The 288,358-nt window shown below is 45.4% G+C and overlaps 3 protein-coding genes and 1 long non-coding RNA gene across 7 annotated transcripts in view; 2 read left to right on the plus strand and 2 right to left on the minus strand.

Annotated features, from left to right (window-relative positions):
- Window positions 1–1,274: 1,274 nt before the first annotated feature.
- Window positions 1,275–166,411, minus strand: LOC135399187 (muscle calcium channel subunit alpha-1-like). Its single transcript, XM_064630954.1, has 46 exons — window positions 166,269–166,411; window positions 48,911–49,223; window positions 48,654–48,759; window positions 48,415–48,554; window positions 48,220–48,326; window positions 46,381–46,533; window positions 43,952–44,145; window positions 42,786–42,889; window positions 42,383–42,498; window positions 41,659–41,703; window positions 40,278–40,368; window positions 39,965–40,125; window positions 38,879–39,104; window positions 37,206–37,416; window positions 36,254–36,371; window positions 36,105–36,181; window positions 35,363–35,562; window positions 34,838–34,859; window positions 34,689–34,752; window positions 33,863–34,100; window positions 32,382–32,511; window positions 32,266–32,325; window positions 31,577–31,683; window positions 31,376–31,463; window positions 31,162–31,269; window positions 30,196–30,395; window positions 28,621–28,822; window positions 26,660–26,818; window positions 26,479–26,589; window positions 24,016–24,099; window positions 23,801–23,923; window positions 23,101–23,166; window positions 22,940–23,034; window positions 22,021–22,180; window positions 21,288–21,415; window positions 21,112–21,208; window positions 19,285–19,387; window positions 19,092–19,190; window positions 18,259–18,389; window positions 18,026–18,133; window positions 16,631–16,845; window positions 12,876–13,256; window positions 10,092–10,468; window positions 8,037–8,143; window positions 5,729–6,895; window positions 1,275–5,414 (listed from the first exon to the last, which is right to left on the minus strand). Exons 1-45 carry the CDS (start codon window positions 166,297–166,299, stop codon window positions 6,551–6,553), a joined length of 6,501 nt encoding a protein of 2,166 aa, XP_064487024.1. The 5' UTR covers window positions 166,300–166,411; the 3' UTR covers window positions 1,275–5,414; window positions 5,729–6,550.
- LOC135399190 (uncharacterized) lies at window positions 165,029–216,127 on the plus strand. The gene is made up of 3 exons (XR_010424212.1): window positions 165,029–165,048; window positions 165,292–165,349; window positions 216,106–216,127. It is a non-coding gene; the product is annotated as an uncharacterized LOC135399190 (long non-coding RNA).
- Window positions 216,128–262,375: 46,248 nt separating this feature from the next.
- On the plus strand, window positions 262,376–265,815 carry LOC135399186 (recombining binding protein suppressor of hairless-like). The gene has a single exon (XM_064630953.1). It carries the CDS (start codon window positions 262,821–262,823, stop codon window positions 264,696–264,698), a length of 1,878 nt encoding a protein of 625 aa, XP_064487023.1. The 5' UTR covers window positions 262,376–262,820; the 3' UTR covers window positions 264,699–265,815.
- A 19,634-nt stretch (window positions 265,816–285,449) lies between these two features.
- LOC135399188 (uncharacterized) overlaps window positions 285,450–288,358 on the minus strand; it is a 43,020-nt gene continuing 40,111 nt past the window's right edge. For all 4 annotated transcript variants that reach the window (XM_064630956.1, XM_064630957.1, XM_064630958.1 and 1 more), the window contains one exon: window positions 285,450–286,380. In XM_064630956.1, the coding sequence (XP_064487026.1) occupies window positions 285,532–286,365 (834 nt within the window). In that variant the 5' untranslated portion in view covers window positions 286,366–286,380 and the 3' untranslated portion in view covers window positions 285,450–285,531. The remainder of the gene's footprint in view (window positions 286,381–288,358) is intronic.

Consider the following 288,358-nt stretch of genomic DNA (forward strand, 5'->3'; position numbering starts at 1 on the left):
AAGAAAAAGGTAAGCCTAACCTCTTGGCATTTTTAAAGCTGAAAATTCGAAGGTTCTATATGTGCCTCAAATTTGGGTTGAAATTAAAGCGCATGTTCCACTGAATCTGTGTGCTCATTTCTAGTTCGATTTGAACACTTTTATTTTTTGGCCGAAAATGAAGAAAAAGGTAAGCCTAACCTCTTGGCATTTTTAAAGCTGAAAATTCGAAGGTTCTATATGTGCCTCAAATTTGGGTTCAAATTAAAGCGCATGTTCCACTGACCCTGTGTGCACATTTCTAGTTCGATTTGAACACTTTTATTTTTTGGCCGAAAATGAAGAAAAAGGTAAGCCTAACCTCTTGGCATTTTTAAAGCTGAAAATTCGAAGGTTCTATATCGGCCTCAAATTTGGGTTCAAATTAAAGCGCATGTTCCACTGACTCTGTGTGCTCATTTCTAGTTCGATTTGAACACTTTTATTTTTTGGCCGAAAATGAAGAAAAAGGAAAGCTCTTGGCATTTTTAACTACCTTTAACTGACCAAATTTTTCGGGAACGACCATGGTCATAATAACGAGGGTTCACTGTATGCCATAGAAATCATAAGTAGAGAGGCTAGAAGAAAAGCTGGGAAAGAGAGTGATGGGAGAGAGCAAATGAGTTGTACCGAGGTAAGACCCTCTCCCAATGTCCAAGTCCGGGAGGCGCCATGATCGATATTTTGGATTGGCCGGATTCCGCGACAGCCTTTCCACGTGTGAAGGCCAGGCACGTTCGGCGCAATGGTATCCAATCCAATGCAAGTCGCTTCCGCTCCGCTCCGCGTGCCATGCCGTGTGCGAAGTGTGTTTGTTTTGTCTGCCATCACCTGTGCGCTTGGATTCCCTAGGGAACGAGTGTCGTACGGTTCAAATCTTGTGCTGTAACATGAAACAACAGCGCAGGGAACTCGTAGGTGCCACCGTTCGTAACACACCAGGCCTACCATATCGATCATGGCGGCTCACATGTTGAGACGCTCCTCTTCGCTGGCTTGGTTTCTAGTTATTATGAGAGTTCTATGCTGTACGCGGTACTCACTCAGCGTGCTGCACCACTCCGTACCAGAAGGATCCGCTGACTAGAGTGACAACCGCCAGTAGGAATCATGACAGCCTGCATGACTTCCATATTGCGGCGACTCAATGTGGCTGAGAGAGGATTAGCGACACTTACCCATTTGCTTTCTTCTTGGTTCAAAGGACAAGACATGTAGTACATGTATAGACATGAAGGACGAGACATGTAGCATATAAATTAATACTTTATTTCATCAGCAGTCTCAGACTAGCACTTTGGCACTTCGTTTTCTACACGGTGTTTGCCACGCTTTTTTCAAGTCAACACCCACCACGTTTGGTTAGTGTAACATTCTCAAAATTGCTAAGGTTCCTAACAAGTACCTCGTTACTGGGAGTACAAAATGGAAACAACTTAAAAATTCAAAACATGCCTTTACAACGAGCTGCAGTTTCAATTCTCTGTCATAAAAGAGGCTACAACTGTATTCATTGCTGCCTGTTCCAGCTGGAACTGTTTAAGTGGATTTTGTGAGTGAAAATCAGTGCAATAAAGCATTCTCATCAATAGCCACGAAGTACACATTATGCATATTAAAAAAAAAACATTTTGCGAGGTCACCTAATGCAAGGAACAACAGCGAATATCTTTAATAGAATCTTACGTGACAGCACTTTCATTCAATGTAACGAAGCAAACCATAGTAAACGCTATACCGAAAAGGCATACTTAAAAGAGGGTAAAGGTAACGCTTGTGAAGGTACCTCTATAAATATATGGCTACTCAAGACACTTGTTAATGGTCTCACAAAAATGCTTGGAAGGACTGTGTTCAGGAAATGTGAATGTGAATGCAGACGACTTCTACGTCCCTTTCTGTTTGCAAAGTGTTGAAGTACATAAATTTGTCTACACATTCCTACCACGTGATTGTCGGCTAAATGTTTTTTTTTTCGTTTTGTTCTGTAGCCATTACTAAAACAAACAAACAAACGGATAACTGCGTTTACGAAGGATGCCTTTTGAGAAAACAGACAATTTTTGCCCGCTGCTGCATGACGTTATACAGTGAAGTCTGCGTGGTATCAAAGAATTACGTGTCGTCGGTACATTGCAGTAGTAGTTTTTTTAAAACTAAATGCATCGCTTGGTTTCTGTGCTCACGCGAAACAGTTCACGGTAAAAGTTGGATGTTATATATTTGTGCTTGTAAGATACTCTCGCAGAACATGACAAACCTGCCTCGCACTAACTCTCTAAATGCATTTACATCCGACACGCGGTCGTCAAACCTTAGCTGCTGTAACACTCCCAGTGGAAACACTGGACATTATATATTATGCGAAGTTATTGAGCACGTTTTTTTTCGGGCTGTTGTTCTCTATAGCAATTTTTTTTCCTTCTACAGTATTCTGTACAGTCACTATTCACGTATCACAATACTTCTAAATAAGCGCCAACCCAATATTCTGCAAAGGTACAGATTTCCCAAAGAGAAAGAAAGAAAAAAAATACAGCTCGGACAGGCGTTTTTGGCACGACTGCCACGAGCAGTCCAAAATATTTCTGTGCCATCGATCTTGCTGTGGCTGCTACTAAACTTCGACCGAAGCGTTCAAAATGTTGCGGCGAATGCTCTGTCGACATCGCCGTTGTTTTTAAAATGGTACGTTGCATAGGCTTTCCGAAACGCACACGTGAACAAATTTTGTTCATCGGATCGCTTGACAGCAATCAGGCTGAAGTGTAAAGCATTAGAATTTATGAAATACGTATCCTGTCATTCCATGTTCATACCTAACGTTGTTGTTCTCTGCGTGGAAGTACGGCACTTAGCCAATTGGGTTAGAGGCCATGAACAAACACTGTTCGTCGCGTTGATTATACCAGGTGTTTATTTATTTATGTAGAGATTAAAAAATCAATGAGGGCAGCACTTTTGCGGCCAGGCGGACATCTTGTGGGAAAGCACACGTAACTACGTGACGACTAATTACCTAAAATTCATTAGTTCACCTTTTAAATATATGTTTTCGGTAAAATGCGAGGCAGCAGATTTGAGAAGATAATACTTCAAAATTCACTCTGTTAAAAAAAAAAACATGAAACGGGCAGGCACTTTGATATATAAATCGCTAAACGCAACGCTATCGCTATGCTAATGCTATCGCTATGCAAATAACCCGAAACCGAAACTTGGCGCTTCTCGAGCACAAAAGGAGCGACGAGCGTTCGCGTCGGAGGGTCACGTGTTTTGTAGCGATGGGGCTGACTGGAGCAGGCGCTGGTTGGCTAGATAGATCGCTTTCCAGCCAACATAAGCCGAAGGTCATGTCGTTGCGCTCGAGAAGTGCGTAGTCTTGGCTTTGTCAGTAGTTACGTACGCGTCCCGCCACCTGGCCGCATATGAAAACCGCGTCTAGACTTAACTATCATAGCTTTATTATAAAAAATTCCGCTAGGGACAAAGAAAAACGCTTTGTATAGTCCCAAATACACTTCTTCCATGTCTTTGTTGTTTTTCGTTCGGGAAGGATCGAACACTGCTTCCCTCCCTTTGTTGTTGTATACAATCGTACGCTGTGCTTGGCTAAGTTAGAGTTCAGCATACAACACACACACAAAAGAAGTTCCTACATGTCGTAGGATCCGACACTTAAATTAATCATTCCACTAACGTCAACTTGTGTTACCACACCCCCATTTCATGTGACGCGTAACATAAACTTAGAATGCAACACGAACTAAGAGGTGTATCGTCTGATTGGTCGCCGACTAAAACAACCGTTTCACTTGTGCGTCTCGCTTCACTTTACACGCCCAGATATATCACAAAAGCGTTCTTAACACAAGCGTACAAGGTATACAGAGAACCGAACTCAGCATGCGCATCTAGATAACCTCCGATATCACAATTGAAAAATGTGCAACTAAGTGGGACACCTTACAGGTGTCAGGCACTTCAATAATGTTCGCTCGAAATTTGTCATTCTATATCAGCCGTCGAAACTGGTCACTATATAGTTAATGAAGTTCAGTGTATTGACTCTGCTATGCACTACAACCTTGAAGTGTAGCATCAAAAATGTACAAAATGTACAGTGATGTATATATATGCCTTGCATGATTTGGAAAGGTGAACACCAAAGTGTAGAGTGTCATGAAAAGCTAGCAAAAACTGCAGCAAAAAATTGGTTTCCATAGCAACAGCAGCATTGAGTTCTAAGTCAGTGCTTGGTGGATCTCAAGAAGGTTGCCTGCATCTCTCACAACTTCACATGGTATACAGGGCAATGCAATGTAAAGTCGTCCCTTTAAATGTCTGCAATGTGAGTGTACGTTACTAACGTAATGAGGGTTAATTTTCTGTGAACCCTCCTCAGCGCTCTCGTTCCATCCAGTAACACGTTATTCATATCGTTAATGACTTAGAATGTTACACTATAACGTAATTACTAGTTCTGTAAACGTTAAAGCCTATACACAATACGGAGATAATGCCGAATTTGTAGTTGTCTAGTATAGACTTTGAGCATCGTACTATCCGGGTTGTATGCAACGACGTAGCCGAACGAGAGCGCAGAGGTCCGGGAGTTCTAGCTAGAGGTGTGCGCCGCCGCCGATACTGCAAGAGCTAGCCGCGGCAAGAGCCCGTACACGTTCTCTGTATTGGTTAAATCCGAAATATAACTCTGCTTTTTCCGACAGTCGTCCATTCAGAGCATGCTGTCAATAATTTGTACTTAAAAGCTTCGAAACTTAGTGCTCGAAACGACGGCATCGTGTTCACGCCGCACTTTTACATAACACTTACAGAAGCGGGACAGGGGCGGAGAAGGGTCACGTCGATAGGAGGAGATCGGCGTGGCGCCGCCGCCGGCACAAAAACAGGAGGTACGCCGCCGCCGACAAATTTGCTTTCGGCGCACACCTCTAGTTCTAGCAGCAGAATGCATTGCTTGCGGTTATCGTTGTAAACTGAGAGGTAATCTGCGAAATGCAAGCAAAAATAAACGTACACTTTGTGCTCCTAACGATTCATTGCAACAGAAGTAAAAACATCCACTGCCAAAAGCCAACAGCGACACTGATTATCCACCAACACAAAGCATAAAAAATCTTGTAAAATTTGACATTGCAGACAAAGCGACGCGTTCTTCCAGAGACCGGAGAAGACTTGTGGCAACACTGTATCACCACACACTGCTGTCTCTTCTATAATGAGATTAGCGAGGACTAAACGGAGTAGTCTCAAGAATGACACCAGCAACAAATACAGTGTACGAGAAAAATGTTATCAGATAGTAGTAACAATCTGAGTTCACTACGAAAGGATATGATCCTCGTCCTCCATAATTATGGAACCAACACCTGAAATGGTAAACGTGAATCGCTCGTTAGTTTCAAGTGGAGTGCTGTACCAACACCACCTAGACAAACAAAGCCTAGCCGCTTAAACGACGTCACGTGGTCATTAAGGGCGCGCCAATCAGGACCAAGCTTTCGGCTGCCGAGCTGCGCCGCCAGCAGCCGTCGGAAGCCACAGAAAGTCTGCGTTTGAAATCGTCAACGACAACTAGCCGAAGCAGACGACACCCTGACCTTGCGGGCGACGACGGCTACTGCTGCTGCTTTTTGTATCTAGGTGGCGCTGGCTGTACCGATTTTGCCACTGCGTCACTTACCTCAAAACATGGGACGCGTGGCACAGTTGTTTGTTCCTTCAAATGAGCTTGGGTCTTCGTGGTGACTGCATGAGCACAGCCTGCTCCAGGCAGCATTCTCGTGGGCCAAAACGCACTCTTCTTGAATGCAAGGGTACACACAGTCTTTTGCATAACGAGGGGGAGTAAGAGAACCACAGCAAGCAGAAGAAAAAATCGGCTACCGAAGAAAAAGAAGCACTGATTTGATGTGAGAAGGCACTAAGGGCGTTGCACGACCATGTTCGACCAGTGAACGTTCGCCGCACAATCACCGCACGAAAGTCCTCTGTGACGTCATCGGTGTTCTACCATCACTCCGGAAACAATGGCGGAAAGACAAAACGCGTGCATGTGCACCACTACACACTCTTCATCATCGCTGTACAGGTTGTATGTACACTGCAATATCTTCACGAAAAAAAGAAAAATCACAGTAATCAGCACGCAAACAGAAACAACAACAGGCGCCGCAGGAACGTATGGAGACTATAAAACCCTATGGGGGTTGCCATGCAAAAAGGTTGTTTTTTTAAAAGTCACTGGACAAAATGAGTGTATCGCCTAGACTTAAAACCGGTGCAGAATACGAAATAGCATTCCGAAACATTTGCGACAGATTAGATAACGGCTTGCCAACTCTGCACGTCCCATTTAAACGGTTAACAAAGGGGATACAACCAACAATTCCCATCATGCCTCACGGAGCAATGCAAGCCACGCCAGTCAGCGTGGAGCCATGACGTCATTTTCTGCAGCACAGCGGCCGCCGTTGTTCGCCTAGAAAAGTGTGTGCCACCGCTGCTATAAGGGGGTGTCTTTGAACGCAGGGTCTTGCTGGGAATTGTCGGGGGACGAATGAAGCGGAGAGGCTTCCTTCGGGGCGACGGTGTCTTCAGCGGGGTTTTCAACAGGGATGGAGATGGATGCGAGGGTGTCGTCGGGAGACGTTGGCTCTGTGTAGAAATCTGCGGACAAGCCAGGGTGGAGGTAGGGCAAGCTGCAACGTCGCCTTTCTGCCTGCAAGATCTCATGAGCTGCGCGGTCCATCTCCTCCTGGGTTAGGTTGCAGGCCTCGGCCAGTTCCCGTTGGGTGGCGCGCACGAAGTCCGAGTCGCAGTATTTTCCGAGACCTTGTTCATGCAGCACCTACAAGAGACACGAGAGAAACGTATATTTCGTCCTTGAGTCTCTCCACTTCACATGTATCGTTAACGGAACAGCATTTCATTTACACCTTTCAGGGTGTAAAAGGGGTGCTTTTTGTAATCCCCATTGCATTTACCCAACCAAATCAATCCTCTCAAATCAGTACACTCTAAAAACAGCGGAGGTGCTGACGAGACCGTTTTTTTTTCTCATTCCTGTGTTAGCGCCGCGAAGCAACTGTGGCTATGAGCAGCATACAGACGTGGACATGATGGAGATAGAACAGCAGGAAAAGAGTGGTGGAAATGGGGGTTAATATGCGTTCTGGGCAGACTTCAAGAGAACTGTGCCGACATTCGTCGGGAAAAATCTGTCTGAAAACCCAGGGAAAACTTTAGACAGCACAGCCGGTGGTGGGATTCGAACCCACCACCTGCCTGTCTTCGGCACGACCTTGGCTCCCACCAACGGGCGGCCACTTTTACCGGCTCGGCCATGCCAGCGGCATGGCCGAGCCCGAATGCCAGAGTTCTCCCACGATTTGTTAAAAACGGGAGGCGTACGCCTTTTAGTGACACATACGCTGTTATGTTAAGTATCACGCAAAGGCGTACGGCCAGCGCTTTCTACAAAGCATGTGCGATAATGCTGTCATTCTGCGAAACGGTTGGCCATCAGCGGGTTATGCGGTGAAGTTCTGTTTTTGGAATGTACATGCATGCTGATACGGATCTTCATGTGAAACAGCACTCACTTTGTTGCATGCCTTCCCTGGTGGCATTTTCGGGCTTATGCGTGGAGGTTCAGAACTTGTCGAATACATTCGCTTTGAAAGAGACATTGGATTTAATTCAAAATTCAAATATGGAATTTCCTATTCGATTCAAAATATTCGAATTGGACACACAATGATTGGCTTCAATATTAAAGACGTTCCAATATTAGCGCACTCCTATAATATGCCCTTTTGAAGCGCTGCCACCTTTGCTTCACCATGCTGCACCGCATATGTGCGTCCCACAGGACAAGACGTTCACGTCCGAAAGACATGTAGGACCTGTGGTATTATCGCTAGAAGATGAACCACGCAAAACCGCAAGAGGCGTTTTGAGAAAGCTTCTGGGTCTTTTGTACTACTTACCCTCCCAACGAGATTCTCCGCACTCCCTACAAAAGCTCCCATGGGGTCGTCAGGCCTCCTCCTTGCACCCAGGTGATTTTGGTCCATGGCAGGGCTGCCCCTGGAACCTGTTGTGGAAACGGTTCGTCAGTACGTGCCGTTACAGATCTTCAGGACCTTTCGTCCTGGTAGGAAGACGACACACTTCAAGACGACGACGACGACGACAAAAGGATGTAGAAGAGGCAGACACTTTCAAATGTGGCGACGAGCAGCGAGACAGAGCGTTTCGCGTTTTTGGTGCTTCTTTGGTTTCTAGTTCGATAGTGGTTTCCTCGAATTCATGTGGTGCTGTAAAGGCCAGGTATTTTAAAGCAGAACGGCACGAAGTGTCGCACTGTTTGATGGCAACAGGTTTTGGTTGAAAAATATGGGGATGTTGGCCTAGCTGTAAATTGTGGTGGCTACTTCAGGAGCTTAGCATGAGGAAAATGGCGCTAGGTCATTTCTAAACATCATCGAAAGCTCTGAGGAATGATGCCTGAGAGTGAACCACAGCCTGCACAGCGGGCAAGGAGAGGCGACGAAGAGGGTTCGTTTCCACACGTCACGCAGCTGCCCACAACTCCACTGTATTCCGTGGTAATATAGTTCTGATTGCTTGACTGATTTGTTGTTTAGTGGCGCAACATGAATGGAGGTCAGTAATAGTCCCGACTAGTTTCGTGTCCTAATGGCTTCGAATTCAAGGCATGTGCTATGTATAGTGTGCATGTAGCCTGTATTGATACGGAATGCATTCTGCAGGTAGGGAATAAAGATAAAGCGTGTGTCCGTTCATGTGTCAGTCCGTCCGTCCGTCCCTCCGTCCGTTGCAGTCTCCTGTGTCGCGTGCTTTCACCGCGCTGGCATAATGTTTGCAGGAAAAGCAGCAAAGCTATATGCCTCTCTTAATGTGCAAACGTAATGCTGTTGCGCCATTGAAATGGAGTACGATAACAGTGAAGCTGAAGCAGGATCTTCGTGTTTGCTTAGATGCATACCGCATGAAGACAGTAACGCATCGCAATTAAAAACGAAGGCCGAAGCAAAGCGAGAAAGATGGCGGCTACTCAACGAAGAGGCAGAGGTCTGATCCTGTGAATAATACGCCACTTACTCAAGCCATCACAAGCCCAGACTCACAATAGGTCACTAGACGAGTTCCAGTAGCAGTAACTAATAGGAACGCACGACTATTTCACAATCTGAACCGCGCAGAGAAAGTTACCAGTGATGGTTACCTTCGTTCCTTTCACTGACTATGTTTCGCGACCGAATCGTGTTAGGGTGCCTGAATAGTAACTCCCTCTTTGTACACATAGTATTCAGGCACCCTAAACCGTGTGTATATCGAACGCCACCCAGATAAAGGAAGCCTGCTTAATGAGTCCTCTTCCCCCTTCGCCATCTGGATGAGATCTCCTTCAGCCAATAGCCGCCGACGTTTTGAAACACCGGCTTTCTGTGGCTCCCAGCGGCTGCCGATGTGGCCGATGACGGCTCGCGTCCACAGCTATGGCTGTCGAAGCACGGTCGTGATGGGCGTTTACACCACGACCTACTCTATACTAGAGACCTGGACAACTGGCGATCGCCTATGGGAGAGCCGGGTCATGGGATAGTTACGGTAGTGGCCACTGCAAGCGCCACATAGCATTATGGGGGGAGGGAATGACACTGTCACTCTTGCCACAGTCTTTCGTGCTACACAAGCTTTTGCTAAGCACGCGCTACGCTTATTGCTTCGTCAACACAGCCTACCATGTATTGCCGCGGTTTCGGCAAGTCACGTGGTAACGAATAGTGCGAGCTAGCGCCAAATCCCATAGCCAAGCGGCGATTGTCAGAACTACTACCCCGGTCCCGGGAGCTTTGCGGATGGCCAGGTCTCTAGTATAGTAGCAGGTCGTGGTTTACACGTTGTTTGAGCGATCAGGCTTTCTTTATCTAGGTGGCGCTGATAGAGTACGGTGGAACGCGTGCTGCATACGCAGCAAACACTTTTATGAATTAGCGTGCGTTGCCATCACTCACCATGGTAGGAGGCACGATGCAGGGGCACGAAGCGGGACGGGCTTCCTTGTCTTCCTATGGGGTCAGCAAGCCCTGCAACAGCCATAGCTGGCAAAGGCACCTGCCGTAGGGAAGCCGCGATCCTGCGCAAAGGCGAAGCGGGATAGGGCGTTGAGACCCCGTCAAAAGGCATCGAAGGGGCAACGGGGGGCGGGGTCTCGTGGGAACTGGAACTGCAGCTGAGGATGGGGCGTTCGTGGCTGTCCTGCTTGCTGAGGCACGGCAGTCGGAAACTACCTCCGCCCACCCCGAACCGGCGGGGTGGGGGTGTAGGGGGTGCCTGGGTCGTACCCACACTGCTCTGGTCCGATGACAGGTCTGCAGTTGTGCTACGTGGACTAGGGGAGGAGAGGAAGGGATGCGGTCAGTGGGAAAGGGTTAAACGTGTCCTACATGTGACTGCGTGGATGATGAATTGGTAGATTGTAAAGGAAAGGGGGGAATGGTAGTAAAAAAAAACGTGAAAAGTGAAGCTGGCGCTGTACATACGGGTACTTAATGCCACGTCTAGATACGCTTGCTATTGTAATATGATTTTGAAAGGCACATTGGTGTAAATCGAGTGGATTAAAGAAAAAGTGCAGATAACACCGCCAAGGTAGAATCAGCTAAGCATTAAAACAGCCTCATCGTCCCCTGTATGGAGGGCATCATAGCTTTCCGTTTCATGCTCAAGAAAAGCGATGAGTAGACACGGTGATTTTGCAAGGTTCGAACACGCCTCGTAAAAGTACAGGTTCGTTTCACCGTTTATTTTGGTAGGGATCGTGGCCCTCGCTTTTTGAGTACAATTATGGAAAGGTGGACTTGGGGACGATGTATGTCTCCCACCCATAAAAATAGGCAGTACATTAGGATTTGCATCATATTCCCGTGGACTACGGACATTCCCAGCAAGAGTAATTTGTCACGAGCTGGAACTGGGACCATTCATCACTGCCCATGTACCATCGTGAAACTTCTATACCATTGGTTCAATACCAGGATCGGACAATGCAAAACGACGATAAAACCTGAGACACGGAACAAAAAGACGACAAGACGTCTTTTTGTTCCGTGTCTCAGGCATTATCGTCGTTTTACAATGTACCAGCTCGCCTGCACCCTTGCACTTCTATCGGACAATTCATTGGTTGGTTTCCTGTGGAGTGCTAAGAAGGTGCTGTGCTTGTGTTACGTAGTGGGTATGATAACCTCGAACTTAAGGAGGATAAACTGACACAAAAACATGCCAGAACGAGGCTTTAGCCCTTATGTCCGCGTTTGTCCTCCTCAAGCTTCAGGTCGTCCATACACGGACTTGCTTGGTTGCTACTCCTTGTCCTAAAAAATTCTGCTACGTCGCGGATTAAGCGAGTGCCTGATGACCGAGCTGAAGCAGTAGTCTGGCAATTTTCGTTCATCCGCTCATCGTTCGTTAAAGTGGAAATTTGGTAGTGACATAAGCCTGACAGTAGTGAAGAACCTTAACCTGTTATACACAGATCATTTCTACTAACATGCGCATGAATTCAAAAGACTGAGCACTCTATGCCAATGAAACCGTCTGAACGTTATCAGCAGTCGTGTACGGCATAGCTTCATTTTGCATAATTACATGATCGGAGAAGAAAATTTGCGAACTTTTAAAATGTTGGTTTAGGGGCTGAGGGTGACAATAGACGATTTCAGGAAACCCCTGTGCTTCTTGCGCATGCGTTGCATCCTGGGAGATTATTGTCCTGAGGAAGGGAGAACACTCCTTCACGCTTCTTTTCCTATAACCTTGACACCTCGTGGACTATCCGAGAGAGGAGAAACCGAAACAGTTGGGAGACAAGTTCCCATAGTTCAAAGCGGCGCTAACCTCTCTGGGATTTTCTGAAGCCCGTGGAAGACAAACATACCACGTGACAACGCTCCCACGCGAGGCGATTGTAGCGCCCTCAAACGTCCCTGAAAGAACGAAAGTCCATCTTATTTGTGAAGCAAAGTTATGGCAGCAAAGTCGTAGATAGTACTCCACGGATAAGATGGACTTTGCTCTCTACTTTCTTTTTTGCATTTCGTGGGCTTTCTTTTAGGAAAAAAGAAAAGAAAAAAAGAAAAGAAAGCCACAACAAAGAATGGCTTTTTCCCCGTCTAAACTCGAACCTAGCCAACACCACCTAGATAGAGAAAGCCTGATTAATCGTCGACGCGACCTAACAACTAAGAGTCAGCCAATCAGGGTCGTGTTTTCAACGGCGGCAACCAATCACGAACGAGCTCTCAGCGGTCGCAGTCATAGAGACGAACAACCGTTGTCTGCGAGCAGTGATTGAACGTCCTCGCGTACTAAATGAGAAAACTTTAAAATAAAGCGATAAACGGTTTCATATCTTCCTCAAGACTGGTTTTCTGGAAAGCGTGTTGCACCTTTTGTCACCAGATTCAGGTCTGCAGGTTCCAAGTTAGCTGGAATCATTTCCGAGTTCTTGAATTCGCAAAACGGTGATTCGCAGTAGCAGACGAATTCCGACTTTATATGTCAACGTAGTGAAGGTGGGAGAGGAGGCAATAAGCGGACCTTCTGTATCCAGATGGCGTTGACTTATAAGACGTGACTCCATAAATGAACCCCATGAAGAGATTATACGGGAGTGTGCCACAAGGAGAGACGGTTCTAAGGTGACGTCTTTTCGCTACTATCATCCCAGTTTCTCAGAGAAAAAAAAGGCTTATCATGCTTATATCATGCCAGCATGCACGTGTTAGCAAACATACTGTGCGCAGAGGTAGTAGTCTGAGCGGAAGGAATGCTTTCGAGAAGAGGTCGATGCTGCTGACGGCCTTCTGTCGGAGAATGGGCTGTCCGAGTCGGAAGCGAAGAGCAGTGACGTCACGTCCGCATGCCGAGCGGACCTGGAGCGTCGGAGTGATCGCAGAGGAATAGCCTCGGGCCCATGTGCCGCAGCCCCGCCCCCGTCCTTGTCTGCCAGCGAGCTTTCCCCACAGGAGCTGCAGGCTGGAGACGACGACGAAGGCGGCGCTCGGCGGAGGCACGGAGAACTACCGGCCGAAAGCGACGGCGGGTGTGACGTCACCTGAGGAGTCGTGGTGGCTGGGGATGAGGCGCCCAACTGTTCCAGGCATTCGGAGGATGAGCTGGGGAGGGGTGCGGATTAGAACGAGTGTGGTTAGAAGGAAGTTTTCGTGCATTGGAGTGGTTAGCCTATAACATACAGGGTGTCTTCAATGACGCATAAGAAGGAAAACAATCGAGAGAATAACTGGTACAATGTGTGCAAACCGGCTGCATACTATTGTTGACAATCGTCCTGCATGATACCTAATTAATTGTGTAACTAAAAAAATAAATCATGCATTGAATCTGCCGACGTCAATTTTAGAGCCGAGCTGTCTACAAAAGCAAGCGCCACCTGCGGCACGCAAGGGGTCATGGGAACTGAGAGCACCTTAGAGCATCACGAGACGGCCAGAGGCGGAGGTAGAACAACAACATTCCGTGTCCCTCAAAGTTCCCATGCTTCTTTGCGCCGCGCGCTTGGTGGCGCTTGCATCTTTGAAAAATCGCCTATTGGAAGGTTGCGGAGCGCCGTCAGGAACATTGCGATGTTGTCATTTGCAATCAAGTACCTCTCACGCACTTCTTTTTTCCAGGCTCCAAAGAATACTCGCAACATTTGAAAACTACCAACACCCTATAATAATAGCGCCCTCAGGTGCGCTGTAGATGTACAGTCCGCTCTTTCATTCCACTTCCGCGAAGCCGCGGCGACAAGCTGGACGCAGACTCCGTATACGATGCCTGTAGATTCGTTCGACATATTGTACGACGTTTCTTAAAGAGAGAGTCGCATCCGGAAACTCATCTATGAAACCGATGCCACTATTTCCACATCGGTCGACCTGAGCTATTTTTTTCGTCCGAAAAGCGCTTCGATATTAAATAAACAAATTTTAAATATCAGCGCTGCTTCCGCGGCCGCAGACGCTCCGGCGGCGTGACGTCGCTCCCTAAGCGGAGGAGGGAGAGGGCGGTGCGCAGAGAAGGAAAGGCGCCGTCCAGACGCCACGTAACTCCCTCAGACGCCGTACGGCCGCGGCATTCCTTCTCTCAAGGTCGCGCCATCATTGGTTCTTAGGCAGTGACGCTTTCTCGTTTTTCCAGAGAGGGACATCCGGCATAATCTCAACATCCGGCGTCTACTCTTGTAACGTATTCCGCGGAATAAACGTCAAACTACGCCGCTATTTTGCGTGGGATTTTCGATATCGTTGTCAGTAGTCCAGGAGAAAAAAAAAACGGCACTATAGTTTCGATATTGACCGGAAAGGGATGCGACCGTCCCTTTAAGGGTTGTTTCAAGCCACGTGGGACACCCTGCACACCGCCATATGTTAGTAGTAAGTAAAACTGCCTCAGTGGCCTTGTGTGTGCAGACGTTAAGTTCACACTCGCGTAGTATTAGACGTAGCCTATACAATTTTCTAGACTTGCGCACATTCACCGCGCGTGCAGTAAAAGTAGTAAAAAGACGGCAATCAACAGTAAAATCTGGAAAAAGAAAGAAAAAGATTGAAAGTAAAACAAAAAAGTATATAGCGCAACAGTGCAGGCAGGCCACTAGGAATGTGAGTAAAAAAAGGGAGGAAAAGTACGGTGAATGTATGATATATAGATTGCGATACACACGAGAAGAATTGAGGGAGGTACATATGCTGCAATGAAGTCGATGAAGCACAAGCAGGACAGCCAACGCAAACTGAGAGGAAGAAAGAAAGAATGTACGACAGAGACAGGCGACTCAAATACACAAATCGTTTCCAGTGAGATTCAACCAAGAGCAATTAATTGCGCGTATTTTATTGCGAACAATTTCAACTGGCACCGCGCTAAAGTACTGTCTCGATTCCCTGATTGGCGGGGGTGAACTATTTAACAATTTCTGAAACCTACCGCTCGTTTTTGACGTTTTCGTGGGTACGGGAATTTTTTTTTTTGTTGGAAGTAATTCCGTCAGCGTGAAATGTGTAGCGTCGCACTTAGAAAGAAACGTGAGGTTCGTAAACAAAAGGTGGAAGAGGTTCGCGGGTTTAAACATCATTTGCGCGTCTTCAAGATTACCCAGCACGAGCCCTGTCCACTCCAGCGCAGGCACCCGGGACACAAACCGGGAATCCCGAATGTCACGACGCGTTGGAGGTTTGAAGTGAAAGATGCGGTCACCGCGATGACTGGATACGAAACAAAATTCCCAAGTAGTATACGCACTTCTTGGTTGAATTTCACTCTGGCAACAAACTTGACAAGCAGGAATCACGTGACAATATCCAAAGCCAAATAATTTCTTAAATAATAAAATAAGTAATAATAATAAAGTAGTAAGTAATAATAAATAAATAAGAAATAATCCCACATCAGCAGAGCAATACAGTATACGAGCAAACTGCGACAGAAATGACTAAGAAGGGCAGAAAGAGAACGCTATTTAAGTAATTCGATCACGATAGCAGAAGAGTCGAATCTCTATTGTTGCTGAGATCGTTATTTTGGTGGCATCCGAGCGCAGAAAACTTATTATTCGGCTAAATACAACATTAGTTATAAATATTTATTGCATGTTGCACATGTATATAGGAATACTGCATGGTATACCCTATAGGCTAAAGCGACGACAAGGTCTTTGAAAAACTATTGCTCGACGTGACCCGATTGTCGAGAGAAAAGAACTGTCCTCAATTCAACACGCAGCACAATTAGTGACATCGAACAGCAAATGCATTGACAACGACTTGGAATACATTAAGACAAAGAGTGATCCGGACAAAAAGGCACCAGGCACCAAGTGGTCCAGGCACAAAGTAATAAACAGCTGTAATAAAGACCTAGCGGACTTCGAGAGAGAAAAAAAAAAGAATCGTCCAGCTATTCCATTTCACTGCAATTGTAATTGCCTAGCAATTGAAATATTGTTTACAATGACGTCATTTCGTTTAGACATAACGGCTGCACTGTAATATCTAACGCCCTTCCAGGCGCTGTGGCACAAAACCGCTTGACAAATTTTATCAAATTTACGTAATTTCGATTCGATTTCTGGCATAATGTGGTGTGATCCAAGCAAACATCTACGAAGTTCGACCACGGATAATTTGATATATTGGTTAATTCGATGGTATTGCTACAGTTCCGTTAATAAATTATCGTTCCGTTAATTAATTCCCGTTAATTCGATATTAATACGCTTCCCATTCGAATTAACGATGATGCGTTATAGTTAATGTTCAATCTGCCTTGAAAGGAACAGGCACAGGACACAGTCTACCAAGCCAAGTGCAGCTTCATTTTCTTAGAGATGATTATGCTGGAGAACCGCTTACCGAATACTACCCCGTTTTAGTTCCCTAGCCCTGACACTTGCTCCCCAGCACTGCAAATATCCCATAAAACGCAAACAAATGTAGCGCAGATCGGGGGTTCTTACAGCTTACAAAAATGGAATGTCTCCACTTACCTCGAGTTTGGACTCCCCCGTTGCAGGGGAATCCCTCCGTCACGCCTGAGTTTGACATGATTTGGATCTGACGCCCCGCGGGGCGACACGTCCAAAGAACTGGTGGGTGACACCTTGGCATGGGCGGCCGCGTTCACTTGCAGAGTCCTCGTGTGGTGAGTTCCGGGCTTACCACGTATCGACGACCACATGCTCCCAAACAGGGAGTGGTTCCGCTGAAAACAGGCGAGTTAATGATTAATCCGCAAGAGACATCTGAACCGTTCCACTTTAAAGTGGGACTCCGCACCAAAATCACCACAAAGGTTGTGGTATATCCGTAATCTTTGGGACGTCAGGAACATGTGTACGAAATATCTCGCTCCAAAACTCCGCAGATTTTACTCAAATGAATTATTACGAACAGAGCGCTTCGCCTCTGTCAAGCGAGAGGGCGCTGAAAGCAACACACTGCTGACATCATCCGGCATCCGGCAAGGGAGAAAGAATGCAGGCTTGGAAGCAGACGACAATGCTGGGTGACGTCACGGAATCCTCCTCCGGACGAACCACCGTAGTATGGAGCTCTGTTTTGTGCTCTTCGCATTTCGGTTTCGGTTTGCTATCGTCATCATTTACGCATTAATTACTCGCGCAAAATGAATGCGAATGTTGTATTCGGTATCGAGGGGGTGGTTAGTATTCGGTATGATGCTCACCCAATAAACCTCTACCCGAGAAACGTCATCATGACGTTGGTAGACAGACTGAAACCGAATCGGAAGGGGAGAGCTGGGTTCCACGAATGGGCACTTGTTCGCTGCCTCCTATTGAAAGAAAAGTAGGACCGAAGGTCGCCGTCCCTTTCAGGGATCATCGTAATCCCCTCAAGACCGTGGTTTTCGGGCGCGACCTCGTTCGCCCCATAGCTTGGAGCATAGTTCAACTCTATCAAACCGGTGGCGCTGTCGAACACTATGACGTCATTTGTTTACAAATAGGGAGATGTTCTCTTTTTTTCGAATCCTTGCGAAGTCTCCCTTTAAAGTGCCACCACTGACTAAATCTTCAATATGAAATAAAATATATGTAACGTTGGTCCAAGTAACGTTTTGATGTCGGTTAAACTGCTAAGTATATTACCGTACTTTCTAGTAGCATGGCCTATACAATATGTCTTAATGAACATGGATGAATTTAAAGGCACATACTTCTTAGCAGTCTAGCTACCTCTCTCCACTGTTTAAGCTTGCGGAGTCTGACCGTGATTGGCTTGCGGTTATCAGCCCCACAATGTGTTTGTTATGCCCCCCTTTTTGTATCTTGGTTAACTTACCGTAGTCAGCACATGTACAGTTCTGTTCATTTTTCAACTAGTACTTTCGACGCACTACAGAGAAATGACGTGATACTTACTCGATGCATGGGCTCGTTGCCCCGGCCGTCTTCGAAGTCCTGGTCCAGGTTGCCAGACACAGCCCTGCGGATCTCTGGACCCATTTCGTGCAGTTCTCTCAGACCCGCCTTCAGACGGAAACAAAGAAACATCGCTGGCATATTAGGTTCATTAAAACCGCCATCGTAAGACTCGGTACAAGGAGTGGCACAAAAGCAGAACAACAACAACAAAGAAGGCTCTACGGACGTGCCTGCAACGCAACGGTGCTTTCGTTGGCGTCCTTTTCGGATGCTCGCTCCTCTTTCCTTTTCTTGAATCGCCTGAAGTAATCCTGGATTAAGAACGTGGCGTAGAACTTGCCCACTGTGACGTCATCATCCGCTATAGAAGAGAGAGAAAAAAATATTGCTATGAGAGAGCTCCCGACAAAATTAGCATAACATCCTCAATAACCCTCTACGCCAGAAACGTCATCATGACGTTGGTAGACAGACTGAAACCGAGACAAATCGGAAGGGGAGGGCTGGGTTCCACGAATGGGCACTTGTTCGCTGCCTCCTACTGAAAGAAAAGTAGGACCGAAGGTCGCGTCCCTCTCAGGGATCATCGTTATCCCCTGAAGACCGTGGCTTTTGAGCGCGACCTTGTTCGTCTCTAGCTTCCAAATTGTTGGCGCTGTCAAACACTATGACGTCTTGTGTTCACAAACAGGGAGAAGTCTATTCGCAATGCACGAGAATTATTGTGGCTGACCTCCAGCGTGTGCCAGAGTTCTTTGATGTATTGACCCTCTAGAAAAACCCCTCCCCTCCTTCAGAGAGTCCATCTATGGATGAGTGATGCTGACGTCACACTGTGACGTGCAGAGTACGCCGTCGGAAGTAGCGCCGCGCCGTGTCCGTAACAGACGATTTCGCATGGGAGAGGAGACCTCGCGGGTGCTCGCTACGTTGGCGCTACGTCACATTTATCTGATTACGTCACCGCAGGAGATCGAGCCGCGCCGCTCATGGTTGTTCTTTGCGAGAGTTTTTAAAAATTTAACTGCGTACTGACGCACCGTTAAAAATATTGAATGCTTACCGGCAGGTGGGACTACTTGATCTAAAAGTTTGGGACTCGTACGCTTCCAGATCTTCTTGATGATCGCTCGCAGTTCTTCATTGGCAGTATCGATGTTACCTGAAAGCGCATGACGAAGATATCCTTTACCATCATGTGTACGTGAGGACGTAAGCGGATTGTGCGTTACGGCTGTGAATAAGAGAAGCATTACCGTCCGTCTTAATCTTGAGCGATGTCCGTACTACAGCGAAAAGTGTTGCATTGAACATTACCGTGCCATCGCTGTTGAGAGGCATGTTCATGGAAACCAATTTCTGAGGGAGAAAGGGAGAGGGAAAAAAAGGTCGATTAAGCTTTCGGTGTTCAGTTATCTGGACAACGTAAGCTGGACCTTAGAGCATCACCCCCCCACCCCACCCCTGGGGACTCACATCCCCATCTTCTTCTTTATCACATCACCATAATGACCCTGGAGTATATAATGAGCACTAAATATTGCGTCCTGGAGTAACCAGTCCCGAGTGGTTTCTGGACTGACATCTCCATTACTTTTCTCTTACCGATCAATGAACACTGGAGCTAAACCGTACGTGGCCACTGATGAGCGCATTTCAGTTAGTAGATAAGCCACGTAGATAAATAGGGCCTCGTGTTTTCGGGTTCTATGTTTTTGAAAATGAGGGGTAAAAATCCGGTTTTATTTACTCAGAAGCTGTAAAAAAAAAGAAAAAAGAAGAGCGCTTATCGCATTTTAGATGGACACAAGACGCGGAACAGCCGTACTGAGTGTCCAGTGCTGGGAGTCCTTCAGTGCCCGTATTCGTGGATGAATTGACACTTTGCCAAGTTAGATTTTACCTCAGGTGACGATCATGCAAATCGAGAGTTGAATGTAAAAACGGGTTTTACCCTAAAAAATACACAAGGCCCTTTAGATAAAGAAAGCCTGATCGCTTAAACGTTGGCTGGTTCGTTGGTTGGTGGATCTCTTAAACGATGATACGTAGTCATTAAGAGTCTGCCAATCCATGCTTTTGGCGGCCGTAGACGAGCCGCCATGAGCCGCACGGGAAGCCACTTGCAGCCACAGCAAGCCTGTGTTTGAGATCATCTCCGGCGATTGGCCAGTGCAGACGACAGTCCGACTTTATATGTCCACGTGGTGAAGGAGTGAGACGGGGCATTTATCAAGCATTTTGTATCCAGGTGGCGCACGCCTAGCCGGAGAGCGCGACATTATAAAGCGTCCTTGCTGAACATTCAAATGGACCTTTTTCACACTCGCGTCGTAGCCTAGCGGCTGTCCAGTGAAACACGATTGTCGCGCGTCAAAGCACAGCCTGCGCCATCTATTGAATATGTAGGGAACCCTCTTCGGCGCCGTTTGGGTCGATTCATACGATGCAACTTTTTGCTGCAACTCTGTTCCTGCTCCAGTTGCGCGCAACCGAAGTTACACCAAAAAGGTCCCTTTCATACGGCGAGCAACTCGGAATGCCGTAGTTGTCACCGAGCTCGCCTGATGGCGCGAAAAAACGTCATTGTCATCATTTTCGTCCAATCGCACTGCGACTTCCGCTCGTTACGACTTCAATCCGTTGAGAGTTTGATAATTATGCATAATTTCCACTGGTCAGTGATAATTTCATCGTCTCGCGTACTGCCGCAATAACTGACACATAGAAGTCTTCCTGACTGGTCGCGCTTGCAAGGCGGAGCCGTGTGATTGACAGGTTGCAGCTAGAGTTGCAGGAGAAATCGCTCGTGAAGCGATCGGCTGTGCAACTCCTGCAACTCGAGTTGCGCAACCAGAGCTTCGCGTTCACACGGTGCAACTTGGTGGCGCAACCTGGTTGCACGCAACTAAAGTTGCATCGTGTGAATCGACCATTAGAGTCACAGAGCCTGCGCAAGCGCGTTGTGAAAAAGGTCCATATTGTGCAGGAATATGCAGCAAATAGCTCAGACACCATTTTGTTGATTTTAGACTGAAAACTCCGACGCGATCGATAGATAAAACGATTCGGGATGAGCATACCTTACAAGCCACACGGTGAGGACAAAGCTTTCCAAAGCCCAACGGTGGCTGAATTTTCCTCAGAAGCGTGACTACGTCCAGATGCTTGATTCTACCCCTGCAGAATCGAACGTTTATTTGATCCTTGGTCGGTGTTTGAAGGCATTTGACACGACATGCGAGCAACAATCACTCACTTGGCGTCAGGATCGTATTCTGACCAGAGTCGGACAAATTCGTCCAAGTGATGAGGGCCCAAGATAGACCAATCACGCGTGAGGTAGTCAAAGTTGTCCATGATGACAGCAACGAAAAGGTTGATAATCTGTAATTGAGGGGTTTTAATGGCGGAGTCCCTTGCAGAAAGAACAAAACATGACTGGATAATTGGAGCAGCCCGCCTATTATGCATTGCGTCAATGGGCACAGGTATAGTGACAGATTGTCTTTATAAGCGTGATCGTTCTAAGCGATCTTTATAGCTTCGTTGTTGTGTTACGGCTAGATTCCATTGGAGTATGAGTATTTCCTAAAATTTATGGCAGATGATCGTGGGGGGAGAATAATATGACAGGGTAGCCAAGGCAGCCTGCTTATTATGAGTTTCATCACGAAGCACAAGTGTAAACTCCTGCAATCGTTATAAGCGACTTTTACAACGTTATGGTCAAGTTACGGCTGAATTGCAACGGAACGTCAGCAATTACCAAAATTTAATGGGAGAATATTTTGCGGGAAGAACGCAAAACAACTGGGCAGCTAAGCTAGCCCGCTTACTACGAATTCGGTCAAGAGGGGCAGGTATAATATCGGGCAATCGTTACAAATGTGATCGTTACAAGCGATTTTATAGCTTTCTCGCCACGTTACTTCTAGATTACATCCGGGCAGCTACTTAAATCTGCAACAGATGGGGAGGCAGGTACCTACCAAAAAAGAGCAGATGATGTAGAAGGAAATAAAATAAATCAAGGCAAAGTCACTTCCGCAAAGGCTTCCGGGAGCTTCTTCGGAGGCTTCGTCGCAGCTCACTCCGTCCACATGCAGACACGAGAGCATAATTTCCTGCCACGATTCTCCAGTTGCTGATCTGTATCAAATAATGACGTTCTTGTTACGATATGCAGACCGTTCTTCCCGTCTTAGTACGTGGCCACGCAATGGCTGTTGTATCTTGCGCTACAGCGCCTGCGTGACGTTCACTTTGGCGTGGTCACGTGAGACCGAAGATGATAGCCAATAAGAGGCCGCGAAGGCGCTGCCTGACCCGGCCTAGCAGGCAATGGGCGGGAACATAGCGGGAACGCCCTCGTAACGTCACGCTTACGTTTCTATGCGCGGGAATTTCAAATCGCGCGGATACCAGTGCTTCGCGATGCCAATACTAGGGATAACGTGGTGGTTCTCCGCAATGTGCAAAAGCTCACTTTATGTATTGCGAGTGCGCGGGACCGCCAACGCTATCCTTTACGTACGCAAAGGGATAGCGTACGGTATACTAAAACTTACTACAAAATTATACCGAACAGCTTCACGCAAAGTAACGCAAAAGCTTGGTGAAGTAAGAAACTCACTACCCTTTCCAACAAAAATATAGTATCTGATCCGTCATGAGAGGACTATCCCTTTAACTTCTTTTTCAATTGATCAATTAATCAATCAAAATCAAATCAAATCAATTCAAATCAAATCCAATCCAATCAAACCCAAAACAAATCAAATCAATCAAATACAAATCAAATCAATCCAATCCAATCCAATTCAAATGAAACCAAATGCTTGAACATTTGCAGATATTTACGTTTCGCTCGTGCGTATGCAAGGATACTACATCTTTGGTGTGGCTCACCTGAAGAGCACCAGTACAGCCTGTGGAAATGTTTGGAAATTGTTGTTCCGGTCTATGGCACTGTCGTCATTGTTCAATCCAATCTTCCCAAACAACTGGAAAAAGGATTGGAGTGACGGCGTGAACATCGCAGACATTGGTTCACCCGGAGTTATACCTACTTGCATGCCAATGACGGCGTAAATGAAGAACAGCATAACAATAAGTAAGGCAACATACGGCAGGGCCTGTAACAAGAACGAAATTGAAGGCAGGCAGCTGGGAAGAAACACTTCTACACGGACCGAATGAATATGTAGGAAACGGCAAGTGAGGTGAAAGGGAATGCTTAGTGGATACTCCAGAAATAAGTAAGTACGTACTATACTCCGAGACAACATAAAGGCTACAGTCACAGAGGTACATCTCCGCCAGTGAATAATGTAGTCCGCACATTGAGTGTGGGACATGCGAGACGATGGCCGACGGCAAACGGACGACAAGTCGACGGGGAAGCAGATTCACATGTTATGTGTTTGGTGTGCAAATGTTCTCTAAATACGTCGTCTCTACGAGTGTTTTAGCAACATAATCAGTGTATAAGCAACAATTTGAAGCACGCGGGCGCACTACGTTGTGACTCGAAGAGCCCACCTAGGCCAATCACAGACGCCTTCAGATTTGTGGGCGGAGTCAACCTGTATTAGTTAACCTATCACGAAGTATAAGTTCCCTGTGACATTTGACCAACGTAGCAACCTGAGATCATAGCGTTGGCAGGTGTAATCTGATCTCTAGAACCTTCGTCTATTGAAACTTATGAAAGCTGCTGTTGAATATGTGTTGATCACTGCACTAGCTCTATCCTTGAAGGACACCAACCTGGAAGGATTTGATAAAGGTCCAAAGTAGTGTCCTGATGCCTTCTCCTTTGCTCAGCAACTTCACCAGCCTCATGACGCGGAATAGACGGAAGAAGTTGATGCTGATGATATTGGTACCGGGCTGAGGACGAGAAAAATAACCGGTAACCGTTGGGAGCACGAAGACTGCAAACATATTTCCAGCGAAAGGCGTAACTAGAAAATGGAACTCACATTAACTTCAGAGTATACAATATCAATGAAGCTTCCAAGCACAATGATAAAGTCGAAGACATTCCAGGCGTCACCAAAGTAATTCTGAAAATGTAAATAGTTAGTTGTGAAACGTGGTGGCGATATATGCGATGTCCACTACTGATGAATGATCGGCGACTCCGTATTTTGTCGCCTGTCGCTGTAGGCACCGCTGAAACTGTACGATGACAAGATCGCTATTTGATTTTTTGCGCTTTAGAAACATCGTTCGGAAATTACATGTGAAGCGATGCCGCAATGTGCCTCCTGCTTGATGATAACAAGCGGGATAAATGGTTAGGGGAAATTTAGGAAGATGAGTACACAATCTTCTCTGGCTCATCTCATAGAGTCAACAATACAACAATGTGTGATGTGGGCAAGCTTTTGTTTGTCCTATCCTACAGTTGGCAATACGAAGATGGCGTGGTGTGATTAACCTAGAGATCATATTGCTCTAGAGTTGGTATCTACGTAGTCCTAGTTTAGTCCGTGTGAAACGTTAGAGGGAACCAGTCTGTGTGGCTGGTCTTCCGCTCAGATGCCAATACATGTAAAGATGACCTGGCGTGGCATGGCGCTACAGCAGGATGGTTGAACTCTCGTCATGCTAGTTTGCAGTGCAGACTTGCGCACGTCCTGTCCTACCACTCAGGGATCGTTTGTATCGCTATGGTCTCACCTCGCCTCGCCTCGCTGTCCTTTCTGCTCTAGCCATGAAACTGCGCTGCACGCTTTTCACGAGTGTCTCGTTCGTGACGTTTTGTGGCACAGAGTTGAGGAGCTGAGTGTTGAGGAGCGTTGGACAGGATTCAGACGGCAGGACAGGATTCAGACGGTCCTTCAACCACCCGTTTCAATCCAGGATAGACGGCAGTTTATTCTTTTAGGATAGAGCGCTGCATAGCGGTACACAGTGGTCGCGCTCGGGGGGCGTCACACGTTCTAAGCCTCGTTCGAGCGGGTATTCGCAGATTCCTACACAGGGAGAGAGCAGTTCTTGGTGCTGTGCAGTTCGGCCAAGACGCCTGCTGACTTAGTCTGTGCTCTTCGAAGAAACGCACGCAAGGTACGTTGTCCACTACTAAGCATTACTTTCCTTCGTGCCGTTATCCCGTACAACTCTCCGCAGTCTTGGTCTGTTGCATGGCGACGAGAAGCACGTACAGCAATCCTTACCGTGATGTGATTTCACAGGCAGGAGTTGGGATTGCGCTACTTCTAGTTTTAGGCCTAGTTTGTTGAGACAGTTATATGGGAGCCAGTTCACGTGACTGGATTTCCGTTTCGATGCCAATACATAATTCTGTCTGGAGCGTTGTTATCTGGTACGTAAGGTAGAGTCTGCGCAAAAGGGGCTACCTCCATAGGTAGTTCTCTTGCTTGATGACAATGCACACAATTGTGTGACTCATCTAATCAGTCAACACTATAAATATTAAAAAAAACGTGTAGCTTGATCACAATACAGAGTTGCAGTACAACAATACAACTGTTGTTGCAGCACAAGAACAGCAGCAACATTGACAACGCAAATATATTACGAAATATATAATATATATACTAGTGCGATCCCAATGAAGCCTTCAGAGGGATGTTTGGCGGTAGTTCCCTGGGACTACCTGACCGTCTATTATGCGCCTGTCCCATTCTAGAGTCGACAATCTAAATATATTATGCTTGTGGTCTAGCCGTTGCGACTTGTCCCCATCCTCCAGGTATCGATACAAGATTTTTCCTAATCCTATGCTGGAAATGCGTCTTGTGCCCTCCTACAGTTGGCAATAAAAAAGCGACTTGATGACAATACACACACTCTGGTCTCGCTTCACCTCTTTGACCTCTTGATTCATGGCGTGAATCGGACAGTACCACGATGGACATTTAACGTTTTATGGAGCCTTTTTGGTCAACAACACTTTTGTTCGACTCTTCTCAGAAACTTCGAAGAGGGGTGGTTGCGCGTGTGCGACACGTCCTTTAGTTCTGCCATTCGAAGTGGGAGAAAATATGTGTCTGTCCGGCTTTCCGTGGCGGTATCCTGTAAAGCGTGCTTTCACTGCAGTGGCGCAGTGTACGTAGGAGAAACAACCAAGGAGAGTGAGGAAGCCGGCAGCGACTAAATGAACAGGCAATCGGCTGCGTACGGTAATCACTTACTTCAACCATCACCAGTTCAAAGCCTCCCAAATAGCACAGCACCAAACGAATGTCAACATGTTGCAGTGGCGATAACCCCTACCAAACGAGAGGGTACTTCGACATTCGAAACGCACAGATAAACGTTGCCTCGGGCGTGCAAAAAAATAAATCCCTTTAGTTATCCGCACATTGGCTTTGTCTTTTGCGACCGAATGGCGTGCGCATGCGCAGAACACCCGGTGTTAAAACACACCTGACACCTGGCGTGGTGTCTTTTTCCCTGTACCATGAAATTCTTACCTTGAATTTAAACGCTATAATCTTGAGAATAAACTCTAGGGCAAATACGGCAGTGAAGAACATATTCAGCCCATCTAAGACCTTGGTGTATGGTTTGGATTGACCATGGAACTGTAAAAAACAATAGAAGGGCGAACTATTAACCCGATCTCAGGTCCCCCTATCGTGCACATTTTCTCACCTTCATAGCTAATATCAAGGTGTTTGCCATTATGAGTACGAAGAGTGCATACTCAAAGTACTGAGACGTCACAAACCACCACATCTTGTACTGGAACCGAGCTTTTGGAATATAGCGACGAATCGGCTTGGCTTTCAGCGCGAATTCGATGCAGTTCCTCTGTAACGACAAAGGCGACGTCGTGAGATGAGACATGTCTCGCCTCATCTGCACGTAGCATACTATACCCTCGCAATAAAGAAATAACTTTAGAATTAATCGCTTTACTCGAAGTTTCACGCCGCCAAGGCTGAAATCCATGCGTTTCCAACATGATTATTCGAAGTATACTGCCAGCCGACTCCGTTTAGAGCGACCTGCGAGCCGGTGAAGTAGATACTGTGGTATTTTCTCTTTTTACACCTGAAGTAGTTTGTATGTTAGCTTGCACGCTCGTTGTACAATTCCAGGGGTGTTTCCACGCTCTTCTGGATCTACTGTCACTGTCTTTGTGGCACTTCCGCTTATATCGAATTTTCTCGCTGTCCCGTTGACTTCGTTATAAACAGGTTTCACTACGTTTTTTTTTTTTTTTTTTTGTGGTTGGGGGATGTCGTAAGATTTGTCCCTTTGCATCTGCGTATGACATAAACCACTGCCTCAACCCTGCGCTCTCTTCCACGTGATAGACCTTTAGTTTGATACCTCTCTCTCTCCCATGAACTAGAAAACAACCCAGACCACTTAACCCTGTGGACGTCCGAAATAGATCCACATGATCCGGAAATATCTGACATCACTGGGAGCTTCACAGGGCCGTATATCCGCAGGATGTCCCGTCTCGACGGTTTCATGAATTGTCCGAACCAGGTCCCTGATGGGATGTTACATGGAGCATTTATTGCGAAAGAGGGAAACCCGCGATTGTGTAGCACTGCACAAGCTTACTTTCAATGGACCTATTGGACGTCTCAAACCAAAAGCAGCAAGAAACACAGACTTTATGTTAATGGTGAGTTAATACGCCCAGCAATTTCTCACTTAAGTGTTGTTTTTGTGCGTAATCGAATTAAACTTACACGCCTAACCCTTCATTTTGATTCAGAGGCGAGCAGGACTCTCGAATTTGCGAAAGCTCTCAAGGCAATCAATGCATAGTATCTGATTTCTCTTTGGAAGGGAATGCCACTGCCTTTCTAAAGCTTCTTGGACTTAGTGGTGCTAGGAACTTTCGTTTTGTATTGATCTCTTTTCGCTTTTTGAAACGTCGCGCTCATTGTCAGTCATAGGAAATACAGCTTTTGCAATGGAGCAGGTAGCATCCATGGTGGGTTGCTGAAAGCTCCAAGGTTTATCTTATTTTACTAATTTACTAACTGACTAATTAACTAACTACGAGAACCAAACAAAGAGGAACTACAGTAAACGTATGGTGATGGCGGCGGAGGTTAAAAAAAGCGAACGGCAGAAAGAAAAATGCTGATTTTTGCTCAAAACGTAAGCTCACTTCTAAAAAAAAAAAAAAAAAAAAAAAAAACAAGACAAAGCAATATTCATTGTAGCGCTACATGCAGCGCCCCAGAGAACTCCTGGTTACGTCCGTATCTCCTAATTATGTCCATAAAATGTATGTTCGTAGGGAGTTCGGACTTGGATGACCCAAGGATATCGGGTGGAGAAATTTTTGTCCCTCTGATATCAGGATCTCCGTGAAAGCATACGCGATGGACATCCACAAGACATACTTTTCTGACTGGGAATTTCTTAGACCACGTGACAGGAATACATCTTTCTCGAAATGTTATCTGGCGTGACCACGCCGGGGGATGCCGCATCCCACGCGTGCTATGTATGAACATTAGCGGGGTCGCGCTCGTTCCGGTAAAACATTCACACTTTTCACAAACATTCATTGAATGGGCTGTTCAAAACGAGTGAGGTTGGGATGTAAATGAGCATTTCATGCATGCGGGACCATTCACCTGGTTCTTGTCAAGTTCGCAGTTCTTGAATTCTTGCTCTCCTTCGTTTTGAAATGTGACGATGACGAAACCGACGAAGATATTCACCATGAAGAAGGCAATGATGATGATGTAAACAATAAAGAAGACCGCCACGAGCGGCCGGTAGTTGTGCAAAGGACCTCGGTCTTCTTCATTCGAGTCAATGGCTACGTATAACAGACTGAAAAGGAAGCTTTGTAAAGGTACGTTCCGCAGCAGGGATATACTATAATTACATGAGAAGGAAAGCGTTCACACGCCACAATTCATAACACTAATATTGTTCGTAAAAGAACGGGTGAAGAAACCGCGTCGTGCACAACTGACCAAATGTACAGCATGCAGAATGCATTCTACGTTGTCGTCTGCTTTCTGCGTACCCGACAAACGTGCTCCGGTAGCTTCAACAACAGCAACTTTATTTTTGACTTTGGAAAGTGTGGAGGTTCATCGCCTCAAGCAATATTCTACCCCATTGCTGGTGGGAATGTGGGGAATAAAATAACGAGCCCCTTCACAATAACGATCGAAGTCCGATGGTGTCCAGAAATGTCAGAAGAGCTTTGGGCGCAGAGCGCCACACTCTCAGAGTCTCTTTGTCAGCTGGCCTCTCGCCCCTTCTCCCTATCGAAACTGCTCGGTAGCTTCAATTAGTTTCAATTGAATCTGATTTTCTGAAACGAATGAAACTAACTCATCCGCACGGTACGAATGTTTGCCCAGACTGAAAGAAAGCGCGCACTAAGTGACCTCTCCGTAGAGGTGCATCCAGTGAGCAGTGACGTCACCAAACACTCTGCCTAAGAAAGCCGTAAGACAGCGAGAGCAAGGAGGAGCTGGGGAAACGCCACATAGAAAAATAAAGCCTGGTCGCTTAGGGCAGTCATTAAGAGTACGACAATAACGACTGTCCTCTCGGCAGTCGTAGCTATGATGACAAACAGCCATCAGCCGCATGGGCTACCATTGGTAGCCAAAGTAAGCCTGTGTTCCAAATCGTCTGCGGCGGGTGGCTGAAGCAGACGACATCGCGACTCTGTGTGTCTAGGTAGTGAAGGAGTGAGAGGAGGCATTAAGCAGCTTTTTGTGTATCCAGGTGGCGTTAGCTGCTGCGTTTGGAACCCAATGGGCAAGTGGAGAGGGAAGTCTGAGAGGGAAATAGGCTAAACATCATAGCTTTTTGCTGCCAAGTGAGCACAACTGCTCTACGTCATGCCTTTCGTGCTCCTCTAACAATGGGTAGTAACCTACGGCACAATCACAAGGTATTTTATAGCAGACGACAGGGTCGATGGTGTCGTCTGCTGTGCGTGCAGTTCATAATTCTCAATATTCCTGCGCTGTGCAAATGCTCAATATCGGACGCGACGGAACTTCCGTTACGTGAGCCGTTATTTGCGCTTTCTTCCACTGGAATATTCCGGAGGGGAATGTCGCTTACACGGCGTCTGTGCTGAGCTCGAAGTCGCTCCTCTCGTTAGAATGCATTCTGCGTGTCGTGCGTTTAATATCCTCTTTAGAAAACCACAAGGCGTGTCATTAGGTATATCATACTCTGGCCATCCCTCGAAGGTAGAGACAGTGAAAAGCGTGAGCATGGCCTTAAGGACGTCGTCGAAGTGAAAGTCCTGCTGCTCCCATTCTCTCAAAGTCTCCTCAGGTTTCGTTATGTCTCCATCTTTGTAGATTATAAACTTGCCTCTGCACTCATCAGCTGTAAGCTTCGAAGGGTCGTTGCATTTGAAGAACTTGCCCTGTGCATACCAAAAAGAGAAGCGATAACATTCTTCTGGTCAGAAAAAGGGAGAGAAAAAAAAGAAAACTGTTGCAAAGTTACTAAGTGAAATATTCGAACGTTGGTAGCCTCAGAAATCGCGAATTTAAGATTCCACGAATATGTCCGTTATTATCGTACGAAAAAAAAAAAGAGAAAGAAAACGTCCCATAAACATTGTTTTCGGCTTGCAGTCTGCCAGTAGCTTCAGTTCGTTGCCTGAAATTCTTTCCCCAGAACAGAATGCGCAAGTTCTCAATGAACACAGCTTTGCTCCGAACTGTATACATACAACATTATAAACACACAAATCTATTCCGAGCTCCACGTGGCTTTGTCATGCAGTCAGCGTTCTATAAACGCAGAAGTTTAGTCGCCTGGCACCTTTTTGTGGTGCCATCAGGGCCCTGAAGATCGACACCTGAAGTGGTCTCTCGCGAATTTAATTTCCTGCGAATCACCTTTCGAAGCAATTCAGCCTAACTCAGCGAATATTATTTCGCACTCGAAAGAATACAAATAAATGAAAAGGACGGAAAGAAAGAAAGAAAGAAAGAAAGAAAGAAAGAAAGAAAGAAAGAAAATGCACATCTACAGTAATAATAGCGCTGCAACGGTGCGCAAAAACCTTTTGGCCGAATAAATGTGATACTGATACCGCTGTGCCGAAGCGCGACGCGCAAGACTGAATTTTCGCGGTACCGCAAAGTGGCGCGGTTGCCAGATGAGACCCCCGAATCACATACCTTGAATAGCTGCACTCCAATTACAGCAAACATGAAGTTGAGGAGGAAAGTCACCAACATGATGTTGCCGATAGTTTTCACTGCCACAATGACACACTGAACGACATGCTGGAAACGAACAAACATTCAACTTACAAGATAGGAACTAAAGCAACTATCGATTTTAAAAAAGCTGCGAAAGCTGAAGGCTTCTACGAAAGCCTTGAGAACATACCTTGAGGCCTTTTGCCCTGTTGATAGCTCTAAGAGGGCGAAGCACTCTGCAGACACGGAGAATCTTCACCACGGATATCGTACCGTCTCTGAAAGACAGAAATTAAATTAAATTAAATTAAATAAAAAACAGAGTAATCGCCGCACGATATAGCAGGTAAAGTATGTTAAAGTATCCGCAAACGTATCCCGCTCAGCTTACCCGTATCCGAATGAAACTAGTGATACGCAAACGACAAGGACGTCTAGCAGATTGAAGTAACTCCTGCAGAACGATCCTTTGTGTAATATTACGCCGTAAGTAATCATCTGCAAGCAAAAAGAGACAATGCATGTGTGCGTCTTTATGGCATCAGTCTACCTCAACCAAGGGAGTTACTAATAATAATGGTAACGACAACAATAGTAATAATAATAATAATAATAATAATAATAATAATATCTTTAATACCGTGCCCAAGAACAGCCAAAGCCTCGGTATTGGTGCACATTGGTAGTACAGGTAAGGACTTACACATACACACACATCATACACATTATACAAAACATAACAGGAACCTATTCATATTGAGGCATACAATACATGGTAATTAAAATAATAATAATAATAATAATAATAATAATAATAATAATAATAATAATAATAATATTTTTTTGTGCCCAAGAACGGCCGCAAAAGGTCCTTGGTGTTGGCGCACGCAAAGTGCAACTATACCCATTCACACAGAGATAATAATTCAATACAATAGACATATATATTGTACCCCCATCTTGTTTATCAAATGGACCAACCCAAACCAACAAGGACACTATACAAGCGACAATGACAGGCAATACCAACACTGACAACGAAGGAGTAAAAAGGCGTAATGCTGATACCGCCGTACTTACTTTTAATGTAATCTCAACTGTGAAGACAGTAGTGAAGAAGTAGTCAAAATAATTTAAAATCTGCAAGTGAAAAGTTGCATTGTTTCAGCACTATACTTCAAGGACATCGTACTAACCTGATTTCGATGCGATTGCGATCGTAAAGGGTCTTCCGCGGCCAACATGGCACTGCTCACTAGAATGCACACCAGGATGAAGTTCCCAAAATAACTGTGGTTGATGAATTTGTGGCAGAAAACCCGTATGCTGGAAGGAAAAAAATGGACATTCAATTACAAGAAAGCACGAAAGGGGTTCTCTATGATTACTATATGTAACCCTGACATGTTAACATATCGGTGAAAATGTGCGGAGTAATGAGTACATAAATGATGCGCGCTTGGTGAGTTATTCATACAGTTAAACAACAGGGCTGCAGACTCTGCAAATCGTGCTCCGTACTAATGTAGTTATGTTTACGTATACTAAAAGCATAGTGGCTGTAGTGACAGCGGAACCTCTTGTAAGGCAAAACACCGTATATGGGGAAGGTTATGCAGAAACACGATTGCGTGGTACCGCTGCGAAAGAAGAGAGGGCATTGGCGAGAAGGACTTGACGCAAACAAATGGCCACAGTGTGGTCACGTGGTATTATCACTCCGATACGCGAGTTCACGTGTCAAATGGAAACAACTTCCCGAAATTATTTCTCTATGTTTGAAGGTATGCGAGGCATGCGGACTCCTTGAGGTTTGACTTTCTTGAACGGAATGCCGTATTGTAGAATGTCAATTGCGGGTAATATTTAATAACCCAGAGTTTTATGTCGACAGCTAACACAGAAAGGTAATCACTACGGGAAAGTGGCTGAACAGAAAAAAAAAGAAGAAGCAGAAAAAAGAAGAAGACGACGCAGAACAAAAAAAAAAAGTTTTATGTTGACAGCTAACACAGAAAAGTAATCACTACGGGAAAGTGGCTGAACAGAAAAAAAAAAAAAGAAAAGAAAAACCAGAAAAAAAGAAGAACCTCACGATTTAGCATGTGTGAGCATGTGTAATTAAGTTGCAATAAATGTTGGCTCAGAGAGCAATGAAATCTGCGCAGCCTCGAAGAGGCGGTAACAAGTAGTTGGGGAGAAAAGAAAAGAAAAACAAACACGGTACAGCTGCCTGTAAAGTATGCTCTGCCGCAGTTACAACACGAATGTGGGGAAGACTGCTTTACATTTGTTGGCTAGTGCAGTGATTGAGAGCTAGTTCATAGAGCCTGACTTCCCCTGGGAAAGCCAGATTCTATGCAATATCTCCGCGCCGTGTCGAATTCGTGATGACCCGTTTACGAAGGTTCTGAAACGAAGGACAGCATTTTGTACAAAGGCGTAGCAGCATGCATGTTTTGCAGCGGGATGGTGATTTCTATGGCTTTTCCATACTACTACGCGGCGATTCGTGACATTTGGCGACACACATACGGTATATAATCGGAAGCTTTAGGTTTGTTGGACCGCCATGAACGAAAAATGTGTCCATATTAGAATATTACAATAGAAATGGAGGCCAAGGCTAGTGCTGACTGTTGCATGAACCAGGAGTTTGCAATCGCTAATCCATTACCTGTTTGTCTGTGAGAAGATGAAAAAGGAGCTGGCTTCGGGGATTGGGTGGATCTTGGTTTGGATGTTGAGTTCCGACAGTCGCCTTGGTCGCGCCGTCACTTCTTCCGCCTCCTCTTCCTCTTCGTCCTCCTCGTCCTCCTCATCTTCTTCATCTTCCTCCCCATAATCCTCCTCATCCTCTTCCTCATCTTTTTCATCTTCATCACCCTCTGCCTCGTCATCCTCTCCTTCTTGATCTATTATGCGATGAGAAGAAAGATGATGCCGTCACAACCCAAAACATAATTTCATAATTTTGATGTAATTTTAATTTTCAGGATATTTGAGAACCGCAACGAAAGGGAAAACGAATTCCCGACGGGGCTGTACGACAAGCAAATGAGGAAGACAAAATATACCCAATAATTCGAACACAAAACTAAAATATGTAGGGATGCTTCAGGGCACAAGCCACAACACGCAAAATATGCAACATACATTCAACACGTTATGCTCCGTCATACTCAACAACCGGACCTAGCAGCTATTAAAGGACAACATTTAGGTGCCCCTTAACATCTCAGATGAAGCGTCTCAATTGGTACCTGCAAAAGGGTAGGTCAGGAGTACCGCACAGGGAGCAAATGGTGCTATATGTACTTGGTATCCCGTTCGCCCATGCCTGCATAAGTTTGTTTTCGGAAATCACTCTCCCGTACGCAGGGCATCACGGCAGCTATAGTCTGGTAACCATACAGGCCCCGGGGAGCTGCTTGTTTACACCAGTAATTTCACATTGGTCGACGGGCCATGGACGCGTGTGTTCCATGAAGGTGTCAACTAACCTGTATTTTTGGCACAGTCTTCTACGCTTGCACTTGTGTCTTCTACTTTGATTTGTACTTGACTCTGAAATCAGAGGCTCCAAAAATCATCGTCTGTGGTGTATAAATTTCTATGGTACCGAAGAGCAGCTTGCAACAAAGTAGCTCACCTTGTCTAACTTGTCCCTGGATCTGCGATGACAAAAAAGAAAGCGGGCGTTTATGAACATAATTGCATGGAGTCCATCATTACTGTGAAAGTCAGAAACTTTTCAAAACGAAACACACGCTAAAGAAAAGCGGGGACGTTCCTAATCTATCGTTACTATAAAAAAAAGACAAAAAAAAAAGAAGTCCCAGCATGCCAGAACCTGTCTTCTAGGCCTATGTACTTATGACATAATTATCAGTAATTCAACGAAACAAATAATCAAAAGCTGACTCGATCTGTTGAATAGTGCGGTGACGTTTCGGGTAAGGGTTGCGAAAGTACGATGTTGCGCGCGTTACCTTTCTTATTTTGCAACTTTGTAATGGCAGTGTATTAGGAGTACGTAAGAAGTACATTTCAACTATATCAAGACATTACGAAACCTATGTCACCCATTCTACGGTTCTAAAGACAAGAGAGAGAGAGAGAGAGAGAGAGAGAGAGAGAGAAAGACAAGGAAACAATTTTTTAAAACATTACTTACATCCGTATTAAAGGTGCATGATTCATGTGTGAGGCATCTACAATTTTATCTACTTTCTCTCCGTCTTCTCCTATTTGTGTTTCGTCATTTCCTTTCTTTCTACTCCTCCTCCGCCGGCGACGTTTCGACCTCTTCCGTTCAACTTTCTCCTCATCCTCTTCTTTCTCCTCTTCTTCTTCCTGTGCTTGTTCCTCTTCCTCCTACGATACAAAATGTTGACTTATACTCCGAGCAAACATCGGTTTAAGCTGCCAGGAGATATGGCTAATGTTGGCAACATACTAGCGTACCTATACACCTATAGAGTAAACAGAGCCTGATCGCTTAAACGAGTCACAAAGCCTTTGTTTGAAACCGTCTGCGGCGATTGACTAAAGCAGACGACGTCCCGAATCTAGGTGGCGTTGACTGGCCCCACACAGAGCGCGTACGCGGCTATTTTGTTTTCGATCCAATGCAATCCATTCCAAACGCCGTCTAGACAACGGAAGACCCGCATAGAGCATCTTCTGCTTCCTTCGCTGCGTAACGTATGGAGTCACAGTGTTGCCTGCTTCAGCATATCACTGCAGACGATTTCAAATGCAGAAAGACTATGGCTACAAACGGTTGCCTGGGGGGTTCTGAATGTTGCTTCGGGCGTAGGCACGCCGAAGAAAAGTTAAAGAAAACTGTGCGACGGTATATATCGGCGTTTATTAGGTAGTATCCCGCAAGGAGACATAATGTAAGGGTCACTCGCCTTTTCAATGGCAGTGAGGCTCTCTGCGTCGGCCAAGTTGTCAACGGCGATAGCCAAGAAAACGTTGAGAAGAATATCTACGAGCCGTTAAGGAATAGCCATATGTACGGTTCACAGCAATAGTTCATCCATTGGTGACAAAAGGATACAATTACCGCAGATAAAAAGAATAATAAAGTAGATGCAGGCAAAGGCTCCAGAGCCGATGCCTCCAAAGGCGTTGATCCCGTGGTACATCACAACGTTCCAATCTTCACCGGTAAGTATCTGAAATAGAGATAAAAGTACTGCGTGCGATATCCTACTTTCCGAGTAACATTATCAGGGACAACTCGCGCCCAAGAAACCAACACACGTGTCCCAATTGTCCATGTTGGAAATGATTCGTGTGTTCACACGAGCGACATATTTCCCAGAATGCCCGAGTGGAAGATGCGCAAAACGTCATAGCTTTCTGCTGTCACATGAGTGCTAGCGCTCAACGGTATGTCTTTTCGTGCTCTTCTAACCATGGGGAATATCCTGCGACTGAGCCACAAGATATTCCATGGCAGACGACAGGGCCGACGGCGACGTCTGCGTGCCAAGTGTCGTCTGCTATATGAGTGCAAAGCGTCGTCTGCTATATGAGTGCAAAGCGTCGTCTGCTATATGAGTGCAAAGCGTCGTCTGCTAAGAGTTGAAAGCGTCGTCTGCTAAGAGTTGAAAGCGTCGTCTGCTAAGAGTTGAAAGCGTCGTCTGCTAAGAGTTGAAAGCGTCGTTTGCTAAGAGTTGAAAGCGTCGTCTGCTAAGAGTTGAAAGCGTCGTCTGCTAAGAGTTGAAAGCGTCGTCTGCTATGAGTTGAAAGCGTCGTCTGCTATGCGTCCTGATATTCCTGCGCCGTGCGAACGCTCAATATATTACAAGGCGGGACTTCCGCCCCATAAGCAGTTTGTTGCTTGTTCTTCCACGAGAATATCCCCATGGGATGTCTCTCGTGTGAATACGCGGTACAGCAATACCAGGTTCCTCGAGTTATTCAACCTCAGGTCATTAACACGACCATATTTACTTACGAAACACGGGAGGGGTTCGGCACATAAAAGATTTGATGCAAGTTACCTGAAACACTGTTAGAAGGGCTTGCCAGAAGGTGTCAAAATTGCTCCGAGGCTTGTCTTCGGTGGCTCTAAAGTTAAATCTCCCGCCGAAAACTTGCATCCCCAGTAGTGCAAAGATAACAATGAAGAGAAACAGAAGTAACAGCAAACTGGCGATTGAACGCATAGAATTGATCAACGATGCCACCAGGTTGCGTAGTGACGACCAATACCTGCAGGGAAACTCATTCGTCAGATTCTTTCTGGACGTCACAACACAGCAATTACTATCACAAACAAAAAGTGTGTAATTACTTTTAACGTATAATATGTTTTTAACTGGGGAGGGAGTATTACGTAGGATTGATTTATTTATTATTCGTAAAACCAAAGGACCAGAATGGTCATTACATGGGTATACAATCGATAATTTGTCATTAACACGTCCGTAATTCGTCATCCGTCCGTAACACGTACGGTTGACGTTGCTGGAAGAATCCTTCATACATCGAGGGAGTCATAAATCGGGGTTTCGAAGGAGGAAGAGGAATATTCTCTTGTTCCAGAAGGCAACGGTTGATAGCGAGGGAATTTGTAAATTGGGGATTCAGAAAACGAGGGTTGACTGTACGCTTTTCCAGACGACCTCGACGGTCGTCTCGCTTTCTATCCTTTTCTCATAGCTATGTCTCCATGGAATTCACCATGACCGAAAGTTTCACGGTTCTCGTATTGAAATGTTATGAGGAACTTAGTTCACTTACTTAGCGCAATGGCGCTCGCTACATTGCCTTCGCGCTCATGTCATTGGATGGCGCTAAGTGTAAAATGTGCTTTTATCTCCAAGAGTAAGAAAATAGTGGCTTATAACACGAATTTTGAAGAACTCAATTCGAACAATAACTTGTACTTACGTGAATTTTCTCACGCGTACATAATAGAAACAGTGTGATGACGACCGCAAGTGTCGTCTGCTATGTGACCATCTGCTGCCGCAAAACGTGCCCGCCGACTGCTAGCATTTAAATTGCTTCAAATTTGTATTTAACGTTAAATTTCAATACATATAACGTTTACTCGAAGACATATCGGCAACGAATGACACATGAGTTGCGCACACAACGCTTGAAGTCGTTCGGGGGCAAGCTTCAGCACGACAACTACCAAGGGGGAGGGGAAGTACAGTACATATAACTGTTTCTCGTAGCAGATCACGGTCTGCCTAATATCCCTTTGGGCCATGTAGACAGCGCCAATGTGGCAGGTAGGTGAAGTATGCGCGGCTCAGCCACGACCTACTATATTATAACGCCCATGTCATAATCGGCAACCTCCATGAGGTGCCCTCCGCACGATCCGCTAGGAGCGCTACACATCGGCCCGCGAGATCTACATCATGATTGGACAATGGAAGTTTGAATTTTGAACGCGCAGAAGCGGACGTACGACTACCGTAGCAGACGACAGCAACAGCTCCTATCAAAACGCGTAGAATGATGATGATAACCAACTTTATAGAGAACCATCTCTCGTGGGACATCCACCACTTATACACAAATAATAAGGGAAGATGAAGTACAAAGTATACTGTACAAATTGAGGAAGCAAGCATTTCTTGCGACGGTGGTTCAGTGTGAGGTAATTGTGTCACTTTCGTGCTAGAAATATGGTGACGCCGATGTGTAGTATACGTACTTGGTGACTTTGAAAATCCTAAGCAAACGCACACATCGTAGCACAGACACTCCGAGCGGAGGCATAATATGCGTGTACGTGAATACAGTCTCTAGGATAGAGCTGATGACGACGAAGCAATCAAAACGGTTGAACAGGGACACAAAATAACCCTGGAAACCCAGACTGTACAGCTTCAGAAGCATCTCCAGAGTAAAAAGCACCACGAAGAACATGTTGGCCACGTCTGCAAAAGAACATCACATACACCATTGGTCAGTGCTCCATTACGTCACTCACAAGCAGAAGTAAGAAAGGTTCGTTGGTCAGCTACACAGATACGGCTGCATGTACTGCATGACTCAGCAGAATGCCGTGGCTTCAGTTTTGATATGTGTGTGCCAACGTTAAGGAACTTTTAGCCGGGCAAAGTCAACGCCACCTAGTTGCAGAAGGCCCGCTTCATACCTCCTCTCACGCCTTCGCCACGTGGACATAGAAAGTCGCGATGTTGTCTGCTTTACCCAAATGTCGCAGACGATTTCAAACACAAGCTTTCGATGGCTTCCAGGGGCTGCCCATGTGGCTTTTGGTGGCTCATACCCATAGCTACGGCCACTGAAACCACGTCGTGATTGGCGGAGTGTCAATGGCTACGTCATGTCGTTTAAGCGCTTCGTCTACTCTAGATGGCGTTGGCAAAGTGAATCCGCGAATCAACCACGCGTCGTTCATGATCACAATTGTCCGTTCACATAAAGTCAGAATTATCGTTATCTTATCATTTTCCTGGTACGTCACAATCGAGCTTCAGTATGAGATACAACCACCTACTTTAACTAACTTATTATTTGACTAATAACAACTTATTCACTTCAATCAATTATATGCCGACCCTGTAAAATTTCGGGAGCACACGACAGAACTGTCGTTTGCTTTTGTCGTCTGCAAAGTATAATCCTGTTTCGAGGGGCACAAAAGGGGGCTCTGAAGTTTCTAGTCATTGTAGTTAAAGTTTAGATGGGCTCTAAAGTTTATCTCCGTGCATACTCCATGTATCTAAAAGAGTCAGGCGTCGGTGTGAACAGGGGACGATGGGGAGCTGACCTTGAAGGCGATCCAGCCAAGGGGGCTGGTGGTGGTGTTCCGAGGCCAACGTTAAGGTGTTCAGAAACACCAGGATGATGACGATCCAATAAAAGGCCTGGGACTTGACACCCTTCCTACAGGCCCTCCGGAGCCGTCGATTTGTACGGCTAAACTGTTTGCTGCGAGGAAATATAGGGTTCGGCTAAGTGGTGTGCACAAATGCGTTGTAATAAGCAATGTAGTTGGACTGTCTACAAGAGCCAGCCCTATTTCCCGTTTTGGCGAAAAAGAACGGGTACTGGCGGATGTAATGTAAGAAAACGTTGCTTACGTCTTGGCTGACCACCAGGAAGGGACAGCAACGTCACCACTGCCGCTGTCACCTTCGCCACGTGTTTCGTTGACAGTTTCGAGTTGACTCGCTAGAAAAAGAAAAATAGAAGTAGCGAAAGACATAAAAGAGAAAGCGAAAGATTGCGGGTCATTACTTCAATGAAAGATGAAACATGGAACAAACCAGCCGTTCCGTTTACTGATGAAAATTGTGCTTCTGAGAACATGCGAGTGAGTGATGGTGATGATTTGCGGAGAAAACAGGAACAAAATTAGATTACTCGATGAGAATACACACAGTCACAGCCATGCGGTAATTCCCGTTGTGGCGTGAACGTTCACTGGTTACGTGTCCTGCATGCTGCAACAGTATTTCGCAAGGAATGCCATCAAATGCAAGCATGCTAGGTGCAATATGGCGCAAGCTATGAAAAACGGGGAAAGTTAGAAATATTTTTCTTTTCCCCTTCTTTCCCAACGGAATAGCAGGTCGACGTCGCGTCCGACTGACTTTTCCTTTATTGTTTTTTTTTTGCAAAAAAAAAAAAACAATAGAGAAAAACCGCATCCTTCATTTCTTTTTGTTATTCCTGTCGTAATCGCCATTACCAACAGGCGTGTCAATGTACGAGAAAAATATGCTGATTGTATGCACGTATAAATGAAACAGTGGCGGAATACGCGCTATGCATACATATTCCCGGTTGCAATAACAAGTTTTCCAGGTCGACCATGTAAATGTTATTGTTTTCATGTCAACCTTGAGAGCATAGGCTATGCACCCGAATACTGATTGTTCCCTCTCTGGAGAGCTTACGGGCTTCTGGATACGCGTTCCAAAGTACGAGAATAATTTCGCCTAATGTCGTGGATAGATAGCATTAACTTCTGCGAAAATTAATTGTCGCTGCTTCAAACCCGTTTGGACGTGACAATGCAGACTGCACCTAAGTGTGCGATGCACAGCGCTTATTTTTGACGAATGACGCTTTCATTAAAATTAGGGCGGCGTGCAGCCCTAGTATACAGTTCTGAAAAGAGCCCTGTGATGATACGTTGTATCCGAGTTGATAGATAACTAACGTTTGTTAATTCCAGCGCTCACGTATCCGTGGTTCGGAACACGTTTCGATAAGTTACCTTTTCTAAAGTTTAATGAAGGCAAAGCACGCCATGCACTCGAACGACTCCCATGCACAGATACGGTTAAGAATTATCGAAGCGATACGAAAATGACGATGAGAGGTGTTCTTTGGAAAGCCAGCTAATTTGAAGGCAACAGAGTAAGCTAGAAGAGGTTAATAATGAAAGTGAGAAACGAACTATTTGAGGGGGAGGGCAACTAAAAGGGGGAGTAGTTTTCAAAGAACTTTGCTTACTCATACGGTCCTCCCCGCTTTCCTTGTCATCAGCCTCGATGTCCTCTGTTGATAGAAATTGGTGGCATAGGCTATCATAAACCGCAAGGTGTCTCAACCGTCTATATGTCGAAGGGACAAAGCCTTTCCGCTGTTGCTCTCACTTCTTTTTTTTTAACTTTTGTATCTAGTTAACTAAGGAGCTGTCAGACTGGCAGTCTTAATCATCATTGAAACGAACTGCAATTGAACGTGCGCGTAGCGTCACCTGGTGTGTAACATGTCAACTACTCAAACTGCATTCGATCCAATACACACGTCATACGCTGGGTGGCGGAACAATTCAATGGTCATTAAGACGTGCTATTTCTAGAACATCTACTTTAAACGCTGTTACTCTATGAACCGCAAAAGCTGCACGTAAGAGATTTCTTTCGAGGCTCTCAATCCATCCCCTCTCTGAAGGATTATCCAAGTACCCTACTAAAACCATTAAATAAATCATCGAAAAATACCATAGTTGAATGTGAGCAAACGATTTTATATTCCAATAGGGTGCAACACAATCACGGGTTGTGTTCACGATATGATACCGCAGTGTATTGTGTGCTGGAAGCAGTGAGCAACGCTAATGAAGGGACCTTGAGGTCAATACAAAGTGTCACAAAACAAACATACGATATGTGTTGGTGGTCAACAGTGTGTTCGAATGCAAGACGAGAGTGTGCTAGAGTGATCAGCGTACCTGCTTGCGTTATCCAGTCCAAATAACCCCTTAAATCTTCTTCTATTTGCTGCTTCTCTCGTAGTTTGTGAAAGTCGCCTCTCGCTTTTGCTTTCTCCCTTTCTTTAGAAAATTCACTGAAATCGATAAACATGAAGATCACGTGGTTCAGTGAACTGAGGTGGTGGCCGAAGGAAACTTTTTTTCGTGGTCTATTGTAGAAAGCTTGAGTACATTCAATGGTAAAAGCACAAAAAGCTCTAAATTTCATTATGTTACGGTAGAAAATCATTTCATTTGGTGTACCTAAGGACACGTAATACCTTCATTATTATTTCGTACGAACGGGGCTCAGAATGAGGTGACACGGTTAATTCGATTTCTCCGCTAGTTTGATATCAAATTAACGTAAATGTGAACTCACCCGCTAAGGACACCAAGAACGAGGTTAAGGACGAAAAAAGAACCTAATATGATAAGGCTGATGAAATAGATCCAGGGCCAAGAGTTTCCTATGGCATCGTTAATCTGAAAAAGAAAGCAAAGGGGATGTTAATGTCACAGAGCAAAAGGTGCACGCGTGAAAATAGCAATATGTACAACATACTGTCCGAGAAAAGGCGAAGGAACGAATGTAGTATTTATACCGTGCATATATGCATTACCTGAGTCCACAAAGGAGACGGCGTGTTTGCACCGGCGATGTCTCATTTGTATCGTCTTACGCCCATTTGTGTGAATCTTGTTAATGATCGTGCGAGGTATATAAAGAGCTCTGCTCTCTTAGAGAACATCAAAGCTTCCGCGAGTTAAATGTCTCAATAAATACAAAATAAGAGACTGTATCATGACACTGGGGGCAGAGAGAGAAGAGGTGGAGGAAATCTATGCGTGAATCAGTGCGATCTTTCTTTTTGCTTTAATGTTTTCACCAAGCATACTTCTACTTTTACATGGTTCCAGCACCCCGGTAACGAAATAATATATCCTCGGAGAAATTTCAAAGATGGATAGAATTGGACAGAGACCTGAGACACTCTGCAGGATTCACTGCGTCTTCTATTCTTTTTTCTTTTTATGCCCACTGTGCTAGAAACATATTCAGATAACAAAGGAAACACATGTTTAGATTAACATTAAAGAAAAAACGCGAAGCTCCGCTACATAAGTATAAGTACGGTGAGACTTGCAAGCATTGCACAGGTTGATAAATACAGTAAACACTCGTTATAACGAATACGTATTAGTCGAATTATCGCTTCATACGAAGTTTAACGAAGCAGCGGCCAAAATACATGCGTTTTGAAACCGAGTATTCGAATTATGCTGTCAGTCGACTCCGCTGACATCATAAGGCGAGCCAAAGCCAAAGATGTCAATGCACTCATCACAAACATTCGCTTCCTTGGTCTAATAGTTTTTCAAATGACTCCGCGGTGTTTCCGCGCGCTTCCTAGACTTTTGTCGCCGGTTTTGTCGGCACTCCGTTTGTATCAAACTACCTCGATATATCGAATTTTCATCCGGTCCCGTTTATTTCGTTATAACGAGGCTTTACCGCATACTAGCAAGCAATGTGAATAGATTTACATTGTACAAGATGCCCGTCCAGCCCTCGTTGGTGACGCACGTGAAGACAGTGAGCATGGCGAGGCCGAAATTGTCGAAATTGGTGATGCCGAAGTTTGGGCCGGGCCAATCGCCTCTGCACACCTCGTTGTTCTCCGCATTGCACAGGTAACCGCTATCGCCACATGGGTGTGGCTCTTTATCCGCATACTCCCCTGCACAGCACTCAAACATGTATACACCAGTAAGACTACGCAAGTCATGTCTCGAAGGTTCGCAAAAGTTGCAACATCTCGGCAGAAGATACCGAGATAGCGTTTCAGTGACGTGTGAGCCCAAGCAGCACAACATCTTGGCCCAATATTGAGCCAATACTGAGCCAATACTGAGCCAATACTGAGCCAACACTGAGCCAATACTGAGCCAACACTGGGCCAACATTGGGCCAACACTGGGCCAACACTGGGCCAACATTGGGCCAACATTGGGCCAAGATGTTCTGCTGCTTGGGAGACAAGTGAGAAGTCACGATTATTATTTTATATTTACATTAGCACACCCACATAGAGGAAACAAATATCGGACTCAAGAGAATGCACCTGTACAAATGAAATATGAAGGTGAACTGTACAAATGAAATATAAAATTGTGAACGCGAAATACAGATTGTAAAAACTGTTTTAAAAAAAACTAATGATAAAGAAAAAATTGTAAAAGTTGGTGCATAGGAAGGAAGGAAGGAAGGAAGGAAGAAAGGAAAACAAATGAAGCTACAGGAACACGCTCAACAACACAAATAAGCACTTGCAATCTCCCTATGTAGTAAAATCAATAAAGCCCCAGTGCCAGGGAACACAAAATAAACGACACGACACGCAACACTGGTTTCTGTGTTCACTGGCACTGGGTATTTAGTGATTTTACTATGGATAACCGAAGAGCCCAGTTTTTAGCAATCCCCATGTAGCACTGCTTATAATACTTTGCTAATAAATAGCGTATTTTCTCCCAAACAAAGATTTCAATCGAACCCTTTGGTCTTATGGACGAAACTACTCGTATGCAGATGCATTCTCTGCTTTCGTTATATCATTCCTGCGCAATTAGTATACACAGTACATACAAAGACTGTGCGCAGAACATCTGTACAAACACATCTTCATTCTGTATAGTGCCTTGCTGAAATTCAGAGTCGAGTGATTTTACTTGGGTACCAACTGGATTTCGTTCCAGGGTCGCACCCCCGGCGGACATACGCTACAAAGTTTGCGGGACGTAGTGTTATGTCGTCGAGCTTACGGTGTAGCTTATAGTGTAGCTTATAGTGTAGCTTATAGTGTAGCTTATAGTGTAGCTTATAGTGTAGCTTATAGTGTAGCTTATGGTGTAGCTTACGGTGTAGCTTACGGTGTAGCTTACGGTGTAGCTTACGGTGTAGCTTACGGTGTAGCTTACGGTGTAGCTTACGGTGTAGCTTACAGTGTAGCTTACAGTGTAGCTTACAGTGTAGCTTATAGTGTAGCTTATAGTGTAGCTTATAGTGTAGCTTATAGTGTAGCTTATAGTGTAGCTTATGGTGTAGCTTATGGTGTAGCTTATGGTGTAGCTTATAGTGTAGCTTATAGTGTAGCTTATAGTGTAGCTTACGGTGTAGCAAATGGCGCCACTACATAGACCTCCCTTGCATGTGTTGCTATCAAGCCATGAGAAGAAAAAAAAAAAGAAAGAAGAAGTACTCTTGTCGTTGGCATCATACCGTTGGCTTTTGATAAGTGATTTGTCTGACATAGGGCTCGGATCGGAGCTCGTGGATATTTCGCAGAATGAAGGAGACCTGCCTTCGACATAGTAGAGCTCTCGTCTTTTTAGACTTTTTCCACCCCTTGTTTTCTCTACTATTTCCGGAGTAGCTTATCCCACGGTGAGCGGGTTCACATCTCCATATTTTTTCTCCCACCATCGTCATCGTCATCATCATCATTATTATCATCATCATACAGGGCGCCATAAGTCTACCATCTGCCCGTTAAAAAAAAGTTAGCTGCTCTGCGCAGGGCACCAATGGGCAGGCAAAACGAAAGTACCTTCGTTCAAGACCCGAATTGTTTTTTTTTTTCAGACTTGTATGTTTTTCTGAGTGAGAGAGGAGAGAAGTCAGAGAGGGGACACGCGGGCTTTGGGGAAGAGAAATCCTGGGAGGCAGAGGAGAGGGGAACATGAAAGGAGGAGGATACGCGACGCCAGACGAGAATAACTCTGAGTTCACACCCTTCCGCGAGAATGCGTTCTGCATTAATAACTAACTGATTTTTATGAAACATGCAACTGCAGGCAGTCGCTTCATTTCGGTACACGTGCAGATGTAGCACACGTTATCTCTATGGACTAGCACGGGTAACTCCTATGTAGTTATTAACGCGGGGAGTATTTGTGTAGAGGGCGTTACTGACCCGTTTCATTATTGACGCATGTCTGATGCATTTTTCCTGAGAACAGCTCCAGTCCCACAATGGCATAGATGATGATCACAAACACCACAAGAAGAGCTATATGAAGTAAAGGCACCATGGCTTTGAGAATGGAATTCAAAACGACTTGTAAACCTGAAAAAAGAAAAAAGTCAATGATGTCACGTTACGTTTAGAGGCTAGCTGAAGAGATAGCTCAAACGCTACAGCGCGTCCCTTAAACAAAAAGAAAAAAAAAAAGCTACTGTGATCGCACGGGCGACACATAACACGATATGAATATGGGCTACGCTAGATAAAGTACTGGGTTTATAATGGTCATCATTTATCTAATGTCGTTTTTGTAACGAAGGTAAAATGAATTAAAAAGAGCGTTTGGAAGCTATACTATACCTCAGAAGACGTGCTAAACGTTTATATAAAAGTGCCAGTTGGTGCTGTATTTTGTAAATAAATAGCACAACAACAACAACAACAACAAAAAGAAAGTACACTCAAGATTTTCAATGGCTTACAACGACAGGTAAGCCTTGTGTGAATGCTGGTTTGAATAGTGTACTCTGCTGCCTTTTAACAACTTCGTAATATGATATGCACTTTTGTTGTAGCCCTTTTAGTAAATACGCCTTCCCCAACGACTCCTCGACAGCTCGAGAAAGTGGGGGAATTCGGTACAGACAATAGTGAATTTTAGTGCATCGTACGCTATCGCCTTTGCGTACGTAAGGGATAGCGTTGGTGGTTCTGCACACGCGCACAACGTAAAAAGAGCTCCGCGCCGTGCGCAGAACCACCACGCTACCCCTTACGTACGCGAAGGCGCTAGCGTAAGATGCACAAAAACCCACCAATATATAGGAACGAGCGCTTTTCAGTCTTCAAAATTCACCCAATCAAATGTGGGAGTTGAAAAATAACTCTAAGACGACTTTGAAAGGCACACGAAACATCACGCTGACAAGAATCCCTAACGCCTGCCGTGCAAGCGTTGTTTCTTTACAGAGCGAAAGAAACCTCGCAATTCATCTAGGGCATGTCCCTGTATTTGAGCACTTCCCCGATGTGAGATATTCACAGAATTCTACAGCACATGTATTCTGCTGATTCTCGAGAATCTAACCATGTTTCATGTCGATGGGGAAACACGTGTGCTGGGCCTGGCAGCTCGCTATTGATAAACTTTCGTTCTCTTGCGGCCGACAGTCTCGCCAAGCACGAAGCCGCCCGCGCATATCATTTCCCAACTGCGTCGCAGCAAAATGCGAACACCGTACAAGAGAGCGCACACGCCGTCAATATTTAAAGGGCATTATAGCGCCAATTTTTTTTTGCAATTTATTGCAAAGTGGAGGTAACCCCTATATGAGGTTCCCACAGGAAAGGGGCATGTGCGAAGATATGCGTACAATCTTATACCAAAGGTTAACTGACACGTGATATTGACGTGGAATACAGAAAGGTGAAGTAATTTTGCAAAATACGAATAAAATACAGCCATCTGTCCGTAGTATGTACACATATGTGCGACGTAATATCCTTGTATTCTTAGAAAGTTAATTCTAGAGGGCGCTGATGACGGGTGAAGCATAATGACGCGTGACATGTTGCATTTCACCTTTGCTTTTTCTAAGAAAATGAGACGTCACATGTGGGGCGATGCACATGTCTACGCCAACATCGAATGTTATGGTGCCTTTTACGCACTGTACAACATGGCTTGGGCTATGTTTTTTTTTTTTTTTTCAATCAATCAATCAAACACGGCTTGGACGTTTCGGAAACTCGTCGGCTACAGAAAACATGAAAGGGAGCGGAACTCACTTGGCACTCCAGACACTAATCTTAAAGGCCTTAAAACTCGGAATGCTCGTAAGGCTTTCACGTCGAAGCCCTCCTTCAGGAAATGCGATAAACCAGTACTGATAAGACTGGAAAGAACAAGAGAGAAAAATGATCAGTCATAGCCACGCGTGCGTCCACGTATATGTAATCGTATAATGAATTTGGAGTACGTACCCTATAACTACGATTACGAAATCTAGCATATTCCATGAATTACGTAAGTAAGCACCCGGATGTAGAAGGAAGCCATAGGCAATAATTTTCATAAAGCATTCTGCTGTAAATATCACTAGAAATATATACTCCACTTTTTCCTAAAGAAAAGGACGAAAACAAAGATTAGGTAACGAAACGCAGAAGAAGAAGAAGAGAAAAGAAAATCTCCGAAGGGCACAGCGTAAAATGTTGCTTACCAGGGTTGCATTGACTTGGTTGGAATCCATAAGTGGATAGGGAGTATAAACAGCTAAAGCCACACAATTGGCAAAAATCGTCAACAAAATTAGATATTCAAAAGGCCTGGCAAGAAAGTCGGTCAAGGAGAGCAACGACAAATACCAAAACTGACTTCCTTATTTCTCGATAAGAAAAAACAAAGAAATCGGCTTAAAATTGTTCCTCCAAATTTCTTATCAAAGAATAAAAGGTAAAGAAGGGATGAAAAGGATACTTCCACTCGACGACGCTGATACAGAGTTTCCTAAGCGGGTTTTTAAGCCCCAGACAGAAGAGGGCCCTGGTGGGCCTCTCGACCACCTTGGGGCCCTTCCGAGGGGGCCTCCGCCGCTGCTGGTCTCGGTTCATGGCCGCTGCTCCGAGCGCAGTGTGCCAGGCGCTGGACAGGGGCCTAGGGCCCCCAGGTGAGCTGGGGCCCTCGAGTTGAGGTTGCTCGCCCCGAGAGCTGGGTAGACTGCCTCCTCCTCCCGCTGCAAGGTTGGGTAGAGACGGCCAGCGCCGGTGGGGGGCCTCATGCTGACGGTGCCCTGTGGATACACACAAAAAAGTTACTGTATAACGTTATACATGATATCAGAGAATCCGAGATTGCAACTTTTATCAGATACGACATTTCACAAACTGTACTCCACATTGCGTGTTGCGGCTAACGACGATTTCAAATTAAGAGTCTTCTTAATTGTAACACCAATTCCTTCTCTCTTTTTTTTTCAAATTCAAGTTTTATTCAGAAAATAGCCAAAAGAAGAAAAAAGACATGGCCCGCCTAAGCCGAGAAGGCTCGTTCGTTGGTCCTGGTACTCAAAGAGCAGTACTGTGACCTGCTCAAGACAGTCAATTATTACAAAATTCTGAAACAGAAAATAACTATAGCGGAAAATAAAATATAATATCCTAGGATAATACCGTAGCAGGAACAAGGACAGTTACTCGAAAAACACTGAATACAACATAGCCTTGAATACAACATAGGAAATCGATGTAGAAAGCGAGGAATCTTGCGGTAAAGAGATAGATTTATTATTTTATTTATTTATTTCCGTGCTAGCGCCGCGAAGCAACTGTGGCTAAAGAGATTAAATAGCGTACAATATTCGCGAACTCCTTTTCGATAGAGTAAAAATTAGAGGCACAGAGTACCTCATGTAGGTAGAGACAGAACGAAGAACCTAGAGTTATATGACAATATATTTTTATTTTTCAATCAATCAATCTATCAATCAGCGTGACTAACAATATAATAATCGTTGGCGGCGCCTCCAATATGTTCCTGACAGTATAACAAGCGCCGTCAGTATAAGTCACAGTAATGTCAATACTTATATCGCCTATGAAATGACGTCCGTATACGAATGAAGAATGTTAAATGTGCGAGAAGTACTAACATCGAAATTCTGTAAATACCACACCCGTTGCTTTCACCAGAGGCAACTCAGCACCGTTGCTACAATCGTTAATTTATTCCACTGGGCCAGTGTCCACACCGGTGAAAGACAAACAGGATAACACCGGACTCCATGATAGGAAATGACGTCATAGAAACCCTTTCATGGCGAGAGGAGATTCCCGTGGCCACACAGGAAAGTAAAACGACGTCCACCTTAATGGAAGCGACTAATATCAAAGCCAACCACTAATGAACCAACTGAATATAACAACAACAACAACTTTATTTTCGACCTTGGAGAGTGGGGAGTTTCATCGCAACAGGCGATACTCTACCCCATTGCTGGGTGGAATGGGGGGAATAAAATAACGAGCCCCTTTACAATAACGATCGAAGTCCGATGGTGTCCAGAAATGTCAGAAGAGCTTTGAGCGCAGAGCGTTGCTGGGCTAGATTGGGCCAGGGACCAAGCAATTTCGATAGGGAGAAAGGGCGAGAGTCCAGCTGACAAAGAGACTCGGAGAGTGTGGTTCGGGAAGGTTCATAGTGAGGGCAATGAAGAAGAATGTGCTCCAGATCCTCAAGAGCACCACAGTGGCAGCAGGTGGGAGAGTCAACTTGTCTCAAGCGGTAACGCCACTGAGCTGTAAAGGCCACATCGAGGCGCATTCGGTGGATTAATGCAGCATCTTGACGAGATGTGTTTCGTGGCATGCGGAAAGCGAGCGTGGGATCAACTCTGTTCAACATAGAGGGGGGGAAGAATGTCGGTTGTCCGTTGGCGGGAAGCCAGGGGTGTCACTAGGCGTCGCAGAATTGAACGGCGGTCTCCTCTCAGCAGAACAATACGGGTCCGTTTCCGATACGGGAATGCTGCTTCTGCGGCGCTGTCGGCCTGCTCGTTCCCCACTGAATATAATATTGTACTGTTCTGTACGGAACGCTAACAACAACTTCATTTTGATGAGATGGTAAGCCACCATTTGCCGAATAAGTACCTGTACTATACGGGATAAGCAACACAGCAGAGAGGACACTACAGAGAGTTTTAACAAGATGTCTGAAAATTTGCCTCGGGGTACCTCGAGCCACCTTCAATGTTTTGGCAACAGCAGAAGCTAGAGAACTGCCTGTAGAGGCGCTGAGAACGCAAGGAATAGTGCGCCACTATCTGCGCCTGAATCTGCACCATGACAAGCACCCCCCCGGCACGGAAATTGAGATGCCGAAATTCCGACTTCTACAAAGCCATTGCTCCTTACCAGCGCAACTTGCCAAAAAACACAACCTTTAAGAGCGACTCAGCATCCCCACTTGGACTCTAGAGCTACCGCGGATTTGCATCTTCGTGCCTGGAGTACACCATCCCAAGTCCACTTTGCCCACTGCAGTGCTGAGACAGCATTGTTTATCTACGATGGAGCGTCACTGACGGATCGACGACGGCATCAGGCTCAGCAGCTTCTTTTGTGGTTCCACTGCACAGGAAAGAGGAAATGGCACGACTGTCGCACAAAACATCTTCAACAACAGCAGAACTGGTAGCCACCCAGCTGGCAATACAGTACGTAGTGGCACAACGGTCACCTGCCGAGTGGGTTGTATACAGCGATTCAAAAGCTGGACTCCAAGCCATGCTTCCATTCTTGGGAAATGGCTCTATGACACCAACAGTTCGCCAAATACTCCATGAATACAACAAGTGTAGAGTCGCCGGCCACAAAGTAACCCTGCAGTGGATTCCTGGACAGGTGGGCATATAGGAGCGAATCAAGCTGCAGACGAACTAGCGGACATAGCACACCTATCTTCAACGTTACATCCGGTGGCATATTCAAAGTCAGATGTTACATCTTCACTAAAGTCATTGTCGCAGGAACTGTACAGACGGCGATGGGTACAATTGCAGAGTGATTCGTCGCTGCTACATCGCATAGATCCGGAGCTGAAGTTTTTGTGTTCCGTCTACGTTACCGCGCTCTGTTCAGACGTTTTTACACCGGTGTCGGTTGAATAGGCCTTATGGCCGTCATTTTCTTCATAAAGTTGGAAAAGCCGACTCATCGAATTGTTCGGTTTGTGCAACGGTGGAGGATAGTGAGCATATTGTAATGCACTGCATTAGGTATATGCGTCTCAAAGAGCTACACTAAAAGCTACACTTGCTCGACTAGACAGCAGTGTCTTCAATATAGTGAAGGTGTTGGGACTTTGGGCACTAAACACGAGGGGTGCTGCCCTGGCGGCACTTGTGAAATTTGTTCAGAGCTGTGGGATGGACACCACCTTTTAGGATCCTCTGTGCATGATCTTGGGATAATTGTGAATAGTGGACTTCTAGTGAACATGTGAATAGTGGATAATTGTGAATAGTGAACTTCTGAATAGCGAACATGTGCATAGTGAATAGTGAACTTGCGAGTGGTGCACATGAGAAGTATTTTTGGGGAGGGGGGGGGGGTAAGAATTAATGTTAGGAGTAGCAGAACAAGTCGGGAGACGAGTTCAATTTCTTCTCTCTCTTTTTTTTTTTTTTCGTTACAGGCCGCCCTCTTTCGAACGCCACGTCACGATACTCTGGGGCCGTTATGTAATGGCATATGTGGAATTTTCTACGGAGATATAATCGAAAAGAAGGTTCTTGTATCACCGAGCATATTGTTAAAAAATAAAGAATAAAAACAAGGTAGACCCATTAAATCTTGCACCTGTTTTTTTCTCAACTGCTTCCCTTTATTCAATGCGCAACTACTCTTAAACATTTTTTTAATTTCCTTTTTACATCCGATAATTTATTCAGCACGTTATCACAATGAGACGGAACTGGAAGCCGTGAATGCATGGAAAGCTAATTGAAGAAGCGTTACGAACACTGTGTGCTCGCAGCGCGCCCTTTTGCCGCCGTTCGGCGACACGGAACAAAAGACTCACGTCGTTGCACAATCCCTGTAAAGCGTACTCCACTGCGCGCATATCTACACTGTGGGAAAGACACCCTACAGAAACGACGCCACGCTCGATGTAATGCATCCTGAGGAATAAATGGAGCGAAACCTGGACTGACAGGAGAGAAAGAGAGAAAAAAACACGTCACGCTTAAACTAAGAAAGACAAAATAGAAAAGACTGTATAAGTGTTCAGTTAACAAGAAGAGAGAGAGAGAGAAAGAAGAAAAACAGATAAGGAAGAGCGCGGTCAACACATGACCAAGATTTGTATTTTTGTGCCCCCCCCCCCCCCAGTTGCAAAGAAACGAGGGTGAACAAAAAGTGGACAAAACACAAATGGCTACAGAAACAAGCTTAACGAGCGCGCCCTCTCGCGGTTGTCCTATACAACTACCAAGTAGAAAGTAAAGGACAAACGAGAAACTCGGGTGGCAACAGAAAGGCAAAAAGGGCTGTTCCGACACAGAAAGCAGTTCATTCGCAGTGGTTCCTTTCTCTCTCGCCTTCTTATTGGGAGGGGCAGGCCGCAAAGAAGATACGAAGATAGACTGTCTCTGTTTTGTATGTCTTGCTCTGGTGCGTATAGGTCGGGTGTTGTGCATCGTCCGTGTGGTGACGACAACACCAACAACGTCGGAACTCTGCCGCGTGGAAACGCACGAGTGGCGTTGTCGCAACGATGACGAAGGTTGGCTAGACAATGCGAAAGGACACTCTGGAAGAGACGTGCATCTATGTGACAAGAAAGGCGTGCAGATACCCAAGAAACACGGTGTACTGAAAGTGCGACTGCATAGGGGTGGATCAAGGCACAGTTTTTCGTGCGCGAACATTGCGTTGCTTGGAACGCCAGGTGGATATACAGTGAACCCTCGTTAATATGACCCTCCATAATCTGACATACGCACTTTACGACCATACTCCTGGGGAACAATGCAGTGAAACCTCTGCAAATCCCCCCCGTTAATATGACAATTGCGCATTATGACAAAAATTTTAGGGAACGAGCATGGTCATAATAACGAGGGTTCACTGTACTCGAATGATGAAAGCAGAGCAGCACCTGCATTAAAGCAGCTTGAGTTGAATGATAAAGTGGATTACATAGAGTTATACAATTAAAAAAAAGGCAGCTCCTGTAGGCATCCTGCCAAACGCGCTTAGATGTTTTATTTATTTATTTCCGTGTTAACGCCGCGAAGCAACTGTGGCTACGAGCGGTGTACAGACGTGGACAGATGGAGAGATGACAGGAAGAAGGAGTGGGGGACAGGAAGGGGGGTTAGTATGCGTCCTGGGCCGACTTCAGGAGGAACTGTGCCGACATTTGCCTGGAAAGTCTTCGGAAAACCAAGAGAAAACTTTAGACAGCGCAGCCGGTGGTAGGATTTCAACCCACCACCTCCCAGTCTCCAGCACGACCGTGGCTACCACCAACGAGGCGTTTACATGCGGTGGCTTTGTACTTGGCCATATCACGTGACCGTGTCACGTGGTCAATGGGTGTTACGTGATGGTTTGCCCAATAAAACTGTCGCTTTAATCACAACATATTGTGGTTTTAGGACTCGCAAGAGAGTTAAGAAATAATCAACGCCATATTAGAGGAGGCTCGTGAAAAACGGAAGTACGATGACCGCACTCGAGCTCCACCAAGCACAGTTTATGTAAACGTATAGTGACACTGGAACATCCGACAGCGGGGCAGAGATGCTGTCTTTATAAAGATGAAAACTAGCATGGCGGAAAGACAGCATCTCTGATCGGCCATCGCAGGGTCCTTGTGCCACTGCTGGTGCTCTTTCATTAACGAGGCGTTCTCTGATCGTAAGATTATAAGTGGCGGATTGCAGACAACTACTATTAAGCGCGTTAGTTTTCAGTGTGGCGCACAGCTTACACAAACGTTGAAATCCGTCCTCCAGAAGACGTGGGGACGTGCTGATGTGCTACGTTGAATAAACTGATGTCAAGCAGGTCCGCAAAGTTACAGCGCAAATGCGTAAAGTGTGCGTGCGTGCGTGCCACTGTTCACGCGTTGAGGATTACGATACCTTTACGGAAGGAGTCATACACGAAATAAAAGTTTGCAAGTAACAAGTTTGCCGTTCTTAGAAATCGGGGGTTCCAATGGACTGCAAGCGCTCTAAGAAAACAAGAGTGAATTGGGCAAATTATTACAGCTTCTAGTGCAATACGTTTAGATTACTGCTCACTTTAGTCCCCTGAAGCTGAAATTTACTCCCCACCACTGCAAATAGTCCCTAAACTACGCATAAACTTCCACGTATTTAATCCCAAAAAGGACCATAAATTTACTCCTTTTCGTCTGTGATACACAGAGCACAGCAGGATAAAAACGAGAGACTGGTGCACCAGAGGAGGAGCTTTACACTTCAAAAATTAGCCTTACGCTGCCATTCCCCTCCTTGTCTAACCGCACTTTTTTTTCTTTCTTCTGTTTTTTATATACCATGCAGTTTCTTGAAGATGTCGAGAACACTCTTCACAACCTCAACCCGCTGTAGCATTGAGTATTAGGTGTAATCAAGTTAAATATGCCTCAAACGAGAATTCAAATCTCATTAAGCGCAAGAAAAATGCTTCTAAACTCAAAATCGACGCGTCCAGCAATATTTCGTCTTTGTTGTATCATCTACCTTCTACACGATTTCTTTTTTTTTTCTTTTTTTTTGTCACGTATGGTTAGCCGAGTTTGTTTTCATCTTTTTTTCATTTTCAAGAAAGGTGCATGGTGTAACGTAGTGACGTAACAGATACATAAGACATAACTAGGCTTCCGGGTTTGCGGAGTTGGCTTATTGGCATGTTCGGAGAGTGTTTTTTCTTCGTTTCTGTTTTTGTTTTCTTTTTTTTTTTACGGCGAAGTTAATTTCCGATATTCGGAGGAGAAACGACGGCTGTGGAAGTCGCAAATAGAATCAGAAAGTGCCTCGCAGAAACGCTCACAGTTATGACTCGCAGACAACGACACCTGTATCTGACTGGTGATCTGATAACATCTCGGCATCCGGACATTCCTCGACATAGGCGCCAGGCGACTTTCGCTTGCGCCTCATCTTAACTGTCCACGTTGCAGCAACTAGCCTTTCAAGAAGACTAGTTGTATTTGTAACTTCTGTGCTCAATTGTCCACGTTGAGGAGGAGCGAACCACGATTTCCGGAAAAAGTCATGGGAAAACCTTACTCGCAGGATGTTTTTGAAGTAGAAGACGAAAACTTTCCAGACGAATGTCGTACAGTTCCCCCTGAGGTCGGCCCAGGAGGTATATTAACCCCCGTGTCCCTCCACTCCTTCCTGCGGTCCTCTCTCCATTTGCCCACGTCTGCACGTCTCTCGCAGCCACAGTCGCTTCGCGGCGCTAACACAGAGTAAAAAAAAAAAAAAAAAAACTTGCCACACTACATCAGGAAGGTCACCCTTCCTTGTTGCAGAGGTTGATAACACGTGACAAGGACATTTTTTTTTAAATTACGTGTTAGCGCTGCGAAGCAACTGCGGCTATGAGCGGCGTACAGACGTGGACAGATGGAGAGAGGACAGCAGGAAGGAGTGGGGGACAGGGAGGTTAGTATGCGTCCTGGGCCGACTTCAAGAGGAACTGTGCCGACATTCCGTCTGCAAAGTCTTCGGAAAACCCAGGGAAAACCTCAGACAGCACAGCAGGTGACAGGATTCGAACCTGTGTCACCTCCCAGTCGTGGAAAGCGATCATCCTAACCACAAGGACATACGCAAGGACAAAACACAGACACAACGGTCTGAATTGTTCTAAACTTTATCGGCGTATGTTTTCCTGATGTTCTCTTATTAATCCGAACCCTAGACATAACGCATAACAAGATCGCAAGAGAATCCCCCCCCCCCCCCCCCCACATGTCGTGCCTGGTTGGAGAAACAAGGAGAACATCCCGAACGCAGGTAATAACGACGTTATTCTGCCGTTCCCATTCGTTCGACGCTAACAAGGTAACTGTGAGTGCACGCTCCGTTTCCCTTAAGACGATGTCACTGCTCGCAATCGTTAACGCAGGATAGCGGATCCGTTGCTTGCATGAGAATTACTTCCGGTGGAAGAGGCTCTCCCCTTTCTGCTTCCTGTTGCGCGGTGTTATTTGATTTGCGCATAAATTGCGTCACGAACGCAACTGCCATTTTAGCGCAGAGCGAAGAGGAAGGTGAATAATAGAGGAAGTTCTCCATGACGAGATCTAGATAATGCTAACAACGACGAACGCTGTTCTCTTGAGGTTTGACGAAGGACCGCGCCCTTCTGGCGCCGGTTGCGACGCTATGAGACTATTGTAGAATATTATAAAGAGTTAGCTGCTTCGTCGTTTTGATAAAATTTCGATGAAATAAAGTTTTGATGCGGACGATAAACATATTTCTGCTCATCCCGTAACAGAAACAGAAATAAGTTGGGGCTTACGAATGCAGCTTCGGAATCGGAATATATTCGGTTCGGAAGCGACACCGCTTCGATTCAAAATTCTAATACAGAATTCTATATATTCTGCATAATTTGAATCGAATATGTAATTATTTGCTTCGCTATTTAAAAAAAAAACAAATATTCGCACAGCCTGAAAGTTTTTATCCGCAGTTTAGGCGTAATAAACTAGCGAAATGTGATATTACAGGGTAGCTATCTGAAAAAGCTTATCCATGCCTGCGCTCAATGCATGTGGAAAATTCCTGTGTACCCGTGGAACGCTAATTGGGACGTTTCATGGTGGTAAATTACTAACCAATTCAACATCGCAATCCAAAGTTAGAAGCAAAAACCTCCAAGCCTTTAGAGGAAAACATTCAAGATGGAAGCCATGTTGGGTAAACCTTTATAGGTAGCTACCCTGCATGTTTTGAAGTGGTACTTCATAGAGAAAACGGTGTTGAAAGGGAACCGCTGCACAGTTCAACCGAAAACAAACTATTATCGGATCCGCTGAACAAATTACACTGCATGAACAAACGACAAACGTAATTAGCACGATAGATTGCACTCTATCTTTCAAGATTGAATCTTCTGCCTACCTCTGTTAATTCTTAAGCATGTGTAAAAACACGTACATTTACGAGAGAGAGAGAAAGAGAGAGAGAGAGAGAAGAAAAAAAACCTCTCACCCTACCCAGTGGTGACGACATGAATGGCATAAGGTTAGCCCTTGTATTTTATTGTATTGGATTGGATTGAAAAATAAGAAATAAGAAGAACGACGAATATAATTTTTGTTTCCTGTCCAAGTACGTCTATGCCCGCTTCAGGTCGGAACATTGGTCAAAGAGAAAACTGTTACGAATAAAATCGCTAAAACAGTGCTAAAAACAAATAAGGACGACACCGGACGGACGCACTGCTTATTGGTTTTTAGCACTGTATTAGCGATTTTATTATGTGTGACCAACAGGCCCAAATTGGGACTTTATTGAACTGTTACGAAGTTACGAATTCAACGAAACACTGGATGTCACGTCGTACCCCGCTTGAGCCGTTGCATTGGTTAGAGAATTCCGAGGGAAACAGAAGTCATCGAACAAAAGCAACGGATCTTTCGTCAGGTGGCGCTTTCTCCGTCCTTGGAGTAAGTGTCGTCTGCAAGCGTTGAATCGTTAAGTCTGCTCCCGGCAACTATGCGGCAACTCATGCATGCTGTTAATGAAATAATTCTCAGCTTTTCTCTACCGGAATGTCTGCCATCTTTAACGTCGTTAAGTTAGTTGTTTAGTTAATGAGCTGGTTATTATTCACAAATGTAATTATGCAGACGACACCGGCATAGAACGAAACGGAATTTGTTTCCGCATACCGACACTGGGGCCCCATGCCGACTAAAGCTTACCATAAAAAGAAGCATTATAGGTGACATGTGAGTCATAGGATACACACACCCGCATACGCGCCAGGCTTACCAGACGGTATAGGTGATTTTGAATGATAAGAGGGTGTTTTTGATTTTTATATATTTCTTATTATATTTTTATTTTTCAATAAAATCGTAGGGCAAGATACGTCTTCCAACCTATGGTTTAGCTCCAAAACGCTCTTTTTATACATTTTGTATTCGTTGCAAGCGCCGTACGTTGCCTTGGGTAACCCTGTTAAGGGGGACCTTTCCTATTTCATTTAATATCCCCACTCCCCTGTTAAGGGAAGAACCTCTGGACGGAAGCCGGTCAATATTTCGAACAGAGCTCTGCGTGGGCGCCCAGAAGAAGAAGAACAGTCTCTGCTCGAAATATCGGGGACTCAGCAGACAGGTTACGTTTATTTATTTATTTATTTATTCCGTGTTAACGAGACGAAGCAACTGTGGTTAACAGGTTGTGTTGGCGTCGTCTTTTAATAGCTTGCGTTGCTTGTAAACCCATCATAACGAGTTACACATGTGACAGGGAACGCTAAATATTTTGAATTCAATAGTAAAATTGCGGTAAGACGTCTCGGGGCGACGTCTGGTGAAAAATAATCCCCAATTTGTCAGGCAACAGTGACCTATGTTCCCGGCTGGCTTACTGCTCATGATGACTACGTAGCAGACTTCTTTTGGTCTAGACACAGTGTTATGCGCATGCAATGCAGTTTTGCCGCCGTACTTCACGAGCAACGCGCAGTTGGTGGCGACTTCGACATAGTATTGCCCATAATTTTAATTTTTAATTTCCTAAAAAAAACTATAATCGCAATTGTGACGAAACTTGGGTGACGTAAGAGTGCTGGAGTGCTCAGGCTATCCAATAGATACATTTTCTGTAATTGCAACTCTACTGCTTCGCAGTACGTTTAACATTTGACAAGAAGTTGGATAGATAAGTTCGTTGAATTTTCTACCTTTTCACTGGGATAAAGCCCTGTATTGTTTTAGAGTTGTCTCTTTGAGACCGAATCAGGACCGCGTTGGTATTCGTTCTTCAGACAATAATCTCCTTCGTCAGTGCTGCGTCGACCTAACCTGCACAGACGCGAACCCAGCAGGAGAGATGCCCTGGCGTATATTAAATTATAGCGCTATAAACGGATTAACGGGCTAACGGTTTAGCGAACGCGTGTAAACATGTTCTCCCAGGAAGCGGAGACGGCACTAACTGAACATGTCTGCGACATGTATATACGTGCAGGCTTTCGAGGATGGGAAACTGCCTGCAGTGCATTCAAGCGGCATATAGGGCTGTTGAAGAAGAAATAAATTAGGGTTTCTTTCTCCGTTGGAGGGGTTCGCAAAGGCTTTGGACGTAGAACTTTCTTTGGTGACTTTTGATTTCATTATTTACTTTCGTTTATTTATCAATAAAGCAAATGAAATCGATGAAAATGAAGTAATTTATTGCTATTTCATGCTTTCCGTACGAATGTCGGCGCAGTTCCTCTTAAAGTCGGCCCTGGACGCATACTAACCCCCTGTCCCCTACTGCTTCCTGCTGGTCCTCTCTCCATCTGTCCACGTCTGTACGCCGCTCATAGCCACAGTTGCTTCGCGGCGCTAGCACGGAACTAAAAAAATATAGCGTTGTGGTGCTCAATGATTTCGATTTTCATAGAGAGGAGACGTTATCACGTTAAAATGTCACGCACTTCGCAGGTTTATAGACTAGTTGACGCACCTAAGCCGCAGAGTTTTTAGAACGAAAAATAGAACCTGTGACTGATCGATCGATCGATTGATTGAAAAAAAAAAATGAAGTGGAGATGCTAGTCCCAAAACACTCGGGACCCGGGAGGTTCGAGACTATACAGAACCTGTTCTCTGCCTTATGCGTTAGATCCCTTTATACCCTTTTATCCCTTATATTGGCACAGCAAATATGCTGTGGCTCAGATCGATGTACAGTCCCGGACACAGGGGGAGGGACGAAAGAGAAGGCGAGGGAGACGGAAAGGGTTAGTATATGCGTTCAGTGCCGACATGTATGTCCGGAAAAATCCGAGGAAAACCGCAAATCTGGTTGTCGGATTCCATCCTGGCCTCCCTGACTGTGCACCAGGAGTGTCGAGACGCAATTTTCCTCGAGTAACTTACGCATGTTTTCTGTGGCGTTACATTACAGAGTATAGAAAGTGCGTTAGTTATGCGAGCAAATATGATAACATAATGAGCCTAAAATTAGTATGGCGACCTACCACAACTCTTTAGGGCGTCACTCATTCACGTAGACGTTGCGCCAGGATGGCATGTCGAACGCGTGCACAATAAAAATACAAGACTCTCACTTACACCTCTTACTTACACTCTAATAATAAAAAAAGGTATACGTTTATTCACATACTTTTAGCATAGTAGTTTTAGTTCTTTTCAAGACTGTACGCATGAGATTAAATGAATGTCACACAGTGGGGACTGTATGTCACGCTTTGCTCTAACAGTCCTATGTTACTTAATGCATGTGCATGAATGAAAATACTTTGAATTAAACCGCCAACCGTGATATGCCGAGTGATATAAAATCATGCGACATGCATAGGGCAAAATTTGCCAAGAAAGAACAGCTATTTCTTGTAACTTAGCTAAGTTATATAGCCTTTACATCAAATTCACGGAGCACAGATATTTACGTATAGATTGCTGCACTCAGGAGACCATTTGCGAAGTTCAGCTACTATTTGCGCACCTGGGGAATAAATGTCGGGATTAGGGGACTAAAATGGGGGATAACTGGCAATATAGTGGACAACAAGCTCCAATTACTCCCCTCCTTCCTTAGCGTGCACGCTAAGGTACTAGACGGGTGTGCAACGCCGTATGTGTTACAGTACCAGCACCACCTTGAAAAAGGGCTGGTCGTTTAAAGGGGCCGTAAACAGGTACAAAAGGTGCACATTTCTTTGTGTTATATTATTGGAACTTAGGCCGTGAAAACTCCTTGCAATTACTAACGCTCAAAAACAAAAGGCGCTTGCATACGGATGAAATATTCACTGCACTCTGGTGGTGAAAAAGCTCGTCGCTGTCGGCCTCACAGAGGTAGGCAACGTCACGACTAACGCTCCGGGGGAATGCGCGTCCTGTGCGGACTTCTATGGACTTAAAAACGAGGGGACGTAGTCGTTAAGAGCGCGCCAATCACGTCCGTGCTTCGGCTGCCGTAGCCGTCGGAAGCCACTGGTGTAGCCACAGAAAGCTTGTTGTCCAAGTGGTCGGCGGTGATTGGCTGAATCCTGATTCTATATTTCTACGTAGCGAGGGAGGAAGACGAGGCTTTCTTCATCTAGGTGGCGTTGCTTACACGCGCGTCTCTCTCCCGTCCTTTCCTTCTCATTCTCGTACCTCGAAGTAGGCGCACACGTGCGTGGATTACATGAGACAGCAGAAAGGACAATATCGAGCGAAACCTATCCAAATGTGCTCGACTCTGGAGACACCACTCGACGACGAAGGCCAGTGTGCACTCGAGAGGGGAACCGATCGAGAGCAATTCGCGGTGAAGATGGTTCAGTTACGGTTTCGTATTTGTCTCCTGGCTGGACCGGTGAGCATATAATTGCGTTGCCACAAAATTCCGTACCAGGAATGTAGGACTAGAGGACAGGGAAGCACAAGGATATTTTGTTTCGTTTCTAATCGAGTGAGCGAGAAGGGCTCTGCAAGGTTGTCTTCGTTTTGTAACGCCATCCTGAGAAACAGGCCGAAAGCAGATGATTACGCCGCATGTCGTGAAGCGCAACGGAGTGTACTGGACAGAAACGTCAACGGACCTCTTGACATCAGGAAAGCATTCTGACGTGTGACGTGCCATCTGCCTGTCGGACAAGATGTGTTCCGATTGGTATTTGCCTTCCCCGGAACCGCTCGTTAAATGCATACCTATTCGGAAATCTAGTAACAAATTATGCCACCCGAAGCGTGCTGGAGCACCCGGTCGAAAGGTATAGCGTTTAGCTTATACCAATAACCAATGAAATAGGAAATAGTCTTTTCCTATACGGATTGCTACACTCTAAAAAGATAGCTTCACTACACAACATGGTCTGCCGTGAATGGTACAGCTATCGCTTTTGACATGCGGAGTAGGCGGGCCGTACGCCCCCTTTTTGGCAATTAACGTATACTGCCACGGAAGGGCGTACCCTTCCCATTTTCAACATTTTCCCATTCTCTGGGGCTTATTCGCTGCGCGAGCGAAACGAACCGGCATAAGGAATCGTTAGCTTAACGAAACGAAAAATGATAACGAAGTTGCACGCATAACGAGGAAACGAGGCTGTCACTGCGGGCCTAGCAGGCCCGTGATTTGCTCCTCGTAACGCATGACGTTATTTCCTCGTTTTCGTTAAAAGTGGCGCAATCTTTGGCTTAGGCAAACTACATACCGTGATCGGTATTATACGAGAGGGTAACCCAGGTGAAAAGACGTTAACGTTCCATGCACCCACAGAGAACAAGAAAACGGCGGAAGGTTTTTTTGCCTGGAAGATAACGGAAGCTGCGAACCGTGAACCACGCAGCCGTAACCGTCAAGATGAATTTCAGTTAGATGAAATATATTTTAGGAAGCAATTCCGCATGTCAGAAAGAGCAGCCCACGTACTACACTGTTAGAAAATTTTATACCTTTTAGGGTATAAACGGCTTGTCGCAGGACGTTTGTCCCAGGTATAAAAGTCATTTTATACCTCTCTGAAGGTATATTATTTTTACCTAATGGTATAAACATATATCTCCTTGAATGTGTATTTTCAAATCCGGGGTCTAATCTTGGAAAAGTGGTATATTCGATTTATTTCAGCGCTTTATGTAAGAGTGGCACTTTCATGATCTAGCTCGTAACAAAATTAGAACAAAATAATATTGAGCGACAAGTGCTTTAATAACATCAACTACCGCGAGAAGGAAAGGGAAAAATAAAATGCCTGGAGACGAACCCACACAAGCGTACCCACAAACTGATATTCACAATGTGCAGGTGTAAAACGTAGAGTGGAGCTCCTGTAGAACACCCTCCACGCAGGAAGTAACGTGGGAGGATTTAATGACATGGGAGGAGCATTTAATTTAATATTACTCAAACATCGCATATATGCTTTCACGATGCATCTAGCCCCCAAAAGGCGTACAGTTACACATTTTCTTACTCTTTAGAGAGCACGGTTGGTTCTAAACATGTTGTGCGATGAAGCTCTGTTTTTACAGTGTAAGTCTTGCAGACATTTCGCCTCTGAAAGCGAGGGTAAAAAGAAAGATAGAAAGGAAGTACAACTACACACCCGACCATCTTATTCCTTGTTATCCCTTGCGGTGTCATCCAGCCGACAAACAATAGCTAAAGCAAGCCACCGCAAGATAATATGCTTGTCCGCAGCGGGTCGCTGTCGCGAACTGCCGCTGAAACCGCTAGAGTTGCACAGCGCTTGATGTATACCCAACGTCGACGTAAAATAGGAAAGGAAAAAGAATAAACAGGGCGGAATCTAATATCCAAAATATGCTCAGAGGGACGGCTTTCGAAATTGCGTTTGGAATACAATGCCATGCATGGCTTGCAGACGCTTAGAATCTTTCGAAATGCTTTCAAATTTAGAACTCATATTGCAAAGCCCCGTGGAAGTTTCAAAACGTTCCATAAGGTCCACTCCGTATGCTCTCCTATTAGAACACATGATTGGTTCTGGACAGATCATTCTTTTCGGGCTACTGAATATTTCAGCTACGGTATGGTTAGACTGTAAGTGAACTTAGCTCGCTAAATTTATCCAGTGTCACGAGTCGACATAATTATTCATCAAGAGCAGATACGTTGCAATTACAGGCTCCGCGTAAGGTCAGTTACTCTACTTTATACTGTATAAAGCGGAGTGAGTGACTTTAGGGGTAGTCTAATTGCAACGTATAACATCGTACATGAATTGGATTGGGTTGGGTTGGATTGGATTTGAGTGAAAATTTAGTTTTTGGCTCCACAAGTGTGGAATTGGCTACTACTGTGTAAGACATAGTACAATGAACACCGTTATGGTCCAGATTTTGTGCTGGCACCATGCGTCAAGACCTTTTGTGCGCTCAGATGTCCCGGATGTATTTTACCACGGCCAGTAATTTTCTCAGAAAATTAGACGGCCAGTAATTTTCTCAGAAAATTACTGGCCGGGGTGGTATTTGGGGTTAGGGAGAGCTTCCAGTGGGAGGTATATGTACTGGTAGTTTAGCTGAATTGGGATATCTCAGAAATTTCAAAGAGGGATAAGGATACTGAAAAAAATAAATAAATAGATACTGCTGAAAGAATGCAGAAGAACGTAGTGTTTCCTTCTCCCTTTTCTTCGCACTCTCCTTCTCTAGGTATAAAAACAAATTATTGTGTATGAGCGACAGTGTCATCACCATCACCCACGCATCGGGCATCGTCGACGAGTGAACGCCATCCATGAACTCTTAATTCGGCCCATTAGCAACCTAAAGCCCCAATAAACCCTTGTCTTGCCTTTCTTAAACCCCGATTACTCTGAGACTCTTACTTAAACCTGTTGATTCGATCCTTCATCTACCATCGAGCCTGGCTAAACGGGTACGCCAGCAGGGCCACCGCACTTACCATCACGGCCAGGGGGCGGATGTTGTCTTCCCCTTTATGCCTGACATGTGCGAATAAAACTTTGTGGATAGAAGTGTGTTATCTGTACTTCTGTGTAGTATCTCCGAGTCTCAGTGCATCTGCATCTGCATCTCCCTTCAAATTCGCGTAAGCGGTGGAGGGAGGCAAATAGGAGCCGGTCCCTCATACTGGAGAGGGGCCCCTTGAAAATGCGGTCGTTAGACAGCCCCAATAGACGATTTCAGAAAATCCCAGTGCTCCTTACACACGCGTTACATTCTGGGAGATTACTGGAATGAGGAAGGGAGAACGTTTCGTTTTCGCTGGTTTCGACACCTCGTGGACAAGCGGCCGAGAGATATGAGGAACCGAAAGACCTTCTCCTCCTTTTGTTATCAGCAAGTTCCCATGGAGCTAAGCTCTCTCGGATTTTCTGAAGTCGTCTATTGCTGGTTTAGGCACCACGTTCAGAATTTGCCTTTTGTGCCTGAACCACATTTCTGTAAGAGAACTGAGAAATGATTTAACGAAAAAATAAGTCCGACAGGGTTCTGGAGAGAGAAGATGTAGCTCGTAGTTGCGGTTCTCACTGACTCATTGGAAATGTCATACGTTGTGCGCTAGTGGCAGACGTGGACCAACATATTCCCTATACGGTCGATTTCATACAGGCTTGTTTGCCTCCAGTTTGCCTCCAGGTGGCGAAGTTTCCCGATAGAGTCAATTATTCAAAGCTCCGTACTATTGCCAGGCATACATATACGTTGCCCGTCAGAAGTGGTAATGAGCTAGCACGGAAGGCGGAGTCATTAGGCGAGAAGAAAAGCATGCATACACGCACCTCGTTCAAAGTGTGTGTGTGTGTGTGAATGTAATCATTGCGTGCAGTCTCGAAAGTCTGACGGAGGGAATCGATAGGGGCGACGAATGAAGGTCGTTAGTATCTTATTGCCCTCACCCTCCCCCCTGTTTCTGTGAACTGAAGGAGCGACCGAAGGAAGCGTGGCGGAGAAATGGAACGAGCGTCAACATCGATATGACCATCTCGCGTGGCTCCACACTATAGCTACCATTCAAGCAGAACTGCAGTCACAGAACTCACACTTTCAGAGACACATAAGACGTGTATTTCGGAGGTTGCGTCTGTTAAGCATGACACGCAAAGCGTCCGAATTCTTTCCGAGCCAAATTCAGGACCGAATTCGGTGTTACCTTAAAAAATAAAGTTGCTTGTCCTTTGTAGCAGTTGACTTATACGGCGAGGCTGACATTCTCTCAGAACGCAACTACAAAATGACTCAGGCACAACAACAACAACATAGATGAATGGATGATGATGATGATGATGATGATGATGTGGGATGTTTCCCTGCGTTGAGTGCAGGACCCTACCCCATTCCAAAAAGGTTCACATGAAAGGATGACGTGGGAAGGAAATCCCTAGAGTTCGTGAAGGAGGTCGGTGGCCCTCAGAAAGGAAAGAAAAGAAAAGCGCCAAGTGCACTCAGGCACAAGGGAGATAGAGTGGGAGGCAATCCCCGTTGAAAGCCATTCTATCCTTTAGAAAATCCCGAAACTCCTGAAAATGCCGTGAAAATGCGAGAATGCCTGAAATGAATGAATGCCTGAAATGCCTGAAAGAATGTCTGAAAATGCCGAGTTTTGCTATGCAAATTAGCCGAAACCGAAACAGCGCGCCTCAGGAGCGCATCACCAACGCCGACGGTGGCTTTTATCTGGGTCGCCAAGCGACTTGTCTGGGCCGCAGATCAGCATTTACTCCAATCATCTCTATATCGCACCAAAGCACGTTGCCCTCTGACGTGGAATGAGCGCTGTGCCAACACCACCTAGACAGAGGAAGCTTGCTCACTAGTCGACGTGACGCGACAACTACGAGTCAGCCAATCAGTATCGTGTTTTCAACGGCCGTAGCCAATCACGAACGTGCTTTCAGCAGTCGTAGCCATGGAGACGAACCGCCGCCGTCGTCTGCTAGTAGTGATTGAACGTCCCCGTGTACTAAATGGGGAAAACTTCGAAATAAAGCGCAAAATAGTCCCATATTTTTCTCAAAAGCGTGTTGCACATTTTGTCTGCAGATTTTTGTCTGCAGGTTCGAAGTTAGGTGCAATCATTTGCGAGTTCTTACAATTCGCAGAACGGGGAATCGCAGCAGTAGCAGACGAATTCTGACGATATATGTCCACGTAGCGAAGGAGGGAGAGGAGGCAATAAGCAGGCCTTCTGTATCTATATAGGTGGCGTTGGCTGTGCTCCCTGCGCTCCCGACCAGCGCGGTTTCGGTTTCGGTTTGGCTGTTCCATTTGGAGAACAAAATTCGGTGATGGATACGCGTTTCAGGATTTTGAGAATGGAATGGCTTTCAGCGACGATTGTTCCTCATTCTTCTATCTCGCCCTTGCCCGAAATCCCATAATTAAAGAGTTAATTAATGAGTTTCAGGTAATTATCTATCTAGAAGCTACATATTCAGTTCAGGAGGATGTCTGCCAGGCCGTATAGCTCAACTGCAAAAAACAACATCTATGTTGCTCTCATAGCTTTATATAAAAAAGAATATAAATAAAACAAAACGCCCTGTATACCGAAACGCCTTATGCATACGCTCGGCTTATCACAAAAACTTAGGGTGCGCTCTCTCTGTTGGAGAGATCCGCGATATTTTGGGTATAGAGTTAAATGACTTAATTTTAATTCGATTAACCTCGTGTTAATATGCAATTACTTACACGCTGAATTAATGCGGTTACTCTAATTATTAATTTTCTAGCTATCAAAACTTAAGGATTTAATTAATGACACTAATCTTAATTTCTATTAATTCCATTAATTTCAGTAACTCAACCCTACCCCAAACCGCAACTCCGAAACGTTACACGAAATTTCTCAAGCGTCAGTCACAGTAACGCACGGAAATACCTCAATTCTACGTGAAAACAGAGAAGTCAACTTCTAATTGACTTCTCGATGCTTTCTTCCACAATGGGCAGCTCGACTCGTCTGGCAAGACGCGACAGAGCTTGGGCGCCATTGCCCTTAGAGGGCTCTTTCTTGTTTTCTGTCTGACACTGAATGAAACGGCATCGTTTCTGGGCGAGGAATGCACCACGGGGAGCTCTGCAATCGCAGTAACGAAGCCAATCTGTTGGTCATTCCGAGGATTGAAGAGCCCATGTACACGACCAATTCTCCCATTAGCGGCCGACGCCTCCTTCACGACGCCCCTGCCGGCAGAGATCAATACAGGAACACCTCCCCCCTTTCCGCACCAGGAGGGCAACTGCATATAGGAAATTAATTTCCTCGTGCTGGGGTGTGATCCGTTCAGACAGGAAACGTGAACGAAGTAGTCGATATTAGCGAGTTTTAGCACATCGGAACGTATTGACAATAGCGGTTCTGGAAACGTGACATATAAGCCAATCAACTTATTCCTCGGAACTTGTTGGCATCGTGTTGCTGATCTCTGATTGGACAGCTTTTCTTTATGGTATCGTTTTCGCGGAGTACGCTTCCGTTCTACAGGCTACCTTCGCCTGTGTTGAAACCAAATGGTGTGAACGTACATCGTACTTTTTGGATAATGTTGAGCCGGACTCTCGTCCCCCCTCCCTCCATCTCTTTCTTTCTCTCTCTCAAAATTACTTTGTCGGTGGCCAAGTCCAGGCCGCCGACGCTCTGCCCCTCAAAGCTCTTTTGACCTTTTTGGACACCATATGGGACCTCGATCCTTATTGTGAAAGGGCTCGTTTCATCCCCGACATCACCACCAGCAATGGGGTACAGTACGGCCCCTGGCGATGAAACTCTCCATTCATGATCTCAAAATAAAGTTGTTGTTGTTGGATAATGGTGCTAATCGAAGCAACATGCGTACCTGCACAGTGAAAGAGAGAGAGAGAAATAGAAATACGTATACATAAAATATGTACTTGTGTTAAATAAGGTGCACAATAATAATGCGTTATGGCCGGTACAGTAAGCCGGATATATTACAATACAGAAAGAAACATAACAGAGAAGTTATGATGACACTATCGTGTTGAAGACAAACAACAATAGATTATGACGATGATGGTCTCGTCGTGTTGGAGAGGTACACAGAGCTGGCGGAATAAATCTTGTAATAAATGTAGAGTCCAGCATGACTGAATGTATCGGCACAGAGATGAACAGAAGAAGGCAAGAGGAGGTCAACAGAAGAGGCCAAAGAGGGGGGGGGGGGGCAACTTGCTAAACAGTTGCTTGGTCACGTGGCTATGTTTTATCAGTCTCCTTTTGTCGCCGATGCTGACACAATGCTGGAACGCTCTTGGTCCACCCACTTGTATTTGCCCTTTTTTAAAGCCAAACTAATGAGGTCACTGCCTTCACAGTCGGGGAAAAAAAGATTGCGAGACGCCCAGTCCCTTGACCTATACTTGCATATAGTGTTTCGCTGCGCACGATGGTCAGTCAGGAAGCCCTTGTTGCACCTGCTCACTGCTCGGTTTGCGCGATGTCAACCAACACCAACTAGAAACAAATCCTTATCGCTTACACGGGGGGGGGGGGGGGAGGTAGAGGTAGCTTGGCGATGATGGCCGCACTCAAGTGGGCATCGTCACGACTATAGTCAAAAAATAGGAGAGTGATCGCTTACACGACGTGGCCTTAACAATCAAGAGTCCGCCAATCACGACTGTGCTTTCGCCCATAGCTTTGGAATCAAGCCGCCGTCAGCTGCTTGGGTAGTCAATGGAGGACGCAAAGAGGCTCTGTTTGTAATCGTCTGCGGCGATTGGCTGGAATCCTGACTTAAAGGGACACTAAAATACAAAGACAAGTTCACTTCAAATTACGTTACACGCTATGTTAATTTCGTACTTGTTATCATAATTCAAAACTTCGATTCCGTTACGAAGCTACGATCGAAATTATACCGGACTCTTTCTTGCTTCGGCGGTAAGCAGTGAACGTCGTTTCAGCTTGGGCATAGGTGTTTTTAGTCAATGCTGCGCGTGCACGCGCGTGCCACGCCATGGAGCAGTCCCGGTGAAAAACATAGCGCGCTTGGGAAGCGGACTGGCGTTGCTGTGAGAGAAAGACGTGAAGATAAATGCTGTCAGTGGAACATTCGCAGAACTGTTGTGGGCTATCATTCAGTGAGTCGGTATTGAACAATGCCGCAGTGCGCATCATGACGCGCATATACAGAGCACTACGATCGGACCCATTTCAAGTCCGCACGGCCACGATAGGTATGCGCGCGCTTCTCCTGCTCTCTCATTGGATGCCGCAAATTTCTGCATCCTGGGGATCTCATTCGTTGCCGCCAGAGACGGCTCTTTTTTTCATTGCGGTTTTCTTCTTAACGGTAGCGCTGTGTGAACTAATTTTGCTTGCATTATACTAATTGAAACACGGACCTTCATTTGAGAGTAAGTTGTTTTTGCATTTTAGTGCCCCTTTAATGTGACTAAGTGTGAAGGAGTAAGAGGATAGCGTTATAGTCTGTGAGGCCGAAAACAGCGACCCCACGTCAAGATTGGGAGGTACCCGGGTTCCTAGTGCCGGCTGTGCTGTCTCGGGTTTTTCCTGGGTTTTCCTCAGACGCTGTCAGACATATGTCGACACGGTTCCCTTAGAAGTCGGCCCAGGGTGCACACTTACCCAGAGCGTCAGTCGTCTCGTTGCCCACCTCTGTGAGGACGAAAACGGCGAGCTCATTCAGCACCACCACCACCACCATTTAACCATGTGTTAAACAGGCCTTCTGTATCTCTAGGCTACGTTGCGTCAGCCCTGTCGACGGAAGTACGAGTGCGTGCTTCCGGTGGAGCTGGAGTCGTCTGTTTCCTCGGTACGACGCATGCGTGTGGAAACGCGACAACGCATCGGACAATGCAGAGTATCGGAGAGGCTAAAACAGACGCTATCTAGAGCAGACGACATGAAGGGAACACCAAGTTGTAAAATGCAAATCCATTCATAATCGAAAGTGAAGTCGCAGAATCTTGAAATTACAAGGTTCCGTCCTAGCCAGACCAAGCTACCGCGAAAGAAGAGCAGACGATACGTGCACCAGGACGTGACGTCACGCTGTTACCGACCAATAGGAAGAAACTTCCGTAACAACAAATCTGCTTCGCTTCTCTCCTCTGAGGGAAGCGCAGTGTAGGCATTTTATCTAGTGTTGCGGGAAAAACGTACGCCGGTAACGTTTTAACCAATTCGGATGAAGCCATGCCCTGTTGACTAGTTGACTGGGTTCGTCTCCTTTTGTGTCCTTAACCTTGCATCGGGGGTTACCAGTCCCCCCGTGACAAAAAAAAGGTGGCCATGTTAAATCAAACCCACTGTGCGGCTGTATCCATTCAAATGCGGGTAGCTTCATCATTGCGTCGAGGTACTTCGCCATTGGAGTCACTGAATAAGTTTACCCGAATTGAATGGATTTACTGAATAGGTCAGTGATAGTATTCGAAATGAGGTCATTTTGAGGTCATTTCAGACGTTTCCCAGGTCTGCTTGGAAAACGTCTATTGGAGCTCTGCGCGGGTATGTAATTCTCGACCCGCACCCGCAATGCACACGCAAACACAGTCTCCCAATCCGCACCCGCGCAAGTTTTTGTGGATCTACCCGCACCCGCGTCCGCGGGTCGTGCGGGTATATAGGCAGACCCGCACTACAGGGTCGTGCAGCAGCGTTGCACAAGTTAGAACACTGCAGCGCAAAGTTGAAAAATAAATAAATAAATAACGAAACACGAAAGCGTTTGTGGATGTTTAATCGCACTTTAGATTTGGTACATCAAGTGCACGATACATAATTGTTGAAAGAACCGTCATCACATTATTATGAAACGGACTGAAAGCCCGGTCTTTTGCGCGTTTATTTCGCGAAAAAGCATGAACGGTGGTACCCGTACGACGCGCATCGGCAACGCAGGTGCTCTCGCACTTTACCCGCATCAAGTCGCATTTTCTACCCGCAAATCAGATATTAATGCGGGAATCCGCGCGGATACGCGGGTACACTCGCACCCACGCAGACCTCTATTCATGATACCCCCGAATAAACGCTTTTTCTGTTGGACAAAGTAGAATTAAAGAAGCATAACAGTTTGCTGAATCCAACGGGTAACCATATCGCACCGCTTACAGAGAATAAAGCGTCGTCTGCTTCCCACCACCCGAAAAAAATCTCCAAAACTACACCCGGCTTGGTCGTATGCTTTAATATTACGGCGGTCGTTTTCCTCCAGTAACCTCGGCAGAAAAGGGGTAATAAGTTTTTAATGCACCGTCAAAGGGGACACAACTGAGGGCGCCAACTGTCGCATCGGAGCGGAATGAAAATTTATAGATTGCAAACCCACATTCCAAAAGGCTTATAATGAAGCCTTCGGGAGTTTTACGCTCCCATTACTCCCTAGTGTATTTCGAGAAAAGAACAGGCGCCCGTTAACTGCGTTCTCAGTCACTGATCGTACGCTTTCCGTCTTCCTATGCCGAGCAGGCGATTCTGCTCTTATTCCCCTATTTCGGTACTAAGAAAGCAGGGGTGTAAAAGGGGGGCGAACATTCAGCAGTACCCGCGCTTATTTCGGAACGGAAAGTGTCATAAATAGTTTATAAGCCCAGAAGCGCATGACTTGAACGGGCAGTGTAACGCTGTTGTAATTCGGGCCAATGAAACGCAGAAGGACGAACGGAACACTTAAAGGGGCAACGAAGTCTCCTTCCATAAATTCTTAGTTTTAGGCTGCGGTATATTGTGCAACAAGTAATATGCACATGCGCTCCTCACGAAGAATGACGGCAGTAGCGGGATTTGTAGCGCGCACGAGAAGTCTGTGATATGCACACCTTCTGGAATCCTTTCTCCCGCTTTTAGAGAACTGTGTTGACGTCACTCCATGACGCAGAGAGTACGCCGCAAAGAGCGCCGTTCTATGTCCGTAGCGCACGAATTTTCACGAGGAATCAACACTTCGCGCCTGCTCGCTACAGTGATGCTACGTCGGGTGGACCTGATGACGTCACGCTAGGAGATCGTGCTTGGCCTCAAAAGTCGCGCCCCGCATCTCATGGCTGCTTTTTCAGGGGTGTTTTTGTTGGCTTAGTTATGCAGTGAGGAAACGCAAAAAGAAAAAAGAAAAAAGCAAAGCAGCATCGTGGCTCCTGATTAATAGATTGATGAATGAAGCGGGGTTTTGAGCCATGGCAAAATGTGACGCCCTTGCTCATTTCAAATTATCAGATTTGGAAAATCTTTTCTCCTTTCGCATTTTTCAGAGAAGCGCCCTGATGCGTCCGGCGCAGGAACTAAGCCATTTTGCGCAGTCACGTACCGCACATCAGGACGCCTCGGAACCCACCCTCTATCTTCGGAATAGCGAATTCCTAGAGAAGCGATTCAAGTGCTCGGATGCGTGCAATTTCATTAAACTAAACCTATCATCATTAAAGTAAATTTAAAACAAAGCCGTCTTCAAAAACACATTCTTTCATATTTTTCAATTTTTTTTGAGATTTAGATATTTTTTTCATTTTCCCCGCAGGACGTCGTAGATGACTTTCAGCGCCAGGTTCTTCTTTAGCCCAGGCTTGACGGCACGAAACACATTCACGTGGCTTGGATAGACGATGCCCGCATCGATGCTTTGTGCCAAGCAGGAATATGACACCTCTTGTGCTTCGTGGAAGCCATCGGTACTGTCTGCACACACACCAGTCTCCAATGGCTGACCTCTGTCGACCAAAAAACGGGTCAAAGAGTACAACAGAACGACATTGCTCGGGGACAGCGCCAACGCCAGCAAATGCCAAAGACCGCATAAGCGAATCACAATGATCCGCGTTAGCGCCGCGAAGCAACTGTGGCTATGAGGACAGTAGGAAGGAGTGGGGGAACGGGGGGGGGTCAGTATGCGTCCTGGGCCGACTTCAGGGGGAACTGTGCCGACATTCGTCTGGAAAGTCTTCGGGAAAACCCTCAGAAAACCTCAGACAGCACAGCCGGCGGTAGGATTCGAACCCACCACCTGCCAGTCTTCAACACGACCTTGGCTACCACCAACGAGCGCAACAACGGCTTAACCCGCTCGGACGTGCCGCTGGTGACACGGCTTCGGGAGCATTGTTTCCAGTGCTTCACCTCTGGAAACGGGTAACGAATTCTGAACAACCGGATAGAAAAAAAAGAAAAGGAAGAAGAAAAAGAAAATAAATAAAGAAAAGACGGACAAGAAAAAAAAAAGAAAAGAGAAAAAGACGACAATGTTGTTCCCGATCCCGCTGACCGGATGACTACTCTTTGGCTTCAGTCCACGCCTGCATGGAGCGCGGGGCTCGGTTTGAAATACCCCCCCCCCCCCCTCCAATGCAGTACCGTTCGTTCCCTGAATGCCAGACGGCTACAGAAAAGTTGCTAAACCCGGTGATCCAGTTGCCTGTTTAGCGACGACTTACAATCTAAATTTATCGCCGTTGACCCGGTAGGAATTGTGGTCTGGCCACGCTGTGCGGGCTACGGATAACGAGCCGGCGACAAAGATGGTTCCGGTCAGAAAACTTCTCGCACGACTAGGTTGCGCGGTACAGAAATACTTCGCTTTTGTTGTACGTCTAGATGCCTTATGTGGACGGGGACGAAGACTGATTACCTTTCGTCAGGACGCTGAACGAAAATTGACTTTTATTATCAACCAGGACCGAAAATATCAACATGGGAGGCATAAGAAGGAGAGTATTGATTGAGTACTGCTTCATCGCCGTGGCTAGCAGAAATTCACGTCTTGTAGTATATTGTCGGGTGCAATATCTAATAACGAATAGGACGATGTCCAAGGACTTCGAGGTCCGATAGTCTCCGACACTTGTTTATATCATCTATTTCACTATTTCCTTCTTCTTTCGTTCCTTCTCATGAAGGGATGGAAAAGTCTTTTCTGAAGGAATGTACCCCGAACATTCGGATTTTTAGAATACTGCATAGTTGTGTATTTAAACTTGAATTTCGAACCTAATATGGAATTCCACATTGGAATTTCTGATCGAAAGAGTGTCTCCTTCAAAGCAAATATGTTCCAGTAGTTCGGGAGCTGCATGTGTAGTCCCGAAAACGTTCGTTTCTGTTTCAAACGATCCATCCGTACAGCCCTACCTAATCACTTCATTAGTTTTTCTAGTCTTCACAGGACTAAGGGCTCTAAGTAACCATAGAGACTCGAAGAGGGAACATAAAACCGTGTGAGATGGTTGTCCCACGTTCTCGCACTTTGGAACACAAGTTTGTGTCACAAACCGTATACTACAGGTATATGCAGGTATACAGGTTTGTGTCACAAAGCTGTATACTAGCATACCTTGCATTTAGGTTTGTGTCACAAACCTGTACACGGACAACACACTGCGGAACGCGAAATCCCTGAGCCATATATTTCATTCCTATACAACCCTTAAAAAAAAAGAAAAAAAAAAGTAGAAAATCCCGTATTTCCTTTGCCAATTCAGTGTCACAGCTTGACGTCTCCACACAAAATCTCACTCCATACAAAACACAGCGTCGAAAACATTTCACAGCTCTACACAACAATGGAGGAGAATCGAGACAAAACGCTTGACAGATGACTCTCCGGGTGCCAAGACGTCACAACGACGGCGCTACGACGCCACAATGACGTCAAGCGCTACACCCACGGCAGTGCTGTGGAGTAACCAGGGGAACCGGCACGTCAAGTGGACAACACTCCGGCGAAACGGAAAGAAGACAAAAAGTAGACGATAAAAAGAAAATTGAAATATAAAGCAAAATCGAAGACACAGAGTGTCGACTCGAACGATGGAAAGGATAATAAAGGGAAAGTGTTGGAACGTGCTTTTTCGCAGCAGCGGGACAGGATCTTTATATAATGGGACACTGTCATTACAAAACCTCTCTGGCTCTGCGCTGAGGAAAGTGACTGCCAGGTTCGTGTATCGTTTGCTTCTTTCGTTCGTCTTCACGTGTTCTTCGGATATGTTTTTTGCGCTGAGAAGAAAGGTGTCTGTCTCGTTGCGAGAACGGTGTGGGAAACGCGGATCGAAGCAGAGGCTCTGAAATTCAATTTCCTGTGCTGCTGTACCGGGAACTAGAGACATCCGTTTTTTTCTCCGGTTCTCCTCTCTCTCTCTCTCTCTCTCTCCCCTCTCGCTCTCTCTCTCTTTCTTTCTTTCTTTCTCAGTCTTCCTTCGCGTCGTCGCGAAGACAGGTGAGTGTCGACACGCGTTACAGAAAAGTTTCTGTTTGGCTTTCCTCTGTGCTGTAAAACAGGGAAGCAAGGTACCGTTTTGCGAAGTACACACACACACAGTATTTTTTTACGCATCTCAGCGTGCAAAGAGGGTGTTTTTAAATAAATATAAACACATCCCTTTCTATTGCTCAGGCTCAGCAGTCAGTAGGGAACGTTGGACATGTACTACAAGGAATTCTACGAAGTGTTATTTAAGCTAAATTGAATTTGTTGAATTGAGCTCCGAAATTTGCCAGAAGTAATATTTTCTTGCTAGAATCACAAAGCGCATTGGAGAGTTCTCCAAATACACCTCAAAATGCGCCATCTATGCGCAAAGATGACAGAGAGAGCGAGAACAGGGAAACAAATTTGTTTGGCTAGAGGCAAGACATGTAAGCCACCAATAGACGAGAGATGCGAACTTATAGCACGCCAATCCAATAGGCGAGCCAAGCATATTTTCCAGGAAATGGCAGCCGCACGCGTAGCTCTGCCTCCCTTTTCACACTTCACCCCTTCCTATTTTTTCTCCCCCCACCCCGGGGGCAGCACCCTCTGCGTAAAGGTTTCTCAAGCGTGATCGCATCGAGATGTTTCCGATTCGATAGCTTCGACTAGCGGGAGCGGTCAACGCAAACATAAATCAGGATGCGCTGATCCTGGGTGCGATAGCAGCGAGACATTTATCAAACCGATCCTCCGATTCAATATCGGAGAGAAAGACGTTTTTCTCTTCACGAAGGGAGAAAATAAGACACCCGTGAAACAACGCCAGTGAAAGCAGTGAAAGAGTGCCTTCGATGGGTCAAGATTTAGCCAGCCGCGTCAGACCATTAGACCATTTGCATTAAAGAGGTTGTCAGACTTTGATAGATGTTGTTTGTTGCGTTCTGCGTGCATTATAATATCACGCAGAAAAATACCCGTTCGAATAAGAACCTTTTGTCAGTTCTTCGGCTTGTCCGTAGGACGCCAGGAGGTCTTCTTAGCCTTTCTTTCGTTCTCGAAGGCAGGAAAGGTTCAGAGAAAGGTTCATGCACTATGAAGAACTCTCGAAGAGCGGTTATTTTTCTGTGTCATTTACTGCACGCCCAGGTTACTGTGACAAAATATTAAAATTCCCGCGTCCCGCTCTGACGTCAGAGGATCATGATCCTCAGCAGTTCCTATTGGTTCCTGTAAGCACGTGACCTGTCTGGCGGCCGCCTCACACGAAGAGATGAATGCCGTGATGCCACATGCAGATGAGTTTCGCTATTCGCGGTGCCTCCTATTATTCGTTAGATTTTTTAAATAAAAAAGGTATGAGAGCAGCGTAGATACCGCTCTTGTAGGTGGGTTATACGGCCAAGCGGACAGCTTCTCAAAGAGGATTGCCTCCCGTTCTGCTAAGCCCCTAATTAAAGGTCTAATTAATGAATTTTAGGTAATTAGTCATCGAGTAGCGTTACATACTCCCTTCGAAAGGAATGGGTAGAGCATCGCCACTGGCGATGAAACTCCCCATTCATCATCCAAAAATAAAGTTGTTGTTGCTTTTTCCAGAGGATGTCCGTCAAGCCGTATAACTCGCCTGCAACTATGCTCCTCTCATAGCTTGGTTTTATGCAAAAATCTGTAACGAATGAAATAAAGAAAAAGCAAGACACCCTGTACAATTTGGAATGCAGGTTCATATCAATGCAGAACAACCGTTTTTTACGTTTATCCTGAATGACTTTGGGCGAAGTACCTCAATCCATTTAAAGGTGCTACCAAGCTAGCCCGCCGACTGTGTCGGCTCCAAACGGCGGTTTTAACTTGTTGGCTGTGACACCTCTGGTATAGATGAATCTGATAGGTCCGTATCTTCACCACATATAGCCCGCTGCTAGCCAACCATCATCCACAATGACAACGTTCTCGCTCCTGATTTGTTGATAACGGGAGGCGGGGCCTATTATGTATCCGTTACCTACGGCATGTGGCTACAAAATAGACTCTGCCTTCCGTTTTCAACAAATCAGGGACGAGAACGTTGTCATGCGAGAGGATGGTTGGCTAGGAGCATGCTATGTGGTGAAGTTCATTTTTAAGAGTGTAGAGCAGAACGTTGTGTGTACCCCCGGGTTGGCGCCTGATTGGGTGCTACAGTTCTTCAGATGACGTAACAATGGATAGAGGTATCTGGATGGCGGTAAGTCTACTCGCCCGTATCCGAAAAAGGTGCAAAACAATAAGCTGTAAATAGAATTACGAAGCGTAGAAGAACAGTATTACACCCGTAACTAAATACCTGCAGATAGGAGTTCTTACCACCTTTAAGTGTGACATTTGAGCATCATACGCCAACTCGAACTTCCTCAAAGTCTTACACTTCACCCTGTCTCTACAGGCAGTCCCAATGGCGACGGTGAAAATCAGAGACCCATATAAGCCAGGTCTAAAATGATCTTATCATGGTCTCTCCCCATTTTTGCACACCGTAAACAGAACAGCCCTGGGACGATCTACTTCCCATGGCAAGGCTGCGTAACACAACCGGAATTGATGCTAGCGGAAATATACTTTTTCTTTTCTTTTTCGAAAAACACAAAAGCTGGAAAAATTGATCGTCCCGAGATTCTGACAGCCCGTTGGTTATCCGCGTCCGTGTCGGCTCCAGAGAAATGACAACCGTCCGAATGAAGCAAAACACGCCAGTTCTAAATCGATAGACGCTGGCGTTGCTCGTCTGCATATGGAGGGGGATATACAAACTTCACTTTCACACTGTTAGTCTTCCGAAACAAGATCAGACCACTCAAATGCGCCTTACAATACCGTTATGCTAGACCAAAAGCTTTATAACACAGTGCGACGCAGACCAAAGCCGAGAGAACAAAAACAACCACACGCAGCAACGCAAGCACAAAGACAGTGAAATGTGATAGGACCGAAGACGTTTTCTTTGGTGGGTAACTTCGATACGGAGCCAGCACGAAGATTCGGAAGGAGTTTCCTTCCCTAGAGCGTACAGTCAAACTCCTTTATAGCGAACACCTTTTTAACGAAAATAGCACTACAGCAAATTTTTTTTGCGGTTCCGCTGGAGCCTGTAGGTCCAATAATAAACATCCTTTTTAACGAAAATACCTTTACCGCGAATTTTTTTGCTGTCCCCTGTGTTTCGTTGTGAAGGAGTTTGACTGTAGAAGAAAAAAATTCAACAAAAGGGACAGGGCACAGACTAACTGGTACATGATGATGATGAAAGAACGAATGGCCAAGAGACACGGGACACGGAGACAAACACGAAAAAGTTATCAATATATATCTTTTTTCGTGTTTGTCTGCATGTCCCGTGTCTCTCGGTTATTAGTTCTTTCATCGTCAAGAAAAAAAAAAATTGTTGCTTCTGAGCCTCTGGTGTCATGTTCATATCAGTTCGCTTAAGACACTCTTCTTTTTCTCTCCCTATTATTTTTCGTCAACATCAACTTTTTTTTATTTTATTATTATTTTTTTTTTACAGCATGTCCGCGAGAAACTGCACCTGGGCAGCGCTAGCGACGAGGACCCACAATCCTGCACTGCAGCGTGCCCACCAGCGCGCAGCATATCGAAACTCAATATGGCGATCCCTTCAGAATACCTCGACTAGGACAGTATAACGCCTCAAACACTCCAAGAGTCACGCTTCGCACACATAACAATCTGACACGTTCAACAACTGCAGTGCCCGAATGCTGCCACAATACTGATGGTTCCGTCTGCGTTACGCGCTGTCAGGATAAAATTCCTCCGCGGAAGAAGGAACGTCGCAGAAAAGAAAAAAAAAAGAAAAGCGTACAAAACAGCCGTGACTGCCCCACGTGTCACTCATTCTCACATTCCGCCCCTTGAACATTCAGTACGTCTGAACCCTTCCCCCTATAACAACCTTTTTGTTTTGATCTCATGTATAAACAGTGATATGGGATTCAGTTCTTCTCAGTATATTCGGTTTTTCCTGAGACGAAAAAGTCACCACGAGTCACACATACAATGGCCCAGAAGTGGCACCTGCGGCGGCGGCAGACTTCCTTGGTCGTAAAGCACATCACCATCATCACAAGAGGAGCTGTTCAATTCAAGAGCGTGCAAATGGCATGGGGACACGCAAGAGGGACATTTGTTGCCGGCGGCGGCGGCGGCGGCTGCTGCTGCTGCGTGGGTATATACTACCGCACTCGTTGCTAGGCTGAATTTTAAAGTGGCTTTTGAAATCGAATCATAACAGGCGGCCCTTGCAACCGGAAGATCGTCATCCGATATGCTTCCTATGTTCCCTGACGGATGCTATTTGTTCACCGAATGCGGCTTCAAGTAAAGGAGAAGTGAATACTTTGTGTTTTTACAAAGACCTTTACCAAATACGACGTGACACGTGTACAGGGTGCTTTTTTTTTATTGGATACATATTTTTTTTATAAAAGAAAAACAAGATGAGCAGCTAAATAGAGCAGCACAGATGTCGCTTTTGCAAGTAGGTTATACGGTCATGCGGGCATTCTGTCATTTCAATTATGTACTTTGTGGGCGCTAATAAACAAATAAATAATAATAATAATTAATAAATAAAGGGGAAGGTAAGGTACATCATCGAGGGACAACAGATAAAGAACACTTTCACAGTGAGTGAAACAGTTGATTACAGAAAGATATAAATGTGGTTAGCCTGCGTTCGGAGAAAATTTGACTGGAGAACACTGGACTTGGACTGGAGAGATCACACCAGTTAGACACCATTAGCGGATGAAGAGAGAGCTGTCGAAGGGAGTATTTAACTAGTAGATGACTTATTACTTACATTCATTAATTTAGCTTTTAGTTAGAGACTGAGATAATTGGACCAAGTTATTATTTAAAGCCACTCTCTTTTTGAAATTTCAGAAACGACCATGTACTTTGGGATATCCATCACGAAACCGAAACAAGCGCGTCCGTGGGGGCGCCGCCATCGAATTTGTCGTGTTATGGGATCCAGCCTGAAGTCGTGGACGCCGAAGTGTCGTTCCTCCGTTCTTGCTGCGCTTGGTTTCGGATTTGGCTCATTTGTATAGCAATTAGTCATCTATGAGTCACATATACTCTAACCGACAGAATGTCCGCCTGACCGCATAGTCCACCAGCAAAAAACAGCATCTGTGCTGCTCTCGGTAGCTTTTTAAAAAATAAAAAATCTGGATCGAAAAAAAAAGGAAAAGAGAAAACTCAAGCTGTCTCCACCCGCACAAAATGGTGAATCTCTGAATCACAAGACGATAATGTAAAGGTGTGTGCGTAAGGGGGGACCCGTTAACAAACGATGATAAATCGATGTAAAGCCTCTTCCATAAATAAATACATTCCGGAATTCAAATTTTCTTCCTTTGAGCTCAGGAGGAGGAGAAGATTGCGTCCTGTGCGAAGGACCAGCCACTGGCAAAAGAGATAGGAACCAATCAGGAGACAAAAGCAGCAGGAAGAAGAAGAAGAAAAAAAAAAAAAACTTAGGAGTTGTTTTGGCGCACGACATACTGGTCCGCTGTTGGTGGCAAACCAACTATATTGACTGTCAATGCGTTGATCACTGGTTCGTTGCGTGTCGCTGCCACCAGGTGCCGCAGGGGAGAGAAGGACATTACGCAACAGTTGTTGTCTCAACAACATTATTTTTATCCCATGTCAGCGCCGCGGTTAAAATTGACAAGCGTCCCGCAATGGCAAATACAACTTTTGATGCAATTTGGCCCCTAGTAATTATAAAGTTCCCAGGCCTGTAACATAGGAACTAGCTTGAGTGTTTTTTTCTCCTCTCTCTCTTTTTTCGTCACGTCATCTTCATTCCTTTTACAATGATTATGAGAATTCGTGACTTTGCACCGTGAGACAACCACGATCATGAGCGACGCCACATTGGCCGGTCTCTGAATTCTTTTTTTTTTTTTTTCCCACCTAAGGGATCACTAACATGCGCCGAAAACTCCGCAAACGGCCCACCGTATTTAACGTCCCGCGCTGAAGTCGGTGTACCAAAGCAACTGGTGCTCTGCCGCTTAGTAGTTGACGTCCTCGGATGGGTTCAAACCTGCAACCTCGCGGTCAGTAGGCGAACATGCTACCAAATGATCCACCGAACCCGGCAACCATTACTTCTTTTCGTTTATCTTATTTTTTTTTATTTTTTTGAACGTGACAATAACAATATAATATGCAAATATTGTTATGGATGAAAGAATGACCATAGGAGAGGATGAAAGACGAGGATGTGATAGAGTGAGGAATCGCTCTTCCGAGGAGCTCGAATGCCCCGAAGCTGATGATGATGATGATCGTGATAATCGGGGTACTGACAACAGAGTTTTAATACACCGTACGCTATCGCCTTTGCCTACGAAATGAATTGCGCTATCCCTTACGAACGAACAGACCCCACTAGAACAGACTAATGATTCTGCCGCAAAATGTGAAAAACCTTCCTTGTCTGTGTTGTCATTTTTTTGTACCCTAGTCTCGGGTTTTTAAGTTATGGGCGAAAATTTTATTTATTCTCAGATGACCCATAGCTTGGTATGAACTATACAATCGCAAAAGTACCCTATTCATATTAAATTTGGTAATCCATCACATCTAACGGGCTCGACTTATTGAGATTCATGCGTTTTATTCGCTGCAAATTTACGGTATTTACAATTTAGTTAACGGCAGAAGAGCACGACAAGAACAAACATATGCAGTGACGCGCGACCCAAAATCGGCGAGCTAATAGGTGTACAAAAATACCTTGTGCTCGTGAGTCTTCCTTATTCTTTTCCTCCAGTCTTCACTCTGTTTCCTCTAGTTTGCGCGAAACTAAATTGAGGGTTCATAGCTTTGTTATAGTTAATGATGCATTTCCCGACACTCCTCGCTCGAAGTTTTTCGATAGTTTTTTTCTTCCCCGTACCGCCGCGGCATAAAAAGTCGACACCGAAACAGTGAACCGTTTATCATGAGCACACGGGGCTGCCACTGACGGCTGAAAGAGGGGGAGAAGGAATGAAATTAGGAAAGGAGGAAGGGACAGGCAGTGACATAGGAAGAAATAAAAGAGAACCGTGCCATTTAAGAAGAAAAATGTGACGGGTCACTTTTATGACGTAAAATTCATCGGCGGAATTGTTGTCTTATTTAAAGAGAATCTTCTCACTTTTACTACAGGTTAATTATCAGCATCTATATGACGATGAAGCAGGCAAGAGGTCCGGTGTCGGTTTGTTTGGGTCGACAGTAGCGAGTTTTTGTTACATCAGAAAGTGTTCACGACAGCAGTTCCGAAAACATGATAGTCCAATCGCGCTGCTTCTTTTAAGTGGGTGACATCACAATGCTAAGCTTCGATTTGATAACTTCACTTATCATATCGTTTTCCTAGAGTTCCTTCTGATGTAATAGAACTCTCTAATGTTTGCAAAACGACAGCTCAGTCGCTAAGTCGCCAAACCTAACAACTTTCTTGAGCGAACGTAAGGTAATGCAACTAGGTTTGTACAATTTTCGCTCATATTTCATTTAATGTCTTAGTGCTGTGCATCTGACGGCGTTACTTCTTAACATTGGCAAGCCAAAACACAGCTTTGCGAATATAACCGCACTGGTGATTGCTGCATAGTCAGTCGTTTATCCAGAATCCCAAGCACAGGGGAGGCGGGTGCAAGAAATTTGGGGGGGGGGGGCGGTATTATTATTACAGTAACGTCATAACAGCTGAAAGTATCATTACAGACATGCAACATATGTCTGAAGCTGTAATAGCAAAGGCCCCCCGTAGAGGGTGCACAGGTAAAAAAAAAAAAAAAGTTAGGGGGCTGTCGCCAAACATTTGGTGGGTGTTAGGGTGTGTAAGGTGTGTCTGGACAAATCATAGACTCTGTAGTATTTCCTGCCGCTTTTGACCCAGATATGAAGCTCTGGTGATTTCCTTTTTCGTTTGGGCGACTGAGTCCCAAGTGTCTCATCCTGATGAGGACGCACACTGTTTTGAGACAAAGTTTTTATCCCGCGCGTCAACAACGTGCACTTCGTTACACTTTCGTGTGTGGGTGCAAAGCTTGAACAGCAGTATCCAGCTGGCGATTAAGCCGCCCCAGCGATCACCACCAGCGTTATAATCAATCAGGCAAGAAATCTATCACACTAAGCTGTTTCGGCAGCGTGCTACTTTCGAGGCGATTATTTATACGGCTTATTTTGATGGCAAGCCCCAGGAATAGCGACCGCGTGTGTACGGATAAAATTTGGCAATTAAGGTAATTATCGCGGTTAAGCTTCTTTCCCCGACGTGGAGGGGGCGCAAGACTGATACCTGAGCCTGATTAAACACAGTGGCAGCGCCACCTGAGACAGAGCGTCGGTTTTCATTGTTTGCTTTGTTTGCCCGACGTTTATTTTGTCTGCAGCGCCAATTATTTTTCCTTCGCCACTTCCTTCTCGCCTCCTCCGAATTTCTTCTGCTGCTCGTCGGGGTGTCGGAGAAACCAACGTTCGGAGAAACGAAGATCAAGTTTCAAAACCACGGGATGATTGTGTTTCAACAGGGACGGAAGCAGCAGTGTCGGTTGAGGGGAAGGCTGCATGTGTTACAAAGAGAGGAACTTGTGTTCTTTATGCTTCTGCTGCTGTGCTATGCTGCGCTATGTTGCTCTATGTTGCTCTATGTTGCGCTATGTTGCGCTATGTTGCGCTATGTTGCGCTATGTTGCGCTATGTTGCGCTATGTTGCGCTATATTGCGCTATATTGCGCTATGTTGCGCTATGTTGCGCTATGTTGCGCTATGTTGCGCTATGTTGCGCTATGTTGCGCTATGCTGCCCTATGCTGCCCTATGCTGCCCTATGCTGCCCTATGCTGCCCTATGCTGTGCGATGTTCCGGTATTCTCTCATGCATTCACGGTGGCGTTGATGCGCGACGTTCATCTGCCATGCCAGTTACTTTCCAGTTCTTTTAAGTATTTTTTACTAATTAAGTACTTTTCAAGTACACTTTACTTTTCAGCCAGTTACTTTTACAGTTACAGTTCATGCCACTTACTTTTACCTTTCCTTCTCTCTAAGTTGAGTTGAGTTGATAAGAAAAGAAAAAAAAAAGGAGAAATAGGCGCTCATTACGAGAGCCGGCTACTCCAGATCACTTAGGAAAACACAAATGGTATGTTATGTTATGTCTTTTATGTTATCTGACTGATTTAGTGTCTTGAGCCGGTGCTTAATAAGTGTAGCTGTTACGGTTTTAATTTTTACTTTTCAGCTCTTTTAAGTGCTTTTTAGTACTTAAGTACCTTTCAAGTGCACTTTACGTCTCAGCCAGTTAATTTTGCAGCTACTGTTCATGCCAGTTACTTTTACCTTCCTTCTCTCTCTTTTATGTTATCTAGCTGATTTAGTGTCTCGAGCCGGTGCTTAATAAGTGCGGCTATTGCCTCACATTTCCTAATTTCCCTTTAATTACACTGGAACAAGCGCTGCACGACTTAGACGTTCGCGAAACGTAAGCTACGTTATCATTTATGGTCATCTTCGGAAATCCACGAATGCCGCGCCTTGCGTTCCGGATTAATCGCCTATTTATGCCCAAACCATCCTCTACCTAGAATGCGAAACTCCATTATTTCAATGAAACTCGTGGGTAGGTGAAGACGAAGGTTTGCATAACCAAGCCGGTAAGTAGGATTTCGAAACGCTGCGGCACTTCCAACCATTCGACCGAAAGCGACGCCAACGTCCACGGGGCGCTTCATACTTTATGTACTGAAAGGGAAATCAGTGCGGCTTCTCAAAGCGGGCACGGCATGCCAGTGACATTGACGACGGTGCCGGCGCCCCACAGCGACTCCGTGAATGTAGACGGTTACGGCTCAAAAGCTTAAGAGAAAACGTGACAAGTGGCTGCTTCTGGAGATAACGGCGCGATTGCATACCTTTCTTTATACTTTTCTTCTCCGTGTTAGCACTGCGAAACAACTGTGGCTATGAGCGCTGTACAGATGGAGAGAGGACAGCAGGAAGGAGTGGGGGGTGGTCAGTATGCGTCCTGGGCGGACTTCGGGGGGGGGGGGAAGTCTGGAAAGTCATATGGGAAACTCATGGAAAACCTCAGACAGCACAGACAGTGGTATATAGGATTGGGGGGAGGGGGGATATGTTTAATAGAGTGAGAAGAAAGAAAAATGTCAGCCAGGCTAATGCCGGTTTGCTATTCCAAAAAAGAAAAACTCGAAATAAACAAAAGAAAACTACCACCTTCCAGTCTTCAGTACGACCTTGGCTACCAAACGAGCGGTACTTGCCCAATATAATAATAGTAATAATAATAATAATTCAATTCAATTCAATTCAATGTTTATTTATACTTGTGACAAGTTACAGGGAATAATAACAGTCCTGCCTAAGCACGAGGGAGCTTGTGAGCAGGGACTGGAGTCAGCAAAATATAATAATAAATATAATAATAAATAATAATAAAATAAATAATAATAATAATAATAAAAGAATAAAATTAAAACAGCGTGGGTTTAGAAGAGATGAAAAGTTGCGTGTATTTGAATGCATAGCAGAAACGAAGAGCGGACCAAAAGGGTGGCTGCGAACCTCACACATGACATCGCCATATACAAGACGTGTGAAGGCACTGTTTCCTTGCGTATATACTCAGTGGGATTGCATACGTTACTACTAAATCTCTTTATTGTTTGCACGCAAATCACGCGGATGCATTGCATTTGGTACTCCCCAATCATCATCATCATCAATTAAAGTTGTTGTTGGAAGGAAAATCCTTCTTACGCGTTGTTACCTCCAATCATTTCAACTCACTCAAACTGAGTATTTTTTTCCCAATTTCTTCTTCTTCGAACTGAAAAACTCACGCCGACTTTATGCTCTCTTTGCGCGCGAGGTCAACCAAGACCGATATCACACAAGTGCTATCTGGGCTCACGAACTCATACGTACAGCTCGCATCGAAGTTAACTTGAAGGCCATCCCGGCTAGCGGTCATCCATTTACAGTTAGAGGGGCGATTCTCGTTTTGTTGTCTTTTTTTTTTCTGCTAGGCGCTGCCAGGGTTCTCTGGAGTGGTGTTCAAGTTAACTTTGACGTGTGCCGTACGTCGGAATATTTGCAGAAGACAGCACGACGTCACTAAAAGAATAGCGATGAGATAAGTACGGAATAAGGCTGCGCTCTTGTAAGGCATTTAATGTCCCTATCAAGAACAGAAACCCATAAGTGAACCGCAGTTTTTCATACACACGAGACGTTGTTATTGAGCTATTTGCTCGGGCTGCCCTCGTTTCATCGGGTTACTAATGGCCGTACATGTGAAAAGGCAAACAGCCGCCAGCGTCGACTCCATTGTTGCCATGGAGACGGCGGTCGAGGCATATGCAAACCGAGCGCCTGACGAAATGGCAATTTGGATAACATCGCCACTCTCGACAGCCTTTTCCATTAGCATTGCAAGGCGACATTGTGTTGTTATCTTTCCCTCAATGGGTCATCCTTCGAGTGGCGGCGAATGAAACTGTCGTTTATGACTCTGATGGTGCGTGACCAGAAATGTAAAGACATCTCCCTCAGTGTATAGGGAAAGGAGATCATAAACTTTACTAGGGACACGGAAATCGAGTGTACGACGCTTCAGCGAAGGCTTCAACAAGTAGCGCTCCAAACTATTTGTGATGAAAGAGACGGATAATATTGTTGTTTGTTCGTTGAGGAGACATTGAAGATATTGTTGGGGGATATAGCGTGATATACGTGTTCTGAATAAACTACTACTCGATTCTCATCAAGCCTTCACGTTGTGCACCAAGTTTGTTATTCAGCTAGATAAAGGACGCGAACCGGTTTAGCGCACAGTAGGCATATATTTAAACGTGAACAACTTTCACACAAGCGTGTCTGATTGGGTCAAACAAGGTGGAAAATTCAAAACTCCTATCCAAGGCTTGTCAGAAGGCGGGTCCCGACATTTCGAAGACCATTCGGCTCCTTCCTCTGGGGTGACTGTAGCGACCAGCAGTCGCCGCTTTATAGTATTGCAGTTTAACCCTAAGGAATGAGCCGAAACGTCACGACCCCTTCTGGTGAACCTTGGTAGGAGTTTTGAGTTTCTAGCTTATGGTTTACCCCATATTACAGCAAGGAAGAGCTACATCTTATGTCGCACAGCCGCGGTTCGTGAGAGATAAGGGGACGTACAAGCAGCCAATATGCTGGATTGAACCCGATCCAAAAAGATAAAATTACGCGGTCAAAACTTCAAGACAGAAGACAAGACAGAGCCAAAGACAGAGAAGGGAAAACAGAATGCCACAGAAAAGTTGCTTCTGGGAAGGGAGAAAGAGAAAGAGAAAAAGAAAAACAATTCAACAGAAGACATTCATTCCAAGAACAATTGGACCTCCGAATAAGGGGATCGACTTATCCCCTTTTTACTATTTTTGCTGCAATGACATCTACATACCAGTATGTACCTGCCAAAGAAAATTTAGGACCGTATTGCAATTTAATGGCCTGCTACAGGAGGGTAAGAAACGGGACATGCATGTGTGTCAAAGGGACGGACAATCAGATCAGGCCCCTTTTCTCACTTTGGGATTTTTCGACTTATCTCCTTATTGCATACAGAGGTTCAATTATAACGATGAACTTGGACGTTGAGAGGGTTCAAAAAAGTTTACATCCGATATTTCTTTCACTCCTCAATCCTAAAGGAAAGTTTTCTGAATCAAGCGAGTGGTACTTGATATGAGGAAGTTACATTCAAAGAAGAAGAAAAAAAGAAAACAACGAGCAAACACAAGCGTGCAAAAGAAAACGCGCTGTATAGCCCCCTGCGACCCTTCCGCAAAGACACTAGAGTCAACTTGTTCAAAAAAAGTTATGCCAATCCGTTTAGTGGGGAGGCCAACACAGGCGGCGACCCCCTCGACCCTGCAATGATCTCGCTTCATTAACGCTGATTAGAAGCCGCCTGGAACGGAACTGTTTTCCTCGTGTTTTTTTCCTCCTTTCTCATCGGGGGTAGTGAAAAGAAAGAAAATACGGGAGGGAATTTCTAATCGAATTCCCTTTTATTGGATTGGATTGGAATTTCTGTCGGTTCATTTCTAATGGGAGTGATACGTTCGTGCACTTTGTGGGGCCGAGCAGCCAATTTGTTCTGTCGCTAGCTAATGTAATGTGTTTACGAGCAGCAGTTAAGTTAGGATACTGTACTCTTGTGCCGATGTCAAGTGAGTCTTTTGGTGTCACATTAGCGGGGCTTATTCAACAATGTTATGCAGTAATAGTATACACAGATTAGTAAGTTGTGCTCTCCTTTCTAGCAACACTTCGTTCATCATGAGTGGTTCAGTCACCTTCAGCTAGATTGGTGTGTGAATTCAGACTACATCCTACTTCAAAGTCAAAATCGAAGGAATGACGACGATGGATTCCACGTAGATGAGTTTGTGCGATGTAGTCAGAACGTTTATTTTATTTATTATGATTATATCTACGAGCTTTAATGATTACCGTCAATGCAGTTTTTCATTTTCTTTATTTGTCGAGAACCCAAGTCGCATATGATAACAAATTCACAAAAATGCTCTGTTATTACATGCATCACGCGCTAAAACAACCCATATGCTTTGCCCCCATACGATGTGAGAGAGAATTTCAGTAAGCTTGCGAGGAACTTTTTGTCACTTTGTTATTTTACACAGAATTATCGTCGGACACATTTTGTGGAATTATAGCTACGTGGTTCAACAAGAAATATTTAGGAGCAGAAAACGTTCCGACAAGGAAATCTACCTCTGTAAAGCGTACTCTGCCGAATACAAACTCATTATGTGGGAAAGCATGATTTACAGAACGACACACGTGTACGGTGCGTACTGCTTCAGCGGCACTCGCGCTTAGCAATCTAATACTCAATCACGTAGGCAGGAGGCAAACCCTTTCACTCCTTTTTTTTTTTTTAAATAAACTTCTATTTCTCCAGGAGGCAAACGTGACGAAAATATCCAATCGAACCCCTATGGCTGCGTGTGTTCCGATTACACTGACTTGTACCATTCCAGCTGTCAAGAGAAACCCCACATGCTGCGAGGATTTAAAAATAAAAAAATCAAAATCAAAATCGAACAAACATGAGTCTATACTAAAAAACGCACGGTGCGTTCCTGCACTCTATTTGCCGAAGAAAAGATCAGCCAAACTATATACAAACGGCAACCCATATATAGATATACGACATGGTTACTATATACTTATGGTTCTAGCATGGTAATGCTAAAACAGAAACATAAGGAGAGCGCACGCAACAACAACTTGACTTCCTTTCGAGCGACGAGTACCCTCTTTTTATAGTTTGCCTGATAATTTTTGTACTCTGTTAACTAGTCATAACGTGCCAATTATTTGTCCGCGACATGCTTATCTAGGCCAGAGACGCAGAAGTTGCTCAGAAGAGGTAATTGTGTTAAAGTAATGAGTAATAACAGCTTAATCCCATCACTCCTTAACATGCAGCAATATAATTCATGCTGAACGCGGCAGACACCGCGCCTAACAGGGCCACGGTCTCGTACAAATTACGGCGATCAGTCCATAACTTATAATATCGCCGTCCTTCTTAATCAATACTACGGAAAAGGAATCGGAATTGACTACTTGTCACAAGTTCTTCTTTCTTTCTTTCTTCTTTCTTTCTTTATTTATTATAGACACAACATGTTACATCAGTTGATTAGAGGCGACCAAAAAGCGGCAATACTGCAGCTGGACGAGGGCACGCCCCTTTAATAACGTACAGCAGCATCACAACAATTGTGCAACTATATAAAGCAAACTATAATAAAGCAAATCGCAAAACAAATCGCTAGCACTGCATCAATGTGAATTCACAATAACAGACATAACAAAACAAAAACTAGATAAATCGAACGAAATTAATCAGAAATAGAAGTTACAGAGATGACTCTGATGCAAGGCCTAGTAACAAAATATTAGTCGCAAGAGAAATTGCAAGTTGTCAGAATTCAAACATGGCTCTTAGAGTTGTAAATGATGTATTCGCAAGATCGATACCGTTCTTGATGTACTTATTAAGAATTGTTGCAATATTATACTGTATCAATTGAGTACCGAAATTAGTACGCAAGCGGGGTACATTCCAGTAGACTGCCTGGCGTGTCCTTTGGGTGAACTGTGACTGCAGGTTGAAAAGTGACAGTATTACTAAGTTGTTATTTTTTACGGCCGATATGTAGAACTTCAAAAGGAGGTATTCATAGTATTGATGAACTTTCATGATACGAAGTTGTGTAAATAATTCCACAGTGTGATAGCCAGGTGGCACACCGGCAATCACCCTCACTGTGCGCTTTTGTTGAAGATACAGGTCTTTGATGTTATTTTGAGAGGTGGTGCTCCACACAAGATGGCAATAGGTTAGATGCGACCTTATCAATGAATTGTAAATAGAAATCATAACATCTTTTGGTAAATTATGGCGATGTCTACAGAGTATACCCGCTGCCTTTCCTATTTTAGATTTGATATAACCGATATGAGCATCCCATGTGAGGTTGTCCGAAAAATGCACACCAAGTATTTTGACAGTCTTTACGATCTCAATGAGTTGATGGTCTAAGACAATGTTTAGTGACAGAGGTGCGGGTTTATTTTTGGGCCTATATAATATGCCTTTAGTTTTGACAACATTTATGGCAAGGCGGTTTCTCTTGCACCACGTGTTAATACTAGAAAGAGATAAGTTTGTTTTGTCAACAATTTCATCGACGTTAGTGCCGGTAAAAAATACGCTCGTATCGTCTGCGTACATGAAAAAAGTGCCATGCTGTGAGGTAGTAACAATACTGTTTATGTAGATATTGAATAACAGTGGTCCCAAGACACTGCCCTGGGGCACGCCAGCAGTCAGTGGTTGCATACCCGAAGTACAGTTGTTGTTAGTGACATACTGATATCTGTTGTGAAGGTAGGATTTAAGTAATGATAGTGGTGTACCACGGATGCCATAACGTTCCAGTTTTTGCAGTAGTATTGAATGATTGAGAAAATCAAAAGCTTTTGTAAAATCAATGTATATTCCTAAGGTATATAATTTCCTTTCAAGGTTTTTTATTAAGAACTCTTTCTGGTGCAAAAGTGCTATTTCTGTCGAGTAACCTTTACGAAAACCATACTGAGAATTTGTAATCACATTATGCAGAGAAAAAAATTGTGTTAAACGAGAATGAATCAGTTTCTCAAGACCTTTCGAAAATATTGAAAGGATTGAAATGGGTCTGTAACAGCCAATGTCATTACGGTTGCCAGGTTTAGGTAAAATAACAACCCTAATTACCCTTAATTTAGGTAAAATAATAAGTTGCGCTCAGGGTTCGTAAGCTAGCATCTTTTTCTTGCAATTAGTGTACCCATGCAATTTGAGTCATTTGCTGTATTTATTTTGTCATGTTCCCTCTTGTTGTCCGAATTGTCAGACTGGTTCTTGTTGATTGATTGTTGTTGTATCGTTGACTCGTTGTTGATTGTCAATTTTGGTGTCAGAATTTCCTTTGCCGACTGATGCACCGAGCTGTTACACGGAGGCGTGCCCTAGTCAAGCAGTCTTGCACTGCTTTTTGGCCACCTCCACGCATTTGTCTTGGATATTAAATGTGAATAAATGAGAAATGAGAAAGTTACGTGACTCAGAAAGTAATTTACTCACAGGAAAAGTTACCGAAACCAAAATGTAGCTCAGTTAGAGGTTCTCATGAAATGTAATTGAGTTACTCTTGATGGTGCTTCAGGTCCTTTAAAGAGACCAGACATTGCAATGTCTCCCACAACGTATATTTAAGATTAATATTGTTTTATGTCAGAAGTTTACAAGTTACGCAACGAAGTTTATGACAAGTTTCTTTGTTTGTTTGTAAGGAAAAAAGTGTAAGTGTAAAAAGCGTAAGTGACAAGCGTTTATGCCGCCGCTGAAACTTACATGAACACCGGAGCAAAAGCAAGAAATCCCACCTAACATCGATGCTAACTTGCTCTCGCTCTATGCCACTAGATTTAGCACTCATCATTAAAGTGGTGCATATATGCCAATATAAAGCAAATTTGGAGTTGGTGGACTTTTGAAGCACTCAATGGAGTTTTTCAACTCGTGTGTGGACATGTGAGCCTCACAAAGTGTACAGATTTGTATAATGTTCCTTTTCTTCTTTTTCCCCACTCTGCTTTCCCTTCATTTGTTTTACATATAATGGGCCCTAGGTAACGCGTCCTAAAGCAGCAAGTTCCGAGTAGTTTGGGACTAACATCTCCTTTTTTTTTCTTTTACCAATCAATCAGTCAATCAATCTAAGCAAATTTACGAAAACAGAGGTTAATAATCAACACCGTTGGTTGGATGTGATCTCGCATGAACAGTTAAAACTATGAGTATATGCTTCAAATTAATGCTAGAACCTGTGCCAGGCCAGTAGTTATATACGAAAAACCTGATCGTAGGAGAAAAGCATCGGCTTTTGCGAAGAGATAGTACTGCAAACTTAAAACACGATTGTTCAAACCACGTACAGAAGAAAGTAATCGTCCCTTTTATAAACGTTACAGATATGAAACGTAATTAGATTACAGTTACATCTTATTTAATAGTATTACGTACACTCAGTAATTAATCTGAAAGTAATTAGTTACAGTAACTTCATGACTGTTCAGAATATTTTATTAGCATAATTATCTAATTACACTTCGCTTTTCACTAATACTATAATAACATAAATGTTCGGCGTGCAAACTATCGTTACAAGTACGTACAAACTGCGAAAAATATGTACAATCTACCGTTCGATCAATCAAAGAGAGATCGATACTGTTGAACTCGCGATGCCCAAACTTCATTGGACAGGTGACGAAGTACAGGTCCCGCTCGGCAAGTAAGCTTCCCAACACAGCGCAACAATGGCGCCGTGTTCCTGCTGTGATATCGACTGCTCGGGGACTCCGGCCACTAAACAGCCATCCGTGGGCTGTGTCTCGCAGGGCTGCAATTTACCGGGGTACGTCCCGATTAGAGCAACCTGATCAAGACGGACTGTACAGCTACAATCCCCAGGAATGTTCCCCAAACCACGTTTCTCCCGTTCCCCGTTTTTCCCTTTTTTTTCTCTTTTCCGCGGGAGCTAGAGGAAAGAGTCAATAAAACAGGCGGGAGAAAGGAAGGTCTAACCTTTCGGCAATTATTTAAGCAGAATAAGGGAAAGAAGGGAAAGGAAGAGAGAGAGTGGAGACAGAAAGGGTAATTGATTCTTTGCGCTTTCTTTCTTGCGACAGAAGAAGAAGGAAATATTGGAAGAGAAGAAGAAAAAATGCACGGTGTGGAGAATGCCTATTCATGCCCCTCGAATTTGATTCGAAAGATTTCATGTGCGACATTTTCAAATCTGCATGTTGAGAATAGATCAGATGTAAATAAGCAACGGTTGAGTTAAATTGAGTGAATGAAAAGATAAAGCGAGGTTCGACCACTGTGAATTGTAAACGAAAATGAGAGAGAAAGAGAGAAATGAAAGGGGGGGGGGATATGTTTAATAGTGAAAAGGAAAACGGAAATGTCAGCCAGGCTATTGCCAGCTTGCTATTCCGAGAGAGAAAAGAAAAAGGAACTGTGAAACAAAAGAAATAAAAGAAAGGAAAAGATGACAGAAAAACTGGCACGCAGTGCAGTGCAGCACAGGCACGAAGGAAAGTTCGAAGAACGTCCAGTCAGAGGGCAGACGCAAGGCCAGAGTCATTTAAGAAGCGGAGCAGGGCTGTGGTGATGGCCCACTGAGTAGGCCGAGGGACGGGACCGAGGAGGGTGGCCATGGACAGTGTGTTGTAGCCCAGCTGTATTAGACGGCGATGGAGGGCTTGCCGTTGCGGGATGTGCTGCTGGCAGTGCAGAAGACAATGAGCAATGTCGCCCACCTCGCCACAGCTGGAACACAAGGGGGAGCTGGATTGGCCCATTTTGTACAGGAGCAATGGGGTGCGGGCAACGTTGAGACGGAGGCGGTGCAGCAATGATTCGTCCTGACGACTGCAGCGACACGCAATGAAAAAGCTAACCGAGGGGTCGATGGACTGCACGTGACTGTTGTAGGCGACGGCTTGTGATCTAAATGCTTGGGCACGGGTTGCACACCGGCGGCGAATAGCTAAATGGCAAGCCGAAAGTGTAAGTGGTGGACGTGCAGTGGCAGGGGTAACAGCTGCGGCGGCTCGTCTAGCAGCCGCGTCTGCGCGTGTGTTACCGGTCAGGCCCACATGACCGGGCACCCACTGAAGGGACACAGCATGACCATTGGCACGGAGTCCGTTATATCTCTGAATGATCAAGCTGGGTATACCCTGTATGAGGTTGGAGCGGGCCGACATCAAGCGGAGGAGAGACGCCTTGCTGTCTGTGAGGACGACCCATTTCCCAGGTGGCAAGTCAGTTATATATTCTAGGGCAGTAAGAATGGCGAACAGTTCAGCCTCGGTGGACGACATGGGGTAGGGCAGTTTGTAGACCTGTTCATGGTCTGTATCGGCAACGTAAAAGGCCACGCCCGCTGCGTCAGACATTACGGAAGCATCGGTGAAGATTTGTCGGCAATGGGGATGGGTAGAGGTGAGATGGGCCAAAGCGAGTTGTTGGGCTACCACAGGGCTGATTGCCTGTTTTCGGGGAAAGTCTGGTATAGTGGCGTGAATGGGAGGCCGTTTTAAGGTCCACATTGCTGGCGCAAAGGTAGTGGCAGGTGTCGAGGACGGGAGACAGTCTCGTAAGCGGGCAACTGCTTTGGCAAAAGCGGATGCAGGGCAGCTCACAGCAATGCGGCGAAGAGGATGAGAGGGTTGCGTCAGGCAGCGGGCGTAGACGCGAAGGGTGGCTGAGTCCCGCAGAATGGGTATAGGGTGCTCATGAGCTTCGGCGAGTACGGAATATGTCTCCGTTGTTCGAGGGACACCAAGGCAAACACGGAGACTGCGGGCTTGGAGGTTCAGGAGCTCCTGCTCTCGTGTGCAGCTGAGGTCATGAAGGATCGGGAGGCTGTATCGCAGTGTGCCCAAAACAAGAGCCGTATGAACTCGGTGGAGGTCCTGGCAACACGGACCCCAGGACGCACATGCGATACGTTTGAGGACATTGACCTGGCTGGAGGCTTTCGTGGCAAGCGCCTTCACGTGAGATGACCATGTGAGGCCTTGGTCGATTGTGAAGCCCAGATAACGGCAGGTTTTCACAAAGGTTAAGGGCGAACCGTCGATGAAGAGTGGGTATTTGTGGAACGATCTCCGCGAAAAGGCCATGGCGACAGTTTTGGCGGGTGAGATGGCTAGGCCGCGGGAATGAAAGGGGGAATTGTATGAAGCAAACGGAGACGCACGGGAGTATCGACGACGTTGACATTTCAAGTCTCCTGTGACTTTTTAGCCTCTGCTCCTAATCACTTGTGTGATGAAAAAAAATAAAAAAATAAAGTAGGACAGTGAAGTAGCGATCAAGCAACAATATTATTGCATGTATAGATCACGATTCAAGAGTGCTATTCATGGGAATGCACAACAATCTACTATCTGTTTGGTTTCGTCACACCGATATGTTTGCTCATCTGCCGCCAAAGATTAAATGAAGATGAATTGGGTGGGACGAACGGGTGCTATTGTGGGTGGCAGTGACGGTATCTTTGCTCTTCGTAGTTGATGATGATGATGATAATGATGAAAAAGGGGCTTGGGAAGATAATTAAGGTAGTCCACCACAAACCAGTACTTGTCCCACTAACGAAGGAAAAAAAAGGACAAACCCGGGTAGAACGTACACGAGATAAGGCCCTACGAGGCCCTATGAGGGCCTACTGAAAGCTAGAAGTGTCGCGAATCAGACGTGATCAATCAGCATGTTTTATCATTAACTCTATCGTAACGTCAGCTACTATGTCGTGTCCCTGTAATTATGTTACTGCTTATTTCGAGAGGAGAAAGAAAGAAAGAGAGAGAGAGACACACCAGCTCCCGTGGCATAGTGGTTAGAACGATCGCTTTCCACGCAGAGACTGGGAGATGACACGTGTTCGAATCCTGTCATCGGCTTTGCTGTCTGGGGTTTTCCCTGGGTTTTCCGAAGACTTTCCAGATGAATGTCGGCACAGTTCCCCTTGAAGTCGGCCCAGGACGCATACTAATCCCCCTGTCCCCCACTCCTTCCTGCTGTCCTCTCTTCATCTGTCCACGTCTATACGCCGCTCATAGCCACAGTTGCTTCGCGGCGCTAACACAGAATTAAAAGAGAGAGAGAGAGAAAGAGAGATACGGTCATGTATGTTTGTCTCCCCCACAATACAGCAGCACAGCCCGGCCTAGCTGATGGTTCAAATTCAAATTCAATATATTCCACTAAAGTGAGGGAGCTGGGGCAAAAAAGCTACATGATAATATGCAAGTCCATTCAGACGCTCAAATGACACAAGTGCGTCCCCTTGTAGATTGTTTTTGCGTGTCTTCATGTCCATACTGCGGAAGTGGAGATGAAATACGTACACGTGTACTGAGCACTCAATCGAGTGCCGTGAGACAAAGCTTTAATGTAATAGTTTAAAAAGTTGAAATTTCAGACGCTGGTATTACCACGTTGCAATGGTCCGCTGTTTAAACGCGTGTTTTTATCACAGATACAGCGTGCTCAGCTTAAAATAAACCTTTGAAGCCTTGAAATAAAAAGAACCAAGGCGTATGAATTGTAATCGAACGAAACCGAAACTGGTTCTGCGAGAGCGCAGGAGTGGCTAACAACACTGGAATAGAATAGAGTGTGCGACAGACGAGCTTCTGTACGTTTGTGTGGTTCGATGTTCCTTTCTTGAATTAAAGTATAGTAATTCAAAAAGACCAGCCTCTGCCATTGTGTCTTTGTGGGGAGCTAACAGATTTGTCAATGCGGATTTTGTGTTTTGTTTTCAAATGGGCTAAACGTTTGCTCTTTTTGACAGTGCAGGAAAGCATACAATTTGTGATTCGAGAGGCAAGGAACTTGGAATAGCATATCGTTGAACACGGACACTGAAATGCCGTCACACACATTTCCACTTTACATCTTATTAAATCTTGCTAGCAAAATGCAAATGATGACTAATAGTGCTCCTCAATGCCTCGCAATACAAATATTTTTTTAATGTCGTGTACTTTATGTAATTATATTGTAGTCAAAGTCGCAAATAGTTTTTTTTTTGTTCACCTTTCAACTTCTAAAAGGGGTATTTTTGTAAATGATTTTACATAATTTTGTAAATAATTTTACCTCCTTTTTTTTAGATTCCGGAGCTTGCTCACGTAGAACGTGTAATAACAGTTTTGAAAAGTGTGCTTGCAAAGCAACCGCCTGAAACAGTGTTATAATTGAAACACATCCGACGACGTGCTATTTTCTCAGGAATGTGTCATTCGAAGTTGTACATTTTTGCTGTCTACGTGGTGCGAAACTTACACCTCAAAGGCATGCGCCACAGACAAGACATTTACATCCCAAAGGCATAAAAAATTTGCTGTGAACACACACCTCATATACCTCAGCGCTCTATACTTACAGGCGCTTGAGGCAAGATAACTCTAAGACCGATTCCCTTACATGCTTCGAGCGCTATTTGCACTTTAGACGAAAAAAAAAAAAAATGGGGAGGAGACGTATTAAGATGCACGCAGTGTATCTGGTACGAAGAGCGGATGCCGCCGAACTTGGCCTACGCGCCCGGATGACCGGATGGCCTTCGATGCTCGCGCATTCAGCCAGCCTTTGGACGGGTGTTTCGCCCGGCAAAGTGAGTATCGATCAACCCCACGAGAATGAGCGGAGAAAGGAGGAACAGCAGCATGTTTCACCACGTGGAGAAGATGCGGAGAGTTAGCAGAGGGGTGTCATCATCTGGGTTAGTACACAACTCCCAATCTTGCTCTCTCTCTCGCTCCCCTTCCATCCCCCGTTCCTCAAACGATCGCCTTTCTCTGGATGAAGGATACAGCTATAGATTTAACAATCCTCGCAACATTGAGGTCACAACAATACACGAAGAAAAGAAGCGCGCGCGCGCTGGAGAATTTATGTACGTCTGAAGGATGCTGTCCGCGTACACTCTAAGAAAAAAAAAAAAAAAGGGAGTAAGTTCAGTCGTTTTACGGACTAAACGCGAAGTTTAGGGAATTTGCAGCGATGAGGAGTAAATATCTGGGTAAGAGGACTAAAATGAGGAGTAATTGCCATCCAGTGTACTAGCAGCTGTAAGTGTTCCTGAATTTGATTTACCTTTTTTTTTTCCTTACAAGGTAGAAGGGGGGGGATATATTTATTAGACGAAAAGGGAAAAAAAATGGGGAAAGGTCAGCCAAACGGGACGTCGGCTTGCTATTCCAGAAACAAGAAATAATAATAAATAAATAAAAAGAAAAGATAAGAATTAAAGAAAGAAAGAAATAGGAAGGAATAAGAAATAAATAAATAAAGAAAGAAAATTAAGAAATAAGAAATAAAGAAAAAGAAAAAGAAGTAGGAAAAAACGAAAAACTACCAGATGATGAAAGAAGGATGAGGTAGATTAAAGACAAAGATGACAAAAAAAAGATGACTAACAAACGGTGAAAGAATGATGAGATGAATCACAGAAGATGACTTTAAAAAGAAAGCATGAGGTTAATGCGTTGAAGGTGAGAGTGGGGCACAGAAGAAGAATGAGATTTCACGACTGAGTTCACAGGCTGTTCATCAGACCTGAGTCTCTCAAGGTAGAAGGTTATAAACGCGGTAGCAGTTATGGTGATATGATAAACTTTTACGTATTATTTATATCACATGATTCCTTCATTTTTCGCTTCACCGTTTTCGGTCAATCAGCAGTCAATCGAATCGATGGCTTTGTACATGGCAGAAGGAAAAAGACCGCGAAGCACTGCATGTTAACCAAGAAAAGAGGGAACAAGGATTAAATTAACGCAAGCCCTGGAGAAGTTCATGGAATGGATCGATGTTGGACAGCCTGACCATTTTTTCTAAATTTTCTAGACACTTCCTTTTCTTTTCGTACTTTATTATTTTAACAATATCCATACAAACATAGGCTGCCTGCTGAGAGAGCACGAAGAATAAAATATAAAGAAGATCGTAAACTACTATACGGTGGTTCCTCGTTCGTGCTTTCGCTTTATTCTGTCATTGGCTTTTCGACAAAGTTCAGCTCTTGAAATCGGAGCGATTTTGTCCACCACTTTGTCTCTCTAAACATGCCCTTCGGGCCGAAAATGCCGCGCGAGATGCTCGCCGGCGACTGTTGTTCCAACGATGCACTCTGTTTGTGCTTCACTATGATGGGCTTTCATCAACCCTTTCGGGACTCATTCGCGGAAGTTTATACGAAGCTTAGCGCTATATGAAGTGCTGAGGAGTGAATTTCAGGATCAGGAGAAAAAAAAAAGATAAATAGTTGCAAGCAATTGCGGGGACTAGAAGCTATGACTGCTTCCTAACCCGCTTTTTAGTTTTACAGTGTGTACTTCGGTACGGTAGCTGAAGCAATGGAGGGTATGCCAAAAACCGTAACTATACTCTAAATGTAGCTTTTTATTATTTGTTAGCGCCACGAAGCAACTGTGGCTATGAGCGGTGAATCGAGCTGGAAAGGTGGAGAGAGGACAGCAGGGAGGAGTGGGAGGGGGACAGGGGGGTTAGTATGCGCACTCATGGACTCGTGGCTCGTGTATGGTTCTCCCCTCTCTTGCTCACTAGAGCTGACCATCTAGAACAGTGTGGACAACAAAAACAACATCAACAACACTTACGCGATGGCGTTGTTATCGCGGTGTTTCACCTCTTAAACTAGAATACCATACACAAAAACTGTAAGCTATAAAGTTCATAAACATTTGTATTGCATGCATTTTAGATATGCAAGAGTACGTGAAAAGAAAGCAGTGAACACTTAACAGTACCGGGTGTTTTTCCTTGTACCCGCAACATATATATATATAAAAAAAACGCTATGAGAGCACCATGGGTACTTTTTTTGCAGTCGACTTATGTGGCCAAGCGGACATCCTCTCAAAGAGGGGGTAGATGACAAATTCACTAAAATCAATTTATTAACACATTAATTAGGGATTGTTTCGGGAAAAAGTGAGACAGAGAAATGGGAGACAATACTCGTTGAAAACTCACGTGTTTACGGCTGCCAATGGGAACGCACGTGTTCAGCACTCTAATTTCTCTTTCCCTTTTGTCAAATATTCAGATGGGCATTCCTTTTTCTTTCTTATTTATTTATTTATTTATTTTTTGCCGCACCTAACAACAGTTGATCTTTCCAGGCCCTTTCAAAGGGGGTCGTCGCTGTTATCATTTGGCTTGAAACACCACACACGTATAGTGCATAATGTAAAACCCCGAGACTAGGCAGTTCCCATTCAGGGGCGACAGGGGCGACTTCAGCTCGCTTGCTTCTTAGTCATCTCTTCATTGACACTACAACGTTTTGCAAAGGAAGAGAGGACGGTTGTCGGATGAGCACTTTGAAATGCAGCTACTATGCTGCGTGCAAATAAAGCATACGTCTAATTTGCAGGCATACTTTTACACTTCTATGACTGTTTATTTTTTAGTATTTTATAAGTATCTTCAATACTTTTCATAGTATTTACTACGCTACTCTAAATACTTTCATTTCTAACTATCATTACTGTATTTTAAATACCATTTTGCGCTCAGTATTTCGTAACGTATTTTAAATACTTTTTTTTTTTTTTTTGCGGTGTCTTCTACATGTTTGGTCACAGCAAAGTGTTTCTTTCGCGCTTCACTCATCCTCGACACTATCAATGTCATTTGTTTGCACTGCCTCAAATGCTAAAATCGGCTACGTCTGTCATGCCAGGTCGCCATGAAGGAGCCCGCGGCAGTGGAGGCTTATATTTGGCCCAGAGCCAGAAGAACGGTTTCTCGTCATGGCGGCCACAGACGGCAGTCCGCAGTTCCCAGTTTGCGCCGCAACCTCCTTCGGTAAACATCGTTAAAAAAGAGAGGGTGACCGCTGGAAAGGGAAAGGGCTCACCGCGGAAAGGGAAGAAATCTGAGCGGATGATTGATTTATAACTTATAGTTACAGCAAGGAAGGGTCAGTTGCGTGAATAAGAACGAGGAAGATGAGCAACTTTTTTTTTTTTTTTTTCAAAACGTCAAGGAGTACTTTGGTACTGTGAGCGTAAGTTTTATCTGACCTTTTCCTCGTAATACGTACATAGTTTAATTAGTTGATTGTACGACGGACAACAACTACAACAACAAGTACGTGCATAGTGGCGACGAGAGAGGAAATTTGCCACATTTTTGTGGCTCACAATCACGGAGCACAGTAGTTAGCACGATATATGAAATGATGAGGTGATTAGGTGGGGCGTGAATAATATTACATTATTGTCGTCTACATCATATTTATTATTATTATTACATGATATTATATTCATAAGTCTGTCATGGCCAGATAATGTCAGTGCACAAAGGCATAAATGTCACAGTATGAGTCCAACGTTTCTAAAGAGGGGAACTTAAGTGACCAATACCCAGTAGAAATTCCGCGAAGAAAAGCAGCGCGCGACGATACTGCATGATATTGGACCGGGGGTCTATAGAACCGTTGCCAACGTAAACGGCGAAGAATAGCGAGAGAACCGGTAACTGCACTGCTTGCGACTCGGGAGTTTATAGCATAAATAGCCGTACCCAAATCCCGATACCCCACCGCAAGGAACGTCATCATTCCTCGTAGCGAAGGGCGATCTCGTATTTAGAAACGGATGCAAGAGTGCGAGGTGTCCCATTCCAAATGAGCAATGCTAGCTCGTTTGTATCCCCGTTCTATGATGATAGGGTTGTCTCCATAAATACTTACCAAGGTGGGAAAAAAAGAAAAGAAAACATCAGTGGCGATTTAGGGGTAAACGCGAGAGAAATGCGTCAGCATTAAGCGCCTTTTCCGGTCCATACTTGACTTCCGGGTATCAACTTCCGGTCTAAACCCAAATTCCGGCTGTCAGTTCCGTCTATACTTGACTTCCGGTCCAACTCTACTTCCGGTTGTCCACCTCCGGTCTATACTTGACTTCCGGATCGACACTTTCAATTGCTATATACAAGTCCATTTAATTAACCTTTAATTAGCCCAAATTAGTTTCAATTACCCCGTAATTACCCTTTAATTACCGAAAGTAAGCGCATGTTACGTGAGCTAATCTTGAATTTCATGTAATTTTCCTTTTAATTTCGTTTACTTGCTTTAATTACTCTCAACTTCCCTCTAAATGACGCTAATTACCTTTAATTACCTCCGGTAGTCTGCGGTTACCTTCGGTAATCTCTAATTTCATTTAGTCTTTTCCTCAATTACATATATCTTACAATCATTATCTCTAAACTCAACTTTCTTGCTTTAATTGCCTGTAATTACCTTCAATTACTCTTACCTCTTACTCTTAATTATCTTCGACTACTTCAAGTTCAAATGATTCACGTCCATTTACATTTACCCTCCCATATCCCCTTGACATGTCCACTTATACCGCTGTCTCGGTGAGGCTTCACTATCTCTCTCTCACACACGCACGCACGCATACACAGCTTTTTCCATTTCGACACTCCTAATGCTGACGCATTAAAAACACACGGGCTAATGGGGTTTCTACGGCTTGTACCGACGATACACCACACATCGCTTCCAAAAGGTGAAACTCTACGCAGTGACACAGTAAAGTCTCTTTATAACGAACGCAACAGGACCTGGGGAAAATTCGATACAAATGGCAGTTCGATATAAGCGGTCATACAAGTCATACAAAAACAGTGATTTAGCCTGGGAAGCTCGCGTGTTTGAGGAAGGAAGCAAATCTTTGTGATAAGCAGCTTGGCAGTATTTTCATTTAGGTGAAGAAAGAGAGAGCGAGAGAGACGTGAGCTAATTTGGCCTACGGGCCTACGTCGGGTCTCCTTTCTTTAAGAGGAGTCAGCTACTAGCACAATTCGAATAATCAGGTTCGAAAGGCGTGCATCTCTACCGGGACTGCGTAATACTTCGCCTGACGCGATAATTCCAATAAAGCATGTTTCGCTATAACGAATACGCACTGTACATTTCTATACTAGCGACAGAATGCATGAATGTAATCCTACGTACAGTACCCTTAAACTTGCCAGAATTGTCTTCACAGCAAGAGGTGGCTTCCCCGCGGCACATCGCACAATGGGGTTCTAAACTGTGGCGATAAACACATCGATCGTACAAACGGCCTGCGGCTAAAAAGTTCCATTCCATGTCATTTCTATGGCGGGCACGACCACGCACGGTCTGTGTCCCGCTATCCCTCACTGTCAGTTCGTAAATGAGCTCTTTTGTATGCAGTTAAGGATAGCGCCCGGAGAAGGACATTAGAACGATACACCACTCCCTTTCGTAAATGGAAGTGCTGGCAGTTGGCCGATTTCGAAATGCAAACAGCTGTCAGGAAAGGATGCTTCAAACAACTTGGGACGAAAGAACACAACGTTGTCTTCTTTATCTCTCTCCCGCTCTTTTACTACACGTGGGTGAAAAGAGAGTAGAATATTTAATGCTCGAAACTGGAGCGTTGTCCATCTCGCGCTTGTTCGATCTCAAGGTAATAGTTTTTTTTCCCTCGACTTTTAGAAGTTACGAAAGCGAATGAAGCAGTCGCCAATGTGATTTCTTCAGCATTGTCTGCACGTTTCCGCGAGTGGCCTTTGTCTGGGAGATGTTCAGTTCCTACGGAATTCGATATGGCCCTTCGCCACTAGAGTACGTCCCCGGTATTCATGCGGCGCTTCCTTATTCTGCACTTTCTTTCGCGTTTCTATAGCTCAATGGTTCGTTGGAGAGTTTCAAGGGGGCAGCAGTTTGTTCCCGCTCTTCGATTTTATTAAGTTTCTTTGCATCATGAGGGACTGCTACTGCAGGACGATTTCACTGCAGGGGTATTTTCGACAACTGCCTTTTTTTTTTTTTTGACGACACAGCCACGCGACATTAAAGACCGAAATAGCCATTCTGGTTGTAGACATAAAAACGAAATCTACAAGTGTCATCCTGGAGTGATCATTCGCACAAGATTCTCTGTTGTACAAACTACGCAACCTTGGCTGTCCCACTATAAAACGTGAGGAGTACTTGACCTACTCCTTACACGCAACTAGTACAACGACGTCTCGAGATATGACAGGAAAATACGAACCATACGAAGCTATATATCCACTGCCTTTGCGTCATCGTAGCAATATCGGCGCCCATTTTTCACGCTTTATCGTCTCCTATCCGTAAAATCCTGTCGAAACTGCATTGCACAAGCGTCGTTTTATAGGAGTGCAAGGTTCACGAATTGGTACATAAAGGCGTCAAGCACGCTATCAAATAGCTTATCGGCAATAGCGACCTCTGGTATCTACAAACATGTTTGAGACGAGGGGAAAACTTGTTTTCCGTTTCCAAATTTTTGTCGTCGCGACCTCTGAATTCCTCTATGGAAGTTTCATTTGTAGATTGGTCGTAGATGGGACTGGATCACAAATAATATTAGAATAAACATATTATTCAAATTAAAATTCAAGTTTATTCAGGTTGCTATGGTGTTCATATAATAAACATAAGGAGGAGCCAGACGGAAAAGATCCCGGTTCACGGCTCCTCCCAATAATGATATCAACAACTAATAAATGCATTTCACACAGCCATGTTAATAACAGTGAGTATTATTCAAATGAATCCCAATAACAATAAAAAGTCACAGATGTGATACACGATTCCGTTTAAACAATATTACATTATACACAAACCATCATTTTACGAACAACATCCTTATTATAAACAATACTTTACACAAAGAATAATAACAAAACTGACGTAACACATAATCATTATTAAACAAAACATAAAGATGGCTATGTGTTTTGTGTGAGGTGTATTTTATCAGCGAATAGTGAATGGGATAACCACGTCATAACTTTCGCATCATAACTTTCAGAAATTTTCGCACATACATCTGCGGTAAGTAAGTGACGTCTAAGTGATCTTTTTTAAACAGAGATAGGTTGTTCATGAGTTTTATATCTGAATTCTATTAGATGGGATTAGACCAAAAATAACAATAAAAGTGAAAATGAGATGTTAGCCCCGACAATGATGTTTTGGTCATCTCGTCTACAGCTAGGAATGCAGAATGAATCCTGCCGTAGCGTACACGCGATTCCGCCAAATGAAAAAGAAAAAGAAAAAAACAACAACGACAACAGACAAAACGTGTTCTTAGAGCTTTGCTATCGTGGCAGTCGATTCAAGCAGTGCCGCAACATTACGTCGTCTCGTCTGAGAGAAACACAGTGGTTGGTCGCTTCTCCTATGTACACTAAATCAGTGCAGTCAAAGCACGCTTTACAAGAGACCGGCACAGCTGGACGGACATCTTGATTTTATTCCCTATTTGTAGAACGCGTTCTGTATTATTATGCACTGTCTTAGACACTGCGTATTAATCACTGCCGTTAATTAATTGTATCAATGACCATAAGTTGTTGGCCTCAATTATCTTGTTACAGGGATGGCGGGTGAAAATGCAGAGCACCCGCGTTTTCCAATGTGGTGGTGGTGGTCGTGGTGATGATGATGATATGGCTATGGCTGGATGATATGGATCCATAGTCATATGGCTAAATATGGCTATGTAGTACCTAGCGGAGATCCGCTACTTCAGAGCGACTATATCAAAGCACGTGGCTAGCGAAATGTTAAGCTGATGTCTCCTGCTCTACATGACATCAAGAAAAGTGATGCGTTTTTAAATGTGGATATATCCCTGCCTCTCAAAAGGATAAATAGGGCATAAACCCGATGCGACATCCGTCCATATATTTCCCCCCTACTTTTTTGCCATCCGTTCCTTCCGTAGGAAACTCGAGCAGTAGGAAACAAGTCAGGTGTGCATCGTATTTTGCAATGTTGATATTGAGGTTGATGTTGACGAAAATGTCTTTCTTGTGCAAGCGTCGGAAATATGTATTTATGCACCCTCGTGACATCTCCGAAGAATGTTCTCCTGTTTGTTTCTCGGAAGTCTTCTGCGTTGTAAGATGTCTCTTTAGTTGTGCTACATGCACGCAGTTTCTGTGAGGTACAAGCTGTTCTTCGCAGCATGTTCATGGCATATTTCGGCAACATGCCGCAGTAAAAATAAATGCGTTTCCCGGAACTTGTTTGTAGGAGTTTGTAAAAGAAAAGCAAATGAGTTCCTTCCACGCACAAAGAAAGAGTTATTGAACTTTAAAAAAAGATAATAAACACGATTTTCTTGTTTAAAAGCAATCACACAAACACGCATAGAGAGAATGGTGAAGTAGAACTGATGTGTGGTGAGACTGTCCCATAGGCGATAGCATAAATCAACTCAGGTGGACGTAATGTCCAGACAGTTCCGCTTCACCATTCTCTCTATGCGTGTTTGTGTGATTCTATGGTTTAAACTTTAGTGCAGTAAATGTTAAAGTGGCGCGCCGTACTAAAAAGAAAACTTATGTCTCTTATTTCACATTTCTCATTCAAACGTACAGCACGGAAAACATAAATGCCGTTAGTGAACATTATCTAATCTAGACACATAATCTAGACGTTGGCAACATGTCCCTGAGCTTGGTGGAAGGACAAAACACAAAAACGAACAGTAAAAGACAAGGCTCAATTTTATTTTATTTCTTATTTACTCTTTACTTATTTTTTTTGCTTGTATGTTCAACATTATAATCTGCCACGAATCTTCGAGAAAACCCGAAAAGCTTCGCAGTTTCAGAATCGCCAAGAACAGATGACGTCACCACGAGAGCTCTGGTGTCTGTCTCTTACCGACAGCTCACGCACGCACCTTCCAGGTCTCTGCCCTGCGCCCCTCGTTAGAAGCTGTAGTGTGGGCGGACAGAAATCGACATTGGAGGAGCATCGTTGCCACACTGATGGCAGAGCGCGGGCACTGTGACGTCACAATGACGTCACATTCTCTAAACTATAGTCGGGTTCCCCCCCCCCCCCCCCCAACTTAAGAAGGAAAAGAAATTTACTCCCTCAAGTACATACGCCGTTGGGGATAAGGAGACGCAATAGCACACAAGGAGAAATACCGCAGCTCCACCATGCGCCATCAGTAGGGGAGCGCACTTTCTGCCGCAGCGTAGTGTCATGCGGCCAGTCCTAACAGCAAATACGGAAGCAGAGTTAGTAGGATGGACTACATTATCTCGCGCACGAGGGAGCGTGACCTCTCTGTTTGCTGCCATCCTGCCTGTGCGCAGTAATATTTTGAGAGCTGACGGACTAGATTCCTTTCCCTTCTTAAGTTGAGCACTACTATAGAAATTTTATGATACTTCCGCGTCACGTTTAGAAGACTAATTTTGAAGATACATAATACATTACGATTTACGTTGACTGGACTGCGAAGGCACGACATTTGGTCCGTAGTGACCTTAAGACTATCTTCATAATTTAAAATTGCTCCAATTCATCCGAGGCATATGGCCGCCAGGGCCAGGAAGATTCAGCTACGGCCCCTCAGTACCCTCGGCAATGCGCAGAGATTATCTTTTTCGTCGTTTGGTTTGTATTAACGTTTCTTATACTCAATATTTAGTGCGTTTGTTTGCTTGCAGGCGTTGATAAGCTGCCTAACATATACCTACTGTATCTCCATTTCGTTCAATCCACTTAAAGGGACCATGAAAGGATTTTTGACAAGCCCACGATCATTTTTAATTAGTTCCCCTGTACTAAAGCATTCACTCTGTGAAATATGAAGTTGAAAATCGTACAAATAGGGAAAATATTTTATATTTACCACAGGCGTGAACGGCAGCTGCTACGGCCCGCCTCCGAGGCGAACTGGCCATGACATCATACACAGAACACGTTGCCGATTTGCGGACGGGCTTTTGCGAGCAAAGTGCAAAATTTTCAAATAAGCTTGCATACTTTGTCATGAAATATGTTTTAATTTGACTTGGAGACACAAATGTAACTAACCGTTCACACAGAATCCTACGAGAAATGTAATATAGCCGTTGACTGTCAGCATGGTTACCGGAGCACGTTTTCCTCTTTGAACTTCTTCTTCGTCAGAACATACCTTCGTCGGTGACATTTTACGAGCTGCTGCGTACCGAACGATCCATAGACGCTGTATGTGTCGCATAACCTCTTCCTCAATTGCTGATAATTTGCCTTTCGCCATATTTCAAGTGATTTCGACGGGAGATATAAGACTTCGTTGTTGTCCAAAGCGAAACCATGCATCCACATGGTCCGGCGGGGTGTGTCTTCCTCGTCGTTCACAGTTGGCTGAGAGGATTGGATGGCGATGACGTAAGCCCACTTCGAAGGCATATATCCAGCGGTCACGCCCTGCTATTTTTGTCTGATAACTGCGCCCCCGTTGTGCTGAATACGGTTAAGAGTCGATGTGTGTACAATAGAGATGGATCATGAGAACGGTTTCCCGTAGAGTACTCGGAATCCTCGAAAATCATTTCATTGTCCCGCGAGTACTGCATGTTGCGAACTGTGTTTATATAGGTTGCGTTCTCTCTCTCTGTTTCCTTTTTCATTTCTTTCTGTGTATATATATTATTATTATATTATAATATATATATACGGGGTGTTTGCTCTAACGTGTCTAGAAATTATATTTAAAGCGAGCGACAAAAGAAAAGTAAGTGGTACTTTTCTGCTACTTGAGTAAGAAACAGGTACTGCTTCACTACAGGTTTTCTCGCTCAATTTAATCCAATGGTCACTCAATTTAATCCTGTGGTCACTCATTTTAATCCCATAGTCACTGAAATTAATCCAATTGTCACTGAATTTAATCCTATGGCCAACCAAATTAATCCAGTGGTCAGCCAATTTAATGCGTCCCATATAATTGCATCTGCCACCATTGGAATCAGTATAACCCAGTAATTTATGACTACTGCTGCACGATAAGGAGATAAATTGCGAATACTTGGTCATTTATTACATTGGTATTGCGTCATGAGTTATGACTATGCAGGATTTTATGAGCTTTTCATGACTATAACCTACATTATAGACTATAACTGGACTATTTCGGAGTAACGTCATTGCAGAGAGTATAATACGATGATCTATGACTATGTGGGATTTTATGGGCTTTTCATGACTAAACCCTGCATTGTATACTGTGACTGCACTATTTCGGACTACCCTTGCGCAAATGCTATAATGACATGAATTATGACTATGCGGGATTCTATGAGCCTTTCATCACTATAACCTACATTATAGACTATGACTGGACTATTTTGGACACTACCCTTGTCGGAAATGGTATAATGACATGAATTATGACTATGCGGCATTTTATGAGCTTTTTATGACTATAACCTACATTATAGACTATAGATGGACTATTTCGGAGTAACCTCATTGAGAGTATAATACCATGATCTATGACTGTGGGATTTTATGGGCTTTTCATGACTCAAACCTGCATTGCATACTGTGACTGCACTATTTCGGACTACTCTTTTTGGAAATTGAGTAATGTCATGACTTATGACTATGCGGGGTTTTATGAGCTTTTGATGACTATAACCTACACTATAGACTATGACTGGACTATTTCGGACTACCCTTGTCGCAAATGGTATAATGACATGAATTATGACTATGCGGGATTCTGAGCTTTTCATGGCTATAACCTACATTATAGACTATGACGGGACTATTTCGGACTACCCTTGTGGGAAATGGTATAATGACATGAATTATGACTATGCGGGATTTTATGAGCTTTTCATGATTATAACCTACATTATAGACTATAGCTGGACTATTTTGAAGTAACCTCATTTCAGAGAGTATAATACCATGATCTAGGACCATGTGGGATTTTATGGGCTTTTCATGACTCGAACCTGCATTGCATACTGTGACTGCACTATTTCGGACTACTCTTTTTGGAAATTGAGTAATGTCATGACTTATGACTATGCGGGGTTTTATAAGCTTTTGATTACTATAACCTACATTATAAACTATGATTGGACTATTTCGGACTAACCTTGTCGGAAATGGTGTAATGACATCAATTATGACTATGCGGGACTTTATGAGCTTATGATGGCTATAACCTACATTATAGGCAATGACTGGACTATTTCAGAGTAGAGCACTGCACGGGCCCAGGCTTACCCGAAATCCCGAGTGCGGCCCGGCCCGTGGGCCGGGCTTTGCCTTTTTTACGCGGGCCTAGGCCGGGCTCGGATTCAGCCACTGGGTAGGGGCTTGGCAACGCCCGCCATGGTCGGGCATGTACGCGAACATATTTCAGGGGACCGGACAGCTGAATTTTCATGTCACTCTTTTTCTCTATTGGTTATGGGATATCATGATATTTTCATCTGAGAACTATCACTTTTTTATATGTGATCATGCTTATTTCGTGTAATGGGTCTGGATTTCACACGTGCACTTACACGCATTTGGGGATTATTGGTGTGGCGGGCCCGCTGAGAGTCCGGCACGAGGGTCAGTTAGGTTAGGCGTTCTGACTCGCACTGACCTTTTTGGAAATGGTATAATGTCATGACATCACTACTTGGTATCTGATGAGCTTTTCATGACCATAGCCTATGTTAATGACTACCACAAGACTAATTTGAACTACCCTAACTGCAATGTGTGCAATGATATGGCACGTAACTGTTGGGGTATTGACAGTTTGATGTATATGGTCCATTAAACGGAGCCCAGCACTGCCCTCGTTATAACCGATACACCGATAAACTGTCCACTCATATATATTATATTCATAAAAAGCTCATAAAATGCTGAAATAGCAATAGGTCATGGCATTAGACCATTTCCAACAAGGGGAGCTCGAACTGATCCGGTGACAGCCTATAATGCACGTTATAGTCATGAAAACTAATACAATCCCCAAATAGTCATGTCATGACAGTATTCAATTTCCAACAAGAGTAGTTCGAAATAGTTCAGTCATAGTAAACAATGCAGATTTTAGTCATGACAAGCTCATAAAATCCCACATAGTCATAGATCATGGTACTCTGCAATGAGGCTACTCCGAAATAGTCCAGATATAGTCCATAATGCAGATTAGTTATGAAAAGCTAGTAAAGTATAGCATAGTCATAATTCATGTCATTTTACCATTTCCGACAAGGGTAGTCCGAAATAGTCCAGTCATAGCCTATAATGTAGGTTATAGTCATAAAAGATATAAAATCCCGCATAGTAATAAGTCATGACACTACTCAATTTCCAGCAAGAGTAGTCCGAAATAGTTCAGTCATAGTACACAATGCAAGTTTTAGTCATGAAAAGCTCATAAAATCCCCCATAGTCATAGATCATGATATTATACTCTCTGCAATGGGGTTACTCCAAAATAGTCCAGTTATAGTCTATAATTTAGGTTATAGTCATGAAAAGTTCATAAAGTCTCGGATAGTCCTAATTTATGTCATTATACCATTTCCGACAAGGGTAGTGTCAGAAATAGTCCAGTCATGGTCTATGATGTAGGTTATCGTCATGAAAAGCTCATGAAGTCCCACATAGTCATAATTCATGTCATTATACCATTTCCGACAAGGGTGGTCCGAAATAGTCCAGTCATAGTCTATAATGTAGGTTATAGTCATAAAAAGCTCAAAATCCCGCGTAGTCATAAGTCATGACATTATTAAATTTCCAACAAGAGTAGTCCGAATAGTTCAGTCATAGTATAAAATGCAGGTTTTAGTCATGAAAAGCCCATAAAATCCCACAGTCATAGATCATAGTATAATACTCTCTGCAATGAGGTTACCCCGAAATAGTCCAGTTATAGTCTATAAAGTAGGTTATAGTCATGAAAACCTCATGAAGTCCCGCATAGTCATAATTCATGTCATTATACCATTTCCGACAAGGGTGGTCCGACATAGTTCAGCCATGAACTATAATATAGGTTATAGTCATGAAAAGCTCATAAAGTCTCGCATAGTCATCACTCATGATGCAATACCTATGTAACAAATGACCAGTTACTTGCAATTTATCTCCTTATCGTGCAGCAGTAGTCATAAATTACTGGGTTATACTGATTCCAAAGGCGGCAGATGCAATAATATGGGTCGGATTAAATTGGCTGACCACTGGATTAATTTGGTTGACCATAGGATTAAATTGATAGACTATAGGATTAAATTCAGCGACCATGGGATTAAAATGAGTGACTATTGGATTAAATTGAGCGAGAAAACCTGTAGTAGCACCTGTTTCTTAGTCAAGTGGCTGAAAAGTAGCGCTCGTTCCTCTTTTATCGCTCGCTTTAAATAAAATTTCCGGACACGTTAGAGCAAACACCAACTTAGAGAAAAAAAAAAAAACTTTTTTTTGCATGACGAAGACAGTGTCACTGTCGAAACGTCGACCCCTTGCCCATTTTACTTTTTAACGTCTCCCTATATAATAAACTAGTGTTTGTTACTTCCCTAAAATCTGTTTCCGCGTCTTTTTTTAACTTCTGTAAAACTTCGTGGCCGTTTGATAATCTTTTTACCTCAACCTATATATATATGTTTGTAAGTCAAATGTGGCCATGCCGACGTGACGGCATGGCATGGCGACGTTTGACTTACAAACATACGCTATACGTGCAGCCAAAGAGCTCCTGCTAATTTTTTCCTCTTATATATATATATATATATATTATATTTGTTTCTTTCTGTATATCACCAGTATCTCCACGATGCGAAATTTTGTCCCGCGGCGCTTTGCCTCGTCTATTTCCATCGTTTATATCAGCTTAGTTTTATTTGCTCGCAGTTCAGTAGACCTCCGCTGTCGCGAAACTAAACAAGCTCGCATTATTGCTACCCCGCATATGTCGAGGGCTCAAACCAGGCGCGCAACCGTTATTTCGTTATAAAGCATTCACTATTTACCGAAGACAGCACGGGCTAACGCAACTTTCCATACCACCACTTCCTTTTTTTTTTTTTTTTTGTGCCCTACGTTATTATTTCGCGAGCGTATTACGGGTTCGGGAAATCTTGTAAACGGAAACTCCGAGCGTTATTATCTGAAGGCATGTGAACAAAACCATGTGCCGCTATGCGAATAGAGGCGAGGAGCGTATTTTATGCACCTGCGCTCGCGCCGTGTTAATCCTGCACGACATTTAAAAGCTGGTCTTTCACAGCGCAACATGACCAGGGAAACAAAAGGCCGCTCCCGTGCTTCGCGCTTCTGCCTCTCGGTATTTAATCGCGCGGATTAAGTTAATTGAAAGACGCGAAGAGAAGTTTGTAATTATGTATTAGCACATTTAAATCGAAGTGTCCATTCAGGTGACGCATTACTGTGAAGCTGGGATGAAAAACGAACAGACAGCGAAGAATGCTATGTGGTACAGGATAAGAGTAGGCACGAAACGAAGATCAATCAGTTAATTAATCGGGAGGGAAGCGGTGTTTCTTTCAACGCGCTGCGACTGTTATTTAACCGTACGGGGGCACCCTATCACATATCGGTTCACAGACGATAGCGTACCAGGCGAACGCAATGAATTCTGGACAGCTCCAGATCACGTGTCACTGCAAACAGTAACATACACGTGGATAAAAAAAAAATAAAAATAAAAAATCGCCGCGCTCCATGCGTCGCTCTCTATCTCCTCTTCGACCTCGGGTAATTATTTTTATCCGATCTCTTCGAAATAAAACACGTAGGTTTGGAAATGAGGCCTCGTACGACCACTCCCAAAAATGTGGTAACCACTCAGCCGATGCGATGCACACATACTTCGGAGGAATAAGCTACACTGTTAAAACAGAACTTCACCACATAGCACGCTCTCAGCCAAATAGCATTGCGAATGATATCATTATGTGTCCTTATTTGCTGAAAATGGGAGGAGTGGCCTATCTGAGACACATTATGCTTGTCCCAGTTAGGCTCCTCCCCCTGTTTTGAACAAATCATGACACAGAATGATATCATTCAGTATGGTGGTTGGCTAAGAGCGTGCTATGTGGTGAAGTTCTGTTTTAACAGTGTACCGTGAGGCGTATAAGAAGCGCCGTATGAGTTAGACTGGCAAAATATACGTTAATCTGACGGCTCTATGCTGATTTGAATATGTTGTAATGTAATTTGTCGTCAGGCGCTAAAAACGGAATATATTCAATGTCACGTGACTGCACAATGACTTGTGTCCAGACCAGGGGGCTTAATCGCTTCATCGTCGTTACGGTCGGTACAAGCTAACGGGTGGCGGGAAATTCAAAAAGGTGGACACGTGATAAAACACGTGCACGGCGCTCTTTGCGCGATACGTGAAGGCCGTGGTACACGTCACGCGCAGCGTGTCACGTGCCCACCTTTTTGAATTTCCCGCCACACGTTAGCTTGTAACGACCGTAACGTCGATGAAGCGATTAAGACCCCAGGATCTTTGCCACAAGGGACCGCTTATGGGTATAGATACAAAAATGCTAGGTGTGTGGCAGCCTCGCCTTTAATTTTTGACCGGCGTGTCAGCGTCGCACCAGCTCCCGCGCCATAGTGGTTAAGATGACCGCTTTTCAGGCCGAAAGTGGGATGTGACGCGGGTTCGAATTCACGCATCGGCGGTGCTGTCTCGGGTTTTCCCTCCGGTTTTCCGGTAGACGTTCCATGCGAATGTCGGCACAATTTTCCTTGAAGTCGGCCCAGGACGCATACTAAACCCCCTGTCCTATCCTACCTGCTGTCCTTTCTCGATCTGTTCACATCTGTACGCCGCTCAAAGCCACAGTTGCTTCGCGGCGCTAACACGGAGTGAAAAGAAGTGTTAGCGCCGCGAAGCAGCTGTTGCTATAAGCGGCATACAGACGCGGACAGAGGACAAGAAGGAGAGGGAGACGGGGGCGGGGGAGGTTGTATGTATCTGGGATCACCTCATGGGGAACTGTGCCGACGTTCGCCTGGAAAATCTGCCGGAAAACCCTGGGAAAACCTCAGACAGCACAGCTGCTGTATACTTCGACAATATTGTTCTCCTCTTTTCGGACTCTTGTGAACTTTGACTGCTTGGACTAGAGTCGCTTGACCAGTGCTCGTATAGCCATTTCATCCACTTTCCGGATGCCACGAAACACCTCTCGGCAAGACGCTGCATTAATTCATCAGGTGCGAACGCAATGTGGCTTTTACAGCTCAGTAGCGACAAGTTGACTCTCCTAGACCGTGCAGTCATCTGGATGATCTACAGCACATCTTTCTTCATTGCCTGCACTACCAACCTCTCCGATCCACACTCTCAGAGTCTCTAAATCAGCTGAACTCTCTCCCTCTCACTATATCGAAATTGCTTGGCCCATTGCCAAATCCAGCACACCAACGCTTTGCCCTAAAATCGCTTCTAAAGTTTTGGAACACCGTATAGGACTTCGGTCTTCGCTGTGAGGCGACCCATTATTAAATTTCACCACATTACTGCCAGCAATGGGGTGGAGTATCGCCCCTGGCGATGAAACTCTCCAATCATCGTCATTAAAAACAAGGGTGTTGCTTTGCTGCAGCGAGTGACCAGGACCCCCCTTGCTCTGCAAAGACTACATCCGAAAGTGACTGGGCCCGCGTTACTTCTTCCTTTTTCATTTTTACACTCCACCCCAGCACAGCCGGCGGCAGAATTCGAACCCACTACCTCCCAGTCTACAGCGACCAACGTGCGGCTCTTTAGTCCCTGATCCCGTGTTTATTCATTTTCCTATTTTTATTTGTTTATACTAGGGGCCGTTGCACACACACACACACATAAATGGGATGATGATGATGTGGTGGGTCATTCTCCGCCGTTGCAGGAGTGGTACAAAAAAAAAGCAAAATGAATACATCATTTTACAAAATAAACATACGGTCGAAATAGACACTATACGAGATACGTAATTCCAGCGCACACCACATCACACTCAAATATCATGCATGTGAACACAGGAAAAAACAAAAAAACAAAACAAAAAACCTCTAAGCACAAAACTAGTTAAACAAGGAAGAGACGTGCAGGTCTAGAAATATCTCCAAATTGTCAGAACACGCAATATTATCATTCAGTAAGTTCCATCGTTGGCACATGTAAGGGAAGAACGAATGTTTATATTTACGTAGTCTTATAGTTCTTGCCTGGTGGTACGTGATTTATCGAAGTTGATTTATCGAAGTCAGAAAATGTTGCATACTCCACTGAATCTATAATCAGTTTGGCATTTGTTATCAGCCGAAAGATTTTAAATTTATGCACCTGAACGGACCCTCTTATCAAAATGGAGCAAGACAGCTTTTTTCTATAGAGGTTCAGGTGAGGACATTCTATTGTAAGAGCTAAAAATGAATCGAAAAAGGGGGGGGGGGTATGTTTAATAGAATGAAAAGAAAGAAAAATGGAAATGTCAGCCAGGCTAATGCCGGCTTGCTATTCCAAAAAAGGGATCTAGGGAATCGAAGGGATTTTCTATGAAGCTTTTCAATAAGTACTTGTCCAGGTTTAGTGCAGGGGAAACCATATTATTGATGCGTAATCCAATGTGGATTGTATTAATGTCTTATAACATAATCGCAAGTTTTGTGGAACACCATTAAATCGTCGTAAAAAATTCAGTCTCCTGGTTGCCTTTACTAATACATCATCTAAGTGGACATTCCAACGTAGCTCAGAGTCGACAACGGCGTTGAGATATTTACATGTATTAACTTATGTGAGTGATGTATTTGAAATAATATATGTAAAAGTATAAGGGTTACGCTTACGAGTTATAGTAATCGAAACCGTTTTGTTGAGACTAATAACCATTTCCCATTGGTGACACCAATGACTTACTTCGTCGAGGGTGTTTTGCAAAAGTTGTTGATCAGCCTCAGTCCTAATTACCTTACATAATACACAATCGTCTGCGAACAGTTCAATTTTTATATCACAATGAATACCGCTAATGAATACAGTTAATCGTTATTACAATGAATACCCTTAATATAAATAATAAGGGGGCTAATACTGCGCCTTGCGGCACACCTGAAACTGATGAGAATTGCCGAGAAGAAATGCAGTTGAACTCCACAAATTGCCAGTAAGATAAGAATCCAACATAACTTCTAATTTTTAAGTATGCTTTTAAGTTTGTGCAACAGTTTACCGCGAGGAACTTTATAGAAGGCCATGGCAAAGGTTCATAAAAATTATATCCGCCTGAAGACCATCATCCAAAGCCTAGATCATGTACAGATTCTAACAACTGTTAACTCTTAAGCGACCAACTTCAGATCCATGTTGATTATTATTAATAATCTTGTTCATGTACAAGAACTTGGAAATGTGCTTATTAAACTATATGCTCAAGTACTTTAGAACAGCGATTTGTTATACGTAGATACGTGGATAGATATATAGATATTTTTTCACCACGCATTGTGAGCTCACGTTTTAAGACAACTGGGGTAGCCCGCGCGACTGGGTTTAATAACTGAACATCAGTGTTTTCATTTTCATTCCATTTCTTAGGTACGCAATGTAATAATCGTACTGAAAGCAAAACGCAGAGGTACGCGCTCATCGCAAGTCGGCTGCAAGTCGTTTTACAAATATTCTTTTCGAATACATAAAGACACATAGCGACAAACCTCAAGGCCACGGTTCACGAAAGAACTTCCTGGGTACACCCGATACCATGACTAAAAAATACCGCAGGCGCTTTGCGCGGTGTTCCTTCGAACGAATAACCCCTCAGCCACTGAAACTTAATTACAAGTGACTGTTTGCTCCTTCTTCTTTAACTCAAAGGAGCTTTCAAGAAGTGCCATAGAGGCTAAGACATCATTGAAGTCCAAGACGCGTAAGACAGCTCTGAACTTTTTTTTGCTTCGATTTTTAGAATTGATTAGCCAGGATATTGCGCGTGTGCGCTTTAATCTTTCACGGCACGATGACCATATAATTAAAGGGCACGGCACGACTGCGAGCCCAGGGCTCATTTCGTGAACTTCTTTGCCGATGAAATGGGTATGTTTACTTGCTCCTGCACTGGTGAACGTGTGAAGAAAAATAAATGTATTATTAACTTTTTTTTTCTCTCTCTCTCTTTCTCAGCAAAGTTTGTCTTCTGAGCCATGGTCATATTCTGTACATATATTAAAGAGAATCCGAAGCGGAAGGATAAGTAAAACACTTTTCGACGTCACAGATGCAAGACGTAATTAGCACGTTCAATAACACGCGAAAAAAATGTCAGATCAAACGTTTACCTCTTTCTATGCAGCAGTCTTTAAAGAGGACTTTTAGCTTTAGCAACTATTGATTTCGGCTTAAAGTTAACCAGCATTGGTAAAACCGGGCCTTAGAGAGGTTTTTAATTACTTAGTACGTCGAGATATTGTAGGAATGTGGAATCGCTAATAAGTTGTTCCAGGCTAAAGAAAGAGGCTAAGAAGAACTCTGACTAGGAAATAGAAAGGTAACGTAGTTCAGCTGGAAGGTAACGGTTCTGAGGCTGAAAGGTAAGCCGTCGGAAAGCAGATGACAATGTAGCGTGATTCATTAGCGCACTCAACCGGCAATCGAGAGGCGCGCGGTTCAAATTCCGCCGCTGTGTTGGCTTTTTCGACGACTACCATATTACAATTAATCAGCAGCTCGTCTCAAATTTGTCTCTATCCACAGAAGCCTGGCAAAAAGAACAGAGCGCACTTGTAGACAAAGGTATTCTCTAAATTTCCTCCTCTCTTCCTTGCGAAGGCTAAGAAGCGAATGAGCAAATGTCAGGTGAAGCGCAATGTGAGAATTAATGGAATGAAGGTAGAGATGAATGACGTTCGTTGGAGCAAGAGTAGAGCGAGAGTATCCTCGATTAAATCATAAAAAGAAAAAGAAAATATGAAGAAAAAAAAAGGAGGAGGACCCGTAGGGGATGAGAGCGTGGCAGTGCCGAGGACTTCGTTATTGATTGATTGACAGTTTAATTCCGGCTGTCCTTGGAAGTGCCTTTTACAGCACCACGGTTCATTGCGATGCAAATAGAGTCCCCTACGGGTTATTAGAGGCTGAGAGAGAACGTTCCATGTTGGTTATTAGCCTTCTTTTTTTTTTTCGCTACGTCTTCGCGTAATACGGGGTAAGTATTCCCTTAAACGACGTAAAACGCTCTAATTCAGTATACACAGCGTTACTTGCATATGTCATAATTACTTCTAAATAAGTAATTTGTTGTTGTTAAATTCTTCTTTTTCTTTCTTTCTTTTTTTTTTCCTTTTTCATTTCAGCATAGCATAGGACAGATAATGTTGTCACTGGCGTGGAACAATCGGCGCGACACTGCGGAGAAGCCTCTGGTTGGGTTCCTCAAACCATCTCTTGCGATGATTGGACATATCGTTTGAGGAGACTAATGGGAGACGGCTTCGCATTGTCTGCGCTCTTGAGAGGGAGAGGGAAAACGTAAATTGCGTTTCTTCTATCGATCATAAATCGCGAACGACGCAACCGACGGATTCCGTTCCTTTCATGTTGGTGTCAAGGTAACCTCATCTTCCGTTCAGCGAGGGCCAATTTTGGCACTTTACCGTGTATTCACACGAGAGACATTTCCTAGAGAATATTCCAGTAGAAGAAAACGCAAAAGACTCCTCACGAGGAGGAAGTTCTGCCGCATCTTGTGTTGAGCATTCGCAAGGCGCCAGAGTAGCCGTGTATTCATACGAGCCACATCCGCACGGAATATTCTAGTGGAAGAAAAGCAAAAGATATCCACAGGACGGAAGCTCCGCCGCCTGTTATGTCGAGCATTCGCACGGTGTCGGAATATCGGGACTGGCGTACTGCTCTCATAGCAGACGACACCTTTGGTCCGGTCGTCTGCTACAGAATATCCTGTGGCTGAGCCGCAGGATATTTCCCATGGTTAGAAGAGCGCGTAAAGACGTGACGTCGAGCGCTCGCGCTCACGAAGCATCAGAAAGGTATGACGTTTCTAGCATCTCTCGCTAGAGTATTCTGGAGAATGTCGCTCGGGTGTGCTCGGTTAGTGTCACACAGCGCAACCGGTGCAAGCGCCATATAACTTCTTTCACATAAGCACAAGCACGTTACATTGCACCATTTCGCAAACACAGCGCGCCGCGTTCTTATACGCACGCATATATACATGGATGATGACGAGATGGACAATTCACCGCCGCGCTCTTACAACTTAGACTCCAATCTACACAAACTACCGCGTGCCAAATTAACCTAAGCCGCATCTAATTAACGCATTTACATAGCGGGTACCAGCAGCATCCCAGTGCAGAGACGAAGCTCGCGATTTCGCCAATTATGCAAGATGCTAACCCGCAGTGTGCGCTTAACGCAGCTTTTGTTTCGACACCGCGCCGTTGTGGCGACAAAAGACTGTACGTTAGTTTCGAGATTAGGGCCAGGAATGACGCAAGGCTCTCCACTAAGTACGCTCATTTGCAGGCGCCGCTGCTGCGTTGTCCGCGCAAGGCGCGCGCGGCTCCATAAACACGCACCAGAGCGGTTTATCTGGGACGTTAATACAGCTTGGACGCGCGCGCGCGGGGAGGAATAGATGCTTAAAACGCGCACGCTTCCTTTCGGTCTGCAGTCTTAAAACTGAACGTCACCACATAACACGTTCTTAGCCAACTACCATTCCAAATGAGATTGTTCTGACTCCTGGTTTATTAAAAACGGGAGATGGCGCCTATCTTGGACATATTATGCGTGTTCATGCAAGATGCATAATGTGTCCAAGATGGGCTCCTCCTCCTATTTTGAACAAATCAGGAGACAGAATGATGCCATTCGGAATGGTGGCTAGCTACTCTTAAAAATGGTGGTGGTGGTGATAGTGAAAGAGCCCACCGTTGTCGGCCTCACGGAGAGGGGGACAACGTCACGACTAACGCTTTGGGAGGAATGTGCGTCCTGGGCCGACTTCTAAGTGAACTGTGCCTAAAAAAAATGAACTTCACCACGTAGCACGCTCCGGGGGGCGTATGCCGTTTTTGTGGCCCCCGTACGTACGCCCCCCCCCCCCCCCCGTTTTCGTCAAACCAAGGGAGAGAACGTTGTTATTCGGGATGATGGTTCGCTAGGAGCGCGCTATACGGTGCAGCTCGTGACAGTTGTGCAGATATGTTAACCGTCACAAAAAGGCGTACGCCCCGAGCTTTCCACAAATGAGGAGTGATCATGGTAATATCCTGTGCAGTGGTATGCCTTCGACGTGCTATGTGGTGAAGAAGTGTTAAAGGGGCGTTAAAGCGCAAAAATATCAGCGCCGGAAATGTTCGACACGCGGTGCTGGAAGCAATGTTCGAAGCTGGGTGTCCAACCACACTCTAAGAAAAAACAAAAACAAAAAAGGGGTAGAATGGGGAGCAATCGCAGGTTCTAGTCCCCTAGCCTGCAATTACTCCCCATTTTAGTCCCCTAACCCCGACATTTACTACCAGGGACTGCAAATTGTCACTGAACTTCGCAAATGATCTTCCGAATGCAACAGTACACGTAAATATGTGCCCTTGGTCAATTTGATGGCCTAGGCTGTATATCTCGGCCAACTTAGCAATTTTCCACCCACACTGAATGAGACACAGTTAGCGTTTCTTCCTTCGAAAATTGTACCCAATGTTTGTCGTAAGATTTTATACCACTCGATATATCACGGTTGACGGTTTAATTAAAAGTACTTTCACGCATGCACACGAATTATGTACCTAGGGAACCCTTAGAACAGATCGTGAAATGCAGTCTTCAGTGTGTAACATTCATTTACTCCCGTGCATTTACTCCTGAAAGAGACTATTTTTTAGGCAATGCATTTAGTCCCCAAAAGGAGTAAAATTACTCTTTTTTTTTTTCTTAGAGTGCATCGGGGGAAACCATTTGCGGAGACCAATGGGAGACCGGACTGCATTGTCGCTCCTCTAGAAAAAAAGTGGGGAAGGCGTAGGTCGCCGTTTCTTTCAGTGTTTGTTTCAATGTTTGCACTTTAGAGCAAACAGAAAACGAACCATAAATTCCAGGATAGTGTTTGGCTAGAGTGATCCATATTTTCCGCTGAACGGCTCGGAACGCAATAGTGCTACGTGGCAACACACTAAAGAAATCTTACATAGCTTTTAGCGTGTAGAAGTGGTATTTTGGTAAATAAACGGACTTTTTCTATTTCTCAGGCTCGACTGAAAGATGTAAAACAAATTTGAAAAGGGGGCCTGCAAAATACCCTTCTGAAAGAGGGCTTTAATTGGAATATGTGAAATGGTATTTTCTGTAGAACGCGAGCTTTGAAATGGTGCTCTTTGTACGATGCACCACTTAGCAGGATGTTTTATAAAACACCCCTCCGTACGGTATGGAATTACGCAACGAATATGTGCGCCATAGGAAGAGAAGGTGTCAAAAATGAAGTCACGTCCTCAAGGGTGCCGGCACAATGAATGGAAAGAAGAACAACCGAAGCAGAATAAGAGCGGTGCACAAATGGGCCCTTGGTACGCAGGCGAACTGACGATCTGTAAATCATACTTTCCCGCACGAAGACAATGATTGCGGAAAAGCACGCTTTACAGAACTGCCAAAGGCGCACAGAGTGTCGAAACAATCGAGCTGACCACTAGCTGAGCATAGTTTACGCTAACCGAAGGTTCAGGCTTTCAATTGAATCGTTTCGGCCTCGAACACCTGTCCCTCATCACGACTAGGTGTATTTGTTGTTGTTCAACACACGCTGGCCAAGAAATATAAAGGTACCTAAAGAACTTCCTGAGAGCCGTGAATAATAACGTAATTTTGTTTTGGGGTACCCCAAAAAATATTAAAAAATGAAATAAAACATTAGTAATAATAATGATAATAAAATAATAATATTAATGATAATTTTTTTATAATAATTGTTGTTCTTATTGTTATTATAAATACAAAGTGTTTTCCCATCATAAGTTACTGCATCTATTACGCACGGGGGGAAAGATATCAGTGACACGTCAGATACCACGTGGTGTCATTCCGGATGGTGAGTGGCTAGGAACCTGTTATGCGGTGAAGCTTAGTTTTTACCCCCCACACTCTGTTTTAAGGTCAATTACGGCTAGCGGACCAACGACCACCACCACCACCACCAGCGCCTCGTGTAATGTCTTGCAGAAAACTTGGACGCTGCAACTGAACAAATAATCTGACTTTAAGACAAGTCTCTAAAGACAAAATCTCCCCTCTGCGTAACCGTCCATCGATCCACAATGCAATAATCGTACGTTCATAATGAACCCAGCGACAGGAACCAATCCGCGTCGCAAGCTCGGCTGAAACTCCGTTCCTCCGAGACTCGACTTGGCGTTTCCCGACGCAGAACATACACAGCTGCGCAAACACTTGGCAGTCGAGCGTACGGGGATTAGCCGAAAGCAAACGGGTGCGAATCGAACGAGATTAGTTCAGTGTGCGCATTCCGAGCCCGATCGCATGGCGGAGTCCCTCGTCAAGTCAAGTGCGTTTTCTTCCTCTTTCTTTCTTTTTTTTTATGAGGCGAACGTGACACCGAACGTGTCCACTGCGCCGCATCGCTCTCCGTTTGGCGAAGAAGGAAAGGAAAGAGGATCATTGCAACGGCACGTGGATCGAGCATTGTGTTGTTGTTGTTGTTTTTGTTTTTTGTTTTAGCGCAGCGAAGCAACTGTGGCTATGAGCGGCATACACATGTGGGCAGATGTAGAGAGGACAGCAGGGACAGAGGGGTTAGTATGCGTCCTGGGCAGACTTCAAGGGGAACTGCGCCGACTGGTCTGGAAAGTCTGATGGAAAACCCAAAACCCCAGACAGCAAGCCGGTGACGGGATTCGAACCCGCACTGCTGCCCCAACTGCTATACCAGGGGAACTGGAGTACAAATTTTCTTTTTTTTCTTACTTTTTCTCTCTTTTTTTTTTTTTGCAGTTTAGCTATATGGCCAGGCGGACATCCTCTCGAAGGCAGTATATAACTGGTATAGATTACTAATTACCTAAAATTCATTAATTAGCTCTTTAATTAAGGACCAAAAGTGAAATAGCAAAATGGGAAGCAGTACTTTTGTTGAAAGCTATTCAATTTCTTAAATCCGGCAACGATCGTGTACGTTGAAATATCCATCGTCGAATTTTGCCAATGAGCTGGAAACGGAAGCGCACCGACTCAGTAGCTCTTGACCTTCTCCGTCGAAGCTTATTGGCCTGCAGGTCAGCACCTACTCCAATTATCTCGATCGCTCAAAAGCACGTGACCCTCTGACGGGAAAGAGCGCTGTCCTCTCTGCGCTTTTGGTAACCGCGCTTCGGTTTCGGCTCATTTGCGTAGCAAAATTCGGCAACGGATATTTCAAAGTACGCGCTTTTTTCAGGATTAAAAAAAAAAGTAAAGAAATAAATAAAATAGAATGACTTTCAACGGAGACTGTCTCCCACTGGTGGTACCGTCAGGCTCCAACAGCTCCCCATAGAGCCCATAGTTTGAGATAATTCACACAACACTGGGCACACGACCAATGAGAGTGCAACGTTGTAGATATTATGCAATGCCAGTCGGCCAATCAGGAGCCTTAGCTTTGGCTGAGCTTTCGGCCGGTTCTGGCTACCATCGACTTCTACCGGATTTCACTCCGACTGCCGTTACCAGATATTCAAAATAACTGAAGCTTCTTTTGGCTAAAAGAAATATGTATTTGACACAAAGCAAAGATCTGATACATGGGTGCACTGTGAATACAAAGTCAACTGCGTTGTTGACGCACTGTAACTAAGTTCGAACTTGAAGCAAAACGAACACAGCCCTCGAAATCCGACACGGCCCGAGCGTGTTCTTCACTCTCCAACCGCTCCAACCCACGAAGCATTCCAGTTCCGGAGTTGATAGACTGTTCGTGGGATAATAGCCGTATCCAGGAACAGCACAACACACGTTGAATCACATCGACGCATGAATAAACTAGCGAAGACTTCTACTAACTGTTTTGCCGATTGACATCACTGAAACACGGAACACAAGAGGACGCCGTGCCGGCCGATTATATGATGAGCATCTTCTTTCGTTGCTTGCAGAGCGGAAGGCACTCGTGTGGCACGTAATCGTAATCCTGTCTTTCCTGTCAGCCCTCAAAATCCAACGGCGCCCGAACGCGTTCTTCACTCTCCAACCGCTCCAACCCACGAAGCATTCCAGTTCCGTAGTTGATAGACTGTACGTGGGATAATAGTCGTGTCCAGGAACAGCACAACACGCGTAGAATCACAAACTGTTCTGCCGATTGACATCACCGAAACACGGAACACAAGACGACGGACGCCGTGCCGGCCGATGCGAGCTATTTCGAAACTACGCTGAAACCGTTGAAACTGGTTGAAACTGGTTGAAACAGCCGCCGGGACGCTGCACGCACATGCGCGCGTAGAAAATGCGATTTCAAAACATTGTCGACCAATCGGAGCGCGCACAGTGTCTAGGCCGATGAGCTTGCAACGTTGTAGATTGGCGTAGTGGTACATACTCTACAGCCGCATCCTCGGTTACCTGAGGAGAACTGTGCAAGCTTCGAAGCAGACGAGAATGGTGACGTCACGGAATCCTCCTCCGGACTAACTGTCGTTGTATGGAGTTCTGTCTTCTGCTCTCCGATTTGGGTTTCGGTTTGCGATTGTCATCATTTACGTATTAATTACACGCGCAAAATGAATGCGAATGTTGTAGTAGGTATCGAGGGGGTGGTTCGTGTTGAGTATGGTGCTCACCTAATTTTTTTTTTCGAATCCCTGCGAAGTCTCCCCTTAAGCAAGAGCGGCGCACTCTTATTACTGCGCAATGCAAAACGCGTTGAACAAAACGAAGGTCCGAACACTCCGAAAAAGTGCGCTAATGCTCCAGACCGACGCGCGCACACAGACTGAGACACACACACACACACAGAGAAACATACACGTACGCACACACTCTAGAGAGAGAAAGAGAGAGAGAAAGAGAGAGAGAGAGAGAGACGCGCACGCACATACGGAGTTAGGGAGACACACAGAAAGAGCGCGCACACACGCACAATCTAGAGTTTACGCGAAACGAGATTTTGAAATCAACACATTCTAAACAAAGAGGCAGACTTTCTCGCTCATTCTCCCTCTCATTACAAAAGCTGTGCACACGTTCTGTCCCAAAGAACAGAAGCAAGAAAAGGCGGCAACCCGCGCGATCAATTCAGGGGCTTGCGGTTATTTATTTGCCAGAGCGGCAGAAGACTTGTTTCATTCGCCGGGTGCGTCAAAGACGAGAAGGGCGGAGCGCAAAATGCACCGCTGGCGCCTCGATGCCGACGCAGGCATTTGTGAGGAAGCGATACATCACTGGCTTCATTCATGCGGGCCGAAGCCGTTTAGAAAATTACTCGGCCGTTTTCACTGGGGGTCTTTCGTTTGAATCTTACAAAAAAAATAATAATAATAAATGGGAGAGAGAAAGAGAGAGGGAGAGAGAAAGGTTCCTGTCTTCCGAAATGCACTTCAATACGATGCGTTTTTTTTTATCTGTTCAAGAAGATGTCGTGTTCGGCTGGTATCAGCAGATGAAAGATCGCCTCTGGCAAGTGTGTGCTATTGCGCAATAAGGTATAACCCGCGCTAAACCAACGCCTCCGAAATAAAGAAAGCCTGATCGCTTAAATGACGTAACGTAGTCATTAAGGGTCAGCCAATCACGACCGTGAGCTCGGCGACCGTAGCTATCGAGACTATAATAATAATAATAATACTGCCGCCACCAAGACGAGCTGCCACCTGCCGTATGAGCAGCCACTGGTAGCCAGAGAAAGTCTATTTAAAATTGCCTGCAGCGATTGGGTGGCTGAAGTAGACGACATCCCGACTTCGTATGTCCACGTGACGAAGGAGTGAAAAGAGGCATTAAGCAGGCCTTCAGCATCTATTGGCGAAGTTGGCTCCAACGCACCAGTCGCGCACCGACAGTAACCAAAATTGTATGCTCCCATTATTCGTGTATACTCCACTGTGATATCAGTTAATGTTAACTAAAAACAGTTGGTATACCTTAAATACAACAGGAAGGACAACACAGCGAGTCAGTTTTTTTATGAAGCCGGTCACGTGCACAGTGTCTAACGAGACAGTTTCGTACACATCGTAGGGATAGCAGAAGACCTGTAGGGAAAAGTTTTTCTGATGACGTCACGACAGGTGGTTCATGGCCCTCAGAAAGCTTTCTCTATCCGGGAACATCAAACCGAACAACCGAGACAAATAGGAATAAAAAAAAAAAAAAAACGTCGGGCCAAAAATTTTTCAGCAGCTAAAATGTAAGAACAACGCCGCGTAGGAGAATACAGTGAAGCAGAAATGTCATATGCAGGGTTAAGCAATACTATAAAAGCGATGAATGTACCAGTGTAGCATATGTATTTCTGAAAGCCTACGACGTCTGTTTACTACAGCCCAGCAGACGCGCACAGTGTCCTACAACAAGCGAGTGCCTTACAGATTATTCGGAATTAGATTAGATATTAGATTAGATTATAAGATTAGACCGTGTGTCACGGTTAGATTATTAGATTTAGATTAGATTTAGATCACGATTAGATAATTAGATTAGACCGTGTGTCACGATCACACGGACAAGTGTGGAGAACTACATACTCAATGACACTTGCTAAGATGTGCATCTCTTAAAGGCAAAGGAAGGGTGCCGGTTTTAACGTTTCATCGAAATATTTTGCAGCACCTACACAGGAATCACCTGAGCACCGTGACGACGGAAACCTATTCTCGTTATTTCGGTAGCATTGGGTCAATAAACAAGTTCCCAGCCTTCCTCGCACCGAGAGCTCGAGACAACCTTCACTTTCCTGCATGCTATTTCTTTCGGAAAAGTTGGAACGTGCCTGAGCCAGGAGAAAATGGGAGATGTGGACCACGGGCCCTTCCAACTTTCGACCTGTTCGGTTCTTTCTTTCCTTTTTCTGTACCATAACGGCCTCGTAGACTGTGGCCAGGAACAGTCTTCGCGTAGCTAAATTACGACAGGCTGGCTAACATACAGTGATAGAGCTGCTTCTGTACCTCAGAAGGCCAGAGCAACAGCAAGCCCGAAGCTGCTCCAGCTCACTTATCCATGAACCGTTCCAAGCCATTATCCAATGCTATGATGCCGTCCAGCATTCCGCCAGATCAAACCATAATTGGAGTTCCACACCATAATAATTAATATGATGCTCGAAGATCAGACGCGGTGCTGGTCTCATAGTCCCCGCGCACTGGCATCGAGGTGCAGCCATAATGAAACAGCGTATGTCTTTTGATAAAAATACATATTTTATTTTGTTTGATTTTGATTTCATACATATTTATGTGAACATATATGCGTGAGACATTCGATTGAGACACCCCCATCCATGACTGCATGAAAAGCAATAAACACGTCCACTCACTGGCGCATAGCGCGTAATCTTTGAGAGCTTGTATTTCGCTTGGGAAAGGGCTACATCGATGGGGAGTTACCCCGTAATGCGAGTACCATGGAATGTCACAGGTCATGGGGAACGCCTGGCAACCCCTTGAGCCCGATGTTCAATGCGTGCCGACAAACGCAGAGGGAGTGCCCTCAGGCTTGTCATAACTCGAAAGCCCAGAAGAAGAAAAAAACAAAAGAGATGTTGTAAAAGGAAGAAGCCAGCGAAGCTTGTTCTTGACAATTCAAGAAAGAGCGCAGAGTTCAGGAAGTTTTTATTACCGTGTTAGCTCCACGAAGCAAGAGTGGCCTTGAGCGGCGTAGAGACCTGGACAAGAGAACAGCAGGAAAGAGTGGGGGGACAGGGGGCTAGTATGCGTCCTGGGCCGACTTCAGGCGTAAACTGCCGACATTCGTCGGGAAAGTCTTGGGAAAACCCAGGGAAAAACCTCGGACAGCACAGCAGGAGGTAGGATTCAAACTCGCCACATCCCAGTCTTAAAGCTGGACGCCCTAACCCGCTCGGCAAATTCGCTGGTAATCGAGGAAGTATCGATATGGCATTGCTGAAGGCTGATACACGTGACCATTTTCCGCCTTTCGCTTTTCCCTCCGCACACAATACGAGAGATTTCTCGAGGAAACATACCACTGTGACGTAACCCATACAGCCGCCCGTATCGGATAGTACTTTCAGGAGAAAAATCACGTGACCGTGCGCGATGAAAAATGGTGCTGGTCGAACGATTCCCACGGCACGTGGCCGTATCGGTAATGCATTTGACAGCCATCGGAGCCGCTATTGTCCCATTGTCCACACGGAACTCTAGATCGCCCTGCCAAGAACAGACCAATATCGAAGTAATGTATTGTCCGTAATGCACCATTCCTCGCTCTTCTTATTGTGATCTCCCGCAGATTCCTCTTTCTCTTCCCAGTTTTCGTAATAGCAGTTTTTCTTCCTCGTACATCCGCAAGTCGGCAGCCCTGTGCATTTATTGCTCAAAGAAATTATTGCATTCCTTTTTGTACCGTTGTACCGTCTGTACAGCACAGGCTTCGACTCTGCTGTAACTACTTTAATCACTTCATAGAATCATTACCCTCACCAACTCCTATAGTGGTGGTCTGTGCCACTAAGCACCTTTAAGTCGTACAAGTGACCGGTAGTGGCCGACCCCACACTGGTACTACACATTATTTTTAACTCCTATCCAATCAAATCCGCTGCTGCTGTACACCATTCAAATACAGCAACAGCCAAGCGTATATCAAAACTTTAGACCCTGACTAGCTACGTTTACTAAGATGCTTGGAAGGCGACGCTGTCGGCGAATTTATAATGCATCTCTCTCACGGAACAGATAAATGACACGTGCTTGATGTATGTCTGTGTAAGAGGAGAATTAATTTACGACTTGTATTAGATGGGACGAGAAAACTAGGTTTTCCCTGGGTTTTCCGAATACTTTCCAGACGAATGTCGACACACGTCCCCCTGAAGTCGGCCCAGGACGCATGCTAACCCCCCCCTGTCCCCCACTCCTTCCTGCTGTCCTCTCTCCATCTGTCCATATTCTGTACGCCGCTCATGGCCATAGTTGCTTCGCGGCGCTAACACACAATCTTTTTTTATTTCGTGTTAGCGCCGCGAAGCAACTGTGGCTATGAGCGGCGTACAGATGTGGACAGATGGAGAGAGTACAGCAGGAAGGCGTGGGGGACAGGGGGGTTAGTACGCGTCCTGGGCAGACTTCAGGGGGGAAGTGTGTCGACATTCGTCTGGAAAGTAAACGGGAAAATCCAGAAAAAACCTCAGACAGCACAGCCGGTGACAGGGTTCGAACCTGTGTCACCTCCCAGTGTCGGCATGGAAAGCAATCGTCCTATAACCACTATGCCACGGGAGCTGGTAACACGGAATAAAAAAAAATAGAAAAACAAGAAAACTGTGGTAAGTAATGGCGTGTCTTAATAATAAAAAAGAGTCGCCCGCTCTGAACACAACAGTTACAACAAAGGACGCTTCCATGGCCTCTCTTCAGTTGTCGATTGGAACGTTATTGTCAGGCCAGCCACATCGCTTCCGTAATAGAAGCGGTAATTCCAACTGTCCTGTCCGAATAAACGGCGTATACACTACAATGCCGCAGGAAGATATAAAAAAAAATAGAAAAGAACGAACGCTTTGTACTCTGTTCTAAGCGGAAATCCAAAGAGGAAGGAGAAAGTTTCAAATCCGATTTGTACGATGAGCTTCAAAAGAACGTATATGGAGCACCGGACGGTCCCCGGCCAATGATAGCTTGAAAGAGGCCGCTTTACCTTCTTTCCAGCCTTTCCTTAATGACTCTTCAAAGGATTTAAGCGTAGTTTCCATTCTGTGGTCGTCTGATCTCTCCGTCTTTTACGACCGTCTGGGCAGAGTTAAATACGTATAACTTCCAATGTTAGTCGCTAATGCCGGTCCAAACTGAAGATGCACCACAGTAACAATTGTGGCGATCTTTGCTATCAAAGGGACCTCCCGTTTTTCGAAAAGAAAAGAAAAACGCGTTAAAATGCCGAGTTTTGCGCCAGAAACTTCCGTATTAAAAGGGGCCATGAAGAGATTCTCGAACATTTTAAGTTCTCGGCAGAGAATGGTTCTCAAGAATAATGGCTGCAGTATGTCTAAATAAATAAATAAATCGTGATAGTTAACAACAAAGCAACTGTATTAATGAACTGTATGAACAACAACTATATGAATGATTATGGAATGATGTGATTCACCGCAACAATTGCGGTACCATACCTCAGTCGTCGTGACAGTTATCTGAAACATATGTGCGAGTTTTGTCATATTGTTCATATATCATATATATCATATCATTCTGTATTGCATAGTGCACGCAAAGATTGTGGCGAACGTCCGCCCGAAACGCCGCCTGACGGTCGGTCTGACGAAACTTGTATCTTTTGCTCATAACAATCCAGTCCACCAACGGGGAAGGTCGCCTGTTTCTGACGTCACATCTAGTTTCCACGTCGTCCCGTTAGCCGTCGGGTCGCAGCAGTCATCTTTTTTTGGTCGCAGTTTTTAGTTAATATCTCCATCATTCTAATCAATGTCCTATGGGACCTATTTCTGTACAACCTAACCCCAACTTTGTACCCCAAAAATAAGTAAATAAAAATGAAATTAAAATGAAAAAAATGAAAAAAGAAAGTCGGATTCCTACTCCGCAAGGTGGGTGTACTAGCGTCCACACTCTAAGAAAAAAAGGAGTACTTTTACTCCTTTTGGGGAGTAATTGCATTGCCACAAAAAATAGTCCCTTTCGGAAGTAAATGCACGGGAGTAAATGAATGTCACAGAGTGAAGAACGCATTTTACGCGCTGTTTTAAGAGTCCCAGGTACATAATTGGTGCGCATGCATGAAAATAGCTTAAAGCAAACCGTCAACCGTGATATATCGAGTGATATAAAATCTTGCGTCATACTAGGGCACAATTTGCGAAGAAAGATGCGCTAACTGTTTCTTACTATGTGTGGCTGGAAAACTGCTACGTTGTCTGAGTTATACAGCCTTATGTCGTTCAAATTGACCAAGGGCACATATTTACGTAGACTGTTGCATTCAGGAGACCATTCGCGAAGTTTAGTGACAATTTGCAGTCCCGGGGAGTAAATGTCGGGACTAAATGTTGGGTTAGGGGACTAAAATGGGGAGTAATTGCACACTAGGGGAGTAGAAGCTGCAATTACTCCCCGTTTTACTCCTTTTTTCCTTAAAGTGCAGGAATGCATTAAAGATACTCGCAGAGGTTTGGGTACCTCTTATGGCCCCTTTAAAGTCCTATATCACTGCCACAGTATGCCCCAAAAGCCCTGCACTGCGACAGAGGCGCATTAAGTTCCCGTGGTTCCCTACTCTCCCCAGGCGAGTTCCTCGTTTGGCATCGCGACCATTCTATCGAGTTCGGCGGAGACATTCTTCTTGGAAATGTTATTACAAGAAATCGTGTCCCCGGAGGCATGTAAGATTTCTCGTATCGAGTACAAAGTACACAATCATACAAGCACTCAAATCAACCCATGTGGTTCCATACTCTAAGCAAAAATTAAGTACTAATTGTTTGCGGATTGGATGCATTGCTGCAACAATTACTCCCTTTCATGTGAAAATGTTAGGAAGTTTATGCAAAGTAGAGGGACTATTTGACGTACTGGAGAGTAAATCTCAGGACCACGGGACTAAAATGGTGAGTAATTGCAGCCTAGTGGACTACAAACTGTAATGGCGCTCCAAATTTACTTTTCCCCCCCTTACGGTTTAGGCAGTTTCTAGGCCAGCAGCTTTTCTCAGTTGCCAAAGGTTATGAAAATAGAAAACGTGCTAAGAAACCACCTTAGTAAGAAAGACAAAATGTATAATGCATATGAAAGATGCAAACTCTTTATCATGTATTCTTTAAGCGTCAATGACTTCGCCAGCAGTGCAAACATCGCTATTCCTGAAGGCTCCCATGTCAACTGGAAGGTTTTTCGTTTTGTTGTTTTTTCCAAAACACAGAAAGACACTCCGCCATTCAGCGCCATTTAGCGGGCTATCACGTAGGAAGTGGAGCATTTAACAAGTGCCGCTTACCCCATTTACGAGTGTAACCATAAAATTAAGAGATAATATCTTGAATGGCTACAATATAATGTAACCGCAAGTACTTGAAGGACTCTTAACATCCACTCCTTGAGTTCTTCCTCTTCGTTTGCCGCTTTCTGCCTAGGAAAGCATTTATATTTGCTCAGGTGTATAAGAAAAGAAGTCGCCGTTGGGTAATATCTTTTCGCGCTTCGGTTCAGACTCTCGGAATTGCGGACTGTTGCAAAACAGACACTACCCTAAACCAACATTATTCAGACAGAGTAAGTTTTCTACCTGGTATCGGAGCTAAGTAATGGAACACCGCTACCCAACTCAAGAGTAGTGCAATACTATAGCGTCGCTACAAATTGTAAAATTTAAGCGATACTGCTACGAAATAAGAGTAACGCAAATATGTCCGCTATGTTCCCAATGCCCGATTATGGTTGTCCAAGGAAACTAGCCACGGTTTACTATTTAATTAATTAATATAATCCCACTTAATCCACTGATCGACCACTGTTGCATCGCTGATCATTATCATAGTTGTCGAGCTACGTAAAGCGACGAATTCTCATTATTACTATTTAAATTACTAATAGTTAACGTGCAGCGTAAAACGCAGCACAACTTGCTGCCAAGATAATTAATGTCTCGACCCCCCCCCCCCCCCCCCGTTTCCCAAGTGATTTAGAGTAGCGGCAGCAGTACCAGAGAAAGAGTCCATCGCTTGTCAAATTTGTAGCCGAAATACTTATTCCGCTACCAATTTAAAATGTAGCGAGATCACTGCTTCACCGCTGAATAAGCAGCGAACGCTGTAGCGCCGGAGCTCACTCATTCATGCGTACAACGGCATTGAAGCGGAGTTGAACCCGGCCTTCTCAACTTGGCAATCCCGTTGCTGTCAGAGAACCGGAGACAAACCCGAAAGCGGGAAGTTTTCCGTCTGCGAAATGTTACGAAATGGAGTCCAAGAGCGAAAATATTTGACGCCTCTGGAAAGTTGTAGACGGTATTTAATAATCCTCCTTGTCTCGTGAAATTGGGGCACCTTTCCCAGTTATTATTACTACTATTATTATTATTTTCGTACAATTCATTCGGGAAGCACAGAGAACATCTCTAATGATATGGTTGTTTCATGCAATCTCTCTCGTTTAAGAGGTCGATGCAGAGTGAATAAATACAGCAGTTGGGATCGAAGTTCTGTCGGTCAGTAAATCCATAAATTGCATTCATTAGCAAGTACTTTAGGATTTACTTTTTGTTGAGGGGGAGCCGGAGGTTTTTGTCGTTCAGCTGTCCCGCTTCTATGTTTTGTTTCTGTCTTTTTTTTTCTTTTTTTTTTCGAGCTATATGTTAGTCCTTCGCTCTCGTTTGCCCATTACGGACGCTTTCAGTAAGTTTAAAACAAGGTATTTTGGTTTCTTTCGGTGGAATGGACAATAAAACCGGGGGAAATAATTTATTATTTATTTATTGTAATTACTATTGCATTTCCTCGGCAACACTAGTACATCCACTTGTCGCAATTATATTGTCGGCAATATACAACAGCTCTGGTCGTGTTCTGGTTTATTACCAGCATGACAGTTCGTGACGAACACGTGTGAGAAGTTCGCACTTACCGCGTGTTGACACGTGCGACATCCTCACGGAAGATTCTAGCGTAAGAAAAAACAAAATAATAAAAAAAAACTGCTTACGGAGCCTAAGTTCCGTCCCGTGTTATGTTCAGCATTCATGCGGTGCCGGAATATCGGGAATGGCGTACCGCGCACTTAGCAGTCGACACTTAGCAGTCGACACTTAGCAGACGACACTTAGCAGACGACACTTAGCAGACGACACTTAGCAGACGACACTTAGCAGACGACACTTAGCAGACGACACTTAGCAGACGACACTTAGCAGACGACACTTAGCAGACGACACTTAGCAGACGACACTTAGCAGACGACACTTAGCAGACGACTCCGTCATCGTCTTTTCCTGTCGTCTGCATACGGAAAATCTTGTGGCTGCGTCACAGGATATTCCCCAACAGTGTACGTGAAGAAACGGCGTTGAGTGCTCGCGCTCACGTGACAGCAGAAAGCTATGACGTTTTTCGCATCTTCCGTTGGAATATTCTGGGGAATGTCGTTCGGGTGAATACAAGGTTACATAGTGTACAAGTGAAAACACGTCCGCCACGAGCGCCTCTCAGCAAAGACGGAGTCAACGAGGAACTTGCAACACATTTATGCCCCTACTCGGAGAGCAGAGACTCTTGAAGAAACTTAGAGAACACAACGCGCCCGGTGAGGCACCCTTTGAATGACATCGAATTTCTCTGGCCTTTGTTGTTTCCCTTTCGTGAAGGAGTGCTGGAACGATTTTATTGATTGGTCGCAAACCATGACCGCTATAAGGCGCGTTATTTGCGTATTTCCACACTCTAGCATTCATTAACTCCATCGATCTGCATAGGATTACAATAAGTACGAGCACAAAGGCCTTTGGAAGAAAGATCCCGGGGTGACCATACTTTCCAAAAATAGTGGAAGCCTTAAGCAAAAGCAGTCGGGAGTGAGACGAAACGTCGAACAATCGCAACTCCACCAACGACACGTCAGCGTGGACCATGCAGATCGAAGCCGCAGTCCAGCAACGGTGGACGAAATCAAACAAAGCGGAGACATACGATCGACCCCCACCAGGGGGAAAGCTAGAAACAATGGAAAGCGACGATGAAGCAAAAGCCGTCGATAGAATAAATGAAGAGGCCTGCGTGGAGGCCTGCCACCTGGTGGAGGTGGCACTTCGGTCGTTCGTCGCGACAAAAGAAAAAGGAAGAAGAGACGCGAGAAGAACAATCTCCCGGCGTTGCTTTCGCTTTTCTTTGTCGCTCGCTGACACACTGGTTCAGAAGGAAAACTGTTGTTGGCCAGATTGAACGAGCTTCTGGAAAGGTGAAGTCATACAGGTGGCGTGGAGGAGATGGGGTGTAGTATGTGGCACATGCGGAATTGTTGCTTCTTTTTGTATTATGGGCGTATCTTTGGGTGTCTCCGCCTGCTATCAATCGCCACAGACACTGCACACAGGTCACGTGGTCTTTGGGAGCGTTAAGTAGCGGCTCTACTCAACGCGCGCTTGGTGTATACTCTTGCGCTCTTGAGCCCTTTGCAAGAGTGACAAACCACAGCCAAAGCCACCCAACCATTTTGTGGCGCACTTTGCAGAGGGCCGGGAAGAGAAGACTACTTAGTCTCTACGCTCTAAGGGAAAAAGGAGTAATTCTAGTACTATTGGGGAACTATATACATTGTCACAAGCTTTAGTTCCTTTCGGGATTACATGCACGGGAGTTTATGCGAAGTTACGATGTGCCTCGTCGGGGATCCTTCCCATCTGCGCCTTATACTCACTTCCTATGGAAGTAGAAATAAATTAAGCAAACAAGTCTCGGGACTTATTGCAGTGCTATATAGGGAGTAAATTTTAGGCGACCACAACGAGAAGTAATTGCAATCTAGACGCCTTTTCCGGTCTTACTTGACTTCCGGTCCAACTCGACTTCCGGTTCTCCACCTCCGGTTGACACCCGACTTCCGGTTCGACTCTTTCAATTACCATCTGTAAGTCCATTTAATTAACCTTTAATTAGCCTCTATTACTCTCAATTACCCTTTAATTACCGTGGTAACCGTAGGTTACCTGAGGTAATCTTGAATTTAATTTAATTCCCTTTAGAAAGAAGACGGTTGAGAGCATCTAAATTTTAATGAGACGAGACTTTCGGTGCAGAAGGCTGCACTTCTTCAGGTCTAACCTTCTTCAGTTGATCAGGTCTTCAGGTTCTTCAGATTCTTCAGATTCTTCAGGTTAGACCTGAAGAAGTGTAGCCTTCTGCACCGAAAGTCTCGTCTCATTGAAATTTAGATGCTCTCAGCAGTCTTCTTTCTGTTGTGAATCTGTATAGCCGGATACTTGTACATTGCTCTTCTACGTACTACGATATATTTCCCTTAAATTACGTTTACATGCTTTAATTACTCCCAATTCCCCTTTAATTGACGTTAATTACCTTTAATTACATTTAATTACCCCCGGTAACCTGCGGTAATTTTAATTTCATTTAATATTTCTCTTAGTTACATATATCTTACATTTAAAACAAAGGCTTAAAGTGTGTGTGTGTGTGTGTGTGCGTGTGTAGGGTGTGGTAGTCGCCATTATCGACCACACGCCAAAGTGCATCGTCACCACTATAGCCAGAAAGGGATGAGGGGTGAAGGGTTGGAGGTGAGGTAATTACAGGATGAATGAGTCCGACGTGCGTTGTGGTAGGGGAGTACGTTAGAGGGGGTCTCTGCACAAGACCCGTTTCCTGGGGAAAACGCACGATGTTTCGAGGTTTTCACCAATCGTTCACCATAAGAATCTCCGGGTTATATAGCATGTTCACACACGTGCCAGCCCTAGAGTGTGCAAGGTAGGTTTCCCGCATAGATATCTGCTATCTATCCCTGCTATCCAGTGTAGCAGGATATGTTCGATGGTTCCAGGTTGACGACAGTGACCGCAGCTGTCATCCCTAGAGCCGATCTTATATATACATAGTTGTGAGATGGTGAACGCAGATCCTGCGCCTAACCTATGGAGCATGGTTTGCATGGCACGAGGGAGGCCTTTCACGGTTAGAAGGGGTCGGTGATTTTTGCATGACGTCTCGTATCCCAGGGTGATGCATTTCAACGAGCTGCTTTACGGCCATTTCTCTCTCGGTGTCCTCCGGAATTGGTATAAGCAAGGGCTGCAGCTCAGGTGTGCCGTTGGATGCTAACTGGTCCGCTCTTTCGTTGCCGCTGATACCGACGTGAGATGAGATCCATCGGAAAGGGCATCTCCTCCGATTACTTTTACGCTGGGCACTAAGACGATGTCACACATGGGTAGAAGGGTAGAAAATCCAGTGAGCCGGTAAGGAAACGTTAAGGGAAGTGTCCAACCGTAATCCGGAGTCACATCGTTCTCTCCACCTGATTTGTTGAAAACAGGAAGTGTACGCTTTTTTGTGACACTTATGCAGATACCTCAATTGTCACAAGGAGGCGTACGTACGTCACGCGCTTTCCACAAATGAGGAGTGATAACTGATCATGGTATCGTTCCGTGCAATGGTTCGCCTGTCAGGGTGTTATATGGTGCACCACCCTCTAGCACTTTGTACTCCCCGACGGACTCACGCACCCTCCACGCATCTCCACCCTTCATCCTCCATCTATCTTGTTTTTTTTTTGTTTTTTTTTTTTGCTATAGTCGTGACGACGTCCACTACCACGTGGCCAACAACGGCGAGCCGATTTTGTCATTACCCCCCCCCCCCCTTGTTTCAAAGAGTGTGGCCGACCTCTTCAGGGCACCCGCAACAGTCCACTGTTCAGCACGATCCTAATACCCCCTATCACGTGGGCAGTCCTCAATTGTCATTGCAACCAATGGCCATTGAACAGGCATGCAACGCCACTAAGCGCGTAATATGTCAACCTGTCAGGAAGCATTGGAGCTAATGCTCTTTGAGAAGTTGACAGGTTGCACACTTGGTGGCGCTGCACGCATGTTCAATGGCCATTGGCTTCAATGATTATTGAGGACTGCTCGTGTGATAGCTCGTGTGATAGGGGTGTTACGCCGCAATTCAAACAATGCACTTCGATTACAAACGCTTCACCACGCATCTTGCGGTGAAGGAACTTCCTCGATGTTGTAATCGCCATTAATGGATTCGCGCAGAGTTCGAGCCGTTCTAATTGCTTCGAGCATCGTCGAACCGTGCAAAGAACACGTTTAGTATGAATTAATGAAGAGAGCGCATATTTCTCGGGCCCGGTTTTCAAATTTGTTCGCGGGTGATGGTAAAGTCTGGTGGTGTTGACCAATATCCGCCATCTGTCAGTCATTCGTGAAATCAAGTGGCAGCCTTATACACGTACCACGCATCGATTTACAAACGGAAAACGTTTCATACAGCTGCCACTACTTCATTCGAGTCCTCATCGATTATCGTATGAAGAAGGCCATGTGGAACCTCCGCGAGCGTTCTGCATTGAAGACAGCAGCCCCCTATGTACCGCACAATCATGTTTTCATCTTTTTGAGAGTGGAAAGGGCAGCATGTCTGCCATCGATGTCTTGGAGCGGACCGAACTGGTCGAAATGATGCGTAGTGTTTTGTGACGCACGCTATGCAGCGTAAACACTACGCTTCATTACTGCAGCATAAACACTACGCATCGCTTTTGAAGAGGGCACAGATTGTTCGCAATGGTTATTTTTAGCGCGCCTTCGATATTTTTCTCACGTTTGAAAGACGATGATGATGATTGAAAGAAAACTGAAGTCATTCATAGAATAAATATGATCAAGCGCAAATTTTAACGATACAAGCGACAACGCAAAGGCCAAATGCGGTGAGCGAGGAAATTCGCCACTTAATTCGTTCCAGAGCGCATATTAGTTAGTTGGGATAATGTGTGAATGACATTTAAATATTTGTCATCATTATGACATGAAGCCCTCATGTCCAGATAATATATGTCAGTGCACAAAGGCACAAAAGTCACAATACGAGTCCAGCCCTACAAAAACAGTGTAGAAGAGACCAGGGTCCCTAAGAAATTCCACGAAGGGAAGCAGTGCGTGAAGGTGTTCGATGAGATTGGGCCAAAGTTCCGCAACCGATGTCAACGTGTACGGAGTCTCATTCATGATACAAGCGATATTTACGCATATACCTAACGAGGAAATAACAGGACTGCTTTTCTATATGATTATATTAAATTTACGTAAATAGACTCTGAACAGACTAAAAGCTGAAGAGGTTACGCCCAAGCTGATCTTTTTCAGACTAGAGCCCAACAGAACAGATAACAAGGCGGTGTCAATAATCCGTGTTCCCATGTAGTGCAATAATAATGAGAATACGGTTAGGAACAACTTTCATGCAAAACGTTCAAACAAGACTTTCGTGCAGAGCCTGCACTTCATCGGGTTATAGAGTAGCCATACACACAGCACGTATATACACCAGTAGAAAGGGAGGGAAAAGAGGGAAATATACAAGAAAATAGAAAAGCAAAATACCGATACAAACGAAGAAACTTCCTATTGCCGAGGGAGCTAAAACAAGAAGCAGAAGAAGCTCCTTCGGCCATAGGAGGTGTCTTGGTTTGTAGCCGTATTTTGCTTTCCCATTTTCGTGTATATTTCCCTCTTTTTCCTCCCTTTCTACTGGTATATAAACGTGCTGTGTGTGTATGGCTACCGTATATAACCTGATGAAGTGCAGGCTCTGCACGTAAGTGCTGCTTTAATGTCTTAAATAAAAGTTGCTCCTAACCGCATTCCCATTATTGTTGCACAGGTTAGAGCCATTAGGAATTTGTTTCTGCACCACTTTTAATGCTGTGTATAAGGCCAAAACTTTTTTAGGTACAAAATGTTGAGTGAATAAATGTTTTTTGGGTTTCACCACATTACCACCAACATCGCACCAGTATCTCCCCCGGCAATGAAACTCCCAAATCATTAAGTTGTTGTTGTTTGCGTTTCTTTTCGACAAATTGTCTCTTATAGTTCGGCGTAATATAAACCGTGACCGTATAACACTCCGCTGCATCGCTCATCTCATCGTCATCATTTATTGTTGTTGTTGTTGTCTGTCGCATATTAAAGTTGCCGAGCATTCTTATTACAAAGCGTGCCTCTTCACACAGGGCATAGTTTCCTTATGCCCAGGAGTTCTTCTCAGTCGTTCTTTCTTTTCTTCTTCTTCTATCCAGCCAGCTTCTGTTTAGCTATATCACAACCTCTCAGATTTTTTCTCGCACTCAATTCTCCCCAAAACGCTTAATCTACAAGCTTCTCTTCTGCCATACAATGCAATGCGTCATCCGTTGCATAATGCATGCGTAATCTGTTGCTGTAGTCGCTAGGATCCTACGGGTTTCTAAAGGAAAGCCTCAACATGAATAAATTACGGCGACACCTCGGATGTGCACAGAGCAAATCGAATGAGTCGTTGTTTAAGGAAAATAATGGAGATACATATAGTTCCATGAACGTCGAGCCGTCTACTCGAAAGCGCTAAACGCGAATTTACTTAATTTAATCATATTAATTAAATTAATTAATTTTGATTAAGTCAATTAGGTTGGTTGGATGGTTTAAAAAGAAAAGTATTTAGATTAGAGTTTAGATTCAACGCATTAATTAAATGACCATAACCATAAAGAAAAACAAAAGGTAAGGAAAAAGAGAGGTCCGAACACGACGACCCCCACTGAGATTCTTCCAAAAATATCGCAAGGTGTTGATGCTTGACGTTAGCTTGTTCTTGACGTTGACCAGCTCCGGTGGCGCAGCGGTAACGCGTGCGCTTGGAGACTGGGAGGTTCTTGGTTCGAATCCGCGGGCCGGCTGTGCCGTCTGGGGTTTTTCCTGGGTTTCCCTCAGATGTGTAATAGGCGTATGCCGGCACAGTTCCCCTGAAGTCGGCCCATGGACGCAGCTATCCTCCCCCCGAGCGGATTCCGCTCGGTCTTCCACTTCACCCTTTCCTCTCCTCCTCTCCACTACCTTTCCCTTCCCGAGAAACATGCCGCCTAATCAGGCAGGCAGACCTCTCGGGTTCCTCCCAACGACACTCCTCCTCCTCCTCCTCCTTGACGTTGACAACTTGAGGATTCCGGGAGAGAGCGCGATCTAATATGACGCCAGAGAAACTTTGTTGGGTTATTCATGGCAAAGCACTTCCGTTCACCTTCAACCGAGCGCAGAACATCCGAAGTAAACGAAAGAAAAACAGGCTTCTCGGAAGAAACGTCCATGCCCCTCGAAGTATGGATAGGAAAGCGCGGTCAGAATGTCGTGGTATATCCGCGATAGCAAATCGAGTAAACTATGTTTATACCCTAGTGGGGTTGAGCGTGCTTATGCACCAGCACGTTTTCTGGCGCGCATACATACGAAATCACTATCTTTCTCCAGTTACTAACCTAATCCGATTTCCAGACCCAAAAGTAAAACCGTATGCGTCGCGTAAGATATAGCTTGCAAGAATGCAATTCGTGAGGCCGTTTTCAAGAAGAGGATACGGGTCTCAAACGCATTGCGGCACTTCGTTCAGAGTTATTCCGGATATAAAAAAAAAAAGGTAAAGGACGGTTATTTGCCCCGACGTTAACCTGCATGTCGAGTTTTACAGCGAAGGGAATAATAGAGCAGCGACACCTAACCTTTTCAGTTTCACCTTTCATCGTAAAAAGAGAAGGTCTTGTTTAATGCCTGGTCACATTCCTTCGCACGTGGTGGTGGTGGTGGTGATGAAACTGCTTGCCATCGCAGTGGGGGGTGAGAGACTGTGCGTCCTGGGGAGACTTCACAGGGAACTGTGCCGACATTTGTCTTAAAGCGTCCTTCGCACGTACAGACATATAAAGTCAGGGTGTCAGCCAGTCGCCGAAGACGATTTTGAAACAGCCTTCCTGTGACTATGTAAGTATTTGCCCTTTCTAGGTTGTTCCAGCCTCAGAACATCAGTCCTTTCATGACCTGTGGCTAGTTTAGAGATGTAAAGACAGGCGGAAAAGCGGAAATATTCACGAAAAAAAATTTTTTTTCAGCAACTGAAAAGTTGAAAAAAAAAAAAGAAAAGACTCAAAATTTCCAAAAGGCGTTTTTCGTGCGCCAGCATATTCTGAGGCCCGCCGAGATTTGGTTTCACACTCAGCCAGCAAAGTACTTCGATAAGTAGCGGCGAAAGATCGCTATCGTCATTCACGGAACAGCACCGAGTGTTGGCGCGCTTTCACTTTGACCGCAGTGTTGATGACACTTTTGCAAAATAGTTCATCCGCGGTAGAACGCATAGAGGTATTTCTTCTTGTGCAAATCGCCAACCCCAGCGAAAAGACGAGTAGTGTGCAAATACTGCAGCACGCGTGTCTCACGGATTCCCTAACGCAACATGCCTTACGAGACACCTGCAATAGAAGTGTCCGCAACATATCAGGGCAGAGTATAGTGCACAGGGTGAAACAAAGTCACCTGAAGCAATTTCGTCTTCAAGCGTCATTTCCTCGGGGACCCCAGCAGAGACAATTTCGAAGAAGTGCCTGAGTATCACTCCGTTCCTCGACAAGAGGACTCCAGATATATATACATCACCAAATCGATGTAGCTTTGGCTAGGGCTGTGTACGCCTCAAACGTGCCTTTCAGCTTAGCAGAAAATGAGGACTGGCTTGCTGCTTTCACGCTGCTACGACCTATCTTTTACTCCGCCTAGCAGTTACCTTCTCAGTGGCCCTCTGCTCGACGCCGTGTATGAGAGAGTGAAAAATGACGTTGAAGGAGACGTTGAAGAGGGCGGCATGTCTTACCCTGTTAACCGACGGGTGAACAAACATCCGAGGAGAGGCAGCGATAAACTATGTAGTGGCTAAATGCCGAAACCCGCATTCTATAGATCAACTAGACAACTACGAACCGCCACACTGCTACGTATATCAGCGGCGAGATTTGCAATGTCATCGAGTCCCTTGAAGTCCGCAAAAATAGTGGCCTTGGGTACAGACAATGCCAGCACATGCAAGCTGCCCGCGAGATGGTTACCGACAGGTTTTCACATATCACATCCATGGGATGTGCTGTGCTGCTAACGGGTTGAATCTGCTCCTAAATGGTCTCACATGCGACTAGAAATCCTGAACAAAGTTAATGAAATGTCCAGAGAGGTCATTAAGTACGTAAAAAGCACTGGATTGTAGTTGCTGCTACATTCCAGCAAAACAGGAGTCGAGATATGGCAAAGGGAGATTGCCATAAGCAAGAGCAGATGAGGCGCCATCGCACTCACGATTGAAATGAAAGCTTGTTCACGAACAAGAAAGCTCTTCAAGAAACTGTAATACAGGACGAGTTGAAAGTGATGAAAAAGTCAGTGCGAAAAGTGGTATTGGACGAAGGTTCCTTTTGGAAAGCCTTGCGCTACTGCATGGAACTGCATGGTGGCACCCATTCCATCTGCAAAATTACACAGGTTGAGTTTGATCGAGCTTTGTTGCCCGACATTCCCGAAGTGTTTCATACCATCAAAACCGCTGTCGCTATGAGCCTACAACGACTCAGGGGCTCGTGTCTGACGTGTCGTGTCGTGTCGTGTCGTGTCGTGTCGTGTCTGTCGTGTCGACAGGGGCTCGTGTCTGACGAATCATAAGCAGGTACCAAGCGTTTTGTCTGCGACCAATTCACATCGTCACGAACCTCTTGGATCCAAGGTACATGGGCAAGAACCATGATGACGCGCAGATGGCATGCACGTTTGACTGGATTTCTCTGCAGGCCGAACATACTGCCGACTATACTGTCTAATGTTACCGAATATCGAACGTCTACGGGAATTTGGTCTAGGAACGGACTTTCGGTGTCTGCAAAGCATCTGGAGCCATCCACGTGAAGGCAAGGGGGGATATGGTACTTGTATAAAAAAATAGGAGGGAAAGGTTAGCCTGCGCAACGGCGGCTTGCTATTCCCAGGAAAGAAAGGGACAAAAAAGAAAGACAAACAAATAGGAAAACAAACACGAAATTGATCACAGTTCACCCAGAAAGCAACAGATCCGCAGGAACTGAACAAGTGCCTCTATCACCTGACTATGTTATGTGGGGCCTAGCAGCGTATAGCTAGGGAAAAGTCCGAAATCGTGAGACGAGCGATGTGCGACCGTAGAAGACGATGTTGGCGGTAACGGGTGCAGTGGAGCAGCAAGTGCGGGATGTCTCCTTCAACATGATGGGTGGGACAGTTGGGTGACGAAAGGTGGCCCATCTTAAAGACGAGCAGTGGAGTCCGCGCCACATTCAGTCGAAGCCTGTGGAGCAAGGGCTCTTCCTCCCTGGGGTAGCGGCCTACCGCTGTGTGGGTCATCGCAGGGTCAATCGAGCGCAGAAAAGGGACTTACGCCTGTACGTCGCTGGCATGCCGACTACTGCAGATTCCTCCGTCTTCTGCGTCATGCCAACGGAACTGGTCGCAGGCCGGAAACGTGCACACAAAAGTGCACAGCCGGCTCACGGGGAAAAGCGTACACAAAAACTCGTACTCGTTCATTCAAATCTGAATGTAAGCAAGTCTTCAGAGGATGCTCAAGCTTGCACTTCATCCCCAAATCGCAGTGGCTCGGAGTCAGAGTGATTGCGTTGCGCTGAACCTGACCGCGGATGCGAAGTGTAAGGATATTGCTCGCTGTCTTTTTTTTTTTTTTTTCTTGCTGATGCTATCTAAATGTTGCAGCTCCCTCAAGCATGAGCTCCTCGACTGCCATCTATACACCTCCCAAAGAGCAGCTCTACAGTGTCGCCTGCAGTCGATCACGGCCGCACCATTCCCATTGGGAACCATTCTCGGCCCTTGGTCTAACCAGATTGACCATCGCCAATCTCTTGAGTATTTCAAGATTTTTCACCGGGACACTGGTCTCCTCTCTACCCTATGATCTGTCTGCGTACCTGTGTGCTGTCTGTGTGTTTTTGTGTGTTGTGGTTTTGCCTACCGTTCTGATGTCTTACTGACTCCATTGACTATCGACCCTATTTAGCATCGTTCATCCCCTCATCATCAGGACACATCTCATCCTGCCCCATTGTGCCTTGGGGTAGTGGGCCGCACCTTACGTGGCGAATTTCCCCATTGATTATCATTAACTTATTTGTTGTTGTTGTTGCAGCTCCCGGTATGGTTTGCTCAAATGTCGCCCAATGTATGTATCTGTGAATAAACATGTTACAAGCTATATAGTAACAGTCTCTTCATTATTTTCTCTCTTTTTCAAATTTTTTGAAAAACGCGATTTTTTTCTTTTTGCAAGGGTTCAATTTTTTGGAAATTTTACATCCCTAGACTGGCTACTAGTGGCTGCCCATGTGGCTCATGGTGGACCGTCTCCATAACTACGGCCGGCGAAAGCATGGTCTTGATCAGTGGACTGACATCACGGTATAGGCGTCTCTGAATATATGGGACAGCAGCAAGTTAGGTCAAGTGCTCAGGAGGACCAATAGGAATGTCGATTGCTCTCTCTTTCTCTTATCTGACGTCAGAGCTCGACGCGGAAGTGTGTTCAATGGTTTGTTTCTAGCCCACTACGACACGTAGAAATATATATTTTTTCGTACGCTCAATACCCCGCACTTTAAGAAAAAAATAATAATTGCGAGTTTTTTGGGGGAGTAGATTCATAGTCACAACGATCAGACCCTTGCGGGACTAAATGTGCGGAAGTTTTCTAGAAGTCTAGCGATTGTTTTGCACTGCGTGTGAGTAAATTTCAGGCTCACGGACTAAAATGGGGAGTAATCGCAATCTATGGGTTTAGAAGCTGTAGCTAATTACTCCCTTTTTTAGAATGTGGTTTGCAGTATAAATGCGTGCAATGATGTAGTCAACCACATGTACGCGTGTCATATTGTTATAGTTGTCTCGCCATGTAAGTCCGCGAATTATCACCGAATTATCATTATCGAATTATCGTTACCGAATCATCATCATCATCATCATCGAACTATCATTATCATCATATTGTCAGGTTCCCCTTACAAGCGACACGGCGGATTCTGTCTGCAACAGGTAATGTGTATTTGATTGACTGCAGCATGGGAACTGGATGGTCAGTGATGAAATATAAATAGCAAGAAATTAAACGCTCCAGCTATAGCTATGCCATTCAAAAATAGTTAAATACGAAGATGATTGCGACTCTTGAAGAAGGCGGACCCCATGAGATCGCTGTGCTCTGGCCATTTCCTTTCTCATTTTCATGGCTTTATTATAATTATTTTTCCGCATATTTCGACTTCGTCATCGATTATCTTCTGACGTACTGCAGCGAGGGAAGTGTTCCTTACCTCATCGACATAAATGCCTGTATGTGGGTGGGTGAGTGGGTGTGCCCTTCGTTAAGAGTTGCAAGTTGTTGTTTTTTTTTTTTTGTTTTTCTGTGACAGCTCTAAGCCCCTATGAAAAGAAAAACACAAAACCCCACGTAACGCTTTAAAGTCGCCAACGGAACGCCCACGTGTCGTTACAATGTCATCACTCTGACGTCACGCTCAAGTCTCTCTGCGCGGGAATTTCGAACCGTGCGGATTCCAATGATTCATAATGACGACAATAAATTACGCCGCTCAAGTCGGCGTAAAGTAAGACGGGTATTCGGTAAATTAGGGGGTGCAGTAGCCGTGAGAACAAGAAGCTACGAATTGACGCTTGGAGAGCGAACTCTCCTCCTTTACCTCTTTCCCCCTGTCGGCTACATAGTGGAAGAGGAACCCGCATTGATATACGAGTGTTGCGAGGCGGGATGGAATTGCGTTACTTTTCGCATGGCTGGCCACGACCGAAATGCTCCTAAAGGGAACATCAAGGGAACATGGGTCGTGTCAGCGCTTTCTGCGCCTTCTCTTTTATCTTCAATGGTCTTTGGCAGTCTAGTGTACACGGCGCAAAATGCCTGTTTTTCCTTCTCTACACCAGTTCTTAAGCGAATGAAAGCGAAATTTCACTTCGCACACGGACACTTGAAAGGAAAGGCTATTCTGCAATGTACTACCATGTGCTGAATCTGCGTCGAAGGACTGGTGGTCGTGGTGCTGAAAGATTTCGCCGTTCTCGGCCTCACATTGCTGGACAACGTCACGACTAACGCTCTGGGGGGAATGTGCGTCCTGGGCCGACTTCTAAGGGAACTGTGCCGACATATTTCTGACAGTGTCTGACGAAAACCCAGGAGAAACCCCAGACAGCACACAGCCGGCACCGGGATTCGAACCCGGGTACCTCCCAGTCTTGACGGGACATGGCAAGCACGCTAACCACTGAGCCACGCGGGTTGGACCACCTCGCAGGAATACCTCGCCGACAGTATTGTGAAGTGCACACGATATTTTGTACAGCCTATAAAGTACCCTTTTCCCTAAAAAGAAATACAAACGGCGGCACGGGAGAAAGCATGAGCTTGAGTGGAAAGAGCGAAAGGTGGACGTTGTGGCGGACACTTTACTTAGAAAATGATTTGCGTTATATATCAAAATCAAGCTATCTCTAGACCTTCCTGATCTTGTGTTACGCCGGAAGTTTCTACGACTTTGTCTTTTTCACAAGTTTTTTCACAACACCTTCTTACGACCGAATTTCATCACAGCTGCTTCCTATACATCGCCGAAACATGACCACATTGTTAAAGTTGAACGTTTTCTTCCTCAGAACATTGTCATGATTAGCGATTTCATTGTATTCAAGCGAGAACTAGCCAATTCCCTGTGTATTTAATATTTCCTTGTTATTTATATTCTACTTGTGTTAACTTTTATCTTCGCTTACCCCCTCATGTAATGCCCCAATGGGGCGCCTTGAGGTACTCCCATAAATAAATAAATAGATATGTTACGAGGATGGCAACAGGGTGAGGTGACACACGGTTGAGAAGGACGTTGAAAAGCGGGAAATGAGCAAGACGAGAGCGTACTCTATTCTAACAGCGAAACAACTCATGCTAAGTGTGTTTGCGTTTGCTTTGTGCTTCGCCTTTCGCGTTTGCTACAACCTTCAGCAATGACCTTATGTTACTGCCATTAAAAGTTAGCCGCCACAAAAACTTTCCATTGCGATCGGATACGAAGGATACGTATAAATATGCGCTTAACAGCAATTTTACATTCAACTAAGTTTTTTTTTTGTACCCCTATTCTTACTTGAAGAGGACTTGCAGAGAGGCAGCAAGTCGACGTTTTTAAATCTTTATAGGGCCAGTGACAGTGTAGGTCCCCGAGACAAATTCAGACAAATGTCGGCACAGTTCCTTGAGAAGTCGGCCCAGGAAGCACGATCCCGCCCCCCGCGATAGTCGTTACGTTGCTCACCACCGTAGGTCCGCCCGTATCTTTATAGGACGGTGATCACGTGACATAAAGTTACCACCGACGGTGGCTTACCGCATCTAAACGCGTATGGCACAACGCTCAGAGAAGCTGCATGTTTCTATCTTTTTGTGCATATCTTTTCTATGACTTTTTTTTATCAAATGTAATGTGTCGCAGCCTCGATGAGAGTGGAATCTCCTTTTGCAAGGGCGTATCAACCTTAAAAAAAAACAGAATAAAGAGGCACAAAGAAAATTAGTGGTAGAGCACTATGAGTAAGTGCCAATGAGAGATACTTCGTACATGAAAGGTACACGGACATCCTCTTTCAATGCACACAATCGGTGTTGACCAGACGGTCACCAAAAGAGCTCGAAAAAAATCCGTGAAGTTCTCTCAGCGTCGCCTCACTGTTGACCATCCTTTCTTTTGCTCGCTCTTCGTTTGAAGTGCAAGACGGGCCGCCGTAACAATGTGCGGTGTTTATAGAGACAGACAAACCTCGAAGAAAGTCTCCAAACAGGTTACTTACAAGGAAGGCCTATAGTTCCTAGAGACGTCGCATGGGGGATTTTCCTGGACTTCAAAAGGTTGCGCCCTAAATTTATGATCGATTACAAGTAATCGTTCGACCGGTAATGATTTATTACCATTCGTTTTTCCGTGATGCGACTAACTCGTTGATGTGTCGTCAGTCATTATTATTATATTCAGTTCATTTTCTTCAGTTCCGCTGTCTCGCTATAGCCCTTCCCGCAAATGTATAGGCACTTTATTCCTTTTATTCCCAGCTTTACGCGCACAGCCACGCGATGTGAACAATGGTTTACTCTTCATGTTCAGAATATTTTATTAGCATAATTATCTAATTACACAGGTAACTGCAAAGATTACTCTTTGCTTTTAACTAACACAATAACATCGTAAATGTTCTACGTGGAAACTATCGTTACAAGTACGTCAAACTGCTAATAATATGTGCAATCCATCATTCGTATGTGTACACATATCAGGCAAAATTCGACTCAAAAATTGGTTTCGATTATTTACACTATTTCCACAGTCTGAATCCCTTGTTAAAAACCGAGGTTCCTTTATAGCTCACTGTTCGCGGGCTCCTGCGTGAACTCTGAACATTCATCATCATTCACCATCTTCTCCCCCTCAAGCAATGAGATAGGGTGCCCCCTCAGCGGCGGAACATTCCACTGCATGACTTATTTGTTGTTGTTATTTACCGCGTCTTCAATCCGCATGCTGCGACATGCAGCGATTTGTATCTGATTTGTTTATATTTAAGTAGGGAACTGGACCCAGATCATGAGATATGACATATACCGTAATTTCACGCGTATTAGCCGCGGCTTATGCGCGATTTTTTTTTCTCACGGGCGCTCTGCGGCTTATCCACCAGTGTGGCTTATCTGATGACTATTTTTTCCTGGCATTTTCCTGTGACGCCGGTTTTAACGAAAGGGCCGACAGTGTCTCTGGAACAGCACTGCCCTGCCGATGCACGAACAGTGCGTAAGAGGGACGGGTCCACATTCGAGTAGATTGATCTTCCTGGTGCATTCCTCCAAGCAGCTTTAACGAAAGTGGTGACACTGATTCACGTCATCTGGAAGACAACTGACCCATCAATCCACGAAAAACGCCCAACAAGGGCACAATCCGATCTTTGTAGAACTCTATAGAGCTGACCTTATTTGTTGTACGCTATGCCGACCCTAGAGTATGGAACACAAGGTTTGTGACCTTCTCTATGGTCTCCTTTGACGCGCAAATCAGTCTTCTCGTATTGCCCGCTTATCTGCGAGTGCGGCTTATCTGCCAGAAAATTTTCAAAACGTTCCTGAAAACGCGTCCTGCGGCTTATCTGCGGTGCGGCTTATACGCGTGATATTACGGTACTTTGGCCCGGGTCTTGAACCTGAGCATGACTCAGCTGCAACGCGACATCGAGGCACACCCTCCCGCATACCGCAAGCTGTTCGAAAGCGGACGGTGATTCCTTGTCCCTCTGAGTGGATACATAAGGGTACATTTATGCTGCAGCATCGCTGCTCGCTGCAGCTTCAAGCACATCGCTGCTCGCATAACCGCTAGGGTGCGTTTACCCTGCAGATTGCTCAAGATGCTGCTCGCTTTCGCTATATCAGTCGCCTAGCAGCGTTCACCGTGGAAGGATGGAAACGAGGAAAAGTGGGAAGGAGGAAACCGACTTCATCACAACCAATCGCAGGTCGGATTTCAAGACGCCAGTCATCAATGATACCAGGAAGACAAACATGTTTACATTCCTAGGTGCAGCGAGCAGAGCGGCAAGCAGCGGCGAGGATAAGCGAGCAGCCAGGCTGCAGGGTAAATGCACCAACAGAAAGCTCTGTGTTTGACCTGTCATCGCCAGAAGTCAGGTAGTCCCCGGGCATGTTCAAACATGTTTGGCAGCATTGTTGTGGCGATGATCATGGCGTGCATCTTTGGCAAGCAGCGATGCTGCAGCATGAACGCGCCCACAGAGATACATGTGTTTGTTTCGTCATCGCCAAACAGCGATGTGCCATGTGCCAGCAGCGATGCTGCAGCATAAATGTACCCTAAGGAGCCTGTGGAATACGCTATGAAAGTAGGTCAGCCTTTCGCGCAGCCCCTCACCTTTTCCCTTTCCTCTCGTGCGCATAGAACGGACTCATTGGCCTCCTCTCCCTCCTTCGCTACGTGGGCGCAAATAGTCAGGATTCATCCGCTACAGCGATTCGCCATTCTGCCAGTTCAAGGACTCACAAATGGCTGCAGCTAACCTACAGACTGAACGTGAAACGCGCTTTCCAGAAAATCAGTCTCGAGAAAAATATGGGACCGTTTTGAGCGTTATTTTGTTTTCCCATTCAGTACGCGGCGACGTTCACTATACGCAGACGACAGTGGACCGTAGCTATACGACCGCTGAAATCACGTTCGCGATTGGCTACGGCCGTAGAAAACACGATCCTCACTGGCTGACTCTTAGTTGTTACGTCACGGCGACGACTAAGCAGGCTTTCTCTATCTAGGTGGTGTTGCAACTGCACTTGAGCCCTTTCACCATCAGAACCACCACCACTACCGCCGCACTTGAGGTCCACGTTGCTTGATCTTTTTCATCATAGTGTTGTGGCCCGTCTGCGAATGCCCCCTTATCGCTGCCTTCTGAGTGGACAGACGCTTTGTCACGTGCTTTCTCCAACCTTTTCTGCCGGCTGTGCTGTCTGGGGTTTTTCCTGGGTTTTCCTCAGACGCTTTCAGACTATGTCGGCACAGTTCCCCTAGAAGTCGGCCCAGGACGCACATTTCCCCAGGGCGTGAGTCGTGACGTTGCCCACATACGTGAGGCCGACAACGGCAAGCCCTTTCACCACCAACAACAACCTTTTCTTTCTCTCATGCGCAGAGACGTACTGTCGTAGCATATAAGACTGCCTCAATACGCAATCATCCGACAGAATCCAAATCAAATGACATGGAGCTATAGCCGCCTGTAGTGGCAGCCACCCTGCTCCAAGACTGTTTTCTTTCCTTTTTTTTCTTCGGATAATACTTACTTACATCAAAGGAAACAGATTCACAGCGCAATGCTCAAATACCGTAAATGTTCAAATGTACCGTAAATGTTCAACAGTTGCCGCCTGCGTCGATCCCGTCGTATGAATGTGTGTATGAGTGAGCTAAAATGTAAGAGTGAAAGGAGGACGAGTGAGAGAGAGTGGCTGGTTTGTCCCTTCAGATGACGCACCTTTGGAAGTCGCTGAGAAGGCGTGTTGGCTTAGCTCAATTGGTAGAGTCCTGGACCGGCAATCCAGAAGGTGTGGGTTCGAGCCCTACAGCTGGCTAACCTTTTCAGTGACTTCCATCTTTCGTCTTTTACCGTAACAAGTTTTTTGTACACACTAACACGCAGTAAGGTACTTTCCAATTACGTTGAATCCACAGCCCGACAACAGCGGTAGGGACAAGTTTCCCTAATAATCCAGCTTGTGCTACGATATATACCTCCATACTCCCTTCGTCGGGAGAGGGCAAAACGAAAATGGACAAGGAGGGGAGGAGGAAGGTCGCAAAGGAAACTCGAAAGGCAGCATTTGTATAGAATACGAGTCATGTAAAACAAAAAAAGGAGACTTAGAGGTTTAATTAAGTCTTTTTTTTTATCATTATCCTCTGTCCAGGAAGCTTAGGAAGCGAGACACTTGATGAAGTTAGATAGGGTGACTTATTATCGTTCTTAATTCCCTGCCAACAGCTTTCATTGGATGCCACTGGTGAGTGGTGACTGGCGTCGGATAGCACCACGAATATTAAAGAAGAGACATCATTGCAGGAAAGCCTTCTTAGCCAACCACTGTGTAGGTCAAACCGCAGCGTAATAGGTCACGTCACGTGACACTGTCACGTGGCCACCATTGTGTTCTAGATTGTGTTCTAGAAAAACCTTTCGCCAAAAACTTGCCAGCAACGATGGCCCTGTAAAGCTAACACGTTTGACACAGAAGACTTCTAATAATAAAAAACAAAAACAGCAAAACGAAACGATGTGTCCTGAAAAAAATACCGGGGAAGGAAGGAACAGAACCAAGTGCGGAGCAGTTTTTGTCATTTCAATATAACGTGAAGCCGAAAATGTGCGCTTCACATACTATGTACACGAAATCATTTGGCGCAAAATCCACATCCCTAACGGCAACGCAGCAGAAGAGTTTCACATTTCGAAGTGGAACTGACGACGAGCCCAACTGCCGCATGCCTCCCCTCCTCTGTACTTGAAGCATATGCCACAATGTGTACCTGTAGCGGCAAACACCTTCGATTAAGCTGTGGCTATACTGAGTATTTTTGTGCAGCGACTCCCTCGACGATTGTTTCCTACCACCTGTTCGCATTGTATCGGTGGCCGTAAGGCGCGATATCCAACCGAAATGCACTTGGGTGTGTGGAACTGGAGTTCGTGGGCTCCCGACGGACGGCCGGCGAATCGATTTCTGAGAAGATGCCGCTTTTCGTCGACTGTCGCTAACACTCTCTCGTGTGATGCCGTATAATATTCGACTAGGACTTTACCTCTGTCGCCGCCATTGACGCCCTTCTACATTCTCTTTCTCCTGTTTGTCGTGTATACGCACGAGCAACTTCCCCATGGAATATTCTAGTGGGAGAAAAACTAAAATCTATCCCCCGGGGCACAAGTTTCGTCGCGTGTTATATTGCGTATTCGAACGTTGCCGGAATGCGCACTCAGCAGACGACAGTGTCTGCGTGTCTCTTTTTAGCAGACGACAGTGTCTCTTTTCCTGTCGTCTGCTACGATCTGTCCTGTGGCTGTGCCGCAGAATATTCCGCACAGTTAACAGTGTACGAAAAGACATGACGTTGAGCGATTGCGCTCACGTGGCCGTGCAAAGATATGACGTCTTCCGCATCCTCTACCGGAGTATTCTGGGGAATGCCGCTCATGCGGTAGCGGTTCATGAATGCGCACCGAACGGCACTGAAAGGAACGCTTCGCTTTTCGCGTAGTCCAATGTCAGTTTGAAGGCCAGTGTCTTGTAGACACTTATGAGTACAAGTGACATGTGACGAGGAAGTGCGTAAGGGGTAAGTCACTCGAATATAAACTCTGCTACGGAATAAAATGGAAGGAAAATGGCTTTTTTATGTCTATATCCGGGGATTCTGCCGAACGAGTCCAAATCCTGTAGCTTTGCAAGAAAGGATCTTCCATTCGAACGTTCAGGAAACTTCATGAATTCTTTTCGATCCTGATCTTCGGGCACTCGTTTTGACGTCCTTGTAGCTTTTTCTTCATCTCTTCTCTCTCCACAACTGTGACGGACGGACTTACAGGGCTGTCGATGTTGGTGCTTATAAAGTCATCGCTTTAAAATGTAAATCAATTTACAGAACTGTGTCGTTGTTTCACTGCGTCGTTCAGGATGCTCGTTCGACCAACTGCACGACATTACTTGCATTGCAATTACCCATCGAATGTTCCATTTAAACAGCTTTTTATTACTTGCAGAACACATAGTCTTAACAATGCCTCTTTTCCATTATTACACCACCACCAAACAAAATTACCGCTGTACATACCGTGCCACCTGTGCCTGAACAACAACTATATGAAGTGACCATGAATGACCTGCCAACACAGAACAGTTCAATCGCGTTCGTGAAAAGTGGGGCAGAAAGCAATACAATACTAACAATAGTACCAAGTGTGTCATGCCGCCTTGCCCTGCACAATAAAAGTACGGATAGAGTTGTTCCCGTTAAATTAGAGTCGCAATTTACATAAAATTGACTGCGATCGAACGAGGAGGACAGGAACGATAGTGTTAATTTTACAAATTAATTACGCTTAAACAAAAATAAGTAAAAACAAATTAATTACGCTACCGGTGCTAAGTTTCGTAAGATAATTTCCCTGGCTTCCACTCGTCTAATAGAAAACGACAGAACCGCCGCTGGCGAGGCGGATTTAAGAATGCCGGTTGAACTATTGGTTCAATTAAAATTCGTACCCCGTTCAGTAATTGCAGGAGGCACCACGGTCGCCGTGCATCGTTTTAAATTAAATTTAGGACGGCGTCTTTAAGCTGCCGTTTCAAGTGATTATAGCTACTGTTGCTACCGGGATTTTGTCTTTGGCAATGATCGTGGGGAAGTTAAGGCAAAACAAAATATACAAAGCGTACTACGAAGAGTATTTTATCATAAGCTACGTTTAATGTATCTATTGGTTCATTTATGTACAGTAATGTACGATTATTAGTCACAAGATTGTTATTCATTAGTTTGGATTACAGTATTATTAGCTATACGAGATAATGTTTCACACGTGAGCAAAAATGAATATACGAATATGTATATAGAAATTCGAATGCTCCGGTCCGTCATACAGGATAAGTGAATCTTGTTTGGCGAGTGTCGGATTACATGACGGTATGGAAGCCTAAACAGAATAAATTAAAAATTTACATGTCCTCGAAAGTGGTTTCGGTTCAGCCGCTCTCAGTAAATTGGAGTATACCAAAGGGCGGCAGGCGAATTTACACCTCTTTCTCGAAATGCAATAAAATAACTAAAAAGATAAACGGTATTTGCTTATTACATTCTGCACCTTTCCAGTTTAGTTTAGAATTCGTTATTTGTTTGCAATGTTGCTTTTTTTTTAATGGCAATTAGCAGTATTATATATTTACTCCGTCATCCCCATCAGCTTCAGTGAAAATCATCTATAACGCCCTCTTGCGACTTTCCGGGACAGTGCCGACAGCCAACTCATTCCTGTCCTCCAGCTCACCTTATCTAAATGACAGACGGACGGAGAGAGAAAGGCTTGGAAACGCCAACGTCTATAGAGGTTAATGAACCGTGTACCGGTAAGGACCCCCCCTCAATCTGGACCGCAAAAGCGAAGACCCGGTACACACACACATCGACCCGCCTCTTCCGCATCCCCAATAGCACTCATTCCGAGCCAATTTTCAACAAACACCGCTCCCTTCCTTTCCCATCTTCCGCCCTGGCTTCTTCGCAGATTCGTATATCGGCGAGGTATAGGAAGGAAGAGGAAGGAGGAATCATTCGCAATAGCCCGATGCGAAGCGTACCGTACGTTTGGCCGTATTCTTTATGTTGTTGTTGTTATGCATATGAAAGCCTTCGAGAAGAGAGAACTGCGGTATCAAAGGAAAAGGAGGAGGAATCGGGAAGACGGAGGTAAGTAAGGCAAAGCTATATATTGGAAGAAAACTTGCAAAGCAAAAATTCTGCGGGAGGGTGTTTAGTTTTAAAGCGTTCACGTGATCTGAAGAGATGCTTTTGGACTGGGCGGAAATATTGTGAGCGGTTCCCGCGCCCGTGAAGCGTGACTGTGCGCTATCACTGTGCGAAGTAATATCGGAGGGGTTTGTAAACCCGCATCGCATCAGAGTATACTGTGTGCTTTATGAAGGTTATATATAGGTTATATATATATATATATATTTATATATTCGCGGTCGCCCGAACCCCTTTCTTCCAGCATATATATTTATATATATATATAAATATATAAAGGTTAAAGATATATATGTCGAGACCATTCAAAAGTACTATCAGGTTATCTCTTTTCTACACCTTTCGGGTGGAAATGTCTGGTCCTATGGCGCACACTTCTGTGGGAGTTTCACACCATGCTGAAGGGCGCCTTGTGAAACATCATTCTAAACGACGTATTCTACAAAAAAGCACAATTTCAAAGGGCACATTCTACAAAAAGCACCATTTCTTGGGGCATATTCTACGAAGAGAACCATGTCAGTGGGCGTATTCCACAAGAAGCACCTTTTCAGGCAGCGTATTCTATACAAAAAGCACTACTTACTGGCCCATTATGTAAAGTGCATCATTTCGGGGGTCACATTATACAGAAAGCACCATATCGGGGAGCATATTCTACAACAAAACACCATTACAGGGGGTTATATTCATTTAAAACGGCTACGGAAGGCGTTTTAAAAACACCTTTTTCAGCACTGTTGTTCACTTTTCAGTACAGCCTGTAGAATAAAAAGTACTTATTTACAAAAACGTTCCTTTTATCCTTTTATATGCTGAAAGGCTATGCAGAGAAACTGGTCACTACAAAAATAGGGACCGCTATTCTGCATTTATTGTTTGTTGGCCGTCCGCAAATGAGCCAGGTGCTGTACCAATAGGAAATCGGGGTCTCACATCAAATAGCTGAAGATCCCCATCAGATTTTGGGTCGGGTTCAACCAGATGCAGAGCCACATACTTCTACGAGCGATCACAGACACCGCCCCCCCCCCCCCAAAAAAAAAAAAAAAATCTCAGTCACTGTAGCAGCGATACACCGCCAGCGTTGCTTCTCTATTGATACTTTTTCGTAGAATAAGTAACACTAGAAAGCCCTTTTGAACGAAGGAGAGATTGCAACGACAAAGTTTACCTTCCTGATGCGAATCTCCTTCTCAAGGGGCATTGGCTCCATTGTGTCTTTTTATCTGTACCATCTCATTTGCTCTGCACGAAGCTATAATAGAGGGCCTTTTATTCTTCCTCACCCTATCTTATTGCGCTGCTGCTTATTATTTGCGACGGTAAGGATGTGCTAAAGTCCTTGAGAAAACGGGCATTTTTAAGAGAGATTTCTTTTACAATGGGGAGCCGCTCTCTCGAGCTGCCTTTGTCGCGCCAGCGGCGATATGAACCCGGCTCCTGCGTTACGTATTATATTCTCCGCGGTGCAAGACAAGAAAGGGTCTTTTTATTCGACTCCCCGCACGTGCCGAAAACGCAGCCGCTTTAGACGACTGAATATAGTTACGCAAGCCGGGATTTCACCTGGATTTGAAGCCTCGGATTTTGCCTCGTGTCAAGAGCGGACGAAATTTCGAACAGGCTGTTCTACAGGGGAAAACTTAACCTAGGGTTCCGTATCAATGTGCTCCAACGAGTAAGGAGGCGTGACGACGTTTTGAGACGGCAACTCTACACTGTAACAAAAAAAAATTGTTTATTTTACCTTACGACTAGATACATTGCCGCAAGCATTATAGTCCCTTTCCGGACTAATTATGCATGAAAGTTTATGGGACGTTTAGAGGCTATTTGCAGAGGTGTGATGTAAATTTCAGGGTCAAGGATTAAAATGGCGAACTAATGGATCTTTTCTTTTTTTTTTTTTCACAACGGCTTACGCGCATGCGCATGATCATGAGGCGCCGGAGAGGGTTATCTCTGTCTTCACTAGATGGCGCAGTATGGGGACGACAGAATTTTGGGACCAGTGGGGAGACCGCACGAACGGCGCGAGCTCGTTGGTCCCACACAGTAAATCATTTTACACCTTTATTCGCTCAAAACAGGCGTATTCTTATAAAAACACCCTTTTCTATCCCGAAAACTGTAGCAAATGGTGTAAAAAGAGCATTACTAAAGGTGCAATCTCGACATACACCACGTTTTATCCCATGGCGATCATTAAGGGTGTAAATTGAGGTGCTGAAAGAGGTGTTTACGTCCTATACACTTTTTTACACCCCATTTGAACTGGGAATATGGTGTTGAAAACGGTGTTTTAATTCGCCAAAGGAAAATTATACTGGTTTCACAGCTCCACTCAGCAGTTAATGACATTAAGAACGATAACTTGAGTTAAAAACACAGTATTTGACAGGAAAGGGTATCAGGAATGTAAAAGGCATCCTCGACTCGTTGCAGGCGTACGTTTTAATTGCAAACACGAATTCCCGTCACCGTTACAGACGTTTTCCGCGCTACTACACTTAACGAACATGCCCCCAACAAACTGTATTTCAGTATATGATCTATCCGGTACGCCAATAGAGGCTACCGAGGGTGTCCAAGTCTCCTCTAGCTTCGACACTCACGCCTACAGTACCTAACGAGGCGTGCCTGTTACGCATTGCGCTCCGGGTTAGGTTGTACGATGGAACCACGGCTGGAAGTCTGCCGTGTTCAGGGTGGTGCTTGCCATTGACGCAAGAACGTCGAACTGTATGTCTTGGTATGCTGCCCTGGGAGCTTGTATTACACTAGCCATTTGTGAGGAAGTATTTGCCACAAAACAACTCCATCCTGAAAGGTGTTTTCAATATAATACTCTCCTTTTAACTGTGTTTTTGTTGCTAAACACCCATTATAAGAGTGTTTTATGAGGAATATACACCTAATTATGGTGTGTTTTAGACAACACCCTTGATTTTAGGGTGTAAAGGCAGCACCAAAAAGTGTGCGCCATGGGACAAGCCATGTGTCAAGCCATACACCAAAAAAGTGTAAAAAAGTTTACTGTGCACTCCGGACCGGTTTTGGTCCTTTGTGCTACCCAACGTGGATTTGTTTTGGCACGCGCCGAACGTGGTTCGCTGGAGAGCAACAAAGATACGACGCGTATGTGAAAAAGGTCCACTGCAATCTACAGGGTAGCTCTATAAAAGCTTACCCAACATGGCTTCCATCTTTATTATTTTCCCATAGGGATTTGGAGATTTTTGGTTGTAACTTTGAATGTTGAATCTTTTTGAAATTTACCAGGACGAAACGTACCATTAGAGTTCCGCGCGCACACAGCAATTTTCCGCCTGCATCGAGTAATTGGTGAGTGCGGCAAAGGGGCAAATTTTATAAGTAGCTACCCGATAGGCGACTTGAAACCCTGAGTACTCTCCAATGCACACTTTTTTATACTGTCGTCCTCTGGACTGCATCCAGAACAGTAATACCCCCGTCACACAACAAACTGAATGGCATTCCCAGCAAATGACATTCGCACTGAATGTCATTCGTTTATATTGCATCGAGCTACACGAATAAAAAGAATGTCATTTGCTGTCGTTTATTAAGACACCAGGGCCGAGCATATGAAGCATTATACAGGTACATTAGTTATATTTATATATCTTTTTCTCGAAATATAGCGAAATATTGGATTATTTCACAAAACTGTTTTTGACGACACTTAGTTGGTTAAGTATCACAAGCAAAGACAAGTAAGAAGCCCATCTGCACCACACTTGGGGACATGGCGACGGGGAACGAGGGGAGTTCTCTGAAAAACAATGTTATGCCTTCCTTGCTTCGTGTCAAGAGTTATCAAATTCGTGATTAGATATTGGATTACAACTTTTCATTCGTCTTTGATTTCTTCAAAACGGTTTACCGTCGTTCTTCTTGCTACCTCTCTACTGCGAGGATACGTAGTCGGTGCGAGAGGGTAAAGCTAATGAGTTCTCCGAACTCATTCGCTAGGTGAATGCCATTCCCATGTATTGCCATTTGGTTTCTCCGTGTGACACTGAACGAATGTCATTCGCTGGGAATGGCATTCAAGTTGCCGTATGACGCGGGTATAACCTTGTGTTAATGTAAATAATGTTTATTATGTCCGATATTAATTATGTGAGTCCGCTGCTAGTTTGTCAAAAACTACAGAACTCTCAAGCTTACTGCCTACGTGGCAGATAGTAAACACACACACTCACGCATAAAGAGACTATGATGAGATGGGGCTGATGCCGGCCAGCAGGCCTGGCGCTGCCTAGTGATTTTAGCAGTCGGTATGTTAAAAGCATCTAATGTTTAATCTACCAGAACCCCATTCAACGTGGTCCCTGTGCTCTTGCTCGCGAGATGTAACCGGATTCTCTTTCAGTTCTTTCTCTGCTACGCCGGAACGTAAAAGAAGGATCTCGCAAAATATTGGTTAACGTATTGCCTTCTTCGATAGAGTGCCATTCGTTCGCGTTACCGAACATCAGCGCACAAAAGGCGAAAGCCCCTTTGAGACGTGAACTCTTTATTAAGCCAACATTCCTCCCAGCTGCACTACCTCGGTGCTAACCGAAGACCCCAAAAAACACGCACACACACGAGAGAGACTTCCGGCAACGTATTCAGTCCCTCTTCCGCTTCGTTTAACGCGAGGAAATTCCCAGAGTGCCTGCCGAAGTCTCCTCTTTTCTTGCTTCACCACGAGCAACAGGCAGATGCGAGGGTTGCATAATTGTAGTTAGCTTCGCCGCAGCGCATTGGTCCTATGCGGGGAAGAAACCTTTCCATTCCTCGGCCGCCGTCGGGGCAGGGATCATCGGAAAATATACCTGTACGATGGGATATGGAATATGCTTGAGGAGCATTACGAAAGACAGTGTTATCACAGCCGGGAGTATGAAAGTTGGATAATGTTGTTCGCTTCCGGCGAGGTCGGAAAATTGTTTTCTTTGTTTTGCTTTCCTCCTGCGCTCTAAGGAAGTGACGTAATCGGCGGCAGCGAGCAGAACATGCTAGTAAACGACCAACCCATTATTTTCATACAGGAAAAATGCAGTAAGTTCGTCCAATTTCTTGATTGCAATCAATCCCTAGACTGTTACTGTAGGGAGTGACATCATTTTGGGGGGAAGGGGAATATGTTTATTGAAAAAAAGAACGGGCCCAGATATCGCAGCCATGCGCGCGAGAGAAGCAATTTTGTTGCATCTCCCATATATAGACTTGCATTTATTGAAATTTTGAAAAAAAACATTTAATTCGCCAAAAATCAGTGGATCGCCAGGCCGTCAAATATAAGTCATTCATATCAAATAGATCAACTGGAGAGGAACACGCCTGTACCTGTTTCATGTAGAAATTTAGCGAGGTTTACGAGAACTCTGTGAACAAAAATACCCCCAGACTTCTTTGAGAAGACAGACCGCTTTAATGTTTGGCTTTCTGGATCGGCGTCTAAGTGAAGGAAGTGTGTATTTTTTTAAGGATTGTGGAATGACAGAAAGAAAGTTGCAGGTACACAATACGTCCCCCCCTCCTCTCCCCGACTCGCTCACCGATTCGGAATGCGCATGCGCGACACTCTAGTCGGTCGTCGAGCGAAAACGATTCGCCAAACCTCCCATAAGAAACGACACTGAGGGAGTCAACTGCACTACAAATAGAGAGCCAGGAAAATATTCTGCCTTTGGAAGGCCATTGTCTACCTCTTCTCCTCCAGTCCCCCGTGGCCTACACCCGTACAAGTCATTGACTTCCCCCTTTTTTTTTCTTCATTTCTTTTTTTTGTTTGTTTGTTTGTTTACAAGCAAGTCAGTGCGGCTGTTATGGTGAGCACCCACGGACTTAATTTTAACAACTTCGATAGCATGAGGGCAGAAGCTCATCGTGATCCATTGGTACAAACGTACACTTTGCCTCGCAGTATTTCCCCAGAAGTCAAAGACTAGTTACCAGACCAAAGCGCTATGTTTTGGTCTAGCAACCTCAGAAGGATGTAATGCATTCGTCAAGATTCTTCCATCGCGTCCCAACCTCTGTGTTTGTGGGCAAGCAACTGGACACAGGTAAACCAGTCATGTGTATTTGTTGTCGCTCAGTCTTCGAGTAAACGTTATCGTAGAATACGAACACGCAGAAGACCATAGGAGACGACGCTAGGAGTCGTCACCACACTTTTTTTTTCCATTGAAGTGCGTGTATCAAAATTCGCTTATGTTCCTTTTGTTGCTAGAACTGAATTCTTCAAAGCACGTGCCATAAACCGCGATTTTATTACTCTCAGACATGTAATCACATTTTACACTTAGGGTCATCCAACGAACATCGCCATCATTCTGCAGCACGAAGCGAGCGCCACTGCGGCAAGTAAGTAAACTATAAGTTCAGCAGAAGCTTTCAATGGGAGAGCCGTGGAACTTTCACATGTAGGCCTAAATTATGGGGACACCACAAGGTAACACGTTCTTATGTACGTGATCTTGACAAGCACGTGGAGCCCTAGGAGAGTTAAGCTTCTGATCTACATATTGCGCACCGCTGCGTTCGATCAACCGCACCGGCTAGATCACCATCGACAGATTACACCAGAAAAGAGAACAACAGACGAGACAACGGTGCATCCGGGTCGATGAATACACTAAGGGCAAAGAGGATTACGCGTCCTCCGGGAGTTGCCGCAAATTACATTTTCCATGGATATAGGGCCCAAAATCGCAAAGAGTAAAAATGCTCTGGCGTTCTTTGTATACGTAGTGCAACAATCAAGTGCCTGATCTCTGCTCATGTGAAAAAAAAAAAAAGAAAAATAAAAGAAACGAGTGTAACTGCAAAAAAGTGCCACGTTTGGTTTTCTTACGGCATTAGATAAGCAGGGTATATTCTCTCTGCGGGAAATACCACAACCATGAAGAAGACCAAGAGACACGGACACAGAAGACGGCACACGCGAGTTCTCAGACACAACAATTTCCGTGTTTCTTATTTTTGTGTCTGAAAACTTGCGCGTGTCTCTCGATCTTCTTCATGAATCTACACCAGCTAGTCTGCACCCTTTCCCTTGTTTCAATACCACAACAAAGTGGTTATACTACAGTAATGCGTTTTCTCGAACTCGAGCAAGCGTGCAAACTAGTACTTGCTGCTTGTCAACAACACCCGAAGAAAGAGACAGAACCCCCAAATGTTTAGTCGTCTCCAGATGCTGCGGTGATATTGTTGAACCGCATGCCACACTGTTAATAATGTCGCCTTCGCTGGTATCTGTAAACAAATCAGCACCACTCACTTTTGTACACCGTACGACGGACAGTACGCATTCAGACGTGCTCTTCCGTGCAACACTTCGCAGCTCGCAACCAGCACACACAGCACTAGGTAATGCAAGACGCCACTGCAGCTACAAGCTTGAGCCACTGTTCTTAACGAGGGTTTAACACTACAGCGGCACAAGTTGAACAGTGCTACTTTTTTTCGTCATCATTTCAAGTGTCCGCCGACAGCAAGATAAGAAACTGGTTATCAGCCTGAGCAAAACGAACGTGCATGACGTAAAGACACGATAAGGGGGAACGTTCTCCCATGTCAGGGGGCGGTTTTCGTGGGCCATCCCAGTCGGTGACTGCGGCTGCAACAAAAATCTAATTGACTCCTGGTTGAAGACCCTGGCTAATTGACTGATTAGCCTAAAAGTCTAATTGACTCCATAGTTGAAGAGTTGCGTATGTGTCCCCTTTGAGCAAACGTACTCAAATGTGGATCCCCAAGTGTCATCTCCTGTTGATAGATGATCTTATTAACTATAAGGTGAGCTTAAAGGGGCAGAGAAACGTCATACACGATTGCGCGGAAGCGCGCGATCATACCCAATCCGTTAGCGTGACGTAAGCACAACAGTTTGACGATCAGGCAACGTATAGCGAAAATCTCATGACGTCAACCTAATTAATTCTCTTACGAAACCTCTGAAGGAGGGGAGGGGTTGGTCGATGATGTTGCAGGACCCTCTGGAGCTTCGACTTAGTTTTGTGCAAACCGCGTCAGAAAAAAATGAAAAAAAGAGATAGGAGATATTGAGCGGTCGTTCACCGTTCCTTTAACATCACTCCTACGTGTAACTTGCAAGTGCAAAGAATCTTGTTACTTTAACTTCTTTTTGCAATCTAAGCACGCACTCCACGGAGACGGTTTATTTATTTATTTTTATTTTTTTACGTTGTATTAGTAAAACAAAGCAGCACAGAATTTGAAAACATTGATATAACGGCCTGTCTCCTCAATATCGTGTGTCTTAAGAAAGCAGCAGAAAACGGTAAAATGTGTTTGACTCACTTAATAAGATAAAAAGTATAAAATTCTTTTGGAACCTTTTGGTCTGGAATATCTTTTGGTTTTCTTTCAAATCGAATCGAACCCAAATTCATTCCTGCAAAGAAGTCACTCTTTCAGTCAGCCTATTTTTTTCAATTTCCTTGCATGACTCGTTCATCCTCGTGTCGTGTAACAAGTAATCAATAAATGCGATGAAAACGCAATGCAATCGTAATCTCAACGGCAAAAAGGCCCACACGGTGCATCCGAGTTGGCACATGGCAACATGGCAATGAAGAACATGCCGCTGTTTTGTTCCTTGTCTCCGGTTAACCCTTGCTGTTACAATCATAATGGGTCATCGCGGATGCCGGATCCCGCTTGAGGATCCCGCTTTGTGAAGCTTCACAAAGCGGGATCCTTCGTCCAAAAATGTTTTGGGCTTCTTTCGTTTATTTTATTTATTTATGTGAGTACCTCAAGGGCCCGCAGGGGCATTACATGAGGGGGCACACGGCTACATGAATATGTGAAGAATGTCTGCATACAAAATAAGGTAACACATGCGATACAAAAGAAACATGCTATACGGGATATGTATACACCCAATGTTTTTTTTTTATTTCGTGTTAGCGCCACGAAGCGACTCTGAGCGGCGCAGGGACAGATGGAGAGAGGACAACAAAAAGAAGTGGGGGGGACAGGGGGTTAGTATGCGACCTGGGCCGACTTCAGTGGGAACTGTGCCGACATTCGCCTCGAAAGTCTTCGGAAAACCAAGGGAAAACCTCAGACAGTACGGCCGGTGGTAGGATTCGAACCCACCACCTCCGAGTTTTCAGCACGACCTTGGCTACCACCACCAACGCAATTGCATTATTGCAATTAACGCAATTGCATTAGCGCAATTATTGAGCCATGTAGCCACTCAATAGAGAATACACATATAAGAAGGATTGTTGATGGTGTCCGTTGCACAGATGAACGTCAATTGTTTACAACTATATATACAAGTCCCTTTAAATGCTTAAAAAGTAGACATGAACTATATACAGATATATATATAAATATACAAGCCCAGCAGAAGACAAATCACAACCTCGAGCGCGCACATGAGCTCGAACCTGACCAACAAATTATGCAGCCGTACACAGAGGCTTTCAACCCATGTATGTGCATTTGAAATAAAACTTCATTACAATTGCCATTTGCTGCCTACAACTGTACTGGCCGCATTCAATAGTCAGTTGGACCAATGGTTAACAGTTCAAGAACGCGATACCACGGAGATTCTATGTCGCGTCCTGTACTTGAGAGGTCGGAACTTACAGAATGATGTAGCGTACCTCCTGAAGAAATGCCAAGATCCAACAGGAGGGCCGTTACGATCATCAATGCGACGGGCAACCCACAAAGCGTACAGACCCAGCAAGACAAGAACGTCCCACGGTAGCTCACTGCCGGGCCTCAGAGGCAGGAAACGCGAACCTAAAGTAGACATTCCTTCCGAAAACTCGCTGGAAAACGTCCCAGAAGAACACTGCGTCTCGACGGGAGAGAAAGGCACGTTCGATGCTCTCCTCCTCTGGGCATAAGTTGCCGCATAACCTACAGTTGAAGTTGTTAAAGGCAACAAAGAAGCCTCGCTCCCTCAACCATACGCGTATACGGGTGCACCAAATGGACAGTGAAATGTGAGTGGCCTCTACTAGATCTGGAGTAGCTTGTCCAGCGGTGAGCAGGCTCACTTCTCTATATTTTTTCTTCTGCCACCATCATCATCATCATCATCAGAGTAACAGGGCCAGTTCACTGCAAAACTTGTTAAAATCATGCATGTAGATGAGCGACCGAGAAAGGTCATTCCATGTCGATAATGGCCCGCAGTCGATAATTGCAGTCGACAATGGCCCGCGGAAAGAGTGACTGAGAGAACTGTGACGTATTGAAGGGAATACGTTGTTTCAACTACTGATCGCGCCAGCGTGAAATGTAATGCGCAGGGGGCATGAGGCTGGATCTTAAAGACTGACTATGGAAAAATTTATGAAGAAGACAAAGGCGAGAATATATTTCCAGCGCAAACCAGAGATCCAGGAATCCCAAGGATCAGTTTAATAGAAGTTATACTGGAAGGGTAAGAGTATATGTTAGATATAAATGCGAGCGGCATGATTCTGGCATCATTCAAGGAGGTTAATGTCGTTAGCTTGTGGTTAGAGGTTTTGCTTGAGATTCACTGGTCAAGACGTTGTGGCTGTAATGAGGATGACCTTCTTGTGTGTGTAAATGAAATAAATAAATAATAACTTTGCTGTTTCACTGTGTTTTCCCATTGAAGCTGTAAGTGGATCAGGTTTATAGAATTTTCGGGAATCTGTAGAGCTGGACCACTATCAATAAATGAATAATGTAATTGAGACTCAATGTCATTACTGTCTTAAAGCTGCCGTGTACTGTAGGTCCAGATGCATAGGTGCTTGTGGTACAGGTATCCATCCCCTGGTTGACTGATTAGAACTGAATAAAATTTATCATAACGTCCGCATTTCAGCATTTAAGGACGCACTACGGTTTACGGTCTATCTCTTATAAATTCCCATTTTCTCTTTAATTAATTCATTAATTATGCTATTAATGGATTGATTGAAACTTCTTTGGGTTACAAACAGTTCTTCTGTCTTAGACCGTCTTAATGTCTTGCATAGCATACACAGGCAAGTTGTTCACAGCTTTTTCTCCCAGCTCCTCATCAAAATATTTTTGGTGAAATAAAGATTTTGAGTGATTGATTGTGACCCGCCACGGGGCTTCAATTCGTACCTTAGCGAGGGCACAAAAAAGAACCTGAAAGTCCTTAACCTAAACCAGAACAACATGAACACTCTTCTAAATGTGCCCGCATATTGAATACACAATACTGCGAGGAAAAAAAAAACTATCTGTTCTCTGGAGGGAAAGCGTAATAAAACAGAGCCAACAACCAGGATCATCCAAGCCTGGCACGGAGATAAGGATCGTCCGAAGCCTGTTTGTTTACGGAATGCACTGGACTAAATGAGAGGATGCCCCGGTGACAGACCACGTGTCTGGCAGATACGTGGATGCGACTAAATTATGCAGAGCAGCTCTCATTTAGCTGATTGAGCGGTCGTCGACGGGACTGAAGGGGAAGGCATAATCCACTTTTATTTGTGCCGGGTATTATTGTTCGATAATACTAGGCATCTAATATCGGTTTTGAGGCCTTGCGACTCCATTAATCCTGGTGTCGACGTTTGCATCACAACATGTTCAAATTGCACCCTCGATATAGTAGTTGATGTTTTAATGCATCTGCATCAGAAGCCCCATTCTGAAGAAAAGCTGGCGTCGTAGCGGGGTGAGTGCGGTGTCCGTGTACAGCAGTGTAAGAGGATGTGTAGTAGATATAGATAGTACACAGATAGTGTAAAGGTATACGTAATAGATATATGTAATATATAAATGATAACAGTGATAGTTGTGGTTAATTAGTACTAGTAATTAGTTAATTAGAAGGTTAATTAAGCCAAATTAAATGAATTAAGGGTAAACTAAAGCTCATTAGTAGTAATATGTAATAGAAGTAATATCTAGTTAATTAGAAGGTGAATAGTAATAGTAATAAGAAGCAACGTCTGATGCTAGCGCATTGTCATCGCATTAATTACATTAATCGCCCTCATAAACATTTTTAAATCTCATGACATACGAACCGCATTTGGTTGATTATGTTGGAGAATGAAAAGATAGCCGGAGTGCTCAGCAAAGTCAAAATGTTTAAAGAAAAGACCAGAAACAACAGAAACAATTAGAAAAATGGGAACACAGAAAGGAAAGGATCTTTGTGTGTGTGTTAGCCCCGCGAAGTAACTGTGGCTATATGAGCGGTGTCCCAGACGTGGGCAGATCAAAATGAGGACAGAAGGAAGGAGTAAGGAAAGGAGGGAACGTCAAGTTAATATTATAACATCTGGGGGACCAGCTCCCGTGGCATAGTGGTTAGGATGATCGCCTTCCACGCCGAGACTGGGAGGTGACACGGGTTCGAATCTTGTCACCGGCCTTGCTGTCTGAGGTAATCCCTGGGTTTTCCGAAGACTTTTCAGACGAATGTCGGCACAGTTCCCCCTGAAGTCGGCCCAGGACGCATACTAACCCCCCTGTCCCCCACTCCTTCCTGCTGTCCTCTCTCAATCTGTACGCCTCTCATAGCCACTGTTGCTTCGTGGCGCTAACACGAAATTAAAAAAAAAAACATTTCTGCGGGCCCCATTCAGGCACGTTCCTTTTTTGGTCCGCTCGCTTTTAATTTGAAGTATGCATTCGAGGAAGTTCAATTCGTTGTCAACAGGTGAATAAAACCAAGAACACTACTGGTAACTTGCAGCGTGATCGCCAGCAGCGCATTCCAACCAGACTGTTGTCACCATTCAGGGCTGGGTGCCCTTTCCTTAGAGGTGTCCATCTCGCGCAGCAACGAAAAGCGAGAAAAGGTCTCCTGGGATGCAATCTTCGAGCTTCGAAGTTTCGTAAAACTTTGTACAACTCACATCCAATGCAAAGCTGTTTCGCATTGCAGACTGCATGTGGTATACTGACTTCGACAGTGGTACGTGGTGACAAGAAGTATGGGGAACTAAACGAGACGGACAACACGCAGCACTGACTGGACAAACCAAAGGTGTGTTGTCCGTCTCTTTTAGTTCCCGCGTACTGGGGTTTTATCGATTTTAATACAATGTCAGGCCAAACAGCCCGGTACATTACCCTTTTTAAGAAGTATCGACTGGAGTATTGGTAAGTGTATTGATAGTTCGTGGTTTTAAAGTCGCGAGACCGCCGCCATCATGAGCGACGCCACAGCGGTTGGTCTGTAAACTGATTTTGCCCAGCTGAAATCTCGGCACAGCGCACACTGGCACGCGTACCTCGTGAAAGGCGCCGTAGCTAAGGAACGTATACCCTGCCACCAGGTGGTAACAGTACTGACTGTTACAGTGAACCGACTGTCGGAACTGAGAATTGACAACTATATAGTTTTACTATTTCGAAGACTGTCCTCGAAAAACTTACAGTACGAAGTACACATCACATCCACATCACCATCACCATCGAGCTAAAATGGCGACCAGTGCTCGAGTTTTTACCTGTCACTGTGATTTCGGTAGTGAAAACAGCGGTGATAAAGTGTGGTTGATTAAGAGCTGTCGGATCTTGGCGAAACGACTATAACTTGTAATAACAATGGACAGCTGGGACAGGTATTTACGCGTAAGCTCCATTTTCGTACATTTTCCAGTAGAAGCACAGACCCCGTCAGAAATGACGGAATATCGATACAGAAGCTGGAAATGTTTCTCTCAGATTTTTAAGTACGTGACATGTTTACGCGCTGTTTTACGCCCTTGTGGCAACAAACAGCATAAAAGATCGAAACATGACACTTGTCGAAAAAACGGCGTGAAGTACTTCTTGATGGCCTTAACGGGTTACGCAGTCAAGAGGCACGCGTTAGATTCCCAACGCTGCCTAGCTTTTTTTCGATGACTGCCAATATTTCGAGCTTTCATGTTCCTATAGGCACTTTCAGGCTTGTTTTTGTGTTGTCGGTTTGTGTGTTTCAACCTCAGAAGGGTGTACGACACACCTATAGGAGTCACTGCTGCGCAGTGAAGCCCAACGATTCGTGTGAGCGAATTTCCACACTGCTGAGGCCTTTCACTTGGTCTGCGAAAGCACCAATAAGTATGCGTGGACGCCGGCTCTCGTAAAAACCTACCTTGTACCGCAAGTGATAGATCGCGGGGCAAAAATGATGTGGAAGCTTCTGCGGGCATCCCCGTCTACGTAGGCCTCTGCAGTGCGGTACGTAGCAGAGTCTTTTTTTTTCTTTTTTTCTTTTCACATATTGAATTTCAGCTACTTTGCTCACTTAGTTCGTCTGTTGCGGTACACATTTTTACACATTTTACGAATTTCGTTCACAATTTTGCATTTTAAAAAATATATTGTAATCACGCCGTTTTCTCGTGAACGCCGCCATATTCAGTGCCGTGTATTAAAAGGAGGTCTGGCCATTAGGAGGAGCCTAAAAAAGAGGCTCGACCTGTCAATCAAACTTGGGCGCCTTTCATTGGTTGCCGTTTTCCATTGGGGGCAGCCATGACACCAAGTTTTCTCCAAAATGGAGGATGGTGCTCGGAACGGTGAAGCGGAGATTTCGTGACAAAAAAAAAAAAAAAAAGGAAAGAATTCACTTCCTACTTTAATTTCTTGCTGTGAGTATATATCCTTATGAACGCAACTGCAAAATCAGCTTCAACTTTCGCTCCACCATCATTATTTACGCGAAAATGAGATGTTCCTTCGCTAACGTGAGGCCTAGTTAAGACCGTGATTCCAAGATAATACAGACGTCGCTGATACGTAGGATTTTGCATTATATCATTGAATTTTATTTATACATACATGTTTTGCTCATTTTTGATTCGATCTACTTACTTTACGTGATTTAAAAGTTCATACCGGCAGTCGTCTGCTACGAAGAAGCGGTTGTGTCGCTCTCCTGGTCAATCACTTCTACCAGCAACCATTTCTGCAGTTCTGAATCTTCCCAATATACCTCTCTCCGTGCAGATGGCGTTGATAAAAGTGGGCGCAAAATCCGTCATTTTGGTCTGTCACCAGTGATATCCGTTTCAATCCAAATCCATCCATTATCTCCAAAATGGTGGCACCCAGTAAATAAGGGTGAGGTATAAGTAGGCTTTGGTACTGGACGGATGTAACGATAGACAACTGTATCTCGACCTGTGATTGGCTAGATACCTCAAAAAGTGGGTGGAGCCTCAGGTATAGGCAGGTCCCATTAATCGCCAGATACACGTACGGCACGGGCCATATTGAAAGCGCAGTGCCATATAACCGAGGAAACAGTTTATACCGCACGAGCCAGAGAGAAAGAAAGCACGTGGGTCGTCTGCTTCCACCCTGGTACCGCTTTCCTCCTCTCTGGCTTATTCTGGCTGCAAAAGCGTTGGGTATGAGACTGGCTGGAAAACGATGTATAATCATTTTTAAAAAAATTCTTGAGCATCTTGCCGCCTGCCTCTCTGGCAGGCAGACCACCCATTTCCAATACGGTGCAATATTTATTCATTTAAATAAATATCGTATCGTTACCGATATCGTTACCAATACAATACAATACAGCCGCAGAGCACCCTAATTACAAAAGCTATAGGTCTTCGAAATGAACCACGTTCGCTTATTAAAACATATAAAACTTAAGAATTGGAAAGGTTTTTACGCAAAAAGAACAAAGAGAAACTTCCATGATAGGCAAACCTGAGCGATGGGCAAAACACGTAAACAAACACAAACACGAAGGCTCAAAAAGCCTTCTTGTTCAAAAAGCTCCAAAGCCCTTTTGAGCCTTCGTGTTTGTGGTTGTTTACGTGTCTTGCCCATCGCTCAGGCTTGCCTATCATGAAATTTATCCACCAGCTAGCCTGCATTTACGCCATGGTGTCAAGGAGAAACTTCATAGCTTTGTTGAATGTTATCCGATAAGCTCACGCCTCGTGCGAAGCATTTTCAAGGGGTCACCCCAGGAGTGCTCGTTACGGGGAGGGGGGGGGGGGGGCCTTGGAAAATCGAACATATCCACACATTAGCCGTGGAAAACCTCGCCCTGTGAGGATGGCAGGTATTAGAGAGGGGCCAGGGGGGGTGAATGGGGTGTGCCACTGACCCTAATCGGCTCGTTAGCGTCGCGGGTACATGTAAGAGGCTAATCGACGAAGAAGAATCATGCGGCGGGTAATGAGGGATAATGACACATGAGAGAGTGTACCTCAATGTCTCAATTAGCGATTGGGTGTATAGGTAGTGGTCAAGAGATAATGGTCGGACTGACTATATATATACATCGAGGACGTATAGATGCAGGTGTGCACGTCATGTGACATGTATGCGACGTCACGAAACGCGTATTACGTCATGGGTACGGGACTGAATGTGTATCTCGAGCAGGGTTGCGGAATAGGGTCACCCATTACATTCCAATTGGAAATTTCTTTCATTTCAATAAACCGCTACCCGAGAAACGTCATCATGACGTTGGTAGACAGACTGAAACCGAAACAGATCGGAAGGGGAGAGCTGGGTTTCACGTATGGGCACTTGTTCGCTGCCTCCTATTGAAAGAAAAGTAGGACGGAAGGTCGCGTCCCTTTCAGGGATCATCGTAATCCCCTCAAGACCGTGGTTTTCGGGCGCGACCTTGTTCGCCCCATAGCTTCGAGCATATAGTTCAACTCTACCAAACCGGTGGCGCTGTCGAACACTATGACGTGATTCGTTTACAAACAGGGAGAGGTCCACTCCTCGGAATGAAAGGGTATGGTAAGTTCCTACTCCTGGAATGGATTGGCAACCTCATTCCATTGCTTTAATTGCATCATAAAAGAAAAGGGAAAATAAGAGGGGAAAAGAAAAGGGAGAAAAGGGAAAGGGAATTCTGTGCAGGTGCGGTGCGTGTGCAAAAGGGCGCGAGGGCAGAGACGAGCGGGTCGAGACGGAAACTATACCACCGGCGCACCCACAGACCATTCCATTCCAATTCCATTCCTGCGAAAAAAAATAACCTAATTCCATTCCCATTCCATTCCTAGGACAGTTTCCGCCATTCCATTCAAATTCCATTCCGGGCTCTGATAAATCTGTAATGATTCCGGAATCCTCTCCAACCCCGGAGTGGCAACCCTGATCTCGAGTGAGTGCTCTGTATTTCAGATGGATTACAGCTAGAGTTCTGATCTTAAAGAGACCGTAAAGATCTTGCAGAACAGCATGTCGTGACTGACAACTCAAAATACGTGCTCATTTCAAGATAAAAAAAAAAAAGGATTACCCTAATTTCGAAGTTAATTAATGAATTTTAGGTAATTAGTTGTCTAGTAAGTTATACATACTCTTTCCGACAGAATGTCTTCGTGGCCGTGTAACGTACCTGCGAAAACTGCATTTATGCTGCGCTCATTGCTCTTTTATTTTTAAAAAAATCTGTATTGAATACAAGCAAAACGCTGTATATCCATGACGAAAAAACACGGCTCTTCGGACGACAAGAAAAACGCGCGCGAACAAGGTCTTGTGAAGTGCGTACGTTCCTGTCCGCCTGTTCGTTTGTGTTTTTCTTGACGTTCCTATATAGTCTCATGTTTTTTCGTTATAAACCTTTTCCAGCCGCTCGCTTCCTTTTGAACCAAGAACATACATATAGTTCACCGAAAAATTGACGAATCACTTTCAAAACATTGGCGGATGGGTGTTCTCTTGTTTCAGTAGTGAGTTTTAGGGCATTGTATGCAATCGCATTTGCGTACGTAAGGGATAGTGCAGGTAGTTCTGCGCACGCGCATAACATAAAGAGAGCTTCGCGCAGTGCGCAGAACCACCACGCTATCACTTACGTACGCAAAGGCGATTGCCCTAGTCACAAAAGTCGAACAAATAGTATTCCTACTAAAGCAAGAATACAGCAAGGTTTGCTGTTCAAGCTCTGTGTTCGTTTTCTTTTCTTTATTTCTTATTCTCTCTTTTCGTTGATGTATTTTCCCAGTCTACAAGTGTCGGAGTACATAAGCAGACCCGACCCCATCGAGACTAACGTCTCCATATTTTTTTTCCTATCTAATCTAATCTAGTGACGGGAAGAGAATGAGGAAAATGACAGTTTTAGAAAAAGAAGAAGCTTCCTCCCCTATTTTCTGTGCTTTTAAGCACTATAGTACAGAAAATATGTTCTTCATGCCTGCGACGTTGCATTGCGGCTTCCCACACAAGCCGCCAAACGGTCGAAGATTCAGGGCTGCCTGCACTGGACAGTGAAGTTCACAATGACCAAACAATAGCTCATATCCAACTGTCTATGTTATGGAGTTTGTTGACGTAGACCGTAAAGAATATCGCGTCACGATCATAGTACCATACGCTCCGAGGCACACACTATTTGTCCATTCTCTTCCAACGAATGGATGTCAACAGAGCAAGAAAGTGTAGCCCAAACCATCAGAGCATGAAATCTAGAGAGATTGGAACGAAAAAGATAATTTAAAAAATAGAAAGCGAGAGAGCAGTAAAGAAAAAAAAGATATAAATGTTGTGAGTGTACGTACGTAAACGTAAAGTGATGAATACTCTGCGTAGGCAGCCACAATTGTATACCACTTTAGTAATAAAAAAGAAGAAGAAGAAGGAAGGGCATGGACATAGGCTGACAAAACGGCACGACAGGAGTAACACATGACGACATACAAGTGGCTTCATGAAATCATGTAATGGCGTTTGTTCGTATATGACACTAAGATAATTCTGAACCTGTCACTTAGGTCACTTTAGCCATATAGTGCTGTTCGAGACGAAATCAAATGACAAATCGCTAAGTAATAACGAGCTGAATTTATGGAATTTCCTCGTCCAGTATCGTGTCTTTGCGGCTTCGCGCGACTTCTTTTAACTAAGGGTAAGCATCACGCTGCTGCATGCTGCAAAACACATAATGAAGAATGGCACACTAAAGCACATAAGGGTGGTTTAATTGACTCTCGTACTCGTATGCGTTAAAGGTGTCCATTAGGTGTACTCTTAATTTGATAGAGGCCCCTGTCAGACGGGCGCACTTACGGCCTTAACGGTTACGGCCGTAAGTGCGTACTGCCATTAACTTCTTGACAGACGGTCAGCAATACGGCCTTTGTGACAAAACTGAGATCGAAGGGCAACGGCGTTCCAACTGCCCAAGCTTCATCACCAAGCGCCATAAGCAGGATTTCGCACATTTAATTCATTTCGAAATAAAATGTTCTGTCATCTGCTTTTTTTTTTTCGCGTTCTTCTGATGCATTTTTGCACTTTGCTTCGGTTTTGATCTCGTCTGCTCAGGTGTTCAGTTCGTAGAGGAAAAATATCCAAAGCGCTTCAAAGCAAATGTAGCTTGCTGTTGTATTTTCAAAATTTTTAGAGCACCAACCAAACGTTGTTTCCGTGTACTCTCGGTGAGAAAAAAAAAAAAAAAAAACGTGACTTCACTACATTACATTCAGCGTTCGCAGATGTGTTTATGGATGGACATCATCGGCAAAATGTCTTCACCAATACCATCTGGCAGCTTCCCAGAGCTTAAGGCCGTATCTAACTTACGGCAATTTCTTAATCCCGTAACCCTAAAGGCCGTATATGTACCCGTCTGACAGTTATAGTTTGCTCCCAAACAAATTGCGTAAATGGGACCCCGGAAATGTTTTACTCGACGCATTATAATAGGACTTCCTCGTGTCAAACTGCTATAGCTGTTTATGTAAAACTGTTGTGAGTCCTGTTCTGTTTGCTTGGCGATGTCCACGTCCAAACTCTCGTCAAGCTGCCCCCAATGCAATTCGAGGCATGCGTTATTCTCTTCAGTTCGGTTAATGCTTTTTCGATGTGAGTTGCTCCCGGGGACTTCCGGTACTGCAACCATTACCCTGTTAATAACCCTTAGCGAAAAGCCGTATTGACGAACAAAAATGACGGTGCCCTGCAAGTTGCACTGTAGCAATGTCACGTGTCGTATGGCAATACACAAAATGAGGACGCATCGTCAAACCCAACTAATTCAATTAGCTGTCGCAGCCGCGCATGTAAAACTCTATGCTCAAAAAAACGTACCGAGACTTTTCCTTTGACTGTAATCTACCCGAATATATGTAGAGAAGTCGAGACAACGTTGACGTTTATTAAAATAAAATAAAAAGCTTCATCAATGAATTCTACTCGAATTATTGTTCTCACTTAATCGAAATCAACACCCCTTACCTTCACTGCTGAACTCCATGGTCCCGAAATAATCCTCGAGAGCGATTAGAAAATCCGCCGACAAATTCTTCTTCTTCCTCTTGTTTCGAAGAAGAAGCTCGGCGAAAAACAAAGGAGCTCAGAGCGAAAAGAGGATGTACCGTTTGCAGCGCCCGTTGGAGGAAGACCACCGGGGTCCGAACACCGGTTCATCGCTGTAGCACCGCAGCCAATCCATGGCCGCTCTCTCCTTGTTTTTGTCTTTCGAGCAGAAAAGATCCTACGAGTTTTTTTTCTCACACACACAAAGAGACGAAGGACTCTCACGGGGAAATGAGGGACAGAGGATGCCACCGAAAAAGCAAGCACGGAACACGACAAACGAGTACACGCATGTGTCAAGAAACTTAGAAGCGCTCCCTGGCAGCCATCGCGTTCAATCACGGCATCGGCGGCGGCTTCGGCGGCGCTGCGGTCGTTTCTATTCGGTGTCGACCAGCAGTGAGAGTAGAGACAACGGGCGCGATGTTTTGAACAGTGGTGGCCATCTGTGCGGGGGAGGATTAGCGTCGGACTCGGCAGCGAAGGGCAGGCTAGGGACTTTGAAATTCGAATGCCGCAGGTGTATTGGCCGTGGCACGCGACACGATGCTTCACCTGGTTCATCAATGCACTTTATACGCGTAAACGTTTGCGTGTCACGAGCTAGAATACAGATATGTGCTCTTTAAGCTTCGGGGACATAAACATAATGAAAATCTGATGGAGGTCTCAGACTCCGGACTGTACATGGACGATGATCAACGAAGTGAAAGTGAAACCAGGAATGTTGGCTACCTCCACTTGTCACTGCGCTGGTATGTGGTCGGGAGTCGTAACGATGAGGGACAGGTAGCCCCACGTGTGAACAAGCTCTTGGAAGCTCAGTTTTCTGAGCGTCTGACTGTATTTTTCAGAATTTGTGGCGGTATTTTTAGTTACGAATTCCAAATGCACCACACCTTGGGTATCTTGACTGTGAGCATGACGTTGCCTTCTGATGTAATGATGAGCGTGAACAGCTCAACGTCGCACAGTACTGATATCTACACATTCAATCTCATACACAGCCTTCAATTTTCGATGAATGACATTCGTGAATGCATTTCGTGCAGTTAGAAACGCTATCACTGCAAGCTGCTTCAGACGTACTGACAATCGATCTGTTAGATGCTACCATAATCGTTTTCCCTAGCGACAGAGGTCTGAAACTCAGTGAAACCCAGTTTGCGTCAGTGAAGCGGGAAAGTCTAATGAGTAGAATGCATGACAGGTAGTCCTCCTAATATATGTAAAGAATAAAAACAAAAACCGGGAGGGACTACTTTTCAGCTCGCCCTCGTTCATAATATTTTGTTTTTGCTAAATTACATCGAGGTATTCTTGTTACGCTGTGCCAAAATGCATCATGAATGTTTGGTGCATTTGTTTTTCACGCTCGTTGATATCATGTAGTAATATATTTAACTTTCAGTAACCTGCAGTAATCAATGAATATAGGCGAAGTCAGTCCATGTTATGACTGGAAACATAAGGAAACTATATTCGCGGTAACAGTTAGTAGACGGATTGTGTACTACCATTCGTTGTCAAGTGCTCAATAGCTGTTTCAAGTACTGCAGAAATTACTCCCCAGATTACTTTGCAGGATGGAAACGATATGCAGTTCCCAACGAAACAACGGCATGTAGGCGGGGAGGGATCCTACAACTTGGCAGTGCACGCTCACATACTTGAAATTATCTGGCGATATCGGCACAACATATAAAGCTAGCCTATAGAACTAGTGTAACTTTGTCACCTACTGGAACCCACCAAACACAGCACAACGCTACTTCAATACAATACGATATTCAATACAATATAAAACTGGTCGTCTTAGTGGCCAAAGAATGTCAAAATTGAACGTGCTAAACGTATAAACAAGTGCAAGGCCAGCGCGTGCATTCATCATCTTCACGGAATCAGCTGCGCTGGAAAGCCCGAAGTGAAATTGACCGCAATCTCTTTATAAAGAGACGCGATGCACTTCCGGCGTGGGTGCCACGTGATTGGGAGTACCGCGTGTCGGAAATGACGTCACACAAGCGCGTGGCACCGTCAGGAATCGATCTGAGTGTTCCGGCGCCGGCGAGTTTCGTTTTTGTTGTGCAATTCCTGAGGAGCGGAAGTAGAAAAGGAGACACTCTTTTTGAGCGAGCGTGCGAGACGATTTTTTTTTTTTTCACTGGCAGAGAGGGAGGGTCGCCGTTTGATGTCTTGAGGTGAAGCCCTCTCTTGTTTTTGAGAGAAACAAAAGACATGGTAACGAGGTTGTGTATTGAGGTGCTGCGGGCGGTTTGGTTGCGGCTGCTGGGTCAGGAAATTTAGCAAACATCACAGTGTGATTCCAGCTTCAATAACGATAATTTCTGTAATTTTATTTTAATAAAGTGGCAATTGAGATGTAAATGCAAGAGCGAGTATGAGAGAGCTTACAGCAGCACATACACAATCTAAAAAACACACAACTTCACCGCATAGCACGCTCTGCGCCAACCATTGCCACGAATGATACGGTTATCGCTTCTGAATGGAAGACAGAAGTGGGGGGGGGGGCGTACGCCTTTTTGTGACAGTTTGTATACCTGATAATTGGTTAAAAAGGCGTATGCCTTCGAATCAGAAGCGATAACCCTATCATTCGTGACAATAGTTGGCGCAGAGCGTGCTATGCGGCGAAGTTCTGTTTTTAGTGTGCAGGGAGCTTCAAGGGACGTTCCTTTTGTGTTATTATCAAGGTAACGACACCTTTCGTGCCGAGACAAGAAAGTTGTGCGCTTTCGTGCCCCTTTACCATCTCATTAAAGACATCTTGGTTCGAAAAATTCACAAAGCAGAGCCAGTGGTAGCTATATACACTCTAAAATATGAACTTCACCGCATAGCATGCTCTGCGCCAACCATTGCCACGAATGATAGGGTTATCGCTTTTTGTGTCAATTATCATATATCCAAATTGACACAAAAAGGCGTACGCCTCCCTCTCTCCTCGAATAAGAAGCGATAACCCTATCATTCTTGGCAATGGTTGGCGCAGATGCGTGCGTGTAGGAAAACTCGTTTTTTTTTTTTTCAATTTGTTTCCCTGAAACCGTGCCTTATAGTTTCGCAAGTACATTACTTTCGTTTGCATGCTAAAAATAAACCCAAGTATCGTGTAAAGACCGTAAATTAAACCACTGAAAAGTACTTCGAGCTCAAGTCAGATTCTCGGGTCGGAAATGCCCCCTGGTGGGAAAGCTAAATAGGACAGGATTAGAATACATGTTAGGATTCCCGTTTGAGGTGTCTCCATTTTGCAAGTGATCAAAAAGTGAATGAAGCAAGGAAAGTGTCCAAGGTCCATACCGAAAATATAGCATCATCCGGCACTAGATATCACTAAAATCTATCAGCCACGACATATTTCACGCATATTGAACAATTCCTCGTTGTGCTATACACCTTTATAAAAAAGCATGGGTAATACCCTCACCCTGAAGGGTATATCGGCGCGCGGGGGGTGACTTTTCTTTTGACGCCATCAGTTGTGCTTCAAATGCTTACTGAATGTGACGCTACCTAAAGACGAGTATTTTTCTGCTGACGCGGGAAACGTATCGGCCCGCAGTATACAGGGTGGGTGCAGATAAAGTAGCCCCACATTTATGCACGTAAGGCGTTTCCTGCTTACCGTATGAACTTCCGGTGGCGCGGGATGACGCATTTATCCGGTATACAAACGCACAAAAAATCGTAGTAACCAAACTGCACGTAACAAAAAAAGTTATCAAGCAAACGTTGCTCTCCGTGCATCCGATTTTCCACCGCAGAAGTCAATATGGCGGTCGCGACACAGTTGAGTCTAGCTACCGCTAGGCGTACCAGATCTCGTTTAGTTTCTGTGTAGGCGGCACCCCCAGCGGTAGGGCGGTGCAACTGTGGTACACTGCAATGTCCCATTGGAAATAAACGGAGCGAAGTTCACGTTGATAACGATTTTACTGCGCAGAGTTTGGTTACCACGATTTTTTTTCTCGATTTGTACCGCATAAATGCACCGTCCTGCGCCGCCGTAAGTTCGTACGGTATGCAGGAAACGGGCTATGTGCGAAAATGTGGGGCTACTTTATCTGCACCCACCCTGTACATAACCGTTGATGTACGCATAAGGTTTCCCTTCCTGTGCCGTTGAAACGGCCATCCGGCTCCTTCACTCAACCAGGCTGGGGTTGTGGAGCAGCTAGATCAATTCGGTGACCGCGCAGAACCGACCCTCAATTGAAGTTTCCCTGTCAACCAAGAAGCATTCGTCATCGGCCTGTGCTTCGAGGCGTCCGCGATGGCTCTGCCTGAGACGACTATATCTCGCGCGGCGTCCACGCAAATTTAGCATCGCCTCCCCCCAGCCCGCTTGCTGCAGCTTTCCCCGAAATAACGGATGGCATTCAGTCGTCCCCCATTGCCTCCTCAGGGTGACGAACAGGTTGAGAATATCATCGTTTTTGCTCTTGTGTCCGCACGGAGCTTTTGGGCGTGATGTGTCACTTCATTTATGTAGCTACGTCGTTGGGCTGGTTGAGTTACAAACAGGAAATGGGATAAAAACGGAACGTGTACTGGAAGCGCTAGGTGATGGAAAGGATGTCAGCTGTATGACAGCAGCCAACGGCACCTTGATACAGAAAGTCTCTTTCTCCTGGTGGTGCTGGTGGTGGTGCTAATGAAAAGGCAGGAGGCTCGCCGTTGTCGGCCTCACAGAGGTGGGCAACGTTACGACTAACGCTCTGGGGCAATGTGCGTCCTGGGCCGACTTCTAAGGGAACTGTGGGACTGTGCCGACATATGTCCGAGTACTTGTTTACTACCCCAGACAGCATAGCCGGCACCGGGATTCGAACCCGGGTACGATATATACAGCATGCTAACCATTCAGCTACGCGATCTGGTGGCTTTTTCTCCTCTCATTCCTTCGGCACGCGGACGTCTGCTTAAGCCAATCGCCGCAGACAATTTCAAACACAGGCTTTATTTCTTTTCTTTTTTTGATTCCGTGTCAGCACCGCGAAGCAACTGTGGCTACGAGCGGCGAACAGCAGGAAGGAGTGGGGGACAGGGGGGTTAGTATGCGTCCTGGGCCGACTTCAGGGGTAACTGTGCCGACATTCGTCTGGAAAGTTTTCGGAAAACCCAGGGAAAACCTCAGAGAGCACAGCCGGCGGTAGGATTCGAACCCACCACCTCCCAGTCTTCGGCACGACCTTGGCTACCACCAACGACGCAACTTGCCTTAACCCTCTCGGCCATGCCGCTGGTCCACATGCTTTATGTGTGTAGCACTGGTTGCCCATGCGACTGCTGTCGGCTCATCTCCATATCTACCAGCGTTGCAAAGGGAAAAGCCGCATACACAATCCAAATCTAATCCAATCCAAAAAAGTAAGCAAAGCCTGATCGCTTGTGACGTAGGCCCGTGACGTAGTTATTAAGTGTCCGCCCATCACGACCGTGCTTTCGGCGGTTGTAACTACGCAGACGAGCTGCTAGCAGCCGCCTGGGAAGCCACTGGTAGCCAAGGAAACCCACCGTTTGGAATAGTCTGCCGCGATTGACTGAAGCAGACGACATACCGATTCCCGACTCTGTATCGCTGCGGTCACGTGATTTTAGTGCATCGTACGGCTATCGCCTCTGCGTATAGGTGAGGGATAGCGTGGTGGATCTGCGCAATGCGCGAAGAACTCTATGTTTTGTGCGTGCGTAGAACCACCAACGCTATCCCTGACGTACGCAAAGGCGACAGCGTACGATGCACTAATAAAACTCACTATTTGCTCCATTTTGTTAAACGAACACAAGAACATACGTATACACTTAATAGTTATTGCCTTCTGCCAAACACATTCTTTTTCCTTATACGTGGCGTTTTTTTTTCTTTGTTTTTTACCCTTTACATAATTTTTATAATAAAACAAGGAGAGCTACTTAGATGCGGCTTTCACAGGTTGGAAAGCGTATGTAACTAATGGAAGACTAAATACCTAAAATTAATTAATGAATTTATTAATTAATATGTTTTCGGGGAAATGCGAGATAGCAGAATTGGAGCCAGTCATTATTTAGACCCACCCTCTTTTTCAAACGAGTACGTACCTTAATAATAATAATAATAATAATAATAATAATACCTTTATTAATGTGCCCAAAAAGAGCCAAAGCCTTGGTATTGGCGCACGTAGACAATGCAGTACTTACAAATACATACAGATATATATACATACATATACAGATTAGGCAGAACATAAAATGCTAAGGACATATCGAGGAACAGGAACATAACAGGAAGATATTCATATTGATACATACAGTACAGACTTACAGATATACAGTACATAGCACGAAAAGGGTAAAAAAATAACAAACAACAAACATAATAACAAAATAATAATAATAATAATAACTTTATTCGACTGGTTTTACACATTGAAAGAAAAAAAAAAACACTGAGATATAAATAGCCGAATTTCAACATTCAAAGTGAGCCCAAAACGAGAACTATACGCACTGCTCGAGCGCAGAAACGACATGACCTCCGCCTTATCTGGTCATCACATATTACTCCAATCAGCTCCACCGCTTCAAAACACGTGACTCTCCGACGCGAACGTGCGCTGCTGCTCTTGCGCTCGAGAAATGCGTGTTTTCGGTTTCGGCTCAGTTGCATAGCAAAATATAGCGATTTATATCTCAAATTGTTGTCTTTTTTTTTTAAATTCCGTGTTAGCGCCCCGACGCAACTGTGGCTTTGAGCGGCGTACAGATGTGGATAGATGGATGTTGCACATGCCTGTCTGATGCTGCCTCCAGATTGCCAAAAAAATGCCAGCATTCCCAATATATAACCAATACTGGAAAATGCCAATACGCCCAATGATGAGCCAATATTGGCAGAACCTTGGGAATACCCGGCCAGTATGCCCAAGGACGCGCCAATATTGACTGAATCTTGGGAATACTGGTCCAATATTGGACCGGTATTCCCAACGTGCAGCCAATATTGGGTCAAGATTCTGTGCTGCTTGGGGAGACGACAGCTCAGGAACGAGTGGGGGTAATCTCAAAGTGCTGATCATTTCCGGATATTTAAAAAAAAATAGGGTAGTGTTAAATAATGACTGGCTCCAACTCTGCTATCCCACATTTCCCCCCGAAAACATCCAATTAATAGGTTCATTAATGCATTTTTCGTAATTAGTCGTCCAGTAGTTACATGCGCTTTGCGACAAGATGTCCGCCTGGACGCCATAATCCACCTGTGAGAAGGTAGCTCTCATAGTTTTTATTATAAAAATTCTGCAAAGGATTAAAAAAAAAAAGCCCCGCATATATTTTTTTTTCTTCTGCGAGAATTATATCTTAAATGCCGACGTCATTAAGGGCGTGAACGCTAGCTCCATTTTTCGATAATGACATCAGTCGGCTAACGTTCTAGAAAAAAAAAAAAAGGCCATTCCAAGTTCCTTTCTCGTTCCAAAGAATGACGTAAGAGACAGAAGAACAGCGGAATTAGGGATTTTCATTTTAAAGTACTCGGTCTGAAAGAACTGGGTCTAAAGTACTAAGTCTGAATGAAGATGGTTATGGAGCAAATGGCCGAAAAGGAAAGCTTATAAAGCAAAGTGCATTCAATTTACTCGGGGCCCATAGCTGTAAGCATGAGTATGGGACACAAAATAGAGAGAGAGAGATTTCAAATGCACAAAGTTCCTTGTTTCCGGAGTGATAAATGAACGTTAAATACAGCGAGAGATAGAATTATGCGAAAAGAACCTGCAGGTTCCCTCACGATGGGTAAGAAATGAAGAAAAGAAAAATCTGTAAAGTGGAAACTTGTAACGATTTGATATCTTTCGTCGCGCGGGTCGATTAAAATTTCAAAGTGGTTTCTCTTCCTCGCCTTCCAAAAGGAACAGCACGGAAGACGTCGAGATAGAGAAGTAGATTTGGGGACTTCTAAAATATAGCGAGGAAAAGAAACAGTCTGGTCACCACTTATTTTTTGTCTCTTGCTCAAAAAAAAAAAAAAATAGAATTTAATCATCACCCAGCCTGATACCAACCTGTGTCGCAAGCTAGGTGGTTCTTCGGCTCGGCCGCACGATATTCAGGCTGATTCGATTTCCGCATTTAAATCCTGCGATATTCTCTTCTCGAAGTATAGCTGGAGTAACCAGGAGAGCCTTAAATTATATTCGGCATACGTTCGCGTGCTGTAATGAAAAAGAAGATTTTCAATGCCATTGAGCGATCCTGTTCGCTTATTCATAATGCGAGGAAATAAGATATATACAGTGCGTCTTTGTTAAATCCCCGGGCTAAATAATTCGCGAACAGGTGCACCAATCGAAGAACTTTCTTTTTTACAAGTATCTGTCCGATACCGCCTACAGGCTACGCACCGTGTGAATGACTGGGAGGCGCGCATAATTTAAATAAAAATTCAAACGAGTTTCGTGAAAAACATAAATTCTAGCAAGGCGCCGTCGGCATTAAAATGGGTACCACCCATTTTGGGACCTTCAGTGGACACCTTTTCGATAAAAATCTGCCACCGAAGCGGGTCATTTGTTACAGTAATTAATTGGTTTCGGTTTACATACTTTTGTCCCGGCTGGTCGCGGTGAAGAGCAAAAGGACGCTCTTCCACTCCCTTATCCACCAATGAATTACGTGTTCTTGAGCTTACTTCGCAACGGGGAGTGCAGAAGAAAAAGTAACAGTGTCATACAGGCTTCGCCAGTCCACCACCCTGCGTATCTGAGTGATATGCGCCCTTTCTCTGTTATGATCGCACGGCCGAAACACAGTTTATCGCATATTACCTTGATATCGCATGCTTTCCACTAAGACAGCACTGGCACAAACTTTTTCTTCAGAACTCCCCGTTGCGAAGTAAGCTCAAGAACACGGAATTCATTGGTGGATAAGGGAGTGGAAGAGCGTGCTTTTGCGCTTCACCGCTACCAGCCGCGGCAAAAATATGTAAACCGAAACCAATTAATTATCGCAACAAATGACCCGCTTGGGTGGCACATTTTTATCGAAAATGTGTCCACTGAAGGTCCCAAAAGGGGTAGTACCCATTTTAATGCCGACGGCGCCCTGATTTAGAAGTTATGTTTTTCACGAAACTCATTTGAATTTTTATTTAAATAATGAGCGCCTGCCACTCATTCACACGGTGCGCATCTTGTAGGCGGTATTGGACAGATACTTGTAAAAAAGAAAGTTCTTCGATTGGTCGCGAATTATTTAGCCCGGGGATTTAGCTGAGACACCCTGTATATATATATATATATATATATATATATATATATGTAAACAGAATACAAGAATATGAGAGACATCGAATAGTTAGGACAAAACAGAAGCTTAATTTGGTCTGACACGGAATTATAACGGACTGCTTCAACACCCTGGCCGATCAGATAATATCAAATGAGTAAGTAGCGTTTGTGGAGCAGTTTTTAATGCGTTATTTATTTAATTTTCTGCTAATCTAGCGAGAGCCGTGTGACGAACGATATAAAGTGTGACATGTTTCCTTTTTAAAGCCCTGATCCTCCAATGCAATCGGGAAGCCCGAAAGGTATAGTCAAGAAACGTTACACGTGAAGCAACACGATAGATAATGAATGATAGAACAAATAAGCGATTGTCAGCCCAACACTCTCAAGACAGAGGGAGTCCCCTGCGCTCTTGCTCTTAAAATAGAAAGCAAAAAGAACAGAACTTCACCGCGCACTCTATAGACAGGGCTTCCCCGCATAGCACGCTCCTATAGCCAACCATCATCCCAAATGACAACATCCTCTCCCTTGATTTGATGAAAACGTGGAGTGTACGCCATTTTTGCGGCAATTATGACCTGCATAATGCCACAGAAATGGCGTACGCCCCCTGTTTTCAGCAAATCAGGGGAAAGAACGATTTCACTCGGGACGATGATTGGCTAAGAGCGTGGTATGCGGTGAAGTTCATTTTTAAGAGTGCATAACACACACCCCTCTCCGATCATCATCCTGAATGACATCGATTCTCTCCCCTCGATTTGCTGAAAACGAGAGGCGTACGCCTTTTTGCGACACTTATGCAGTCATGATAATTGTCACAAAAGGCGTACGCCTGCGCTCAGTTCCACCAGGTGTTAGGAGTGATACACTATCAGAACAGAACTTCACCGCATAGCACGTTATCCGCCAACCATTGCCACGAATGATAGGGTTATCGCTTTGATTCGAGGAGAGACGGGGGGGGGGGGGCGTACGCCTTTTTTGTGGCAATTTGGTATATATGGTAATTGCCACAAAAAGGCGTACGCCCCTCTCTCTCTCTCTTCAAATCAGAAGCGATAACCCTAACATTCGTGGCAGTGGTTAGCGCGCAACGTACTATGCGGTGAAGTTCTGTTTTTAGAGTGTAACGCTATCACCCTGCGCGATGGCTACACTCTTAAAAATGAACAGCGTAAGTGTCACAAAAAAGGCGTACGCCTCCAGGTTTCAACAAATCAGGGCAGATAACGATATCATTCGAGATTACGGTTGGCTAGGAGCGTGCTATGCGGTGAAGTTCATTTCTAAGAGTGTAGCCCTCAGCGTGTTATGCAGTGAAATTCTGCTTTAAGAGTGAAGAACACGTTAATCATGATACAGCACCGAACAAGCTGGAGCTTCATCCACCTGTCCAGCAGACCGATGGACTTGCCACTGTCTAATGAAGGCCACCGGTCGCATTGACTGGGCTGAGAAGTCCATCGGTCTCGTGGCGCAATCTAAACCCGCTGGACCGAAATCGATGGCGACGGGTCTGCTTGGGCCGCCGTATTTCGGTGCGTTCTCCACCCCATTCACGGCATGCGTAAAAAAAATTTAATAGAACCTGGCCCTTTCAAACGTTAAGTGCAGGGACATCGAATAAACTGATGGGAGGGTCGACGTATCCGTTGAGGAATGTTTCACGGCATGTGCAGCATTTTCGGCGATAAACGGTTTCCACACGGGTTCGTGAAAGAAACCAGAGATTAGTTTAGCGTTGCACAAAAGAGGAAAATATGTGGTGACGTTGCCGTATCAGGTGCTGAGAGCTGCCCTGTACAAAGCACCGTGGACATCTCCGTAAGAACTTGGTGTCATGGTACATGTTGCTCGGGTATACATCGTCCTCCTAAACGTACACTCTCAAAAATGATCTTCACCGCAGAGCACGCTCCTACACTCTTAAAAATGAACTTCACCACATAGCACGCTCCTAGCCAACCATCACCCCGAATGACAACGTTCTCGCCCCTGATTTGTTGAAAACGGGAGGAGAAGCCTATTTTGTGCCGTGCATAATGCACACAAAATAGGCTCCTCCTCCCGTTTTCAACAAATCTAGGGCGAGAACGTTGTCATTCGGGGTGATGGTTGGCTAGGAGCGTGCTATGTGGTGAAGTTCATTTTTAAGAGTGTAGCCAACCATAATCTCGAATGATATAATTATCTGCAATTATGAACAGCATAAGCGTCACAAAAAAGGCGGACGCCTCCCGTTTTCAACAAATCAAGGCAGGTAACGATATCATTCGAGATTATGGTTGGCTAGGAGCGTGCTCTGCGGTGAAGTTCATTTTTAAGAGTGTACATAACTCTCGTGTGGGCAAATTAATTCACAGGACTGCCATCGTGGCGTCACTCATATAACAATGCATGTCTCACGACTTAAATCCTCAATTTGTTTAATGAAAGGAAGCGTGTCCACTTCGTGCACCCGTGTCTCTCAATGTTCAACTGATCATGCTCAAAAACAAAAAAAAATTGAGCGAATTCAAATTAATAACAGCAAAGAAGGAAGGAGTGCGGCCAGGATGATGAGCGGAAATGATCACAAGCTGGCTGAAGTAAACCCTGACACACCACGTTAAGCTGTGCGGCTTATTACTTCATTACTACTCAATATTCCCATATTGAGGGGATCGAGAGAAAAGAGTTTTCTTCGTTTCTGCTACCTCTGCATTATTTACCCACGTTGCAGCAGACAAACGCAGGTGACGCTTTCGTGCTTTAGTATGCGTGCTAGCACCCCGCGGTAATTAACAATCCCTTTCTCATACAGTGACAAGGAATAGTACAATTTGCCCATGGTATATATAGCTGTACCTGTGCACAGCATCACCCAAAAACCAACCATCCGCAGCGCCGTCCTGGTGGTTTAATCGATCACAAACAAGAGGCGCAGGCAGTACTTCCTCCTACCGATTTTCGAAAGCAGACGACAGCGTCGTCTTCTGTCTTTGTAACTGTCGTCTGCGTAAAATTCTCCGCCTCGAAGTAAGCAAACCTCGCCCTGCACCTCAAACATTCGTCATGTTATTATTATCCTTATCACTTTTACTAGTACATTTTGTGTATCTTTTCGCTAGACATAATATACGTTCAGAGCTAAGTGATTCGATGACGTTCAAAGCTTCATATCCGGCTTGCATTCAAATGATACGAAGATGCATTTTCCGACGAGGCTGTAGATAAACAACCCTTTTAGTACGTTTAATCCCGGGCCGCATTTTAAGCCATCAAAAAGGCGCGCCTGTAATGAATACAAATGAAGCTGGGAGGAAAGGAACCGTACCGAAACTGCTGAGTCGGGAAAAAGAGACGATAAGGAAGATAAAATGCCTGAAACTACGAGCTGTTCATTTAGCGAAGTCTCGTATACGCCTAAAGGTAACGCTGCTATCTCATATCCGCGTAATATTTCACGCTGCCTTTCTAGTGAAAACACTAGGAACGAGCTTACAGTGATTGATACACGGGCTTGCACACATTTGAACGTGCTCAGAAATGATGATGATGATGCACCCTTGAAAGAGAACTTCACCACATAACACACTAAAGACCGATCGTTGCTATCACATCCGATTTGTGGAAACCGCTGGGTATACAGCTTGTGGCAAGATTATACGGAACACCGGAGTGTCGCATTTCTCTATTGGAGCAACACCCAGACAGCAATATGAAGAAGATATGATAATTGTTTTTTTCAACCTTTTACACCCTTTGTCAGACGCGATGTTGATCTAGGTGGTAACTATAGACGTTACCACCTTTTCACACCCCTTTTTTTAGAGTGCAGTGCCGTTTTCCGTGAATTTTTGCCCCAAGCCGTACGCCTTCTGGTGACGATTAACGTATCTGCATAGGTGTCCCGTTTTCAATGTTATTCCTGATTATCGTTGACGAGGAGCGCGGGATACGGTGAAGTTCTGGAGGAGACCCGGGTTTGGACCCGGGTACCGGCTGTGCTGTCTGGGTGCTTTTCCTGGGTTTTACTCAGACGTTTTAAGACAAATGTCGGCACAGTTTCCCGTGAAGTCGGCACAGGACGCATAACCCCCTGCGATAGTCGTGACGTTGCCCGCCTGAGCGTGCCCGACTACGGCAAGCACTTCAGTCACCACCATCGCCACCACCTCTGTTCTCCAATTCCCTTACCTTATTACCTTCTTTTCTAAAAGTGATGAGGATGGACATCACCACCATCTGTCCTAAAGTTACACAGGGTTATGTGGCATTCAGTTCGGTGTTAGACGTTGCGTTATGGGGGTTTATTCCCATGACGTCATCCGTAGGAGAGCACCACTGTCGCTAGCCAGATCTGCTGCCGTGTGATGTGATGTGATGTGAATAAAGAAAAAAATGGGGATGTAAGTTTCGACGAAGTCAAACTGGCTACCCCAGTACATTTAATACAGTATACTTAATGTAGATCCGTAGGTTGATTGCCCACGCCTTCACCTAGAGTCACTAAATAAGCTTCGCTTCAGAGTATCGACACCCAGGTCCAAGGGAGAGCAGAAGCGCCATCTTGTTTCAGCAGCGCACCGTACTATCCATATTTGAGGATCAAAAACAGCCAACATAATGCTACCTGTGGGATAGAGAATCGTGTATGATTGTTGCGTTATAATTCATGTACTGTCCACCATAGGGTTCCCGAGGATGTCAAAGTGAGCTCAAGGAAGGACGTCAATCTTGATGAACTGCTTGCAAGTGAAAGGAACATTTCGCCCGCGCATGATAGATGGCGTCGTGCGCGTGGCTGCCGTACCGCGGAAACAAGATGGCGCATGCTCGCTCTTGAAACTGAGTGTCGATACTCTGAAGCGAAGCTTGTTTAGTGACGATACCTTCACCCACTTTGCACTCAGTACATTTGGTGTGTCAGAGTTGCTGTACAGTGTGTATATTATTTGTACCACAATCCAAGCAATTTCCATGTTTTCAACGTTAATAATCTTCTAAATAGCATATATAGCAGCGAACGAAAACCGGAACCAAACTTCGAATAAGGACCTACATTATGGCGGCGATTTCGCAATTTCGAAGCTAGTGCCCCCTGAAGCGATGTCGTCAGTGAATAAACTCTATATCGACGAAGGCCGCGAATGCTTTGGGCCGTACTGTCTGCAACGCAAAAAAAAAAAGAAGAAAAGAAGAAGTGCCGAGACATCGCAAAGAATACGTGCGAACACGTTAAAAGCAGAAGAAGAGGAAGAAGAAGGAATCGCTTATGTAACCCAAGGCAGGCAAGTTCGAGGAGGAAGCGCGATACATTTTATATAAGGCTCCACTCGTTACATAAAACTGTCTCGACGTACACCCATACGCGCTGACAAGAGACAAGTTTTGGGCTTGCGACACATCGCCCCCTGAGCTGTATAGTTATATAGTTCACCATAGTATAGTGCTGTCGGATACAGTGGTCGAGGACATTGTCTCCGACATCTGTCGCTCGTTGTCGACCGTCTGCACTGCGTTCCTCTCGATATTTTTATTCTCTTTATTTTTATGCAGCGTTCGCACTTGGGGGGGGGGGGGGGGGGGCTTAAAGGAAAGGAATTGTGTAGGTTACTGAATTCTTCAGACCTTTTCGACATCGTAAGGACACACCCGTCGACTGTTTTGGTGGAGAAAATGCAGAAAAATACTATTCTTGTCGCTCGGTGGTATGCTGCAGAACGTTATAGAGAAGGAATTGCTGCATACGTCAGTGCATAGGCAGCATAGAAAATTAGTAGTGCTGCGCGAATATTCGAATGTTTCGAATATCGAAGCGAAGAATTGGGTATTCGGTTCGAATGTCGAATCGAGTCGAATATATTCGAATAATTCCGAAGCTATGCGAGTGCAAGCCCGACACGTGTGGGAGGGCGCCTGCGTCTTCTCGTTTCGCGTGCTTTATGCTGCATGCGTTTTCTGGTATTCAGTGAAACCAGCATAATTTTTCTCTCACGAATTAAAACACCGTTTTTAACACCATATTCAAAATTCAAACGGGGCGTAAAAAAGGTTTATTGGACGTAAACACATGTTTCAACCCCTACTTTACACGCGTAATAATCAACATTGGATAAAACGTGGTGTATGTCTATATTACACCTCTAGTAATGCTCTTCTTGCGCCCTTTGCGGGATAGGGCGTTTTTATAAGAATACACCTTTTTTGAGCCAATAAAGGTGTAAAATGATTTATACTGTGCAGGTCAGGCAAGCCGAGTGGTGACAGCAGAACACATTGCAGTCAGCTAAGTGAAAGAAAAATCGCCGAGTTAGAGTGGATGATATAGCCACACATCTTGGTATGGTGGGTGCCTCGCCAGCTTGCAGCCAGTGCCGTGTATTTAATACGCGCCGTTAGGTTTAATACACGGCACTGCTGTCAACAGAACTGAAAGAACGGCGTGTGGACAACTGTCAAGCGCTTTTACAGCGCTTCGAAGCATGCAGAAGGCGACAGCTTTCTGGGAAGAATCGTAACAGGAGGTGAAACCTGGGTGCATACCACCAGCCAGAAACAAAGAGAGCGAGCAAGGAATGGCGGCATATAACGTCACCGAAGTCGAAAAAAATTCGCACTCAACCGTCAGCGGGGAAGGTGATGTTGATTCTCTTTTGGGATGCAAATGGTGTACTTTTGGAGCACCATACACATGCAGGGGCACCAGCGTGACAAGTGCAACGTACACCGATCGTGTCCGAAATCACCTTCGCCCTTCCATCAAGTCGAAACAGCGTAGACTGCTGAGTACGGGCGTTCTGTCGCAGCATGGCAATGCTCGGCCCCGTATACTGCGCGTTCAACTGTCGCAACATTCCAAGACCTGCATTTAGAATGTCTGCCGCGTACCCGCCATATTCCGCAGACCTCGCCCCGTGTGACTATACCACATCGTTAGACCGCTCAAAGAAGCGATGGGGGCAAGAGCTTCGCTACCGACAGAGAGGTGCAGTATATACACTCTAAGAAAAAAGGGTGTGAACAGGTGGTAACTTCTATAGTTACCACCTAGGTCAACATAGCGTCTGATAAAGGGTGTAAAAGGGTGGTAAAAGAAATTATCATATATATCCAAATTGCTACAAAAAAGGCGTACGCCCCCCCCCCCCCCCCCCCCCCGCTTACCGAATCAGAAGCGGTAACCCTATCATTCGTGGCAGAGAGTGAAGTGGCAACTTTGCAACCTTTTAGGCACAACATGTGCGACAAATATTACCGCCTGAAAGGTGTAACTACTCTACCCTTTTCTTTTTTTCTTTGTCTTCCTTCTTTCTTTCTTTCTAAAGGTATATCGAGGCACTTCAAAAGCGCTGGAAGACCTGTATTGAACGCCACGGAGACTACATCAACAAATGATGTATTCATGTACGTTTGTTTTTATTCCGTGTGAGCACCGCGAAGCAACTGTGGGCCGACTCGAGGGGGAACTGTGCCGACATTCGTCCGGAAAGTCTTCGGAAAACCCAGGGAAACCCTCAGACAGCATGCACAGCCGGTGGTAGGATTGGAACCCAGCACCTCCCAGGCTTCAGCAAGACCTTGGCTACCACACCAATTCCTGTGCCTTGTTTCTCGCATAGATTATAAGGGGAAAAGAATTATGTTTTTCATTTGACTCGCCTTCGTATTACGACGCATTGTCCTGCATCGGTAATGTCGAAACTACAAGGGCTCTTTGGAGGCACTGCCGTCTAAACACGGTCCTGATTATCCCGCAGAATGGTTGAGTGGATACGTGGGTCCCCCTATAGAGTCACTAAATAAGCTTCGCTTCGAGTATCGAATATCGGGCGAGTATCGACACTGAGTTCCAAGAGCGAGCATGCGCCATCTTGTTTCCACGCCACGCTAGCCTCGCGAACGCGCACTTCAGAGCGCACGATGCCATCTATCGCGCGCGGGTGAAATGTTCCGTTCTCTTGCAAACAGCTCATCAACGATGAAAGTCACTGAAAAGGTTAGCCAGCTGTAGGACTCGAACCTAATCTTCTGGATTGCCGGTCCAGGGCTCTACCAATTGAGCTAAGCTAACACGCCTTCTCAGCCACTTCCAGGGTGAGTCATCTGAAGTGACAAACCAGCCACTCTCCCTCACTCATCCTCCTTTCACTCTTACATTTTTGCTCACTCATACATGCATTCATACGACGGGATCGACGTAGGCGGCAACTGTTGAACATGAAAGAACTGATGTTCTGAGGCTGGAACAACATAGAATGGACAAATACATACAAAGCCTCAATTTCCCTAAGAAATTAACGATGAAAGACGAAAGTCACTGAAAAGGTTAGCCAGCTGTAGGACTCGAACCTACATCTTCTGGATTGACATTCTGGATTGGTAGAGCCCTGGACCGGCAATCCAGAAGATGTAGGTTCGAGTCCTACAGCTGGCTAACCTTTTCAGTGACTTTCATCTTTCATCGTTAATTTCTTAGGGAAATTGAGGTGTGGCGTGTACCTCGGGAGACAAGCAAGGACAACTAGACTGACTGTCGTTGCCAGAAAGAATGCGAAAGCGCACTGGCACGCAGAAGCGGCCCCGTGAGCTCGCGTCCCATTTATTGCGCTCGTTGTCGATGGGCGATGGGCGATGCTGATAGGCGGCTGCTACAGGGCTCCCCCTCCCCGAAGACGGGTTGAAGGAGAATAAGACACAGAGAGGGGAGTAGCCCAGGTAACGGTGCGGCGAGGCTTGGCGCGAGGTGGGTGAGGGGCGAAGACAGAGGACTCTGTGGCAGGTGCAGCAGGGGTGTCGACCTCCAGGTATGCCGGTTTTACCCTGTCGAGGGAGACCACCTGAGGCCGGGCTTGAATGTCCAGCGTCATGGTCTTGTCGGTGCGAGACAGGACACGGAAGGGACCGTCGTAATGGGGTGAAAGGGGCTTGCGGGGGGCGTCATGCCGAAGAAAGACGTGTGTGCATGTCTTGAGATCGGGGTGGACGAAGATGACCGGGGAATTGGGGGTCCTGGTGGCGGTCGGCGAAAGGCGTCGGAAGAAGCGACGAAGTAACTCGACGTATTCAGACTGCCGAGTTTCGGCTTGGGAGTCGAGCGAGAAATCGCCGGGGAGGTGCAGTGTCGTTCCAAAGACGAGCTCTGCAGCGGAGCAGGACAGGTCTTGCTTGAGGGCAGAACGAATGCCCAACAGCACAATCGGCAGATGATCTACCCAGGTGACTTGGGCCTCGCGAGCAATAAGCGATGCCTTGAGCTGGCGATGGAAGCGCTCTACAGCACCGTTAGCGGCGGGATGATAGGCAGTCGTTCTGATGTGGTGAACTCCGAGCAGGGTCATGAGAGCCTTGAAGAGGGCGCTTTGGAATTGCCTGCCCTGGTCGGTCGTAATTCGAGTGGGGCATCCGTAGCGGGCGATCCAGGTAGAGACGATCGCACGAGCTACGGTGTCGGCGGTCATGTCTGGGATGGGCACAGCTTCGGGCCACCGGGTATACCTGTCGACCATGGTAAGAAGGTACCGATAGTCGCGGGAGGGTGGTAGGGGGCCGACGATGTCGACATGGAGATGACGGAAGCGGCCGTCGGGCAGGGGAAATTGGCCGACGGGCGACTTGGTGTGACGGGTTATTTTGGCCCTCTGGCAGGCCATGCAGGATCGTGCCCAGCGTCTCACGTCGGCGTTTATGCCCGGCCAGACGAAACGGGAACACAACAGACGCTGGGTGGCCCGGATGCCGGGATGAGCAATGCTGTGGACGCTCTGGAAGGCTGGGAAACGGAGCGAAGGAGGGAGATACGGGCGCGGCGAATCACCGGAAACGTCGCAGGCGATGTCGCAAGGAGCCATGGGGAGAGGAATGTACTTGAGTTGGAGGGACATCCTGCAGGGGCTAGCGGACGTATAAACACGGAGATCTCGATCATTTGCCTGTGCTTCCGCGATGTCGTCGAGAGTGCCGCCGGAGACACGGACGGCCTCGATGCGGGAAAGGGCATCTGCTGCTTGGTTTTCAGCACCGTGCACAAAGCGAATGTCCGTGGTGTACTCAGAGATGTAGCACAGGTGACGAAGGTCGGCAGAGGAGTACGCAGCACGGTTAGACTTGAACGCAAAGGTCAGAGGCTTGTGGTCTGTGAGCACGTGGAAGGTCTGCCCGTCGAGGAAATGGTGAAAGTGTTTAAGCGCGTAATAGATGGCCAGGAGCTCTCGACTGAACGTGCTGTACTTTTCTTCCGAGGGCTTGAGTCTCTGGGAAAAGAAGGCCAGTGGGCACCAACCGGATGGGGAATATTGTTGGAGCACGGCTCCGACGGCATGGGTTGATGCGTCGACCATGAGGCGGAGGTCGGCCGAAGGATCAGGGTGTACCAGTAGGGCGGCATCGGCCAAGGCGGTCTTGGCCCGTACGAATGCGTCCAGAGCCTCGGGAGAGAGGTGGAAAGGCTTTGCCGCACTCCCAGAATTGCGCAGCGTATCAGTGAGAGGACGAAGAATGTCGGCACAGTGCGGGATGAAGCGGCGATGAAAGTTGATGAGTCCCAGGAATTCGCGCAGTTTCCGAAAGGAAGTGGGGGCGGGGAACTGCTGGATCGCGTGCACTTTGGATGGGAGAGGCCGAATACCCTCCGGGGTTACCTCGTGTCCCAGGAACCGCACGGACGACTGGCCGAAAACGCATTTTGCGGGGTTAAGGACAAGGCCATGCTCGTCCAACCTGCGGAACAGCTGGCGTAGATGTTCTTCATGTTCACCGGGAGTCTTGCTGGCGACCAGTATATCATCGAGATATGCGAAGGCGAAAGGGAGCCCGCGCAGAACCTCGTTGATAAACCTCTGGAAGGTCTGCGCCGCGTTACGCAGACCGAAGGGCATGCGGATGAACTCGAAAAGGCCAAATGGTGTTATGATTGCCGTTTTTGGGATGTCTTCCGGTGCCACAGGGATTTGATGGTAGGCCTTTACGAGGTCGATCGTGCTGAAGGTGGTCGCGCCAGCGAGGCCTAGGGCGAAGTCGTGAAGGTGTGGAAGGGGATACTGATCTGGGACAGTAGAGGCGTTCAAAGCTCTATAATCGCCGCAGGGGCGCCAATCCCCTGAAGACTTCGGAACCATATGGAGCGGTGAAGACCACGGACTGGACGATGGTCGAATCAAACCTAGCTGCAACATATGGTCGAACTCTTGGCGGGCGATCTTGAGGCGGTCGCCGGCGAGTCGGCGTGGCCGAGCCGTGACAGGGGGACCCGTCGTCACAATGGTGTGGGTGACAGCATGCTTCGGGGTGACAGCCAAGTTGCAGGGCTTCGCGACGGAAGGGAAGTCGAGCAGAATGGTGGAATACGGGGACGAGGGCAAAACTGTCCTGATGCCCGAACTATGCTGGGAAGACGGGACGCCAGAGATTGTGAGGCCGGTTGTGGAGTCAGCAAGCTTCTTGCGGGCGATACTTATGTCGAGACCGAAGTGGTGAAGGAAGTCGGCTCCCAGAATGGCAGTAGGCACGTCGGCTGTGACAAACAGCCAACGAAAAAGGCGCCTGAGCCCGATGTCAATGGTGAGGGATCGCAGGCCAAAGGTTGCGATGGGCGACGTGTTGACGGCCTGAAGAGTCGAGGATGAGGGCCCGCGGGCGCGATCAGCCCGCGTGGGGGGCACGATGCTCACCTCAGCGCCGGTGTCTACCAAAAAACGGTGGCCTGCGAGTCGGTCAATGACGTAGAACAGGCGGCTTCCTGGGGGGCCGTGGTCGAAGGCCGCCTCTATCGACCGGCCTCCGCGTTTCCCGTCCAGGAACAAGGTCGTGTGCACTTCAGTGCCTTGTCGCCGTATTTCCTGTGATACCAGCAGAGGCCGTTGGGCTGGCTCTGTGCATCAGACTGGGCGGAAGGAGAGCGGCGGCGGCCGCGAGACGGTGAACGTAAAGTCCGAGGGCGGTGAGCGAGATCAGAGCGGAGACTTTCCACAGCTTCAGACAACCGCGCAATCTGCTCCTGAAGGGCGCGGGTAGAGCTGTCAGTGGGAGGAGGGGCGTGCGGGGTGCGGTGGGAAACAGCGGCGATGGAAGGCGAAGAGTACTCAATGATCCTATCCGCGAGTTGGGCGAAGGCCTTGAGGGAGAGATCTTCGGAGCCGGCCAAGACCATTCGTACTTGCTGCGGAAGCCTCTGGAGGAATAGCTCACGTAATATGGGGTGCTGATCGTCCGTGGCGCCTCCGAGCAGTTGTTGCATACGATGGAGAAGCTGCGATGGCTTGCGATCGCCCAGTTCCTCGCCAGAGAGGAGCTGACGGATCCGTGACTGCTCTGTGCACTCAGCACACGAAAGAATCGCTTCCTTGAGCTGTTGGTACGGATTTTCGGCAGGTGGGGAGGCCAGAAGGTCGTCTACCTGGTCGGCAACGTCGGGAGGTAAGGCCGAAACGACGTTCAGATACATCGTAAGGGGTGATGTGATTCGGCGAAGGGCGAAGCGAGCTTCGATCTGCGAGAACCATGCACGCGGGTTTTTCGTCCAGAACGGCGGCAGGTGGACTTCTGTGCCAACGGCGCCTACTGTGGCCCCTGTCAACGCAGGCGGTGCAGAAGGAGGCGGCTCCAAAGGAGCGTCTGGAGAAACGTTCATTGTCGGGTCACCAGTTGTGGCGTGTACCTCGGGAGACAAGCAAGGACAACTAGACTGACTGTCGTTGCCAGAAAGAATGCGAAAGCGCACTGGCACGCAGAAGCGGCCCCGTGAGCTCGCGTCCCATTTATTGCGCTCGTTGTCGATGGGCGATGGGCGATGCTGATAGGCGGCTGCTACAGAGGCTTTGTATGTATTTGTCCCTTCTGGGTGTTGTTCCAGCCTCAGAACATCAGTTCTTTCAAGCTTATCAAGGTTGACGGCCTTTAGCTCACCTTGATATCCTCGGGACGCTTTGGTGGACAATACATGGAATATGGCCCAACAACAATCATGCCCTCTTCTCTATCCCACATGGAGCATTATGTGAGCAGTCTTTGATCCTCAACTGGAGGTGGTACAGGCACGGTCCTTGGTACAGGTGTGCTGCGGAAAGAAGACGGCGCTCCTGCTCTCGCTTGGACCTCAGTGTCGATACCCTGAAGCATTTAGTGACTCTAGGTCCCCCAAACCCGCATCAGATTCAGGGTCACGGTTTAAGTGCACAGACTCGAGAAAAATACACACAATGTACATGATCATCAACCATTTATGGACATCTTGCCCGTAAAGAGTGCATTCGCCCCACTTTGCATGTAAGAGGGACATGAGGGTCGCTACAGCTCCCTCCAGTAATCTCATTTCCCGAGTAAACAAAACTATGCGACCAGTAAGCAATTACCGGGCAACCGCCAATTTGTTATTCGGGAGCTCGCACACAAACCCGCACAAAACAACGCGGCACCAGCTATCGAAGGGAAAAAAAAAAGGAAACAATTCTTTCGCGGTATCAATGCTCTTTCTGTGCACAGAAAATGGCATTTTCTAGTCATTTAGCGCGCGCGTTGAGGCCTAGAACCCCCGGGGTAGACAGTCCGATTAGCATGTATCACTGGAGCTTGAGATGGTTCATACGATAACTTGTCCTCATCTTCAGTTATACAAGTGCGTTACAAAGCCTGGGGTGAAATGGTCATCGTCATTAAATAGGCACTAAGGTGCAAAAATGACACACAAAAAACGCGAACTAAGGAAGAAATGCGAGAAAGTAGTTGGAGGGAAAAATAAGGTTTCTGTAACTGTCTGCCTGCCTTTGACTGCTTCGTGTACCAGCTATGCTGGAGACAATAAGACTCTTAAAAATGAACTTCACCGCATAGCACGCTCCTAGCCAACCATCATCTCGAATGATATCGTTATCTGCCCTGATTTGTAGAAAACAAGAGGCGTACGCCTTTTTTGTGACAATTATGAACAGCATAAGTGTCACAAAAAAGGCGTACGCCTCCCGTTTTCAACTAATCAGGGCAAATAACGATGTCATTCGAGATTATGGTTGGCTAGGAGCATGCTACGCGGTGAAGTTCATTTCTAAGCGTGAATGTTCCGCTCTCTTCTTCCCCCTCGTCCTTATTGTTCGCTTCTCCTCACTGTACCTTCTGCATTGAAGCTTCATTGTTGGTTCAGCACTCTAAAAACTAAACTTCACCGCATGGCACGCTGTGCGCCAATCATTCCCACGAATGATAGTGTCGTCGCTTCTGATTCGAAGAGAGGGGGGGGGGGGGGGCGTAGCCTTTTTGTGTCAATTATCACATACCAAAATTGACACGAAAAGGCGTACGTATGTACCACCCTCTCTCTCTCTTCGAATCTGAAACGATAACGTTACCCTCTTAAAACAGAACTTCACCACATAGCACGCTGAAGGCCAACTATTGTGCGGAATGACACCTTTATCACTCGTGATTTGTGGGAAGCGCACGGCGTACGCCTCTTTGTGACACTTAATACAACAACAACTTTATTTTAAGTTAATGAATGGGGAGTTTCATCGCCAGAGGCGATACTCTACCCCATTGCTGGTGGTGATGAGGGGAATGAAATAATGAGCCCCTTCCCAACGACACTTAATATAACTGCATGAGCGTCACAAAAGGGCGTACGCCCCCCATTTTCAACAAATCAGGAGAGAGAATGATGTAATTCGGGATGGTGGTTGGCTACAGCTGCATGCTGTGCGGTGAAGGCCAACCGTTGCACAGAATAATACCTTTATCACTCTCGATTTGTGGAAAGCGCGGAGCGTACGCCTTTTTTGGAACAGCATAAGTGTTCCCAAAAGGCGTACGCCTCACGTTTTTTGACCAATCAGGGGTAAGAACGATGTCATTCGGAATGGTGATTGGCTAAGAGCGTGCTATGAGGTGAAGTGCTGATTTTAGAGTGTTCCTCAAACTCAAGGAAACGTTACCGCTCTCTGCAAAAACGAAAAAAAATCGTCTCGCGGAATGAAACACGTAACGGTAGGACAACGTTACCTTTAAACCAACACAAAAGAAACGGGATTTATCCGTTGCGCCGTTTGCGATTTATGATCGGTAGAAAAAAAACGCAATTTACGCTTTCCCTGCCCTCTCTCCTTCTCAAGAGGCGCCACAATGCGGAGAGCTCTCTGATTGGGCTCTCGAAACTTCCTCCCGCGACGATTGGATAGATCGTTTGAGGAGACCAATGAGAGCCCGACTCGCCTTGTCGGCCTTCTTGAGAAGGAGAGGGAAGAGGGACTTGCGGTTTCTTTTGCTCATTGCAACATTCCTTGAGACTGCAGCAAACGCAGGACACGGACTTCAGTTGGTTCTCAAGCACTCACAGGCGTAATAATATGCAATATTATTACATATGCAAAATTATTACATACGCAATCAATATGCAATATGTAATAGCATGCAATAATATGCAATCAATCGTAATACACAAACATCGTAGATGATTTTCGCTGCGCCGTGCTCGCTACAACGCAGACCTTGCGTTATTTAATTTCATTGTTACTGAAGATCAGCGCATGCATGATCTTTGCACGAATCGGAAGGGGGCAACCTATTTATTTTGGCAGGAAAGGTCAGCCCGGAAGGACGGCTTGCTATTCCTTGGTAAATAATTCCTTATTAGGTAGTCGAATCGAAAGGAAGACAGTAAAGCTTGCCGTCAATTCATCGAACTAATAACATGGAGTGCTGCTCAAATCCAGGCTAATCCATCTAAGCCGGTGCCCTGTGTTCGTTCCATTCGTTTTTATCTGAACCTCAAGGAATGTTCCTTTCAGTTCCAATCCAATCCAATCCGGTTTTCTTCGGTCTCCTTGAACCGGTCGCTTCCGAACGGTACATAAGTCAGAACTTCGCGACTCGCGACTAATCGATATAGCGACGAAAGGAAAAGATGGTATACCGTGCAGGGAGGACACATTAACGCTTAACCGTTATTGATGCCCTTTTTCACCTGTTATACGTTCCTTTTCCCTTTTTTTTTGGAGCTCCGTCATTAGCACGCATAAGGAAAATTGCGGCTGCGTTGTCGTATTTTCTCCTCGAATACATAGTCGCGGAGCACTTTAGAAAATGACTCCACCTTTTCGTTCTGGGCGGAATGGTTCCATGGAAACCATGCCATATCCACTCCCTGGCGGCGGTGAACGATCAAATAAATGCGCTCGTGGAAGGTCAGGTGGAAACACGTGGAACGAAAGCGGCGACCGTATTCTTCGCCAAACGGAATCCAAGTGTCGATGACGCTGTCGTTTCGTGGATCTTCACTTTGGAGAAGGAAACAATGTTTCGCGTAAGGAGTGATTGATGATCGGTCTCCTTTCACGATACTTGCTCTGCATGTAAGATCATTATTGTCGGAGGACATTGTTATTCTGTACTCTCTTCCGTTACTCCACAAAGAGACATTATTGATAATAGCCATTATCCATGCAGACATGTAAGGATAGAAAGTACTTCAACGCCGACTGAATGCTATCGTTTATTCTATTGCGTTTCCTAACATTCACTGTTCTTTCGTTTTGCTCCGTGAAAGACCTCGCCGCAACGCACCGAACGAAGAGCATGTTGAAGTCTCGATTGTTTTACTGGCCTTTAGTTTACACTCCGTTTTGAGCGATACTCAATACACAGCTAAAACACATCACTGTAAGGAAAAAGGGGTGTGAAAAGGTGGTAAATTCTATAGTTACCACCTAGGTCAACATAGCGTCTGATAAAGGGTGTGAAAGCGTGGTAAAAGCACTTATCGTATATCCAAATTGCTACAAAAAGGCGTACGCCCGCCTCGCTCACCGAATCATATGTGCATGTAACCAGGTAGAACTTTGCAACCTTTTAGGCACAACATATGCGAGAACTATTACCTCCTAAATGGTGTAACTGCTCCCACCCTTTTTTCTAAGAGTGATGAAGAAGAAGCACAAAAGAACAACTTTCTTTTCTATTCACGTGTTCTGGAGTAGACTGAACCGACTTTGTCATTTTTACTTTTCCATCAATCAACAACTCCAAATGATGAAATCCCCGTACATGAATGAAAGTTCCCACAACAAGAAAGCAACATTTGACGGAAAACTGTAAAAAATGTAGAAAGCAATGATGTCAAGAAGACGGCAGTGAGTATTTCAGGACAAAGTCTGATCCTGAAGAAGTTCCAGTCTGCGCACGAAGGTCTTGTTGTTAATAAACAGATTGCCCTAAACGTTCTTATATGATGAAAGATGAAAGTCACTGAAAAGGTTAGCCAGCTGTAGGACTCGAACCCACATCTTCTCATCGTTAATTTCATAGGCAATTTGAGGCTTTGTATGTATTTGTCCCTTCTATGTTGTTCCAGCCTCAGAACATCAATTCTCTCATGTTCTTATATACTTCGCCCAACGTAAACACACGTTTACACATAATGCTTTCGACGTCGTAACTGCTGCAGAAGACACGAATTTTAAGATCACACTAAAAAAAATACTCAAATCAATCAATCAATCGAATTTCAAAAGACAAAAATTGCCTGCCTCTTTGGACATTGTGCCAAACGCATTTAAGCGCGTCAGGCCGTCACATGGACATATAACGTAACCACGTGACCACAGGGTGTCACGTGGTTATTTTGCCCTATAACACTATCGCTTTGGATAAAGCAAGCCATACATGCAAGAAATACAGCTGAACCGCTACTATTTCCACGTCATAACGCCATGGCGATAGACAGAGAATTCCTCCCCGGCACCTCATCTCTATTCCCTTTCAGCTTTTCACTTTCCTCGCGCCCTGCGTGTTACACTTTATAAGAGCGCCGTGAATGATGAGCTCCGAGGTGTACAACAGCAGCAACGTCAACCTAGAACGCGCGAGCATTACTCTCCCCGTGCCATATCTCACTGATGCCTGCGACCGAAACTATGCCGGGGACCCATCCTCGTTTTTCACCGACAAGTATAGGGACGAAGTGGGACTGACGGCACCGCCGCGTGGCGCTTCGTTTGGAACATCTAGTAAGCAGTCCCAGTAAGAGTGGCTGTTCCGTTTTTCGTCTGTGTATCAGTGAAAAAGTGCTGCTTAACCGTTTGCAGTGCAGTTCATTTTGACATCGGAGCGCGGTGTGATGTGCAAACATGATGAACCGTTTATTAAGATACTATAATATGTTGGACGAGAAGATATCATTTTAATGCCTTGCAATAGCCATGCGCTTTTGCATAATCGTTCTGATGTAGCTGATCTCCATAATTACATCTATCATCATCATCCATTTATTACATAAAATTCAAGGAAAGATGTGCTGAAAAATGTTTTGCAGTGTTCATTAAATATATCCTGAACAGTAGGAAAAATAACGCGCAATCCAAATATCAAGGGTAACCATGCGCGTTGGTGTAGTACCAGTGCCTGAATACGTACTACCACTAGATTGAAAAGAATTGTATTTGTTTACGTTTCAAGGCAATGTACTGCATACCTATAGGTGTAGTAAACATATATTATTGTACCTTTCCAATAAATGTTGCAGAGGTTGCATGAAAGGAATCAGTTTTTCGTTTCGAAAAAATATTACGGGCTCTATATCCCCCCTTCCCCTGTTATTCTTTCAGCGCGTGTATACTTTGTTGGAAACGTCATATGCGAATCGAGTGAAGTACTAATTCGAGTTGCCACTTGCCAGTGTAGCGTAATGGTCGGCGCACTTGACCGGTACTAATCGCAGTGCTAAAAACTATCCCCTTATCCCATATCGGCCCTTCTACGGCTCTGGATGACGAGCACCAGAACAAGAGTCTGCTTCGATTGATGCGAACAGTGTTTGGATTATGTCGCGCCTGGCGTTTTTTAAAAATACCATGGTGTGTTATTTATGCGGTTAGTCAAAACTTGTCGAAACTAAGAAGAGAATATTTTGCGCAAAGGTACCGAACCTCCTTCGAACAGCTACGAATTTGAACCGCGACAATATAGTTCCGGAGTATTTTGTCGGCCCTTGAAATACAGCCTTCCTACCTGCAAAAGACGCACATAGAGAGCTAGAAACTAGATGCTCCGATGTGTGTTCTAGTTGCCGAACTGCTTATCTAAGCGACACAGAAGTGAAGCTAGTCCAGATACAACCACCTTGCGACGTTACCATGCATGAAAAGTGCCCTCTGACACGTACTGTTTGTTATTGTGCTGCAAATTTCCTTCTTCATGGTCACTTCGTTTATTCGCTGTTTTGTTGTTCTTTTGTGCTGAATAATAATTAGCCGCGCTCACGACAACCGTACGGAGAGGCCTACACACTAGGACGCCTATTCGTTGCTATGGCAACGGTTGTGCGCGTAAATGCCATCGACATTCCGGATAACGTGCCAAAGGAAAAGTTCCTTACTTGCGTGCACCGCAGCATTGATGACACAGCAGCCCATTTATTACGAATGAATCAAAGTGCCGTCTCCTGTGTGGTCCTTTCGTCCTTGTTACGTAATTTTAAGCACTGAAGTTTATCGCAAAGCACTGAAGTATGAACAAATGTTACTCAGAAGTACTGTATATCGAAATCTTGCGCACGGAAGGGGGAGTTCCATAAAACATAAACATAAAAAGTACAATCTAAAAATTAAAAAAAAACAGTCGATAGACCTTTTTCACAACGGTCTATGCGCATGCGCATGACCTTGAGGCGCCGGACAGGGTTATCTCCGTCTTCACTAGATGGCGCAGTACAGGGACGACAGAAGTGGGGACCAGTGGAGAGACCGCACGAACGGCGCGATCTCGTCGGTCCCACTCAGGACCGGTTTTGGTCCTTTCTGCTACACACGGATTTGTTTTGGCGCGCGCTGAGAGTGGTTCGCTGGAGCGCCGCTAGGATACGACGCGCAAGTGAAAAAGATCCATTATTTTGTATGTTGACGACAGCAATGGCAAAACTACGCAGGAAATACACTGTAACAACAGAACTTCACCGCATAGCACGCTGTGCGCCAACCATTGCCACGAATGACAGTGTTATCGCTTCTGATTCGTAGAGAGAGGAAGGCGTACGCCGTTTTGTGACAATCTGAATATATGAAAATTGCCACAAAATGGTGTACGCCCCCGTCTCTCTCCGAATCAGATGCGATAACCCTATCATTCCAGTCAATGGTTGGCGCGCAGCGTGCTATGCGGTGAAGCTCTGTTTTTCGAGCGTAGGACTCAGCCGCATAATACACTGTAAAAACAGAGCTTCACCAGATAGCACGGTAAAGGCCAACCGTTGCGCAGGATAATACCAGTGTCACACTCGATTTGTGGAACGTGCGGGGCGTACGCGTTTTGGTGACGATTAACATAACTGCATACGTGTCACAAAAAGGCGTACGCCTCCCGCTTTCATCAAATCAGGAAAGAGAACGCCATCGTTCTGAACGACGCTTGGTTCTGTGTAATACTCGCTACGACAACTTGTCTCTGCGCAAGGGAGGAAGTAAATTTGGATAAACCACGTGACTAAGTGTCTGTCCAATCACATAAGGCAGCAATAAGGGGGGTATTCGTAGATCGGCATACGTCCACCGAGGGACCAATGACGTCGCTCCACGGGCAATAGAGGAAAGAGGGAAACTGGGGAGCTGTGCAGAGAGCTGACCCACTTGCATAGCGTACGTGACACGCATTCAGGGAAGCATTAGGAATCCGCTCAACAGATTTACACCCTTCCCTCATGCATCTCCTTAACCCTTTGACGGGGGAAACTTTTCGTTTTGTCTAATAAATAAATTACTGGTTTTGAGAGTGAATGTGTACTGTTGTCCCTTTGTAATTGTCCTCATTCTCAAGGAAATGAGTCATATGTCTTGGTTTTGACCGGTTACGCAGTGAAGTTCTGTTCTTAGAGTGTAGCTTGAAAGCGACAGGTGGGGGTATACGATGCAGAAAAGCATACACTCTTAAAAATGAACTTCACCACATAGCACGCTCCTAGCCAACCATCACCCCGAATGACAACGTTCTCGCCCTAGATTTGTTGAAAACGGGAGGAGGAGCCTATTTTGTGCCGTGCATAATGACACAAAATAGGCTCCTCCTCCCGTTTTCAACAAATCAGGGGCGAGAACATTGTCATTCGGGATTATGGTTGGCTAGGATCGTGCTATGTGGTGAAGTTCATTTCTAAGAGTGTAGGGCTCCCTAGCAGGCTCCCTAGAAAAGCAACGTGACGGCGCAGTTCAGTGTAAAGCTGGCAGCCCCCTTTGCAGCATGCGTTAAAGCGGTGCGTTACCCTTCCTTCGGGTATTTAGTACCCATGTTGCGTTCCCTCATCGTACCTGTTGGCCACTTTTCAAACCATCAGTCCCGTATAGTCGCCAACTCACGGGACATCTGAGCACTGCGTCGAATTCTTATTGGCCCCTCTCATTTTCATTTCATTCTCCCCCCCCCCCTCATACCTTCTGTTAGGTGAGGGATACAGCAACACTTGCAAGGAAATATGTTTATGCTCCGAGCGCCAGCATGCGTTGACCCTCGTTATATTATGGACTACATATTCCAATATAATATTGCACATGTAGCAGTTTTGATGTTCCTTCAAATCCTGCACCGAAAGAATACAGTGCCATTTCCTATCTTCAAGTCTTTCATGTCTTTTCTTGCGTCGTATATAACAAGATATAACCCTATATACCGAAATTCCTCGGTGACGCATGCAGACGCAGACGAGGGTGTATCAGTTAAATCCCCGGGCTAAATAATTCGCGAACGGGTGCACCAATCGAAGAACTTTCTTTTTTACAAGTATCTATCCGATGCCGCCTACAAGCTGCGCACCGTGTGAATGAGTGGGAGGCGCTCATTATTTAAATAAAAATTCTAATGAGTTTCGTGAAAAAACCTAACTTCTAAAGCAGGACGCCGTCGACATTAAAATGGGTACTACCCGTATTGGGACCTTCAGTGGACGCATTTTAGAGGGAAATCTGCCACCGAAGCGGGTCATTTGTTGCAGTAATTGGTTTCGGTTTACATAATTTTGTCGCGGCTGGTCGTGGTGAAGCACAAAACGACGCTATTTCACCCCCTTATCCCCAATGAATTACGTCCTTACACAAATGAATTACACCAATGAATACGACAAAAATACGTAAACCGAAACCAGTTAATTACGACAACAAATGACCCGCTTCGGTGGCAGATTTCTCTCTAAAAGGTGTCCACTGGACGTCCCAATACGGGTAGTACCCATTTTAATGTCGACGGCGCCCTGCTTTAGAAGTTATGTTTTTTCACAAAACTCATTAGAATTTTTATTTAAATAATGAGCGCCTCCCACTCATTCACACGGTGCGCAGCTTGTAGGTGGTATCGGACAGATACTTGTACAAAAGAAGGTTCTTCGCTTGGTGCACCCGTTTGCGAATTATTTAGCCCGGAGATTTAACTGAAACACCCGGTATATATACAAAGGCTGCACAACGCCCTCGTTCGAATAATTCATCGCCGAAACCTAACAACATGTTGAAGTCATATTTGGACTTCCTCGCATATTACTTATGATAACAACTGCTAGCTTTATCTTTCTTTTTTTTTCCTCGTTGAGTGCGCAGCTGATTATTAGCATCGTCTGCCCAGGGCCCCTCGATCGCTCCGGAGGGTACACTCGAGGATCGAGGGGTACACTCTATAGTATTTTGTAAAATAATAAACAACGAATAGATGCATATACTAATATGTATTATATCTACGACACGAAAACCGCTCGCGACTTTTACTCAGTCGAAACATCCCCTTCCCGATCTATATATGGCACTCCGCGCCAATGGCGCTCAACAACATGGCAGCTTCGTGTCGGCTCATATCGTCGGGTAGTTGGCCTGGGAAATCAAACACGCGGCGATGCATGGGCTGTCGTCATTAAAAGGGCCGTCGAGCTGCAATAATGGGGATATCTCCATACAACACCTGGTTCAAGAGCGCTCTTCACCTGATAGAGATCCGGATATTGACGCACTCGTCTCTGCTCGCAATTGGAACCCACCTCAGGTAATCCGCAGGAGCCTTCGCTCCTATCAAACATCGTCTTTGGCTCACCTGAAAAAAGAAGAGAAACAAAGGTATATAAATAATTGGGAGTAGATTAGAAGAATAACAAATGTTACTGAGAACCGCTGCTCCACACATGGTCGAGATGAAAGAAGAAATATTTCTTTGATGACACTGCGGTGAAAGATGGAACAGATATAATATTACCTACTGCTATATACACTGCCTGCCACTGTCTACGTTCTGCTACTCTGTTCTACATAGATATCGGTATACATTATGTCATATACATAATAATTCTGTACATCAAACATTCTGTAATATTATATTGTTCTGAAGCGGTGTTCCCGTTTTGAACCATCACTACATCACCTTTTGTCTGAATAAATATATGCCCCCACCAATACACAGCACAAGATCTTCTTCTATTTCTTTTTTCGTTCAACACATTCGCAATTATTATTGTAAATCAAATTTCATTGCACGACGCGACTAATGCTACGTGAGAACATTGCCGCATCATATTGTATGGAGGAAGGTTTGCAGAAAAATAAATAAATAAATAAATAAATAAACGGATAATATGAGAGACTTCGAGTCAAGGAACTGTTCAGAAACAACCCTGTTACTCGACGTACCCGGCGTACGTGTCGATATCGAAAACTATACATGTTTCATTTCCGCATACTGCGTTGTTCCCCCTTGCTTGTGGTAGTGTGCTTTCTTGTGAACCTGGGGTTCCATTTTCTTTTACTCCTCAGACAGCTGACAACATTTCACTAGGGCGTCAGGGAACAGTTACGGACTGCGAACTTGCCGACTTTAACTGAACTTTATTTGTAGCCATCGTGAGTATAGTCTGTTAGTGCGCCTTCTATCCATTTGGTGCCGCGTCACGGCGTATGCTCACGATTCATGTGTGGTCCACCCATTTGACTCACATCTTATTCATATACAGTAAAACCTCACTACAACGAATTCAATGGGATCGGAAGAAAATTCGATACAGCGGAAGCGGCACAAAAACAGCGACGGTAACCTTGAAAGCGTGCTGTATGAGCGATGCAGCCTTTTAAAAGGTAGTCAAGCGAGCAAACAAGAATTTGTATGTACAAAAAGGGAGAGAGAGAGAGACGCCCTTATTCGTACTAAGCGTACTCGGCTTGATACTTCTTATAAGGCTCGGAACGCATGCGCATTTCGCTTGGGAGAGTCTCAGATTTCGAATAAAGCGATTTCGTTATAACCAGGGTGTACCTTAATAATCCATCTGTAATGAGGTAGACCCACCACAACTCGTCCGATAAAACTCTTCATGTCATCATCATTGTGTAATTGTTGCTGTTGTTCGTGTTTGTGGAAGCAACAGTGATGGGCAAATATGTAACATTTATGATGCAAAAAAAATGCGAATAAACTATAAGAGTACAATGACGTGCAAAGTTTCAATGAATAAACACCACAAAACATCGTGCCGCCTTATTTCGAGTAACGGAGTGCAGCAGGTTACGAGAAAGACTTCTTGCACCCTCTGCACACATCCCCCCTTTTTTTTCTTTTTTTGCGTTGATGCAATGTTGTCTCTGACGTATTCTTAGTGTGTCTTTGTTTCTGATAGAGCATAGTAGACTTCGCGCATATGAATGAGGTGCACGGTGGTCAGACGGCAGAGTAAAGTATCGCCATCTGTCGCGGAGCGGGAGTATTTGGTCGGAGGCAGTCTGTTCTATTTGCCGCAAGAGGACACGGCTGAGTTGGCCAACGGCAAGGGAAGACCTTGTTACTCGAATTTAGCGAGGCTTTAGCAAGGCGGTTCGGAAGAATTTAGCGAGGCTGTTCAAAGTGTTTACGTTATTTGCATGCGTGGAATAATTCGAGCCAAATAAATTGTAGCCCTACTTCGCTTGCATATGATCTTCACGGCTCGCGTCCAGTATCAAGGAAGTTTAGCTTGAATGTAATAAAGTTCTTTTTTTTTTTTTTCATACGTGGAAATTTACTACTTTTCTCGAACTATCCATGTTCGTGGCGAGCGCACGGGAGCGCGCTCACATATAATGTGTGTAGAGGCAAAAGAAGAAACCGCAAAAAATAGGAAATAAAAATAAACAAACAAATATACAAAACAGTAAAACTAGCTTATTTCGACTTCCAGCTTTACACACACGGGACCCATTTACACACTACAAACGGAACTTCGCCGAATAACACATTCTGTACCAACGATTGCGCCAAATGATAGTTACCACTATAGAGAAGATTCGTGGCGATTAACACGTATTATAGGCCTGCCTCCATAGGCATAAGTTCCTTACTTGACGACAATACACACGTAGCCAAATTGTCACAAAAAGGCGTACGCCACTCCCAACCAAAAAAAGTAAATACATTCTGAGTGACAGTTGGTTCTCATTGCGCTATGCAACGCAGTTCAGTTTTTAGAGTGTATAATTTGGTTGCGAAGGCAGTCATACAACGATCCAGTATTTAAAAAAAAATCAAGAAAGAAAAAAGAAAAAGTGTCTTCCTGAGACCAAGCCGTCCTGATATAGGATGCAAAAATTACTATACAAAACTGCACAGAACGTATATATGTAGGGTGTGACTTTCGATATCGGTTTAACCCGATTCCTCCCTCCCGAATCAGTTCAGGACGAATTCGGGTTAAACCCGATTTCTCCCCAAATTTCCAATAACGTATCACGTGCACTATTTAGTTTCAGTTTTTGCGCACGTCTGACGCAACTATTATGCGAGTGCGACAGTAAGCCATCCTAAACACACTTGACGTTAGAACACGTGGTTCTTGTCACTATAAACCATGAGGTGTGTATGTTTCACCTGTATATGTGCATGCACTTTAAACGCTGGCTGCTTGCTGGGTGCAAGGAAAAATGCCCCGTTTTTCACGCGAATGTATCAGTTTCACCCGAATTGCAGATTTCGAAATAGCACCCCAATTTTCTACCCCGAATCCGAGAAAGACATTTAACGAGAAATAGTCATATGCCTAGGGTTCCGCATTTTCTGTTTTTATTTTTGGACGGATCAGGCGTATGTTTTTCGGTGTTTATTGAGTTTCACGAAGTCGGCGTTTTTTTGGTTGTTTTTCCTGAAGTGTACATGGTTTACCCGCGGCAGTTATCGGCGAATAGAAATCACTATGTAATTTCCGCACGTCGCTCATTCAATCTGGCGTTGTTCGCTGCGGTGGCGTTTTGCGGCTAACGAAAAAGTAAACGGACATTTTTCACAACCATTTCTGTATGGTTTTCTAATCTGCATCAACAACTTGCTGCGCATGTGCAGCAATTTATCTCTGTCATCGTTCCTGGAATGTTCCTCTGTGTACTCGGTGTTTTCCGATTAAAACCGAATAAGGGAAAGTTAACTTGGAGTATGAGTTTCGGTGTTTTTCGGTTAAAACACGAAAACGCGGAATCCTATACCCTAAGTATACTTTACGCCCATTCAACGTGGACGGACCTGATGGTCCATTCTGGTTCCAAACGAGTGCTCGGCGCACGTGTTTCTGGTTAGCAAGAAGTTCAAAGGAACCACAAAAGCCCTCCTCCCAAATAGAAAACATAATCGCCACCACCATCAAATAAATAAAAGCTGCACGCCATGCTGGCGCGCAGCTATTATTAATTACAGATTATTATTTCAGGTACAGATTTCACGCAAGAGTGGTATCGATGACAGGTATATGTTGCGAGCGAACAGATTGTGTACTTCCGTTCACGAACTCGTGTATAGCGTGCGTGCTTCTTCTTTTTCTTCTTTTTTTTTTTTCTTTTCCTTTTATGTTAAGTACATATTCGTAGATAGGGAGAGAGTGGAAAGGGACAGAATCGCCCACGCTCGAGTGAACAGCCATCTCATTGTCGACAGCATCATGCGGTAATTGTGCCAGAGATGCACGCCGTGGAAAACCATTTCCAGGGCTTAGCACGAGGACACCCGTGCGCGTCACCTACACGCATGGTTTGGCAACGTGCGGGATAAGATCCACATTAAGTCTACCTTGCTTCACGTTGAAAGAGAATACCACCAGGGGCATCCGTAAAGTAACTGAAATGAGTACCGTAATTATTTCACATTGCTATACATACATGGATTGAGAGGATAGTGTGGTTGTACACTCTTAAAAATGAACTTCACCGCATAGCACGCTCTTAGCCAACCATCATCTCGAATGATATCGTTATCTGCCCTGATTTGATGGAAACGGGAGGCGTACGCCTTTTCTGTGACACTTATGCTGTTCATAATTGTCACAGAAAAGGCGTACGCTTCCCGTTTTCAACATATCAGGACAGATAACGATATCATTCGCGATGATGGTTGGCTGCTAGGAGCGTGCTATGCGGTGAAGTTCATTTTTAAGAGTGTAGGGTACACAGTGTTCAGATGTCCGCAAATATAAACAACTCTGTGCTGAAGATCAACCCAGACTGACTCACTACATAATATTATCACAAACGGACTGGGTTATGGGTCCCGCACTAGTGATATGTAAACAAACTGTGCACACTGACTGGCATGTTTGGTGTTTATGTGCAGATGGCGTATACACAGCCAGGACGGAGGAGCTATAACGTCTGCGGAGGAAGGCTGCTTGTTTGTGGCACTCCTGAGGGTGTCCCTGCCTCGCTCCTCGCTTTGTTGGAACATATGACGTTATGTTCTTCTTGTGCCAACGCTGTTCTCTGTTCCTATAGGTTCGTTAATGGTCTTTTTGCACAGAGGTTTGCGTAATCTCCCTTGCAAGTCCTTTAAAAAAAAATCATCTGTCTGGCTCCTCTGCAGCTTGGTGTTTGCTTTTGTTTCTGTTAGTTGGGTAGAGCTATCAGCTATGGAACCATACGTTCCCTCTCCGTTGTTCTATGCTACTGTTTGCCTCTGCTATGTCTCAGTTGAATAAAATGAAGATGACGGGCACTTGAAGATATATCATAAGCGTCCGCATCCTGAACTATTTTTGTCGCTTTTAGGCATATAAAGAAAATATATTACAAAGCTATATGTACAGATGGCACACTATGTAAGACGTGCACAGCAAACAAGAGTGACTAGACTAGAGTCTAACTCATTTCGCTATATACCCTGTTGTGTCTATATAGGTGCTGCCTAGTTGATGGGGCTGCCGGGAGTCACTAAGGAACACTAATCCCCTCGAGCATTCAAGGTACACGAACATCCCGTAAGGCCATCTGTTGAATACATTCACAGTCAAGGTAAAGCTAGTAAGTGAAAGTCCACCAGACACCCGCAGGTTTTGACAAAGGCTTTGGTCACACGACAGTCGCAGATGACTACTGACTATAGTTGTCGATTCCGGGTTCCTGCAAAACGGGCACGTACAGTGGGCACGATGCCGCGGAATGAAAGCAGCCCACTGAATTTTTCTGTATTGTCAGTATTGTCATCGAGGATAGGAAACCTACCTCTGGAGGTAGGCCCCAACTCTAGCCTACATACCGGAAAACAACTGTGTATTGGCTGTATTGTCACCAAGTATATAGGAGAACTGCCAATGAAAGACTATAACTAAGTCTATGAGACAAAGTTTCTTTGCTCAGACTTCTCACCAGTCCTGGCTGCGACCTGCCTACATCTTAACTTTCGACCGTCATTCGTTTCAGCATCTGTTATCATATCATATCATCTCATCCTGGCATTGCTTTTCGTATACGTGCCATATACCATTCGAACACTATATATAACCCCGGAAGAGTCGCTATACGGAGGGCAGCACAGTCCTATAGTGCGCTTGCACAGAACTTGATGCATGCATTAGTATCGAAGGTGAAGCCCAGTCCCATGGACTGATTTCCTCTAACATGAACTATAGAGCTTGGTGTGTTGCAGAGATAAGAGAGTCAGATAAGATATATAGAGCGATGCGCCTCTTTGTGGCAATTTGTTCGCCGCAATTTACCATACTTGTATGGCGGCCAACTGAAATTGTTGGAAACCTGCAAACGGCTGTTGAGTTGACCTGCGATATAGTGAGGTGATAGTGAACCCAAGAATTCTGCACGTTTCTCGAGACGTGTTGGCTTCCTGGCGGGCACGCGTGCATGTTCCGCTTTGCTACACTCGGTGAGAACCCACGGCGCCAGGTTTTCCCAACCTCTCACGAAACGATCTCCTTTCACAAGTCGAGCGGAAGTAGTCGAGAACATCAACCTGTGCATTTCTGCAAGAGACACAGTTACATCTTCAAGAGAATGACAAATGGACACTCCTGTCGCCCATAGGCTAAGGTCCTCGTGTCCCTTTTCCCAAGTATATGTAGTCGGGCCGTTGGCACCAACAGGGCAAGCAACGAGCATTTCTTACCGTTGTCAAATATTACCGGGACATTCAGGTATAGGCAGCGAGGTTTCAAGCCCTGGCGGTCTCATGTCGGATTCCACCGCTCGTTTTCGAGGCAGCGGAGATGTAGTGTATATGTAGTGCGTCAGTGTGGGTTCAGGGTATATAGAAATGAACGGAACGCGGCACACGCTGCACTGGAGGGACCAGTGTAACGTGCCTATATAGTCAAACCACACTCTTAGAAATGAACTTCACCGCATAGCACGGTCCTAGCCAACCATCATCTCGACTGATATCGTTATCTGCTCGGATTTGTTGAAAACGGGAGGCGTACGCCTTTTTTGTGACAATTATGAACAGCATAAGTGTCACAGAAAAGGCGTACACCCCTGTTTTCAACAAATCAGGGCAGACAACGATATCATTCGAGATTATGGTTGGCTAAGCGCGTGCTATGCGGTGAAGTTCATTTTTAAGAGTGCAGTGTGAGCTCTCCTGCACCACAACGACAAGTGGAATCCGCCATCAGTTCAACAGCGTAACAGTGTCTATAGTGTATAGGTTCCCTGCTTGATGACAATGCACACACTAAAACACGCAGCTAAGCACGATACACACAGTTAAACAGTGTAGCTGTTTCCCTTGGGGTGGAGTTCCTAACAGTATAGGGAAGAACTGACATACGTGGGCCTATCTCCAGAGAGAGGGCGCCACCAAAAAGGGGACATATGATGATGATATATGGCCTACTTGATGACGATACACACAGTTAAACAGTGTAAGTTCTCAGGGTATGGGGACAACACAATGAGCGAGCTGCTATTCGTTGCATAGGGCAAGAGCAGTAGTTACTTCTGAAAGGGCGGTGTTGTCGAGCATTGCGCACTGGCTCGTCCACTGGTCTTCAAGAGAATTTCCACGGGACATCATATTCATGACATGCAGCTCATTAAAAAGAAGAAAAGGAAGAAAGAGTTGAGGTCCACTACCACCTTTTGCTGCGTGTAACGCATATCAGCTATAATTACTGAAAGTTGAAAAGTATTTGGTAATAACGCGCACAGAATGCGTCAGGCCCGGCGCGCATTGCCGAGTGCTCATGACAGACTGAAGCCGCCATATCGTGACCCAGAGTTGCTAGGCCAGAATCGGTGAAACCCGCTAGTCTTTGTAAAAGAAATCCCAATGATGTGATCGTTCCATATATTTATTGTTTTCCAGCGTTTATACAAATAAAGGCTTCTAAAATGAGCTAACAAAATGACTTAAAACAAAGTTAAGTCGTGTTGTGTTTTTTTTTTCTTCTTTTTACTGATCCGGTGGAACTTTGAACAGAACGTACAAAGTTGTGGATACTTCTGGCTGCCAGGGGCTGTGGGCTAACGTCGATGGGATTCGTAGCACACTTACAATCTGATAAAAGCCAACTACTGGAGCACAACGTATCCAAACACGTTCTACTTCGACCCAGGTTTTGGTGGGGTATTTTTTATGCTGATAACTATGGATCAACATATATAGCTGCCGCCAGTGTTTGACTCACCGGATAGGAAGAAATGCATGGGAAAATACATAGGCCCACCTAAGCGTACCAGTGAGTTCTTTTCTTTTTTTTCTTTTTTTTCAAGCACCATGTCGCGCTCAATATGCACAAGGTCATGCTTTTTACGTTTCTCATTTTTTTAAAGAAAAAAAAAGCATCGGGTGGCTCAACGCAAGGCACCTGAAATCTGTTTTACGAAACGTCAACTATATACTGCTACACTACAGCGTACACGCGACGACCTTGCACGCTATTGGACGAGACATTGCTCCGTGACACACCAATCTCTCGGCACGAAGGAGGAGTTAGCCTACATCCTGTCCCACCCAGAAGTCCTTACAGCCACTCGGCTGGGAGAAGGTAGGTGCTCGAAACAGGTCCCACTACCATCGCACATTCTCGGCAGACGTCGGATTGGAGAAGTAAAAGCAGAGGGACGGATACGGAGCATCACCTCTTGTGGCTGTCTCTTTGTGACATTCCCAGACGAGTGAAGAAGACAAGCAACGATCGTGTTAAAAAGAAAAAGTGGGAAGCGACCCCTTCAGGGGGTGGACGCAATGTGCCTTTACAATGGCCTTGGTGTCTTTTGAAGGGTTACGTACCCCGACGTACGACGTACCCGGTGTAGTCCTTGACTGCCAGGTAGACGTTGTGGGCAGTCATGTATAACAGACAGTAGTTAGAAGTCGAAACAAAGAGACCGTGTCCCTTTCTTTCAGAAAGCTCCAAGCACTACAGAAACGCAGACTTTCTGTCGTTGTAAATCACTGTATGTAGACTCTTAGAACGGAACTTCGCCGCATAGCGCCTTCCTTGCTTGCGTTGCATAGCGGTTGGCTGGGAAGCCTACCATAACCCCGCAATGAAATTGTTCTCTCCAGCACTCTTAAAAATGAACTTCACCGCATAGCACGCTCCTGGCCAATCATCATCTCGAATGATATCGTTATCTGATTTGTTGAAAACCGGAGACGTACGCCTTTTTCGTGACATTTATGCTGTTCATAATTGTCACAAAAAAGGCGTATCCCTCCCGTTTTCAACAAATCAGGCCACATAACGATATCATTCGAGATGATGGTTGGCTAGGAGCGTGCTATGCGGTGAAGTTCATTTCTAAGAGTGAGTGATTTGTTGAAGACGTGAGGGGGTAGGCCTTAAAAATGAACTTCGCCACATTGCACGATCCTTGTCATCTATCATCCCGAGTGACATGGTTATTTCTCCTGATTTGCTGAAAGTAGGGGGAGTACGCCATTTATGTGGTATTATGCAGTTCATAATTGCAGCAAAAAATGGCGTACGCCCCCCCCCTCGTTTTCATCAAATCACGCCAGATAACGATATCATTTGAGATGATGGTTGGCTAGGAGCGTGCTATCCGGTGAAGCTCTGTTTTTATGGTGTACGCCTGTTTGTGACACTTATGCACTTGCGTTGATTGTCACAAAAAGGCGTATGCTTGCCCCATGCTTTCCCAAAATCACCAGTTCTGTGAAACGAATGGACGTCAGCGTGCTATGTGGTGAAGTTATCGGCTTGCAGTGCACTTCCGCGACGCAATGGGTTCCATGATTAAAGGTAGATGAATTTTTCGATTGCTACGCCTCCTATAATACGGCACCCCCACAAGTGGCAAAAAGCATTCAGTATATATACGCAATACGACGAAGTACATCACTATAGAATTTATTCACTCACGTCATTCCTCCAGAGGGCGCTATACTTGTGTTAAACTTAAGAGACAAAAGAATCTACACTCTTAAAAATGAACTTCACCGCATAGCACGCTCTTAGCCAACCATCATCTCAAATGATATCGATATCTTCTCTGATTTGTTCAAAACGGGGGCGTACGCTTTTTTTGTGACACTTATGCTCTTCATAATTGTCACAAAAAAGGCTTACGCCTCCCGTTTTCAACAAATCACGGCAGATAACGATATCATTCGAGATAATGGTTGGCTAGAAGCGTGCTATGTGGTGAAGTTCATTTTTAAGAGTGTAGTCCAAGTACATACGCCGTTGGAGATAGGAAGACGCAACAGCGCGCCAGGAGAAATACTGCAGCGCCACCACGCAGCGTAGTGGCACCTGGCCAGTCTAAACAGCCAATAAGGAAACAGAGTGAGTCTAACGGATTAGATTATCTGGCGGAGGGACGACCGTGACCTCTCTGTGTCCAGCCATCCTTTCTGCGGCGCAGTAATATTCTGACAGCTGACAGACGTGATTTCTTTTCCTTCTTAATTTGAACACGACTATAGCTTCGAAATCGCTGCCATGATGTATAGGTCCCTCGAAGTTCGGTTCCGGTTTTCGTTCGCTGCCACAACCTAGAGGACTACTAACGTTGAAGACATGACCAAGTGTAGACCTGGCTAGCCAAACCCTGAGGGCCTACATTATGGCGGCAAATTGCGAGCGATATAGTGGCGCTCTCCTACGGATGACGTCATTCGAATAAACCCTATAGTGCACGAACAACGTATATAACGAGAGACAACACAGCTCTAAAAATAGTTCAGCTCCAGAGCGATATTTCTAGCACGTCAGACGACCATGAAGGGAGGGGTGCGGATAGCGTTTTGTAATTGCCACGCAAGGACGAGTATTCGGACGCGTGAGCGAGAGACAGCATTGAAAATGCTCCGTATCTGGGTCCTGGGAAACCCACCGGAAATGTTCGCACGAGGGGGGCCTAGCCTGTTCCACGTAGTCACACGTGTATACGGCTGATTTATGACGATAATATTATTGCTCTCGTGGGTATGAATATGTCCTTGCAAGGTGAAAGAAGCGGGACAACGACATCTCATTAATACAGGACACATGGTAGAATGTGGCACGCGGTGCAGACAGGTGTTACACTAAAATGACACGGTGGGTGGTGGTACACCAGCCATTGCCACACTCTCAGAATAGAACTTCACCGCATAGCATGCTGTTCGTCAACCATTGCCACGAATTTTATTTTTATTTATTTATTTATTTATTTATTTCATAGTACCCCAAGGGTCCTAATGGACATGAATGATAGGGTTATCACTTCTGGTTCGAGCGAGTGGGGCTTACGCCTTTTTGCAGTAAATTGGATATATGATAATTACACAAAAAGGCGTACGCCTCTCTCTCTCTCTCTTTAAACCAGAAGCGATAACCCATTCGTGGCAGTGGTTTGTGCACAACGTGCTATGCGGTGAAGTTCTGTTCTGAGAGTGCAGGAATGATAGGGTTGTCGCTTCTGATTCGAAGAGAGGGTTGGGTGTGCGCCTTTTTGTGTCAGTTATCATATATCCAAATTGTCACAAAGGCGTATGCCCCCTCTCTCTTTGAATCAGAATCGATTACCCTACACTCTTAAAAATGAGTTTCACCACATAGCACGCTCCTAGCCAACCATCCTCCCGAATGACAACGTTCTCGCCCCTGATTTGTTTAAAACGGGAGGCGGAGCCTATTTTGTACCATTATGCACGTACATAATTGTACAAAATATGCTCCGCCTCCCGTTTTAAACAAATCAGGGGCGAGAACGTTGTCATTCGTGGCAACGGCTGGCGTGCAGCATGCTGTGCGGTGAAGTTCTGTTTTTAGAGTGTGGAAGAAAAACGCTGTGATGCCCAGCTATCATGGAACAATGAGTGTTCACCTAACACGTGAACGTGTGCGCGGATGGAACTTTGACAGGCGGCGTCAACGGTACGAACAAACACAAGTAAACAACAGCACAAAACCACCAGCTCCCGTGGCATAGTGGTTAGAGTGATCACTTTCCACGCCAAGACTGGGAGGTGACACGGGTTCGAATCCTGTCAGGTTTTCACCTGTCAAACTTCACCGTATAGCACGCTCCTAGCCAACCATCATCTCGAATAGTATCGTTATCTGCCCGGATTTGTTGAAAACGGGAGACGTACGCCTCTCTTGTGACACTTATGCTGTTCATTACCGTCACAAAAAAGCCGTACGCCTCCCGTTTTCAACAAATCAGGCCAGATAAAGATATCATTCGAGATGATGGTTGGCTAGGAGCGTGCTATATGGTGAAGTTCATTTCTAAGAGTGCGTAAGGAAATTTTAGATCTTTCTTTTTTTTTTTCTTTTTTGCTGTGAACGGCCATGACTGCACATTTTGTGAAGTTCACTTCGGTAGTTCTTCCCTTCTTCCACGTGGGAAATGCGGTGTGATGTCGTGTGTTGAGGTTCCAGCGCGCATACAGAACCCCATAGTAAAAAATTAATCCTTAGACAGACAACTATGGCGTCGCTCATGATCACAGTTGTCTCGCGACGTAAGGCCACGAATTATTCTTATTATTATCCGCTTCTTATTATTACACCCTAAAACATAACTTCACCGCATAGCACGCTCTTAACCAACCATAATTTCGAATGATATCGTTATCTGCCCTGATTTGTCGAAAACGGGAGGCGTACGCCTTTTTCGTGACAATTATGAACAGCATAAGTGTCACAAAAAAGGCGTACGCCTCCCGTTTTCAGCAAATCAGGGAAGATAACGATATCATTTGAGGATGGTTGGCTAAGAGCGTGCTATGCGGTGAAGTTCATTTTTAAGAGTGTAGCCATCCCGAATAAGAACGTTCTCACTCTTCATTCCATGAAAACGGGGGGCATACGCCATTTTTGTGACAATTGTGAACAGCATAAATGTCACAAAAATGGCGTACGCCCTCCGTTTACCGCAGATCAGGGGAAAAGAACGATGTCATTCGGGGATTGGCTAAGAGCGTGCTATGTGGTGAAGTTCTGTTTTGTCTTGCTCAACGACCCGTCTAACACTTTGCTCTCCTCGACAAACTTACGCACCCTCTACGCATCTCTACCCTTCATCCTCCGTCCGTGTTTTTTGTTTGTTTGTTTTTTTGCAATAGTCGTGACGACGGCCACTTCTGCGTGGCCAACAACGACGAGCCGATCCTGCAATTACCCCCCCCCCCCCCTCCTCCCTTCTCTGTTTTTAGAGTGCACTCGAAATGATAGTTTGCTATACACTCTAAAAACAGGACTACACCGCAAGGTGTGCTGTGCGCCAACCATTGCCACGAATGATGGGGTTATCGCTCCTGATTCGAAGAGAGAGGAGGCATACGCCTTTTTGCAGCAATTATCATATATTCAAATTGTCACAAAGAGGCGTACGCCCCCTCCCTTCTCTCTTCGAATTAGAAGCGATAAGCAATAACCCTATCATCAGTAGCGCACAGCGTGCTATGCGGTGAAGCTCTGTACACTGTACGCCTTTTTGTGGCAATTAGTATTAATATTTTAGTTGGCACAAAAAGGCGTACGCCCCCTTCTCTCTTCGGATCAGAAGCAATAATCGTATCATTCTTGGCAATGGTTGGCGCACAGCGTGCTATGCGGTGAAGTTTTGTTTTTAGAGTGTACACTCTTAAAAATGAACTTCACCGCATAGCACGTTCCTAGCCAACCATCAACCGAGGTGACATCGTTCTCGCCCCTGATTTGCTGAAAACGGGGGGGCGTACGCCATTTTTGTGGCATTATGCAGTTCATAATTGCAACAAAATGGCGTACGCCCCCTGTTTTCATCAAATCGGGAGCGAGAACGATGTCACTCGGGTTGGTGGTTGGCTAGGAGCATGGTATGCGGTGAAGTTCGTTTTTAAGAGTGTACATAAAGAGGGTGTTTGCTCTAACATGTCCAGAAATTTTATTTAAAGCGAGCGATAAAAGAGAAACAAGCGCTAACTTGACTAAGAAACAAGTGCTACTAGTGAAGCAGTACCTGTTTCTTACTCAAGTAGCTGAAAAGTACCACTTGCTTTTCTTGTATATCGCTCGCTTTAAATATAATTTCTGGACACATTAGAGCAAACACTCTGTATAGTTCGGATGCATCGCTCGATGCCGATATACAGACATCCAAACCGTTGTAAATTACCGCATGAGTTACCACAATAGAGAGGTTTAGTACATCGTACGCTACCGCCTTTGCGTACGTAAGAGATAGCGTTGGTGGTTCTGCGCACTGCGCGGAGCTATCTCTTTCTGTTATGGGCTTGCGCAAAACAATCAACGCTATCCCTTACGTACGCAAAGGCGATAGCGTACGATGTACTAAAGCTCTCTATTACCGATCAAACACGGTATGCCATACTAACCGTATAGTATATCAGTTACCTCACTCTGTGTCCCACTGTCTTCACACCACACCACGTATACTTTTGATTGATACCATTGCTGCAAGCGACACAAATCAATGCAGCCCTTCCCCATATATGCAGCTGCGAATATATAGCTGCGACAGTTCAACGGCAAGGTATCCGTAAATCAAAGAAGGGCAGCCTCGTCGCGGCAGTTTAGGCATGACGAACGATGGATAACGTCGTTGTCGGAAGGGAGGAGTTAAGGGCCCATTGTTTTCGGCAATGCCTTAATTGGCCCTCGGCGTTTCCCGTGAGAACTCATCGCCGCCGCCGTGTCAGGAAGCAAGAAAGCATGGGACAGGGCGAAGCACCCAACAGTCCGTTGCAAACCTCTTGACCCCCCCCCCAACAGGGGAAGTCGGAAAAGATAGGGACGACGGAATTCTGTGCTCTCCGTATCTTTCGGAATTCTGTGCGTTGAGCCAAGCGAAATATTATCACAAAATGCACCGTAGTTCAGCAGTTGGGTACCGGTAGAGCCGATACCTCTGCAGTGCTGACCACCATGTAGGTCCGTCCATAGCTTTATAGGGTCACGTGTCCGTGACCATATGTCCAAAAATTTGCAACGCACGATGGCCCTATATGAAGCTATTGCAAGTTCAGCACATTCCCAAAGACGCAGCCATTTTTGTTTACGCGTTTAGCGCTATAGGATAGCCTAATATAAGTATCTGTTGCCGCTGCAACGAGCCGAAATGGAGCATAAAATGTTCAGAAATGTGTGCCGCTTTGGTTCCCGTGACACCAGCAGAGGAACATCGCATATCACTTATGTTATCACTTGTACCAAGATGCATGCGATGTGAATGTCGGCACCGTTCCCCATGAAGACGGCCCAGGGCGCATACTACACCCTCATCTCCCTGCTTTCCTCTCTCCAACTGCCCACGTCTTTAAGCCGCTCGTATATAGACGCAGCCGTTTCGCGGCGCTAACACGAAGTCCTGCATAGAGACTTCGCATAATTTCGAGCACTTGCGATTAACATCCATACGAACCAAATTATCTCGTATTCCTTGAGTTGTCCGGACACAGTCAGGTGACACTGACCTTCGCTAAATGGTCACATTACGTGATTTCTTCTTTGTCTCATCGCAGAAGCGCGGTTGGGTTGATCAGGGTCCCTCCAAAACAAAAAACGCTATGGGAACGGGCACCCTAAACACGTTTCGCATTGTTGACCTTCGTCGCCGTCATCATCAACGCCTAAAACAAGAAGGGGGGTGTTTTTTTTGTGTGTGTGTTCACCTCCGATTGTTTCTCCCTGTGTCGGCGCGTCCCTTTGCACGGCTCCGTGGCCATAAGATGGTGGGAAGCGGCTTTTTGCCTTTTCCTCACGCGTTTTTGGACCACAGTTCCTTCAACTCTTACGGTGACCCTTGTCTCTTCTGTTATGGTACTTTGCCACCGTGATTTTTTTCTTCGTTTCTTTCTCTTACCGTGCGACATCGCCACGGAATATTCTAGCGGAAGAAAGAGCAAGAAACTGCTCACGGGGCAGAAGTTGCGTCCCGTCTATATATGTCGAGCATGCGCACGACACCGGAATATTGGGTCTGACGTATTGCACACACATATAGCAGACGACACATTCGGTCCTGTCGTCTGCTACTGGATATCTTGTTTGCTGAGCCGCACGATGTTCCCTCTGGTTAGGGGGAATATGTTTAATGCAAAGTTAAAAAAAGAGAGAGAAGGGAAAGGCTAGCCACGGTGTCGGCTTGCTATTCCCTAAAGCTTTCAAGCAAACAAAAGAAGACACAAACAGCTGGGATACAGAAAGTTATGAAAAAAAAAAAAAAAACAGAGGAAAGAGCTCCTTCACTAGTCGTTGTGCATAGGACGCACCAGAGAATGCCCAGTGCCTCTGGTTAGAAGATCACGAAAACACATCACGTTGAGCACTGGCTCTCACTGGAATGTTCTCGTGAATATCGCTCGTGTAACAACAACAACAACTACTACTACATGGATGACGATGAGATGAGGTGTTTCACCGCTAACAAATGCGGTACCATAACTCAGTGCATGTGGGAGAATATATGAGTGGGATGATGATGAAAACGATGAGGCATACACACTCGCACACACACATGTGGCACACACACATGACACACGCAAATGAGACATCACATACGCGGGTTCGTCGTAGCTGGTGAGGATAGTAGTTCATCCGGTCGTCCACCGGAGCTGTAGTACACGTATCCGCATTCGTGCCAAAAGCTCTGAGGTCAGAGGAGTTCGAGCAGGCTGGTAGGTGTCAGGAACAGATAGAATGAGTGCAGGCATTGACGGTACTGCACAGGATTAGAACGAGGACCCAAGATTGCGGCAAGGCTGAGCGGCTTGTTGTTTATACGGGTCAGTTGGGACTGGAGTATTGCTCTCTCCGAACTGTATAGAGGGCAGTCGATGAGGACGTGTTGGATGCTGTTCAGAATATTTCATTACCATATTAACCAATTTATTTAGTAACTGCTGCCACCATGGCGCAGTTGAAACACGAGCTGGTTAAGCATATACCTTAGTCTGTGTCTGAACTGCGGGGTGAAAGCCACATAAAGACGAAGTCGACGCAGAAGGGAAGAGAGATCGCGGGGCAAACGGTCTGCTGGGAGGGGAAACGACAAAGTTGGATCTACTGCGTACAAGAAGGACCTATCTGTAATGTCCCGCCGCCATTGGTTGTATCATCGCCGACAAGAAGGACCTATCTGTAATGTCCCGCCGCCATTGGTTGTATCATCGCCGACAAGAATGCTCTCCTGTCACCACGGGTAAACATATTCGGTACCACCGTGTGACCGCGTGGCATTGTCTGGCAGCAGCAGCCACTCTGTCAGCCTCTACATTTCCGCTTAGTTCACAGTGACCTGGGATCCACTTAAAAGTGATGGTGTGACTTACGTCGTTGAGGATGTCGGTGACAACTGACCCAATGTATACCCCGCGCACCCGTGTTCTCTATGCACTGCGGGGCTGCCCTGGAGTTCGTGTATACCACCCACATTCGCGGAGCCTCGCGGAGAGCATACCGCAGGAACGACAAGATGCTGTAAAGCTCTGCGGACGTAAAGGAAGTACAGTATGCCAGGCGATATCCAGGAGACACCTGGACCGATGGAATAACAAAGGCGGCCGATTAACTTACAGGTGTAGAGTACCCGTCGGTGTCAACGGCAGTATATGCTCAGCGTATACGCTGAACAAGTTAACATCATGTCCAATGACACCTGGCGAAGGACTGACGGTGGCACTTGCTTTTCTTTTTTCTTTTTTTTAACGTTGAGTTCGGGAATGCCGGGGGAGATCGAGGGCAGTGCTCGCTCGTGTACAACGACATCACCAACAACAAATAAGTGATGACGATAATGCGCTCGTGTAAATATACATGGTTACCATAGCTGCTTCCCTTCCCTGGCAGTGACGTCGCTCCGAATCCCCCTGAGTTCCGCACTCTAAGGACAGATGGGTGGTGGTGGTGGTGGTGGTGGTTCTGGAAGGGCTCGCCGTTGTCGGCCTCACAGAGGTGGGCAACATCACGATTAACGCTCTGGGGCAATGTGCGTCCTGGGCCGACTTCTAAGGGAACTGTGCCGACACATATGTCTGACAGCGTCTGAGGAAAACCATAAGAACTTAACTTTACCGCATAACAAGCTCCTATAGCCAACCGTCATCCCGAATATCGTCATCCTCGGCCCTGATTTGTTGGAAACGTGTTTTGTCACATTTATGACATGTGACGCTAACTGTCACAAAAAAAGGCGTAGGCACGTGTTTTCGAAGTGCATTCCACCGTATCGCTATCGTTCCTGATTTGTGGAATGTCCAGCACGTTCGCTTTTTTGTGACAACTTATACATAACTGCATAAGTGTCACAAAAAGGCGTGCGTTTTCAGCAAATTAGATAAAGGAACGATGACATTGGAGGGATGACACCCCACCTCGTCTTCAGCATCTATTGTTGATGTTGTGTCGGATGGACGGCTGGCTAGAAGCGTGTTATGCGGTGAAGTCCGGTATTAAGAGTGCGGCAGACCTTCCGGCAGATGTCGGCACAATGCTCATTGACGTTGGCCCAGGAAGCATATTGGCCGCTTTGTCTTTCACTCCTTCCTGCTGATGTTGTCCTATGCCCATCTGTCCACATTTATGATTCGTAGTTCCAGTTGCTGCGCGGTGCTAAAAGGTCATTAAAGGAGCAGTGAAGACCACTTCAATATCTTCTTTCTTTCTTTTCTTTTTTTTTAGTTTGGATTGCGGCATATTGTGCATCAACCAACATGCGCTCTTGCGCGAAATCGGTGATCGTAGTCGACCTGTAGCGCTTGCGAGTATTCTTTGATCCGCACAACCTCTGAAAAGCGCGCCGTGCCCGCAGCGGACGAATTTGTAGTGTGAAATGGGACTGCGCGACTGTTGATGCTACGTCACACGGACCGACGTCACACCAGGAGATCGGGCCGGGACTTCTGTGTCACGAAGTTTATGGCTGTTTTTTCATTGCGTTTCTCTTTCTTTCTTTCTTTTTTGTATATATTTTATTGTGCGGTGACAAAACTCCGTTCGAAAAAAAAAAACTATTTGAATGGTGGTTCTTGGCGAGGCTGCTTGATGGAGTGTTTCAAGAAATGCAAAATGTCACTTCTTGCTGGACTATATCCTGTCACAACACAACATACAAACGTAACAAAAAGTTTTTTTTTCTTGTTATATTCGCATTTTCTTCTAATGCACACGTAATCGAATGTAGCGATGACGGATCTGAGCCCATTTCCCACGATGCACAGAGTTGTCAGACGTCGTTGTTGTTGGACAAGACCGTCCCCGCTTATGTGCGTCCCTGTAATCTCGTTCAGCGAGCGACCGAGTGATCTCTTGTTTTGTCGCGCTCCGCTGACTCCGATGTCGTCCTCGGCGTAATCTCCAAAGGATGACCGCCGCAGCTTGTCTATATATTTGCCGATCAACTCCCGCCTCCTTGGGTTGCGCAAAGTAGTCATTTTCGACGTGTCGGGTCCATGTGGTTGATGCTGCGCTTGCATACGGCAACGTTGGAGAGGCGATGCTTTCGGCGGTTGTCCGTTCCTTGAGGTCTTTGTAATTACTGGCAGCCGGATTGAACGAGTTGATATATTGAGAGACGTTATTCGTGTGTTCATTAAAGGGGCTGCGACACTTTGATTGATGTGGTGCATCATGATTGATGCTACTAATTGCCTTTTGTGCAACAGCCAGGGGACCGTTGACCATACTGCTCATCTCATGCCAAGATGGCGTGCTGCTTTGAGAAGTCTTTTCCATACGAACGTTTAAAGAACAATTTTTGTGAGTCTCTTCTCCGTCAGGGTTCTGTCGGTTCCTGTAATGCGCAGGTGTCGTTGGACGTGTTTGTCTTAGTGCGGGCATGCGCTGCATATGGGAATCGCGTTCCAAAGTTCAACATGGTGAAGCTCCCCTGCTGTCCCTGAGACACTTTTCGTGAAAACGGAAAAAGGAGGCGCGGCGTTCACGAACACTGTAAGATGTACTGCGTACAATCCAGCGATCCAAACGTTTAACGTGGGCGTACTGGAGAGATGCTCTCGTAATTGTTGTCATATATGTATCAAACTGAAAAAGAAAGGAAGGCCCCCGGTGGAACACTTGGTAACATGTCCGCCTAGTGATCCCAAGGTTGTAGGTTCGAACCCTGCCGAGGACGTCAGCAGTCTCGCGGCGTGGTGCGAATGCTTAGACAGGTCTTAAGAAACCGTTCTAGCACTATCCCGCGCTTTCAGATTTCACTGCGCGTCGAAGAGCCCGTCAAATTTAACTAGCAAAATTGATCGAACAAACTGAGTACCGCGACGTCACTGATGATCATAGCTGCGTCGCGACTAATGAAAATGTGGCAATGAATGTCACGAATTATCATTACAATTTTCCTCTCTTCAGTTGTTGTTGTCGTTCTGCCTTTGGACTGCTTCTTCTCTTTAAGTGTCGAGAGAGGTCAGACAATATTTGGCTTGCTACTCTTAAAAAGAACACACACACACAGAGAAAATGAATATGCGCGGAAGCACGTGTGTCACAGTCCCGCACGTTTGCTGCCTTGAGGAATTGTAGCAGGTAGCTTGGCGCCTTGCTTCGGTACCTTAAGGCCACAGAAGGTTCAAGACCACAACAGCCATTGCGGCCTGCATGCTCTGCCATCTCCTCTTCTCCGGATATCTTCCACTCACAGCCACAGCTGCTTCGCGGTGCTCACACGAAATACATATCTGCATATTTTCAAACATCAATCTATCTCTCCGATGGAGATCCTATCATTTTTCCCTTCCCTCTTCTGCGGCCATCATGTATCGCTTCCTAGCCGTGTTCCCACGCAAGCCTTTCGGACACAGCCCGTATATCCAGCCCGCATTTTCTTGGGCGCGGGTATCGTGCATAGAGTACATGCTGCATGCACTAGTGAGCGCGTTATCGGCTTCTCGGGCGTGGAGAGGGGGCGATAATTGACGGAGGTCGTCGCCGGCGCGGCCTTGACTTTGGCCGTCGTGGGAAAGCACGTCCCGATGTGTACACCTCGTCGATGATAACCCTCGGGGCGACAACTATATACGGAGCAATGCAAAAACGGGATTCCGCATGCCGTGCATGATCATCAAATTATCTTCGTCGTGGGAGAATGAGTTCCCGATCTCATCGGGCCGATCTACTATATACGACGGGGCACGCAGACGATGCGTATGAAACGCGATATATGGTTCCTGTTACCGTTATATGAACTGGAAAGTGGCTGGTTACGGGATGAACGCAAATGAAAAGATGCTCTTGTTGAGTTCCAGTTTAAGCACAAATTATCGTTAAAATTACTTTTGATAATGAAAGAAGGAAGTCACTGAAAAGTTTAGCCAGCTGTACGACTTTGTTACTGTGTTACTTTTGAAGACACGCTACGTTCTTCGTGTGATGCTGAACAACAACTCGTCTCCATAAGGACCAATCCCAAAAGTATTGTGTAGAAGGGTAGAAGATTATTATGTAATTTGTGCGTAATATCATATGTAGATGTAGAGTATTATGTAATTCCTTTATTTTATTTCTATATGTTCCCGTCAACAACAACACCAATAGATGCTGACGATGAGATGGGGTGTGTTACCGCGGCGGTGCCGTATACCCTACCCCACACTCTAAAAACTGAACTTCACCTCAAAGCACGCTCTGCGCCAACCATTGCCACAAATGATAGGTTTATCGCTTCTGATTCGAAGACAGAGGGGGGCGTACGCCTTTTTGTGTCAATTTGGATACATGGTAATTGACACAAAAAGGCGTACGCCTCCCTCTCTCCTCGAATCAAAAGTGATAAGCCTATCATTCCCGACAATGGTTGGCGCAGAGCGTGCGATGAGGTGAAGTTCAGTTTTTAGAGTGCATTGCACATGGAACATTATATGACGATAATGAAGGAACACATAAAAAGGGTGTGAAAAGGTGGTAACTTGTACACTCTTAAAAATGAACTTCACCGCATAGCACGCTCCTAGCCAACCATCATCTCAAATGATATCGTTATCTGCCCTGATTTGTTCAAAACGGGAGGCGTACGCCTTTTGTCTTTTTTGTGACACTTATGCTGTTCATAATTGTCACAAAAAAGGCGTACGCCTCTCGTTTTCAACAAATCAGGGCAGATAACGACATCATTTGAGATGATGGTTGACTAGGAGCGTGCTATGCGGTGAAGTTCATTTTTAAGAGTGTACAGTTACCACTTAGGTCAACATAGCGTCTGATAAAAGGTGTAAAATGGTGGTAAAAGCAATTTTCATACATCCAAATTGCTACACAGAGGCGTACGCCCCCCTCGCTCACCGAATCAGAAGCGGTAACCCTGTCATTCGTAGGTAGCAGGTAGAATTTGGCAACCTTTTAGGCACAACATATCACCACTATAACTTGTACAGTTACCACTTAGGTCAACATAGCGTCTGATAAAGGGTGTAAAAGAGTATCATAAAAGAAAGTATCATATATCCAAATTGCTACAAAAAGGCGTACGCCTCCCTCGCTCACCGAATCAGAAGCGATAACCCTATCATTCGTGGCAATGGTTGGCGGACAACGTGCTATGCGATGAAGTTCTGTTTCGAGAGTGAGGTAGCAGGTAGAACTTTGCAACTTTTTTAGGCACAACATATGCGACAACTATTACCTCCTAAAAAGTGTAACTGATCCACCCTTTTTTTTCCCTAAGAGTGTACTATATACTGGACACAGGACTGTTAAAGATGTATCCTCGCTTCATCGTCATAAAAGTTTGACTGCCTATGACCACGGTCACTCTGTGACCTAACGAGTTCTGGCAATGACCCTCTCATTAAGTTCCCCGTATTATCAGCATATACATGTGGCCAAACCGAAAATATCTATAGATGGGCACTTAACTTCACGGGCGCCCCATCCAGCGTATATAGGCTACGCAATATTCTGCCATAACATCCTGTGGTGCGGACGCATTAATCTTCGGAGGAACACTGCGTCATTAATACCAATAAAAAGGACCGTATACGTAGCCTAAAACAACGCGCGCGCACACACAAAAAAAAAGGAAGACCAAAAGCGGAAATAACTGTTCTTCCCTTCAGAAGATACTTTGGCGTGATGGTGGACCGTACTCAGAAACATAGCAGATTCACGAGAAGGGGGGGGGGGGGGGGGTTATGTGAGCGGAAGTGAGGCGTGCGTGATCTGTCGCCGGAAGTGGCACTGCTGGATCGTGACGTCACCCTCACCGGAGGTGGCAGATCGTAATAGCGGAAGTGGTCGGTGAGTAGAGGATGTGTGTTAATAGAAAACGATGAAGTTTTTTGTTCTTTCGTTTTGTTCTTGGGTGTTTTACGCTGTGGGTGGGGGATGTTTCTTCTTCAGTTTGGGTCGACGTGAGATTGATGAGGACTTGAAGGGTCTTCCGTTGACGAAGCGAACGTGACGGGGGCAGCCATCATACTAGCAGTTGATAGTGTGTCATGTTAGGAATTTGTATTCCTCTTTTCCCCTGTTGCGATGATGCTGTAGATGGTGCAATCCGCAGTTGGTGGCGATGAATAATTGTTACTCTGCACCTGTGTGCATACTCATACACTCATTATGTACTGCATTCCATACTGTATACATAATCGCAGACATCTAGAGTGTTGAACTTAAGGAGTACTGTGTGTGCATGTAAGTAAGTATGCACGTATGTGTGTACGTATGTAAGGCGTATGTCAACTAAAGTGTGAAGTAGCAGTTCACATATTCAGTTCTTGAGTTTCATAAATTTTCCTTTGACAACTGTTTGCATGCGTTAGAAATTCAATGTATGGCGTCGATGTTGTCGGCTTGGCCAATTGGGTACAGCATCCCCTGGTACCACCAAGGTCATGCTGCAGACCAGGAGCTGGTATGGGTTCGAATGCAGACTTGTACGTATACCTTGAGCTTCGTACTCACAACGTTTTGTTTTAAATACTTGTTGGGTCATTCTGCTGAAGTACTCAGTACTTCTTCCGAACGGTAGTAATCTCTCTCTCTCTTTTTTAACAGTATTTTAAGCTGAGCACTATAATTACTTTCAGTTTGTCTGTCTCTTTTTATATCATGTTCAGTTTCGAGACTTCTTCCCGCTGCCTTTGGATTCCGTTTCACCATTCCTATGGGATAGGTCTTCTGCTTCTGCGTTCTGAGTCTGACCTCCACCGCCATATATATTCCGACGGTTACCTAGCTTTTGAGGTGTTTCTTCCCTGCAGTGGATTCCATCCCACAGTGGTATATCAGGGAATGAAGCAGCAGACAAACCAGTCAAGGAAGCTCTAAGCAAGACCAAGCTCAGCGCCATACCTTTCTCGAAAGCTGACTCCAAAGCCTATCTAAGGAAAACGACGACCCAAAAACCCAGAGAACTATGGGAGTCATCCCCCCGACCTATTGATTATCTCTCTTTCATCGATCCCAATTTGACAGCTATCGTCCCAAGGAGCCTGGAGAGACCTCTGCTGCAAACAGCCATCCACAGAATCCGCCGGTCAGCTTTATTCACGGGCAACACTCTACAGGACGAAACTCATATCAACTTCGTTATGCCGCACATGAAACACTCCGGAAGACACACTTCACATAATCATGCGGTGTCCAACTTACGAGACTCACAGAGAACGACTTCAGGCTGTGCTCGATAAGCTTGACTCTCGACCTTTCAGCTTCTGCAAACTATTTGGTTACTGGCGCAGCAAACAGCAACAAGTGAAAGTGGTGGTGGGGTGGTGGTGGTGATAGGGCTTGCCGTTGTCGGCCTCACCTATGTGGGCAACGTCACGACTCACGCCCTGGGGGAAAGTGCGTCCTGGGCCGACTTCTAAGGGAACTGTGCCGACATATGTCTGAAAGCGTCTGAGGAAAACCCAGGAAAAACCCCAGACAGAAGTGAAAGGGGGGGATATATATTTATTGAATGGAAAGTATTGAAGTGAAAGTAATGAAAGGCCTCTGCGCATTTTTAAAAGACAGCGGTATCGTCAACCGCTGTTAAGCTGTTCTCCCGCTGATCTGAAAATGAGAGAATGAAGGAAACAGTGACGCTCATGGCAGAGCGTCGCACGTTCAAGACACGTCTTCACACTACGCTGAAGCATAAAAGAAATAGAACTGCAGGTGTCCAACAGGGAGACCACATAGCTCCAGACACCGTCCAGTTAGATGAAGAAGACGAAGAAGAAGAGGCGTTTACCCACTGTGGCTCATGTTACCACCTTTATAGTTTTTGGGAGAGAAATGTGCACCATCTTTCTAGCAGTGCCACTGACGGTAAAGGTTGAGTTCCTCCACAAGGGAACCTAGGAAGGAGGTATCATTTTTTTCATAGTCATTTCCTTTCTGAACACAACAAATTATCCGTCCAGTGTATATATGCTTGATTTGACAGTCGATGCTCAAGCCTCTCAAATATAACCTAAGTGCATTTTGAAGTCAGTGTTCGCTAATCTACAGGGTGTTACCCTATAAAAGTCTCCCCGCGCTGGCATGCCGTGCTCGCCAATTACTCAATGCAGGTGGTAAGATGTGTTGCCTACGTATCAAACTCATAAGGACATTCCATCATGGTAAATATCGAAGTGATTGAGCACCGTAACGCAAAGTTATAGCGCAAAACGTGAGGTTCCCGTAGTCAAAACAGCCAAGATGGTGGTGTTGTGAATCACAGTTGTGACACAGTTCCCCAGACGGCGACGTGTCGTTCTGACAATCAATCCATCCGTCCATCCAGGCGGAGACGTCCCCGCGTTATCTTATTTCACTGCCTTTCAGTAAGCAGACGACATCCCTTTTGGGTGTCGTCTGCTGAGTACGTCGGCATTTTCGTTCCTCACGTTGCTTACTTCTGAGCAAAATACGACAGTTACACGAAAGCGAAATGAAAACTACAGCTCTATCCGGCTGGCAGGATATGCGACACGTCGCCGTCTGGGGAGCAGCATGTCAACTGCTCTTCTCAACGCCGCCATGTTGATTGTTTTGACTACGGGAATTGCACGTTTTGAGTTATAACTTCGTGCTGCGGCGCTCAATCACTTCGAAATTTACCAATATTAAATGTCCTTATGAGCTTTACACGAAGACCACACAATGTGCCACCTGCATTGATTGTAATTGGCGTAATTGATTGTAATTGGAGTAATTGGCGAGTACGGCATGGCGGCACGGCCAGACTTTTATAGGGTAACACCCTGTACTCTAATTGCTTTGATTTCGAAGTATTTGTATACTGTGTCTTAATTACTTTTTGTCTTCAGTATTTAGCATCGCATTCTAAATACTTTTCCATAGTATCATTCACACGTCGGCACAAATGGCGCCATATCGCGTGTGGATTTCTCCACTGCGTATATATATACTGGGGCAAACTGCAACTTCTCAGGTGAAGCACCTCATGTCATCACCATCACATATTTGTTGTTGTTGTTGTTGTTGTTGTTGGCGAGGCGAGACCCAGAACACATTTTACGCTGGGAAGGAACATGCTTTCGCTTCATTCAATGCAATGAAATCGTCACTATACCTCTGCAAATACAAAACAGAGATCTCATTGAAAACTGATAAAAGAGGACGTAATTTGTCTCGCACTTCAAACCAGCGCTTTGGTCGCCGTTCCGGTACAAGCTTCATACCGCCCATGTTTCACCATCCACACTGTGTAACCAATCGAGAAGTAAAACTGCAGGGTGCGGGGGCGCCACAAAATATCACCGTGGGAAAGGTATAGCGCCACGTGCCTATATCCAATTCAGCCGCACTATACGACGCGCTATCGGCAGCGCACAATATATACAGGCGCGCGGTGTCCTTAATGCATGCAAAGCCGTACTGCACACATATTTGATGGCATCAGTGGGGGAGGCCTTTTAACAAAGGAAAAAACGCCTGGAGTATCGGTGCAGTGAGGTTGAATAGAGAGAGAGCTTTTGAGGGACAGCGAGGGATGCGATGTGGGAAAGCCAAACTGAGTTTAGCGGGTGGATGGGTAGGGACACAGGAAGGTGGGAAGGATGGGGGAAGGAGGAAGCCTCCCGTCCCTCCTCCGCGTCAGGGGGTGAACGGGCAGGCACGGGAATTGATCTTGTAAAATATGCATGGGTGACAACTTTGTCTGCGTATAAGTTGTCTTTGATTTTCGCAGAAATATTTAATTCACCACTTAGTCGTGTTTTGTGGGAGTTTTATATTCAATAATTAAAGAGCCTTTAATACAACAAAAAGTGTGGCAGATACATTATTATGTTAAACGTTTAATCATGATTAATAAGTTATTACGACTGCAAAATGTCTTCAGAACTTCACACAGCTGTGTGAAGTTTGTCGCTTTCTGTGACACTGTAACTTAGGTTATTTGCCGTGTAACAGAAAGCGAATCGATTCAGAACGAACTTTCCTGGCTCCTTCCCTCCATCTGTTCACGTTCGTTACAGCAACAGTCGCTTCGCTATGCTAATGCTAAACTTTTAACAATAAAAAAAATGCTAAATACAGAATGAATACATAAATGTACCACAAAGTGTTTGTTGTAAGACGCGGAGATAAGAGGTAAGAGATCTGTCGTGTGTATTAAAAAGGAAACTTATCTTTGAGGAGATTAATCGGGCTGGGTTTTCTTTACCCATTAGTTTGTGGTTTCATCGGAAGCAAGGTATACTGTCGAAATACCGATCTAAATGCTGTAGAATGCCGGTCATTGTGTAAACAAGGGCAAAAAATTTTCACACGTCCGGGAAATCGGAATAGATGTTTTCCCACGATACGATTGAGAGATAATGTTTATTCATGCAGCACAGAAGGCTAGCATTTTGAATAGAATGTAAACAGAATGCAATGTAGGAAAAATCGTTGAAGGACTCGATGTGGGGTGTCGCACAAGAGGAACTTGCAGAAATATGCACTTGCTTAATCCCTTAATATCCTTGAGTAGTGCATCGAACCAATACGTTTGAACCATCTCAATGATTCGCTACATAAGAAACGCAGCTAGAGACAAGGGACGACAGACTTCACGCAACAACTGCTTACATCTCAATGATGTTTGCTACTAACTCCATTTTTGCTTTTACCAATCAATCAATCAACCAAGGTAAAACTGCGAATAAACGATATTTGTACACGGCCGTAAGGAAACATTCATTCATATACACCGGAAATATACTACTGGAGGTGTATATAAAACAGGAGGTGTATGCCTTTTTTGTGACACTTATGCTGTTCATAATTGTCACAGAAAGGGCGGACGCCTCCCGTCTTCAACAAATCAGGGCAGATAACGATATCATTCGAGATGATGGTTGGCTAAGAGCGTGCTCTGAGGTGAATTTCATTTTTAAGAGTGTAGGAGGTTCTTCGGCAAATCGTCGGCCGCGTGCTGTCGGACATAAGAAAATAATGGGGAACTAGAAAGAATCGGTTCAGTATGGCATCCTGGGCGAACTTCACGGGGAAAACACCCTATCTCATCGGCAGTGTCTATACTTGTTGTTCACGGGGAACAACACACTCCCCGACAATCGTCGGGAATGTATTTTGCTTGTGTGTGTTTTTACTTGGTTTTTGTTTTCGTTTTTTTTGTTTTTGCTTGTTTGTTTGTGGAGTGTGAGTAATTGCTGTGCCGACGTCTGTCTGAAGAGTCTGTTGAAAAACGAGCAGAACGAACGAGAGAGCATCGTCGGCGGGAGGATTCGAACCCGCAACAGAGTCTGTATCCACTGGGCCACGTGGCATAATTCCAAAGATAAAAATAAATAGTAAACAGACCCGTAAAAACGACGTTTCAAAAATAGTCGAGTCACTATACGACACGCTCAAAAAAGTAATTGAATTACATTCACAAGCAGAACGTCAACTGTAATTTGATTATACAGTTAAGAAGTAATGGAGGTGTACACCGAGTTGCGTTTATGCCGAGTACGTGAGCTGGCGGCCGAGGACTGGTAGATAACGGTAGATTGCTTCCAGCGCCGTGTGTCGGATGGTGGCGGTGTTTGTGAAACTCATCGCCGTTGCCGACATCACAGAGGTCGGCAACGGGATGCGAACCCGGATACCTCCCAGACCCGACGCGACATGGTCGGCGCGCTAGCCACTTAAACTGGTACCATGCGTGTCGGAGAATTCCAGCGAGCGCAAAGTCAAAAGAAACCCCAGGTGGTCGAAATTATCCGCAGTCCTACCCTGCGGAACGTGCAGCATGTCGTCACACAAATAAGCTGACTCACCTTACGTGTAAACGTACTCCAATTACTTTACGTTCATTTCAATACATAATTTTGATGCGTAACTTTAATTTCATTATTTAATCGGTCATTTCGAACTTATCGAAATGACTGATTAAATGACTACTGATGTACGATGAGTCAAATTCTACGCCTAGCAGAGAAATGAGAACGTGCCATGCAGAACTGATACAGCACCACTGAATTTTGGTGAATGCATTAAAACGTGCCACGGTGAAACGGTGAAAAAATGCCTTTTCGAAAGCAAAGTATGCCAAATCGCACGCAGACGTTCCAAAAGTAACTCCAAGTGCATTACAAATGACTCGCAAGAGTAATTAATCACAGGCATCTGGAGTGGCGAACTTCATGTAAACTATGTGTGTATGTATGTAAGGTGTGCGTCAACTGAGGTGTAAAGTGGCAGTTCATATTCCGTTCGTGAGTTTAATAAAATTTCCTTCAACAAAGTAATTAACTCACAGTTACAACTGCATTATATCGAAAGTAATCCTGGTCCAACAAGTGACCGCGAATCTAATTAATTACAACAATCGCGTTACTTGTAGTTAATTAATATACATATCTGCAAATAATTAACGAAATAATAAAGACTACTAAAAAAAGACGAGGTAACAATTTTTTAAGCATGCGTTATTCCTAATCGGTTTCGGCAAAAAAAAGAAAAACTACGTGCTGGGAAATTAAATCCTCAACAAAACACGACGCAAAGGGGGGGAGGATGCAATAAATGTTGTGGCCCACATACGCCGAACGAAGCGATGATGCTGGGGTGAAGCCCACAGCGCAGGGTACACCCTCTCCTCCGGGCAGAGTGACCCTTGGATGATGGAGGCACGAAAGAGGCAGCGTGGGAAAATGCGCCGGCCGCGGTTCGCAGGAGCCGACGAGCGCACGCGACAACCGCCGACACACGCTGCCGTCGTACATACACGCGCACGTACAACCACCCCTCCTGGATCAAAGGGGATCCTCATGCAGCGCTGCTGGAAACAAGGGCGTATAATCCATTTTCGTAACTGTGGTTTCCGGTATGCTGTGTGGGCATTGCCGGTGCATCTTTCTCTGCCTGTATCTAACCACCCGAAGCCAACATGGTGTTTGAAACGCTGTATGTGGCATTTCTTCCGTGTCGTGTTTATTTTTTAGGAAGGTTATGTTCATATTGAATGTAATAAGCATGTATTATGCAGTTTTACCTCAGCATCAGAGAGAACCCGTTCTTAGGGTGAACACGACTATAGGGACAGTGCGACACCTAAAGGGGGCGCGCTGCTCCGTCGCGACAGCGCCGCCAGGGGCGGTCTTGGAAGTATCCGACGTGATACCACGCCGCCCGTTTTATGCTTTCTCGGTGGAACCGTAGCTTGCGTGGCGACCGCCGTAATTAGAAGGGCTAATTTTTGAAGTGCCTTTCTGGGTGAAGTGGAACCTTTCTGGGGTGCGAACGAAGAGAATGGAGAAAAACTGCACAGAAGCAACCACCGTATTTATAATGTATCTAACAGTGCGGAAGGAGAACAGCCACTCGCGTCTGTCTGGTCAAAACACCTGTAAGTGATACGTCGAGAGGATGGTTATTTGACGCGTCACAGAATCCTGGCTTGCTAGTGAAGGCTATATACGTTTATTTCTCTGATTCCAGCCACTTGTAATATGTTTTTGACTGAGTCTTGTATTCCTTTCGTCCTCATTGCACGCACATAGCTTCGTCACTGAAATCTACATTGTGCGTCCGTTTTATCCATACAAATAATCACGTGAGGTCACAACTTATTGTCTAAACTTGTACTGCGGTTTTTCCAGTGTCTTCAGATACAATAACGCTAAAGAGATCCTCAGAGAAATTTTATGAGTTTTTACTTCGGCTACCGCCGTAGGCTTGCGGCACGACAGCTGTGAAATGGTTGGAGCGTAAATACTAAAACTAAACCTTTTGGACAACGCAGAACTTCCGTTCTCACTGTGAGACTCGTCAATCAGATTACCGGGAGCAATATCGGCTCTGGGCATTGGCGATGAAACACCTCAATCAGTATCACGATCCAGCGGCGTTTCACCGTCACGAAAGTGGCAACTGTAAATCATTGATCATTTTGCAGGTCCTCATTCAGTTTCATTGAAACTACAACAAAAGAAATATAATATGTTGTGCACACCTCATGCAATGGCCGAAAGCGCGTCACAAACGCTATTCGCTGCCAGTCTAGTTCCCTCGGTGGTATTAGAAGCAAAGAAATCACGAGAAATGAAACATCAGGTCCCTAATGAAGAGTTCTTTTAGGTACTGGCACAGTTAGCGATGCAACAGTTCCAGTATTGCAAAAAAAGACACCCGCACTTTACGTGTAAACAAAGCTGCCTACCCGGCGGCTATCACGCAAGGTACTTTCTCCGGAGGCCGCATCGCGGCGCCACCAGTTTGTCGCACACTCCCTATACACTGTCGTGCTCAACCTGAGAACGGCATTTCGGGTGCTGAAGGAGTCCTTTATACATTTAACCATCTTTATCTAATCTTATTCTTATCTTTATTCTCATTACATTTAAACACGAAAATAACTCTTATCAAACGTAAAAGAAAGTATGTATAAAATGTTTCAAACATCATGTTGGGTGCTCTTGCGTTGAACACGAGCTTGAACGCTCGTGTCACGAGGCAGGCAATACATGAATGTGGGCATTGGCTTCATTAAGCATTCGGCACGGCAGCCCAAAGATCTGTGCTTTAGTATAGCATGTCAATACGTTGTAAATACCTCAATGGTTAAACCAAAACGTCAAATCTTCGGATTCATAAAGATTCACTGTGATTTTCGTTGAGCCTATTTGTCAAAATGGCTATTACAAGGTTACACATCACACCTTGCTATCACATAGCATTCCTCATTTTGTGACATTTTTAATATGTCTCCTGTTCCCATCTGTTCGAACCCCTACGCACATTAATGATATCAACACGGCAGCGGTGTGTAAAGCAAAGAAGCAAAGAAAAGAGAGAGGGAGAGAGAAAAATAATAGCCGTCGAAATCACAAAAGGAGCAACTACACCAATTTTTCTTCGTATCCAGAAATTTGTTTTTATTTACAATTCTCATTCACGCCCACAAGACACGGCCGCCGTATTTCGGGATTGGAGCTGTGCAGCCCCAAAATAAGTTCGGCTCCCCTGCATGTCACCGCTAATGTAGTAGTAGTAATTAACTGAAAAAAAAAAAAAGAAAAAGCGGGGGAAAGACTTGGAGCAGGGTGGCTGCCCTAAGGGCGCCTGCAGCTCCATCTCATTTAGGTGGTTTGAGGGTTATGATATGTGTTCCTGTTAGTAGCGGCAGTGTATACCGCTTTCTTTTAGGTAGACACACAATGCCTTGAGTGCCTTCATGTCTTGTTCCCTTGTAGGCCATCTTCCCATTACTTTGCAGTCACCGCTAATCGTATATTCGCGCAAGTACGCTCACGGTGTTCTCTCATTACCACCATCACCGTCGTCAATCTTGCACGTTCCGAGCTCGATCATTAATTAATTATGCCGACTCACAGGGCGACTCTTTCCCACGCTGTATGGCGAGCAGAGCCTGTGTACAGGCTGCACACATCGGTACATTCTATACTCCGGCTATAATGTTACAGTAAAAAATAAAAAGAAATAAAGAAGACAAAAGGAAAACAGCTATAGCGTTTAAAAAAAAAAAGCATCCATAGAAACTGCATCTGGTCCGCCCGGAATATTCTTCTCGAGGGCTCATTCCGAACCTTGCAGATCGAGTTCTTCCTGCACGTGTATGTGTAACAACGATACAAAAGAAGGACACTAGAAAACTGGTTCAGCGCAGGTTCTCCTGTAGCTACCGCGATACGTAACTGTTACAATGAGGGTCTTACTTTTTTTTCCCCCTCGGCTTTCTTGTCGTCCCCCTTTTTTTTCACTGCCTCTTTCTATTTTAGATGATTCATCTTTCAGCCCGTCGCGCGGTATAAAGAATGACTGATGGGGCCTGATATTCGTTGTCATCTATCTTTCGGAGTGCAGGAAGTTCGCTATCTCGTCTATATTGGTGAGGGGTGTCAGAACAATTTGTTGGTAATTTGAAGTCTCGAATGTTCAGTGGCGCGGAAAGGCGTGGAACACATGCTATGAACAAAGCACAACCTGAAGGAACCGTAACCAGACAATGTCAAGTGAAAACGATGGCGGTGCTCGCGCAAACCGCGGTTGATATATTCTAGCCATGGTGAAAGCGACAGGCCCAGATATTTCTGCTCTGTTCTGTTAGAGCGCCAGACACAGCGTACCGCAGTACGCGAGCTTGAGTTTAAAAACAAAAATAAAGTGAAATATCATCCCATCGTTATGATATCTGCACTTATTTTGAGTTAGAAAATACTTCCCATGCACTCGGAGCGAACGAAACCATGTGAAGCTCTACCCGAAACGTGATCGAACCAAAAGTTATAGTATAATGCGTTCGACAAAACCGAATACTGAATACTGTACAGGCAGAACCAAGCCTCAATGCACTACGCGGTCCTCTAGACACGGTTTTCCCGAGCTCTTCGTGACGACAGAACTGGGAACTTACAGAGGAATTGTGGCCATGTTATCTTTTTACTGGTGTGGCCGTGCGTATATGGGCCGATTGCTTTGCCGGACCTCTTGTACTCGGTCGGCCCAGACGTCCGACCTGTTGCCAGGCTGCTGTACCGCGGCAAGCAAGGCTATATAAACGCATGGTACCCAGACGCCATAGTTTCACGAAGACATCGCCGGACCTTTGAGCAACGAATGCAAGCGATAGACAGGGAGATACTGAGACATTCTGGATGTACGAGCGCATGATTATTTTAATTTTATTTTAACGTTATTATTTTGTTATATTAGACATTATTATTACTATGTTATTATTATTATTTTTATTGTACTATTCTTTATTTTAACGTATCTTTTTCTGTTAGTAATAAGATTTACACGTAAGTTGAGTCAAGTAAAGCAACAACAATAAATGATGGAAAAGTGATTATGACTGCTTCCCCGTGGTAGTCACAGGACCCTACCTTAAGTAAAGCAATGCAAACGCGTGCATTTTCATTTCTTGGTGGCTAGAGGCTCCGTGCGCTGGTGTTTTGAGGAGGCGAAGCCAGCGCCACAAGACACCCAAGCGGCGAGGAGGTGCGAAACGGCACTGAAGGCGAATCCGCTCTCTCCTACCTGCGGTATGCAGCAGCTGATGATATTTTTTGGACTTTTGCAATGACCAGTACGTTTCGGGTACCCATAATCCGCATGGCTCGTGATGCTGCGTCTTTGCAGCTCCGAGAACCAAGGGAAGAATGATGTTTTATCGTTGCCCTGCCCGGCTGTACAAGCGCGGCCGCAGCAAACGCTGGATACATGTCATTTGGAGCGACAACGGAGTGTGATCTATCCTGCAAATTCTACTCATGTGATACATGCGTCCTGTTCTACAGTAAATGTGGACCTCTTCGTTTCTGCAGTCTGCGTGTCGTTTATTTTACTACGTTGTATCAAAAGCATCGAGGTAAAAACTCCTGTACACACATCATCTGCTGTGCATAATACTTGCACGTCAGTTTCATCGTAGCAGAAAATAACTGGTACTGAAAACAATTAGGCTTCTGTTAGTTCCTTTCGAGATTTGGATTGATACCCGCAACTGTGGCAAATCGGTGACATTCGCAAATTTGTGAAGATTGTGGAATATACCCAGTGCAGCACCGCTTCCGCTTTACACTTCACGCACTTTACGCAGTGTCCCTTCATCAGTTTGTGGCTTTCGGCATTTACTTTCAAGCCAATTCAGGGTGTGTTTATCCACATTTAAATGGTTTATTAAAAATCGGATCCTTTCTGCAGGTATGTTCCGTCGAGACGGACGGGATGTCCGAATGCGAGCGTCGATTTAATTGCACGCGAAGTAATGGATATTTTGTGAGTGAGGGAAACAATCAACTAGCAAAAGTTTAATACTAAATGAACAATGCCGTTTATAGTCAGTACAAAACAGGCAAACAAGGAAACCCTATCTTTTGTTGTAATATAAATGCAAGGGTACATGATCATACTCACTTCGGCATAGCGGTCCGCTTTCTCGGAATATGCCGGACTTAAACTAATAATACTAATAATAATAATTCGGAGTGTGTTTTTCGACATTTTTCGGAGAATGCCGAAAACCACAAAACCTACGTCTGAGATATGCATGAAGCTGAAACGGGAAGACGAGTTGAGTTAAAGGCACGTTGCTATTACCGCATTCTCTCCTACCGGGTGTTCGAAGTCATCTCCCACTTCAGAAACGTGTCCGGACTCATAAAGCCTTCCTTGCTCAAAAGTTGTACCGCTGTGCATCAAAAAAAGAAAAAGAAAAAAACCTTGCTTCTTTAGGAGGTCGCAAGTCGCATCTGAGTTTGATGCTAGCTGCTGCGTTCGCCACTGCGCAACACACGACAGCAGCCAGCGCTCAGTTCAGTCATACCGATGTTCTGCACAAGTGGCGCGCCTATCAAATTTTCACCGCGCCCTCTGGTTAGCGCACGGAGCCTATAAGAGTATCTCGGTCTACTATCCCCATCAAGTTACGACGCACCCGCGTGTGTGATATCTCATTTGCGTGTGTCATGTGTGTGTGCGAGTGTGTATGCCTCATCTTTTTCATCGTCATCCCATTCACATATTAACCCACATGCACTGAGGTATGGTACCGCAATTGTTGCGGTGAATCACCTCTTCCCACGGTCATTTATGTAGTTGTTGTTGTTGGTCTACTGAAGTATAGTGCTGAGCTCCGGTCGCAAACACAAATATGAAAGGAGGAGGCGGTCTCCCGACCTCTGGACTCCGTCTGTTGCTGTCCCTTGGTCACGGACAGAGTACCACACTTTACAAGTAAACAATCCTCGCATTCATCTTCTCTGGATTCCATTGGACTGTGCGAAGCCAATAAGGAAAGCCCGTCAGAGAAAGAGATATCTTTTTCCAGGAGAGGACGAGAAGAAAATTTTACGCTCGGCTCAACGGACTCGCATACTTTACAGAGCAAAACGAGCCAAGAGAGAGGAGAAGGACAACAACAGCCGTGGCGTATCATATTGGCGAGAACATGATCCAGTTTACTAAAGACTCCGTTTCGCCATTTGGAAGATCCCACGCCAGTCGGGCATGGATCTCAGATCCTTTTAACAACAGGTAGCAGACAGCACAGGTCAACGAACGCAATCCTTCAACGAACAACGGGAAACATACTACGCATGTCGCTGCTCTCCGTGAGAACGGCGTCCAGAAAAATAAATAACCAGAGAATGAAATATTTGTGAACCTTTTTGTTTCGTGGCGCTTGCTTTCGTCCCATTTTGCACTTGATTGTTCTCCTGTTCCGTAGGTCTGCACCATGAGTGAGGCAATAGTGTAGCGTCGAGGTGTTACCATATTTTCTACAATTTAGATTGTGCAGTCATAGATTGATTAGGTCATGAACCAGTGGTGATCAAAGAGCCTTTATATCAGTACGACTGCTTTCAAAACAAAAACAAGATAAATTACAAGCAACAGGTGAAATCCGAGGCCATTCTCCTTTGGCTATACTTGAAGGAACCAACGAAACAGGACTTCCTTTTTCCTTCTTTTCTATATCATAGTTCGGGCCTGAATGTACAGTATACTCTTTTTGATTTCAATTACAACAATTTCTTCAAGCACCACAATCACCTGACCTGGCCAAGTGCTCTCAAAGGACATATAAGCCGCAGGTGGTGAACTGCAAGCGAGAACCCATGAGTACAGAGTTCATCAGCTTACACCTGTCTCCAAATCTGCAATGACAATCGAAATTATATGTGCGAAGAATGGTTTATTAGCACTTGTAGTCTATAGCACAAGTAGCGGTGGAGTTTCGTTTTCAGAGTGTGGTGCCGGTTACAGCCGTGAAGCGCATGAAACTATCCGTGTATTCACACCAGCGACGTCCCTACGGAATATTCTAATGGAAGAAAAAGCAAAACGCTGCTTACGTATACGTCGAGCACCCGCCAGGCGCCGAGATATCAGAAAGCGTACTGCGCACATAGCAGATGACACCACATCGGTCCTGTCGTCTGCTACCGAACATCTTGTGGCTGAACCGCAGGATATTCCAACACCACCTAGAGAAAAAGTCTGATCGTTTGAGCGACGTGACGTAACAATTAAGAGTCGCGGCGTGGGCAGCCACTGGTAGCCACAGGAAGCCTGTGTTTCAAAATCGTCTGCGGCGATTGGCTGACATCTTGGACGGCTGCTGCGATTGGCGGACTTTGAGTCTCTACGTTGTATATGCCCTCGGGTTAGAAGACCACGAAAAGACAGACTTTCATGCAGCGATCGAGCTCACGTGGCAACAGAAAGCTATGACGTCTTTCGCATCTTCCGCTGGAATATTCTGGGGAATGTCGATCGTGTGAATACACGTAATCAGTGAGCTACGCACATTTCAAACACTTGAACCCCATTCGCAGTATTGAATTCCGTCCAGATAGACAATCTTGTGTATTCACTATGTATGTACTACACGTTTCCGCGCACTTCGACAAACATCGAGGTAATGTAAACTCGGCTCAATTCCAGCGGCCTATGGACCAGCTATCTCTGCTGTGAGAGAACAAAAGAGAGCATGTCGTTGCATTCCGCCTCCAAAGCGTGGGAATACCAACACATGATGCCCAGTTGACAAGGCGTTGTTGACATCCCCACTTCGTAGTAGATATATACGCCCCACGATGCATGAGGCCGAAACATGGTGAATCGATGTCTATGATGGAACGTTCTTTCAACGGCGATTGTGCTACCACGTGACTTGCTGATAAAAGTATAGCCTACTTATCTGATTATGTATACAAGGTGGAACGTGGTGAATTTCGGAGTCCTTTGTCTTTGAATTTCAGCATGGGGAGGGAAATGTCTAAAACTGCATGGTGAATGAATTTGAAAATTTTAGATGCCCCTTCTTCGCAGAACGTCTGGGAATGTGCTCCTTTCTTCTCGGCGATGAAGCCACCCTCAGTTTCTGGTAACGCGCATGCGTGGGAGGCGGGTACTTTCTCCCCGTGCCCGTGCCGTGCGTTTTGGTGCTCGTGCCGATGAACGTTTGAAAGATTAAAAGTTTTCCAAATCGAAGGGTAAGAATCGGGTTTTTATGTTAAAACAAAAACAACAATAAATATGGAGAAGTGATGATGACATGGACATGATGTTAGAAGCTAGCTGTTTTCATAGCTGTGCTTTTCGTAGCTTGTCACCTGTATCTCGCAATTTTCCTTTTGAAATAAGACCTCAAACCTGAAGCTGTAAAGCAGGGTAAAATCGGATGGTACTATGTGAAAGGAAGACTTTCGGGCTAAAAAGACAGCGCTTTTCATGAGGGGGGGGGGGAATATAGGTTTATTGCGAAACAAAACAAACAAAAAAAACACGAAAGAGGGGAAGGGTTAGCCTAGCTCCAGCAGCCGACTTGCTATTCCCGCTTCGAAAAAGGAAAAATAAAAAGAAGAAAAAGAAAGACAAAACGAAAAGAACGAAAGAAGAGGCGCAGTCACAGGCGCTTTTCATGATGAACATAAGATGCCAAGCGGCTGTGCTGATAGCGAATCCGCTTCAGGGTAACAGTGCCCGTATGATTGGATGAATTTGTACTTCGGTCAGTTCCGTTGTCGGGCTTTTTCGGACGCAAATCGGGGTGTAAAGTACTAGCTTTACAGGGTTTAACCATAAAAAAAAACACGATGCTCTATTTATGTCTCATAAAAGGCTTTTTAGCTCTGGCGTACAATTACATGATTCAAAGACATCTGCTATACATATTTCTCACGCAAGCACCACCGCGAATACATAGAACCAAAGCGTTCGAGGAATCAATGCATCTTGGTTCAAATCTTGCGTACGCAGTTTATGCAGAGAGCAGGCGGTAGTTATGCGCTGGGAAGGGTTTTCAATAAGCGTGTTGACATTATCCGACCATAAGAGGGGACCGCAGAGAGGAGCGAGGGATGCTGTTGCAGCGTGGGAGCCGGGACACCTGCACATCCACGGGCCCAGACACAGGCGAACGCGTGCCTTATTTCCTTCGTCTTCTGCGCATGCGCACGTCATCTTTTAGGCCTGGAAAGATCTGCGCACTGCAGGGAAGACGACATCGCTTTACGAACCTTGCCAGAACTATATATATACTCGTATATTGAATATTGTGTTTTCGAGGGCCTCTTGTTTATTTTTTTAATTTTTCTCTTTCTCTCTCTGTCCCGGTTTAGTCGTGAAACAAGATTTACACGGATAATTGATTTGGCAAAGATACCTATGTTATATTGATATTGATTATTATATTGATAACGTAAAAGTATATATAAACACTGAAAAGTGAGAATATTTCTCGCGAAAAACTGGTTTCACGGCTATATACGTAACATGATTTCGCGATTATTTTGTTATCCTTCGATAAATTTTGCATGAACTGTGTCACAAATGAGCATGAACTAAGCTGCATAAATCTGTCGAACGTGGACAACATGTACCGTTCATTCTGAATTGTGTGTCAGCCCCAGAAGGGCTTAGTCGTTAAGTTTAGAAGATCGCGTTAAAAGCAAGCGATGGAAAGCAGATTTGCCGTGGGGGAAACAGTTTACGGTAAAAGGTTAGCCCTGGTTAAAGTTGGACCGTCCCTATAGCTGACAGTGCTTCCACATCCTAACCTGATTTAGATGCAGCTTCAAAAACGACAAGTGCGCAACCTATCTGGAGTTTCCATACTTTCTGGAATGCATATGTTCCGAATCGGGAAGCCAGCAGCGCAGGCAATTTTCTTTTTATATTACTATAGAAGGGAAGGATTGTCATGGGTGGTTTGTACGCTCAAAATTGGCGGGTGCGCAAACACGACGATCGACTTTGTGTTGTAAACTATATTGAAGAGAGATTCGCCTCCTGTTTTTGAAAGCACACAAAATGTTCAAGCGTGAATCCCGAAAGCTCCAAACCTTCCAAAGAAGACAACGAATGTATATCTGGGTTGCGCCATTTCCTTCGCTGGCTTTTAACAATTTTCAAACACAGCATGCATTTTGTTTATTTGTTCCACGTTTGGTAAATATCCCTTCAAGAGGTAATTTCGAAGAAAAAGTAGTTCACCGAGAGCTTAAGGAAATGGCAGTGTGGGGCATTGACGTCGCACAGGGAGAAGCAGCCGTTATTTTTTTTTTTAAATCCATAAAACAAACTTGCAAGCAAAAAAAAATAAAAAAAAAACTTCACGATTTTTTTTAAACTCCACGCAAAGTTGGCGAGAGCTTCGACATCCGCTGTATAGCAGCGGCGTATTTTCTACAGGGTGAGAGGTGTAGTGGAAGGAATATACAGTGGAAAAATACGGGAGGGTCGCAAAAGCTATAATTAAAAGTAATAAAACCTTTTAGTGACGTACTTAACACATCAAGTCGGACAAGAAGGATATGCGCTATACACTGCGTTTCAAAAGTAACAAAAATATTAAATTTGACAAGCTAGTTAGCGCTCGCATATCGTCTCCACACTTTCTAAATACCGAATCTACCATCCATGTCATGAGTGACGTGCGATGAGGAAGCATCTACATAATGAGGACAATATCCGACAGGGCTCGTCATGGAAGCGAATCACGAGATCTCGAAGCTGTCAGCTGTGACAGCGGGGAGGTGCCGGTAATGAGCCACTTCCAAGCTCTTATCTCTTGTATAGACCTGAGGGACACGCTTCAGACGAGACCGATCGTTCAATAATTAGCGTCTCTGCATTGTAGATACGTGTAGATGTATATAGTTTCACCTGCTTGTAACGGTGCAGTAAGTGCGAAGGAAAGGACACGGGAACGCACACTCTAAGAAAAAGGGTGTGAAAACGTGGTAACTTCTAGCTGTGAAAATGTGGTAACTAATAGTTACCACCCACCTAAGTCAACATAGCGTCTGACGATAGGATGTAAAATGGTGGTATCCTTGCCTGTTACCGCCTCTTTGCAGGTGCAGTACAAAATGTGTGTAAGAGCTGTTATTACAGCCACAGAAGCAATGTCCTTTCAGGGAGCGTTGCTTTCGTTGCTGCGTTGCACATCGTGTGCAACGAAGATAACTGCAAGTAAAATTTGTTTTGGGATTTGCGCCAATCCGTTGTGTCGACTTCAGCCAGGTAGCAGGTAGAATTTTGCAACATTTTAGGCACAACATATGCGACAACTATTGCCTCCTAAAAGGTGTCACTGCTCCACCCTTTTTTCTAAGAGTACTATAAGCCGCGGCGATGGGAGACATTTAGTAAGACATATGTGTACAGCACACATCATACTATGCAATAACCAACAAGAATTAGACGAGGTAGACCACAGTTAGGGACGACGCAGACACATAAGCCTCAACGGCCAGAAATTGTCGAATTCAAAGAACTCAGGGAAAAGAGGTGCTGACGCAAAGAATCGAACTTGGGTCTTCTGACGGGGGGCGTACGCCATTTTTGTAACATTATGCAGTGCATAATTGCCACAAAAATGGCGTACGCCCCCCCATCAGAAGACCCAGGTTCGATTCCTGGCGTCAGCACCTCTTTTCCTAGAGTTGTTTGAATACTAGCTATGCAATGTTTTGGTACGAAGACTTGAATAGACAGTGTCATATTTTTTATGATTTACTTATCAACTTAACAATGTTAGAATATGGTACCAGGGCGCTTTGGGGCACAAAAAAAAACAAGGAGTCGACATTCTGCATAACGCAAAACAGTTTTTGGTTTCCTGGCATGCGCAGCGACGGCCTCTTATTTCTTTGGGCGAAAATAATACGAAAAACCATCGCGGTTGTCAACGGTTGTCGCACATTTTCCCATTCTTATTGCCATTCTAGAATGTAATGTATTTCGTAACGCCACGTGGTAAATTTCTACATGCGCTTTGTGTTTCCGGCAGCAACAAAAGAATTTAAAAAAAATGAAATGAAGGTCACGCTCGATCACTTGGCGAATTTCGGAGTTTAATTTCGAGAACTAAATTCGTTGCGACAGAAAGCTAATCGAACAGCAGCAACAACAAGTAAATCGTGATTATAACATATGGTGATTCACCGCTGGAAAGCAGTCCCGTCCCGTTTGGCTGACCTTTCCCCCTTTTTTTTTTTTTTCCTTTCGTCTAATAAATATACCCCCCCCCCCAATATGAGATATGGGAGGAGGGATATGTTTAATGCAAAGTAAAAAAAAAAAAAGAGAAGGGAAAGGTTAGCCACGATGTGGGCTTGCTATTCCCTAAAGCTTTCAAGCAAACAAAAGATACAAACAGCTCGGATACAGAAAATTATGAAAGAATACAGAAGAAACATCTCCTTCACTAATCGTTGCGCATAGGACGTATCAGAGAATGCCTATGAGATATGGGAATGAAGTTAAAGTTATGTACAAGCAGAATAATTGAGCTGCCCTCCACTGGCTGCGCTACGCCGATCAAAGGGAAAATGAAGAAACAAAAAGAAAAAGAAAAAAACGAAAGAAGCACCGATAATCGTTGGGATACAGCGTATGATACCAGAGCGTCTGGTGAAAACCAGTAGACACCAGAAACTCCAAGAACATTGGAAGACATCGACGGTGTTGCACGTGGTTCTGACATGGGCAGCCGTACTCGACTGGGCAGCAGCAGACGTTGCAGCAGAGGAGCAGAGTTGCCGCAGACGATCAGCATTCCAGGGTGGTGGATCCATCAGTGAAAACTGTGGTGTGGTCAGCATATCGACTATACGTCATATCCGCTGCTAGCTGTTTGAGAACTGATGGTGCTTGGTGCTTACAAACTAATCGAAGTGGCCGTAAGTGCTGATGAAAGTTCGCCGATTGAGGTAAACACCGTCGACCCCATAATTTTCGGACAAGAAATACAATTTTTAGCACGTTATAGGTGGAGTACCCTGTATATTTTATTTCGTATCATAAATCAATTCAGTACGTTCACTCAGCTGACTCAGTACGCAAAATCTAAACGCGCCGCCGGTGAACATGACAAGTTTTCGAAAGAACACGCCGAACTTCACAGTTTCGGATTCTCCAAAAGTCTAGGTGACTTCATCGCGAGCTCTGGCGCCTGTATATCCTGGGAACAGAGCGCGCAACTCCCAGGTATCCGTTCTCCGCCCCACGTTGGAACACTGCCAACTAATAACTGCGGTGAGGAGACGGAAACCTTCGGCACCTTCGAAGAGGAATGATGCCAGACGCGTGGTAGACTGTGCACACTCTGTACGGCGTCATACTCCTCAAAACAATAAATTAATTTTATGATACTTCCGCGTCACATGGAGTAATATTATTTTGGGAGAATACAGTTCGAGACAAATTGTGGGTTGTGATGGACATAAATTCGGTAGGAAACGCATCTTAGTGACATTTTGTGACACTTTCTGGTCCCTCGTTTATGACAAGTGTACCCACTAGTTCCGGATGTTTGTCTCCCGCCCCTTAGCTACTGGGTTTCTCCCCCTTTTTTCCCCAACTAACTGCGGCTAAGCGATCTGGAGTGGTTAGTTTGACTTTGTCGTGACTTAAATCCCCCCCCCTTTTTTTTCTTCTTCTTCTTGTTCTATCACATCACACATGGGTAGGATCTTGAAGACGCGGGATTTAGACCGCGTAGAGGCACTTTAAATGCCGATTTTTCGTCCCCCATCCCTATATAGAACTAGCAACATTATCCGAGGGTAACAATTAATCCTGAATTTCATGAAAACTTCGGAAAAGTTTGAACGATGGAACAGGTTTTACGCGCCGAAAAATAGGATGTTGTCTATATCTGTAAAACTGTCGCAAAAAATGTGTGAGCAATCCTTAATGTCAAAAAGAAAAATTGGGTTTTGTTGAAGTAACTAAGTATGAGAGAACTGATGTTCTGAGGCTCGAACAACATAGAAAGGACAAATACATACAAAGCTTCAAAAATATTTAGATGTGTATGCGATCGCGGTTATATCCGACGGTTATATGACTGCTATATTACAAGATAACTGTGGATGACGTACCGTTTAGTGAACCTCAGGTTCACGAGGTTCGCAAAGGTTCGCAGACTTGTTCTGTCTAATCAAAAGCTAGATATATTGTTATTAGTATAGCTTTTATAACTCACAAAATTGAGTTTGTAATCGAATGTTAAGAATAGCAGCACGCACAGGAAAATTTAGAAGACGTTTGTTTATGATGCAACGACAGAGGTCGCTAGGTGGAGCGCATAACAGGTTTTTAAACGGGGGTACGGGTTCAGAAAATCCCAGAGTGCTTAGCGTCGCTTTGAACCGTGGGAATTTACTAATACGAATGAAACGGGTGACATCCAAACTGTTCCTATTTCTTCCCTTCTTGTCCATTGTTCACGACGTGTCAAGGTCAGCGTAAGCGAAATGTGAAGGATTATTCTTCGTTCCCCCGTGCAGCAAGCGCCCACGATGCAATGCGTGCGCAAAGAGCACTGGGATTTTCTGAACTCGTCTATTAATATGAACACACCTTGACTTACTAAAACAGAATTACAGCGTCATATCACAGACATGACACCAATACATGACAGCTTATTGAGGCCGGGAATATAGGCACTCCCTAGGGAAAAAGAGGCGCATGCGCTGTGTTGTCGAAGCTTGACGAACGTTCGCGAATTCCAACTCCGACAGGTTCGTGACGTCAATTCGCGACTCCAGCGAAGCCGTAGCCACCCTAGCGGTCGAAGTGGCAACCCTCGGGTCCAGGTTCGGCGTGCGGATGCTGCATTGGCGGCAATCTGAATTCGTAGTTCTTGCGTTACTAACGTAACGTTTACTGCCGGAATATGACGCCCGCTGCTGCGAAGAGCTCGAAAGACTTCTGTTGTGTTCCATAACGCACTTCAGCTCGGTGGAAAGATCCAAAACTTTCGTTTCATCGCTTTCCGGCCGAAAACGAATGTCGAGGCTGTCCTCCGGTACCTACCAGTCGTCGCAAACAATGGATTTCGTAGCTGCGGATTGGCAGGAAGGTATCCGGGACAGTGATCGTGTGCTCCAAACACTTCGTGGAAAGCGACTACTTCTTGCCGGGTAGGCGTTATCAGTTACTCTTTGTGCGCATGTTACCGCTAATTTGGAATCCGTACCGGTAATCTTGTACTTGTTTTTCATGCACTCTTTCTGAAGGGATTGTGTGCAAGGTGCGAAGACTGAAACCTGCGGTGGATCATTGATTCCCGCCGTTTGAACGCACAGGCCGACGACTGCTATAGAGGACGAAGTTCGTTCAACCACGCCAGTGAGAAGCAAATGTAATGCGGCAAGAAGCCTCTCCGCTTCCACGAAACATCTTGAATCAGCAGTGCAGTTCAAAAAACGCAATATTTCACCCAAACCTAAGCTTGCAACGGGCGAAGAAGCAAGCGGGAACCTGGACTCAGACTTGTACGTATTTGGAGTATTGTATTTAAAATGCTGTATTTTAAATACAATTTGCGGTATTTTGGAACTCTACTCAATACTTTTTTTGTGTGTATTTGTACTCTATTTAAAATACATTTTATGGTATTTTCTACTCAATACTCTAATTACATATTTTGGATCTCCCTCTCAAACTTTCTGTGTCTCGTCTTTGCATTATCTTGCGTGTTCAGTGGAAATTTCCTGAGTCCCTCGGACTTGACCCGGACATTGGCCCTTCTTGGAAGTCTCCATTTAGAGATCTTGCCCCGTATGTACTAATCCTTTGCGGATGAAGGTTCTATTATGTGTGCCCTAATGTGGTAACGCCGAATTCTGACCTCGCCGAGCAGGGACCCGCTAGAAGTTTGATTTGTTCTGGGTCACATATACTTAGTGGAGTTATATGATATCTCTTTGTCATCTTTTTGGGACTTCAGTTTAGATGACTCCTATCATACAGGGACGGCTTGCATAGTACGCGGGTTTTAGGTTATTCATGTCACATAGCGGCGACTCGCCGCATTGACCAGTGACTGGTGACTTTTTGAGTTCAAGGATAAATAGTATCTTAATTGTGTTTCAAATACTTTTTGAAGTATTTCGTACTCTATCTTAATTACTTTAATTTTCATGTATTTATACTCTATCTTAATTACATTCTAACGTCAGTATTTATTATCTTATCTTAAATACATTTTTGAGTACCTTGTACATGTCTGCCTGGACTCGACCTCTATTTTGAGACGCCGCTGCGCCACCTATAGTTCGCTGGAGTCGCGAATACTGTCAACGTTACCACGTTCCTGCTCTGTGTAGACGCCATGAAGGTCACAAATTATACCCTACCTCCGACGATTTTCCCTGAAACTGCGCGTCGTCGCAATAATGCCGACGTTCTCGAGCGAATAATAAAGTACTTTATACTCATCCGTATTGCCCGCCCTGCAGTAAAAATATCGCGGCACGCAACTGAATCTCGCACAGCGGCGGAGCGTTCACAATAAAAGCTCTCGAGAAGGCGTATCGCCGACAATACGTGGCTGTGTATACCAGTAGCTTCTCTTGCCGTTTAGTCAGCACGATGGGAGGAAGAAATTCCGAGCGCATGAGAGAAACCCCAGCTGACGACTCTGCACGCGCGGTTTGAACGGGTGATCGGCTTAATATTGAGCTGCCAGTTTTCGACTTGCGATAAACTTTCTTCAAAATCACACGCACACACACACATAAGGGTTTCTCGTTCACCCAATTATACGAGGACTGATCAAAAAGTGTCTAGAATGGATTTACTACATTTTAAAAAGTGAAATCTTTACAAACTTGAAACTTAGTCGCCATCGGGGCATAGTAGTCCTCCCCCCCCCCCCCCCCCTGGAAACCACACTAACTAAACGTTCTTGGAAGTCTTCTTTAGAAACAGCAAAGAGTTGTCGCCACATTCCTTTTGATTCTCAGAGCATCCTCTTTTTCTTTTTAACTGCATTTTGCATTTTTTACACTTTTTTTAGTCGTCTCCCCTCTGTGAGTTTTCCCTTTTTTTCAAAACATATACCGGCCTCGGTGGCTCAGTCGGTAGCGTGTTCGCCTTCTGATACCCAGATCGCGGGTTCGAGCCCGGCCGAGGACGCCAGCAACTTGGTGGCAGGGTACAAGTTGCTTAGACACGCCGTCTTCCGCGAGGGACGTTAAAATACGGGGTGCCGTGTGCATCGCACGTTAAAGAACCCTCAGGTGGGCAAAAGCAATCAACAGACCGACCGCTGTGGCGTCGCTCATGATCTCAGTTGTCTCGCGACGTAAACACCCAATTATTATTATTATTATTATCAAAAAATATAAAAAACTAAACTGCAGTAGAAAGAAAAAAAAATAACATTTCAGGATGGGAGGGAAATTCAAACGAATGTGACGAGACAGCTCTTTGCTGTGCTTAAACAAACAAAATATTTATGCCGCGAGAAATACCAAATCTCAAACCATAACCGCGTGCAACTTGTAGTGCACACGCATGCCACATGCACCACAGTGTAAAACATTGCAGCAGGACGCTCCCTCCGATTCACAACACGCGGTTTCGAACATGTGCGTTCTATAGGTCCTGCTTGCGACACTCGTCCGAAACCTTCCTTCAAAGGTAGATCACCCCATATTAGCTCGGCCGCGCCTGAAGGAGTTGTACCATTATAGTGTTTGAGGGTGAGCAGTACATGCCGTACGAGTCTATTAGTCGAAAGAAACAGTCTTGCAACACCAGGAGATTTCAGACAGGATAAGCCGCGAGACGTCGGTTTCAGGCAGGTATGCCGCAAGCAGTACGTACACTAGAAACTGGTATGATATTTTTTTCTTCTTCGACCAGATCAGACAATTGACTTCTCTCTCTATATATAGACCTCTAGACATATTTTGACAATAGACCTCTACGCGAGAAACGTCATCATGACGTTGGTAGACAGACTGAAACCGAAACAAATCTGAAGGGGAGGGCTGGGTCCCACGAATGGGCACTTGTCCGCTGCCTCCTATTGACATAAAAGTAGGACCGAAGGTGGCGTCCCTTTCAGAGACCATCGTAATCCCCTCAAGACCGTGGCTTTCGGGCGCGGCCTTGTTCGCCCCTAGCTTCGAGCGCATATAGTTCAACTCTACCAAATTGGTGGCGCTGTCGAACACTATGACGTCATTTGTTTACAAACAGGGAGAGGTCTATTTGCTGGTTATGGCCACGTTCGAGCATGGCAACCTCAGAACCGGGTGGGGTTCAGCAGCATTCACAGGGAAGGCATAGAGGAAATTCTCTGAGTGGCTTTCTTAGATAATCCACGCCATGAGATGATTACGAATCACAACCGATACCATTTACCATTGGTATTTCCCTTTTCTGACCTTTCAAATGAAGAAAGGAAGATCGTTCTCTCTGACGCTTTCCATTGTTGCCGATATACTCGGAATACAGAGCTAGGGTATATACTGTCGTGAGCCCCTACTTTCTACAAATTTCGCAAAAATTTCGCGTGAAAATTTCAGGCAACAGTTGGCAATACAAAACAAGTTACGCAAACGCCAAGTTTATTTTAACACTTGGTTGTACACGTTACTACCAAGCACTGGAACGGCTTTGTAGCACAGCATGTGCGATGTCGTTTTTTGTTAAAATGTGGCAAGGTAGCCAGTTTCGGGTGTGTCACGAGGTAAGCCAAAAAATTATCATCCAAATTTTGATCTATCATCAGGAAAAATTTGTGGCTGCGAACACTACATATAGTATGCCCTTGTCCGCGACTCACGAAAAATTGTGGCCACGAAACTAAAGGGTGTTAGGAAATCCACTTACGCAAATCTTCTCTGCGTGAGACTGTGAGTTGCCGCACCATCCTAACGCCCTCGTTGAGGGGGGGTTCTAAATGGGGGAAGTCTGAATTCTCCTCTCTTCCTCCAATATATCTCAAATCCATCCTTCAGCACTCATAAAATTATCCCCGCACAAATCAAAAACTGTCTTCCTACCAACAACACCGATAACACCACTCGCATTGTTTTAACCGTAGATGAGAGGTCTCAAACGCCTTGTCACTATATATCTATGAGTGGTACAGAAGAGGGGGGGGGAGAAAAGAAAATCCATTGTTGGCATCGTAGGAAGAAAGTAATCAATATTATCGACATCACAATGGGTGGCAATGCGTCTGGATTACGAATAACGCTGTCGCTAGTTCAGCTGTCTCTCCCTACTTTTATTTTCCAATCCTATCCAATCATCGTCTTCCGTGTGACAGCACTTTCGATAGCTCTAATAATCCTCAAAAGCTACCGACAGTCAATTTCCCCCCAGTTTTACTTCCCCCCCCCCTCCCCCTTATACGTAAAGCGACGGCGCGCAAGTACATCGCATAGGGCACCGAAAAACACGCGCACGATTCCTTCTTTCTTTCTTTTTTCGCCCCTTTCTGGAGCAGACAGAATACGGGCGAGGAGGATGAGAACGCGAGGAGGAGGGAACCGTGAGAAAATAGCAGGTGCTACCATTCGATTCCCCGGTTCACTCCCGCGAGCGCCGAGAACTCGCCGCTAGCCAGCGACGATGGTGGCGGCATGGGGGGAACTGATGCCCCCGAAGTACCTCCATTCTGCTGGCAGGAATGGTATCTCCTTGTGCCTGAAAACGTGCGAGCCTCGCGTCGTTGTCGCAGCAGCGCGTGACTTATTTCCTGCCTCGTTCGAGGGTGGTGTTGTTTTTCTTTTTTATTCAGTATTTTTCCATGCAAAGTCAGGAAAAAAAAAAAGTGAAAGCAACGTGTGGAGGGAACGGTAGTTATGTTTAGAAGCACACGTGAGGAGGAAAGGGTTGAAAATATATTCGATATTCGTAGCGGGCTCTTAGAAGATGGTTGGTGATAAATCCGAGATACGGCAAAAAAAAAAAAAAAAAAAAAGGAAAGAAGAAGAAAACGAGACAGCTCACCCAGCACCTATGCAGTTCCGTGAATGGTCGTAGAAGATTTCATAAAACTGCGCGTACAAATGTAACCGTATACTATCGCACACCGAAATGGGATACAACATAAAGTTCCGAGCAACAGCAGTGCTATAAGCGGAACGACTGACAACATTCACGCACAAGGAGATCAAGCACCGACGTTTCCTGACCCTTTGAAGATGTAAATGCGAAGAAAGGGGCGTGAAACTACGACCCTGCCATCATTTCAAGGACATCTCCACCCCGAGAACAACGTCCCGTAAAAAAATTAACCCTAAATACCACAACAAACCCCTCTCCAATAAAAGGAAACAAAGCGCGAGCACAAATTGTTGTGCGCATTAACGACGTCTTCCCACCAGGAATACGTTATCGTCCACTTTTCTTTTGATTGTTTTTCGAGTGGAACAAGTACAATATATATGAAGATGCGCTCCAGAAATGAGAGAGGTCGAGGGATCGTGGACACGAAGGTACAACGTCGTCGACCGGACAGCGGAAAACATTGGCTCCGCGTTTTGGTACAGCCCTCTCTCGCGCCCGTGCTAGATCGTCCTGTGGGAAAAAAAAACGCGACGCTTCTGAAATTAACCGTACGCTCGGCAACTGGAGACCCTTTTTTTCCTCTGCTTTCTTTTTTCATTTTCTCCGACAAACTCTCCCACGAACCTCACCCTCCCGTTCTCTCGCCCTTTCCAGAAACCTTCTCTCCTCATCTGCTTGCCACTCTCCTCGCTTCCTCCTCGCGCAGAGCGCTGTTCCGACTATTGCTTGGCCTCCCTTGCGTCTTCTGCTACAAGTTCTTATTATTTACAGCAGCTATTTGTGAATACGTCTGAATACAATTAATTTTGTAATGAAACCTAACATATACCACTGCATTACGCAGTATAAGGAACATATTTCGCGGTTAACGAGCGAAAAATGCACGAAAGCGCAAAAACGTGTCCATCTAGTGAGCGGAGAGAGAAGCTCATCCAAGCTGCGGGGAGTGACGGCGCAGGGCGGGAAGAGCCGTTGTCTGCCATTGTTTCCCACGATGTTTGCTGAGAATCGGAGGTTTCCCACGCGTTGCCCTCGGAGTGTGCGGTGCTACTGGTGGTCGCAGTCCACTGCATCTTCGCGGGCGTTGTTAGTGTCGTCCAATTTGCCGCTCGGGTCGCTCATTCGCTGCTGATGGTGCGCTGGAAAGATGCCGTCGTATCCTCTCGCTCCCTCCCCAGCCACGTAAGGCATTACGGACGTGAAGTTGTTGTTCGGCGGAAACTCAAGTGACGACAACAGTCGCTTCGCACCATTCGATGACGACCGTCCTTACGAGTCAGCCGCACTCATGTGTTTGTCCGCATGCTCCACACTGCTAGTGTTCGACTCTTCGTCGCCGTGTGCGAGTTGTCCGTGATTGGACGTAACGTGATTTTGTGCCACCACCCGCTCTATCATGAACGACGTGTACTTGACTGAGGACCAGTATGGATATCATCATCATCATCATGTGCAGAACAGTTATTCCCCGCACGATAACTCTCCGTACGGTGTAAACAATCCCACAGCTGTCCCACCACCTCCGTACTCAACAGCTGCGTCCCCCGGAGATGCTCCCCAGTACAACCGCGACTTGATGCTCGAGTTGGGCCCGCAGCTTAATGGAGGCGACCGCAGAGGGGGACCCGTTGACATGTCAAGTCACGGAGGCCCTCGAGCCCAGCATCCCTACTTCAGCTCGGCTCACAGCCCGATGGCGTACAACAAGAACAGTATGCAGCCGACGTCCGGTGATCACGAGCCACCCATGATGATCGGATCGTTGGCGTCGGGTGTCAAGTCGGTACCCGAGCCGCCGCAGCCTCACCTCGGGGTGCAAGCGCCGGCGCGACTGCCTCCCAGCCCCATGCCTTCCCCACCGGACGACCGCTACCGAAGTCGACGCAAGGAGCAACGGCTCACGCGGGACAGCATGAGCCGGTACTTGCGCGAACGTGGCGACATGGTACTGGTCATCTTGCACGCCAAGGTGGCCCAAAAGTCGTACGGTAACGAGAAACGGTTCTTCTGCCCTCCCCCATGTATCTACCTTCTGGGCGACGGATGGCAGCGCAAGCGAGACCAACTCCTCCACGACGGTGAGTCTGAACAGGCGGCGCAACTGTGCGCATTCATAGGCATCGGAAACTCGGACCAGGACATGCAGCAGCTGGATTTCAACGGGAAGAACTACTGCGCCGCAAAGACCCTCTTCATCAGCGATTCCGACAAGCGAAAACATTTCATGCTGTCAGTGAAACTGTTCTACGGCAACGGGGAAGACGTGGGAGTGTTTCACAGCAAGCGCATCAAAGTGATCTCGAAACCGTCCAAGAAGAAGCAGTCGCTCAAGAACGCGGACCTGTGCATTGCATCTGGGACCCGGGTCGCGCTCTTCAACAGGCTCCGATCGCAGACGGTGAGCACCCGATACTTGCACGTTGACAACGGCAACTTCCACGCCAGCTCCAGCCAGTGGGGAGCCTTCACGATCCACCTGCTGGACGACGAAGAGTCGGAGTCGGAAGAGTTCACCGTGCGGGATGGCTACATCCACTACGGCTCCACGGTCAAGTTGGTCTGTTCCGTAACGGGGATGGCGTTGCCGAGGCTCGTCATCCGCAAAGTTGACAAACAGAACGCCCTGCTCGATGCCGACGACCCAGTCTCCCAACTGCACAAGTGTGCGTTTTACATGAAAGACACGGAACGCATGTACCTCTGCCTCTCGCAGGAAAAGATCATCCAGTTCCAGGCAACGCCGTGTCCGAAAGAGCCAAACAAGGAGATGATAAACGACGGTGCATCTTGGACAATCATTTCGACCGACAAGGCGGAATACACTTTCTACGAGGGGATGGGACCAGTGCGCGTACCGGTGACGCCCGTGCCAGTTGTTAGTAGCCTACACCTCAACGGTGGTGGTGACGTCGCCATGTTGGAGCTGAAGGGCGAGAACCTGACGGCAAACCTCAAGGTTTGGTTTGGCGACGTTGAAGCCGAAACAATGTATCGCTGCGAAGAGTGTATGCTGTGCGTCGTGCCCGACATTTCGGCTTTCCGAGAGGGCTGGCAGTGGGTGCGTCAGCCGACGCAGGTCCCCGTGTCGTTGGTTCGCAGTGACGGTGTCATCTACGCGACCGGACTAACGTTTACGTACACTCCCGAGCCCGGGCCCAGACAGCATCCCTATCCGTCTGTGGTACACGACATTCTCCGGCCAGCTAATGCACACACCCATCCTCCCGCACCGGAGGATCACGGAGCCATCATGCACCACCAGCATTACATGTGATCTAGTGGACTGACTGGAAAGTAACGACAATCACGATGCTTTTCGCCGAGAGTGGGCTCTGTCGTGTGAGGACGTGGTGAAACAACTGGCGTTGAGAGGCAGTTTTTTCCTGTGTGGACGTTCTGTTGTGTGACACGCAACAAAAAACACGCGAAGCAAACTGTGAACTGGAGGAGTCGTGGAATATTATCGATTTTATTTATTCAAATTTTAATACAAGAGCCTACAACTCTATGGGATTCAGCGTTTGTGGTTGAGGTGTCCCGGGAGCAGGATTTTTACTCTCTTTTTGAGACTCTCGTTCCACTTTCTGCGGCGGCTTTGATACAAAATCACGATAGTTTCGTACGTGTGCTGCGATTGCCGAGGTTTACGTTTATGTATCACAGTGATGGGGACTGCTTAGTTCAATCTAACCAAATCTCTAGTTGCAGAGTGAAACCTGTGTAAATATGTACAAACATAATACATATTATCAGAGAATCTTTTAGCGAGTCTTTTCCCTCCTCTTCTGTAACCACATGGCCTTTTTGCAAGATGTGATACCATCAGTGCATTTTCCTTCAGAACCCCGAACGTAGTATTATTTCCGAAGAAGATGAACTCCGATATCTATGCAGTACTTTATCTTGGCACTCTTCAGTGCTGCACGTGCTGGTGAAGCGTACGTAAGCCATTTTAGCATGGCATCACTTCAGGGTATGTACCATAATGTGGACTACGTACAATCTTTTCTTCGTCACGCAGCAATCCTTTATCTTGTGGAAGTAGGGTAAGCACTCTAAAATGCTATTTGATGGCTGCACCACCCTTATCATCAGCACTACAAGAAGTTCACATCTGAAATGTCCTTTTAAACTGTGAAGGAGAAAGGTTTTTGTATCCAATGCATACTGAAGTGAGTTCTTTGTGGCTATTTTTTCTCTTACACTGTGCACTGTTGTGTTGGCAGTTCCTTCCCAAGTGCGTGAATTTCTTTTAGGCGATCTATTTTTTTCGCACCTTGCTTCGAGTCACAACAAACCAAATATGTAAGATCCAAGGACCACATCTTGCAGTGTGTGTACAGAGTTATGAGCTTGTAATAATAATAATAAAAAAAGGTTTTAAGATTTTATATCACTCCGATTATCATCAGTGTCGTGTCATTAATCTCTTTCTGCAATTAATTTGCGCGGCTTCTTGTTTCTTGTAAATCGTATTTCTTTCCGAAAATAACACTCTCATTTTCCCTATGTTGTGACCAGGAAAGAAAAAAAGAAACTGAGCAAATTCAATTCAATTTCTCCTCTTTTTTTTTTTTCCTTACAAACAAACAAACTGAGCAAAGGAAAGTTGGCTTTGGAAGCATTTAGAAATTGAAGGTACCATCAAGGAGTCTGTTTTGTTGTGTATGTCAATAACGACACAGAATTTGAACGTACATTCTAATCACGATGATACGAGGAGACTTGTGTATGTCGTCAGGCTCTTGTTATGCTGACATTGTCGAGCGACTTCACAATCCACTCAATATATGCACACAGTTTATAACAGTATATTTTGCATCTCAATTGTTTCTTCACGAATTGGCTCATTTTATCTTTCAGATTTTTTGTGTATGTGACAACAACCAATCCAATTGCGTGTCACTCAATGCACTGTCCATGACTGCTGAGATGTATTGTTGAGTATGAAAATGCATTTTTCACAGTCAGATGGTTCAGTAAATTCTGGTTGCTTACATAAATGGCACGAGTGTAATTGAAGAGGTAATATTTCGCTGTTGAGGGAGCGGCATATCTTTCTGATTTTGTTTTTAGTGCATGAAAAACACTTCATTGCATTTTTATGCCCTTTCCTCTTTCAAGTTTGTTTGAGCATGGGGCATACACCACAAGAAGATGGTTGGACAAAGTCGGCACAGTGTTTGAGGGATGCACATTGACAGTCATACACATGAATATTGTGCATTGCAGGAAGTATGCAAGACAATGTCAACACTGCTTTGAGAGTTGCAAATGCAAAAGTTTGAGACTTATAGTGGTGATGTGGTAATGGTATTTATTTATTTATGCATATAGTACCTCAAAGGCCCTTGCCGGCGTTACATGAGGGGGTTGGGGGACATCAACATAGTTGAGTGAACAAAAAAAAAAGCAAACAACAAAAAACAGGGCATGGCGATGGAACAGTGTACTGTATAAAGTACTGTGTAAAGTAAAAAAGAAAGTAAAGTATACACTGTACTGTATGCAACAAAAGTAGATATAATAGTCAGAGGTGGTTGGAGCGCCGTCATAAGACTTTTTCCCTTGTTTGTTCACGAAGAAAAAGGTGGAAAGCGACTGGTACAACCTTGTAACGAGTTTTTCTCTTTTTTTCTAGGACACACCTGCCCGCAGATTTTTTTATTTTGCTTTACATACTCGGTACACGCATGTAACCTTGTATTGCTACCCGGAAGGTGGGACATGGTCAGACTGCTTGACCACATCGTGTTACAAAAGCGACTTGTCCTTAGTCATAACTAGATGTGCCTACGTGCCTTGTCCGAAAAAAAAAGGAAAAAAAATTTGCGGGGCTCTTCACGACGGCGCAGACCCGTAAAAAATAAAAGAATGTGGCCGATTTCACGTCAGATCAAGCAGGGAGGTCCCATTGAACTCCAGGATTTTCATTATTTTTTAAAATTTAGAAGCTCATTCGCATGTGATGACAAATAGCGGTAAAACGAATGATTGCTACCGAATAGTTTTCGTGCAAAATAATCGATAAAATCTGGACTTGAATTCGAGTGTTTCACTTTTGCCGTTTTTGCACGCTCATGTCTCGTGAGTTTTAAAATATATTCTTGCGATTTACTATACACCCAGGCCAGCAGGCGAAACGCAAATTTTGGCGCGCAGGTACAACGCTCTGTGATATAAAAATTGCCTAACATGCTCCAGCGCGCCCAATCTTGTTCCAACTTCAACGCGTCATTTCTCTGGCTGTAGATGTCGCACGTTGCAACACCTGACATCAATTTAATCAGATTTAAATGCTCTTTCACTTAGTATATCTATACCGTGCATGTGCTATATGCAGGTACCTCCTGAAACAGGCAAGAAGTTGGGTATCTTTCGAAAACGCAAGGATTGTGCGCGACCGTTTCTGGAAAAGGGCCTCTTCTGATCTATTTCTTTATTTATCTTGAGAGGACATAGACCGATGTTAGACCTTTACTTCGCTGAAAAAAAAAAAAAAAAAGGAAAAAAAATTGCAAAAGATGCACAATGGCGATGAGCGCGTCAAAACGTCCGGAATCATTTCCCATTTTCCGGGACCATTTTTTCCTGCAACCCGACAAAACATTGTCCTACTCCGCGTGCGAACGGGGATAGCGGTTGTCTAACGATGTCTTACAACACAGAAAATGGCGACTCTGCGTGACCAAAAGTGGTAGTTTATGTACATGTATTTACAAGGCTGCGAAAGTGGATGCAGTATTTTGTAATGACCGTAATAACTTATTTCACTCAGTTTCGAAGAAAACGTCACCTTTTTCTGTATTTGCTGTCCACTGTTCGCGCTATGTTTCTCGAGCTCCATTTTACGATGTCTTTACTTTGCCACACATGCGAATCTTGTATGCCGGGTTGATGCAGCACGTTTATCCAATATTTGTTTTTCTTTTGAATTTGAAAAGAAGGCACGTCCTCAACGCAGAACTGGAGTAAAGGGACGCGCTCCAGGCGCTGTGACTAGATTATCAGTTATCACGTATTGGGATCGTATGATGGCATCTTACTGCTAAAATGGTGTGGTCAATGGTCAATTTTTATATTTCAGAACCTGTACCTTGTACCCGCGCACCCAAATTCGCGCTTGGCCTGCTGGCATGGGTATACGTATATACTAAGCATATAAAAAAAAAAATCGCAAGAAGACCTTTTAAAAATCAGGAGACACGCGCGTGCAAAAATTGGCAAAAGTGGCACACTTTAATTCAGGGCCGGATTTCCTGTATTTTATTTTGCACAAAAACTATCTGGTAGAAATCTCTCGTTTTACCTCCTGGTTTTTATCACATGCGATGAGCTTCTAAATATAAAAAAAATAATGAAAATCCAGGAGGTCGAAAGGATCTCCCTGCCTGATCTGAAGTGAAATCTGCCAGGTTTCTCTATTTAATTTCATGCTTCGCACTTTGAATATAAAGTTCAAAAATTAAATAAAAGCACACGCTGTCAATTTTTCGACGTCTGTCCTCGAATAAAAATCATCTTCCCACCTATTTACGATGGGCTTTCGATACTGCGGTGAGAACATATTGTAATAAAAACGAAACTGATTGCATTCGGTGCACTTCAATGAGAAGAGCAGCTGCATGTGCACATGTGCGTCACCTTACAAACGGCTGACACCGATGGAGCAAGACATTTTACGCCTGGGTTCTCACCACCTGCCTTACCCCTGTCATATAACAGACATACATACTTGCCTCGCTCTTTAGGGGTACACACTGTAGGTTCGGTCGCCTTTTGTAAGGGCACTTAACCAAAATAAACACATAAACATAACACAACACAACCTCGTATACCATCACGAACCAAAGATTGCAGCAAGTTGGAATAACATCTCGCAGATACTCGATGGCTATATACAGTCGATAATGGGGTCTACGTCTGAAATGTACGCGAAGTACGTGAACGTGGTGTGTATGCCTCTGTAAATTGAATTAATAAGCACATTTCAGTATAAAACAAATACAGCCAACACTTCATTTATGACCGTCCATTTATGAAATCCCTCGTTTTATGCACGGCGACTCGGGCGACAAGCCACCTACCCCTGATTTCAAGAGAGAAACCCCTGATTATCCCTTACCCTTTACCCCTGATTTCCTGTGCAGGGGGTGGCCGGCGCTGAGGAGATTTTATGTCAAGAGAGAGACAGAGAGACACTATGGAGATTTTATGTGGTTTTACTTCAAGAGGATGCCTCTGCAGAAGTGAGAGACTTGCCGACAAATACGTAAACCGAAACCGAAACTCACGCGTGCAGCTCGTGGTTAACTTGGCGGCCAAGCCCGTATCGCCATCTCACGACTGCCGAACGAACGATGCGCAAGCGGTTCGGTAGGGCAGAGCCCTCTATGGAACAGGTCGAGAATGTCAGCTGAAAATTCTTTTTGCGCTCTTATTTTTGCGCAGCAAACGGAATCGCAAATTTAGGAAAGAGAGAAGGGGTATTTGGAAACCAATTTACAAAGATGAGCAACATGGACATGATGGGAATGCAGGTAGATCCCACTTCCACTGGGTGGGGGGGAAAGTTGAAGAGTGGAAGTATCCCCCCGTCGATTTCTGAAAAAAAAAAAAAAAAGCAAAGAAGGCAAAAGGAAGAAAGAATTCCTTCCCGATTTTGATATGTATATCATCGCTGAAGCCTACCAACTACTGGTCTCAGTGACTCTTCCATGCCCATGTACACCCCCCCCCCCCATATGTTTTGCGACACCCACTACCTTGCAACCCCTTCGGGAAAAGGGGAGTTGGGAGGGGTGGCCTTGTCATTTCAGCATGAGAAACATGTCGGCAATGACACATAAAGCCGTTACAAAATAGCTGTAATAATAACGCCCCTCCCCCTCTATGCCCCCCTCACTGCCTGGTCAGTGATCGTTTTTAGTATTTTTTTCCGTGGATGGGGGGGGGGGGGGCAGCGTGCTACCCCTTCACCTCGAGTCGCACACCGCATACTGTGAAAGCGTTCGGAGGTTCAGGTTATTATGACGACATCTAAGCGTAAATAGGACCTTGTGTTCCAGGGTTAAACCCCTAAAACCCGCTCTTACCCCTCCCCTCGATTTGCATCATCGTCACTGTCACTTGGGGTAAAACCCGAAAATCCCCGGAAAGTAACTTATAAATGTGCAAAGTCAGCCACCAACGCAGGCACTGGAGAGCGCTGTGGTGAATGCTAGATGTGCACTCTATTCATTTACCACCAACACGATAATTTGCTCTTCCACCCGATATATATCCATATAGCCCAGTTGTACTGCCACAAAAATAAGGAAAAAAAAAAAAGAAAAAAAAAAGACGCCCCCCCCCCCGAAAACACAAGGACCTAAATATAAATCATGACGAGCTGTGAGAACGTTTCGTATGGGGGTGTCATATGTCAGCCATACCGAGCGCATTAAATCTGACACAAATTTACTACTCTATTTAAGAAAATCTGCGGCTTTCGTACTGTTTATTTTGAATGTACGCATGCGTACCTTTCGGAAAACTTTGTTAGATGATTTCACGTCAACTCATGCAGGATGAAGTCCTAAACATACACGGTTACATAGCCTGAGGAGGCGTGGAGAAAGGAATAGCCTGTATCCCCCCACCCCTCTTCTCTCAACTCGTATCCTATAGCTTCCGGAAAGTCTTTGCTCGTCAATGCACTTATTAAAGTAGCCCTCTTACAGAACCTCCCTTACCGTTACGGCCCCGTTCACCTCGTGGCGGGAATCATTTATCGAATCGGTTATATTCGGGCTCTGACGATAAGGGAGGTGTAGGGTGAGGAGGCGTCAAAAATGGGGAGAGCGTCAAAAGGGCCACCGTGATAAACGGCCATTTCACAAAGACCTCGCGGGAGACCCTAATGACACCGCGGCCGCCGTAAAATTCTCCCCTCTTCCTCTGAGAGAATTACAGAACTGAGCCGGCAGTATATTAGTAGCTGGAGAGGTCACGGGTGTCACGTGTTCCACGTACCGTTCGATACTGCACCCCCCTCCCCCCTCCAATCATCCACGTCTCCCCACTTCATCCTTTTATCGTGGACGGCTGATAAAGCAAATGAACCGATCTGGGGAGCAAATTAGTCCCACGCTGCATCGATAATAAAGGATATGGGAACGCAGCTGAGTCGCCCCTTTTTCCCCTTCATTTTGTTCATTTATTGAACTTTGTTCCACAGTTAATATGTGGGTTATTACACTCTGTGATTGTTGAAAGGAGCGATTTGAAACAGAGAAAAGCCGATTTTGAATTTTTTTGTTCGTGCTACCGAACTCGATTGAAACTTGGAAATGAAGTTCAGGGGTCTCGCATGAATGTCCACATCTGTCTCTTTGATGATTAGCAAAAAAATGGAACTCATTGCTGATAACAAGGATGTAGGCGAGAGTGCTACCCACCCAAGTCATACAGGACTTCGTTCACAAGACGATGATTACCAGTATGCGCTTCGGAGACCCAAATGAGTTTCAGATTTCAGACAATGAGAAAGGGAATAATGATAGCTGCCAGGAAAAACGCGAATGTGGTGGTGCGCGATCTGAATAAACAAGGCTTTGACAAAATGATGGCTACGTGCAACCTTGTTGCGAAGTTGTTAAAGGGCTTGATGAACGATCTCTAACCACATGTGGTTAATGCACTATTTATAATATTGTGGACCATATATTCAATACACGAAGTTATACTCGCCTCCTGAGCACACTGCTTTTGTAATAATATTTGTTGCAAAAACTGAGAAAAGCGCTTTCTAACAAGACTCGATAGACAGAGCGCGACGCCGAACGGGAATTTTCCTGCGGAGGAGCAGACAGTTACCATGGGAACACGTACGCCTCACACCTTCCCATGAAGATGCTCATGCGTCGTTGGCTGCAGAAGAGAGCGAAAGCACATTTCTCTCTCTGCCACATATTCTCGGTGCGTGATATAACTTCCGAGCGCGGGATGGCATCGGCATATGACTTTGCTTGTAGGACTACACGACATTCAAGTATAGACAGGCTGTGTCCGCAGCTCCCTAGTTTCCCTCTCCAAAACAAGGGGCTAACAGCTAACCATGAGGCGCACGTTGTTTCTACCCTGGACTCCACATCAGTGTTGCCAACTTACGTTAGTGTTTTTCCCACGGATTGGACGAAACATTTCTCCAGATTTCCCCAGACTGCGAGTTTGTCCGGCAGCGGCTCACATACTCATTGAACTACCGCCAACGGTGTCGAGAACAAATACGAGTAAACGATATCACCTAAGCGCAACCTTGTCCTGGGGCGACAAGCCAGTCGGAAAATACGAATAAATGTGTGAGAAAGTTATATTTGCGTCGTGATTTCATGGTACACTCAACATTTCATAACGGTTTCTCTCCGATAACAAACAAGATACCAAGGTCGACTTGGTGGGAGGCGGCAAATGGAAAGGAAAACAAAACCGTGGGTCCCTGTCCGAGAGTGGATGTGCGGAGCACATGGGCGCTCAGATCTTGAAGTACCTGCCGTCGGTGCTTGGGAAAATTACGGCACGAAGTGATACCAGCGATCAGCCCAAGTCCTTCTGTGGTTGCGCTTTTCCTTTGCTTGAGCCAGGGAAAATTGTAAATAATTAAATTTTCGGTACAAATGTCACGGCAGTAAAATTCCCTAAATTTCGAAGGAATTCTTCTTTTTTTTCTTTTTTTTTCAGTCAGACTTCAAATCCTCTAGATCTAGAGAGATCTCCATTAGAGAGTTGGTAACACTGACCCCCACTGAGTACAGTGCCGCTCTATATACGAGCACCCTATGAGCTGCCTTGTGAGTGGACTGATATTTGGTCACGTGGTTTATCCAAACTTTATCCTCTCCCCTGCGCAGAGACGTACTGCACACAGGCAGCGTATTCGGGAGACAAATCCCCGCGTCACCAACAGGATCCCTCCAAGAGTGAAATAATAATAATAATAATTGGGGGTTTACGTCACGAGACAACTGAGATCATGAGCGACCAAGAGTGAGGAAATCGTTTCATAACCCTTGTAATGTCTGGAAGCGAGCTACCTGTCCGATCTTGTCACACGGTACAATATGTGACAATCGCCGCAAGGCCTCCAGTTGCCGGTTTTCTTGGGCTCCCTGTGAAGGTGCAGACGCACAGGTACCGCAGGAAGGGCGAATAATACCGAGGTTCAGCATGTGTTGAAACTTCTTTCTCTGTGCGCAATCGTTCAGGTGCGTGGTGCGGGAGCTCCACTGGTGGTAGCAACAGCTGGGCGGCATCGTAGTTTGGTAGTGTGCTCTGTGTTAGCGCCGCGAAGCAACTGTGGCTATGAGCGGCGTACACACGCAGGCAGATGGAGAGAGGACAGCAGAAAGGAGTGCGGGACAGGTGGGTTAGTATGGGGTCGACTCCAAGAGGAATTGTGCCGACATTCGTCCGGAAAGACCGTCGGAAAACCCAAGGAGAACCTCAGACAGCACAGCTGGTGGTAGGTATTCAAACCCACCACCTCCCAGTCTTCTGCGCGACCTTGGCTAGAATCTTCCAATGAACGTTGCTGTTGTAGTTGAGAGCATGAAATAGGAGGTTGCAATATAGATGGTAGGATGACAGCGCAGTGTGTAAGCATGCTGGTCGTTCGTGTTGGCGTTAATCAGACATGGTTTCAACATGCAGATGAAGAAGTCGTCGTATAGGATGGGTCACGCGCGCTATCAGGAAGGCACAACTCAAACATACGTCGACGTCGTAAACTGTCGGCGAGTGAGAGTTATCGGTGTAGGTGCGAATGACCGCTTCACGAGTTACGTCTGAGCCTGCTGCGGAGTGGCCCTTTGCAGACCTTCCGGAGTGGCCCCTTGCAGGTTCAAAGCTCCTGCGGGAAGTGTGAACCTCCCACATCCTCGGAGTGGCCACTCGATTGTGTAGCCGCAAAGCGCTCAGGTCATGCCTAGAGTCACTAAATAGGGAGCAGAGTAGCGACACTGGGCTACGCCGGCGAGCGAGCCCGCCATCTTGAGTCAGGCGCGGCTGCGTCGCCTAGCAATGGGACGCCCATCTCCCCCTTCTCCGGTGGAGAACAACGCGCAGTTGACTCAACATGGACGGCGAGTTCTTGGAAAGAGAAACCACGTGACACGACCGACCCAATCGCGGACACCAAACGGCGGCTCTGGCGCGGAAAAGGAATACTCTATACCTATTTAGTGACTCTGATCATACCTAGAGTCACTAAATAGGGGTACAGAGTATCGTATTCCTCTTCCGCGCCGGAGCCGCCGTTCCGTGTCCGCGATTGGGCCTATCGTATCACGTGGTTTCTCCTCCCAAGAACGTGCCGTCCATAGTCACCTCCATGCAAAACGGGTTTCCTGGGATGTGAGCTGGCTCGACAGCGCGTTGTTCTCCACCGGAGAAGGGGGAGATGGGCGTCCCATTGCTAGGCGACGCAGTCGCGCCTGACTCAAGATGGCGGGCCCGCTCGCCGGCGTGGCTCAGTGTCGCTAATCTGCTCTCTATTTAGTGACTCTAGTCATATCGATCTCAGACCCAAATTCATGTACAACCAAATTAACTACGTTGTATCCACCATAGATGACTTTCACCCGCAATATATAATGACCCCACCGCAATGCCTTATCCTTAACCAAATCAATTCGATCGACCATATATTACAGCACACGTGGGAAATGGGAAAAGCTCACTGGAATATTAAGGGTCCCGTTAGCGGAAACGACATCCTGTGCACGTACACAAGAAAATTCTGCGAAGGCGGCGACACAAAATGTGGCCCTCCGGAAATTATTGATGGCAATCGGCACGCAATGGCGCAACATCGTTTGTCACACGGACACCTACGAATCCATACATTAATGACGTCACGTTGAGTAGCAGTGGGCATACTGCACGACAGTCATTCGTCATGAGACGCACCAGCGACGGACGCACGGTTTGCGTATTGGCGAACTGAATAGCTGTCTATCGGTTCTTACAACAATAGCAACTACACACACATAATAGTGCACGTAATAGACGACCCTCTGTTTACATACACGTGACGTAACGAGCAGACTGGTTCGAGGTTTTATTTTGCTGTGGTGGGCGAGAAGCGGGGAAAATGCGTCTGCTGATAGGCGGAAAAGGTTCCCAAACAGCACAGCATATTGGCCTAATATTGGCAATACTGGACCAATATTGGGCCGACATGGCCAATATTGGCCAATATTGCCAGTATTGGCCAGCACAGCATCGTGGCCAAATATTGGGCTGACATTGTCAATATCTGTCCAATATTGGGCTAAGATGTTGTGCTGCTTGGGTTGATGGGTGCCCACCAGCATGCTTTGCGCGGCAGTGAAACGTAATCGATGACGTAGGGGTGCAGGTCGTCGATAGCGTGGTAATAGACGACCCTCTGTTTATAAACACGTGACGTCACTATAGAAGACCGGCTCGAGGTTATATTTTGCTGTGATGGGCAAGAAGGCGTCGGCTGATAGGCTAATAAGGCTGACAGTGCTCACCAGCGTGCTTTGCGCGGCGGCGTTACGTAATCAATTACGTATAGGGGCGCAGGTCGTCTATAGAGTGCACGGCGATGTATTTTGATTACGGAATGCATTCTAAACATAGGGAAAGTGTGCCCGTGTCGGTATGACACGTGATGCGCTCTCTTCGGTCCCTCTCTCCACTTCTCCTTCTGGTGTAATAATATACGATCGCGCAATAGCTACGTCGTTTTTCTATTGCAATGGGATGGGATTCTAGCGGGCCTTCCGCTCTGCCTAGACCAATGGCGGCAGCTCTTATCAAACGCATGAGTATACGAGTACTTTGCCCTTCGAACCACGCAGGGAAAATTTGATTCAAACCAATTTCACTCCATGCCCCTTTGTCTTTCGCTACCGAATAGCGTATTTGCTTAGTTTTGAATTTGATACAGCCTGTGGACTGCAACGATTCCAACGGGAACCCGATATCGTGTTTGCGCAAGAAGACAGGGCCTCATTTGGTGGTGTACACGGATAAGGCTGGATTGGAATAAATCTCGAGCATTGGAGATGAGCGGTCACATCTAGATATCGTAACAAATCGAGGAAAATCTCAGTACTCTTTTCCTTCGATTTTTATCTCACAGATCTCCCTTCGTTTCTTCCAGCGTCGTCCGGATACTCTTGGTCATTTTTTCCGCGATAGGTATCTTCCTGGAGCCGTGCTTTCCTCCTCAATCTCTTCGGCCGACGTCTCGCCCGATAAAGCCGCCCGTGCGAATTATCAGCAAGGGAAAAAAGGTCACGGAGAACCAACCTCGAATTTACACCTTCGTGTTCAACGCTCTTAAAACGGAACTACGCAGCACGCTCAAGGTCAACCATTCATTGCGCAGAATAATGCCGTTATACATATATATACCTCCTGATTTTCGGAAAGTACGAGGCGTACGCCTTTTTGTGACAATTAACAGAACTACACTCCTAAAAATGATTTTCACCACATAGCACGCTCCTAGCCAACCATCATCCCGAATGACAACGTTCTCGCCCCTGCTTTGTTGAAAACGGGGGGCGGAGCCTATTATGCACGTGCATAATGGCTACAAAATAGGTTCCGCCTCCCGTTTTCAACAAATCAGGGGCGAGACCGTTGTCATTCGGGATGATGGTTGACTAAGAGCGTGCTATGTGGTGAAACTCATTTTAAGAGTGTACATAAGTTCACAAAAAAGGCGCACCCTTCCCGTTTTCAACAAATCAGGTAGGATAACCATATTATTCGGAACGACATATTGGCTAATATCGAGTTGCAGCGGTGAAATCTGTTTTAAGAGTGTTGCGTTATGGAACGCGCTAAAACATATTTCAAATCCTCAGACACTTCACCTACCACAAAAACTCGTTCGAGTATAAAATGCTGTAGGACAAGTAAGGTGAAGCATTCGGCGCGTTTGTGTGCAGAGCTCATAATCAATGAGTGATAAGAGAGTCTCTTGGCACCCTTCCATGCTTTACTTTAGCAGAATCTCGGTGAAAATGGGAAAGTCAAGTCCGATATGAAGTGTAGCACAATCAAAAAGCAACACTGCAGCTTCCTTAGTTTAAGCCTTCCTCAGCTTTACTTTACGAAGACTGCATGCTTCGTCTTTATAGCCCGTAGTTCTCCTACCACTCTTCGATTATGAACTCTAGAGCGGGCTGCTACGTATGCGCATTAGTGAAAAAACAAAAAAAACAAAACAAAAAAACAAAAAACAAAAACAAAACAGCTAACACCAAAGGCAGTAAGCGGGCGCCCCCTAAGGCGGGCTTTCCCACAGCACGACAGCATCGCGCGGGGAAGGTGCTTTTCCCTCGTTTGCCAGAGCTATATGGCAAGCTCTTGTTATAGCTTAAATGGAAGCGAACGTGGTTATATTTTTCGTTATTCTTTCGAGTAGCGCAAGGAACATTATGCAACAGTGAAATGCTAAAGCACAAAAAGGAGCTCGCTCAGACTGAAACTTTTTTAGTTTTTCATTGATGTCCGGTGCGTGGCATGCATACGTAAATTGCATGCAACACGCTAACAGTGTTGTAAGCGTGTATTAAGACAAGAAGCAACTCTAAGTGATGCCGCTACACCAGCACATTGCACAAAAACAACATTAAAGGGCCACTAAAATGAAAAAAAAAATGTCCTCAATTGAAAATCCGTGTTTCAATTAGTATAGTGCAAGCCAAATTAGTTCACACAGCGCTACCGTTTAGAAGAAAAAGCGCAAAGAACAAGAGTGGTGGTGGTGGTGGTGGTGGTGATGGTGATGGTGAAAGGGCTCGCTGTTGTCGGCCTCACAGATGTGGGCAACGTCACGACTGACTGAAGCCCAGGGGAATGTGTGTCCTGGGTCGACTTCTAAGGGAACTGTGCTGACATACGTTTCAAAGAGTCTCGAGTAAAACCCAGGAAAAAAAAAACAGACAGCACAGCCGACACCGGGATTCGAACTCGGGTACCTCCCAGTCTCGACGTGACACAGACGACGTGAAAACAGAGCCCGTCTTTGGTGGCAACCAAAGGAATCCTCAGGAAGCAAAGATTGGCGGCATCCAATGAGCTGCAGGAGAAGCGCGCGCATTCCTATCACGTACGTGTGGGGTTGTAATGCTTACCTAAAAATATCAGAGGCTGAACATACAAGTGAGAAAAACACATCAACACATAAGCAATGATCTGAAGGACGGCAGTTGGACGAAACGTAAGCGAATGCCGGTACCACACCTGACCGGCGATCAGAGATGTGCAGGGTCGAGTCCCGCCAAGAGCACTTGTTGACTTCTCGTCAACCGGCATCCTTCAGATCTGTACTGGGTTACAACACAATCATAGCATCTTTAGGTACTGTACATAGAGGTAAGAGTGGTGAGGTTCACAGTATATCCAAATGCACACGCTGTCACACCCCTGCCACGCCCCTGCCACACGGGCTCAAACAATGACATTAAGCGCCTACTGCCGTAAGTCTTTGCGCCATTACCATACCGGTACCACAGCGGTACCTGTACCATATGAACAATATATTTAATGAAGTTTGTCTGAATGGCAGTTTCTGCTTAGTGAGATCGCCACGACTCATTCGCCAATGAAATGCCTACTCTCAAGCCCATTGTCTGCGCAGAGTAACCATTTTAGTCTTGCATAAAACGACTTTGTACCGTGCAGGGCACGATTATTTCATAATTCGAGGTTACATGAGTATACTTTGACGAGTATACCGACAATAAGCTCGATGACACAGATGATGCCAGTGCCATACTGTTTGTTTTGAATTGGGTGCCAGTTGGTTTTTACGTGACCACGTTAATAAGGCATTTATTTCAGCTTATCCGAATAAAAATAAAGTCACTATTGTTAAATTTCAGAATTTTAATACATGCACTTCGGACATGTTTTTTCACCTTTAATTTTTTATACGGTCGTAAATTTTAGTTGATTAGTGAGCGGGCGGCATCGACATCATGGGGTTTAATGTCATTACAAACTGACGCACGGCAGGACCTTCGTGGATAATGCCGTTCGGCACCCGAATGGCATTACGCCATAATGTCATTTGTTCTGCCCGCGTTGCAGAAGTACCCCTGCCATACGAGTACGAAGATGATATTAAGCGTTTAATGCCGTAAGGTCTTAATGTCATTCGTGGGTACCACATGGAGACATTTAACGACATTTAAATTGTCTGAATGACAGTTTCTGCTTAATTAATGAGATCGCCACGACTCATTCGACAATGAAATGCCTACTCTCGCGCCCATTGTCTGCGCAGAGTAACCATTTTATTCTTGCATAAAACCACTTTGTACTGTGCAGGACAAGGTTATTTAATAATTTCAGGTTACACAAGTATTATTTGATGAAGGAAAAGCTGGAACTGTGTGACATCGTCAAAAGCAAAAGAACGCATGAAGGCGCCGAAGGGGCGGCAATCGACATCACAAACACAAACAGACACAAACTGACGTGTGGTACGACCCTCGTGGATAATGCCATTTGGGACCCTAATGGCATTAGACGATAATGTTATTTGTTCTGCACCTTGTGGCACAGGCATAAGATTCGCGATCACATCCACGCTTGTTGAAATAGGCGTATCCGCTTTCGCATCGACATTGAGAACATCCACACATCGAAGGGCCGATATTTCGAACGATGTTCGAAATATCGCAACTCTCGACATAAGGGTTTTACCTCAATCCACCTTCACCAGACTCCTGGATTTTCAACTTTTCGAACTACAGAGTGCCCTTGACAGCTGAAACTTCCTAGCGTAAGGAAACCAGCGGTAAAAGACGAGAAAAGAGAAGTAGAAGGAGACAAACGCACGTTGGACTCCAGCTACTTCTGTACTACTCCTGTACTGTAAGGACTGCCTACTTCTACTTGTCATGCCTCGTCTTTTACCGCTGGTCTTCTTACACATAGACATGTACGAACAGGCCCAAATATTTACTCTTCTATAAAACTTCGTATCTGCCCTTTCCGACGCTCTTCCGTTTCGGTTTGCCATATAGGAGCATGGGAGGGACTTGGAACATATTTTTTTACTGCGTGATATGAGCAATTGAGCATACTATGCAGACTGGTAGCCGAAGGAGGGGGGAGGGGACATTGGGTAGACGAGCGGTCTGCCCGTCCATGCTGGCGGCGCGTTGCGGCAGCGGAAGGAAGCAGAGGGTTTTCTGACCCGCGAGATTGAAAGCTCTCTTGCGCTCCAGACTCACCTACACTCGCGCTGTTACGCGCTACACTCGTAGTTTTTGTGCGAATGTGTGTCCCATATGGCTTGTAATCCTAATTTCTAGTTCTCCCGGCATATTTTTTTCTCGAGTCTTTCCATGCTCCTTTAAGAGCCCAAAGTCTCTTACCAGTATATAGCTAGCAACCCTGTAGGCAAAGCGAGCTTTGAAGTTAAACGACCCCTCGCGGAAAACTCTGAACCCCAACAACCTCGGACGGTGCAACTCTTGGGGTGCGCATGTTTTTCCGTACTACGTGACGGCACTCGGCGAACATGCCGGGACGATGCCGGCAGCTGCCCACGCGGGGCTCTATTTCGGGACATCGCCCCCTCCGCACAGACACTAGCCCTCAAACAACACCTCAACATCGCGGCGCAGAAACAAAAGTGCACCATAAACGTTCGTTTAGGCCAGGGCAGCTCTTGCTTGCCGCGGCAAAATGACGGATGGCTCGTAGAACACACAAACTAACCAATACACGTAGTATATGCGCATTCCGAAGTTCCGCGCATGCGCTATAGCGGCATTTGGCATAGGCGACTGATGGAGCCTGCGTTGCGTGATTTATTTTTCTGTATACAATGTACCAGCGGAGTCATTATGTCAGCGGTACGTAAATAAACGGTCAGTCATAAAGGCGAACACTGATGCGAGGCTTATGCGCCCTGGATGCCATTCTTCAAAGCTTTCCCTTGCACTAAATGATATGTCAGCAGGTTGTGCTGGTCTTCCCCGAAGAGGGTACGTTGTCCTGCAGACGAAATACCGAGATTTAATTTGTTCTAAATCGACTCTATTATTGTTATTATTCTCGTGTGCCGGACCATCCATCTAATCCTCCTACAAATACACTCTAAAATTTGAGACGTAAATTAGCAAAGGCTTCTCGTCCTGTAAAACTAAATGCTTACACCACACTAATCAGACCAGCCGTAGAATATGCCTCGAGTGTCTGGGACCCACACCACACGAATATGATACCAAAAATTGAAAAAGTTCAGCGCTTATCTGCCCGGACTACTAGTGATTACCATCGGACTTTCTCTGTTACAAATATAATTAAACAATTGGGTTTAGAATCATTGGATTTTCGGCGCAAAATAGCTCGCCTTAAATTTTAGTTTTCGTTGTACAATGGGCATTTGCACATGAATAAAAACCTATACCTCCCGCACCCTCCCCTCCGCTCTGCGAGGCTAAAACATGATAAGTGTATTAAATTAAATTAAACTTATTTTAATTTAAATTTAATTAATGTATAAGTGTATTCATGTTCAGTTTATTCATTCCCCTCTGTATTGCGCGTTTGGGCCTTGAGGGTAAATAAATAAATAGATAATTCAGGCTACGTATTAATGCATTTTCGTATTCCTTTTTTTTTTTTCACATACCATAGAGGAGTGGAATTCCTTCACCCATCCCACCTCACCTCACTCACCTCACCCACCTTCACCTCATCCCATCGTCATTCAAGTAGTTCTTGTTGTTCTTGGAATTCTCTGTCTCCTGAAGGTGCATCATCTCTAAATCTTCATGCATTTGAGCGGAGTGTGTAAAAACCTCTCCTGCTTGGGCGGCAAGCCGTGTGCAGTATTTGTAAATAAAGAAACAAATAAAAAATAGAGGAAATTGTGGAGCAATTACAGCGCCCCCTAGGTTGCAATTAGTCCACGTTTATTAGTCCCCTCCCCTCACGCGAGGCCTAAATCAGGACATTCACCGGTCCGAACACGGATGCATACCGATCTCTGTATGGCCTGCACTTCGTCAAACGCGTTGCAGACCAGGCTGCGCGAAATTACCCCTTCGTACCCTGGCACCTGAAACGGGGACCGACTCCAGCTTGGCCTGCTTGCTATCTCCCTCTTCACTTGCACTTTCTCTAGTCCACCAGAATGAGTTCTTATGCCCTTATCTCATATTTTTTGCCGGATTCGTCGAAGCCAAGCGATGGAGGAACAGTCTAAGGAACGTTATCGCTAAATGCTTTGGCAATCAATACTTGGGTACTATTTTTAATAATGAGGTCGAGCTCGTGTAGCTTCCCCAGAACACGTGTACTTATGTTCCTCCATCCATCACGGGACCATCGAGGGGGAAAATGTAATGTGGATTTCCACGTAGTTTCTTGTCATGGTTGACCAATAGCGCCACATGTGTGCCGGAAGTCCGCCATCTTTGTAAGCTGTTTTCGCGCCGTTATTTTGGTATTACGTTACCTTCTGCGTCGTAGAAGAAATGCCGCTGAGTGGTTTAAATGAAGGAGGAGGTCTGCTTGTAGCCCCTTTTAGGTGACAGTCCACACAGACGCCATGTCGATGAGACGCCATGTCGCGTACTTTCTTATGATGTTCAGATACAATGCGCAACATACTAATTTCCATATTTAAAAAAAAACAAGAAAAAAAACAACGGACTACGTTGTAAAATAATTATTTTATTGTCAGCCACCTGGAGTCTGTGACATCACTGTCCGATTTCCGGTTCTTGTTCTGGATTTGAGATAAAACTCGCAGCACGAAATTTGACATGTACCGTCTGCTCGGAAAAGGCAATTATTTATTGTTTATTGGTACTGGTGGCACTAAGCCGTCCTAGCTGAAGCGACTTCACTGTGCAGAGGCACCAACGTAGTGGCACTTTCGTATGTGAGCCCCATTTTAAAAACGTAGAATGCGGACAGAGTTACAAGTGATCAAGGTATGGTGATCTGAAGATACTGAGTGGTACCTTAATCCAATCAGCAACAGTTTTAACAAACGTCAGAAGAAAAAAAAAGAATTCTTAAATCTGTTTGTACCAGCGTATACTGGTCATAAAATCAGTTCATAGCTGAGTCGTATTTGCCTATTTTGCATGTTAGATACGTCCCAAGCAGCAAAACATCTTGACCCAATATTGGACCAATATTGGCAATGTCAGCCCAATATTGGACCAATATTTGGCCAGTATTGCCAATATTGTGCTGCTTGGGGTATTCGTCAGGATTAATGGCTGCTGGCCTGCATATCACCAGGTGACGGCATTGCGCTCTCTTGTCGACTTCTTTACCGATTCGAACCTGCTTGACACCCTGTGACAGCTTCTGTGACACTCTGTGTTCGCGCCGTCTCTGACATTATGAACCAGTGAGTGTTTCTCTCGTTCATAACGTCTCCCCCTTTCCTTTCCCCCCTTTCCCTTTACGCTTTCTTCTGCTTGATCCACTTGACCTGTTTCCTGTTTGTTTATTTGTTTGTTTTTCCTCTTTTTCCTGGCTCCATTGTTCCACCCACAAACGCGTTTTGGAGTAGCCAGTCCTGACTGGGGTCGGGACTAACATATCACCATATTTTTCATTCATTTCCAATTCCAATTCCAAATTCCAATAACTAATTTGTGGGTATAGAGCAGCTACCTCATGCGCGTTTCCGCCGATAGGACAGCATTCCTAATTTCGTCTCAACAAGCATTTCTGAAGCTGAGTGAGCAATGGAGCTCAGCTTTAACCTCAAAACCAGCCGACTGCACAGACTATATTCCTTTCACACGCAAAAATGAGAAACATAAATGTCCATAAATAACTGTTTCTAACAGCTTAGCAGAGCCATCATACGCCTATACTCTCCCCCGAAGTACTTTCAAGCGCCCAGTTCCAGTGGAATAATATTTCAATTAAGAGTCGGGAAACCCTGTGAAGCGCCGTTGGAGGACTCAATATGACTTATTTAGGGAGCCTGAGAGCGGGTCGAACAAAGCATTGTCTGGTGGCGGTCGATGGACAATGAAAGGGACTGCCTTTAAAACACGGCCTTCCATCTCGGGTCATATGTCAAGAACAGCGGCGTCTTGTACTGTCTGCTTTAGTTCAAAGCGGTTCCTTCGCTTCAGGTCGCTTTCACTACAGAAGGGTGGGGTAGATGGAGAATGGCCTCAAAACGTATAGGCAGAAAAACTTAATCGGGAAGCCTGATTAGAAGTGGATGACGACATGAAATGTCTGCACCAAATGTTCGATTTCCCCGGCTTTGAATCCGGGCCACAACAGTCAATACGGTGAGACAGTTTGCTTTTGCGTAGAGGAGAGGGGGTAAGTAAAGTTTTGAGAAACCACGTGACAAAGTGTCTGTCCAATGACAAGGCAGCAATAAGGGCGGTACTCGTAGACCGGCATCGGTACACAGAAGAGATCACGTGGTGGTGGTGGTGGTACTGAAAGAGCCCGCCGTTGTTGACCTCACAGAGGTGGGCAACGTCACGACTTATGCTCTGGGGGGAATCTGCGTCCTGGGCCGACTTCTAAGGGAACTCTGCCGACATATGTCCGACAGCGTCTGAGGAAACCCCAGGAAAAACCCCAGACAGCACAGACGGCACCGGGATTCGAACCCGGGTAGTCCTATAGTCTCGACGAAGAAACCACGTGCGCCTCACGTTGAGATTGTACCCCCTATTTGGGAGAGGAAGCAATGAGGTCGCTGCGCGTGCAATAGGGGAGAGAGTGAAACTGGAGAGCTGCGCAAACAGCTGGCCTACCTGCATAGCGTTTCATGTCTTTCCATGTCTTCGTTTTCCGACAACATTATTAGCGAGATTGAGTACATGTGACGGTGTTCGCGATAACCTTTCCTGTATGGCGGTGACCTTTCCCGAAAGCGGCTAGTTAGCTGAGTAGCTGAACGGATAGTTCTGACGGTCTTGCCACGAACTGCCTACCTTTAGAACAGCGTTATCACACTATACAAACACAAACACACAAATGAACGTAAACAACAAAAGGGTAAGAGTTTATTTACAATATGTAAGTAGAGTGGGAGGATTCTCATCCTACACCAAAGGCGGCTACGTGAAGGAGTGTCGGAACCGATCTACGAGCCACGTCCGTGGGTCCTGAACCCAGATGGGTACGTAACCACCGGCCGTGTATGCCATGGCTGGTTTGAGGACGTCGCCTAGACAGCCTGCCCAGTACGCTTCCCTTATCAGGGAAATCGCCCGAGTGAGCTTCTTGACGCTCCTGGTCTCTCCAGTAGTCTTTGTGGCCACGTGCATGAGGTAGCCTGTGCCATCACCACAGTTTGATGAAAATTCGTCCATCAAACAGAAGCGAGACAAGCTCCCCATTTGCAGCTGCCACTTCGCAATTAATGCGTCGTCCCATTTCTTCCAGGGGGCATCGGCGACGGCTGGTACTGTTACGACGTACCAATGGCCGTCAACGTTGCCCTTGTCGTTGGCTACCATGCCTAGCAGCTCGTTGATGGGCTGGGGGACGCGGATGGTGGCGGGGAGTCCAGTGATACAGCACCGGTTTATCTCTGATGCTTTCGCCAGACGACTAACATGGCACGCTCTTATGTAGAAGAGCTTCTGGACCACGTCTTCCATCTCAGTTTTGGTCATGACCGGGGTCGTGCGGGAGTCGACAAAGTCATAAAGGAGTGAGCCGAGTGGCTTCACCGCCTCAATGTCAATGGGCGTTTCCACGATTTCTAATGTTGGTATGCACCTTCCGAAACGTTGGCGAACGGCTGGCTGTCTCCAGAAAGGGTCCTCTTCTGGTCCACGGGGCGTGTACCTTGTGCTGATGCGGAGCGTTTGAAGCGCTTCTACGGGGTCGGTTCGTCCACCAGATGATGTTGCGGACGCGCCGAGGGTCTTATCTTGGCCACTCATTCCGGTACTGATATCCTAGTGAGAATGATCGAATCAGTACCAAATCGAGCCGCGCGCTTTATCCTATCAAATTACAACGCACATCAAGTGCAACATACATGAAACAACTTTTACGCTTATCACCTCTCTCGCATCGCCGTAAAATGGCCCGTCTCATCCTATTCCTAAAAGTATACTACCACGATGATCCCGTTCTTTCGTCTTACCTATCGTCTCCACTGTACATTTCACAACGCGTCGATCACGCACGTAAAGTCTTCGTGCATTCCTTGCGACACCAATTCTTTCTCGGACTCATTTTTCATCCGCACACCTCGTGAATGGAATTGTCTACCGCGGAACGTTATTGATATCCGCGACTCATCCACCTTCAAGGACACACTCGAAAACTTACCCCCCCCCCCCCCCCAGTTAACATCACGATGTGTCAGTGTTCATTGTACTTGTAACTACATTACACGTATTATTGTTTCTGTTACATTTGTATTTACGGAGCTTTATCTTTTGTTATATGCTTGTCTGTTTGCCCCTCCCTTCTGCAATGCCTCACAACCCTGAGGGTACTATAAATAAATAAATTAATAAATAAATATGATCAGCTAATCGCCTCGTTCCTTTGAAGCGGGCGACGTCACGGTGCTGATCTTTTGATTTAACAGCCTCCTTCGTCGTATCCTTCTCGTTGAGAGTTACGATCTACTAGGACACCATATTGCATCTATCTGAAAACGATCAGTCGCCTGAAGAATGGTGCCTGGAGAAGTTTGAAAGAACATTGCGCTTAGTATAACGAGTAACAAGAAAAATATTAAGAACAAAGAAGGAGAAAAGTTACAATAAAGAAACTTCAAGTGTCTTTCAAGTGTTTGTTCGGTATCTAAAAGCTATTACAGAAATGCGGTTGGTGCACGGAAACGGCAAGTAATTATTGCAGCGAAAACAAAAAAAGCAGTTGACATACATAGCTTAAACGTATGCTAATGTAAGTTCCTATATAGACGCACCTTATCAAGAAAAAAAGAAAGAAAGAAAAAGCTTGCGTGCGATCCACAAGCACTCTCCTTTCCGCCAAACGGGAGATGTACACGTCAAAGAACGGGGCTGAGTCTGCCACGAAGTCACTCAAATGTACTTGTGACAGTTGAATATTTGGGTGAAATTACATGCGCCTATTTCTCAACCTAATCACCCCTGACCTGTAATGCACTCGTAGCGCCGATGCATTAAAGTTAATCACGCGCCGAATTCTTGACTTTACCGTCATCTCGAAACCAGCTTGCGTCACCAAAGTGATCTTCGAAAGCTGGAAAAAATGTGGAAATCTGAAATCTGCCAAGTCCCCAGGATGACGGAAGCTTCCGCCGCAAAGTCGACTCTACTCGTGTTGCTCTTTTTGTGCCCCTTAAAATGTGTATCAGAAACAACGCCTTTAACATTAAATGAGTTTAATTTAACCTCGTGATTATAAGTTACCAATGTCCTAATTCCCTGTGAACTTCCGCCCTAACTCTCTCCGTTATACGTTTCACATGCGTAAATTTAAATAGTTAAACATGCACTTTCTTCATTTCTTGCTTGCTATCTGTGGCTCATTTATTGTAGTGATGATAATGATAATTCGTGGATTTACATCGCGAAACAGCTACTATAACGAATTCATTTCGGTGATACATGCATGTAGTAGATAACTTTCATTGCGCGAGGAGAAATATTTCCACTCTTGTGCCCCTTTAAAACGTACCGCACTATGCGCTTAAAGATACGGACGCATCCGTTACAGTCGATTTCGAAACTACCGTGTCATTTTATTCCTCGTTGACCACTGACCAGACGAATCGAAAATTCAACGCGAGATTGCGACGCAGTTTGCCTGCTATTTGATTGAATAAATGGCAAGAGCAGGCGCCGGATGTTGAGAGTATGCCCGAAATCCCTCTCTGGAAAAACGAGAAAACGTTACGCTCTAAGTACCAAGTAGAGCACAGCCTTGAGA

The sequence above is a fragment of the Ornithodoros turicata genome, chromosome 6, assembly GCF_037126465.1.
Source record: "Ornithodoros turicata isolate Travis chromosome 6, ASM3712646v1, whole genome shotgun sequence".
NCBI lineage: Eukaryota > Metazoa > Arthropoda > Arachnida > Ixodida > Argasidae > Ornithodoros > Ornithodoros turicata.

What these genes read in the sequence shown, in the direction of transcription:
- LOC135399187 (XM_064630954.1), bottom strand. Translation starts at nt 166,299, where the DNA reads ATGCGTACTGTCCGTCGTACGGTGTACAAAA. An exon ending in GGACGGGCATCTTGTACAAT is followed by an intron (nt 42,890 to 43,951) that starts GTAAATCTATTC and finishes TTTCTTTTTCAG; the next exon opens with ATTAACGATGCCATAGGAAA. An exon ending in GCGAACTTGACAAGAACCAG is followed by an intron (nt 26,819 to 28,620) that starts GTGAATGGTCCC and finishes TTGTCGTTACAG; the next exon opens with AGGAACTGCATCGAATTCGC.
- LOC135399186 (XM_064630953.1), top strand. Translation starts at nt 262,821, where the DNA reads ATGAACGACGTGTACTTGACTGAGGACCAGTATGGATATCATCATCAT.